The 288,358-nt window shown below is 40.6% G+C and overlaps 7 protein-coding genes, 1 long non-coding RNA gene and 2 other non-coding genes across 12 annotated transcripts in view; 5 read left to right on the forward strand and 5 right to left on the reverse strand.

Annotated features, from left to right (window-relative positions):
* Nucleotides 1–511: 511 nt before the first annotated feature.
* LOC141006428 (LIM and calponin homology domains-containing protein 1-like) lies at nt 512–19,373 on the forward strand. Its single transcript, XM_073478640.1, has 19 exons — nt 512–584; nt 685–715; nt 824–934; nt 1,680–1,807; nt 2,024–2,094; nt 3,109–3,310; nt 11,239–11,368; nt 11,655–11,812; nt 11,910–12,558; nt 12,791–13,534; nt 14,474–14,576; nt 14,676–14,701; nt 14,890–15,003; nt 15,140–15,232; nt 15,329–15,530; nt 15,859–15,958; nt 17,363–17,471; nt 17,778–17,880; nt 17,980–19,373. The coding sequence occupies exons 1-19, from the start codon at nt 568–570 to the stop codon at nt 18,003–18,005; spliced, it is 3,117 nt and encodes a 1,038-aa protein (XP_073334741.1). The 5' UTR covers nt 512–567; the 3' UTR covers nt 18,006–19,373.
* Nucleotides 19,374–19,950: 577 nt separating this feature from the next.
* On the forward strand, nt 19,951–29,990 carry tmem192 (transmembrane protein 192). 2 transcript variants are annotated; one of them, XM_073464250.1, is made up of 6 exons: nt 19,951–20,059; nt 21,186–21,341; nt 21,493–21,754; nt 22,463–22,585; nt 27,847–27,952; nt 29,229–29,990. In XM_073464250.1, the coding sequence occupies exons 1-6, from the start codon at nt 20,030–20,032 to the stop codon at nt 29,341–29,343; spliced, it is 792 nt and encodes a 263-aa protein (XP_073320351.1). In that variant the 5' UTR covers nt 19,951–20,029; the 3' UTR covers nt 29,344–29,990. The 2 variants fall into 2 exon arrangements, with proteins under 2 accessions (XP_073320351.1, XP_073320359.1); XM_073464258.1 differs by having other exon boundaries at nt 21,189–21,341.
* Nucleotides 29,991–31,960: 1,970 nt separating this feature from the next.
* On the reverse strand, nt 31,961–34,018 carry apela (apelin receptor early endogenous ligand). Its single transcript, XM_073463027.1, has 2 exons — nt 33,943–34,018; nt 31,961–32,049 (listed from the first exon to the last, which is right to left on the reverse strand). The coding sequence occupies exons 1-2, from the start codon at nt 34,016–34,018 to the stop codon at nt 31,961–31,963; spliced, it is 165 nt and encodes a 54-aa protein (XP_073319128.1).
* Nucleotides 34,019–40,547: 6,529 nt separating this feature from the next.
* On the reverse strand, nt 40,548–40,619 carry trnah-gug (transfer RNA histidin (anticodon GUG)). The gene has a single exon. It is a non-coding gene; the product is annotated as a tRNA-His (tRNA).
* Nucleotides 40,620–40,865: 246 nt separating this feature from the next.
* Nucleotides 40,866–40,938, reverse strand: trnar-acg (transfer RNA arginine (anticodon ACG)). Its single transcript has one exon. It is a non-coding gene; the product is annotated as a tRNA-Arg (tRNA).
* Nucleotides 40,939–50,986: 10,048 nt separating this feature from the next.
* Nucleotides 50,987–66,573, forward strand: marchf1 (membrane-associated ring finger (C3HC4) 1). The gene is made up of 6 exons (XM_073463131.1): nt 50,987–51,073; nt 60,059–60,109; nt 60,836–60,909; nt 63,337–63,517; nt 63,657–63,801; nt 66,251–66,573. The coding sequence occupies exons 1-6, from the start codon at nt 50,987–50,989 to the stop codon at nt 66,571–66,573; spliced, it is 861 nt and encodes a 286-aa protein (XP_073319232.1).
* An 865-nt stretch (nt 66,574–67,438) lies between these two features.
* On the reverse strand, nt 67,439–70,089 carry tma16 (translation machinery associated 16 homolog). Its single transcript, XM_073463984.1, has 7 exons — nt 70,024–70,089; nt 69,804–69,907; nt 69,168–69,205; nt 68,983–69,067; nt 68,713–68,861; nt 68,583–68,625; nt 67,439–68,283 (listed from the first exon to the last, which is right to left on the reverse strand). Exons 1-7 carry the CDS (start codon nt 70,024–70,026, stop codon nt 68,106–68,108), a joined length of 600 nt encoding a protein of 199 aa, XP_073320085.1. The 5' UTR covers nt 70,027–70,089; the 3' UTR covers nt 67,439–68,105.
* A 4,876-nt stretch (nt 70,090–74,965) lies between these two features.
* Nucleotides 74,966–85,261, forward strand: tmem154 (transmembrane protein 154). 2 transcript variants are annotated; one of them, XM_073468172.1, is made up of 9 exons: nt 74,966–75,124; nt 75,965–76,090; nt 77,636–77,701; nt 77,833–77,910; nt 78,082–78,207; nt 79,161–79,215; nt 81,319–81,395; nt 81,917–81,959; nt 84,241–85,257. In XM_073468172.1, the coding sequence occupies exons 1-8, from the start codon at nt 75,028–75,030 to the stop codon at nt 81,946–81,948; spliced, it is 657 nt and encodes a 218-aa protein (XP_073324273.1). In that variant the 5' UTR covers nt 74,966–75,027; the 3' UTR covers nt 81,949–81,959; nt 84,241–85,257. The 2 variants fall into 2 exon arrangements, with proteins under 2 accessions (XP_073324273.1, XP_073324281.1); XM_073468180.1 differs by lacking the exon at nt 81,917–81,959 and having other exon boundaries at nt 74,999–75,124; nt 84,241–85,261.
* A 7,532-nt stretch (nt 85,262–92,793) lies between these two features.
* fbxw7 (F-box and WD repeat domain containing 7) lies at nt 92,794–217,205 on the forward strand. Its single transcript, XM_073465015.1, has 15 exons — nt 92,794–93,289; nt 104,880–105,029; nt 112,379–112,455; nt 132,378–132,626; nt 132,850–133,392; nt 194,218–194,300; nt 195,854–195,995; nt 199,744–199,878; nt 201,626–201,749; nt 201,921–202,057; nt 202,667–202,780; nt 209,109–209,290; nt 210,580–210,805; nt 212,305–212,515; nt 214,628–217,205. The coding sequence occupies exons 4-15, from the start codon at nt 132,447–132,449 to the stop codon at nt 214,894–214,896; spliced, it is 2,346 nt and encodes a 781-aa protein (XP_073321116.1). The 5' UTR covers nt 92,794–93,289; nt 104,880–105,029; nt 112,379–112,455; nt 132,378–132,446; the 3' UTR covers nt 214,897–217,205.
* A 60,548-nt stretch (nt 217,206–277,753) lies between these two features.
* Nucleotides 277,754–288,358, reverse strand: part of LOC141006423 (uncharacterized) — a 158,240-nt gene continuing 147,635 nt past the window's right edge. Inside the window, exons 2-4 of the long non-coding RNA XR_012179915.1 lie at nt 279,670–279,776; nt 278,493–278,656; nt 277,754–278,070 (exon numbers count right to left, since the gene is read on the reverse strand). This is a non-coding gene — a long non-coding RNA (uncharacterized lncRNA). The remainder of the gene's footprint in view (nt 278,071–278,492; nt 278,657–279,669; nt 279,777–288,358) is intronic.

A 288,358-nucleotide genomic window follows, 5' to 3' on the forward strand; every position in this document is an offset into this window, starting at 1 on the left:
ACACATGATTAAATAATCAATCAAAAAATAAGTGATATTAATCAGTAATAAAAATAACTATGTTGCAGCCTTCGCTCCTGTCCACCTCCCTTACATCTGTCTCTTCCTGTCCTCCTTATCCAGGCTGTAACAGGGAAGAGCTTTGGAGACAAGGACTTCCGCAGTGGATTGGAGAACGGCATCCTGTTATGCGAGTAAGCCTGTGACATCACTCCCACTCCGTTTTTGATGTCTGTAGTAGCAACGACACACGTAAATACCCCTCTGAGACTCAATAAATCTCTGCTTCTCCCCTCCTCCATGCAGACTGCTGAGTGCAATCAAACCAGGGCTGGTCAAGAAGATCAACAGATTGCCCACCCCCATCGCTGGGCTGGTAAGAGGACACTCTCCAGTGTGACATGCAGACCTGTAAGCCACCCTGTTCGTCAAAGTGATAAACTCTGACTGTCTCTGGTCCCCTGCTGTCTCCTGTAGGACAACCTGTCAGTCTTCCTGCGGGGCTGTGAGGAGTTGGGCCTGAAGGGCTCCCAGCTGTTTGACCCCGGGGACCTGCAAGACACGTCCATGCGAGCTAATCTCAAGTAAATAGGCGTGTGTTTGTCTGTGTGTGTGGCTTTAATTCCTGTTTATGTCCATTTTAATGTAGTATGACATGTCAGTAACACATGTCTCTCTCATCAGGGACTCTGACTGCAACCGCAAACTAAAAAATGTGAGTAATCATCTGCCCCTCTCTTTAAATTTCTTGCTTTATCTTCTCCGTCAGCGTGTTTAGCATTTATGAATATTCACCAAACCCCCCTGTATGGATGTCTCTCAGGTGCTGAACACAGTATTCTGGCTTGGGAAGGCTGCCAGTGGCTGCGCCTCCTACAGCGGCCCTACTCTCAACCTCAAGGAGTTTGAAGGGCTTCTCGCTCAAATGAAGGTGGTGAGTACACAAAGTGAAGAGGACAGTGCAGGAGGGGGAGGAGAAGGAGACAGACAGATAGCGGCACGGAGGAGGTGCGGGGGATGGATTTGTTAGTTTCCTGTCTTTGTTGGGGTGCGGGAGAGACGTGCAAGACAGGAGACACATTTTTGTTTTTGCTACACCACAGCTACTCCTATTTCAGGGAGAGACAGAAAGGAGAAACAGGATATGAGTTGAAAAAGAAGATACTCCTCTCTGCGTTTGATAGGCTAACCTTCACAGGATGCTCAAAGAAACTTCAGTATATACAAACAAAATGTGTTCACTCAGCTTTCTCATCCAGTTTGTTTCAGAAAATTTACTTTTTGTTTAATTTTCAGTCCATAGCTCATAGGAATCAAGTGTTTCTGTCTTTGTGTCTATCTGCCTGAGCACTATTGATATATTTTATTTGAATCATCATAATCATCATCATAATAATCATATATCATATCATAATAACATAATAATTATTAATTATTAATAACATAATAATATCATAAGACATAAGTCAGATGGCAGCGGAGATCTGCTACGCTGGATGAATATTCAAATACTTTTTTTTTGCTGTATTTGCCGTATTTTCCTTTGTTTATTTTGCTTCTTGTCTCCTTTCTCAACCCATGTATTGTCTCATCAGTGATGCATCATTCCTACTTTATACAGTTCTCCATCTATTTTCCTGATTGCTGATGTGTTTTGGTGCGCATGTGTGTGTTTTTAGGAGATTGAGGAAGGAGGGGAGAGTCCACAGAAACGCAGCGTTAGAGACAGCGGCTATGACTGCTGGGACTCTGAGAGGAGTGAGTCTCTCTCTCCACCACAACACACTCGCGACAACTCCCTAGACAGGTGAGAGAAATCTGTCAACACTCTCTCACACACACACACACACACACACACGCCCAAATATGTAGACGCACACACCAGAGGTGCAGCTGTGGATGTTTTCTACATTTTTGTAACTCAGTTTCAAACTTAAAAACTGGTCCCATTGATACAAAACTTACGTTTGCATTAAAGTAAATAAATAGTAAATATTGAAGTGTTTTCTTTTAATTTTGACAGCCTGGACTCCTTTGGCTCCCGCTCACAGCACAGCCCGTCTCCTGATGTGGTGAATCGTGGTAACAGTGATGGTTAGTTCTGATAAATGTCTTTCAAATAAGAAAAAAATCTGTTTCTCCCTGCTTCCAGTCTTCCAGCTAAGCTAAGCTACCCCCATACTTAAGGTACAAACATGCAAGTGGATATAAATCTTCTCATCTAACTCGAGAAATGGAAAAAAAATAAGCATATTTCCCAAAATGTTGAACCATTCCTTTAAGCAGAAATACAAAACCACTCATCCTTAAATAGTCTGACTGCTGTTCTCCAACATGTTGAGGTTTTGACCTTGGTATGTTTTGGCCAGTCTGGCAGGCTGTGGACAACAGCTGAACGTCTCACCCACAATGTGTGTGTGTGTGTGTGTGTGTGTGTGTGTGTGTGTGTGTGTGTGTCTGTGTCTGTGTGTGTGAGTGCCCCAGATGCAGCAGTTGTTGGCCTAAGTAGCAATCACTAGAGACTTGGACCTGGGAAACACAGGCTGGGGTCAACATCCTGCCTTTCATATGTGTGTGTGTGTGTGTGTGTGTTTGAGGGGAGTATCACAGGCATCCTGTTTGTGTCTTTTGTATTGACAGTGTGAAATGTGTGCAGCAGGGTGACAAGAAAAACACTATTCCAGAGACGCGAATAGACTCATTCCCTACATTCCTCGGAGGTCACAGAGAAAGTGTGCCGCCTCACCAACTAATATTTATTACCCGACAAGAAAAGACAGACATGGGATGTAGTTTGACCTAATCTGTCTGTATAAGTCTGTTTGCAGAATATTTAATAGATGTATGCTAAAAACCCTGACAAATGTTTGGCAAGAGAAGTAGTCATAGTTTCTCACTGTCTGCTATATAATCAGAATCAGAAATACTTTATTGATCCCCAAGGGAAAATCGGTATGTTAAAGATCTAGATAGAGAAGACAATAAAAAATAAGAGTAAGTAAAAATAAAGTATACAAGTAATAAAATATAAAATAACTGTAAAAACAAGAGCCAATTAAAAATGGTTCCTGACATACTTTCTAACCTTCATCACTCTTTGGCTTCCAGGGCGAGGCAGCGACTCGGAGGCCGATGCCCCCGGCAGGAGGCCAGATGTGCGAAAGGATGACATGTTGGCCAGGCGGACTGCCAGCAGTGAAGCAAGGAGCTCCATTCCCTTTAACCAGTTTCTACCCAACCGTACCAACGCCAGCTCCTACATCCCGACTCCACGTCGAAAACAGCATACAGAGGAGGGAGAGCAGCGGAGGTAATGATCAGTGCCATTAAGAATTCTGATTATTAAGTGTTGCAATGGAAAATACAAAAATGAAAAGAAGCAGAAGGTAAATTACACACAGACACACAAACTTCCTCATCCTTAATCTTTCCCTGACATTACACACCGCTCCTCAGTCACCTGGGACTATTCCACAAAACTCCCAAGACTGTCACTTGGGCACCTGAGAGCAATGGAGAAAAACTAAAACAGGAAGAGGAGAAGGCGACCAAGGAAGTGTTGGAGCAGAGGAGGCTGCAGAGGTTGGAGAAAGCAGGGATCAAAGTTCTGCCTGCTGCCGTTCGCTACAGCAGGTCAGGGAGGAGCGGCATGAGAGCAGTTGTGGTTTGACAGTTGTGGTCGTGTTCACTAACGGATCGTTATGATGGTAATTTTGTTTTTACGAGTGCTGCATTCACACTGGTGCTGTGGTTTGTGTAGATATCTGGTTGTGACAATCTGGCTTATTAATGATGATGAGGTATGTGTGTGTTGGCCAACAAATCCGACTAGCTGCTCGCTCCTGTTCTACTTGAGACTTCAGGCTTGACTTGCCTTTGTTTAAGTCTCGACTTGACTTGACTTGACATGCCACGCCAAGAAAAAGTACTTGAGACTTGCCTGAGACTTGGACCAATTGACTTGAATCACATGTCTGGTAAAGAATGCTTGCTTTTTTTACGCAACGGGGTCTTGCCAATAATATTTGTGGGTGCATGTCAAATACGAACTCACAAGATGGAACGCTGGATTTCTAATATTCTGTGAAATGACCTTGCAACGCCATCCCATCTCCAACCTCAGCCCTCCTACGACTGAAGAACAGCAAGTGAGGTCACCGTCGCCGAACATCATCCTTCGCTGTGATAATGACTTTTTGAGCTCTCAGAAATCTGCGTGGGACTCCCCCTCTGATGGGGAAGAGGAGGCGGTGGTGCGGAAAGTCCCAGATGTTCGTAAAGATGACCTGGCATCCAGACGAGGTCATCGAGGCCCTGTCGCTTCCAAGGTGCATCAGTTTGTCCCTCCACCTGTGTGTAGCGACAAAGACCTGGCGCGCTGGGAAGGCATTAGACGAGCCTCCCAGCAAACACTGCAGGAAAAGGAGAACAGGTTAGCTCATGCGTCATCGTGTGTGATGCTGTTTTTCTTCTATTTTCGCTAACTCACTGTTAAACATACTCTTCCTTTCTTTGGGTGTTGTGATCACTGGTGGTTTGACGTGTGTGTGTGTGCTCCACTTTGATGTGAAATATGTACCGTGTGATGCGTTCGTATCGGCTCTGTGACTGAACAGTGAGAAGGAAGCGGTCCCTGACATCATTACACGCAGAGACAACCCCTTCCTAAACTCCACCCCTCGCCACGAGGAAGAGGAGGATGAGGAGGAAGAGGGAGAAGAGGGAAAGGTTCAGGCGATGCCTAATAAGCAGAAGGACGACCTGGCTCAGAGGCGGGCTCAGAGTAGGCCCCTCCCTCACAGGGACGGACCAATGAGCTTTGTTTCTGCCTCCATGAGCCAGGCAGATATGCAGAAGTGGGAGAGGCTCAAGATGACTGAACCCAGGTGCCCAACACTCACTCTCTGTTGCAGCACACATGCAGTACAAATGCTGTATGTCAAGTGTGTGGTTGGTTGATGACTGTGCAGTATGTGTGAGTGAGCTTCTAGTTTTAGTGCCAGTTTTAAGCAGATCATTGCAGGCAGAAGATTAATCTGCAGAAAGAAGTTTCACCCCACTGGAGAGTTCACTTGCTAGTTTTTAAACCTGAAAAAACTGGCTTGAATACATTGGGTACCTTCTTTCAAATGCCCTCCTAGTTTAATCCTCTCTAAACCACTGCAAAGTACGTATAATTTAAAAGCACAAAGTGTTTATCTGTGTCAGCTAAAATCCAAATATCACTGCACCAACTGCTTATTTTGTAACAGGCATGCACACAAGACAGAACAAATAAAATAACAAACAAAATCTTACATTTTTTGACAGTAAGCTAAATAGAAGTATCACGACTGACAAAAAAGGGTTTAACAATACTGAACACTTAATTTTCGGTATGTCATTTTCAGGCTGGTGCACAAAAAGGGGTGCTTGTAGGGCTCGGTGAATATTTTTATTACCTAGAGCCTAAGTCACAAAAAAATATAGCTGAAATAGTTCATTCACCATTTTCTAGGAGTTATGAAGAGAACTATTTCTTGGCTGGGGGCTGTTGCCGGCCAACCAGCGAATGCTCCAGGAAGTTATTTATAATTACTTAAATAACCTCAAAATATATCTTCATGTCTACTTGTCAATATTCAGTTTCAGGTCTGTTCTGTCATAAGTCTCTTGTATCCTTTTGTAAGCAGGCATTTATGTCCTCAGACTTATTTTCCCTTCTCTTCTTTTCTCTGTTGCTCCCCATGTTCTCATCTGCTTGTTTATTCTCCTCACTATTGTGCACTTCAGTCCTCTTCAGTCTTCTTTGACAGGCATTGAAACAGAGCAGGGAACTGGCCGGTGTGTATGAGACTCTGTGTGTGTGTGACCAGAAGAGAGGCGACTGTTGGCTGTGAGCACTGCCTCGGCTTTGTTTTTCTCTCCCCGTGCTGATGTCATTAGATAGGATAAAGAGTTTTTTGTGCTCCCAGAGGAGCAGCATTTTCTACCAGGAAAATTTGGCTACCTCGATTGGATAAAAAGCCTGGTGTGTATGTGTGAATGCACATGTGTGTTTAAGGGATTTAAATACACAACATGCTTTGTCCCCTTCTGTCCATCCACACTTCCTGTCTGATTCACCATTTCCACCTCATCCTTCCTTTGTCTTCACAGTCTGATCCTCTGTGTCTAGTTGCTCATGATCTCTTTTTCACCCTCTTTCCTCCGGCTGGCTGTTGTTGTGTGTGCATTTGTGTTTGTGTACGTGTCTTCATGTGTGAGATTGTATGTACAGTGAGGCTAGCCCGGCCCCTGTGTGTCAGGCTTGTCTGGAGAAAAATTATGGAAGTCCTTTCAGCGGATCAGCAAAGGCTGGACGAGGTCATGGCAAAGTTGTGACCTTTGGGGGCGTGACTGAGATCGAGCAGCCAATAGACACAGTCACGTCAAGTGAAGGGGAGGAGACGGAGTTGCTAAGACGACTCCTTTCCAAGGCAACTGTAGCCATGCCTACCATTGGCCTGGGCTCCCAGCTTTCAGAGCGGGAACGCAGGTATGGACGAGGCCAAATACAAGACGACTGAATCCAAAGCCTTTTGCATTAGTGTGGGCTGTTTTGAGGAACAAACAGGTCCCTCTCTATCCTATTACTTATTAAACCATTTCATTTAATTGCTTGTTGATGTCATTTTGGAAAAGTTTTACTTTTCAGGCATATTTGAATGAGTAAATTAGGTAGTTTGGATGCACCTCCCTGCAGTGAACTGATTTGCGTGTAGTTTTAATAAGAAACAAAGGTACACAAACTCTCAAACTCACGCTCATCTAATATATCAGTACTGGCACATATGTCAGTAGATAAATAACAAGGAATTGCAATCGAGAAATATCATGAGACTTGTCAACCAAATTCTTGCTATTCTAATGACGTTTTTTTCTGTCTATCTTATGTTTTATTTGAAACAGAGTATTGGCCAATATATAAGATTGTTGTAACTCTCAATATGGGGTGGGCGAACTGATGATTTCAGATCATGATCGATTTTGAAGGCATCCACAATTGACTTTTCTTGGGAATTGTAGAGATTGCGCTATTTAACGTCCTCTTAAGTCTGTTTCCAAACTTCACATCATCTAATTTACTAGCAGGGCTGCACTATGTAAACAACCCTTTGGAGTGATGACTGGAATGCTGACTGGACGAGGGCAAATAAATATGGGGCATCATATCACCAGTAACTGCTAAGTGCTGCTAACTATATTCTTTTTATACATCCATGACTGTTAGCTCAGTTAGCTGTGCAGCTAGCCAGACAAGCAGTATTGGTGTTTACATCGCTAGCTCAGGAGCATTGGACTGCTAGGAGAAAGAGGTTTTCAGGCCCTAGTTTTTGGTATAATGTCAAAACTGTTATTTCTTCACATTCTGTTGATAATGTTAGCAAATTTTTTAATGTTTACACTAAAACAGACATCGTGCACTTTTAACAATGAAACACGAGTTATTTTAGCGGCTTAGCAGATAAGAAGCTTGTGCCAAAAAGAACTGTCTTTAATGCAATATTGTGTTTTAATGGTACATGTGGAGAAATGTATAGGCTATTCAAGTCTGGCTATAGTCGATAGGACATTTCAAAATTGAGTAAATAGATTGCAATCTAGGTTGTGGATCATGATTGGGATTAAATAGGTCATGGCATTATCTTTTGGCCAGATCACCCACCCCAGTAGCTGTATCCGCCTCACAAATCCTGGTCAGGCCATAGAGACAACCTGTAGCAAATGCACAATGATTGCATTTTTTTGTAACATTTTTATGAACTTTTCTGAGATATAACACAATCTGTTCACTTCTGAGATTTGATTCATAAGTTTTACCTAAAATCAAAACATGTCACTTTATAGATGGAGACTCTGATGGTCAAAGTGCTTGTTCTTGCTCAAAATGTCATCACAGGTCTTTGTTTTTTTAAGATTTGCATCAGTTTTGCATGTTTCTTTTAACCCTCATTTGTTGCTAAGACACTCCCTTGAATGGATTCTAGTTTGATTTTTTTCTCATTTACAATCTGTATTCTGCACTCTTAGTGATCACACGTGAGCCACTTTTCTGCTTGTTCATGCCTGGATTTGAAGATAGCTGCATGTTTGGGTGTAAATTATCCATCGTTGTTGCTGCGGTTTGAGCTTTATGTGATGCTCTCACAGCCAGGTAGATGGAGCCGACCTCAACCAAACTACCCCTTCCTCTGCTGTCCCCCCCAAAACTCCTTCCTCTCCTGCTGAGCTGGATGCACGTCTGGCTCAGTATGAACAGAGAACATTGGAGGAGGATGAGGAGGAGGAAGAGGAGAGGATCCCAGATCTTCAGAAAGACGACATGATGGCGAGGAGGACAGGAGTTTTCCATAAACAAAGCGCTGCCCCTGGGATTTACAACCGTTTCCTGCCTTTGCCCGCCTCCAAACGCTGCACACAAGGGGAGGTCACCACTGATGCTGCTCCGCGGAGCAAAAGGGAAGTGCTGGCAGAGAGGAGCAAGATACTGAACGCCAGGTGGGCTGAGATGTGTGTGTCTAACAGCATGAGGAGGCTCTAATACTTTGTGTGGTTTACATCCTCAAAGAAATTCACCAGCTTGATGTTTAGTTATTTCAATTATAGAAGTTTCCCTCATAGAGCGGAGCAACAGCAACCCAGAGCTCCCATGGAAACACCTCAACCGCACCCTGACACGGCTGTGATCCGAACAACGTCTCACGGCGAATGTGACAATGATGACGATGAGTATGGTGAAAACGAGCCTTTGCCTGACCTGGAGAAGGACGACATGATGGCTCGAAGGACCAGATCATTCCAGAAACCGAGTGCAGCCAAAACTAATCAGTCCACCAAGCAGTTCCTGCCGGTTCCTGGATCTGTTAAGTACAGTGTCGCTCCAGTGTCTGCGATGAAGCCGCTACACAACAGACCTAAGCTCACAGAGAAGATGGCTAGTGGAAGGTATTTACTCGATGTTTGAATGAAGAGATAACTTCTGCAATTAACAAAGCACAGTTCACTGGCAAAGATGAGGGTTTAATTAAGTCGACATGTTATATGATCTGCAGTTCTAACATTAATAACTCTCTGTGGATGATTTATAGTTGATCCGAGTTGACTTTGGTTCCCTGCCCGCATGTTTGAGTGCCCTCAGCTGGATGCCTGATGTGGTTTAATTTGTGTTATTTGTATATGAAAGAACTGGTCGACTTTGATTTGTTCTTGTGGTCGGATTCCTGGAGCTCTGGTTCTCATATGACTTGGCAAAGTTTGTGCTTGGTTTGGACTTACGGTATATGGCCTTTTGTTGTTGTTGTTGTTGAGGTTTAACCTTGGATCTGTTTGGCATGACTTTGGTTGTAGTTATAATTGAGTATGAAGCTTTTTATTTATCTTTGTATGTAAAGTGTAAATCACCACTGAATCACTTCACAAAAACAGCCGCTGCTCTACTCTCTTGCATTTGAAACTCTTGGATTAGTTTGCCCAAATTACACAATCCTTTTTTTGTTTTTCTATCTATGTGTCATTTTTGAATGTCCATTATATTAGGATGGAAACATGCTGATATCTCACAACCTCAGCAGATAAAAGCTGAACTATCTGCATGACTAGATACCATAAGACGTAAGTGGGAAAATATATTTTTGACACTATTGTGACACCAACTACTGGGGTGTGCTCAAAAAAGTTTCAGCAAACAGAGAGCAGAGCAGCTGCCTTTTTCTTGCTGTGTGTGATGCAGTCTTCATTTACGCTGTATTTCCTGGTAATCTCGGTTTTGTCACTGGATTTTAGCAGCATCGTTACCGTGCGAGCAGAACCTCAGGCCCCACCCTCCAAAGCCCCAACCCTCCCTCAGAGTGCAGGGCTGAGGGAGAGGCAGGAGGAGGATGGAAAGCACGAGGGAGACATCCCTAACACTTCTGTCACAGATGTGACGGAGCCTCTCTCTCCTCCATCGCTCACCTCTCCACCCAGTCCTGCTGCTGCCCAGACCTGTAAGGTGGAGGCAGAGTTGGAAAAGCAGAAAGTGGAGGAAGAGGTGGAGGTAAAGGTGGAGGAGAGAAAGAGGATTGTGAATGAGGAACCACGAAAGAAACCCTTCTGGCTGGATGACGATGATCTGCCTCCTATAATGTGAGATGCCCGTTGAACTGTTTGCATGTGCCTTCATCACTTCCCTTCTCAGATTTAGCTCTGATATTCATCCAACCTGTGTTTATGTCACTTAACATCTGAGAAAGGAAGTGAACGAGAGCCAAATTATTACTGTCTACTGTTTGTTTGTTGTGCTTCAATAATGGCAAGTTGTAAGTAGAAGCCTCCCCTTGGGATGTGAAGAGTTACGTTAGCATTACACCCTGCTACTGCCCATTCCCCTCACTGCTCTTTCCTCTCATTCACTTTATTCTGTTATTGTTTTAGGATGAGCCGGCGAGTTGCTTTTTTGTCTGAGGACACTGAGTAAGTCTTTGGCGTGAAACCGGATCGGCCTTTGCATGATACCAATAAATACACACTGTGCACGTTCAATTTTAATTGGTATACTCCAAAAATATACGACACACTGACATTATTCTCATTACAGTGTCTTGTCACATCTTTACTAACATCAAGGTTTTTTAGTTTTTGCTTTTAATGTTATTCTGTTTTGCACTTTTTTGGTTTAAATCCACAAGCTCATGTAGACTATACAACTAACAAATTGTTATTAAGTTGAATGAATTTGTTTGGTTTGTCGAAATAAAAGTTTTGTTTGCTCACTTTCTTGTTTGATTTCTTTGTGACTAGTTTATGAAAACAGTAACATATTTTTGTTACTGTGTGGAGCAACACATACACAACTAATATAAATCCACTATATACAGAAAATAACAGTGATGTAATGTTTATGTTAGTGGACTTTTATTAGTTGTGTATAAATATGTCTTGCTTTGTGGGCATATCTTGTAGAAATATGTTGTTTGTTTATGTCATCTGTTAATTTTGAAAAGGCGGCAGGGTTTTCTTCCTCCCTGTTCCTTTTCAACCGTGGAATGTGTTTTATTTTCTTGGATCAGAGTGCAAACGTTTTTTGTTTTTGTTTTGGAAATATTCACTGAATTGACCCAATGAATGAATTAAAATGTCATATCCACTGTTTTCCAGATTCAAGTTGGACAACGTGAATATTTTTGGTCAAGTAACTCATTCATTTATCCAAGATTATACTTTCTTTTTCCTCTGTAGGAGTGTGAGCATGGGTGACATGCTTAACGAGGATGAGGTGGGACTCTTACCAACGCTGAGCCAATCAAGACATGAGCGCATGCATGAACAGTACAACAGCTTTATGGAAGAAGATGACCACTGGCAAGACGTAAGAGACTTAAGAGAGCATGTAGTGTCTGTAATCCAACAGCAACAAAGCCGCAAAATAGCATTAGAGATGTTTTCAAATTCTCTCTCATTTTTATTGAAACGGCACTTTAACCTGACTTTTTCAATTTTTTTTTTTAAATATTTTTTTTATTTGTTGGTTACTCTATTATTTCTGTTGCAGAAGACAACAACTGTTAAAGCATTGTAATCTTGAAACCAGGATTTTCCTCAGACTATAGTCATACCATCAAAATCTATAATCGTTGCATCCCTTCCTTTGACAGGACTTGACTCGCTGGAAGAATCGGCGTCGCAGCGCGTCCCAGGAACTGATCAAGAAAGAGGAAGAGAGGAAGAGGATAGAGAAAAGGATGAAGGATGAGGCAAGTGAGCGCAGCAAGAGGAAAAGCATCAAGACCTACAAAGAGATCGTTGAGGAGAAGTAAGGAGGATATTATGGCTTTGAGCCCTCTTTAAAAAAGTAACTTACAATATCAAAGACTCAGAATTCTTTAATTTTTTCTACTTGTCTTTTCTAGAGAGCGCAGAGAGGCAGAGTTGTGTGAAGCCTACAGGAATGCAGCGACTCCAGAGGAGGCAGCCGTGGTTTTACAGCGCTATGCTCTTCGCTTTACCATCAGTGATGCAACACTGGACAGCCTAAAACTGCCCAGATCCACTTCAAAACCCAAACAGGACCCACTTCAGGTGGACAAGGAGCACAAAACGACATCACCTGTTAATGACTCTGAAACAACAGAACCGCTGCACAAACCAGAACCAACAATAACGGACCAGACGCCAACAGAACCTGAAGAGATGGAGGCGGATACAACTCTTCAGCATGAGTTGTCATTGTCTGTCTCCTCCAGCTCCCCTACGCCCGTCAGTCCTCTCAGCCCGGTCACAAACAAAGAAAATGTGCCACCTCGGTCACTACAACTTAACGAACCTCAATCCATACCGACAGAGTCTCCAACCACACAGCAAAAACAACCGATTACAGGAGATGCAAAGCCTCAAACCAAACCCCTTTCACCTCAGATTGCACAAGCGCAGCCTCACACCACACCGCCTGTACACACACTTCCCTCTCCTTCAGCTGTATCCCCCAGACCCGTCCCCATGCTGGCAGCCAAGCCCTACTGCCAGCCCAGGAGCACACAGTCTGGACACAAACCTGTCAAGGTGAGGGCTCCATAACACTCTGTCATACCTGTCAGCATCATCTGATACTCCATTGTTCCACCTCATTGCCTCACCTCATACTTACTGAAAAGGAAGTGTTTGTTGTTTTAACATTTTTAATTCTTACTCCTCTGACATGGAGGCTGCTTTTAGCTATCTGCATACAGTTTGAGTAATAATTTTAGTACATACTTGTTTTTTATCCTAATTGCTATGTATGTGTCCCATTCAGATGGATGGGTTGGTGCGAGTGAACGGAGAGGCGACAGAGGATGTATCTGTTCCCACTCCACCTACCGCTGCTCAGCACTCACCACAGGAAATCAAAGATGTTTCCTCTGAGCATCCAGAGAAAGATGTTCCCTCCAAACAGTCGGAGAAAGATGTTCCCTTCAAACAGACGGAGAAAGATGTTCCCTTCAAACAGACGGAGAAAGATGTTCCCCTCAAACAGACGGAGAAAGACGTTTGCTCCAAAGAGATGGAGAAAGATGTTCCCCTCAAACAGACGGAGAAAGACGTTTGCTCCAAAGAGATGGAGAAAGATGTTCTCTCCAAAGAGACGGAGAAAGACGTTTGCTCCAAAGAGATGGAGAAAGATGTTCCCTCCAAACAGACAGAGAAAGATGTTCCCTTCAAACAGATGGAGAAAGATGTTCCCTCCAAACAGACGGAGAAAGATGTTCCCTTCAAACAGATGGAGAAAGACATTCCCTCTGAGCAGATGGAGAAAGACGTTCCCTCCAAACAGATGGAGAAAGATGTTCCCTCCAAACAGATGGAGAAAGACGTTCCCTCTGAGCAGACTGTGACCAATCCTGTGGAGCAGACGCCTCTTCCACAGGCAGAAAAGTCCACTTCAGGCTCTGCCATCAGCTCCCTGATTGGAGGCCGAAACTGTATCATCACGACAACTATTGTGACAGAACTCACTCATGTGGAGCCGTATCACCCTGATATCCAAAGCAATGGACAGGTAAGATTATGAGTGACATGTTAGAGGATTATATCTTTGTGTTTAAGTCCATTCAATACAATTTTCTACCTGTATAAATTTGGTTTTTAGGGGTTGTTTTGTGTGAACTGTTTTCATGAATTTTCCATGCTGGTTCACTCAAGTGTTTATGGAACGCCCCGACACCTGAGACACAAGAGTCAGCTGTTGATTCTTACCATTCATGAGCTACAGTAGCTGAAAATTAAACCCAGGGGATGAACTGGGAGCAAGCTTAGGTACAGTTAAAAACAAAAGGATATTATGACTTTAGATGCATTAAAATGTTGCGGTTCAGCAGCTGACTCTGGTTTTAGGAGCACTCTCGTTTCCTCCAAGAAATCATTGTTTTATCTTCATTATTACAAAAATGAGAACACAAACAGAAAGGAGAGAGAAGAGAATAAAGTTTAATGTGCCCTCAGGGAAATTTGTCTTAGATGCCGCACTGCAGTGCAAAAACAATAAAACATAATATACAGTTCAGATGAAAAACAACTAAAAGAAATGTCTACAGGAGTACATTCATGTGCACTTTGTAAAGTTTAAAACACCAAATTTAAGTAGAAAAGAAGGTTTTGTTTTGGTTCAATTCGTCTTGAGGGGCGGAGAAGCTTGAACTCACAGTGGAGAGACAATGAGCCTGACCTAAAACACTCGTCAGCTGTTCACTGTGATGGATGGTCTATGTAAAGCAAGTTTCGACTCTTCAGGAGGTTGATTTTAATACCACATTTACATAAACTCAAGCCAGCAACTGCCTGAAGTAAAAACACAGAGTAAAATCAAAAATACTCAAACCATCGTGTGTTTTAGACTTGAAACAATAAGCATGGTTCATTAATTTTAAATGGACAAATAGAGACAAGATCCATTTTCCAGGTAATGTTTTATTCATTTAGTTGAATATTTGACTTTCAGGTCAATGGTACTGTGGTGTTATGTGAGAGACCAGCAGAGGAAAAAAAGGCTCAGCCAGCTGCATCACCGAACAGCATGCAGGAATATTCTCCCACTGTCACAGGTGAAACTAAACAAATAAGAATAAGTTGGAGATGTTCTGTATCATTTCTTATAGCAGATGTTAATTTCATCTCTGTATTTCTTTCTGTCTCTGCCACAGAGGGACTTGAGGAGAGCAGTGTGTCTGTGAGTATCTCCGAGCAGCTCCAGCTTGTTTTTTTTCTGTTTCTCCTTCATTCTTGAATTTGACCCTGTCCTGACCCTTTGTCTCCAGTAGTCGCTGTAGTCAGACTTGTCCTCTCACCTTTCCTCTCTTTCTGTCCTTTGGTCCGTATACGTGTGTGTGTGTGCGATTGTTGGTTGGGTCTGGGTAGATTGAGACCCCCATGTTGAACTTGGCTAAACGTGTTAATCACTGGGTCTGGGACCCCAATGAGGAGCGTAAACGCCTGGAAAGTTGGCAACAGGAGCAGGAGCGTCTCCTACAGGTACACTGGTGGAATGGTGTGTAAGTGCATGTACTGGCACAGGATGTTCTGGATATAAATGTGTATGCGTTGATGTGTGTGTTATATGTGTCTTTTTGTTCATGCAGTATTTAACATGTGCAATGTTTCTGTGTAGGAGCAGTACCAGAGAGAGCAGGAGAAGCTGAAGAAGGAGTGGGAGAAAGCTCAGCTAGAGGTGGAGGAGGAGGAGAGGAAACACAATGAAGAGGTATAATCACACACAAACTGACAAACACAAAAAATCAATAGCATCACTGCTTTTCTAACATGTTGTGGCTTTATGTTGTTTGTCTAAATTTTCCAGGAGAGGAGGATCCTAGAAGAGACTGTAACACCCCTCAATCCCACCGGTTTGTTAAACCAACAGTCAGGCCAGACCGTGACAACTTCTTCAGCTCCAGAAAATAACGAGACAAAAGGAGGAAACGTTCCTCTACAGCAAAACGGCGAAAGAATCTCCACAGGGAACGATGATCAGCATGCGTCCAAGCTGCATTTCTTCCAGGGTGAGATACACACAGACATACAAATTGATATGCAGGAGGTGTGGACATCTCATCATCATCAACATCAACAGTTGTTTATTCAGGGAAAACTGACTGAGCATTAAGCTCTTTTACAGCAATGCCCTGAAATCACATTCATGCGGGCTTTATGGTAACAACCTAATAACACTAAAGAAATCAACAAGCCTAAAAAAAGCAAATAGTTCAATAAAAGCAAATAACTAGCAAACATGTCTGGCAGAATGATGTACGGCAATAAAAACAGTGAAACGATCTACAGACACATAAATGCTCAGCAATAAAAGTTTATTGTGATGTATTTTTGTAGATTCTGTATGTGATGGTGAACCGTCAAAGAAACAGGAACTGTGGAAGACGGCTTCTCTGGACCGCAACCCTCAACTAAACCAGCCACATATTGTTAAAAGGTATGTCAGGATGCTTTGTGCATGTTTGTTGGGTCTTTTAGGTCACTTATTGCTGCATTTCTGTCCTCAATGCACGTGAACTTGTTCTCATTGACTTGTTGTAGTTGCCTTTTCGTTGCTACTCTTATTTTACATTTGAGCTGACCAAGTAATAAATCTTCATTGTTACACAGTGAGACACAGTCCAAAAGCTCCCCCTACAGGCTCTGTAACAGACATGACATCACTGACAAACTTCTCCTCTCTATTTTCATCAAAATAAAACAATAAATCAGTTAACAACATGAACACACATACCAAAAGATTTAACAGTGCATACTTTACACTTAGTATAGTACCCACTACATATGCAGCTTTTCCAAAATAATACCCACTGTGGATACAAGTGAGACTTGTGAGCTGATGCTTAGCTTAAATGCTTAACTCCTGTAACAGTAGCAACAGCAAAAGTACCTGATGTTTGCTAATGCTAACACTAGCTACCATAAGCTTATGGTCATACCAGAACAAGTTGACTGAAGGCTTTATTTCTTTGAGAAGTTACTTAAATAGTCATTAATTGATATTTCATGACATGTGTTAACTAATCAAATAAAGTCATAGTGACTTGATCATTTCCTCATGGTGAGCAGCAGGGAGTCACATTAAAGCCCACATTTAAACATCATGTGTATGTCAAACACTTGTGTTAGCCATGTTTTCCTATTGAACTGAATGCCAAGATTTTAAAGATCCAAGGGCAGGAAGTACTGCACGGACGTGTTTTATGCCCACATGGCAAACATTTGAATGGTGGATTTAATTGAATTATTCTACTGCTGAGAGAGACAAAAAATGTGCTTATCACTTCTGCGCCGTGAAAAATGCTCAGTTGATAACTAGCACTTTGTTTTTCATGTGAAAAAAAAATTGACTCTTCTGAGTTCACTGACACATCTTGCAAACATATTCCTTGGCCTTTCTCTGTGGAGAGTGCACGTCCTCCCCATGTTTGCTTGGGTTTCCTCTGGGTGCTCCGGTTTTCCCCCACCATCAAAACATGTACAGTATGTTGGGTTAACTCTCCTGTCAGTGCCTTTGATCAAGTCACTGGCATAGAACTGGAGTTGGTCTGAGAAGTGCTTTTCAGAGATGGGTTAAATGCAGAGAACGCGTCGTACTGAGTATGATTGTATGAGATAAATAAAGATTCTTCTTATTTGTCTGCTTTTTCAACCACAGGTCTGAATCACATGATGTTGTAACAAGCACGCAGCAGTCCTCCCCTTCATCACCTCAGCCTCCTTCACCCAGCAGGTAATGATGCAGGCACACAGACACAAAAACATCTCTGAAAGAATCCTCGAAATTAGAGCTTGTATCTGAATAACCCATCTGTTTTTTGGCTTCTCGCTGTGTGTGTAGGTGTGTTAGTGGGAAGAGATTATGTTCTGGTTGTTCTCAACCACTGGGAAAAGGAGCTGCCATGATCATCGACACACTGGGACTGTTTTTCCACATGCAGTGTTTCAAGGTACTTTATTGTTCTACTGCGCTCATGTACAATCATTAGAAAACTTTATTTTACTTTACACAGAGGAAGCATTTGGCTTCTGTATAAAGGTTTTGAAGATGTTTACTAAAGCATACACACTCCATCATAATTATCTCCAGGGTAGCATGCACACATTAAAAAAGAAAACGGAATGATTGCTGATGTACTGCAGGAATAAAAAGCTAATACTCATCTTTAATGTTTATAAGACACATGTAAACATTTGATAGCTTATCTGAAACTATCCCCTCTGTGTTTAATGTGAACTGTGTTCCTCTTCTTCAGTGTGGAGTGTGTAAGGGGCAGCTTGGAGACGCCACTGCAGGGACTGATGTACGGATTCGTAACGGACTGCTCAGCTGTCATGAGTGCTATATTGCATCTCGGGGTGAGAGCACATGCAATCAAAATCAGTCAATGAAGATCCGAAACTTGTTTATAAGTTATGAGAGCAGACTTTAACACATTTTCATGCGTGTGTTTGCAGGCAGAGGTCAGCCCACCACGCTATGATGACCTTCATTTGAACTGTCGACGTCAGTGATTGGGCAGAGAAGAACCTTGAATCACATCCTGGAACATTCTGGAAACCTCCTCCTCGAATCATCGTCTTTTCCTGAAATGCACAAACAGCTTTATGGACGTCACTGAGAGCAAAACTGGACTGACATGTGGACTGAGTGACACAACATCACGTGCACATACAGTACAGTGTGTGTGCTTCCTAACTGTACACATGTATACACTTCGTTTAATATGCGTAGCATGGATTTAATCAAGAAGTCAGTGTGTTTAGGCCTTTGCACATCCATCCTCGGCACAGCAAAGACACAAAAATAAGGATCTGCTCCGTCACAAGCTTAACATGTTGCGCTAAAAGCTGAACACCAGTGTCTTCAACACATCAGTCTCAAACCCATGACTCGTTAACTCCTGCTTCTGCACTGATCATTTGACTCCACTCTCGCTGAGTGGTGACGTAAAGTGGTTTGGGTTGGATGACCTGAAGTAGCTTGACCATTATAATGCCTTACTCATCGTCATACGTAATTTCTTCTCATTCATTTTGGGTTTTGTGTTTACAGTTTTGCATGAAAGAAGAACATATATAAGTTATTGTGAGTATCGCTCAGATGGAGTAGTGTGGGTTTTTTGATGTATCTCCTCAACTTTAACTTTCCTCCTGTATGTTGTACATCCTCATGCTATTTTTGACATTTTTTGGGCATCTTGCTAACTTACACCAGCTTTTTTCTTTATAATTCATTTTACAGGAATGAGAATGCATGTTATTAATTATACTTGTTCTTTGGATTTTAAATATTTTCCCTTTAAGATGTTTATCTTTTATTCTCATAGATTGACTGCATCCGAATCAGTGCCTTATGTAACGAATGCGAGGACGAGCAGTGTATGTGCAGGAGTAGTTCACACTCACACAGACCTCAGGGTCTCGGCACATTGTGTGTGTGTACGTGCGTGTATGAAATAATGCATGTAAAGGTATGTATGCGATGTGTGATTTGACTTGAAGCACAGTTCCATACCAGCAAAAACATTTTAGATGGATCAGCATCTTCTTATCACCTGCTCTCCTTCCTTCCCATATGAGCTAAACCAATGACACAAAGTGATTTGCTGCTTCCCTGTTATTTTCTCCCCCCGTATTATGACAGTAAACAATGTCCTCCAATCTCTCCTCGTCTGCCTCTATCACAAGTGTTGCCTCCCCAGAGTCTGAGCTGATAGTCTCTCTCCTCTGCGTGTGATTGCATCTGTCTGGACACCTGACAGCAGCTTCATCATTCAGAGGAACAGAGCGCTCAGTTCATTGTCTTTTATAGCAAGTGTATGTTTATCAATAAAATATTTTAAATTGGATGCTGTTTCTCTTGTTGAGTTTTCTTTTTTAGGTAAAGAAATGAATCCACTCTGATAGAGTAGATGGTATAGATCAACATATAAACAATGGTGGAAAAAAGTACTCAGATCATTAACTTAACTAAAAGTAGTAATAACCAGTGGTGTAAAGATACCCAAAAGAGATCGTGTTATTACTTGTTACTTTGGGAAAAGTGAAAGTCATGCATACAAATAGTACTTGAGTAAAAGTCCTTAAGTATCTGATATAAAAATGTACTGATGTATCTTAAGTATATTATAAAATAATTTAAAAATGTGCTACTTTTTACTGTCATTCAGCAAGCAATCTGCAAAGTAACCTGTAGCTATATCAGTTATATCAGCTACATCATTTCAAAAATATATTGTTATTATTATTATTATTATTATTATTATTATTATTATTATTATATTTTACTGCTATTCATTATAATCAGCAGAAATCTGTAATCATAATCAAATTGCCGGAATTATTGTGCTAGGAACCAAAGTTCAAAGAGACCGGCACCAGAAAGTAGGGGAACCGGAAGTGTACTAAATATCTACCTGCCCGCCCCTTTGATAGCATGTAAGCTAATGGTTGTTTGTTGTTGTTTTGTCATTTCTTCTTTAAAATTGTCGGACGTCAAAACAAAATGGAGACAAAGGGACCTTCGCTTTATGAAGTACGTACTTGTCATTCACCGTCAACCAGTCGCCGTGTCAACGATTAGCTTGTTCGCTAAAAATAGATAAATATCCTGTGACAGTTAGCCTGGGTTAGCTAGCAGTCTACTAGATATGAAGCAGCAAAATATACGACTGTATTTATGTCGTGAGGCAGTTTGAAACAATTATCCATTTTTAGAAATGTTTCTAGATTAGCAAAACATTAGCTCTGAACAGGTCGTACACGAAGTAAAACCTTCCCTTGTGGTCAGTCGTCTCGTGATTTCTGTGTTCCCTGTTTTCAGGTTGTTGTGGTGCAGGCTGTTGATAAATCATAGCAAACATGCTTGTATTAGTTTTTATTTCTTTCTGTTACCAACACATAGTTAGCAATGAATAGTCACATAGTCTTGCTGTTATGTAATAAGTTGTATTATTTATTTTACCTTATTTACTTTCAGTTTCATTATTTTCTTACTCCTACCTATGAATTGAGTAATGGTGGTCCGTGTCAATTCTTTTCAAATATTTAATGGAAGTGAGCCATCAATTATTGCTGGAAGATGAATAGTTAATTGTGTGATGTCAAAATGTATTATCAACATATATGGTTTGGTCTTTGATAAGCACTGCTGTAATACTGCAGACCAGATATAAGATCAGATAAACTTAAATGATCCTCTTGGAAAGTTGGTATGACAGCAACATAAGAAAGTAGGTAAGAATATAGTCAAAATGAAAAATAAGATGAGATAAGATAATCCTTTATTGATCCCAAGAGGGGAAATTCAAGTGTTGCAGCAGCACAAAGCCAAGTAGCAAGTAGAAAAAGTAAGCGCAAATAAAAATTGAAGTAGGATAGATATGATAAATATACATAAAATGAAATAGGAGGCAGCTACAATTGCATTGGTGGTTTTTTATTTATCTCAAACAATGGTGGTCAAAGTGACAAATTAGATACTGAATATTTGAAATACGCAGTATATTTATTTATACAAATACACAATATAATATGTGATAGTAATATAGATCTAATGTCTAAGAGTTTTATATCTTTGCCATATTTTTCCAGTTAAATCAACTATTCTGTATTTCAATAGGGGCCTAGTGTTCAACTTATTACCACTGTGTTCCTTTCAGCAGGCAGGCCCCTCAGTAGACATGTCCCGTAGCCTGGATGAAGACTCTTTGGTGGACGGACCTCTGATCTCTGTAGACGCCCTCCACTCCGCCATCAGGAGAGAGTTTCAGACTGTACCCACACCCTGCCATGCCGGCCTGCTGTCTCTGCTGCATGTATGATATGCACACATACACACACACACACACACACATTGGGTTTATATATATCAGCAGTAATGACAGTCATAGTACGTGCTCATCTGATCTAAAGTCTCCTTCATGTTGTACGTCTGTCTCACTCTCTGTGCTCTCTTTTGTTTTTCAGGTTGTCTACGTGGTGTTGTCGATGTGTGTAGCGGTGCTGTGTGTGTTGAAATTTGGCCAAGAGGAGGTGTGCATGAGTATTCTGGGTAATGTCCGAGGCGACAGCGTCATTTTGTTCGGGAAGGTGTGTTTATGGGTGCTCGTGCTGCTGTTCACCGGGTGTGCTCAGCACCACCACAACCGGGCCAGGAGCAGAGGATACCTGCGATTCTACAGGCAGATGCAAGGACTGAAGCACCTGCCGCTCACCGTACACTCTGCAGGTACAGCTGAACACATGTTGTTGGTGGAGTAAGGGTGTCACGAGTTTGATTCTAAGTGGAAAACCGATCGAAATGAGCTTTCAGTTCGATCAAAATCAGAAGCAGGATCAGTTATTCTCCCTTTTTTTCTCCCCACCCCTGCCTACATGTCTGAATTTTTATTTTTATTTTAAAAACACGGTTAGATTACCGTTACCCTGCATCTGCACCTTCAAACACTGTGGGCAAAGATGATCAACTCGGACAGCGTCGGAGATGTTGAGTTTATTTTCTTTTTCAGAGATCTTTTATTGAATTGTTTAGGAAGAGGGGTTACTCTGGACATATTTAAGAAACCTCTGGAATCTGTATTTTTGGTGAATATTATTTTAACTTGACTAACCCAAACCTGCAAAAAGCCAGCAAGATAAAGTCAAGTTGTTGTAAAATACCCCTGTCAGGGTCAGTTGTCATGGCATAAAACTGTTGATCTTTACAAATCAAGACGCGATAGTCTTAACAACGGCATAACTGTTAGTGAGTGCTGAAAAAATGTTAAATTGAATCGAATCGTGAAATTAAAATCAAAAGTCAACTCTGGTTTTGGAGAATCGTGACACCCTTACAGTAAACTATAAATCCATTTACTGCACTTGTAGAGGTCAGTGTTCTCCACCAGATGGCAGTAGTACTGAAGGAAGAATGTGTGTTTTGTATGTTTGTGTGCAGGAAATGTTCTGCTGCTGGTTGTTCTGGCTGCACAGTTATCAGTGAAGGTGCACACCTACTTGCTGCTCAGCATCCTCGGGTTGGAGCTCTTGGTGGCGGTGCCATGTCTGATCTATTACACAGGTAAACTGATCTCAGTTATGATATTTTAACATTGAGTATGGCTGGAATTTTTTTTTTTTTAAAGAACCTTACCCAAGAGCTAAAAGAAGTCGACAGTAAAACAAATAGATACCTAAAAAACTCAAAAGACAATCAGCAGGAATGACTGAAACCAATGTGGTTACCCTCTGAGTAACAGCGTCACTTGTTTTACTTTCAGTTCAACTCATTAAATTTAATTGTCCTCAAACTGTGCAGTGGTGAGAATGTAACAGTGCAAGGTATCAGTCTAAAAACACGGAAGAACATCACAGTAATACTGTGCAGTAACTCAGCAGCAGCATGAATTTAGAGAGGGCCCATTTTTAACAACTTCATCAAGGGACACAACAGCTAACTAAGACTCGAGAAGTCTATAAATCATGGCATCAAAACAACATGAAACAATCTTCCTCCATTTTCCTCTTTGTGAATTTCATTACTTCTGTCATATTACCAGCCTTCCGTCACTTGAGGTGAACTTTTCTCCAATCCGATCACATTTGATAGTTTATAAGCTGAGTGTTCTTTCATTCTGGTGTTATAAGAGCAACGTAGCATCATTCATGCTACACCCGCGGTGGTTATATCAGTGGTGGCATATTAAGGGAGACACACCCTTGTAGATTACATTACACACACACACACACACACACACTACCCCCACGCTCTATCTGAGCACATTCGCATCACAATACCTGCCCTGCCCTTTTCAGACCCGACAGCATGACAATCGACCATTCAACCCTCTGTCCTCTCTCTCTCTCTCTCTCTCTCTCTCTCTCTCTCTCTCTCTCTCTCTGCTAGTCTGCTGATGTTTTTGCATCTGTTACAAAAATATGCAAACTTTGTCGGAGGTTACCCATACTTGTGTGTACATCTATCCATCTATCGTCTTTGTTTATGTACCTTTGACCTCAGTAACTAATTGTTTAAATGTAAAATGAACTTCCTCGCCTGCTGACATTAGCATTTAGCTCAAAGCACAGCCTCACAGTGCTACTGGCATGGCTGTAGATGAGGGCAACCAGTGATTACTTTCACTGTCAATTCATCTGTTATTTTCTTGATCAGTTGTTTGGTCTATAGAATGTCAGAAAATGGTAAAAAACATGTATCAATGTAATGTAATGTAACATACCAAAAGTAAGTCATATTTGACTTATTTTTAGACTGTATATTATTGTTTAGTTTTAAATGCAAGTTAAACTCTGATGACATTTAGCTTTTATTTGGTGTAGTTTATAATTTTGTTAAATAGGACTGAAGCAAAATGGCTCTGATGTCAGAAGTATTTTAAATGATATCCAGCCCAACACAAGTATATAAGTATTTCAGAAATCAGTCAGTGGTAAATCTGCTTTAGTATATATGTTTTTTGATCAAGACAAATCTGTTATTTGTTCTGTTATCTGTCATTGTTACCATATTCCCCAGATTGTAAGGTGAGGTCCAATACACTGGCCTTGCTCTCAGTATCTAAAGGAAAACTGCTATTAAAGATGTTGTATCAGAGGATATTGATATTGAATCATCAGTAATGAAAGGAAATCCATATTAAAGGTGTGTTTGGCAGCTGAGGGGCATAGATTGAGGCTCCAGATACCAGAGAGGCAAGCAGAGAAGATAAGAGGCATTAGGATTTAGCCTAGCCAAAGGGTAACCCTCGGCCCACTCCACCCAAACACAGGGAGACACACACACTCACACACATTGTCCCTGTGTTTACAGTGAGGGTGATCCAGTGTGTGACGGGGGTATCTGTGTTCGCCCGCCGCATTCCGGCTCAGATCAGTGCAGTCAGCCATGACACAAACTGAAGCGACGCCTCGCAGCGCAAACCTTTTAAAGCACAAACACAAGCGCGCGCGCACACACACACTCACACTCCGACTGATGCAGAGTCAAGGTGACATCAGGGAGCGTATGAACAGGAAAGAAAATTCAGAGGAGACAGAGAAGAAGCAGAGATATAATGCCTGCAGCTATGAAGTCCATACAGGAAGGCCTCGTTCAACTTCTCTTTGAAGTGCATGCTCATTGTAAGTGTGTGTGTGTGCCCGTGTGTGTGTGTGTGTGTGTGTGTGTGTGTGTGTGTGTATGTGTGTGTGTGTGTGTGTGTGTCTTTGAGGTTTGCTGTATGTTTCTGCTGCTCTCATTTTAACATGAATACACTCTCCTCTATAGACCTACATGCACTTCAAAGCCATGTCTTGGCCTTCAAAGGCTTAACTTATAATACATCTCTCTCCTCGGCCTACAGGGGCACAGGGTTAACACACACACACACACTCACACACACACACAGACACACACACAGTATACCCCTATCACACACAAACCCCATGTATTATATGACGTTCATGTCTGTTCCAGGACTGTAGATCCTCACAAAGTGTTCAATGTGTCCACAGTAAATATCACTGACATTATCAGAGCATTATCTCAGTGTTGATATAATAAGTATACAAAGTCGTATTAAAAAAGTTCAGTGTTCATCTCAACATCAGGGTTTGTACAAAGTCTTGAAAGTTTGGAAAAAGCTTAAAGGTAACAGTTGAATTTGAATGTAGTTCTTGAAAAATTGTAGATTTTTCAACATAGTCTGGTGTTTTTTCAGCTGCAGCATCACTCATGTAAATCAAAGATGCTTTGCTCTTTGAAATAAAACAGTCCTGTTGATAAATTCGTCTAAATTAGCAAGCATTAAATATAATCCGGATTATACATTGATTGCTGTGGATATAAAATAATTCTGTCAACTTTACCTTTATTTTTTGCAATTGCATATATAATAACAATTTAGATGTGATTATAAAAGGCTCACAGAGTTGATATATGCTTAGGTAAATGTCACTCTCTTACACCTACTTAGAGATGGATACTGTCATTGTTATCTCAGTTTCAACCTTTTTTAAATATGTGATGCTATAGAGGGATGATAAATGCTTGACTTCATCCATATCTCCCTACCAGACCTTGTATATATCTGACCAGGGATACTTGAGATGGTTCACCATCATTACTGTCATTATAATATCACTTTGTCAGCACAGTCTTTAAACGCCTGCTCTATAAGGACTGATAAAGTTAGTTCAGTAATTCTATAGTAAGCCCAGCCTATGTTAATCCTGTTATAGTTATTACACAAACCTTGTGTTGAGCAGTGTAAAACCTGTGGCAGGATCAGGGGCAGGCAGACCTACCATATATGTTACGTAAACATAAACAAAGATGTGTTTTTTTTAGCCTACATGCAGTAGAACTGTGACACAGTTTCATAAGCAGGGTTTATTTTTCACTCGGCTTGCATAGTCCTGTGATGCAACTAACGTGTGTTCACACTCCTCCGTCTCGTGTTACTTTATTCAGTCTCCGCGGTTGCTGGGATCCATTTCCCTCCAGTTTCTTTGATTTTGATCCGTTGTGTGCTCTATATGTGGCACCATTAGCTGTTAGCACCTCTGCAGCTTGACTGTTATCACCTGGAAATGTGCACTTCTTAATGGGTGATTGAAGCTCCTCAGATCTGAGCAGACCCGGTCTGAGCACTGTCTGTCCAGTCGTGTGAGAGTCTCTAACATGGACGTGTGAAATGTGTCACTTCTGCTCCATCCATCCATCCATCCATCCTGGTGTCTCTATCATTTTTTGCCCCCTGCTGTAATGCACTGAACTCCACAGACTTGAAGGACTTCCTGAACATCCAGATTCATCCTGATCCTTTTCTGTATGAGCTAATTCAGGGTCTTTATGGGTTCGCTAATACAAATAGAACCAACACTTGGGTTAACGTTAACCTATATTTTAACTGGTTGTTTTGGTGCAATTACAGTTGAAATCAAGGTAAATAAAACCTGATTAACAGATGTAAAATACTAAACATGACAGTAACTAACACACACTGCAAACCAAATTTGGACTACAATAAACCTTTCTTATTTCTTTCATTTTTTTCAGGATTCAGGTTTGCAATGCATCTTTGTAAAACAGAGTTTAGCAAGTTTAAGAAACTAACAACAAACTGGTATGTAAGGTATTTGCCACAGCACATTTTATAATGAAAACCTTTTACCTAATAAAATAAGATAAATAAGCCATGGGATGGGATGCACGTTATTGGTTTCGATATCGATTTCCAATATACCGATATTTTCAGACTCATTCAAAGACTCGACTTGATTTTTGTTTCATTTTAAAAACCTTTATCGTCTGATATCACAGTGCATCTCTACTGTGAATCTGAATGCCTTTATTGAAGTATTAGGTTAACCTGATTATTCTGTTATGTCTGTAAATACAAACATATTTCAAATATCTTTTTTTCTTATACTGAATATATTTTGGAAAAACGTGGAAGATATTTGACCCTGATGGTATTTAGTTAAATATTTGACAGCAGTTTGTTTTCACCAAACACAGTCACATCATCACTTTCTGTCCTTTTACTGCCTTCTGTTCTTCTCTCCACCTCTTCTTTTCTTTGCCTTTCTGGAATGTCTCTTTCTCTGTCTCACATACCTGCTTACTATTCCTGTATTTACACACACACACACACACACACACACACACACACACACACACACACACACACACACACACACACACACACACACACTCACACATAGATTTAGGGCCTCATTATGCAGGAATGTGCAGCATTTCTTGAGATTGTGTGTGAGTGTGGATGCTGAGATGCTGCACTGAAGCAAAGTAAAGATAGCGCTCTTTAGAACCTCCCTGACAATTTCCTCTGGCTAATGACACTCAAGTCTTATCAATACTCAACCAGCTCCTCCCTCTGTCCTTCCTCACTGCTGCTGCTAAACCACACACACACACCCCGGCCTTATCTTAATTCAGCATCAACATCTCCCATATTTCTGTCTTTACTCCTCTTCCAGCTATTGCATGCTCCACACCCAGTCTCCACCTCACTGCTAATCCCACCTCTTGTGTAAAGGTGTATGTTTAGGGTGTGAGAATTGGAGGTTTGAGTGCAGGATATGGCAGCCCATAAGGACTAAGTGCAGGATATAACAGCCTGTGTGTGTTTAGGAGAGGGAGAGGGATGGAAAACAGTAAAAAAAACAAATGTGTGCCGTTTCTCACCTGAGTGATTCATGTCAGTAGGACAGCTCTCACTGCCCGATCATGTCTGTGTGTCTTTTTGTGCAACTGTGAAGATAAAACGCTGGTTTGATGAAAAAAGTAAGTGAGGATTTTTGTGTGTGTGTTTTCAGTCAAGGTGATGCAGTTCAACAGAGAGCGAGCTGCACCAGATGTGAGCCAGGAAGAGCACTCGCACAACTTCAGTATCACCAGCCTGCCGACTGAGACCGGCTTCAGGTGCACACAGTTTACTCAGTCACACACGCAGAAGACATGAACCATGTGACTTCAAAGTGGGGGAAATTTTACCTGTTGCTCTCATGGGCAAATTAGCCTCCGAGCTGCCTTCTGTACGGCAATTTAAATTTAATTCACGCCACGTTTAATCTCCGCGGACTTCCTTCCACACTCTCTTGACAAGTCGTCTGATGACTCCCTGGAAGTTTTAGCCACAGGCAACCAAATCAAACGCACCGTTAAGTGGAGTAAAATTACAGATTTCTCTGAGAACATTGTTAGAAACCTTTGACCTTCTTCACAAAGGGGGAAAAGACTTTGCATCACAGCGATCCTTAGACGTTCTCCTTCCTTCATACATTTTCAGCTTTGACCAAAACTGCTTACGATATATAAATATCTAGAATAAAATGTATACATAAAAACATGTGAATAACGAAGAATTGGTCCAAACTTGTATGTTGCAGCCTACAAGAAAAGTGACACCACTTTGCTTCCTTTATATAATTATTTTCCTCGCTACATTCTTCAGCTGCACCATCACTCCTTTTCATGCACCACAAGCCAAATATTGCACAAACATTGCACTCCCTAACTCCCATTGCCGTTAGGGAGTATACACAGTTTGTAATGAAAAGTCGAAAAGGGAGTTTGAATGCAATAAAACCATCACTTAATCTTTGAGGGCCAAACCAAAGTCAGTTTTTTTTCCAACGTCTCCAACCTGTCTTTAGCCACAAGCCCATTTTTTTCCCCCCACCGAATTTGTATATATTTGTCTAAAGTATAAATTTCAAGCACTTTCAAGGTACCTAAACCAAATATTTCCAGACTCTTCAAGGCTTTTACCATCACATCTCAAATGCTATAAATGCAATTGCTAAAAATAAAGTTTACAGAAATCCTTTATACCAACAACAATCAATGTATATTGTCACTTCTTTTTTTAACCAGCTGTTCATATTAATCTTTATTGTATGTTTTTGATCATCATTGTTTAATGCTCGCTGACGCCGTGTTAGTTTTCTTTTTAGTAAAAGATTTTTTGATTACAAGAGTGACTGTGTAGATGAAACAACAGATTATGTTGAAAATCCTTAGAACCTTAGAAAGTTAAAATTAAAGCAATTTCCGAACTTTCAAGGCTTTTTACGACCCCTAAAAAAGGGCTTAATGATTCCCTAAAACAGGTGGGAACTTTTTATTACCAGCCTTATCCATAAACAGACAAATGAATTCAGTGATGTTACATATGTGCTGTTATTTTCTGCCACAGAGAGGGCTCCAGTCTGGAGGAGGTGGTGGAGAAGCAGGCCGACCTGATAGAGTACCTGAAGCAGCACAACACCTTACTGAGCAAGAGGCTGCTCAACCTCACCGCCCAGCACTGACTACAGCCCGGCCTCCTCATCCTCCCTGTGAACCTGCAGCCACACACTGGGAACCTGAGCCCGATCATTTTATCAATCCGCTCTCTTAACACAAAGGAGACAGGGGATCCGTGGGTTTGAAAGAGAGGACTGGAGCGAGAAGAAACACTGGATAAAAAAGACTAAAAGTAAGGAAATCCCTGTGCGCACAAACTTAAGACGGGAGGTTTCATCCTCACCTGAGATGGACAGATAACGCAGGAGGAGGTGAGCTGTAAGTGGAGGACAGTTAAGTGGGAGGAGGAGGAGGAGAGGAGTCATGGGTCACAGATCAGAGGTGAGGGGTTTTTATCACTGTTTTATGACCTCAGTGACCTGTGTGTGCTGCCGCTTGTGTTACTGTGAGACAAACAGAAGAGGCACAACTGTTTTATTTAGAGATCATCTGCACTGAAAGAGAAGGAGATACAGGAGGGAGGGGTTATCACTTATCAGGGTCAAACAACAGAAAGAGATTGAGTAACGCTGTAAACGTCTGTAAATGCTATTTTATGTCTGAATGTGTGTGTAAATGCTTTATCTGGTAGCAGTTTTTTTCTATTTGTTCAACCATTGTGAGTTTGTGTACAGTGTTTGTGATCTGATTGGAATAAATCTTAAAATTCTCATGTTTTTGTTTATTTATGTTTAACCCTTTTCAGCAACTGCAGTTTTGTGTTTAACCAAGTTGTGTTTGCACCGTGGAGCTAAAACAAAGATCTCTAACAATAGGAACACTGCAGTGTCAACATTAGCCGGTGTGAACGTCTTTTCCCGCCTAGCCTTTTCTGTGTTAAATTTCAACAGTCACGGGAATCTACGTCAACGAAATATGGAGGTCGTCATTTGAGCCCTCGCTGTTTGCTCCCCGTTGTGATCCCTTTATGCTCTGGCGTCCGTAACTCCACAGGGGAGCGCCGCATTTACGACTCCTTTCCCACGTGGCTTCTCCTGGGAGCCCGGAGTTATCTGGAGGACTGCAGGTAGCAGGAGTCATGTTTGATCATTGGGTTTAAGGTTAAAGATTTATTTGTTTAATTTTTACCTACTAAAAGTATCCAAATGTCAATGAAGTCTTGATTAAAACCTAGATTTAAAGGATAAGGTCAACCAAAAATGAAAAATTCAGTCATTATCTCCTCACCTTCATGCTGATGGAAAGTAGAGTGAAGTTTCATATTCCACAAAACATCTCTGGAGCTTCACACAGCAAAAGAGCATTGTAGCATCCTCCTCAACCACTGAAGTAGATGGGGATTTGTTTTAAAACGTAAACAAAACAACAAAATGTCTCGATAGATCGCGGTCGGCAATAATCAAAGTCTCCGGAAGCCCTGAAATTGATTTAAATAGATGTTATTCAAACCCTCATCATGCGTTTCAGGTGGGGCGTGTGCTAACGCTTTTAGCTTAGCAGCTACATGGAAGATTTTGGCTTCAACAAGGGTGTAAATAAGGTCTTTTCAAATCATGGTGGGTTCTCTTGACTTGCATTACGTTAAAGCCATTTTATGATTTTTTTCCTGTTGTTTTTTGACATTTTACAACAAGTCGTCCTCATCTACTTCAGTTGTTTACGAGAATGTGGCAACTTGGTTTTGCTGTAGAGCTCAAGAAATGTGTTGTGGACTACAAATAATGACTAATGACTGAATTTTGTTTACTGGGTGAACTTAACCTTTAACTTTTAACCATAACCACAACTATCCTCACAGTTTCCACTTCTTTTGGAAACCTATAGTTGATTGTTATTTTAACACACACACAAACTCGAGAAGTAAACACAATACATTTAGTAAATTTTTTTTATTAAAAAGTTTTCAATAAACATTTCAAGTGCATACATGCATTATAAACACTTTGTAGGAATAATATGTGGATGCTGTTCATCGTAGCTGCAGTCGCTAAGATGTTTCCAGCTCTTTGGTCCGTAGCTTTTGGTGTCGAACACGCATGATGACACATTTTGTTGCTCCCTTTCCCCTTGTTCTTTTTTCAGTAATGGCTTTTGTGGATGAACAAGGAAGGTGCATCCAACTCAGATCTGTAGCCACCAGCACGCCATAACATCTCACGGTTTATATTTGGTTTGGAATGAAGAGTCAGTCGTGCACAAGCTCAAGTTGAGCTCGATTTCGAACATAGTTTCTTGAGGCTCTTTGGATGGCATTTTCATGGTGGCCCGAAGAGTTTTTCCACTTCAGTCTTATAACTGGGAGCCATCCTTGATGTTTGAGCCACAAGTTGCTTCATATTCATATTTCTCTCCTCTTTCTTGTGCGTCAACCTGCAATGGAAAAAAAAAACAGAAATTAGTGTCCTGCTAAAAGGAGTTCAAACACAGCAGGAGTCGAAAAATTAAAGCCGAACACCCCCTTCTCCCTCCTCCTGGCACTAAAGCCTTCCTCTTCATCGTTAGTGAGATTTATGTCCGAGCCTTTCCCCCCTCTGTTCTGCGTGAATACACACACCCCTGCCTCTAATCACACACACCTTCTTAACTGCCACCTGCCAGCTCTGTAACCTGGTTTCGCTCCATGTATCACACAGCTCGGCTCATAACCTCTCTAACGCACAAACACATGTATGGGGTCTTACCTCAGGGGAAGGGGACTCTGGAGTGGAGAGGCATGCAGCGTCTGTGTGGGCAGAAGTGTCTGTGGTATTTTCTCCTCATGTTCAGGAAATCTGAAAGAAAGACATGTTTTTAATTCCAATGTTCATAAGAAATAGAGACTTCAATGCAAGTTAGACGATCATGACTGAAGCTTATCAAATATGGGTGTAAAAGCAAGATTTATGCCTGCAGGTGGACTCTTGCATATCACCTGACAGGCCTAATTGATCCCACATGGAGGAGAGTAAACTCAACCTGGGCTTTTAAGCTCCAACAGAGATAAAACATCTCCATTTTCATACCAGGTAAGTGTAATTTTGAAGCAAACAGAGCCTAACCGTGGTCTAACTTGTCCTCTGTTGAGCAAGCAGTCCTGGGTTTTTATTGTTTGGACTCTTTCTCCAACAACAGGGCGACCCCCTTCTAATAAACTTGGACACACAGACCTAACACATGATTATTTTTAAACGTCCCTAATAAATCCACTTTGACTCCCGCGGTTCACAGGCTGCCAGCCAAGCCCAGGAAGAGATAAAGTGCCAGATGACTTTATGACTCCCTCTTCCTCCCTCCCCTTCTCCCCTCTGAAAGAAACTGCTCCCCACGCCTGGAGGTAGGCTTCTTTACACTTGGCACCGCTACTCCATGTCATGTTAATAAAGCTCGGGTATTTGCATGGCGTTTTAACACCGTGATTAACAAAAGCGCGCCGGAGTGCCTTCCAGCCCGGGACAAAGGGGCTCACTGGGGTCGCTGTGCGATCCCCGGCGGCGCTCCGCTCCCCTCCCCTTCACCCTCTCCTCTCCATCAACCATCACCATCACATGAGCCTAATCACGACCTCAAGCCTCAAAGCCTCTCTGGTTAACAACAGATGTTTGTCTCCGCCGCAAGGCCGAGGCGCAGATAACCGCGCACCGGCTTGGATTTGCGCAAAAGGCGCACCTGCAGCGTGATGGTTACTTTTCCAGATCGGAAAACTTCTGGGAGTGATTAAAGTTAAAAACACCCGAACAGACCACAAGTTAGTAATGCTCGTGCTGCATTCAGATCGTAAGAAACAGTAAGAGACAACTTCTCACTTTAGCCTCCTCTTTGTCAACGAGTAAAGTTTCGCAGCTCGTGTGCCACCGGTTGTTGATAACAGTTTTTCCCACTCGGGTTGTCGTAATTACGGACTGTCCAACAACCCATGAACGCGCCACATATTGATATTGATGTGCTAGTGCTGCATTCAGGCCGTGTTGGCCAAAAGGAAATAACATTTATAACTCTTGTTAATCGCATTATTCCAATAATTTTGTAGTCATGCTGACAAACCACATACAATAGAATTACGCCTAATTTAGTATTTTATCATGTTGAATCTTTATAGCGCATTTGACAGTGAGATACAAAAAAAATCCTCAATTTAGCCTGTTTTTTGTCAGCAAATTTTGATTTCCTCATTTAAAACGAGTAACAGCATATTCCAATGGGCTATTTCGTTTAGATGTAGTAGCATTACATTACATTGCCACCGGTTATTGATAACGGTAAAGGTTTCTCCCACTCGAGTTTTCGCAATTACGGACTCTGAAACAACCCGTGAACGCGCCATATCTTGTCAGATAATCTACATTAATTTAGCGGTAGTCACATTCCGCCACGATGATGGACGCTGCGTTATTTTATTCAGAGTGTAGCCTTTTATCGCGCTTATATCTTTACTACAGCAAAAAAAAGGTGATGATTTGACGGAATAATTATTATTTTATTTAAGTTTGTAGTCAATTTAGCTAATTTAGGCCAGTTTTCTCCAGTGAAAGTTAAGCTAGCAAGAAGCAGAAGCGCCGTTGCTATGGTCACCTGCCGTGGCGCAGTGATATAGAACGTTTAAACTGCTGGCCGGAACTATGTTCGAGCGGCCGGTTCTGATAGACACCTGTTGAAAGGTCCGGACGGTGAAGTTCTGGGATGCTTACCTGGTCTGGCTGAGAAGGCTGGTGCAACAACAGCTACGAGCAGCAGGAGCAGGTAGAACAGATTGAAGATTCTCATGGCTGGGCAGCAGTGAGCTTCTAAAAAAGTATGGAAAGTCCTGGACTGGAGATGCTCAGTGTGGCTGACTTCTGTCTTCCTCCGCTTCTTGTCCGCGGGATGAAGTGCCTCTTTTCTCAGGATAATAAGTAGGTCCCCTGAGGAATGCGTGTGTCCAGAGTGTCTTGTGTGTCCAGTGAGAGTGTGATTGTCTCTGTGTCTGAGAGCAAAGTGACAAAGGTGCCTTTTCCCCCCATCTCCTTTATACAGCCTTTTAGAGGGAGGGGGAGTATGGAGGGGTGTAACTCCCACAGCAGCCCCCACCTCAACCTCCTGACACACACACACCCACACTACAGCATTGCACATATTGACCCCACATGTAGAGGGTAATTCAAGTGACAGGAAGCCCCCTCCCTACCCTCCAACTGCCCCTTGAACACACACTCTCCTGCATGCTGCATTTTGCATCTATGCATGGATAAGTGTGTGTGTGTGTGTGCAGTTATGACTGATTGAAATATTTAAAGACAGCAGCGGAAGCAGTCAATGTTGATTTATCACTTATAACAGTAGATGTTAGATTTAAGAAGCTGCAGTTGAAAGAAGCAGGTTCCAGAGCCAGATCCCTCCTCCCTCAGCTGTCCCCTACCCCCGCACAGGGGAGGACACACACACACACACACACACATCTGGGGGTTTTTGGGGGGGTGAGGTGGTATTGGTGGAGGGGGGTGTTTGCACCGAGCATTTCGGGGTCGGCGTCCTCACTGAATGAAATCCAGTGATTCACAGGACAAACAATACTCTGACTCTGACTGTCTAGGATGCCGTCTACTGTCTCTGTCTGCATAAGTGTCTTTCTTTGTGTGGAAGGTGGTTAAATGGACAAAACGGTATTTTCTGTATTTTTCTACAAAGCAATCCTTAGCGTGACTGTGTTTGGGAATTCAGTTTTTGAGGAAATCGCTAAAAAACGGTCACTTAATCCTTAGAAAAATTAAAATTTCAGTTCAGTTCATTTCACTTGTTAGCTCTGTGCATCAACAACACTGAACTTAATGTGTTCTTAGCATTGGTTATCAAAAAGTACTGAAAGGGCATCAAATCCTTGATCGGGCTTGTGATCTTAATTATTTATTCTTTAATCAACCATAAATTGCGTGATGATGAAACTTTGTGCTTATTTTCCAGCCAAAATTTGTTCAACACAGTATTGAAATTTGTCAGGTATTGAAAGGTAAGCTGGCATCGAAAGTCTTGTTAGATTTATAACCTTGTTTACTTATTTTTTTAACTGGATAGTTCCTGATTTGAATCAAACTTAATTAAGTTAATCTTAGACTTATTGGGTAAAGTTTAGAGCCTGACTTATAGGGCCAATACTGATATGAGGGAGTAAAAAAATCCACATATCGATAAATTGACCAATACACACACATTATTTTCAATGGTCCCTCAAATTTCTGTACCAAACACCTGAGACAACAAAGATGTGTAACTAAGGCATGATATTTTACAGTTTAACAATAAAACTTGTATAAAATTACGCCAGCGCACTGAAACAGTAGACTTACTAGGAATGTAACAATCATAATTATTATCGGACGATTATATCAGCCAACCAATCTTTCGGTCTAGCTCCAGTAGTTGTTGCACAGCTGCTTGTGTTTATACATTCAACATTTGATGAATGTGGCCTCTTTTGCTGAATTTAAATGAAGCGGTTTTTGTAGAGGACATGTTTATATTTGCTAAAGTAAGGTTTCAAAAATGTGTTGATACAGAAACTCTGCTATTGTATCTCAAATATTCAAACAATACCCTGTGCAACTTCTCATGCAGGCTGTCAGTTGGTGGTATACCAGGGGATTTTCTTCCAGCAGGTAACCCCAGTTCACTTGGCATTAGCTCTGCAGTTGCCGGTGTGGGGACTCATTAGCGTGTCTGCTTACGGCCGTCTCTGTGGACTGAGACTCTCCATTCAGCACCCAGCTAATGAATTAACACATTAAGATGAAATGTCAGCCATTACATGTGAATGAGGATTAGAGAAGCAGCAGGACACTAATGGACCGGGGGGCTCAAAATAGTCACAGAGACTTTGAACAAGCATCTGGACCGCCAGCTCTCTTTAGCCCTCAAAAATAGACACCAAAAGATGCCAAAGTCTCTCCGTTTGTGTGTTTTTGTTAGTGGTGTGTGTACGTGTGAGTGTCATTATGTCTTCAGAAATGTTGCTTTTATTGCTTTACGTTGTTTGCAAAAATGTTGCCTGGAATGACAGAGATTCCTCATGGATTTGGCCAACGTACAAGCACAGTACGCTCGCGTACACACACACACACACACATTCATCCTGCAGCAAACACACTCAGCTGAGGTATGTAGTTCGTTTCTGTGGCGAGCTGTACTTTGCATATCAGCTGCCATTGTCTTTTAAAAAATGTTTATTTTCCCTATTTGAATATGCTAATTTTGTCTCAATTGTCATTCAGAGCCACCTGGTCACCACTGCATCCAACTGAAGCCAAACCTCAGCTTCTCTCTGTCTCTGTTTCTATCTGCCCTACAAAACAGAATCAAGTGAATCGTACCGAATTCTCCCCACCAGGTTTTCTGTGTGACTGAGGAGAGCGTGTTGTAATATTTGCTCTTCCTGGGGATTATACGTCTTTACAGGGATTACCCAGCCTGCTCAAACACTCCCCTACGAGGCACACACACAGAGGGCAACCTCCTATTAAACTGCTTCAGTGCCTTGGCAGGGCTGCACTGCATAGGTGAACCTTGTTCCAGTTTTAGCGTGTGATAATTAGGAACAAAATGTGTCCACCTAATTATTTACTAGAGATGTTTTGATACCATTTTCCCCCTCCGATACCTATTCCAGTACCTGACCAAGCGGTAAAAAACATGTGTGTGTACATATATATATATATATATATATATATTATTTATACAGCAGTTTTTTCCGGGTTAAAATACTTTAAAGTACTTTTGACCCTGTGTATTTCTGCTGTCACCCAAGAGATGCGTAAAGCACAAATATGTGCTTGAAATTATACAAGATTTATAGAAAATCTTAACTTGCATGAAGTGTCCCGTTCCAGGGCTAATAAATTATATGGTACTTAATCAGTGCATTGACTTGCATGCTTGCCTAATACCGGATCCAGCATTTAAGGCTGTATTGGAGGCATTTCCGATTCTAGTATCAGTATCGAACAACCCTATTGTTTACCCTATAAAATTATTTTAAAAATGGCCATCAAAACTAGGGATGCTCCGATCAGGGTTTTTTGCCCCCGATACGAGTCCGAGTCCTTTGATTTTTGAGTATCTGCCGATACCGAGTCCCGATCCGATACTCTTATAATACATTTAAAAAATTAAAAAGATCGAAGAAAACTATCCAAGGTGTCCCTTATTTTTTATTATATTTTACCACCCCTCGATATCCCAAATTTACATATCTGACAGTTTGCAACTGCATCGTTCTCGTCACTCACTTTAAAATACTTCCACACAGCAGACATGGTGCGCCACAACTCGCCACTCCGCTTCAAAACAAACTGGCGTGCTGGTCTTCTGCGCATGCGCATGTCGTAAACGGTGGTAGTAAATACTCATTTTATTTTGAATCACCAATAGCCCATATATCAACAATCTAATACAAATAATGACTAAATAAATATATATAAAACCGATCTCTGATCGGGTCGTAACGTCCGAGTCCCGATCGAGTCTTCAGTGGCGTGATCGGCCCCGATTTCCGAGTCACGTGATCGGATCGGTACAACCCTAATCAAAACCCAAGGAGACATCTTCAGATGCCTTGTTTTATCTCATCAACAGTCCATCACCCGAAGATACTCAGTTTGTCATGATATAAAACAAAGAAAAGCAACATAATCCTCACATTAGAGTTGGAAAGTTGGAACCAGGAGATGTTTGGTGTTTTCACTTCTATGGTGAAAAACATTGAACATCTGCTCAGATTCTTATTAAAATGTGCTTAGATAGCTTTGTATTGAGAGCAAAACTTTGCCAGTTCCAGACTATTTAGTTTGGCAATACTCACTTTTTGTTGAACATGTTTCTATTTCTGAGTAAAGTGGTTTAAAAGAAAAGTATTCTTGCTATTGCAGAAACGATTAGTTTTCTTAATTGATTAGTGTACAGAAAATACATTTTCTGATCATCAATTCATCATTTAAGTTATTGGTGAACAAAATTGCCTAAAATTCACTGGTACCAGCTATAAAAATGTGATGTTTTACTGCTTTCCTCTGTTTTACATTACTGTCAGTTATAGTTAAATATCAGGCCGTACATGTGGAATAGTTTGCATTATGCTATTTTCTCATACTGGTTTGGTTGTTGTAAGTGCATTGTGGATGAGTTGGACAGTCTGCAGAGCTGCTGTTATTGCTACTGTTATAGTAGTCATGGTCTTCCTAGTCAGCTGTGATCTTTACGACTACAGAGGAAGCTTCAGCCTCTCCTCCCCTCCTGAATTTTCACTTTCTTCTTCCTCTCCCATCATCTCCTGACCAGGAAACACAGATAAAGAGCTTCCTCTCTGATAAAACTTGTTAAGAGGAACAGTGCGTCATAAAAAAGACTGTTTCTGTTCCACATAACCGAACGTTAGTGCACTGTACACAGGTACACAGGTGGACAAATACCTTAAATACATGCAGATAAATATAAATAATGTGGCAACTTTCTCTGTAATGTCTCTGCTTGAATTAGACCTTAGTGTGCAGCAGAACTGCTGTATGATAATATCATCAACATGATGGAGTAACTTGATTTGTCAGTTATTAAATTCACTATATTATACAAGAAAGACATACCTGTTCAGTCCAGACATTCCCAAACGTGATACATTTTTTGGTGAAATCTGAGTTTTTTTTAAATAATCAATCAGAGTTTTTTGTTAAAGCAAATTTGTGAAACTGTTTGGAAAAGGGCAGACTCATATCGCAATAATAACAATATTGCTGAGTCCTAGTAGATGTTGTGATACATACACTGTGATAGTGGATTTCATCCATATTTCCCAGATCACCAACAGACCTTTCCTTTGCCATGTATGGAAGCAGCTGCATTCATTATTTGTTTGTTTAATTATTTTTTTTGGCACTCTTGAAAACGTGTACTTGTTGCCACATTGGATTTATTTTTAGTGATTTTACTTTTTGTGAGTACAGTTTTATCATGACCAACTGAAACAGTTGCTAGAGCTACAAAAATATAACCCAAGTAGTACTGACCCTAGCTCTCGTTTAATCTATGCTCATTCATACAGATACAGACAGCACGTAGGTGATAGATTGAGTTGCAGAGATGTTACGTGCCGGGATGTCTGAATTTTTTGGGGTGTAGTCAAGTGTCTGTGTGTGTGTACGAGTGTTGATTGTGATCTGATGGGTCATTTCGTTGTCCATCGTTAGAGTGATAGTGGGTCTGTTGTCATGCCATAAGGTCATCAGTGTTAATGAGAGCCGCAGCCAGCCACAGCCTAATTACTCTTAAGACCATTTATCTACAATTGCCCAATACAGACCCCAATGCACGCACATATACACATGAACAGCAGTGAACTCTCAATACACACACAGACATATGGACCATCAGGACACATCACACAAAACAAATGAGCTGGGCGTTTCATCTTCTTCTACTCCTGCACTCTGTGAAGAGAAAGATAGAATCTCACGATGGTTGATTAACTTTGTCTTTATTCTGGAGCGCCTCCTCCCCTCCGCGTCGGCAACTAGACGGCTGACTGTGGAGGAGTGACGGAGGGCTCAGGGGTCAAGGGGCAAACTCAACAGGGAGCAGCCTCTAACCCCCCAGGATGTCACCCCAATAGGACTCCAGGGGCCAAAAGTCACTTGGTTTGTTAAATCCTAACCCAGACACAGCGACTTCTCTGGACACACAAACACAGTGTCTATGTTGCGTTTAGATTTTTAAAGGGTAGTATGTATCTTTGCGGTCCTTCTCCATACGCTTCAGCAGATACATAAACACAAAGGACATAGAGAAAAGCATCAAGTTCTTCTTAAAGTGCGCTATTCCTGGTTTAAATTGGGCTCAGTTTGTCAGCATCCTTTCTGCTTGAATCTAATGTAGCACTGATGGGACACTTAATGGAAACAGAAGTTTGGACTGAAGAGCAATAATTTCAGTTATATCCAAAAACAATGGGACATGTTAGATTATAGGAACTTGTGATGGCACAAAGGTGTCAGGTAGTCATACACAACCAATCAAATAATCAAGTAGTCCAAACAGCTGTTTTGCAAATGGTTCTTGTTTGAGCACAAAAAATCATACAGTGCCAAGTAACACTCACAGCAGTGTGACATGTAAACAGCTGTGGTGTTGTACTTTTTAGACAAGTGGAGAATGCTGGTCAAATGACTGGTCGGGTCAGAAAATATGGGGCCTTACACAGCAAAATGATCTTGGTCCTTTCAGTTTCAGGTGGAGTTTGTTAAAGCAATAATATTAAAGAAGCACAACTTACTGTTACTGCCGTGACCCGGAGTTGAACCGGGGTTGCTGCGGCCACAACGCAGAGTACTAACCACTATACGATCACGGCACTGTGAGCATCTTGTTATCTCTTTGTTGTGACATATCATATTTTATACAATGACTATCAAATGTACTCATTTTATCTGTGTGACTTCCCTTTAAAAAACATAGTCAAGTTCTACAGATGTTTTCTGTTCACTGCTGTGAATTTCTTCAGGGACTTTGGTACGTGTTGAAACTATCATTTGTCTCTTCAGGTGATGATATGATAAAGAGTATGGGAAACAAGAGATTCACAAGCTAAAGTTCACATCGAGCTAGCCAGGAGTCGAACCTAGAATCTTCTGATCCGTAGTCAGACGCGTTATCCATTGCGCCACTAGCCCTGTAAAATGTACATTGTGTAAATACCTTCAGCATTACATGCAACCAGCACTGGTCTTGTGGTCTAGTGTGGAGACAGCAATATGGTGATACAGCAAAATCATCTTAAGCTGTCCAGCTTCTAACAATGTAAACTGAAGCAGAGGATGGAATCAAAACAATAACATTAAAGAAGCACAGCGCTGCTGCTGTGACCCGGATTCAAACTAGGGTTGCTGCCGCCACAACGCAGAGTACTAAACACTATGATCAAGGCCACTTGGTCAACCCAGTGTCTTCTTGTTGTACTGACTGCTTCCTTGTTGTGATGTATAGTTTAAGCTTTGAATATCAAATGTTGTACTGAACAAGGCTTTAGGATGGTTGTGAGTGACTGAAACTGAAGGATTGAGGCTTTTGGTAAACTTTGAATCTTCATTTGTCTATTGTTCTTTTAAGGTATAAATGTACTTTGAAATGCAGTATGTAGAGGAGTATTGGAAACAAGGGACAAGTGATTTACAAGCTTAAGGTTACATTGAGTTAGCCAGAAGTCAAATCTAGTGTCTTCTGATCTGTAGTTAGATGAAGAATCCATTGCACCACTAGCCCTCTGCACAATGAACTGGTGAACAGCTTGGTTCTCACAGCGTGGCATGCAAACAGCAATGGTCTTGTACTAGAGTGGAGAAGGCCTATCAACTGACTGGTCTAGGTTGAGTCAGAAATACGGCGAAACACAGCAACATTGTCTCAAGCTGTCCAGTTTCAAACAATATGAAGTAGAGCAGAGGATGGTTAAAGCAATAACATTAAACTAGCACAACCGGGGTTGCTGTGGCCACAACGCAGAGTACTAACCACTATACGATCACGGCACTGTGAGCATTGCTGTACCTCTTTGTTGTGACATATCATATTTTATGCTTTGACTATCAAACATACTCCCATTTTATCTGTATAGATTCCAAAGTGATGAATTACAAATGACAGTCAAGTTTCACAGAGGATTTATGTAGCGCTGCTGTGTATGTTCTTCAGGGACAAATTCTGTTTTTCAAAGAAAAATTAGTAATACTAAAGACAAAACAGGCTTCATGATGGTAGTGACTGATTGAAACTGAAGGATTCAGATGACTTTTGGTACATGTTAAAACTATTTAGTATGTAGAGAAGGATGATGTACAAGCTAAGCCAAGTTCACATCTAGCTAGCCAGGAGTTGAATCTAGAATCTTGTGATCTGTAGTCAGACACGTTATCCATTGCATCACTATGCAAAGTGCTCCCTGTGAGCATGGCATCTAACCGGGTTGATGCAGCCATAACACAGAGTACTAACCACTATACGATCACAGCACTGTGGTCAATTGGTGAGTTACAGATTCCCTGATACCAAGACTGCATCATTCATAGGGGACAAGCTTATTGTTGCCTCGTTACTGGGATAACAAAGTGTTATGTACACTGCCTTAAAATTATGTGGCATATTGACCTTCTTTAATAAATTAATAAAAACAAAATAAGAAGGGAAGTTTTCAGTTCATTTTGAGTCATTTGAAATAACTTTTCAGTACATTGAAATCCCAGTACAAGACAGAGATCTCTGACTATTCCTTTATGGTTTCTTTCCAGCTTGCTTGATGATCACTCTCTGCTTTCTGTTAGATGGTCGTGACTTCTTTGCTTCATAGACGCCTTTCTCTGAAAGAGAGCAGACATACAGTGGGCAGCTTTAGAAAGGCTGACATTTGTCTTTGTGAGTGTCAGTGTGTGTGTGTGTGTGTGTGTGTGTGTTTGTCTGACAGTGGAGGAGGACTTTGTGTACCTGGAGGTGCTGCTTCTGGTTGGATACAGATTGAAGCCAAGCTGAAAAGCGAGACAATGACGAAGGCAATGATGATAAAGGTCAGCTCAAAGCCAGTGAAGGGCAGGTCCATCTACACAACTGTCCAGTCCAACACAAAGCATGGCATTACATTATATCACACATTCACGTCAAGGAAGAACATAATGCACAACACGGAAACCTGACCTGATTCTGAGTTATTTTCTATAAGTGACAGTAAGACAACCGACAGATATGACCATACAGTACCATAAATGTTTTTGACATTTGCACTCACACCCAACACAGTGTATCATTTACATAGTGTGCATATTTACGTGTGGATGTACATTTAAAATGAGTTGACCCCTGCTTGAATGTAAGCTGATTTTTAATGATTGTCTGGAGTTTCCACCCCATTATCCTACACATTGTATTTCATTGTATTGCTGCCAGATTAATGAATTAAAAAACAGACAGGTATCTTGCCGTCATGTAAAGGATAAGTTCATTATCATAATAATAATCATTATCTGCTCACCCTCATGCAGATGGAAAGTTTGGTTTCCCACAGAACCTTTCTGGAGCGCCACAGCTTGGGGACATGTTTGAAAACATACAGAAATAACTGAAAAAACACAAAAATAATATAAAATGACTCCATACAGCTCGTCTGGTGTAATTCAAATCTCGGGGAGACGTTATTTACACCCTTTTTTAAAGCAGAAATCTTCTCTGTAGCTGCTACGCTAAAAGAATTAGCATGCACCCCTCTCAAGTGGGTGAAGAAGCTCAACAGTAAGTCAATAACATCTTTTCAAATTATTTTAGGAACTTGGGGCTTCCAGAGACTTGAATTACGCTGGAAGGGCTGCATGGAGTCCCTATCAACTTCAGTTGTTTAGGAGAATGCTGTGAAGTTCCAATGATGTTTTGTGGCCTACAAATCGGCATGGGGGTGAGCAGATAATGACTGAATTTTCATTTTTAGGTGAACTGTTCCTTTAAAAAGCCAGGGATACAGGATATTAACGATGCTGTCTGAAGAATATTGGATTTTTTGCTCATGTGGGTGATTCACAGAAAACTGAACTTGTTCTGGACCTGCTACCAAACCAGTGTCATGCTTGTATGTTTAGACAGACTTGCTGTTTTACATGTAGCATGATACTCAGACTGACTGGACCTTTTCTTTTCATTTCATCAGCTTAACAAATCGGAGTTGTGTGTTGCTGATCGAAGATTTGGAACAAGGCTACGGTGTGGATGAAATTAGAACTCAGATACAGATTTAATGTATTTGTCACAGCATAAGACACAAAATTTCTGCGTTACATGCACGAAAAGAAGCATTTTCATAGCTATAGTGTTTGGAAACTGCTGGAGGTGCAGTAGCATGTTGCCTCCACAAGGTGGCCTCATAGCCCTGTTATTTAGAATTGAAGGATAGAGCAGAACTTTATTAATCCCGCAGGGAAAGTATTTGCAACTGTTACCTCTGTCATTTATTGTTTTATAGTGACACACGGTCCTCACTCGACCTACAGTGCTCTTTGAAAAAAAAAATAATAATCAAAATTAACCTCTGTTCACAAATGTGCTAAAGCAGAATATTTATACCTGGTCTGGACAGAAGTTTCAAGCAAATTCTATTGCAGATCATTTTATTTATGATTAATTTCAAGCTGGAACATTTGAATAGGCTGTCTAGTTTGCATGATCTTTGTGGTGTCAAATCCGCAAGTATCACAAAGTTAAGAAATGCATCGTAGAGTGAGTGAACGGGTGAAACTGGAAGCAGGAATCGCATAAATAAAACAGTCAATGTTGAAAGCAAAGAAAAAAGTAGAGACAGAAGTTTTTGGAAACTTTTTTGGAATTCATTTTGAAATTTTCAGCAGTTTCATGTTTCATGAACTCTTCAAACTTCAACCAAAATACCTTCGGTGTCAAAATCTTTCCTAGTGTTTTAATGAATTACATTATGAATCTCTACATAAACGTTTCTCATGATCATTCTATAAATAGATATATGAAAATGTGCTCAACCGCAGTAAAAGCAGGTCAGGAGTTAGACAGACAAACAAGTGGTTTGAAAGAATATATTAACACGCATTATTTATGTTGCACCGTGCACTTCACTGAGAGTCTGAAGGAATCATAATAACCAAGCACAGATGGAGACTGTGATTCACACATTTTCCTGCCGCTGTACATCTGTTCATTCGCACAAGCTCCACCCTTTGATCCCTGGCACAACTGATCTAGATGTCTCACTCCTGAGAAATACTTTGAGAACTCATTCTAATCTTGCTAGCACACCTTTTGTTTCTGACCTAGATTTTGAAAAGCCCTTTTCAGAGCTGTAGATCACTTTTGTTTGATATATTTCTTGTTTAAACAAATCAAACACCAAGGTACGTCAAGAAAAGAGGAAAAAAGAAGAGGGTTTTTTAAGACTTACCAGTGAAAGCAGCTGCTATTTTCCGATCTGAAGATCAAAATAAAAGGACTTCTGTGCGTCTTCACATAGACACTCTCTCAAAGAGCAAAGAAAGCAGGTGTGAGAGACTGTCTCTGAACAGCATGTTGAAGCAGACGTTTGTTTATTGACTTTTTTCTTTTTCCTTTTTTTTTTACAGTGTAAAGCCACTCCTTTGTGCTTCATCCTGGAAGCAAATAACCCTGGATCCTGTACACACATGCACTTTCAGAGGTCACGATTCAGACTTTGTTCTAGTAACTGATAACACACACACACACACACACACACACACACACACAACACACACAAGGCTTTGGCTGACGTGTCCTCAATAGGCACTGAACAGGAAGAAATGAGACCGCTGTTGCCTGCTGTTGCCCGCTGAAGTTTTTCATTCTTAGTCATGAATGCCGTGGAGTCAGACGATTCGCTCGTCACCCTCTGGTTGTGTCTTTGACTCTGAGAGATTGGAAATGATAAAAGTGATCACTTCCTTTGGTTTTTCCACCACAATGCATATAATTATCAGTGACAGATGAAGACATTATCTGATTAACTTCGTTGTCAATGTGTTTCACTGTTCAGAGCCTCATAGAATAAAAAGCTGTGACGTATTTAAAATAATTCATGTCTAACATGAAATTATATATAAAATGAATGAATATAAAATGACCTTGACTCAAAGGTCAATTAACTTAGCTTTTTCCGCAGCCTTCAACTGCACAAAGCCATTTCTATTCTCTGAGGAGCATGAAATAGAGTGAAAAGCTCCGGTTAAAGCTACTAAATGGGCCTTTGAGTTAAAATTATTTTATAGACTTAAACATAACAAACATCATTTTATTTTATACCTGACTTATTTTATATATTATGAGTTGCTTGATGTCTATTCATGACTGTTGCCAAGGTCATGAATAAACCTCTGTTGCACCAAAACGTTGTTAAGGCAACATCTTGATTAATCATAGAACAGCAAAACTTCCAAAAAAGATATTATTTTATAGTGTTGAGAAATGTAAGACAATGCTAAAAATAATAATCTAGTTCCATGCTAATATGACACATAATATTTGTTTGTACTGAGAGTGTAATGCCTTTAGTATTATTATGGACAGGACCCTCATCTTCTTTCTCTGCCAGAATTCTAATCCCTACTGGCTAAAATTCACCAAAATTATCATTTTTTTAAAAAAAAATTAATTTTAAGGACATATAAAATGTCAGTCAATTCAGTAGAGCCCTGCAAGAGAGAGTGTGTGGGCTTTTAGAGAGTGTGTAGGCTGTAGTTTATGGTGCTGTTGAACTGTGTATTGAACAGTATATATTGAATATACATCAATCACCTCTTTCTAATATCTTTCTAACTGATAAAGCTGACAAGTGGCTAATGATAAAATGTAAACCCAAATCAAAACCAATGTTGCAATATGATTCACAAGGCAATCAAAGCAGGATGAATGAAGCAAAAATTAAAGGAATAACGTAACTATTAAAAGAGAGAAGCACAAAATTTACAAATAGTAAAATCGTAACTGAAGTGCAGCGTCAAAACACATGGCAGCATTAAGAAATAAAATAAATAATGTTAGTAGTAATGTTAAGACAGAAAGGAGTAAAATTTACATTTTGTACTTTTGGGATGAGAACTAATGTGTACTCTTATGATGAAATTTAAGATAAGTTATAATAAAGATAATATTATGGAGGGCTGGTAAATCAAAACAAAGTGTTAAATATGATTACAAGGAAAGATGGAAAAGTATCATTTTTAAGGCTGTAATTTTTTGTGCTGTGACTACATTCATTGATATATTGTCGGACCCGAACACAGGCATTTATAATAACTGTATAAAAATAGCAGTCGTTTGGCTGATGGTCTCGTTTGCTGTTACAGGTCATTTATAATCATCAGAGGAATCACAAGACTGTTTCATAAACACTTCAAAGTTCCTCGTAGTCACTTTAAATCTTATCCACCGCATTTATATCATGAGGGTAGACACACAAACTACAGCCTCCAAAATGAATAAAACGGGACATTATAACCTTTAGGGTCAGATTTATTGCAGCACTGTTGTGTTAGACAGCTAGATTTATGCAATAAACTGGACACTTAAATACAGCCAGAGATGTTTCTGTTTTAATGTCCACCGCTATTGTAAAGCCTACATTATATGAAAGTGGCTGATATTACGAATCCAAAGTTCAATGTTTAAATTGATAAAACAACACTAATGATTCCAATAGTTTTGATCTCTGTATGGGGTCAATAACAGGTTGTCTGCAAAGTGACAGAATGGACAAAAACAGACATTTTCATTATGTGTGTTTGTGTGTGTGTGCTTTGCAGTCGTACCATTCGAGTGTGCACACTCCTCATTGATCATTCCAGTAAGTGTGAAGAGGGCAAAAACCAGGAGGGAGAACATGATCATCAGCGCCTCCAGCTCTGTCAGTAGAGATGCCATCTACACCCGCTGCCACATCTGTGTCAACGGTGAACATCTCATCTGTAACATCACCTGTTGCCCCATAAAGATGACACCCCTTCCAATCACACACTGAATCAAAATTAAGGATTAAGCACTTACCCAGAGAGTGTTACTGGGGTGTTTAGATGTTGTCCTTGACACAGCAGCTTCATGACACACAGACACACACATATACCCTCTCTCTCTCTCTCTATGTTGTGTCTCTCTCTTTGTCACACACTTGCAAGAACTGTGAAGAGCTGACTAACACGTCCCCTCTCAAGTTCAAGTGAGATCATATTAACCCTAATTATTAATGGGCCCTGTGGGTGTGTGTGCGGTAGTGTGTGTGTGTGTTTACCATTAGACACTCCCCATGTAAAATGTATGAATATCTACACTTTAAGATTTAAGGTTGCTTTTTTCAGGTAGAGTATTTGACCTAGATGTCATGGCATGCAACCGGAACTTTCTGTGGAGGTTAAAGCTAAGGTGGTTTTCTGTTTTTCTTTACAGGAACCCCTTTGATGTGGTAGCTGTCCTGATGCAATGGAAAACATCCAGTTGTCTCCTGAAACTCCTCCCTACTCATCATCGGTGCCTGCATGCAGACACAAATCCATCTTTTGTAGATTAAAATGTAAAAAATACACTTGTTGTATACAAGTGTTAATGGAATGGTGCTCAGACCACAAAGCAAGTGCGCTCTGACTTCCCCATTTCCACTGCAAGTAAGTGGTCTTGCAGCGATGTAGTAGTAGTGTGCATGCTTGTACAGTACGAAAAGTTTGTGGTGGGCACATCTGAGCATGCAAGTTCTCCTCTCAGCTCATTAAAAATAGGGCTGCTGTTAACAAACTGTTGAATTTTCTCTGCAAAAGTTCAGCTCATAATCCTGCTTAAGAATCAGAAAATATCAGCAAGCCTTTCTTAGAAAAGGTTCATGGGTCATTGATCAGGAAAGTCAATCAACGGGTGTGAATGAGCAAGCAGAATTCATGTCAGGTTGTCAGTGGTGGTATTTCTAGTGAAGAAACAGACGTTCAGTTTATGTTTCAGTAAAGTCCATCAAAGTACAGAAAAGATTAAGTGCACATTTAGCTCAACTGAAGTTTTGAATAGTTTCTATTGTGTTTTCTTTGTAAAGAGACAAGGTGGAACTCCTGAAGTCTACAAATTGGTGCAGATGAGAATCTGCCTGCAATTTTTCAATTTACAGTTTTCTGGCTCTTGCACAGAAGGATCATTATCATTAGACCTTTACCCAGTTTGAAGGTGGTGGGAGCTTTGCCGGGGAATTACGTGAGGTCACAGGGCGTTATGTGCCAATAAGTACGTTAACGGTGTATTTGGTCCTGCCCAATCTGGTGCAACAAGGTAAACAAGAGAGAGTCAGGGAGGGAAACAATTTGTACACGTCCACTCAGTCCTGAGAAGAGGGAAATTACCTGTGCAGGTTTTTCTACCATAGCTGTTCAGAGCCTTAATGCAAAATCTGTAAAAAGTGATGTTCCCGCCTGACAATGTTTCACTGCTACAACAACATCCATGTATGCTGGGCACTTATATACAGTATAGACATATATACAGTAACTAAATGTAGCATAGCCATTCATTACCTTACTTGTCAGTGTATAATACAACTTTACTGTTAAGATTCCCTATTTGTCTCTCCCTGGATTTTTTGTCACCTCTCTACTATTGACTCCCTTATAACTACACAATATAGTATAAGATAGGGTTTCATTCATCCGAAAAGAAATTGTTGTATAAAAAAAGACTTAAAACAATAAATAAAATGGCATTTAGTAGAGCACCTACCTCTGCCAAGGCCTAGTAGTCCCCTTTAATTAAATCAAGCCTAATTCAATATCAAATAAAACATATTTACCACATTTTTATTTTTCATCAAGATCCATGCATTATTCCCTGAGAAATTTATAAAAAAACGCCCTGTCTCGCAATTTTAGAAAGTAAGAAAAAATTCTTGGATCCGTCTCTTTACCTGGATCTGCATGGGGTTTATTCTGGGCCGAGACCCGTCCTCCTTCCAAGTTTCCTGGAAATCTGTTTCATAATTTTTGTTTAATCCTGCTGACAAACCAACCAACCAGCCATCCTACTTTACTGAGGTAATAAGAGCTCCAAGCCTTGGATAAAAAAGCCAAACAAGGATCAATGATATACAGGGTATGCAGGATCCAATCTAAAAATATAGTAACACTAATAATGAAATAGTGAAATGAAGAAAACTTCTCATACATCTTGTGCTACTTGAATATTTTCTTGGCTCAGAAAAGAGAAATGCACTATCAGAGTAAGGTGGACAGTCACTGCCTCTTCACCTTAATTAGCCACCACTCTTCAGCGATCACTTGAAGTGATTTTCCAAATATCTATGATTCATAATTCTCATGGCCTGAGACCATTTTGAAAGAGGATTACACCCTCACCACCCAAACACACACACACCTACACACACAGGTTCAGTGAAACCACAATATGGTTTGTGTATGATTTGTTTGTCTTTTCACGTCCGGTCAGACGACCAATGTGCCTTTAATCCGTTAATATGACAGAGTCTGTCAACACATTGTCTCTCAACAGGGAGCCCCCCAACAACCAGGTCATTTGTGTATATGTGTGTGTGTGTGTGTGTGTGTGTGTGTGTGTGTGTGTGTGTGTGCGTGCGTGTGTGTGTGCGCGTGCGTGTGTGTGTTTTACTGCTGTCCATGTGCACAAGTTGCATAAGCTTATTAGCAGAACCATTGGTCAGAGGAGGAGATTGAGGTTAGTCTAAGCCCTAATCCTCATGGACCGTATGCTTATTACCCAGCAAGCACGACAAAGTGCTGGCTCCACCCCTTCAAGAAAGACACACACACACGCCATTGCAACACACATTTTCCCTGCCTCCTTGTTTACTGCTCAGCTCCATCTCAACTCTTCCTCTCTCCGTCTCTCTCTCAGCAGGAGGGCAGTGCAGGAGGAGGGGGAGGAGGAGGTGTTGCGCACTGTTGAGTGCCAGTCGTCATGACGACCTCACACCCCACCATCTCCAGAGCTGTCTTCCTGTTGCCACGGTGACCTGATCCCGTTCCATCTCCTCTATGATCCAGATTGGGCTGATACAGGAGAGCAATCCGGGAGCAGTGTCTCCTTTCCTTGAAAGCAGCTCGTCGATGGGACAGTGGATCACACGCAAGGACTCGGATCGTAGGACGGGAAGGCACGGCGTGCTGGGAATGCTGTGGGAGTAACACCGGCGCGTTGCCTGGAAACACCAGCATGCCAATACAACAGATAACTGTGGTTCCAGCCAGGGAGACAGCCAGCAACGGCAAGAGCGCCACTCGCTCCAAAGACAGGACCGAGGTGAGTTTCTGACCTCTCAACTATGTTTTTCAAGCCTCTAAGGGGCCAGCTACAGCTCTATAGGTTAATTTACTTTGATCTTTTTTACAGTTAAGGGTTAAAAGTTGGTCAAATTATAGAGATTTAAAAACCTGCAGAGGTTCTTTGCGTTGTCAGAAGAAAGTAGAAGTCGTTTGGTCATTCCGTGTTGATCTTGAAGACTGAAGAGGAAGTTGCATATGTGTGTGTGTGTGTGTGTGTGTGTGTGCGTGCGTGCGTGTGCCGCGTGTGTGTACCTGAGCCTACAGTATCAGCTGACAGTCTTTTCAACTCACTCACTCACTCAGTCACACATACAGTACGGATGCACTCAGCAGCCTTTTATCACTGTTCCCTCACTTGGGGTTTGATATTTTCAGCTACATCTTTTGAGTTGAGAGAAAATGTCACAATCACGTTGAGGCTACAATTATTATTATACAATTAGCAATTAGCAATTATTTTCATCATCTCCTGATTATTTTCACAATTTTCACAATCATTTATTTATAATTATTAATTAAATAATTGTTTAGTCTATAAAATAACAATCTCAATCTCCCAGAGCCCAAAGTGATGTCATCAAGTCACTTCTTTTGCCTTCTTCTTATGCCACATCGTGTCCCCTACCATCACCTCATGTTACATCACATGCCTAAGACTATAATGTGTTTTTCGTCTGACAGCCTGGGGGATTCGATGTTAGGAAGAGAAACTTTACAGTCAATACAGACATAGATGATCCTTAAAGCAGGGTTCTTATGAAAACTTTATAGTTTACAAACTCAAATGCCAGTGGACGAATGCTTGTTCAATTTGTGTTTATTTACTCAATTCCAGACATGAACAAGAGTAAACCTCAGTATTTTGTGTTTGTCATTTATGTCCCTGGTATTGCACTACTTAGTTGTCATGAATAGCTTCATTACAAATCTACATGTTAAAACGGAAACGGGAACCTTTAAGTCTCTGACGTCTTTTAAGTGTAGTATAAAGTGGTTTCACTTCCCTCTATTTATTAATTGCCCTACAGTACTACTACTACATCTAAGAGTCTTGACTGTAGGGTTGCTATCTTTTTGGAAAATGTTCTCTCATTTGTTACATTGCGTTTAATCTCTCTACTGCCAGCTTTTTATTTAGGGAAAACTGCCCCTCCCGACCCACAAAAAAAAGGAGGAAGGAACCGACTCAGAATTTAGAGCTCTTTATGTAAACTGAATTAGTGCCTACACCTGCTTACACTGATGGCCAAGATATACATTATTATTATTAATGTAATTACATTTTTAGGCTTTGGGTAGCTGCCTCTTGTCTAAAGGGGAAGCTGCACATCAGAACTAAACTCTGGACCACTGGCTACATGTCTGTTTAGGAAGAAAGGACACAAACCAAAGAGGAAGTGGTACACATTTAGACCAGTAGGCCAGTAGGAAACCCACAGACTGAATGTTTAACATGCAAACTTCTTGTGCTACAGGACAGTTGGTTTCAGAACAGACTACAGTTTTCCACTGATGATAACCTTGCACAGTCATTAGATTGAGATAAATGCCTGCTGATTGTACTGTCATAATATTATAATGAGGCCATCAGCTCTCTGTGCACTTCTGCAGTGTAGATCATCTCTATGGTAGTCAGTGCTGCATTAACATAATAAGCAGAAAAACTGAATGCACAAGTCTTTACTGTTAATATAAATGTAACAAAGCTGAACATTTAAAACAGAAAATGCAAAACCATCTCACTGGATGATCACAGTGAGTCTACATATATCTTTCTTAATGTTACATGACAACCATTTCCAAAATGCAGACTCCAAAGGAGTCATTAAGAAATTTTGATTTCAATTCTGCCTAAACAAATTTCACCCCTGCTTGTTTCAAATAAATAGTAATCTATAAACAACTACTATCTAGCAGAATCTGGCTATCTGTCTGTGCCTACAGTCATCTGAGTTTGGTACATGCATATCTTCCACTCTCCAAATGCATTGGTTTTATTAAATCGTGAGTGGAGCAGTATTCTCAGTTAACCTACTCAGCCGTCACTGAGTTGCTTGATTAATAAGTGAACAGCATCGATGGTGTGAATGTCTTGTAATGTTCACCTCAATTTGTAAAATGCTATGCTACAAAACGCTTGACAAGAACAGGACTGGAGTCCTCCGCAACTACAGTTATGATTACTTTAGTGTTTGCTTACCTTGATTGACTGAGAGGGGCAGTGGTGAGATCTTTTACTTCAGTAAAGTACATATACCACACTGTAAAAATACTCTGTTACAAGTCCTGCACTGAAGATGAACCTTAAGTAAGAGTATGTTAGTATAATCAGTAAAATGTACTTGAAGAATTACAGGTAAGGTTACAGGTAGTATTCAATGCAGGAAAATGTCCACTGTAACACTATTATATCATTAGGTTATTATTACTCATGCATTAAATAGCAGGATTTTACTGTTGTAGTTGCTTGAATAGTAACATTTACATGATTTACAGATGAAGAGCTGAATTACAAACACACTGGTGTGGCCCTTTAAACATCCATTTGAACTACATCTCAAAGCTCTAAAGGTTCCTCTGAATATTAGAAAAATATATGAATAATACATATATATATATTTATATACATTTCACTATTGTAAATGCTTTGGCTTTTATCCTTAAAGGCTCTAAGACACAGACCGGTGTCTGCTGCAGTCAGAACAGCACTGGCTGTTTCATTATATTCATTTTATTACATGAGGAAGAAGTGCTCTTCTCACTGGTTTGAGGTGGGCGAAGCTGTGCTCAAAAATGGTGATGTCATAGATTTACATGGACCAATCAGGATTGAACAAGAAAGAGTCTGACAGAATCTGATGATGGTGATTGGGTTGTTTGGTTAGGTTGCTACAGAGAAACCACAACAACACAAACACAAATATTTCATGTTATATAAATATGCGTTAGATTTGAAACCGAGTGTTAAGTTCCTTTTAAGCTGAGATTCCTTAAAACATGTCGTGACTGAATATAAACGGTGCAGCTGCAGCTTCATGGTTGGTTGTCTAAATGTGGCTGTAGGTGTTTTCTGATCCCGAGCCAGAGTACAGAACCAAAATATAGCCCTCGGTCCACGCTACATCACTTAATCCCCTCCGCAGAAACATGCACATGTCCTCACACAGACTCACTAAAGTCTCTGCTGTGCATCAGAGTGAGAGTGTCGGTAGAGCAGCAGACACTCAGGTAGGTGACAGTAGGATATTATCTCTGATTCAGCTCCTTGTTTACTAATTTATTTACTACTGAACTGTAGCTTCAACTGTAACTATTTAGGCTTATATGAGGCTCCGGCATGAAGGACTGCTGTGTCTTACTGCGCTCTTTGTGTGAAACGATTTTGAAAACGTTCCTCAATGGCTGTTGAAGGTTGGTAGTGCTTTGTTGTGACTTAGGTTATACATGTCAAGCTTTTAGTTCAGGATACTGTTATATTGCAGGAAAATGTACAGGGAGTCTAACCTGATATTGAAAATTGGCCCATACATCTATGGGAACAGATAATTAGCATTTTTAAAAACGTCTATAGTATATGATTATCAGGCGTGAGCAAAAGAGTTGGGAAATCTGAGTGTGGTGATGATACAGATGCTACAGACCAATGAAGCACATTACTTGCAGCTGTGGTATTTTTAGTCAGTCTGCTGTGTACGTTTTCCTCTTGTTCCTCTCTCAGGTTATCTATGTTGTTGCCATCAATGGCAGTGAGAGATATTTGAGATTGATGTGATGTAGTTTTGTCTGCAGTTTAGCGAACACCTGTTACTGAAGTAGTCACACGGCAATCTCAAACTCTTTAATACTTCAACCAATCCAGTTTATACAATAGTTGCATGTACATATAGCTGACCAGCAGGGCTCCAACTAACTTTGTACACCAGAACCATCCCGAAAAACAAGTTTAACAGAGCGAATATAAACCGTCCCAAGATCAAAATATTGTTTTTTTCCTTTGTTATAATCATCTATAGTTGTTTGTAAGTTAGTTGTTGATTGTTAACATTTGTACTCAGATTACCTTTGCTTCTAAATTGATCTCAGTTGAAGTATTTCAGAACATTTACTTACTGTTAACTTGTTGTGTTGTCACATTAAACTGTAGTTGCTCAGTTAGCTTGAAGCTATTAGCACCATTAGCTGTCTATTAGCTCTGTTAGCTGTTAGCTCCCTTAGCCAAACACACGGCAGTACCCTGCCACCCACTGGCTGCAAACAGCTAAGAGCTAACTACGTAGCTCTCCTCCAGGTGAATTCAAGTCAGCAATCTTATTGGTTTGCCATTGCTAAGCAAACGTTAAACATGCAAAATGTCCATTCTGTCTTAGAGGTGTCATGGGGAAGAAATCGTATAGCTCTATCTTTGTTCATTCAGCTTGTTGGGTCTGCTGTGCTATGACTTCTTAGCAAACAGGATTTGTGTGTCTCTCTCTTTTGGCTTCTTTATGTCTTTACATTTGACAAAAATAACATTAATTGGCTTTTCAGCTACACACAGACAGCAAGTTTGACTAATTTTTCACTCAGGTCAAAAGTGCCATCTTTAAAGGAATACTCAGTTGTGTTTAGTAAGCTTGGCACAAAGACTGGAAACTGGAGAAATAGCCAGCCGGACACTGTCAAAGTTGCCTTCCAACAACAACAACTTTAAAATAGTAATTTTAACACAATGTAAATGTGAACTAATCCAGGGAATTTGTACAGGTTACTAGCTTACGATCTTACAAGACTAGCACTTTCTCCTTGCTTTCAGTCTCTGTGTTAAGCAATAATTAACACCTGCAAGACCAGTCTCTCTACTGAACACAAAGAGGGAATCAATAGCAGTCTTCTCATCTAACACTTAAAATTTTTAAATATTTACGAAAAGGATGAATTATTCTTTTAACGTCTTTACAACACGTACATTTACAGCTGACACAATATTGCATTGTATTGTTCTTCAAGTTATATTCTCAGACAGCTTTGTTCTGAATGCAGTGGTGTTTGACAGCCTCCACTCAGGTTCTCAAAATCCAGAGCTTTACAGGAACACTCGAATGCACCACATAATTGAGAATAATAAGAAGAGGCACAAACATCTATATCTTCTCAGAAATGCAAATTGAGACTGATGACAAATCACCTGAAGAGCACACACACACACAGCTGTTGGTCTCATAACTAAAGCAAGTTGGGTGGCGATATGTGATTTACTGGCAGATAATCTGTTTAATGACTCATAATCAAGAACTAATCTGTTCTGTTTTTTTTAAGCTGCCAAACATTACAAACATGTGCCCTCCGCCCAGTACATGTGTCCATCTCCTGTAACACCCAGAGGAGGTTGCTTTGACTCCAGGCGGGACTACTGATTTAAACCTGGCTATCAGCAAATCCTTTGATCAGCTTAGACGATGCAGTCTTCTACTTGTCATCGTCTCTCGTATTTATTTCCATGATTTGCCCACTACTGTGTCTATGTGTGGGCTGGTACACGCAAGTATAAAAAAATTCACAGAAGCTACCCACATGAGACATTACAAACATATACTTTGAACTAAATAACAAGATACAAAGCTTGAAGTGATCATACTGCTAAACCTCGAGTGTTATACTGTACATACTATGTATATATAAACACTAACATTTCATAAACAGACCTCTAATATATATCACATATAAGCAGGCATGTAGTTTAGGAGTATATATATATAGGCAATATATATCTTACTCCTTTGTGCCTTTGATCGCGTCCACAGTGAGCCACACCATTGCGTCACTACGATGAACAGAACATGAGCACTGCAGTTTATTTTGAGTTAACGTCCAAATGTTATTTGGCATTTTTAAAAATTAAGGTATTTATCTGGACCGGTTATGTTTTTGTTGTTTGTTTCATTTTGTTTTGTTTTTTTCTTTTTTGTAGAGCCAATTTTAAACGGTTATACCTTGCTCACGCACAAACTAGTAATAGTAATAATAATAATAATAATAATAAAGGAGAACAGAGGAAGAAATCAAAGTGATAGAACGTTATGATAAATGAAGACATATTAGATATATTGCACACAGACAAGTACACCAGTACAGTTTTGTTTTTAAATATCAAAGGTAGTGATTTTATACAAAGTCTCTAAGGAACCACTAAAAGTCACATCCCTATATGTATGAATATGCATACACATATCTATAATAATTAAAAGAATTGACAAAAGCAACACTATATAATTCAGGCAGGAACAGTGTGAAATATAATGAGAGGTTGAAGTGTGATTGATGTGTGAGCTGTTTCTAAAGATTGTTTTGGCCTCAGACAGGAAGAGAAGTCAGAAAGCTATACTACCAGTATCTCTATAGGTATCTCTTAAACTTTCACTCCATGTCATCCTTCAGTTCATTTTCCACTGCCCACTCACTCCAGCACCAGCCAGTTGGCAGGTTATCCTGCTTGTCCCCGTGGCGTGTGTGAGTGTGTGTGTGTGTGTGTGTGTGTGTGTGTGTGTGTGTGTGTGTGTGTGTGTGTGTGTTAGGTACTCATTTTCACACATAGCTCACTCAGGATCCATCACATATTCACAGTAAAGACAACTGAGGTGTGTCTTTGAGGTGTGTTTTCACTGCCTTGGACCGGACTGATTTATTCCCATAATGCACCTGACTGTCGACAGTGTGACTGGGGATGAAAGTGGTGATGTAGGGAAAGTTGATATGAGGAAAGGACAAATAAGAGTGTTTTGTCTAAGATGTCTTGTTGCAATTTCTCTAAAAGAAAATCTGCATTTTGTTACATAAATCAGGTTGTGTCTAACTATAGTTTTCCCAGCCTACAAGAAATTAATCGTGAAGCCAACATTGACTGTTCAGATACAAAGAGCTTCTAATGTTTTACGGCCAAAAAACAGAATAGGTGCTTCTCAGCCTGCACCAATGTATTTCACATTTTTAAAACGCAAAGTAATTACCTCATGTTAACACAAAGACATGCTGAACGAGGTTGATAGGGTGAAATGACGCTGTGTATACAGTCAGACGATATAAACTTGGCTCCTTTAAGAGATTTTACCAAAGTATCCCTTTAAAATCTCTTGGTGTATAAAAGTATTATGGCCAATCTTTGGTATAAATGATTTTTGACCGTTTTAACTGTTGTAAAGTTGCCACAGAAGTTTATAATACTTTATACATGTTTCATAAATACTGTTTAATGAATCAATAAACATTATTTGGATGGCCTTATAAAGTTGCAACAGATGTTTTTAAACCTTTATAATTGACGAATAAATGGCTCATAAAGCATTTAATTGTTTGTTAACGGTGAAATAACTAGTAACTAAAGTTTAATTAGCTATAATGTAACATTTATTAATTATTATAAAGAGTTACCAATTGTTTTCCTAAAAAATGCATTATGCATTATTTAAATTGATATAATAATATAAAATCTTATATATCGCTCACCTGTGTGCTGACCTGGTTTGACAGTGTGTTCTTGTCTGGAAAATAACTTGGAACACACATGATTCACATACCAGGGAAGATATTTTTTGTCCGTGGTGGTTTACCAGCGTTAACACGTTGCAACTCCTACGCAGCACTGACTGCTGGTTTCTGAAGCTTGTGTAGGACGCTGCAGGCAGTGAATGAGACCACAGATGTCTGAGGGTTGAGTTCAAGGTCTAACAGTTGAGTTCAAGCAATCACTGCTCTAGGAAGTCTTGAAAAAGTGCTATTAGTTTGCTTTAAATAGAGACACATTGCAGAGCAGCACACAACTTAGCAGGACGACCAGATAATTGGATTGTCTGGCTTTAGCTGCGGTCACAATGTAATAACAAGGACACATGTCCACGCATGACTCCTGACGCTGGACTTCAACCAATCAACACAGAACCAGCCAACACTGAATAGTGGAGAACGCTGGTGTTGTCTAAAGCTGCTTCGTTTAATTATAACGTTTATGTTTTTATTTATCGGTTAAAGCATTTAGCTTGACCAGTATTCAACATCTTTAGCTACTTCCACAACACAAAACTTGAATGAAATGTCCACACAATCCCACATTTCACTTAGATGATTCTGGAGTCTTTGCAGGAAAAGTCACAATTGACAATCTAGATTGAAAAGTTGAAATTGTTTTGTACGGTTTCTGATGTGGAAATCTTTGGAAAAAATTAAACTGACAGCAGATTAGGGCAGAAACTATCAGTCGATTATTGGATTGACAGAAGAGTTATATCATATTTTGATAATCGATAAACTGAAAAATTGGAAATATTCTGTTGTTTCAGCTTCATAACAAGACATTTAAAGACATCAGCCTGGGCGTCCAGAACCTTAAATATTTATTTATTTATTTATTTATTTTACATATTATAAACCAAACTATGAATCAATTTACTGATTTCATAATGAAAATAATTGTTAGTTGCAGCCAGGGCACAAAATAAGTGCCAATTACCAGTCAAATGCTGGAAAAATATGCAATTGTTGTGTGGTTCTGCTTCTCTAACCAGCCAAAAAACAACATTAACCTCTTGATTGACAGGTAAAATTTGAACCATTTGGCCGGTGAACATTAAGTTAAGTTTGGACCCAGTTTGCAGCTCTGCAGCAGTGAGATGAATGAGCTCCTGTTTTGACATGGCTGTAGTGAAATAGCATACGTTACAGTTGCTCCTCGAATAGAAAACATCACACTGTAAATATAAACAAGATCTAAATAGAGAACGATAGTACGACAAGAGTTAGTAAGAATAAAATATACAAAGTCCTAAACAATAAAGTACTGAAATATAAAATATAAAAATTGTATATTGTTTTAAATATTGGTTTAATATCTTGTCATATCTCATGTTCTGCTCTATACACCTCCGAGGTACCATTAAAGCATCGCATACTTCTGTGTTCTCTAATGATTTTCTGTCTCTCCTTCTCCCCACAGGCGAGGAAGGGCCCTGGGCGCTCAGGGAGTCGATCCAGCAACATCTCCAAGGTAACTGCTGAGTATCAGAGAGCTTAAAGGGGCCAATATCAAGGTCACAGTTCAGAGTGTAGGGGAGGATCTGTTTTCCGAGCAGAGTGTGATGTGCAAATGCCTGAAGTGTTGCTTCAAGCACACACTGTTGTGTGACCCGCGAGACACATATGATGCTTTAAGCTCCTCTGATTATTATTTGTTCGTATTAATTATGATTAAAGTGACTGTGTATAATGTGGAACAGTTGTTCAAAGTAGTAAACCCACAAAGGATCATCACATGTAGCTCAACAGGTCACTTGAGTCTGGCAGCATCTTTTACCAAATTGTTTGTCAGTCTCGCCAGTCTCAGACACATTTTTAACAGAAGGTACAGACACAAAATCAACAACTGTTGAATGTCAAAACAGATATGATTTTGGAGTTGGTGGAGGCCAAACTGGAGCAAAAAATAGTGAACATTGGACTCAAAACTAATGCCAGTGTTTCTTTGTGGCTGCTGGATGTGTGTACATGGACATTTTTTTCTGCTAACATGTAATCTATAACTTTGAAAGGCCGTAATATGTCTCGGGCTGTATGTTTGTCTGCTTATTTTGGATTTTGGACACCTAATGGTCAGAAATTCTATTAATGCAGCTCTTAGATAATTTTTGACAATGATTCATCATCAATAATAATCATTATTGTTGTACTTGCATTGCAACATGGAAGGTAATTTGAGTCTGTTTGTTGTTTCAAGGCCAGCAACTCTACAGCAGGACCAACGACAGCCTCAAGAAACTCCATCACACCGTCTTCTCAGGACATATGCAGGTAAAGACAACTGTCTCTTTCAGTATGAGTCAGAATTACAGTAACCTTGGCAGAAAGTGCAAGACATACATCCCTAGAATATCTGCAAACATCTGCACTGCAGCCACAGTTCTCTCGCAGTGATATTAACATGCACAGTTTAAAGCTTCTTCTCCACTGAGTGGGAGATTCAATTAGCATGCTCTGCCGCACCCCGAGGGCATTAACAAAATTAAAATGGATGGTGAAATCCAATGGTGCTCCCATAGCGAAATCAATGAGAGGAAGAAACAGGATCCTTCAGCTTGTTATGTCCACTGGTGGTGAGGTCGTCATGCTGACAGGCTCAAGGCTGGAAGGATGCTGTATTTGATGGCAGTATGGACACATATGATGTGTGGGAGTGAGTGGATGTCCATATGTCACATGTGCATGCTCAAATCATTCCATATCTCATTACCTAGTTGGATAAAAAGGCTGAACTTACATTTGTTTTCTCTTCATTTTTCAGTTATACGTCAAAACGTCATGTCTCATTTTCTGTCATTTTCCCTAAACAATCAGTAGAGAAGAACATATCTGTCCCGCCAACATAAAATTCAGTCACCACGGAAGCTGGTGGGAGTTTCTAGGAACTGTTAATGTTTTTTGCATTGATTGGAAAAATATGCTGAATTTGGACGTATTGTTTCCGCAACCCGTAGAGCTGCATCTCCATCACTTTTGTATGTTTTTTTCTCTCCCACACCCACTAACAAAGCTCCGATTAGCTGGTCTTTCGTTTTCTGTTAGTTCATTTGCAGAACAGACCAACAAAATCACACGATATACAGATTTCAATGACAAAATATCTGATACAAGTAGTTATACAAAATAAATGTTAAGAGTGTGGATCCGGGAGGACGACTGAGCAGGCCAGGGCATCGCAAAGTAATGCCAGAGCCACACAACCTCCTGGTGACCTGGAAGAGGGCAGGCCACACAAGTTATTAACAAAAAAATATCAGAAAAGAATCAGAATGTATGCATTTTTGAAAGATTTTTTTGAAGGACAGATATAAGATAATTGGTCAAAAAGCTCAGGAGTCAGGTTGATATTATCCCGGTATCAGTCAGCTCTGGATGCCGTTCTCAGGCAATTTAAAAGTTGATTCACCAGAATTACAAAAAATATATGAAATATACATATAAGTTGTATAAGGGTCAATGCAAAAACTTTGGATACAGATAGCTCAAAACTTAACTTAATGTTGTCACGTTCATGTCTTCTCCATCTCATTTCACTTTATTTTTACACGTCTCCATCTCTGTGTGTTTATGTGTGTGTGTGTGTGTGTGTGTGTGTGTGTGTGTGTGTGTGTGTGTGTGTGTGTGTGTGTATGTGTGTGTGTGTGTGTGTGTCCGTGTTCAGTTCTGGCCAGCCGACCCTTGTAGAGGAGGATGCTTCTGAGTTGCACACACATGACAAGCACACACACACCTCTGTGATGACAGTCACCAGCACAGCTCTGGGCTCATCAGCTCAGTCCCAGAAGAAGCAGGTGAAGCGCCGCCACCGCCGCAAGAGGAGCAGCTGCACCACCATCGACTGCGTGGAAACCAACGCCAAACAGGAGCAGACCGACCGCAGCCTCAGCTCTGACCGCAGTGAGCGCGGGGAAAAGAGGGAGCGCTCCTCCAAGAACCGGAGAGAGCTCCCACCTCGCCTCCGCTGCACAGAGGCTCCCCAGTCCGACTCCACCTCAGAGGATGAGGCGTGGCGCAAGGCCCGCAGCTGGAGCAAAGAGAAGGCCCGAAGAGGGCGCCGCCGCAGCGGAAGCAGCCGAGAAAGAGAAGTGACGAATGGGGGTAGAGGAGGGGAAGACAAAGCAGAGATCATGGAGCTGCAGTCGGTGGGCTCGGATGAGGGGAAGGAGAACCAGCTCCCGGTGGAGGACAGCGGAGGCCTTAAGAAGCGGCATAGCAGTAGAACCTCAAAGAGAGACAGCCACCTTTCATCGAAGGAAGAGCAGAGCAGAGATAAGGAGAAGAGCTACAAGTCTTGCAGCTCAGGCAGCTCATCATTGGCAGAGGACGCTGAGGAGCTCATCACCAAGAGATACCAGGAGAAGGGGTCAGGCAGTGGGGACATGTCAGTGCCCACACCACAGACATACTGCGGCATGAATGGAGGCATACCACGGCTCTGCTCTGATGACTCTGAGCTGGAGGTCTGCAGGTTAGTGTGTGATAGTGAGCCCGTAGAGATGCCTCTCCTTCTAGTATCCCCAATTGGACCTTATTTTGCTCAGAAAATGGACTGTAGTGAATGGTGAGAGATAAATAATTTTACAACTTCAGCGTCCAAAAGTGGAAATTCCTTTGGTCAGGGATGCATAAGATACCCAAAACCCCTCACTTGTTCTGATGTGTGTATGCTGTGAGTATATTCTGTGTGTGTGTGCGTAGGATCTGCCACTGTGAGGGGGATGACGAGTGCCCGCTGATAATGCCTTGTCGCTGTACGGGGAGCCTGAGCTTCGTCCACCAGGCCTGTCTCAACCAGTGGATCAAATCGTCAGACACTCGCTGCTGTGAACTCTGCAAGTTTGACTTCGTCATGGAGACGAAGCTCAAACCTCTATGCAAGGTAGGCACACGCTCATAAATCTAATTCAAAGCTTTGAACTGGGATCTACTCCTCCAGACAGGAGTGTCAGGCTGTAATGACAACCACAGTTTGTTGTTGCTTCTCATCCCCTCTCCATCTCCGTCCCTCTGTCCTCCAGTGGGAGAAGCTACACATGACGAAGGGCGAGAGGAGGAAGATCTTCTGTTCAGTGTTGTTTCACCTGATAGCAATAGTGTGTATGTTGTGGTCAGTCTACGTCCTGGTCAAGAGAACCGCGGAGGAGATCAGACTCGGGAAGAACGGTCAGTAATTTCCCCCGTCCTTTTGGCTTTGATGAAACTATTAAAATCCAGATTAAAAGGTACCATGCAGAGTTTTGATTCCTAAAACGCTATTTTCTTCACATTCATTCACGTCTCACCTAAAGGTACAAACATGCTGATACATTTTCTACCTCAATAAATATTTGTGCTTTGTTTACATTTGCTTGCAGTGAAATGCAGAGTAGTAAAGAAGAATTAGAATGAGAGTTAATATACTTATTAGAAAAATAAATATAAGTGATGTTAAAGTATAAGTTTGGAGGTTTTGGGGCTGTCTTTTTTTTCAATATTTAAAAATATATGTAATGTATTTCAAATATACATATGTCGCAGTTGTAAAGCAAACTACACAATAAAATATGTATAACTGTCCACTGCAGTAATTTTTTATCACAGTCTGTCCACACATTCTGGTAAAACACTGAATACAAACACTACAGGATGATTGAAACACTGCACTGTAGCGCTCCCAGTGGTCAAACACTCCACGTGGTACCTTACAACCCTTTTACCTGCTGATATTTACACCTGCTGTCTCTGGTGATGTGATTTTGAAGATAAGTGTCCTGTGTAGTCACTCATTGTATTCATGTTGTCTCTATATCTATCTATCAAACTAGTTAAATGTATGTTAGTGTATATTCTACAGTACAAATATCCCAGTTTATACTTCCTGTGATGGTCACCCCCAAGTGTCCCTCAACCTGTTAGAGGTTTAGCTCTAGAGTGAAGACTTGAAGAACTGCACATATATCCGAGTCAAACCAATTAGTTGTTGTGCTGGGTTTAACATACAGGACAAAGACTGAATGTTATCTCGAAATAATTTTAAAAAGAGAGAAAAAGTGCCGTAGGTTTGAAATAAAGTAACGGCTACATAAATGCCTTTAAAAAGACACATTCACTGGATTTGTAGATATATTGATTATAATGATTTGGGGCCTTCAGCCCATAAAAACATATAATTGAATCAAGGCGTTTTGCTACCCCGGGGGCCATTGCATGTTTTAGCTATTTGATTAAAAAAGAGAGCACATTTTTCAATAAATTTCCCACTTTTCAAGCAGTTAATGGTTGGAAAATCTACTTTCTTGCAATTTTTTTTGACATAGATGATCCATGAAAGGAAACCATTACCCATTTATTGGAGTCCAACCTACATATCGGTTGGCCTGTATTGGCCTTTAGCAGATAATTCACAGGTGTTGGCGTATAGTTTTTCCATTATGGAAACCTTTATGAAGAGTTTCAGAGTAAAATGCAGAAAAAGATGTTTGGGTAATTATAATAATTTCCAATAAAGTCCCAATGAAGTTTAGTGTTTCACTACACTGATATCACTTTAGACAATAAAAGTTTATTGTTTAACTGTAAAAATGTCCAGCCTCTGTTACATTTGTTCTTCACAAGTGTTTGACAACCACATTTGAGGGATCATTGCAAAAGAAATAAGTGTATATTGACCAATATATCAACATCAGAATTTTTACTCCTGAACATCAGTATCGCCACCAAAAATCGGTATTGGCCGATAATCAGGAACTACTGTGGCCTAACCGTATTATCATCACATGCCAATACAGTCGAGGATGGCGTGTTTTGAAAACACTGTTTCTAACAACTGAGATTTGAAAAAAAAAACACAAGCTCCTGTGTTTTGTTCAAAAATGAAACCCAGAAAACGAACTGTCAGCATGTGCAAATGTCGTGAGAACAGTCATGTTCATCAAAAGGACAAGAGTTCTCAGACTCACATTAACTCAAAGGAAAGTATGCATCTGAGAAACAAAGAGGTTTTTGAAGAGTCACTGAGACTCAACCTACGAAAGAAAAGTTTCATATCTCAAACCAATTTGCATATTGTACAGACATGCTGAAACCAAAGCCTCAGCAGTGTGTTCTAGAAAATTACATGATTGGGTTAATTTTCTCTGCAGGAGCAGGTAGTTCAGTGTTCTGACACTTTGACAGGTCATAAAACAACAATGAAAAAGACTAAAATCAGGTATCTGCTGGTTACAGACTGTTCACACACTAGCATTCATTTTATTTGAGCCACAGTTTTAGACCCCTCAGTGCTTCTCCTTGTTCTCTGTGCTCGTTGATGGTGTGGTGTGTCGTGCTGTGATCATAGTGTATCTGTGTTACCGTTCTCATACTGTAGGACCTAAAGTCAGAAAACATTAGTAGCAGTAGGTGAAATCTTCATATATAGTACTAAACATTAATATATTAGGTTATTTATTCAGAGATGATAGAAATAAAAAGAAATTACACTCACTCTTGATTGCAGAAGAGTTTTGGCGAGTTTCTCTTCTGAAGTACTATTCGGAACAGGGTAAGCACAGTTCTGCACGCACCACCATCATGATCCATCACACATACTGAAGGATGACTTATAACCGCCCTGTGTGGGTTTTTCCAGCAGGTGTGCTGGAGTGGCCCTTCTGGACAAAGCTGATCGTGGTGGCCATAGGCTTCACAGGCGGCCTCATCTTCATGTACATCCAGTGTAAAGTCTACCTGCAGCTGTGGCGCCGCCTCAAGGCCTTCAACCGCATCATCACTGTGCAGAACTGCCCCGAGAAAGGCCTGCACAACTCTCAGGCCCGGACCAGCGCCCTGACCAATGGCAGGCACGAGACTGTGGATGTTCCCGTCAGTCCGGCCCCTGCCCTGGCTCCAGACGCACAGATGGACTCTGACATGTCAGTGGAGGCGGCAGTGGCACCGTCACGAAACCCAGTCTGACTGAGTCTCCTCCCGCACAGAGGGAGTGTCCTGAATCACACCCTGCTCATCAGAAAACACGAGCTGCTGTGAGCACGGTGTGATTAGACTCGTACAGTGTTTTAGTGTTGTTCATCTCAGCTCCTGTGATTACTGAACTTGAGACTCAAAGGACAACTTAAGTCCTTCAGTGATCGAGGAAAACTGAAAGGCTGAAGGGCAAAGTAAGGAAGAGGCCAGAAAATGGCTAAAGGGTGAGGAGATGTAAAGGAAAATAAAGCCATCAGCTGGAGAGGTTTGTACAGACTTTAGTTATGTGACATATTGAGTTTTATTCCTGTATGCACTTTCTCAAACTGCACTGACATGAGTTAAAGGTGTGAACACTTCGAGGAAGCTATTAAAGGTCTCAGTATGCTTCAGGTGATCCTCAGATGACACTGGCAGTGACAAAGGCTGACTGACGGCCAACTAGCATGTATATTCTGCTCCTACATGATAGAAAACAACTCTAACACTGTCACGGGCAACCGTTAGATCGGTATGTCATCTTAGACATGGTGTCATACGGATGTTGTGATTATTGAAATGGAAACAATGGCACAAACAGTGCCGGATCTTACATTTCACTTCATTTCTTTCTTCTTAATAATTTACTGGTTAATTACAGTTTCATGGGTGTTGGCTTATCGAAAGCAGAATTAACCAAAACCGACTTCCCCATTTCAGATGCTGTTAAGACAATCCAGCTTTGTTTGAAGCATACTGAGGCCTTAACTCTCCTTCTGGACAATCAGGTCTTCAGACACCAAAGAGTCAGAAATGATGAGTAGAGAACAATTATTTAAACACCATCTTTAGGTCAGTCTGAAATCAAGAAATGTAATGTTTTGAAAAAGCTGAATTTATTTACTATCATAGAAACTTTTGAATATTTCTTAAAATAGAAACTCTCAAGTATCCCAGTTGTTTATGATGTTTTTGACAGTCTGCAGCTTCACGTGGTCCTGCTCCGCCGGGTCCTGTCATTTACACACTGATGTAAGTTGAGCTTCATGGTCGTCATCCGGTAATGTTTTCACATTAGACTTGACACACTGTGTGAGTGACTGACTAGTCAACCAACCGAAGGTGACTGTTGTTTACACTTGTCCACTTTTATAAAGGCTTGATTTGGTTTTCTACCAGCGTCACTGTCAAGTCACAGAAAATGTTGTCTATTATCCACCGCCACATGAGAGCACTAAACATCTGTGTCAAAACCTTTTTTCTATCCCTGATTGGATAAAATGGAGTATTCAGGTTACACACGATGCATATTTGTTTGTGCAATAAACAATGAATGTAGAACCCCTCACAGGCTGGTGTCGAGTTACTGAGCAACGCGAAGACTGATGAAAATTTTTGTTTTCCATCTCTGGGACTTTGGCGCCATCTTCTGGACAGTCGTGGAGTTGCAGCATTTTTCGCACACAAGCACAAAAACACACGTTTATCTATAGAATGTCTTCGCTGAAGGCCAGTCTGACGTTCACAGTTACTGAGCCTCAGTTCTAGTCTGACATCAGCACCATGTCATCCAGCTGCTCATCATCCAAGTCATCTTCATCGTCCTCATTTTCCTCTTCTGCGTCATGTTTCTCCTCTTCTTCATTCTTGGTGTCCAAACCTTTGTTAGACACCTTCCGCAGTTTAAGGTTTGGAAGTTTCTTCAGATCACCAGTCCACTCTCTAAGAAATAAAGTATTGACACATGTCATCAATCATTATCAGTAAGGACGTTAATGATTCCTGACATGTCCCATGTGCAAATCCTGTAAACTGTACGATATGTCAGTATTTTTAGGCATTTTTTTTACGCGTTTGGTATTTGGACAGGATGCAATAATATAATGCCATATAGTGCAAAGTCAAAGACTACCAAGGCTCATCTTATATAGCTAGGAAAGGTCTTCAGAAGGTTTTAGAAGCATTTTCTGTTACACTTGTTGAAATGAAAAACAGAAGATTAAAGCTCTACTTCCACCCACCTGAATGTTTTCAGATGCTTTCCGTTGATGATGTCTGGGATCTCTGTGAAGACGACAAAACACTTAAGTATTTGCTGACTGCATCCATGTACAGAACATATGTGTATGTATTTATACGATGAGGACTCACCGAATCCGCTGCCCTCATACTGCGCTCTCTCTCTCTCGATGGTCTGCTTGATGACGGCCTCTCTGGCACCGTGGAGACGACCCTGCCGACCTTTGATCCCGTTCATCAGCTCAATCTGCTCAAGTTCGGAGTCAAACCTCTGCAGGTACCTGCACGTACACAAAAAACACACAAGCTCTCTGAACATTAAGATGCCACAAAAAAGGCTTCCCTAATACAACAACAATTGCAAATATTTTGAAAAACATTAACATGATCCCCATCTTTGACCTTTCAATGATGTCACAGGCGTCTTTTCTGGTGTAAGTGGTCTTATCTGGATCCAACTGTCCCTGAAACCACAACAGCTTCTCACCTGGGAGCCCAGAGACAGTCAAATAACAGGTGTTTAAAGGAAAGTGATTCGATCCACACAGCCAGCAAGTGTGTATGATATCAATGATAAACAAGCTTACCGATGCCGCTCAGACGTGTTGCTTTGTCATTCTTCTGCCTGCAGCGTCAGAGAAACCAATTAAATGAAAGTAATCTGAGTGAACGGTGTATTTTAAGCAATAATGTTAAAGGTGCTATATGTAGTTTGGGGAAGACATTTTAATCAGAAGAGAAAGATCTTCATCGACTGATTTTTTATCTAAATAAACAAACTCTCTTTGTTTTCATGACTGGATAAACAAACTGACCTTATGGGAACACCACAATTCCATACTGTTTTACTTTGTTTATATTTTGGCGGACCCTGCCACCTTTCTAGTTTCAAACAGTGTTCTGGGGACCTTATTTTCCTCTGAGAACAGCTTGTTTATTCAGCTATGGAAAAATAAATATTGAGTTTGTATTATTACCTCCATAATATTGTAAATATTAAAATTCTGAGTTTCATTTCTTATCCAAAACTACATAGTATACTATAGCTTAGCATTTTTTCAGCCCCGTTTTGTGTGTGGTTAATCAAAAGGTCTGTAAAGTATCTGGTGACCTGTACGCTGCTTTACAGTCATTTGAATGTGATGGAATATATATTTCGGTTTTTAACTCAGCTGACGTGCTGCATCTTTGCTGTCGCCGTGTTTTATTTCTTATTCACGCACCTTTCTTTCTTCTTCAGTCTGATTTCTTCTCGGGCGAGGTAAGCAGCTTTCCTGCTGTACGGGTGAACAACTTTCTCCGCAGGTTTGCCTTTCTGAGCCTTCGGCTGAAAAATAAAACCAGGAAACAAAACGATGAATTTAAAGCGTTGAAATAATTATTTATCTGGTGATTAAAACAACTGGGATCATTTCAATAATACTGACAGACCACCAGCCTTACCATTTTAACTGAAAACACGCGTGCTGCTCAATGTGGTGCTGCTCCTCTGTTGACAACTAGACCGGAAGTGGTAGGGTCCGTCATCAGATTTTGTCCGGATGTGTCGCAGAGACAATGACATTGGTTCCTGTTTTCAAAGCGGTTAAAGTAATAAATCTTGAACTTTTTAGATGGCTTTATGAAGATTTTATTATCTGAATAAAAGCATCCATCACTAAACTTGGGTTGTTTACGATTTTCAGAAACAATTCGACTTGTATGCAGACATTTCATGTTGTTTTTCATTGTTGCTTTAGGTAAAATAAAGGGAATATTTTTCTACTATTTATATGTACATCATAGTTAAATGTTTATTTGTTCCTATGGTTATTCAGCTTTGTCGTTGTTTTAGCTGTAGCTATGTCTATTTCAATCGAATCAATTTTAAGGACAAAACTGAAATAAAATTTAATCCAAATTGGGGTGTTTTTTTAAAAAAAAAAATCTTACCTGTCTCTACATAGTTCACATAAAAACACACACATTTTTCAAAGTAACTTTTAGAGTTTGAAATTCAGAGTACAAATAGACATTATGACATACTAATTGGGGTTACACAATGCAAATAAAATGAGGAAATTATCAAAATTGAGATGACCACTATGAGACAAAAGGTGACATACCCTGCATCCCATCAACCATACTACCATACTATTTAGAACAACAGAAAAAGATTTAGTATGTCCCAATATGAAGTATGTGAAATGCAGTATGCCAAAAATACCAGGGTGTCCTATTACATCCAGTTACATTTTGCAGTATGCAAGCCAGCATGCTTTTCTGGCTTCTGACCCACAATCCTCTGAGCAGTAAAAAATATAAATATTTATTTATAAATGGCAGTGGCAGTACTACGCTGCAACGGATATAGGAGCAAGAGGGCCAAAGTTAAAGGTGCAGTGGCATGACGAAGTAGTATGTCCCAATGGTATGCATACTGCATGCAAAAGTATAGACTGCAGCTGCAGTGCTTACTATAGTAAAAAGAAAAACAACGCACCCATAATAGGACAACTGTTATGTGTCACATTCTGCCTCATTCATTGTCATTCCCTACCTGTCCACCAGATGCCCTCAAACTTCTTTATTTACCTGCTCACCTGTTCTCACTTTCCTCATTAGTCCCTCACTACATTTGGCAGCCCTTTGTTCCTTTGCCAGTTCATTCTAGTTGTTATGTGGTTTGTACTTTGCGCAACCTAAAACCCGACCCTGCTTCTTTACCTGTACTGTATCTGCCTCCCTGTAAGCTGGTCAACCAGTCAGTGCCTGTATCTGCATACCTGTCAACACCTGCCTGGAAGCTCATTTATGTACAATAAATCATTGAACTGCACCTGTCTGCCTGTTTCTTCTACATTTGGGTAATTTTCCTGCTGAATAAAACACCACATGAATGAGTAAAAGTACCATCTCGCTCTACATGTGTGCACTGAGACGATGATACTGATCAGTCTGGTTCCAGCTGCTTCAGTGGGGCCAGTTGAGACCAGTCAGGTTCCTCCAGCACCTCGGGAATTGCTTGGTTCATTTGCTAATAAGATCAGATATGAGGCCGGGGAACAAGTCCTGGTTTGCTTTTAGTATCGTTTTGAAATCAGGAAACGTCAGTTACTATAGCAGTCCAAATTTGTAATTTGAATTTGATCTGAATCTTTGAACTCTAATGCTTGTGTGGCTGAATGGAGAAAATACCTGCAGTCAGGTTCCTAAATCTAGTGGAGAGCCTACCCAGAAGCGTGGAGGTTATTAAGCAAGAGCAGATTGACGTCTGTGGTTGTAGGATGTTGAACAATCACACAATGGTTTTATGTTCAGGTGTCATTCTACTTTTGGCAATACAGTGTGTGTCTGGCTTCGCTTTTCATATGTGTAACAGGAAATGTAGACAGATTTCTCAACAGATAAGCAAAAAAAAAACTTCTAAGGAGGAAGAATAAGTAGTCAATCAAACTCAATGAAGGAAAAGTGTGTGTCGACAGGAGTGAGTTACACCTTTAACAGCCTGACTCAGATCGGATGACTCAGACAGATAAAGTCTTTTGAGGGAGCAGCAGGCACGGATACTAAACTCACACAGTATGAGCTGTCTTCTCTCTCGCTGACGAGTGTGAAACAGGTTCTCCAGAAAAACATCAGCCTTCGTCATAAATATTTCCATTATTTATTTCATGATTATGTTTATTCCAAATAAGTGAGCGTATTCAGAAGTTTACGTACAGGTGTGTGAGTCAAGTGGAAACCTCCGGGCTGAGACGTGAAGCAAACCAAGTCTCAAATACTGCAGTTCCTCGAATGGCCACTTGAGGCTAGCTCCAAAAGCGAGTCAATCCCTAAAAGAGCTCGTGTTAAAACTTCACAGCATAATTAAACATGTTAACAGCATGGTACAAAAAACAGTAATGGTCTCTATACCTAATTTATCCCTACATGACAACTGATCGGGAGTGAATGTTATATAACTCGCTCCTTTAAATTACATTAAGGCTTAAAGTTATGCATACTTTGAGTGACAGCTACCCTCGAGCTGTCTGCTCTGCTTCACCTCAGCTAACTTGAGTCACTGATTTTCACATCTCTGTATTTATGGTGTTGATGCATTTTGAATACATTTTAATGCAAATATGGGACAAATGATACAGCTTGCTGTGCAGCTTATTGTGCTAACAGACTGGAGTGGAGAGACAGATGCCGTGTTTGTCATTTAGCATTAACTGCAGACAGCTGGTGGAGCTGGCGAGCTCTGGAGGAGTAAACACCCAGAGTCCAGGTGAGCAAAGGGTCTGTTTTTTAAACTTTTGGGATAAAAGGTTGATTTATCTTCTCTTTTGCTTCCCTACCTCTGCATCAGCAAGTGTGGAGAAGCCAAAATCCACTGTGATCTGCTGTAGCTCTCTTATTTGACTGCTGAGTGGAGGGGAAATGTGCTTTTCTTCATGAACATACAGAGAGGATACAGTAAAAAGAGAAAACACTGGAGGATAACAGAAAGAACCAGAGTATCTGGTGAGTGCTGACTTTGGTCAGAGGCTAATGTCAAACCTGCTGTTGCTCGCTATCTTGCAGTTAATGTACAGTGAAGTATATTGTGGCTGTTTGGAGGTCAAACTCACAAATAACTTGCATAAACTTGATCAAACTCTCAGTAACACAAGCTGATTCACTTCCTTTTCTGTTTGAACACAGCCCGCTTGTTAGCCTTAGCCAGCTGGGTAGCTTCCAGCTAGCTGGGCGTGTTTCAGCGACCAGGCTTCATCAGCTCCACCCACGTTCAAATGAAGTCAGAGCCGAGATGGCGACGGCCTTTACCGACCACTGTGAGCTTCATTCTGGCTCTTCAGAAACCTGTGGGTGACGTCACGGAGGCTCTGTCCACCATTTTATTCAGCTGGTGGTCTGAGTATGTGAATGCTGAGAGAAACATATTTGTGATAAAGTCTTAATTGGACAGACAGACGCTGAGACATTTTTCCATTTGGCAAAGTGGCTCCAGCTTCTAAAAGGAGACTGTTTTCTTGACGGCTGTTATCAAGGTCCGAAATATAAATCATTTTGATGTCACTTTCTAACAAGACATGCAATGGCTTTATCAATTGTTAATAAATCATTTGTAGGTCAGTTATGAACCAATAACAAGAAGTAACTTTTTAAGGTTGCCAGGTTGTGATAAATCCCCCTGACTGGTTGGACCATTAATTTTTAGACTAGAGCTGCTGGAACTAAATCCCTGAAATAACGTCTTATTTAAAACTGCATACTCAATGGTTAACAGCCTTGTTATAACACCTTATGAGCATTTATAAGGACAGACTTGATCTGCTGAGAATTTAATAATGGACTTATTTTTGGCCATATTAGCAGCTCCAGATGCTCATGTTGGTACGTCGATCCGCTTTGAAAAACTAAAATGCAGTTGCAGCTACTAAATTCAGTAAAATAATTGATTTATCTGTCGTAGAGGCCAAGTATCAAGCTTTTGAATAAATTCAGTTAATAAATTAGGAAGATTTTGAAGATAAAGCATTTTCAAAAAAAGATTTTTTAATGTTTATCCATTTTATCTTTCATCTTTACCAACTGGCGTGTCATTCTGTGAAAGTGGCCCCTGGGTAAAGCAAGATGAATACCCCTGTTGTATGTTAGTGATATTGAAGTTATATCTATGTAACTATTTTAACAGAAACGGATTTTGTTCTCACAGGTTGCTTCACCCTTAAGCCTGATATTGTCTCATGTAAGAATCCATAAATATTGCCTAACCCCCTCCAGGCTTCTGAGAAATGACTACCAGTGTGAAGAGGAAGTGGCACGACATGTGTTTTAAGGCCATTTGTGATGAACTGATAATATTCACAGTTGATAGAAATCACAAACCCCGAAGTTAAAACCACCATGTCTCTGCTACTGAAGACGAGATTGTCGAGTCTTGTTAAAGTAGGCCACCAGCCTTCAGCCAGAGATAATCATAACAGCATGACCCTCACATTCATGATTGTTTCACCACAGACGAGCGACTCCAGATCCTGCCCGAGCTCGTATCAAGAAGCCGACCGACAAACAAATGCTCAGCCTCGGCGTTATTTTAAACAGCAGCTAGCTCACAGAGCTAACAATTTTCTCCAGAGATACCCGACCAGCTGGCACTCACTGAGCTCATACAAATTGTTTTTATTTTTGTGGGGGTTTTTTTGCTTCCCTGAAAGTTTGTTCAGCTTCCCCCTTCTCACTCACTGTAGAGCTGCATACCTACCCGGCAGGAATGTGATTGTACTGCAGCTGAGGAGCCGTCAGACTTGTGGCAACAAGCACACACAGTTGATTGCATCACATCCGAGTGAGTTATCTGAGTGAGTCTGAGGGTGTGTGTGTGTTTTTTTCTTCTTTTCCTTCCATTTAACATGTTAAGTCAGATCAGGAAGTGTGATGCTGTGACAGTACAGAAGGAAGCAGGCACACAATGGCACTATGTCTGCTTCTTGGCCTGGTAGCATGAGAGGCCCCCGAGTGAAGACCCCTCTTCTTCTTCTTCTGCTGCTGCTGCTGAACGCTCTGACTGGGACAGGTAAGACTGGAAGATTAGTTTGTTTAAGACACAGTCGCACTTTTCACTTTCCTGCCTCCTCCCTGCTTTCTCTTGCGTCCTTTAGTCTACTTTTTTGACTTTGTGAATGTGAGTGTAACTTCTCGATTGGAAGTAAAGGGTGTTTATTCAAGACACTGAGAAAATGTAAGAACTTTTTTCTCTTTAAAATGAATTTATAAACACCCCAGACAGAGCTGATAAATCAAATGACATGACTTGAGGACCTAAAGTACTAAAATCAGTGTTCCAGTTTGGTCTTGTCTTACTTAAATCCACTTTTTGTCAAAACTATGCCATGTTTAGAAACTAAATTCCTCAAATCAAAAATTAAAGATTTTCAAAGCTAAAATCAGACAAAAAAACATGTGAAAACGGACAGTAACCCCCATAATCTATTAATATTCTATAATCTGACATTTCTCTTTTGTGTAAAATTGTTTCTCAAACAAAAGAAACATTTTCCTCATCGTGACAAAGCTCTGTCGGGAACAAATTGCTCAACATGTGTCGAATCATCTCCACCTCCTCCTCGCTGTCCAATAGGTGAATTTTGCAACAGTCTGTATTTTTGCAACAACGGCTTGAAATCATGTTCACGGAAGTCTTGATTTCCTGTATAATCTGACTCTGACAGTTGTTCTGCTCTGCTGCACGCTTGTTTTAGAAACTAGGCTCACAAGATCCCTGCAGAAATAACTGTCCTCATTCACGTTGTGGGTTTCACTTCGACTGTGAAGGCAGCACAAGTATACCTTTTCCCCTTTTCAACATATTATGACAGTGACATGATGTAAAGTAATGAGAGCTTTTGAACTGCAGTGCTATGTCAAGATGAAGATGGTGAAGGTGATCCAGAGTCAGAAGATGCAGTACAAGGAGAAGGAGGACCAGAGGAGACAGCTGCCCCAGAAGAATCAGGAGATCCTGGAGAGACACCGGCCACAGGTGAGCCATGAACGATAAACTCACTTCACTATGTGGCCAAAAGTAGGTGGACGGGTGTTCATGGTTTGGGATAGACCCATTAGCTCCAGTTAAAATCATTTTATTTATTTTAAAGTAAAAAGTCTCATTAATTTGGTCTAATTTATCTTTTATTTTGAAAGGGACAAAGTAGATTAATCAACATTGACACAGATGCGCATGATGATGATGATGATGATGATAACAATGTTATCAGGCATCGTAGAATAATAAAAACATCTGCAATGCAGGAACAAAACCTAAAAATCCAATATCAGTGAAGCAGTGGAGAAGGTAACTGAGTACAGTTACTTAGAGGATCAGTGCTCCCAAAAATGGAAAATTCAGTTATTATCTGATCAGACGCATGTTTATAGAAAGTCAGGTGAAGTTTCATAGTCCACGAAACATTTCTGGAGCTTCACAGCAAAACAGCGTTGCAGCATTCTCCAATGCAGCTGAAGTAAATGGGAACTTGTTTTATATATTTATTTATTTATTTATTTATAACATAAAAAACAACCTCCAAGAAACTTAAAGTAGCTCCATAGAGCCGTGAGACTCCTGAGTGACTTGAAAAGATGATATTTACACCCTTTTTAAAGCCAAACTCTTCACTGTAGCTGCAAAGCTAAAGGCGTTAGCACGCAACCCCGTCTAAAGTGGGTGCATAAGCTCGACTGCACGTTCAGGGTGAAAGTAACATCTTTTTAAATCAATTTGGGATCTGGTTACTTTACGAAACATCTTCATCTATTCCCCAAAAACAGTCCAGGAACTTCAGTTGTTTAGAAGAATGCTGCAACACCGTTTTGCTGTGAAGCTCCAGAAATATGTTGTGGACTACACCGGCCTTTCCAATCGGCATGAGAGCGAGTAGATGATGACTGACATTTCATTTTTGAGAGAACGTAACTTCAAGTACAGTTTTAGGTAGTTGTGCTTTACTGTACTTCATACTTCCACTCTATTAACAGGAAATATTGTACTTTTTACATAACTATAATTGTTTTACAGTTACTAGTTACTTTTCAGGTTAAGCTTTTACATGAAAAAAACAACAACAAAAAACTTATGAGCTTATAAAACACAATGGATTCTTAAGGTGGTCCCAGTCAGTGGTTCCTAACCGTTTTCAGCTTGTGACAAAAACGTGTATAGCTGGGGCTCCTTGTCCCATGTTAGGTTTAAGTTGTTTGCAGTTCTCTAAATCAGGTGTCGTATCCGTCACAGGTTTAATCTTTCTCCAGAAATAGCATATTTTGTTGATAATACATGTTGGTATTTTTACTTTAGTGAAGGATCTGAGTACTTCTTCTACCTCTGGACCTTTGGACCTCTGGAAGTTTTGTACTATTTCCCTCGCAATCTTGTTAAAAAGTGTTGTCTGCGTCTATTACTTTCATGCCAGTACCTTATACATACTTTTGGCCCTGTACGATGAATCAGCACTTTAAAACTCATGAGTATTACTCACTTTAGACGTCAGCGTCATGATGTTGTGCTCTCTGTGCGCTCTGTTTGTAGAGCCGCCTCCAACAGATGATCAGACCAGCTCATCACCAGCCCCGGCCTTAGATGAAGACCCCTCAGGTTGGTACACAACACCTACATGTCACGTCTTAGCAGGATGTAGTTGAAAGAAGAAAACAGGATATTAATCAGTACTTAATGACAGATTTCAGCAAAAAAACCTCTAATATTTCGTCTATTGTTTTTTCCAGAGCAAGTCTCCACAACACCAGAATTTGACTCAGGCTCAGGCTCAGGCTCAGGCTCAGGAGATGGGGATTCCTCAGCTGGTATGTCAGACCAATCGCTACCCAATCATACTGATTTGAAGTCATTTACTTCTTGTATTAACCAAATGACAAGAGAATAAGAACAGAAATGCATTTATACATTTATACAAAAATTTATTATACAAGTGACAAATCTTAAGACTGATGTGAAACTAATCTCCACACGAGCAGCCACAGATGAGGGTTTGAGTCCCATCATCATCCTCATCCCCGTGGTGCTGGTGGTGGTGATCATCGGAATGATAGTGTGCGGTATTTTCATCAACCGCAGGTGGAACAACAAAGCGAGAAGTCAAGGTATGTCCATCACAAGAGTGTAATATTTAGTTCACCCAAATCACATATAACAGAAAGCAAAACTCATTATTATTATTAATATTTCACGCTCATCCACGGTGGCCAAAGCAGAGGGTTTGGTGAATGTCATTTTGTTTTTACGGTTGAAAGCTTTGAACGACAGCTTCAAAACCAGAGGAAGTCCAGGCACTTTTTTCCTGTTTTCCGAGAGCACCTGGCAATCGTTATCTCCACTTGTCTCACACAGAACAACCAGTCATCTCTTTTCCCTTTTTCATTGAAAGACAGCAGTTGGAATATTTTCCACCAAAAATAAAGGTCCTATTTGTAAGACCAGTTGATTTTAGTTTTATTCCCAACTTGTCAAATACTGACGCTTTGGGATCGCAGGTCAGATCAGCAGGCATCCCAAAGTGTCAGTTTTTGGATGAGTTGGGAATAAGACTGAAAAATCAACTTTACTGAAGTTAGATACTGAAGTTAGCATGCTAACCAGCTAGCCACAGCCCGTCCTGGTCTAAAGCCCCGGAGCTTGCAGTGTAAACACTAACAGTTCCCTTGTCATCCGAGCTCCCATCCAGACCGATAGCTGCAGGGCTAACTGAGCTAACTAGCAAACGGCAGCTAGGTAGCACAGTTGGCAGCAGTTAGCAGGTCGCTCTGGTTATATGCTGCCCCCTATTTGTTTTGAGTATGAATTCAACAGGTGGCAAATTCTTACATCTTGCAATTTTAAAACAGATTAAAAACCAATTACAACTATTAACGAGAAAACAAACAAACAAACAAACAAACAACAGATCACAGTTAAAAACAGTTATATTCAAGATGGGAGTGAGTTTGTGCTTTGAAACCTCAAATTCGACTAAACTGTCACAAAATTTTCAAATTAAAGTCTGAAAACTTGATAAAAAATACTAACATTATCTGTGTCGCTTGATCTTATCTCACAGAGCTAAACAAAGAGGATCCATATCTGGATGGGTCCAGTACGGAGAAGGTGCCGATGTAAGTATTGAGAATTTAAATATGTTTTCCTGCAGCTCCTAATTTGAAGAACTGTTGGTGATGGTGTAAAATGTTTCCCCTTGAAAAACATTTACGGCATCATAAAGCAGCAAAAGGTCATTTCCTGGAGAAAGATATCTGATTGTTGAGCGTCAGTTTCAGATGACGCTTTGAGTTGGCGGCTCAGGTTGAGATGAGACTCAACAACCATTCATTAATTCATTCAACCCTTATTTGAATCTCGAAAAATCACTTAGTGCAAGTCCTCATTTTTAAAGATGTTGAGAGCACAGATTAAAAAAAAACAGAATAGGTGCAAAAACCTACTGTCCTTTTTCAGGAAGTTACATTTTGTTGCATTAATGTCTAACGCTTAGTAAGAGTTCATGCTCAGTGAGTAATTTCCTGTTTGAAAAACACGACCTTTGTGCAACAGGAGGTTTGGATTTCGTATGCATACAAGAACGAGAGTTATGTTAAAGTCATATCTTGTGGGTAAATATCTTTCTCCAGCGGTATTCTTTCTTTGCTATGCAGAGAGCTGCACACAGTAAAACATTTGCACACCTGTGGATCAACATGTGTGCAGGGGACGACCAAGGGCCGACAAAATCCGGACAAAAACTCACCTGCAATCAAGAATGAATTTGAATAAGAACATTTCATTACAAAGACCTTCATCAGGTTATCTCACAAGACAATAGAGGAGAGCATCTTGGTAGACCCATGCGGACCAATCAGGTCACATTACAGACAGACATCACTCAGAATACCACCACACACACCTGGACCAGTAAAGTCACATTACTGAATGAAACACTCCTGAGTCAGACAGTACAAATATGTAGGCTGACCACATGGCACTGTGGGCCCACAAAAAAAAAAAAAAAAAACATTAAACCATTTTTTAAAACATCATATATAGGCAAAACTTCATATTTCAATCAAAACGTGCACATATCACAATAGAAATAGCATAACAGTATAAATATAATAATACAAAAGTTGGTCTTCTACAGCCTGTCCTTGAGCAACATAAAAAGGACATAGAATTAGGCAAAAAATACGTATATATCTGGGCTATGAAGAAGATGCAGAGAGCTAAACACAGTTTGAGTAGACAGGCGTTAGTAGAAAACATTACTTAATCTGTAAACCAGGAGGTCCTGGAGCACAGAGAGGATGCTGTTCTCTGGAGTCAAAGGGGAGAAAAAGTCACAGCGCATTGGACAACGCCTTGGTGCAGGCTGTCAAAACCAAACAAAAACAAAGCCATCATCACAAACAGAGCATTACTTATGTCGGCCGTGTTTATCAATCAGACTATTCAGCAGGGAAATGCATGTAGAAACAGCTGTGTCATTTGCAGCAACCTCCCTCTCGTTTCCCCTCTGTTTGTGGATTGCTACAGTGAGGGGGAAATGGAAGTAGGGCTGAGAGTTTCATTTACAACCACCTCCTAAACTAACTACACTCATTTCACCATTTCACTGTACAAACACCGACTTACTTGTGGGGCTTACAGTTATCGTACGCCAAAATACTCAGACAGCAAAAATCATTAAACCACATGCCAGCGACTGACCGCTCTCTCTCAAATTCAGATTCAAATAGCTTTATTGGCACGACTATAATGAAACACAGTATGGCCAAAGCATCAAGGTCTTGATAATTCCAACATAACCTTTTTTCATTTTGAAGAAAATCTGATTTAAAATGAATCCAAAAAAGGCAAACAGTGATTTAAAAGTAACTTAAATGGAGAATAATGACAGACTAGAGAACATTAAATACTAAACTAAATTCATTTACAGAATTTTGTTGTGACAAAGGATCCAATCAAACAGCTGCAAGTCTCACTAAAGGTCTGGGAGGTCAAACAAATTAAGTCCTGTGTAAACATGTATTTGTGAAAAAGAAACAGGACCTAATGAAAAATAACAGCATTAATAAAACGATTCCCTACAAATACAGCTCAAAGGCATTTGCGAAGCAGATGGGCTGATAGATGTCTTTAATTATTTGTTTTTGCTCACAGATCAGACAAAATGGCGGCTGTAACATGTCAGTTAAACTGCTTCTGAAACACTTTGTGTCCTCCAGGCCCATGTTTGAAGAGGACGTGCCCTCTGTACTGGAGCTAGAGATGGAGGAGTTGGACCAGTGGATGAAAAAGGACGGTAGGTGTCTACTGTAATCATTCACGGTTATTTTTTTACTCATATTGTCGCCCATTATCTTTTTAGAAATACATATATTCTTTTTATCTATTCTCTTTTTATGATGTGGTGTGTTAGGAAGTGAAACAGTGAGAGTCGTAGGCCTAATTATAGTTGACAGGATGTTACCCAGTTTACCATTTGTTCTACTGAGACTGCTAAGTGACGTCCTTTGTGACTGACGGTCCGTTCTGAGATGAAACACAGAGACAAAGCATCAAAAAGTAGAAAAAAGGAAACGTTTTTAACAGTGAGATAAAATGGGGGAGGTTGTCCAGCAGAGGCCACTGTTGCTTTAATTGTTGAGACCGAGCCCGATGATCTGATCTCAGTTCATCACATTTTTTTTGCAAAAACTGTACATGTGTTCAGACTTGAAAATGAGTTTGCAACATTCCTATGACCATAAAAATCAGAATGGTGAGAGCGCAGTGAATATGTTAGTAATTTCACATGTTTGTTCGTTGGTTTGTTTATCCTAGATGAGACTGCAGAGGACTCTAAACTTGCATGAATCTATTTATGGTGAGCAGACTTTACACTTGTCAAATATACTATTGGTTTATGAATACATATAGAGCTTTTTTTTTTTTTTTGCCATGATCAGACAGCTGTTCTCATAACCTTTTAGTAATAATATACCTGGAAGTGTGTGATTTCTTTCCTTTCCGCTCTATAATGCTGTTTTAATGTGACTGCATTTCCATTTTTGCATGAACTTATCCTTTAATCTCGTTTCTGTAAACACTGAGAGTTCATTTGGCAACAGTCTGTATGTCACAGCGAGCAGTCAACCATAAACTATTCATCATTAAGCATCGCTCCTGCAGGTGTCAATACAACCTAATGAACTACCTCACTGTGAATACACTCAAAATAATAATGTCATTATCTGTTTGCCCACAGTGGCATTACAATGAACTTAATATACACAACTCAGCTACCCAACACAGATCAACAGTCGACTTTAAGCCTTTCCAAACAGATTCCTTTTCTCTGCCAGCCTCTGTTTGTTTTGATGCACCAGCTGGTTTCAGTATATCTGTGACTGATGAACTGTGACCCTCTCGTCATTACACATAGACCGGCTTGAAAGCACAAACACTCCTAACATCTGTTAGTGATTACAACAGGCATGCATGGAAGTGTGGCGCAACTTAACCCTGGGATAGTCTCCTTACTGGAAGACTGGCTGGGAAGGCGAGGTCAAGGTCCAATCAACCAACTGTTGACCAACGTCATCTACACACTGCTTTTTCTCAGGATTTTATTTCCAAAGCTGTGCAAGGGTTAGAGGGTACTTTCATTCAGCACAGAGGCACTCTGTACACACCGGGTTACACAAGAGATCCCAAAACAGGCTTAAATGTAATGTTACTGCTGCTGCTGCTGCTGCTGCTGCTGCGGTTGCACAATGTGATGCCATCTACTGCAGCAGCAGCTGTGGCCTGTTTGTCAGACCTGTGAAACTCCACAGTAACTTCAACACAACAGTGGATCAAATTAAAGAAAGGAATGCATACACAATGTTGAACAAAAGCAAGTTAAGCAACCATTTAACTTTGCACTGGAAGAAGTGAGTAGATTCACTCTAAAAAGAAAAATGGTTTGGTGAAGGTGGTTAGAAAAGTTTGCTCAAACCAAAATTAAGAGAATTGAGAAAATGGTGCTGAACGACAACACGTTAACACTATCTCATTATCTATCTACATTTAGAGCTGGGCAAGGCGCTGAGCGGTGGATTTATCTGAGCTTTTTTTTGGTGCTGAGAACAGCTGTCTGCTGCAGCTGGAAACGAGGTTGACGAGAGCAGTGAGAGTGAACTGAAATAGAAAAGTTGTGGGCCACAAAACCAAAACAATGAGCTGAAAGATGCCAAAACTCCACGTACAGCCGAGAGGAACCTTTGTTAAGTAACTGTTCTCTGTGGGTTTGCTGCCATGAGTGAACCTTTATACCTGACAAATAATCATTTAACCCTTTGCTCGTATAAAAAGTGCAGCTTTAAACACTTAACACAAAAAAGTAGCTCAGTATTCACAGAAAAGCAGGAAAAATCTTTGTGTTTATTTTTTATTTAATAACAGTTTTCAAGACATTCAAAGTTCTGCAAGAAGATGTTTTAAACCACACGAGACCACAGCAGAGTTTATGTCACAGATGAGCTGACCAACACTCTGACATAACACTTATTGATTTGTGTTTGGGACATTGGTGTGCAGAGTGTATCTCTGCTCAGTGTACAGTGATAACAAGTGAAAGTATAGGCTGTGTCGTGGCTCGTTTTGTTGTTGGAGCTTGTTCAGGCCCTTGTGGTTCTTTCTTGATGTGGTGTGGCCAACCAACAGACTTGATGATGTGTAGAATCGGGTGGTAACGGATTACATGTAATCGGAGTAAAACCATAAGTAACTATAATCAGCCCAGATTACATTAAAAAAAATGACTAAATATTTAGTAAACAAGTTTAGTTTTAGCGTTTGATTCAAATTCAAACCTGATATCTTTTTAGTTTAGAGATTTAAATTTGGTTTCATATTTATTGTGATTATTATCGGCCCAGGATCGCCCTCTTTGTCAGTGTTTTGGTTCATTTTGTTAAAAGAAAGAAACGTTTACTGAAATCTAACGTAAAAATGAAAAACCAAAGTATGGTTTACATTTTGTACTACAATGCCGTTTGCAAGTGCTTTCATCATTTCAAGTGTGGATTGTTGATATCCCCAGAGTTCAGAGATTATGGAGGAATGACCTCTCTGTCTCCGTCTCTGACTCTGACACTGTCGCCTCTCTTTCACTCCTGCAGGTTAACAAAGGACGCTCTCCCGGTATGCAAGGACACAGTCAGCAATGCACTGTTGCCAACTTCTGACCTTTCTACAATAATGCAGCAACATATGTGACCACAGGAGACAACATCACAACACTTAAAGGACACTCATGAACATATTTCTCAATACCTTTACAGTCAAATCCTTGTTTTCTCTGCGCCTTGCGGCTCTTTTTATTATGAAAATGATCAGTGTTTCTCTCAAGCTTCGCCTGTTTTGATCGTATTGTTGAACTGTTAAACTGCTAAATTCACATCATTAAAACAGCCAGAGTGAAAAGTATTAAGTTAAAACCTTAAAAAACATCTCACTGCGGCTTCCAAACAATCCCCTCTCTGCAGAGTCGTACTGTTAAAGAGCGTGTGGTAGTTTTGAAGCGCATTAGGCCTCACAGATATCAGTGTTCATAGTCTCTGCTGATGGCCTCACTTCAGCTGAAAGCCTCTTTGTTGTATTACACTATGTGACTCCCTCCAGCTGCAGGTTTTAATGGGGAAATATCCTGTTGAAGATTGAAGGCATGCATGACAGAGCAGGCCACTCCTTTTCATGCCTCTGCAGAGCTGGATGAGGTTTAAAGTATTTTTATTCAGACACTGAAATCTCTGAGTGTGAAATCAGTTGGATTCTATTTCCGAGTCTTTTGATGAATTATCGCCTGTGTCCGAAACAGCTTTCTAAAAGCTGCTACTGATAAGATTTTCATCTCACCGTAGATAATGACTCTCTGACTGAATAGTTTGTGTCTGCAGATGCTCTTCAGATGTTTTGTCTCCAGTTTTGGCTCATAAGTGTTGAATCTGAGCAGTCACACTGATCTAAATGTGAGCGCAACTTGGAACGTGTCAGTCAGTATTTTGCAGTATCTTGCACTGTAAATATGAGAATATAGTATACCAAAAGATGTTATTTTCAAAGAAAGCCTTTTTGTAAATATTTCATACAAAGCTGTAGTTTTGGTGTTTTGCTGATGAAGCTTTGAATAAAAGTTGAATGAATAAAAACGATGATGTGTTATGACATTTTTAGCGATGTTGCTCTGAGGATGGTGATTCAGACTGATGAATCGATTGGATTGGATGGGTGGATTGCCTCAACACTACATACAGACATTCATGGTTCCCAGAGGATGAATCCCAACAACTTTGACGATCCCCAGATTTTTCCTTTGGTGTTACAATGAGGCTGACATTTATGTTTTTGAGTGAAAAGTCTTGACTTGTTATTCGATGGATTGCCTAGAAGTTTGGCATATAGTCATGTCTCCCTAAGGATGAATTCATAACTTTGGTGATCCTTTTACTTTCCATGTAAGTCCTTCATCAGGTCTAAATTTGACCTTGGTTTAACACCAAATACCTGAAAAACTAAGCTTTAGCTACTTGCTGAATGCTAATGAGCATTTTAGCATGCTTTCACACAGGAAACACGTCACTAGAAAAACACCTCACCAGCAAAATCATTGTTTTCATATAGTATAGTGTGCCTGCTGTGAACTCCTTCATGTGCCACTGTCACGTTTTTCTAGCCGTTTTTAGAAGTTTTAAGGCCCCGATCACACAGAGAGTTGTTGCTATATTCACACGAATGCCCTGGAAAAGCATGTTTTGGGCAACACAGTGCGGTGTGCCTGTGAAGCGGGGCTTGGAAATATTAAAGCTTCTAAAAACCGCTTGTACCATCGGAAAACAATCGTTTTGCCGGCAACCACAAGGTGCGTAATAGCCCTGCTTTTTCCATTAATTAGAGGCTGGTCACACCAAGACATATCGCCAGAACCATTGGTTTCCTTTGGTACGGTGCGTCTGGTGTGCCCTACTCTCTTGATCCTTGTAAAGCTTTTTTTTATAGCAGTTTAAGAAGTTGAAATGATTTCAACTATTTATTGCAACACGCCAGTGCTGTTTTGCCCTTTCCAAAACATTTTCGAAGCAGCTGCGCCTGTAGCAATGAGTCTGTGTGTTATCAGGGCCTTACACATGATGGCCGGTTGTGCACAGGGCACAGGTGTTTTACCCCAAACAGACATTTCCCAGGCGTTTTTTGAAGTGGCCACATCTGCAGCGAGGAGTCTTACTGTGATTGTGACCAAACACACCAAATTGGTGTTGGTACACAACATGGTAAACATTTCACCTGCTTAACATCAACATCTTGAGATAGTCATTATGAGCATGACAGCCTCACAGAGCCGCTGGTCTGACTGTACACTCATAATCTTGTTGAGTATGATGTCTCATGTGTATGAAACGTTCAATTCTTAAAAGTAATAAAAAATCCAATGTATATGATTTAGGGGGATGGATGGAATAAAGTGTTTGATCACCTGAAACTAAGAATTGTTGTGTCTTCATCCGTCCATCAGTCTGTTTCTGTGTTATTTCCCAGCACGTCAAAACAAACCATGTAAAGTTACACTGACAACAGGTTGTAATAACCATCATTAATAAATGGTACATTTATAGTTAATTAAACTAGTTATTTCACTCTTAACAAACAATGAAATGCTTTGTAAACCATTAATTACACAGTTGTAAAGGTTTATAAACACCAATTGCGGCTTTAAAATAAACAACAGCTCAGTAAATGGTTTATAAAGCACTACATTTTTTGTAACAGTAAAATAATCATGAACTCATCTTAAATTAACTAGATATTTAGCATAAATGAATGCTGTTATGAAGCGTCTGATTTGCGTGTCTGTCACAGGTCACCCTCTGCTTCAGACTCTGTGTCTCCTGCTGTAAATCCACTGATGACTTCCTCTTTGAGCTCTGTATGTCTGCTGGAATTCAAAGCAGAAAAAGGTCCGAGGGAGCAAGGACGGACGATCCATACAAACCAATGAATACAAATGAGAATGAGACTCTCAGTCCATTTTCTCCTCCTTTTCTCTCTCCTTTTCTTTCATTAGATTTCCAGACAGCAGCTTCTGTCTGTCACCGCACAACGTCTGGCTGTCTGGCTGCTCAGTCTGATGACTAAACAGTGACAGTTTTATGATCAACACCTGACGACTGTAAGGAAATATTGAGTTACTGTTTACACAGGTTTTTCAAGCCTGTCTTTTGTTCGGAGCCTCATGCCTAAAGGCTTGTTCTATCATGTTGTATTCTATTTCAAATTTGAGATAAACTGAGAGTCTTATATGATTTGATCTTTTCTCACCTTAATTATAGCAGCAGCCTGTTCACTTCTTAACCCTCCCTCAAAAAAACACTTTGAAGGCTCTACAGACTGAACTGTCATTATGTTTGACCACACTGTACCTGTCTCAGGCTCCAGGTGAGGTGCAAAATTCATTTTATAATCTTAATGATAATGCTTAAAGGGGCTCTTCATTGATTTTAGATGTCAAAGTGAGTTTACAACTCATGTTTAACACTACTCAGCCTGTGAAAACATGCCATATCATGTTAACATTACATGTTTATGAGCAGACTTTCAATTCAGGAGCTGGAGGGTGGAGTTAGACGAGAAGGCAGCCTGACCAGTGACCGCACCTCGAGACAGTGTTTCAACATTTGTAAGTGTGAACCCACTTGAGGAACCATAGCATTTCAACATTCAGAAGGGTGACACCCCAGGACAATTTCCAGCCATGTTTGTGGCAACAAAAAACAAATACATTTAACGAGACCTCTGGAAATAATCTGCTGTGCAGCCAAAGCAGGTGTTAAAAGCCAAAACATGATCTTTTACTAACCCTAACCAAGTGGTTTTGTGCCTTATACTAACCAGTTCATAAGCACAGGGTTGTCACAACGTAAAATCAAAAATTGAACCAAAAGAAACATAAAGTTTCTACATATTCGTAGTTTGCAGAAATGCACATTGCCAGCATTTATTCTGGCGATTGTTTTGCCAATATTAGGACTAATAGCCAAGATATCTCGGCCCCTGCAGCTTCAGTTTGAACCATTCTTCTTAAAGTTGTCTCTCGCAAGTCCCATTCACTGGATGAAAACGCAATACTAAATTGCTAATTAAAATTTGAGAACTCTTTTCAGGGTTACTCAGTGCGATCTCCCTTGGTTTATTCCTGACCTTTTAGTCCCATATAGGTAGACGTCTTTTGTTTGTTTGAGTTCAGGCTTAAAACTGGAGGGGACAGAGTCTTTGCAGTCGGGCTCTGAGGCTGTGAAATGACCTGTTTGAAGAGGTGAGTCTGGCTGAATCAGAATCATCTCTTGAATCTCTTCTTAAAACAGATTTTTGTCAGAGAGTATACCTGAATTTTGAGGGTTATTTTATTGAAATTAGTTTTACCCACAGCAGTTTAGTCTGGTTCACTTAATTTTAATATTTGCTTTAATCACCACAAGTTTTAACAAAGCTGAAATGCTTTGTCCATTAATTGCTTTTTGAGATGCGACCCCCCACAAAAAAACATCCTTCACTCACAACATCACAACCAAGTGCCGTATTTAGGGAAGTAAAGGTTTCTTTGCATGCACACCGACTCTCACAAACAAACATCTCAAGGGAAATTACAGCACTGGTACAGACACTGTAATGTAAAAACTGTTCCCCAGTCTAAAATATGTTGTTTTACGTTTTTTCTCCACAACCACGGACCCCTTGAAACAACTCCCTAGTTTGAGAATAAATGGATTAGTTGATGGACAGATTCTTTACATTTCTATAAAGATTTCAGCTGTATGTTCTTTACTGTATGTCTGTGGCATGGCAACATCATAAATGAGAGATCTTCCGCAGTGTTCTCCAAGGGTTTAAATGAATGAATGAATGAACACAAATGCAAACAAATATTACCTCACTGAGAAAGTATAAATACTGTAAATCCTTGCTGCCACCCTGAGTCGCTGCACAGCAGCTGGTGTAGGTTTTTCTCAGGTAACATTGTTCGCACTGTGCCAAATTCTGGCTAAACAGGTTTATATGTAAATAAAACATGACTCTGACTCATGTATTGACTGAGAAATATGAGCATATGAAACTTTTCAGCCGTCCAAGACGAAAAGTTGTCTCACACCAGGTGTGGTGTATTTACTGTGCCATGTGAGGACGGGCGTGTTGATGATTTTGATTAAAGGCATGTCTGTCACAGTGAACAGAAATGCTATGTAAAAGCCTAGAGGACACATTCATAACATCACATTTCCTGCGACCTGTCTCCCTGAATTTTCCGAGCTTTGTAGACTGAATCACTGTCTACCCAGCAGGCACTGTTGCAGCCTGTCACACTCTATCAGCTCCATTTCACAGCCGTGTTTGTTTGCCTTCAAGAGCTGTGATGTTACGGAGCATCGTCCGTCTGTCGCAATCTTCGCATTCACTCGATCTTGGGCAATCTCTGAGTGGAAAGTGTGTGTGTGTGTGTGTGAGAGAGAGGGGGGGGGGGAGAGAGAGAGAGTGTCATTACAGGGGACTTCACAATAGTTTTGAGTTTGGTCCTTTGTTGAGTCGTGATGAGCAAATTCAAACCGTGTGAAACTTTCCACTGCCTCTTATGAAAGGCTGCCTCTTGCACCATTTGGATAACATTTGATTAAACTTTAACACACACAACAACAGGGCTGGAGCTACTATTAAAAACACAGGGGTCATGTCCTCTGTGTTTCTCTCCCATGAAGTTGAGAGATCTGAAGCATATGGTTTACATTTTGTAATCAAAAGGTACACATGATGGGATTCTTAACCCTTTCATGCACAAAACAAGCCAAAAATGACTCAGCTGAGTTTTTAATTTCTTTATCTTTGCAGTAAATTTATTTCATCCTTCAGAATTCCCAGTATAGCTTAATTAACTCTCCTTTAATAATAAAAAATCCATTTTAAAATCTTTGACTTTTTTCTTTCGCGGCTGGTGTGGTTCTACCGCAAGATGGTCTCTAGTTTTGCAACTCTTCTACCTTAGAAAATGTTTGGTATCTTGTGAAAGATAACTGCACATAATATTTGAACATTAAGGTTACCTTGACCTTACCATCCATTACTTGACATATTCTATTCTAGCTAGCTAATGTTTGAACATTAATGTTAGAGAAAATATCCTGGATATGTCTCTTAATCCAGATGCACACCAAAAGTTACTGGGGTCTATTCTGAGCAGAGACTCATCCTCTAAACAAGTTTCATGGAAATCTCTTCAGTAGTTTTTATGAAATCCTGCAGACAAACCAACCAACATAACGCCCTTGGTGGAGGTAATTATTTGATTTCAAAAGATATAGCAAAGAAACAATCAATCATGCATGAAATAACATGAATACGGTTCATTTTTGACCCACGTTGTGCCTAGAAGGGGTTTTCATAGCTTGTGCAGAAAAGGGTTAAAGGGTCAGACCAACTCTTTTTAGACTTTGTGCTCATAATACATGATTCCATTCAACTATTTTCCTTTTGAGAATGTAATTCCTATGGCAGGGGTCCCCAGAACAAATCGTAACACTTCTGTTGCACAATATAATGTTTACAAATATATATATTTTTCATTTCATGTCCGAGAAAGAAAACTTGTCCAGACATTATTTTCGGAGGTCACAAGGCAAAAAGACAGGGAGCCACGTTTTTGGACAAGCATGTAGGAAACTCTGGGAACTGTTTATTTCTGAATACAAGAAAACAAAAAAGATAAAATAAACCTGAGTGATGGATCACACCAAAAACAAATATACACATTTATGGAAGATTTTGAAGTGATCTGTGTGTGTTTGTGGAATTGTTGCGATCCGATCTCAGTATCTCTAAAATCCAGCTGGCTACGCCCTGAACATAAACACATGCAACACTCAGGATTATCCAGTATATTTTGGTGTTTGGCTTCACAAAACAACCAAAACCACACATAGAGAAAAACTCCAGCCTTGAGTCGAGCTTTTCTGCGAGGAGTCGCTTACAGGAGCAGCTTCCATAAAAGCAGACAGCTACAGAGAGCGTTTAGGAACAAAGTCAGGATATTTACAGTCGTCCTTTGTTTCCAGGGTCTGCTTTTCAGTCTTCGTTGACCAGATGCCAGTCTCAATTCCACACTTCTCAGGATCACATGTTTGGTGCTTAGTGATATCTCAGGGTTTCAGACTGTCCCTGGAGGATCCAGATACAGGGCATGAAAATGACCATGAGCCAAAACTAACCATGGCTGGCACTGCAGGGCTAACTTGAGCTGCAGCAGCAGCAGCAGCAGCAGAAAACTCATCCATGGTAACTTGCTTTTTTTTTGCCTGTGAATAAATGAGGCTCAGTATGCTGGAAAGAATTAGGTCTAGGTTTTCATCCAGCATGATTTCTGATAAATCATGTAAAGTTGGATTGGGAGTGCCTCTCCTCCCAGGGTTTTCCCCCAAAACTTTATTCTACGTTACATTTACAATCCATCATACCAAGGATGTTAAAAACTAAATGGAAGATACAGTCAAAGCTTATGCAGAGTTTAAAGATGAAGCAACACTGACATGGAAGTTATGTTTTGTACAAATATTTAGTCCTCATAAAAGGAAAATTCTTTAGAAACTGGTACCTTCATGGGATCAATCTTTATCTGATTTGTTTAATGATAATGTACATATGCGTTCTTAAAAGGAATTCATGATTGCTTATAATTTCCCTCTCTACCAATAGAGAATCCGCATCTGTTTGTAAAACTGTTGCATATCATCTTTCTTATTTAATAAACAAACACAGACCCTTTGAATCAGTAGCCGTGACATATGGAAGCTCATTTCTGCCAATGTGATGAAAAAAGAGCCCCTGTTTCGTAATCATAATGAGAAACTTACTCTAAAAAACCTAGTATCTCGAAATAATGACTTAGTATTGCAGAATAATGATGTTTGAGATACTAAGTCATTATTTTGAGATAGGTTCTCATTAAAATGACTTGGATCTTCTTTTTCATGACATTGGGGGAAACTTGCTTCCATATTGTGTTTACGAGCATCTGAAAATAATGAGACTCTCTGACAAAATAATGACTTAGTATCTTAAAATAATAAGAAACTCTACTGATATAATGACTTAGTGTCTCAAAATAAAGAGGAACTCTCCTGATATAATGACTTATTACCTTAAAATAATGACTTAAGGCCTCAAAAATCACAGCAGGGTCGATACTAAGTCATTATTTTGAGAAAGTTTCTAGTTAAAGTGAGAATCTTCTTTTTAAAATCATATTGGCAGTAATGGTCATCCGTATTATATCTACACCATGCATTATAAACATATTCAAAATATATTTCTGACTAAAAAGATGTTTTTTCATGTTTGGTTAACACTGATGTAGCCCATTTTTCATCAATAACTAATTTATTTGACAGCCGCAATTATACAGTAATGTTTTATAGGAACGAATCTGTATTTTATCTCATTTATTCGATTTTCGTTTAACATTATAATCACAATTAAAATATGTCTGTGAACCACGTTGTAATATAACTGAAGGTAAAGACACAAATATTGATATAACTCCCTCACATGGTGTCATCCGGGAGCGTAGTGTTACATCACATTCGAGCGCCCACTAGCAAACAAAAACGATGTCATCATCATGTTGCGACAGCCATTCTCTCCAGTCGGTGGAGAGTCAGGAGACGAACAAACCTGGCGGTTGTTGAAGAGGCTGTGAACGGCAAATCGTCCCAAACTGACACGCTGTTTGCTCTCAGTGGATGTGTTTTCCCTCTTGTGATGGTCGGAGGCAATCATACGTCGTCCAGGACAGAAACAGAGCCAAGGGGTCGACCAACAGTCTCGTGAATCTGACAGAGCAGCTAACGTTAGCGGCGTTTTACTAGCCAGCTAACATTACACGAACTTGGCTTGCAGGTTGCCTTGTAGAGGCTAGTTAGCTGATCTTGCTAACTTGCTAGCCCCTGTTAGTTAGATGCAAACACTGATTGCTGCTGCTGGTGGGAAACCAAGAAGCGAAAGAAGGAGCGTTTAACCTCATTGGACCCTGTGTAGCGTTAGCTTCAAGCTCCAGAGGATATCTCGCTTTGGATACACGACCTGAAGGAATCACCGGAGAGGCCTGTTGTCTTTGTTCATCTCAACACTTCTGAGGTAAATACACTACACAATTACAAAGTGCAAGACCACAAACGGGGAATATTGTAGTAATGGACCAGTAGAAGCGGGCCTAGCATTAGCCAGCTAACGAGTAGCTTGTTAGCTCGCCGAGTTAGCATTGCTAACGCTAGCCAACTTATCGCACTTGTGTTGATGTGGAGCTTTCAAGCGCTCGGAAAGAAGTTAACGGTGTCAGACTGAGCTCACAAGGGCTGGACGTATGGTGTTTTAATATGTCCAGTGCTAATTAAACCAGTCTGACCGAGTTTGGTACCCGGTCTGGCTCACTTCGTTCACAGCACTGTGGCTTTTAAACAAGCTGCACAAACTAAGTGAAAAGCTGCAAAGTGCGAGAAGTTCAGTCCGCATGCAACACGTTACATTTGAGAAGAGTGAGTTTTGTTTATCTCGGACAAAGCGCACAAAGCTAAGAGTGGAATGGTCTTTTCTCTGTTAGTCGAGGATTTATGTCCCAAATACTAGCAGCATGCTAAATTGATTGATGTCCGGCTCGTTAAAGCTAAATCTACACGTTATTGTCAGATGCCAGTTGAACCGGACAGCTCGCTGTCGGTAGGATGTTTATGGATTTGAGGAGCGAACACTTTGCAGCACAGGAGCACTTGTACTATGAAAGAAGGCAGGTCTTGTAAATGCATTGACCAGAAAAGGTGCAACAATCTGTCCCTCATCTATACTGAGACTACCCCCCCCACACACAAAAAAATCCATTCTGCAGCAGCAGCCCTCAGATAAATCCTGTCTTCATAAAGATTACCATATCTAGTTTTTGTTGAAACGGCTTCAGAGATGTGGTGATTTTAACTCTGTCATTTTGGAAACTGTGGAGCAGTTGAGTTGTATCGTGTTACACAGAGAGGTTTTTTTTTTATTTAGTCTGTGCTCATTGCTATAAATGGATGGTAAAAACTAATATTTCAGTTTTGATTCCCATCCTGGTTTTGATGCATGTTTGGCATGGAAACCTGTTTATGTCACCGTTTACGTGATTGTAAGATTGTAATATTATCATCATTATCATAGGTGACAGAAAAGCCGTATCTTTGACTTCTCAGCAGCTACCTCAACAAGTGTGGTTGAACTTTTGGTGAAACAAAACTTAATATTTACTTGGACATATGCCCGAGAATGATGAGAAACTTGATATGGTGTTCATTTCTCTCCATTAGAATACCCCAGGTAGCATAGACGGGTTTGCAAACTTCAATAAAGTGTTATCATTGTTTCTCATACTAAGATATGCTGTTTACAGACGTTACATATAACTTGAGATAGTACTAACATGCACTAATTTTAAACCTGAGTTTGACTCAGTTTTGTCGGCGCATATTCACACAGACTGTAGTCTGGGACCGTTCAATACACTTTACATTACTTAGACTTATTCGACCATATGGTGTCTTTTGTTTTGTGTTGTTTTTCGAATCTGAAACATCATTAATGTTGAAATAAATCACCATTCCAAACAGAAAAGACAGTTCAGTGTCCAACCCATGTTTAACCAAGATCAGGAGGAGGGTTGCGAAGTCAGGTCAGATGACACACGATGACTGACTGAGAAGCCACAACTGACAGCGCAGGGTTTAACCTACATCACTGTTTGTTTCAAAGGACTTGTAGACTAGTGGCTCTTATTTCCTTCTCAGGAAAATGCCCAGACTGCCTCCCCACCCTACCTGCTAGTTAAGTGCATTCTTGACCTCTCAGGTCTGAGACTGTATCTTCTCTTGGTCCTGAAGTCAAGACTGAAAAAGGTTTTATAGATCAAGAGTAAAATTGTATTCGGTTGGATGACAATAATTAAGATCCATCCATGTATTTGTTACCCTGTCTTGTTAACCTATGATAAAAAAATACATACAAGACACTATTATAATAATCCCCATATACTACAATAATTTATAAAAGTGCTTTTCCATACGACAGGTTACCTTTAGCAGTAAGAAAGCTGTGATAAGAAAAGAGTAATAGATCATACTTTACCTGTCAGTGTCTTTTATATTTGAGACAGCGTCTTTAAGGACAGCGTGAGATAAGAGTCTTGCCCTCACACAACATCCTCGGGGTGAGAAATTGAAGCAACATTTCATATCACACGGGTTACAAAAGTGCATCTGCAAATGTGCTTTTCCTTTTGCACAAGATTCAGATACAAACCACAGAATGCAACTGTTTACATGCAGCCCATAGACTGATACTCTACTTTTTCTAATTAGATATAATCTGCAATAACTCCAACAAGGCAATAGATGATTTAAAACAACTTTCTGTATGAATAGTTAAATCCAAAACCACCTCTCTGACAGTGTCAACAAAAGCTAAACACGTGAAGCTTAAAGGTGGAATGTATTTCAGTGCCGTTGTATTGATTCGCATAGGGTTATGCATAGGTGTTAGTTTGTCTTTTCAGTGTTCATTTTTAGCAACATTCTGCCGAGAGGTTTTTTTGTGAGGTAACAGACGAAGTAGTGTGGACACTGGACAGAGACACATTTACAGGTTTCCAACTTACACTGAAAATCTCTACTCCATTGTGGTATTCATCAGCTCTGACAAGCTACCATACTTCTGTTCAAACACAACCATATTGACTATTCATCAGTCAATGAAATGAGAAGAGCCAACAGAAAAGAACCACAGCTGGTTCAGTTTTCTGTTGACTTGATAAAGTCTGCCACAATACGATTTTGATTCAATTCAAGGGCCTGCGATTGATTTGAGACATGTCATCTGTCCATTAAACCCAATCAGCTACAGAAGCAGCTGCCACCACTTTAACTTCTGCTTTTGGCCATGAAAGAAAAAAAAAAGATAAAGAATTGTGAACAGCTAAGTGCAGTAAAGTTAACTTCAAACTGACTCGACTAAAACACATAAAACATGGCTCAACGACAAGAATTTTAACCAAAACTACAAGATTCAAATTCAAAAATTGAATATGGGTCAGGCTCTGTTAAAAAGCCAGCCTTGGGAACAGGTGAACTAGATATGTGATATGGTAATTTTCAAAATGACATTGATGACTTGGTCTTTTCTTACATATAACAGGTTGCTGTTCAGCAGCTCTTCTGAAGTGCTGTTGGAAGAGGCAGTTTGATATTTACTTACAAGCCAACAGCTATAGTTTTTTAGATACCTATGACTGATTATTTAGAGTCAAAATTCCCTCTGTGTATCCCACTGAAAGTGCTTATACCACGAGCAACTATTGAACCCTTCATTTCAATATATGAAGTTATGTGGGACATAATGAGCTCCTCCATCTCTACGACTGAGGCAGTATAAATAAGTGAGGATTACAGAATGTAAGTACAATGATAGGCGGACAGTACTGAGACAGGAATGGCATCTTTTCAGTTCACATGGATCAGTGTGATGAAATACTGTTACTGGCTGTGATTATTGCTGCAAGGCCTTGGAGAGTGAGGGATGAAGGCTATCCTAGACTTTGTTTGTAGAAAGCTTCACATTCCCACACTCCTGACTGTTGCTGTGTAACTGACCCCAGGGCCTTCCTCAAACCATTCTCATATGGACAGTGAGATTTCCTGGCTTTGAAGCTCATATTGACCAAACATGAAGGGGGGTACGACGAATGAGATTGGTTATTAAAGATGTCAATAGGGAGGAGTGTTTCAGGTGTCGTGCATTCTTTGAGACAAGACCGGTCTGAGGAGCTCTACGTTAAAGTTTTTATCATCAAAAACGATTAATAGGACATTTGTAACCTACATTATTAAGTGCTGATAAATGCTTTGTTAATCACAGTTATTTTGCGGAGCTGATAAGATTTTTTTTCTGGAGGCAATCACATAACCCTCTGAATGTTAACCCAGTTATGAAACACAACATGTAATCATGGCTTATTAGGGAAGTGGAAGAAACCGCAACCATCTGAAAGGTCTTTTCGGATTTGTCAACTGTTTTCTCCTGATTTGGACTGTCTAGATTTCTTTGTACTGCATCCCTCTTCACGACTGTAAGCCAGGGGAGGATGTGGACAGATTTTTTAAGGTCATATTCTTGGCATTTTAGTCTTAATTTGCTGAAGACAGAAACACAAGGAAACTTGTAACTAGGACTGCCCCCGAAATGCCAATGATTAGAATTGTCAATGGAGAAGCCCCGAGTCGAATCTCATTTTATTGGATCATTAAGCTTTTTATTTAGCTGCATCACTATACTCGGGGCAACTCAGGATAACAGCATGACAGACTGTAGACTTATAGGGTCTTGTTTTAAAATTGCCTAACTAAAAACCCCCTAATGGAAAAGGAATGAGGCAAATAGAGGACGCCTCTTATTGAAGTCCACAGGTCCTGGTAGACTGCAGTCTCTTTTATTGTTGTTAAGTGCTAATGACTCCATGGTGCACCAGAATTTTATAACTGAACTTTCACTACTTAAAACAACTTTCTGGGTCTTTGAATGTTTGGAAATTCACACAAAAATTTCAAAAAAATGAATGGTCCTGTGCAAGAACATTCCCACCAGCGCACCCCCATTTATGTTTACCTCTAATTATTTCCATACTTTTGCAATGCAAAGTAGAGCCTGACCAATATAATGGTTGGCTGATATTATCGACTGATATAACCAATATGCGCCGATATGGAAACTTTCTTTTTGGAGATTTTGATGCAGAAAAAGATGCTAGGGACAATTTTTACTTAATAAATTCCCAGTGAAGTTTACTGTTTAACTGTGAAGTTAATTGTTAAACCGTGAAATATCCTGCCTTCATTACATATCTTTGTCACAAGTATTTGATAACCACATTGGAGGAATTATTATGCAAAATTACTTCCTAATATCGGTATCAACATCAGCCCCAAAAATCCAGTATGCGTCCGCTCTAATGTAAAGTACTTTATGTGTAAATCGATGGTAACTTTTACGTGACTGACATCCAGTTTTCAGGAGACAAACCAGGACAACTTTGGCAGGATCTGGAGCACAGGGTTATAGAAGGAGCTTTTAATTGAGGTGCAGCACTTGTCTGCTTCAGAGTAAGAAGAAGAAGCCGTTTTAAGTTTTCTACCATACATTGGGAATACCCAAAGTCAATAAGGATGGCAACAACCAGTTGGCTGCTGATCTTTGGTAGCAGCAGGAAGGACTCGGAGGATGAGGGCTGAAGAGAGAAGCTTCTGTGTCGAAGTTGAGTGCTTTAGAAATGATGAGTGCAGTCTGATTTGAATGGGCAGTCTTCCAGGCCTTTTGGGACCCAAAACACTGTTAAGTGGAAAATACTGGGACATTTGGATAATGAGTGATTCATGACATGATTCATGATTTGATGAGCCTGCGCAGTATAGACCGGAGGAAAGGGAAGGGATTGATGGCCCAAATCAGGGCTACTGGTCAAGATGAGTCCGAGGACTTCTTCCTGATTAGTGAGAGTACAAGCCAGTGCTCCTGTGTGGCGTTAAAAGCAGTCAGATTTCCAAGCGGTAAGGAAATGTTTGAGCTGCACAATTTTAATTTGGAGGAGAGATTGACAGTGGGAAGTGTTATTTGAATCATGTGTCACTTTTTCTCAGATGCCTGAGTCATTTTTTTAATGACTTCAGACAATCACAGGCTTGTAGAGGATAGATGGGCAGGTGTAGAGGAGAGAGTACATCTAAAAATGTAGATATGGAGGGATCAGTGGGGAGAAACTGGAAAAGGAGCGGAGGAAGGAGCAAGAGGTAGAGGCAAACTGTGAGGGGACTTGCTCAAAGGTGTTAATAATAAGTGAATGCAGGAGGAAATAAATAAGCACGAAGAGGAGGACCAAAAAGATTAGAAGACTCTCCAAACGTCCAGCCAGTCGTCAGTGGTGTGTGTGTGGGCCGAGAAAGTGAGATCAATGAAAGAGGAAATTAAAGGGCTTTTCTGCGGGGAGGTCCAAGTCACCTTGAAGAGAGAGGGAATCCAGGAAATCTCATGTCCTGCGTTATTGCCCCAAAGTCCTACTTGATGACTTTTTTATAAAACAGACAACAGCATCACAGAGGGCTGAAAGTAGGTCAGATGTTTGGACGTTATAACGCACATGTTAGGGCTTTGATCCTCAAACTCTCAGGCCGCCCGATCGCTGGGTCCAAAATCGCTTCTTTGTTCTCGCTTTCACTACTCCTTTATATAAGAAACACTCAGTAGTTGAGCAGCAAAATTGAGATTTTGGATGCTTGTTAGTCAACATCACTCTGCGTCGTCACTGACCGGTTTAGAGTCGTACTACAATAATGTTTGCGTCTATAAAATTAAAGGGCATTGCATTGTGGGCTTGTTACCATTGATCTACCTTTTTACTTCCATTTTTTTTTAGTTCAAAAGCTCAGATAAAAGGGTTGAGGGTAAATGCAGTGCACTGTGTAGCGTATAGGAACTGATTTTGGATGTAGCATGTATTTTGTAAGCTTCTTGATGGTGTTTGGAACAGCACACATACAACACATGTTCTGATGGCTTACTGTGGTTCAGTATCTGTTGTTTTTACAGGAAGTAATGAGGAGAGATGCAGCACTGAAAGACCGAGTTAAGTTTCGGGTGATTGTTGCAAAAGAGCCTGTAATAGGTTATAAAGTCATTAGTGTTGTTGATGTATTAAATTGCATAAAGATTGTGAATATTTGAAACCCTTTCAATACTTAGTTTTCTGTAGAATTGATGTACCCGTACCAGCTGTGCTTTCTTGCTCTTGCATCTGTGCGACTCTTCTGACTATGGTCAGAAGTAAACAAAAAATAAGGCTGCACAATTAATCATAAATATATTCAAAATCGCAATATATATATGCAATATCCAAAATGCAAAAAGCTTATAAATTTTTTAGTGGAGGTGAACTGTGTGACAGAACTGCATTATAATGAAGTACTGCAGTGCTGGAAAGTTGCCCTGGGCAACTTATTTGTTCTACAGATAAAAGACAACACGTCTGATAAAGACCCCAACAATAGTCACATAATTGTTGTTATAACGGTTTATAGTTAAAATGTCAATTTTGATGCCAAAAATGATCATTTCCACTAATCGTGAATAGTTATCGCAATATCTGTCAAAATAATCCCAATATGATATTAAGAGCATATTGTGCAGCGGTCATAAAATCTAAACTTGTGACAACACCATCAGTTATACACACATTATCCTGCCTTTTTGTTGAATCATATTGTTTCCTTGTAACCTGGTATCAAATGTACCCCTGTGGCCCAGGGTATATACCCACATGAATTTGGAGCATGCTAGCATTAGCTTTTGTACTTCATCTCAACTGAGTTGATTTGAAACGGTGGGAGATATGAATACTTGCAAGGTTAAAATTTAATTGCAGTAACAGTAAATGGTACATATAGTTATGATATACAGTCTCTTGTGTTATCTTTGAAATACTGCGTCATTTAGCAAGAAGGTAAAGTATTTCAGCATCATAAGAGAAATCTAGGTTTAATGTTGGAAAATAATGAGGAGGCTCATGTTGCCAGATAATAATCGGATAATGTTCAGCAGCATGGAACCTGTGTAAACAAAGTGTAATTAAATTCGTGCTATAAGCTGATTTTTGGCCTAAATCTGATTTTATATGAAGTTCCTGATGACAGTAAACGTTGACAGTGTTTTAATATGGCCCTGTTCATTTTGAGACTCCTAACTCAAAATCTGTCTGCCTTCACACCTGCAGATATTAATTTCCCTGTGATAATTTACCTGAAACTTTAATTCACTTGACATGCCCTGCTGTTAAACAGCACTCTCATATTGTATCCTCTTCTCATGCCCACTAAAAAATGAAACTCCATATCTTTAAACTTTGATTTTTTTTTATTGCCTGCTTTTGTCCAATTTCTCCACGTTTATAGTACCGTCATCAATCATGTGACGGTATTTTGTGGTCTGTGCTTATTTAATATGCTTTCTTAATGAGTTTCACTCTCAGGGTTTACTGGAGATTTACAGCAGAGTGTGGGTGCGTTCTGCAGTTGTGACTGGCCTTCTTCTCTGTATCTGTGAGGCACAAGGAGCACGTTAATAATTCAGTGCTGTGCCATGTAGCTCTGGGTTGGTTAATGAACATGAAGAGGAATCTCCCAGGCATACTGCTTTGATGTGGGCTATAGTGTGAACGCTGTGTGACACAGTGCGGGGACAAGAAGAAGTCACAGTCTGGGACAAAAAAGACAATAGTGGATATATCATATCTCAAAAATAATGCTGTGGCAGTCACATATGATCTTGTAGGATCTCAAAGATGACTTACAACACATAGAGGAAAAAGAGGAGGATCTCTCTTCATCCTGTCCTGGGAGAGACATTTTCTTTGGTGCTACAGTGCTGATAAAACACATTTTTAACAGTTCCAGTGTCCTTTCACTCATTATATCTACAGGAGCACAAAAGGGCAGACCTTCCCTAAGCAGCCAGGGTCTTTCCTGTGATTTAAGGTCCAGTGTGTAGGATTTAGCGGCGTCCAGCTGTGAGGTTGCAGATTGTGACCAAATCGATAGCCCTCACCTCACCCTTCCCATGGTGGGCACTAAAAATGGGGAAAAATGCAAAAGACCCTGTCAAGGCCCAGTGTTTGGTTTGTCCATTCTGGGCTACTGTAGAAACATGGCGGACTCCGTCAAGGAGGATCTGCTCCCTCTGTAGATATAAAGGCCTCATTCTGAGGCTGCTACTACACAGCCTTCTTTTGACAGTACTTTAGCCGATTGTCTTGCATACAGATTGACAGCAAACATGTTTTCACCATATCACCATGTCGGTACAAGTAGCTCTCCAGCACACCGAGCCATATTCAGCCTTGGTTTTATTTCCTGTCAGAGACTACATAGGCTCTGGGGCTTTCAGCTCAGACCTTTTCCATCTTGCCTTAACACAATTGCATCTCTTCACTGCCACCCACAGCTCATTGCCTCTCAAATGCCCACCAGTCCTTCTCTGAGACTGCAGCAGAGGTGCAGGATGAAAACCATTTGAAAAGAGGCCTCTCCCAGCAGAGGTCCTGTTGGCATGGAAACGGCTGTCTTTGTGAATGGAGGCTTCTCTTACGCGCCTGGTCAGAGGTTTCCCACTGTCTCATGGTCCAAGAGGACCCTGCCAGACTTTTTTACGAGTTCACCAAACCTGGGTTTATATTGATTTTCTAGTACTTGTTGGGAATCTCTATTGTTGTGTACCTCAGGTTCTTAACCTGTTGATTTTAATAAGATTGTGTGACTGCAGGTATGACGTTTAGTTCCCACATTATGTGAACACAGAGTTCCTTCATCTACTGTTCACACTGAATTACAGGGTCAATGTGGACCTAAAGTTGGAGAAAAAGACTTTCAGGCATTGCTGGACTAATTAGGCAGTCCTTCTTTCTTCTGTAGTTCAACACAATCATTACACACATCTGGCAGAATTTCTCTGAAGGGGGCACATGGCATGATGGGGTTTATTCAGAAAATGTGACATATCTTTAGTGACTTTCGTCCTGTATTTTACTAAATGCTGCGTGAAATTGTATTTCAGCACATCACAATTAGTGCTGTGTCTTCCTAGTTAATTAGTCAAGTAATCTGTGGTTTTCCAGCTAAATTGGCTTTTGCTGAAAAATGGAAGTCACATCTTTAGCATATCTGCTGTTTTCACAAAAAAATATTGTCTTTAATTTCCACCAAAGGGGCTCCGTGGAACTTCTGTGTTATGATGGAAGCCGGTCGTTAGTTTATGTTAGTGGACCCTATTTTCAAACTAATGTTAGCTTCTGTTGCTCTTTGTTAGCAGAGCAGAGAGAGGCACTGAGACGAGGTACTTTGGACTCCTTCACAACGAAATCCCTAATGCTCAACATTATCTGCAACGAGAGAAACAGAGACATCACAACCATAAGATATAGTTCTCGTCTTTTTGAAGTGGGCTAAGGAAAAATACTGTGGTGGCCGGTCCACATATCCCTTGGCCTGAAATGCTCATCCCAGACCAGCATCATCAGTGCAGGTTACCGTTCCACCTGTACCTGGTACGAAGATGCCTAATCTGCATGTTAAAGAAATGATGACCAGATTAGGATTAGGATTACAATTGCTTTCATAAAATACACTTTGCGTCTCCTATCACAATTAACTTGATTATCTAAATACTGTAGTTGCTCTTTATGTCACTTTAAAGTTAAATGTTGAATAGTGACCAATTAGAATTAGCTGCCATTTTATCAGCCCAACAGGGGTCAGCAAGGATATACCCACTAATGACTCAGGAAAATCATGGTTAGTTAAAAAATGGCACACACCTGTTCCAAAAAAGAGTGTATTGTTGGGTTTCTATGCTGCCAGCCAGGCTGTTTATCTAAATTTGTACACGATTAGATGTCTTGAATGGAAACCAGAAAGTCGATGTACTCTGTGGACCAGAACAGAGCACCACTGACCTAATTCTTCACTTCCACATTTGGTTTAATCGACAAAGAAGCCAAGGTCACTGCAGAATCCCGTCCTTGTCTTCTCCCTGCCTCACAGGTGTCTAGTCTACAGTTGGCTCACTCATCATTGGTTGTCCTTCATACTTTTTCCAAATTCTGAGACCAGAAATGCTGATTAAAAGTGTGAGTGCGCTGTTTGAATTGAGAAAATAATAATCCAATCCGACCTGACCAATTGTAAAACGTTGTAGTTGGTCTGTTTTGAGGTTTCTGTACATTTGACGAACTGAAAATGAGGTAACTTTTTCTCTGTACAGCTTGCCAACATAGATACTGCCTAGAAAATTGAAGTTATGCAGATCACAGTTCTCTGGCTCACACGCTCTTTCCTCTGGATGAATTATTTACTGTTTACCAAAATTAAAGTAGGTTGGGTCACGCATACTCTAACTCAAAAATGCATCTGAGTCGATCATAGCTATAAGTAGACACGAATGCACACAAAATGCATGGATGTAGACACCTTAGATGCCAGATACGGACATTCATTTTAAGTTGTTTATTCCATCAATCATATTTCACCCTGTTCCTCTTCAGATCAAAGCTGAATAAGGGGTTATTTTGGTGTGTTAAAGAATTAAAAGCTCTACAGGAATGTATTGCTTTGTCATAGTGGGATATCCTCCCTCAGACTTGACCCGGGTGGCTTTCCGCTGGGAGATGCAGGCAGCTGGCAGCTCAGTAAAAGTGCCTTTAAGTCTATTAGAGAGGATAATCCTTGAGGGGAGAGTTCAGTAAACAGAAGGAGGAGGCAAACCAGTCTGTCAATTCACTTTCCTCCTCACTTTTGCCATGTGATTGTATCTCCTGTACAATCCCTCCCTATTCCTACTTCCTCCAACACATGGCCACCATATGCTTTCTTCATCACTCCCCGAGAGACAGCCTCCCTAAACAAGACATTAAAAGTAAAGAAAAAACAAAAACGTACGCTCGTGGCGTGACCTCAGACTCTTTAACACTGCTCCAAACAAACGATCTCAGAGGTGCATATTTTCACATTACGAAACAAATGTTAACAGGCATGTTTTGTTTATTTCTCTGCTGCGTCTGTATCATTTGTAACCCACAGTTTTCTCACCTTTGTTGCTTTCTCTTCATTTTCTCTAGCCTCCCACCTTCCACCTTCACTGCCCCTGGCTCAGTCGGTGGCTCAGCATCACTTCAAAGAGGAAGGTCTGCGGAGCTGCAGATAACACTCTGTTCCCCCAAGCACCAGCAGGCTTTTCCAGAGCCCCTACGCAGTCCCTCGACTGACAGGTTTGGCCCCTTCTGCGTCTTGTAGGAAACTGTCTCTGCTGCTGCTTTGCTGATGTTACTACTGTTTTTTTTATTTTTTACTCCAGTACATCTCGCTGCAATTTCTATTGTTCTGGTGAGCCCCAGGCTTAAATGTACATTTGAATTGCGTTGTCGCCTCGCAGCATTTGTTTTTACTCTTGGCACTTGAAAAGATGAAAGGAATTTGTAACTTGTTGGTATTTTCTTAGTGGGATTATTCTGACTTTTTGCACAGGAGTCTTTTCTGTTCGAACTTTTTAACATGCAGTTCTTTTAACTTTATGACGTAATGTAACTAGAACCAATTGTTCTGTTCAGACAGAGCGAACCAGCTCACAGTATGCAGTGATGATTTTGGCATCCAATTTCTGGCAAGAAAACACACTTATTATCCATTAGAATCGATATAAATTAAATATTATATATGATACATGTGATCTGATTCCTTTGTTAAATGGTGACATATGCATCACATGCTTGCCAAACCTTTTGAGTTTCCTCCCTGCTGTGCTCCTGGAGGTCCAGTTTCCCTGTTTTTTATTTTTCCCCCCACATGATGAAATATCTTATCACACTTGTTCTTTGTGATTATGTTTTTAAAATTTCATATCTATTCCTCATATTTATCGGTTGTGTCTAAACAGATAGCGAATCAGGTAGGAGAGAAACCCCTCCCTGCAGATCATTACACAATACAGTGATCCTTTTAACTTCATTGTCGCAGGAAAGGGATGCTCTGTGTATCCAGGAACACACAAAAAGCTTTACGCCATAACTTCATGAGCTAATCATAAAGCTGAGGTCTGTTTGTGATTAGAAAAGGAGGAGCAGCCTATCCTATCATGGGTCCTGCGCCCTTCCAGTGTTAGAGATTCAGCATAAGTCACGACTTTGTGCAAATGCATTTCTGAAATATTTAAAGATCATAACTTGTTTTAAAGCAATTTTGTATTTTATTGTCTCACGCTTTTGCCCTTCTAAAGCTACAGTTGTAGTGTGAATTGTTGGCTGCAGAATAATTCAGTTTGATTCATTACAGGTGGTTGGCAGCCGTATCAGCACTAAATAAATTTAAAATGAGTTTCACACTTCTCTATTACAAGCTGAAAGAGAAGTTAAAGTACTTTAAAGTTTAAAGAAAAATGACAAACATTATGTTGAAGTTTATTTGCTTATATTAATGCTGTGATATAAATGTTTCTATCCTGTTATGGCTGGTTCTGATTGGTGGATTTGGACATAATCTTAGACTAAACCATGACAAATGTCGTGAACAACGTATGGCAGCTTTATGTTCGAGTACTTCCAAGTACTTTGCTAATGCTCACAGTCATGGCATCTGTTGGCTTATCTGTGTTTCCATGGTAGCAGCACCTTGCAGCTCAGGTTTCTCATGATTTCCTTGGGGATGACACACCTCTTACTCTGCTCTCTTAGAACATCTTTGTCCACCTGTGGATTTCTGTGACACATACTCTGTCTCTAGTGACAAAAAAGGGACTATTATACAAGCCTTCCATGTCATCATGAGCCAGATAAATCCTACCGAATGTACCATTTGATATTTAATTACCACCTGATATCATGTAAAATGATAAAAGGAAAATGAATTTATATAGATTAATATATCAGTCACCTTCGACATATGCACATCTTTATTTTTATTCTCTGACACATGTTGCTGTATGCCCCTCTCAGTTTCAGTAAATGTATTTATCACCGTGAAATCATAACTTGGAATAATGTGACTAATACGTCTTTTAGACCTGATTTTTATCTTGCTAAATTAGATATTTGTATGTTGATTATGTGTCATTATTGGTCATTATTTGTAGCTATTGGAAACCAGTTTACAATAAACTCTTACACCTTTGCTTTCAGTTAGATGTACGGGGAAATTTACCAAAGATCACATCCATAAATTCACGCAAATGATCATTGCTCGTCTCTCCAGTTAGTTGGAACTCTTATGCCGCATCATATTTGCAGACTGAAGGTGGATGTGATGCAAATTAGGCACAAGACAAATAATGTAGTCAAATTTCGTGATACCAAAATAAGCAAACAAAACACGACCTACTGTACTTTATAAATTGCAACATGAGATAAACAAATTTAGGGGCCGTATTGACCTGATACGTCCTGTTGATAGTGTGTGTTTGTTCAGCTGTAGCTGTTGCACATGCTTTACTGGCGGTTTGAGTTTTATTCAGTCCACTGCAATCACCTCTTCAGTGTGTTACACTAATTAAACTAAGTGGTGAAAATGCGTTGACAACCTTAAATGTCAAATTATTTATAGTGCACCATCGATGCAAAGTCAGTAACACAATTGAATTCGTCGTCATTGTCGTCATCACCATGCATCTACCGTGATCACCATCACCACTACCATCACTATTGGTTATAAAACTAAAAATGTCACAACTGATAGTGACAACAATCCAACAGAGATAACTATTTGACCTTTGCAGAGCCAGTAGTGTCTCAAACTTGAAATGGAAACATAAATGGGTGAGAGCAATGTTTGCAAGAGCTTGAAATTATTCTTTCTTTGTACTTAAAACATTTATCCATCCTGCTAACATGTATGATGTTACGCTTTTATCAAGTCTGCCTCTCATTAGTTTCTGTTTTGTCTTCGCATGTCCGCCAGTTAGGTTTTTTTTTTAGAGACTCACAGCTGCAAATTGTGTCATGATTGTGATGCTCAGGTCTCTGCAGTGAATTCTCCTGGAATTGGAAGGAGAAGCTTTTGAGAAGGTGCGGTCAGAGAGGAAATGAGGCTACATTCCTGCAGTGATTTATGAAGTGTCTTTCATTCTCTCTGTACTGCTTGCTAGTTCGCAGCTGCTCCAGACAGTTCCCTGAATTTAGTAGAGCTGGACTCATCTCAGCGTAGATATTGAAAGGAAGGTATGAGTTGATACTGTATGGGAAGCTAAGATTAGTGGAGAGTCACCTGTGGCTCTTGACTTTTTCGTGTATAAAAATTCCTTTCCTATCTGCTTGTCACTAATACATTATCCCTGCATAGTTTTATACAAAGTTTGCAATGTTTCCCCCTCCTTGTCATCGCAATTTTGAGACTGTGTTTTCTTTTATTCACCAATGAAATATCCTGAACTAGGCCCTCATGTGGTCCACAGAACTAAATGCTCACAAACTACTGAATGAGTCACGTCTTAAAAGCGGGTCCAATGTGACTAGACAAGGCCTGTTTTATCATAAATCTTTAAGAGACACTAACACTGCTGTGTGAGAACATGTCAACCAGATGGGGCTCGAAGTTCACACCTCAAGCAGGAATTAAAGACTAGGTTTTGACTAGGTTGGAATAACAGTATAATACTCTACAATATACAATATGTTAACATTACGACAGGCTTAACAGGCTGCTCATCCTCATCTCTTTCTACATTTCATAGTGCATTTACCAGTTAAGATACTTAGCACTTGTCTGTTTTTTTTTTTTTTTTTTTTCAAAGTCGACAAATTCTGGGTGAGAGCAATGATTTCGTTCACAGAAGACTGTTGCATAACCCAGTGTTTCTCTCATATTCTGACCGGAGTTACTCAAACTGAACCGAGGCCAGGAAACAAGGCAGTTGCATTCCTCCATGTGGACTCATTTTATTTGGCACATCCAGACACAGCTGACCCAGACTGAAGTTGCATGCAGCCGTAACCTCTGTGCTTGCCTCATTCGAAGGCCTCTTGGAAACAATCAGAACTTTTCCTAGAAAGCTCCTAGTTATCCCCCCTGATGTTGGAGTTTAAAGGTGGCTTATTTTGTTTTCAGAACACAGGAGTTGGCTGACATGTAGCTTCGAAAGTGGGTGAAACAGAAGCGACAGACCTCAGTATCCAAATCAAGGAGAGGTTTTTAGAGACTGAAGTCACTAGTATAGCCCCTTATATCACAAATAAGTGTATATTACTCTGAGCTGTTCATTTTGGAAGCATTTTGGCATTATTAGATAGTGAATATATACAGACAGTAAACATGAGATGTGGAAAGAGTGAAGGGTATGACATGATCAAAAGTCCCCACCTGAAATTTACCAGTGGATGTTACGTCCACATGGCACTCATCCCAAAAACCAGGCCCCTGATTTTGATTAATTAGTTTTTAAACTTTCCATAATCCGACAGTAGACCAGTGGACTGCTTTTCAAAACCTGGTGCCTACATTACCCACAATGCAACTTCTCAACTTAGTGACATCACTGAAGGCAACTTCATGCAGCTTTCTCTGAAGCCACCAAAGGCTCTAAACAACTTTTATGACATATGCAGTGTTACTCCCCAAGACCAGTAAACACACTTAATGTGTAAAATTGGTAGTGTTATTATTATATTAGTCATTAGTTATGTCTCTTTGTAGGCACAAAAATACACTTATTTCTTAAAAAAAATGGAATACATGCTGTTTAAGCAGAGAGAATTTACAAGAATCAAACAACTTCTACATCCAAGGTTAAAAACGTGGATTGTTTATTCCCCATACTTTTGTATATGATGTTTCTTTTTCGATTGTAAAAACTATTAAACAAAACAAAAAAGTCCATTGTTTTAACACACATAAATTCCATCACAGGTTAGACATAGGTAATGTAAATGTCCCTCGGCAAAGTAGTTGAATGGGCCCGTTTTAATGGCTATGTATCACTTCAGTTAAAGATGATCAAAATCTGTTCCTTTCTTTTCTCAGCTTCAGTGTTTTTGGTCCAACTCAGCCTGAAAGTGTAGCAGTGCTGCTTCCTAGTTAAACTTTTATCCATATATGAATAATTTAAGATTATCAACGCTACAGTTTTAAATCAGGAGCTTGAATATTTGGCTCAAGTACCATAGCTTTTGAAAAATAAGATGAACTGAATTTAGAAGGCTACACATGTTCTTTGAGCGTGTGAAAATGCATATTTAGATGTCAGATTTTGTACCAGCCCAATAACATGTCAGTTAGATATTCATCTCTCCCTGCAGAACACACAAGCAGAAAGAAGTCTAACCTCTCTGTGACCACATCTGGCAACCTCCACTAGTTGCTTCATGCGGCACCGTTACACAATGAGCAAAGTATCTCTTTGCAACTCAAATTATTCACCTCATTGCAAACAAAGCCTATGTAAGAGTTCCTGAATTGTGAGACTTCCAGTTTGTCGACCATCTTTCTCTCTCACGATTATCAAATGGCAAACAGCTGGATAGCCTGTCTGGGCATCTGCTCATTTCCCAGAAGTCTAAGTCCATATCCAGTTTTGTTTACGTCAACTCAGAAATCCTATTCTCTCTACACAAGCCAGCTCCTTGGCGCTGCTGGGGAGCCTAGTGGGCCTAATTACGTTTGTAGGCAGCTGCTCAAAACCAGCAGCTCAAATTCTCATATAAGAACACCTTTATCTGTGTTTTGACCTGATTCTGAGCAAATTGTACCCTTGGGTACAGAAAAAAGCAATTCACTATTGGACGATTAGAGCAGTGTTTATTTAGGTTTGAGAATTTCAACGGATGAACATATGGATTGGGTTACAAGGATCACAGGGACTCTGAGGCAGGTTTCTAGTAGCTCTTCTGGTAGAGACCAACTCTTTCATGCTGATATCCAGAGGTGACTGGTGTTTCAAGCTTAAAGCTGAACTACTGAAATGTCATTTAATTTTGCTAAAGAAAATATCATTTATATCCTTTTTTTCAATAGCCTCCTATTTGGCCAAAATCAGCAAAAAGTCTAAATGTAAGTTTTATTTACTTTTCTTTTACTTTTTTGAAAGCACCTGCTACTTTGATGTTATGAGGGAGAGTGAACTTTAGGTGTCCCTCTTACTATTTCGATTTAGTAATTTGATTGGAGCACTGCCTGCACTGTGCAGTTAACCGGCTAAAGGACCCCAGCGTTGCTTGTCCTATCTGTGATTCAAGCACTCCCTAAATTACTCAAGAGACTCTGAACATTGCTCTTTGTTATGATTTCAACAACTGGATACGATATGACGAGGTTACAGGACTAATGGTTGCCTAACCGAAAAAAAATCATGATATCCACACATTTTTTCCAAATGATCCCTCAAATCTGGTTATCAAATGCTTGTGACAAAGATAGATAATGGAGGCAGGCAGAGGCAGGATATTTTACCGTTTAACAATAAACGTTATCTTTGCCAGGGCACAAGCACCAAAAAATCTGTCAGGTGCGACCAAATATTTTCATTGCAAAAATGAAAATTGCATTTCGTTGCAACAGTGCTGTAGATTTTTTTTTAAACAATTGAGATTATCCCGATTTCCGGTTGCATGTCATTTTAAAAGAAGAAAAAATTTATTTCTACCTTGTTTCCTTTTAATTTACATAATGTGTTAAGAAGTCAAGTAAGATTGCATTATTGGGTGCCCCTGAATTTTGTGCTGGTGCACCTAAATGGAAAGATCTGTGTGCACTGAATAGGCAAACTTCACTTTAATAATTAGTAAAATCACCCTTAGCATCTTTTCTGCATTATAATCTCTCTTTAAATAAATGTTAACTAGCTCAACACCCACCCACTCTGTAACACTAGTGTACAACCACAAATGGACTGTGTGTCTCTGTTGTTCCAACATCTCCAACAGAGTGATACGTCTCCCCTCCACCTTCATCCTTTCAGTTAAACTTACATTCATATTTTATCAATAATTGAAACTTCTAAATGTAATTATAGCTTTGAATCGGGAGCTCCAGGTCAATATTTGGATGAAGAAGTGTGTGAAGATTAAAGTGATTCAGATTAGGTGGACTGATAATTCAATGTGACAGATACATATCTTATCAACATTTATGTTAATTTAAGTTTGTACTCGGAATTGGTAGGTATCCAAGTACAAGGGCCAAAAACTTGATCAGGGCAGTGGTGTAGGGATACGTAATACATCAAGTGCAGAGAGTCAAATTTCAGTTTGATTTTACATTCATTAGGATGCACCATCATGTTAATGCTGTTAGCAGTGCACTGGTTTGCCAACAGCTGCCCCTGCTTCACTTCCCATCAGACAAGACCGAGGAAGAACTGACGCATCTGTGGCGGTGACTCACTGTTGCACGCTGATGCAGGTGTTGTGCCAGGTCGTTCAATTGTTCTGTTGTAGTTTTTTCTGGCAAACCCATTAAAGAACTGACGTGTTCTGTCTAGCTTTGGGAGAATAACCGGTGAAATCCCAGCATCCTTATCTCACCGCTCTGGCCCCACTGCTTTCTCCTCTCATATGCCAGACGGCCCCATGGCCTGTTAACTCTTCGATGACCTCTGAGATCGCTGTACTGACAGCTCTTTTTCTCTCTTTGTCTACAGAAAGAATCAACCCTTAGAGTGGGACCTGGAGTGGAGAAGACCAATTGTGGCCTGAACAAAGACAGACAGAGAGAACTGTAAGTAAAGACTGCAACCTGTGAACTTCTCAGGGGTCAGCAAGTTTTTGTGTGTATGTAACTGTGCTCAATGCAGTGCTTATCGCATAGGATTACACACAGGAATAGTGAGGTTTGTGGTTGTTTGGAATGGTTGAGAGTACACATGTGGCTTTTGTAGATGACAAAGACGCTGTCTGAATTGCTCCTTTTGTGTCTCAGAGTGGGCTGGTATCAAAATACTACACAGCAGGTGGCCCAAAATAACTAAGAAAACTTTGCATTTGTTAGTCTCCTTGCAATCGTATTTGTATTCTATGTATCTCTCTTTGTCCGTAAACAGCAGTTTGTCCACAAGCTTTGTTTTCACAAAATAAAACCTGCAAGACGCAGTGAGTAAAGCAAACAGGGATATTATACTTCCATTGAAAAACCGATGAAAAGTAGGGTAGTGTCTTCTTGCTAATGCATAGGCCATTTAACGCTGTTGTGAACACTGACAAACATGATAAACCGGCTCAAGTTTAGGTCAGGTCAGGGTTTGTCAGTGTCAACAGCTGATAGGATTGAAGCTTTTGTTCCCAAGCAACGCGTTTCCCATTTGTTATCAAGTTAATTCAGTCCCTCTCCACTATGGTATTAAAGACTGTAAATAAGTTGTCAACCTTCTGATAATTCTGAATTTATTTATGCTGAAGAACTGGTCACATACCAAACTGCAGAAGAACAACGTGCTTTTATAAAAAGTGATCAAAACAAAAGCAAATTATGAGGAAAATAGAACAATCAAGACTAGTTTGTACAGTTCAGATTACAATGGCACAAAAGGAAAATATATGTGTTTTACACTAGTATAGGAGCCTCATGAAGGCTCTTGTACAGTCTTGTTCCTCATGTCTTAAGAACAGACGTGGACTTGGAATGATGAATTCTTGATACGGTTTTATTTTAAGTAATCCAGAAAGCACAGCCACATTTCGTTGTAGATAAAAGGCAGTTTGTTTCAAAGTTTAATTAATGATGCACAGTAAAAATCATGTTTGAACTTGAACTGGAGCTACTTACATCACAATTTTATGTACAGTAGTATAGAAGTAACATTGCTCAGCTGTACTGTGATTACAGCTTCTACGTAGGCTGCACAGCTGATTGAAATAATATCAAAATTGTTAATATCCCTTGCTTATCTTTCCTTTACAACCCTTTCATTCTTGTTTTGAATACTGGTGTTTCATTTTTAAAACAGAAAGTGAAACCATCCTGCCACAAAAACCTTAAAAGTCTGACATGCCTCACATTAGAGTGCGTCCTCTTCACCTTCAGTGAGGATGTGTAAGCAGTGTGTGGTTTAATGGAGTGGAAAAAAGTGCCACAGAGATCAAGGAGGACAAGAAAACGATCGCTTCAGTAGATGTACGGAAGGCCCCACCCTGTGTTTCATTGTCAGCATCTTGGGCAGGATGTAGACCTTTCACACCGGTGCACGAGACACAGTGGAAGTTGTTGAAGTCGTTATGAACAAACAGGAGGTGAATTCACTCGGGCATCCGAGGTGTGTGTTGGTCATTTGTGGTTGTGTGTGTATAGAAGCAGAGAGCTGTAAAGGCATGTGAATAGCTACGAATAGCTGTTTCTAATGTGTGGCTTCAAACTGTTTTTGCAAACCTGTGTTCATTATGATGTTTTCTTTTAGATAAGCATGATTTTGGGCATAGAAAACTAAAAGGTTGACACGTGTGGTTGTCAACGATGCCTGTGGGGCCATGGACGTACAGTTAATGTGTTTATGTGTGTATTCAGTGCTGGTTGCTGTAAGGGGGATTCTTTCTCAAAGCTATGAGTGTGGTGCAAGGCTTGAATTATTCATCCTCGGCACGAGCCGGTGAATTAAAGGTAAAGTGATAGCACATAGCAGCGCCTTGCTTGGCCTGCTGCTGCATTTTTAAAGTGTGGACTGGCACTCAAATGTCAAAATGTTAACGTTGTCTTTCCCCTAAAACTGTTACCCTGGTCTCTTGGACCGGATAGAGGAAATTTGATACAGAGTTTGAATAATTCAGGATGATTGTCTGGGATTTAATTTTCATCCAAGTGCACCTTCTCTGTTTGTATCCCAGTGCTATCTTCTTTGGGCTCAAGACTTGAATGTTATGAATGATGAATTTGTTGCAACCAAGAGGCAAATATTTAATCTTGAAACTAGATCACTTTAATATTTGTTCAGTCCAGGTACTGTTCATGCTTCTGCTTGTTACATTCACTGGAATTGCTTTATCTTGAACATTAAGGAATACAAGGTAAGTGAATTCCAGCAAAAAGATGACTGTATACTGCAGAATCCCCGTAGGAAGAAGTGCACCGCTGTCATTTCCTGAAAAGGTCCTTTCAGAAATTGAATTTGAAACTGCTTCCTAAGCAGACTGTTGAAAGGGACTGAGATTTAGCCATCCTCTGTGTCCCTCCCTAATCAGTCCCACACCTCTCACCCACTCATTCCCTGTAAATTATTCAGAACAGACTTTTGCCTGCTTCAGAAAAGAGCATACACACAATTGATAACGGAGAATAGCCGGGGACAGTAAAATCGCTGCTAATGCACATTTCAGAAGTCCAGAAAAGTTTTAATGACTTTTAATCCACTATCACTTTAAATTGTGGACATATTTTGCAAGAGATTAACTACATGTTTGTCGATGCAAATGACCGCAAGTCCAAATAAAACAGTACAGCAATTTCCCCAAAAATTTGTGGAAGAAATTTAACAAAAAATAACAAAACGTGCAATTTCTCATAATTTTCAACCATTATTATTACCATATCTGTGTACAAAAAGTTGGAAAAGCTACAGCAGAGAATAAATAAACATCACCCACAAATGTCAAGAACAAAACTTGCTAATGAAGTCCACTGGGGACCAACAACAACAATTAGATCTGATAAAGTCTTTTAATTGGTTTGATGCTTGCCAACAGGGATGGGACAATAAAAGATTTTATTGTGGATTGTGATTAACAACAGTCACAATAAATTGATCGTTGTGACTTATCATTGTCGGGGATAATCGAGATTATCCTCCTACGAGTGACTTGAAAAAGCTGTCTTGCTCGATAACGTTCAGTCCTACCATAATTTCCTGATTTTATTTTGAAGGAGAGCCTGCATCTTACGGTCAGTCCAAAATCCTAAATCTGTCCCCATGGCTAAAGGCTCAGCTTGCACATTGGATCCACCACAAAAAGAGTTAAATCGGAGGTGTGGAAATTGGATTCTGAATGAAAGAATGACAGGGAGATGAGGTGCCCACAGTTTATCTATGCAGGGGGACTTTATAATTACCTTATTTGAGATCGGTGGATTGTTTTTTAATAAAAACAGATGCGTGGCCTATTGGTGGTGCAATGAAAATATTGTTTTTTAAAAACAAAATTTAAAGTAAAGTGATTCGATTATGTTTAAGTGCACATTCACATAATTTGGTGAGAATTGAGAATGTTGTGAATCATCTATTATTTTGGCAGGGATTTGGCCAAAACAGCTTGGGTGTTACAATGCCTTACAATGGTAAGGAAAACACTGAAAGTATGTAGCAGATGAAAGCTAAAAAGAAACAAGGGGCCCATATGTATCTTTTTTAAACAACATCATCAAATTGTATACACTAAAGAAGAGCAAATATTGTAACTGTGAGCCAAATGGAGGCATGACCCACTGAGAATAGGTTTGTGGTAATAGCAGTCAGCTCTATTTGCCTCAAGCTCTGTGAGTGTGGGTAACCAGTCATGTGTTTACTTTAACTGCACTTTTTAAAGACTCTCCTGTATGAATGTCAGCTTTGTAATGTGATGATGTTGAGCATTATGGCGCTATTAGCTTTATTAGGGGTTTTTGGCAAGGGAGGAAAAACAAAATCAACTGCTTTGTGTCCTTCATCACTTCGCTTTGAGGCAGCTCTGTGTTGTATTATAAAAGATGAGTGTGTGTTGATGTGCGGATCTGTGTCATCCTTCGAGGGGTGTGGTGAACACTTTCTCAGTCATTCATGCTTTGGAGATCCTGTTGAAAACAGGAAATATAACTTTGTCCCGCTGTCGGAGAGACAGGAAGTTGTGACTTCATTGGACCTTTTTTTGCTTTGGCCTAGCGCCCAAATGAGTTCTGTTGATGGTCAAATCTTTCTTCTTGCGTAATTTTGTGATGTTATAGTATGTATGTATTAAAACTATATTGATTGTGTTAAGAGTGGTAGATACCCACACATCACAGCCCAGATTTAGCCTGTTGGAATCCACCTTACTGACAAAATCAATATTCTGGTAAGTAGTCTGAAGTAGTGAGAAATGACACGCACTCTGCCTTCTCTTCAGTCACTGATGTTTGTTGCAGCCCTGCCTGAGTTTTCAGTCCTTGCCCACTAGAGTGCAGCCTACTCAGAGGAAATGGTCTGTCTACAAGCTCAGTAGCATCTTCATTCATGTTGAGGATTTGTAATTTTTGATTCTTAGTCTTTTAAACAGAAACAGGATAGATGCACACTTTGATTTACTTCCTAACTACATCATTGTTTTTCCTCTCACTGTGTTAACATTTCAGAGCTTCAGGATAATTGAGGACATAATTTGCAAGCCCTCTTAAATGTATCAACCACTAATTGTTATGGAGAGATTAATAGCACTGTGTTAATTAACACATTTGCCGCTTGATTAAGTCCAAGTTTGTGTTGCTCCTCACACGGAGATTTAAACACGACAGATTAGGTGAATGATATAACTTGGTGAAGTTCTGATCACATTAATGGTTGTGTTGTTTTGTTTTGGGAGTTTATAGACTTTAAGCTCTTTGTCTATGAGACACTGATCACAACAGTCTACCTCATTAGGGGCTTCACCAGTCTCCTTAACAAAGAGCATGCTATGGATTCACTCAACAGACAACAGATGCAGTACAATAGGCTTCATACACTGATAGGGATCATGACGTTAAAATGCTAAATCGAGGATATAAAGATGGATAAACGGTAAAAGTGGAAACTGTTTCCCACAGAATGACTGTAACTGAAAACGTCTCACTCTTTCTGTTTTTCTCTGCAGAACATGTGTAATTGTCAGTAGATGGGAGGGGGAGAGCGAGGGGAGGTAGTCCATTAGTTAATCATGGTAGTGAATGATAGTTTCGTTCTCTTGGGCGTATAAAAAAAATAGGAAAACATTCTAAAATGGTCATCAAATATGCTTTGGCGTCCATTATTATACTTTGTTGGTACACCCAAGTAAAGTCTGTTTGTGGGGAAACACAGAGGAAGCAATTGACTGACAATGAAGATAGAAATGGTCTATTGAAATAGAACTATTGATGCATTTGTAGTAATGTTTTAGTTCTTGCACTACAACATTTCAACCCGAGTGCTGAAGATGTTGGCATACAACAAGCACACATGTTTGGATGATTTCTGAAAAAAAATGCATTTGTCTTGGGTAAGTAAAAATATTTCCCGGCACTAAATGTTCACATGTGGAAAATACAAGGACAAACGTTATGCTTACATTGGATTACCATTCAACATCAGCTTGAATAAAATTCGAGAGCAGCTTTTTTTAGTCGACAGTACAGAGTTTATCAGAGGAGGATATTAAAAAACGTCAGGTAGCTCTAGAGGTCGTCTTGCATCTTTCTGTCTTTGCAGTCTGAGCCTCTGATTGAAAACTTATTGCTCTCAGGCTTACTCAACTCCACAGTAAACCATGTTAAATGTTATAGGGCTACAAACGGCTCCATATTGAATTCTTTCTCTCACTTTGCACCAGATTGGCCCTCTATTCTATCAGATTTCTCTTCAATCCAATCCAATGGACTGTCTGTGGTGTGTGGTGTTAACACAGACCTCTGACACACCGAGACATTTACAGTGATCCCCAAATCCCTTTTTGTGTCAGCAAATATGCAGTTGATAAAAAGCCTCGATACAGAAACAAAATAGTCTTTGTTGACATTTCTCTTTCTCAGTTCAACCAGAAGGCTAATTAAAGGTTATACAGGAGTTGGTGGGTTGATCTCAGGAGAGTTCGGCATTAAGGGATCAGCATGTGATGTAATGATGCCACATGTCAGTGGACAATGGGAGATGAGCCAGCAGTGACACAGCTTTTTTGTCAACCGCACTGGGATCGTTTGTGGTGAGATGAGTACAGTTATCGTCATCCAGGGGATAGTTTGACCTGGTTTTTGGTTGAAGTTAAAGCTGCACTGGCTTCAGGCTGCTGTTTTGTTTTACATCAACCATAACAATGACTGTCAGCACCTTTTTTTTATGGCCTTTAATTTTCAAATGTCTGCTAGCAGGTACAGTATAGCTCAGAGATTTATCATCCACCTATTGCCCTTTAAACATATAGTGAGATTGTTGTTGAAAATGAATTCAGTTTATAAAGACACTCACTAGCACCAAGTATCCAATTGACAGCATGAAATTGACTCTATATTGTTCTTCCTGTAACCTCATCAGCGGTTTTGCCTGGTTCGTCTCCTTGACTATAAGAAACGGCACAGATCATTAGAGCACAGTATTGATCAGTAAAGCTTTTGTTCAGTTAATGCAGTGCTGGATATTAGCTGTGTGGGCACTAGGGATGTTCTTAACAACTAATTTTCCTGATGTTAAAATGGAGGTTTAAACTCGACTAGTCAGCTAGTCAAAAGTACGAAAACAGTCAAGATTGAGTGCAATTTAATGAAACCGTTTCAACAATCTTAAACTAATTAAAATATAATAAATAAAATAATATTTTAAATGTTGTAGCGGTTGGCTTTGAACATCTCACACAATGTCCTAACCGCATGCAAGTGTCTGATATGACGCCATGTAGGATGATTCTGTCCACACTGAATCTGTTAAATATACATAGACCACATTCGCATGGCAGCCATTTTCCTCTGACATCGCACTCAGTGAGGGAAGCTCAAATGCCGGACTGCTGTGTTCCAGGTTGCAAGCTTATTAGCTTCAGTAAGACAACTGCCAACGTTGGCATCCAACTACTTCCTAGCGAACATGATTGTTTGATAGTGTTACACACCACAAGGTCTCTAATGGGTTATCAAGTGTGTTGTTTTATCTTGAAAATGGCCCGGTGTCCCTCCACATTTTAGACACAAAGTAACGTTTGTACTTTGTAAACAGAGAACACATGATTTATACTGTAAGTTTTAGATGTTTCTCTATTCGAAATGATGTACAATACAAGTGGAGATGGTGTGTTTGCTTCCCAGAAACTTTCAGCTTCCTGCCAATTTCCCTTTAGCCAGCTGTCAGCTTATTTAGTTTTTTGTTGTAAAAGGAGACGGTAACTGAATGATAACTCCTCTTTCAACTTCATTAATCAGCTGTTCCTCATCCATGTTGTGCATTCAACGGGAGCAACAGAACTGAAAATAGAAACACGGAGCGGGCTCCAAACGACACACTAGAAACAGTGAAATCAAGCTGATTATGTTACTGACGCTCGCTTGCATTGCATGCAGCTAGGACTTGGTGCTAGCTGCAACAGTTAACTGGTGCAGTTAACATTAGCAGCAGATGCTGTATTTTTAATATAACAGCATTTGACTTTACTGATTACATTTCAGTGCATATAATGTCAATATCTGATTTAAATGTGTACATAAATAAATAATAAAATAATAAGTTTAATTTACTAGTATTTCCGGTGGCGACTAGCGAGGGTAGCAATGTTAAATCAACCAGCTGACTAATCGGGAACATCCCTAGTGAACACACTGCAGAATGTAGATGTTATATAGTATTTTTTTTCACAGGACAAATAATAAGACAGTGAAAGTCACACCGTGTTATATGCCTGTCTAGCTGGCCCACTGAATTGTGATATTCCCTATAGATGCTGGATGTAAGCCTTGTGTCATTACGTCTTCCTCTGAAAGCCTCTGCTATGGTGCAGCGATTCTCCGCTTTATGGATCAATACTGAAGCAGTGAGCTGACACAGTGAAAAGCAATATTCATAAATAATGAATAGAGCACCTTTCACCCTGGTCTGTCTTTCAGACCAAGTCCAAGAACAGAACAGTTCCGTAAACATGATGCTTATTTTTTAATCCTGTAAGACACACATTTTGTCACTGTACTGCCTTTACTGTATGTTAGCTGCTAACATACATATATACACTCTGTGACTGGACTTTTTTGTAATGCAACCCTTCGTCCTTGCTCCAGTTTGACAGTGTTACTTTTCTTTATAGATTGTGTCTGATGATGGTAGATAGCGGCCTCAGTGTTTTCTGTGTTCTGTTTCTCTCCTGATGTGCTGTTTGTTCCTGGGAGACGGCAACCTGGTGTTTCAGGAAATCTCTCTTGCAATGAATCACAGTGAGGTGTCACCTTTAGTATCACTTCTATCAACCGCGCAAAGATGTGCCAGTGAGTGAGCACGGAAAATAGCTTTAAGTGCTTTCATTATTACCCTTTCCACCACCTTTTTATGTTGGGTGCTACTGGCAGTCGGTCACAGCTGCACACCAGAACATGATGCACCTTCACCTAAATAAACGGATGGAGCAATAACAGTTCTTGTCATCTTTGCGATATCCACCTGAAAAGAGACTAATAGCAGTTGACTTCAGACTGGATCTTTATGCATCATTTAACCCAGCCAGTATATAGAATACTGGATAGGATGGACTGCGTGGGTGGCAAGACACTTGTGTGCTCTCTGTGGATGCACAAATTATTTCTTTAAGGTGTATCTAAACATGAGGCTAGTTTTTAAGGTGGCATGTTTGCATGTAAACTCAATGTTGGTCAGGGCAAACTAGGATGCAGCATATCTGCACAAAATAAAAATGCTTTGATTTGAGTGAAAATGTTGCATTTGTGATTATATTCGACAAATAATGACATTATTTTTTGAGTCCACTTCATGATTGTATGAAACCAGAAGAAAAAGGACAACACTGGTGGAGAAAAAAACAAATAACTGGATGAGATCATTTTGATTAGAGCAGATAAATAAACACACACAACTGCGCTCCACATCAACACAAGGTCGCTGAGGGGGAAATAGTTCATTTAGTAATGGCAGTTTTTTCCCTTTTATTTGCTGTGAGCTTGGCTGATTCACTAGTTGCACATGAGTGGTGGAGGATTAGGAGCTGCACATAGATGGGATGGATCCCAATAGCAGGGAGATGATGGCAAACAGCACTTGGCTGGTATAAATGGAAGTTTCACCATTCGTCTGCATTTCTTCAGCTTAAAGAACCCCATTCAGTGTCGGCCATGTGGTACACATAAACCCACCTCGCAAAAATCTAAAGAGGTAAATGATGAGGAAGAAAAGATGAGGCGACCTGTTGCTCTAGCTGCCAACTTTCCGTTGCCTGCTTTTAAGGTCAGTTCTCATTATTTAGAATTAGATGACCTGATACTTACAATATTACCACAAATAGATCCTGCAAATAACCAGAAATCACAAAAGAAGTGTTTAAACTAAATTTCCCAAAATCAAAGATTAGATCTTTGAATAGTTTGTGTTATCATATCAACAGTCCAAAATGTTTTTGTTTCCAAGTTGAAGGTTTTCAAACTGTGAGGCGAATTTGCGTCAAACATTGGCGTCAATCTTGGAGTCATGTCTCAGTCGAGTCTTTATACACAGACAGGATTTACACCTCCTGTAGATATGTTATCTCCAGTGTGAATAAACATCCAGAAATGGATTAGATATATTAAAAAAAAAAGACGCTCTCTGTATACCTCCAGGATCTGCCTGATATTCATCACATTTTTAAAGTTTTCTTCAATATCAAAGTAATCCAGTGATCGCATTGGATCATTATCTGATATTTTCTTAAAAAGGCGTTCGCTTTTTGCAGCCTTCTGTGCGAGACTGTCATTTTAGTCTACATAGCCTTGACCATTTTTCATTGTCTTCATTGCACTCAATAATAGCAATGTGATGATTTTGAATAGTCACTTAAAACTATTATATGTGTGCTATTAATAGCAAGCTGCAGTTCCTTTAACAGAGGGACCACTCTCAGTTTTTTTTTGTCAAGCTATCTTTTCTTTGCCAAAATGACTGCCCCTCCCACTCGCTCCCTCTCCCTCCCAAGGCCTCACAGATTCATCAGCTCTGGTAACTATTATCCACTGTGCTGAATAATGTTCATATTGTCCCTGCGCGTCACTAGACTCATCAGGTCAAACATCTGTGACGAGGTGAACAGTGAAACTGGGGCAGATGTTGACACACAAAGGGATGAAAAATTAGGCACTTTTATGCAGATGTTTGAACTGGAAATAATCACAGACATGCAGGCTTTATAAATCAGATGATATTGTGCTCTGTCCAGTCGCTCTAATAAAAGCGTAATAACTGTAAATTGCTATGATGGATCTTAAGAACGGCAGGCTTCAGTGTTTATATTCAGTTTCTCTTGATCAGTGAGAGAAATTGTCTTTTTTTACTTCACTGGTTATTACAGCAGTAATCAGCAGCATCTTGGCCGCAGTGACAGATTATTACCATAATAATCCTGTCTGCTCTGTTATTGTCTCCTAAATGCTTACACTGGACCCCTCCCCCACCGCATCCAGACTGTATCCTGCTTATCAGTCCTTCTGGTGCATGCAGAGTGGCTTGGATTTCTTACAGTATTTTATCCTCTGCTTCCTCAATTAATGGAACAACCAGGAGCTCCAGTGTCATATGAGGGAAGCACTTTTATCGGCAAGTTGGAGGAGCTCAGTCTGAGTGGTTTACCGCTGGAGCTGGCTGTGTTGGTGGTGGGGGGGTGTACAGTGGTGGCAGCAGCATTGACGGGGATAGCATCCTCATTGCACAGCAGCCGAAGGCAGTGGAGGGAGTGGAAAGAAACGGCTGGAAACTGTGGGAGACAAAAGGGAGTAGTGGCAGGCGTTGCATCCTGAGTGTTATTTGTAATATCAGAAGAAGGTGTTTTGTGGACGGGAGTGAATTTTGCAAACAGGGGGAGCTACAGCAGGAGGCGTGTGCTGCTCAGAGATAGAAGTACAGCATAGGGAGTGGAGTAAGTGGGAAGCAATCACGAGGGAAATGGAGCGACAAACTGTACTTCCCAACTCAAGTGTCCTCACTGTGGATTAAGGTGAGCGTCGGCATCTGAATTTTGTTGACAGTAGATGAAACCAACCTGATCTCAGTGACGGAGTACCTGTGGATCAGCACCATGTGGAATACATTACAGAAAAGGCATCAGCTGTGAGGACAACTCAGGGAATTCAGCAAGGACCAGGAAGTAGCTGCAGCTTTCAGTGCAGCTTGTCTTTTTTTTTTCTTCACACGTCTTCTAAACCCAGAACAGTCGCGCTACTAATGAGCAAGTCGATGTGTGGCTGTGGCTGCAGCATCATCTCCTCTCTAATGAAGAGACTGGGCCGCACAGCGTGCTGCTCAGATCTCTTCACCAGCCATACTTCAGAGCAGCTGCAGCGACTGGCCACTGGCTGCCCACCTCAACCAAAGGTAACAATGCGACAGCGGCCAGTGACACAGCCACATCTGTGCCTACATTCCCCCTGATCAGCCAGCTGTGTGCTCTTTATGGCTTATCACCCGTGTGCAATGCAGGAAACATATGGGGCCTGATTGCAGAAAGCACCGCGTGTGAAGTACAGCTTCCTTGTTTATCTGCTTTGCTTGTCCAAAACGATTTCTCAGGTATGAGAGCTGCACTACCAGGGAGAGCAGCGCAGTAATTGATTCTTTAATAGAACCAGGTGATTTAATGGCTGTCTCGCTGCCTTGACAACAGTGGTCTTGCTTTCAGCTTGCAGAGTCATTTAAATGGATGCCTTCAGACGGTCTGTGGTTTACAGTGATTGCTGCCCCTCATCAGCTGGAGAAAAAGCTTCTCCTAATGGAACAAATAAAAGCCAAACAAGATTGTGTGTGTGCGTCTGAGTGCTTGTGTGCACGTGCCAGTGTGTGTGAATGAGAGTGTGATTTTGCTCTCACACAGGCTTCTGTCTCATGGCTGTAGCTTCTAGGGTTCCCTCTGTTTCATGGTGCGTTATGCACATGACTGTCTCGGTAGTTGGCCGGCACTGACTCAGATTTTAAGTCCCTTCCGGAGACTTTCTGGCATTTGGCCATTCTCACAGTAGAGGAGATTGATTCTCTGAGTTTCTAAGAAGATTTATGCTCTCATGAGTAATGATAGAAATCCACAAAGGAAAATGTTGTGGTATTATTGGGCTGTTGCATGGCAACAATTCAAATGAAAAAAGAAAAAAAAAAAAGATAAGTGACAGTTTTAGAGGAGGCGTAGAGCTTATAGACAAAACCTTAATGTCACTTTTTTGTTAAAGAGAATTCATTGTTTCCCTGAGAAAGCATTGTCACAGTATAAAGCACTTAGCTGTGAAATGAATGTGGAACAATGTTGTCCCTCTGTCGAGCAGCTCAGCGATTGAGGTTTCACTTTCTTCCTCTGAGACATCACAGGGCACCAGCTCTAAATAGAGCCATCGATTGATAGCTTCTGCATTGAACTGGAGACACAAAGGTTTCAGCAAACGCAGTGTATTTATAGGATTTTTTAGACTTTGTAGGAATCCTGGAAATGGTTTCAAAGCTGAAAGACTTTGTAATACAAAAGGTCAAAATCCTCATAAACTCTTAAAGGGTAAGTTCACTCAAAAATAAAGGTTCACCCATTACCTACTCACCCACATGCCGATGGAAAGTCAGGTGAAGTTTCCAAGTCCACAAAACATTTTAGCAGAACAGTGCTGCAGCATTCTCCTCAACAACTGGAGTAGATGGGGACTTGCTTTAAGGCAAAAACAAACATCCAGGAAAAATAAAAAACAGGCTCCATACAGCTTGTCCAGTGGAGTACAAGTCTCTGGGTGCCACAAGATTCCCAAATGATTTAAAAAGACAATATTTAGATAGTGTGTGCGCTAATACTTTCTAGCCTAGCAGCTACAGTGAAGACGTCTGCTTTAGAAAGAAGTGTAAAAAACGTCTTTTCACATCAATTTGGGATCTCTGGGCTTCCGGAGATCTACTTCAGCTGTTTAGGAGAATGCTGCAACACTGTTTTGCTTTGAAGTTCCAGAAATGTTTTATGGATTTGAAACGAAACTGACTTTCCATCAGCATGAGGGTGAGAAGATAACGACTCAATTTTTATTCTAGGGTCAACTTATCCTTTAAAGTTTTTGTGTCATATGTTTATTCAGGAGACATAAGTATGAGTCTGTCGGCTTCAGAACACAACTATTGGATTGTTCAGTCCTCCCTGATTTCCCGCTGTTAATATCTTAAGTAGAGCCACCATACATCCGCTCCTCAATCTATATCTGTTACTATGTGCTTTGTGAACAGCCAGTATTTTCTTCGCTCTCTCCCACTATTCTATTAAGGTCACATTGGTGTGATTTATTACCGCCGTTTGGGGGGTTTTCAGCTCAGTCCTCTAATTTTCTTTTCCTTATTCTCAACAGGGTTTATGTGTTAGCTTGAAACGATTGAGCCTCTTTTAAGTCTGGTTTCATATTTTTCAAAGGTGGAAATCATTGTCACACACACATGCACGCACGCACGCACGCACGCACACACGCACACGCACACGCACACGCACACACACACCAGGATCTCAGTTTTTGCAATCCATTATCAAACACAGAATCTCCTCATAAGCACATTAATCATGGGCTTGAATAATTTGAAATGGTTACTTTTATAGATAACCTTCTTAGAGCTTCAACTGCCAAATCAGACATCCTTGATTCACAAACAAGCTATGTCATTTGAAAATGGTGTGATTATCTTGGCCGTAATAATTTCAGTGTCCAATATTACTCCAGTTACTGGACCAGGAAGAGAACCATAATTTAATGACAGAAACCGCTCTTTCTGGAAACAGCGGTGGTGACAGATGTTACATAAAGTTTATTCTATTGTTTACACTTTTGATCAAACTATCTTTAATGGGAGCGACAGTTTTGTGGCGTTTCTCTAAAGCTTCAAGATATTGCTTTCTCAACCAAGTTAACTAAAATGGTTATTTACTGGCAGCCAATTTAAGGCAGGGAAATCACATGATTGATGAGACATGATAAAGGGAGTTCTGCCAGCTGTAAAGGCTTTGCAGTGGCAGAAATGAGCACTTCTGTTCTGCAGCGTGACCAGCGGTGGATGTTTTTGGATGGCTGCCTCTCCCTTTTGATCCACTTAGATCTCCCTTTAGATTTGTAATTTTCTCTTTTCTCTTATTTTCATTTATTTTCATTTTGTAGTGTCCAAGTCTGTATTAAAGTGAGTTGCCTTGATTCTTTGGTGAAGGACATTCTGCTCTTGAAAGGTGCTACATAAAAAAAGTTACTTAGGGTAAAAAATCTGGGAAGAATATAGTGACCAATAGTCATTTGTTTTCACAAACATGTGACTTGTGTTCTTGGTTTTGTTAGCTTGGATGTCAGCCGTGGGTCGGGCAGGTGAGCTGCTGCTCTGATGCTGTCCATACAAAGTTAATGCAAACCTGTTGCCCACCGTTACAGTATTTAGAAAACACTAAATCCACCCTGGAGAAGCACACTCTTACTAAAGTGCCTCATGTTGACTCTGCACAAGGCTGAAGTAATGTCTGTTGTTCCACAGCTGTGGCTTTATCTGTGAAGTGCCAACTTGGCACAACCTACTGAGGAACCACCCCCCCCCCCCCCCCCCCCCCAAATCAGGGACTATCTGGATGTACGTTGCACTGCCAGAGTGCTCGGCACACATTATCACGTCTGGTATATACATCTTATTCTAAGAAAAGGGAAAATGTTTTGGCCACAAGTACTTATAATAACATGATTAGGGGCACAATTAAAGACATTCTGTTAAAGTTGGCAGCCCACAAACTATTTAGCCAAGAAGGCTTAGACCAACAGGATAAGCTTTTATTTATTTAAGTTGCACAAAAACTTTGAAAGAAACTTTGTTGTTGTTTTTGAGGTTATGTTTTCACCCATGTGCGTTTGTTTGTTTGTTGGTTGGTTGGTTGGTTTGTCAGAAGGATTACACAAGAACTACTGAATGGATGTCCACAAAACTTGAATGGAGGATGGTTCTCAGTCCAGAATAGTCCCCATTGACTTTTGGTTTGGGTCCAGATAAAGAGACAGATCCAGGAATTCTGTCTCACCGTCTTTAACGTTGCGAGATTTTTTGACATTTTCATTAATTTTCTCAGAGAATAATGCACAATTATTGATTTAAAAAAGATGTATTCAGGTATCTATGAGTAAATGCAAAAGAGGACTGTTGAGCCTTGGCACAGGTATTCGCTATACTGAGTGCCATGCTAGTTGAAGCTGTGTTAACTGGTTTTTACTTTTTGCGACTTGGGCTTGCGAATAAAACATACAAACAAACATGACATATTAGCTATTAACACATCCACAAGACACAGAACAACATTTGCTTTCATTTGGAGTTTGTTTCTTTTGGCCAAAAAGCAATTGTTAGTCCAATATTCTTTCACTTTTTATCTGTTTTGGTCTCTACCAACTCCTGAGGGAAATATTTTTCTGTGTATTTGCTGTGTATGTGTAGTTTGTGGGCTGAAAAACCAAAACAATGAGCTGAAAGAAGCTTAAATACTCCATAAAGCTGAGGGGAACCGCTGGTTAGTGATAATTCTCAATTTCTTTGTTACGAGACCCTTTTCAAACTATACTTGTCTGATATAAAATGAAGATTAGAGCCATTTTAATTATCTATTTTAAAATGTTAGTATACTAGCAACCCAGCAAACAAAGTAAGAGGTAAATTATTAAAACAGCAGACTCTAAACCAAGCACTTTTCTTTGTGATTATATCCCCCTAAGAGGCTCTCTGTTTCTGAGCACCTGTGTCACCTCTTTGTTTCAGGAGAAACAAATTCACACCTGCCCTGCCCGGCTTCTCGAAGCTATTTTTGTCCACTTCATAGCTCTTGCAGGACTAAGAATAGAGTCTGATGAATGAAACTTGTGTACGCAGCCCTAAATGTGCCAAGTGTTGCTGCAATTTCATCTTTCTATGCATTAGCCGCCTCAAAACACCAATTCAATCACTCGGTAAGCTTTATCAGAAGAGTAGTTATCATAATTGTACAAGCTGCTATTCTGAAACCGTTTTGTGCCATTTAAAGGGATGTCATTGAGGATCTGTCCAATTGAAGACTGAATGATTGCAGAAACCTTTTGTAAAGCTGTTTTTCGGCTATAATAGGACAAGATCTTGGCCGATAAATGAATCAGATCTCGGTTACATTTATCCCGTTTCATCAGCAACACGTTTTTTATTGTTCCTCAATCTCTGTCATCCTGTTTGCGCTGCTCACAATTGTTTGAACAACAGCAACAACAAACAACTTTCATGCTGTGTTTAGGAAACTAATTGCGGAACCTCGGGCCGTTCCGGTAAAAGGCAGGGACAACTTTAGCTATTCATAGCCTTCCTCTTCTGAGCTCACAGCAATGAACTGGCAGTCCCGAGGGGGGCTGTGCAATCTGAGATAGGTCTAATGCTTCCCACCACTGCACCGGGACCATACAGCCAAGACAGGGAGAAGCCTTACACAGGGACCGGCGACTTTTCCTTCAAGGTCAAAGCAATTGGTTTTCACTGAGACAGATGTGAGCCTCCCAAATATATTTTCTCATCTCGTATGTAGTGCATTGAGGAGATTTGGAACTGCAGTCTGCATAGCTGATCCTTAATTTGTCACAGTTATGATTAGCTCGAGGCCTCTCGCGGGCATTTTAAAGGCCCATTGGCACCTTTTAGAGATACATTAGCTAAGATTATGTTCAGTTCAGCAGACTAGATAGATTTCTCCTCCGTTATGTGTGGGTGTGTGTGTGACCAGTAGTGAATCTCTGACCTCATGTGCCAGAAAGTGATCCTAGCAACTATAAATGAAGAGAATGAAAGCTTAACACTAGAAAGAATTGATAACTGATTCAGGTCTAGACAGAAAACTCCAAGTATCCGTGTAATATTTTGCTCCTTTGTGTTCTTCACAATAAAACAGCTGTTCGGAAGAACCATTTTATGTGTATTGTGGACTACTTTGTTAAATTTATAGCGATCACACTGGCTTAAATCTCAGTGCAGAGAGTTATGTGACAGGAGGGAAGTGTGTGTTCAACTGTAATGATGTTTTAACAGCCTCGTGATACACAGTAGTTGATATACTTTATACGACTTGCAGAGTATCGGTTATTTATTTTGTCTCGCAAAACTTTGATGCCACAGTAGGTTCCTCCACTCTAGTGCCCATTTACATGCAACCTGTCTTACATCTTCATATTTATTGATGCTACAAAAGCCTCAAGGATGGAACTGCTTTGCATGCTACCTACTCAACCCACTACCACTTGGTCAAAACAAATCTATGACTCACACATCCTACTTACCTGTATTTATGTAAGCCTTTCTTGCCACTTAAATGTTGAGACCGTGAAATAAAAATTGTGCATTAATTTTATTTGAATTCTTTAAGTTGCGCATGTATAAGTGCGTGTCCTCATGTCAGGATTGATGGGTTTATGTTATCAAAGACCAAATAAAGGACGATACAATGACTGTGAAGTGTTTTCACCCCGCTTTTTTAAAGGTTTCACAGCAATGAAACATAGTGGTTATAACTAGGTTATTTTTACTTTGATTAACTTATAAGACTCCGACACTGTGCTGCAGAAAAACATGTGTAGTAATACTTGCTCCATCTTTTTAAATGTGCACCATCTTTGGGTGGGATGTGCCATTAGTCTCTGTAGCAGAGTGTATGAAAAAGGAGGACAGTTGTAATCGCTGGCTTGCTCTGTTGACAGCTTTGAAACAAAGAGACTGATTGGACCTCAGACGCAACAATTTAGTCAATTTAGTGACATTGTGTGATTTTGTTACTAGATTGGGAGTGGCAGCGACAGTCGGCTACTAAGATTTCATTTCCTGTTTGGTTGCTTTGCCAGATGTCTGAAAGAGTTAAGTCAGTTATTTTTATATAGTCCCACAACACAAATCTGCCTCAGAGAATACAGACGAGGAAACCCAAAAAAATTCTGCAATACACTTAATACTGTAATACCATTTGATTTTTCAACCTGTGCTGTGATCCTTTAGAGTTGGAGAGATATCCAGAATTTGTCTGTGAATGTGACTGCAGATTTTTGAGGATGTAGGTTAATGAATTATAAGACGATGTAATGAATCACTGCCCCCAGTAGAACAACCTGTTGATTTTTTAATTAGCTACTAGAATCAGAGAAAAATTCATTAAGAGTCTGGATTATAGCGCAGGAAAACGACATGAGAAACACTCAGACACGAGGCATGAAGCTATGACTTTTACAGGGTACTTTATGTGGGAACCCTTTGATTGTTTCTAATGACATTAATTTTTAACGGCCCAGTTGCAATGTGGTCACACAAATGCTAAACACAGATGATTTAACTAAGTCAATAAGTGTCTTGGTTAGTCTAATAGCCTGTAATCATTCAAGTAGCCCAGTCCACAATTACTCCAAGTCTTTTTCTTGGTGCAATTTTAACAACACATCTTCAGAATTTTTACAATCAGTTTCATATGATTCAGACAAGCCTGAAGGATAAAAAAGTATGTACGAGCGTCTCCATTTACAGTTAAGAATTTATGTGTACAGGTGCTGTTATAGCATCATGTGACCGCAGCTGAAGTGTCCAAATTGGTATCTGTTGAGAAAACGGTAGAATTGGTGCGGCTTTGGCTCAGGAGGTACAGCGGGTCGTCTGGAAATCGGAAGGTCGCTGGTTCGAATCCCGGCTCCCCCCAGCTGCATGTCGATCTGTCCTTGAGCAAGATACTGAACACCAAATTGCTCCTGATGAGCAGTTGGCACCTTGCATGGCAGCCTCCACCATCTGTGTATGAATGGGTGAATCTGACAAGTGTTGTAAAGTGCTTTGAGCGGTCAGTAGACTGGAAAAGCGATATAGAAATGCAAAGTCCATTTAGCATTCCATCCATAGAATTGGTGCATCGGTAGCATTACAATCAACAGTGGGGTCGAATCATCTCAACTAGTTTTGTCAACTACATTGTAATAGGTTACAGCATCACGTATGCCGTCAGGTGCCTGTACGCACAAGGACATATGGACTGAAAAGAACTTCCGCTCAAGAGACTTGATGCTTTGATGGTGACAGATTAGCACTGTTGCTTCAGTTGGATCCTCGTCTGCACTGTTGCCTTTGTGACACAGCGTCCGAGGGAGAAGCTGTCTCATTGTAGATAAAGCTCTGGGTGCCTATCTTTCAGTTCTACATAATATTTGAGCAATTTCAGAAGCAAGCTACGTGACTTCTCTGTTTATTCAGCAAGGTCGCCATCAAACTGGTGAATGTACAGCAGCACCGCAGATGCACAACATGCCTTTCATTTTTCCGAAGGTTGCAGACTACACTACAAGTCTTAATGACATTGGAATTGCTTCTGGTACATTTAAGCCATGTTTTGCTGTTGTATTTGACAGATTGGACTGTTTATTGGCTATGTTGGAAGCTGGAACACTAGTAGCTCTCAAGGCTTTTCTGCCCATCCAACGCTGTGTGATCTGCAGCCAAACACAATCACTCCCACCTTTTTTCCTTGTCTGCTGCTGAGCAGCAATAATGTCTCCAAGAGTGAACGTTTAATTATTTTAATTCAGAGGCAAGAATAGAACATGAAGACAGACATCACACTGTCTGTTTGAGGATATAAGCATGCGTTTGTTTGTATGGAATAATACCTAATAAGAGTCTGTTTGAGATTTGTTTCTCTTTAGCAGTTCTTTGTTTTTCGCCACAGAAACACAAGCTGAGAAGAAGAAAACAATCAACATATGTTGATCATCTGTGTCCTTGTCTCTTTCTGTGCATCTCTTTGCAGAATGCCAAGCCCTTCTCCTCCTCAGACAGCCTAGCGAAGGTCCAGGAGGTAGCAAGCTGGCTTTTGGAAATGAACCAGGATCTGCTGTCGGGGGGCAGCAGCAGCAGGCGGAGTCGAGGGCCGGGGGGTCCGGCAGTGCGAGGTAACGCCTCCTCCACCGCCCGGGCACCTCAGCAGGCGGCAGAGGAGGGTGATGAGGATGAGCACATGAACCGGGTAGTAGAGGAGGAAGGGCAGCTGCAGCAAAGGGTAAGGCCAGCTGATTTCAAAACATGATATGACTTAAGTGTAAACTTATAGATTTTAGCTCAGGTGTGAGGATTTATATGTCAAATCTAATCATGTAACTGTGAAAATTTGCTTTAAACCTGCACTCTGGTAATCAAGGGTGAACTTCGATGCAAGAATACTGTGAGTTTTTCTTCAGACCTTTCCTCTGAGGCATTGTATTAATTTGTGTGGCTCTTCACAGCCTGAGGCGTCGCAGGTTGACGGCGAGAGAGAACCACCTTGGGCGGCAAGCGAGTCGGGAGCCAGCAACGGCCCTCGGGGAGACGAGGAAGTGGAAGAAGACGAAGAGGGCCCTCCCAACGAAGTGAACGGAGGCGAGAAAGGAGCTCGATGGATGTGGGGGGCAGAGCAGAGGCGGCTGCGAGGCCAGCCGCTGGCCGAGGAGGACGAGGAGGAGGAGGAAGAGGAGGAGAACAACAACAGCAGCAGTCAACAAGAGGAGGAGGACACGGAGGAGAGGACAGAGGGAGGGGAGGAGCCGGGAAGGGAGGAAGAGGAGAGGGAAGAGGGCGAGGAGGAAGAGGAGGAGGATGAGGACGAGGAGGAGATGGACCAAGACAGCGATGAGTTTGAACATTCGGCGGAGAGTGGGAGGGAGGAGGAAGAGGAGGAGGAAGGAGAAGGGGAGGAAGGGCTGCGGTCTCCCTCTCTCAGGAACAATGTGTCTGCCCCCAATAACAACCTGGACTCGGGTTGTACACACCAAAGCTCTTCCAACAAGAAGGTAAGCACACGTGTTTGTTGAACAGTTTTCATTGGAACAACTGTACTTTACTGAAGAAATAGTCATTGTGTAGACAGTTCACAGTGAGATCTGTGAAGCTTCCAGATGTAACAGAACAGCTTCTGAAAGAGGATTTGCTGTTTTTTTAAATGTCAGTTCAAAAATATGTGCACCACAAACACAATTCCCTTCACCACCATTGTATTAGACTGAAGGCAGGTATCTCAGAGACCCATACCTCAAAACCTGGGCAGATAAAACATAAATCAGGTGCATGGCTGGATATGGCTAGAGTTAAATGAGCGAATATGTAATTTGGGTGAACTGTCCCTTTAGGGTACATCTGCAGCAGGCACAGCAGTTTCAGTTGCTTCCATGCAGTTTTGGGTTATTATCACATCACTGCTGTGTAAACACAACTTAACGTGCTCTTATATTTGAAACAACAGCTCCCTCTGTTGGGTTAAATATGTTACTGCACTGTACAGTCATGCAGTGAACCAAATCTTTCCATTCAAAGGATTAGGGTGTTTAATCTACATTATATGTTTTAAAAAAGCAAATTTAGATGGATGACAAATTAGGATTAAAACCGTAATTAATCAGTGTGTGGATAGGGTCAGCAGAGATAACTGATGATTAAATATAGACCTGGACTGAGTAGTGTTTAAGACTGTGGAAAGTCTTCTTACCCAGCCCTGATTTATTTATTCACACATTCCCACTTCCTTCAAACGATCACAATTGTTTACAATAACTTCGGGGTATAAAACTCCTGCATCACACTTTAGTTTACATACAATTTAACTGTCTTTTTTTCACAATGTTATTACAAAGTTTATACACCTTAATCATCTAAAACCTTTGATGCTTTCTTATCTCATTATTAACAACACTTTGATTAACGTTATATTGGAGACCAAACTAGCAGCTAGCATAAGATGTTGCTGTTGTGTAGCAAAGCAATATAGCCTGGTGCATGAAATAAGCACAGAAATGTCAACATGTTTTACTCTATATATCTTTACATGTTACACTGATGCTTTCCACTGTGACCGAAATAGATGTAGTGCCAACACATGAGAGACACAGTGTCGATACCAAGTAGCACTGAAGCTGTTAAGGGCTGACACCTACTGTAAGACATTGGCATTGTATTTTATATTCACTGGACAGGAAGATAAAGGCTGGAACATATCAGAACATTTTGAATGGAAAGATGGTGTGAAGCAAATCACTCTGCTTTCATCTACACCAAAAGATGTTGTGTCTATATATTTGTGTAAGTACATTTAAAGCAAGGGGCGAAAAATAGTCAAATTCCTTGTATGTGTACACACACTTGGCCAATAACGCTGTTTCTGATTCTGAAAACTCGCATAGGGAGAGATTAATGGATAAATGCTGAATTGCAATATTTTTATATCCAGCGATGTTGGTGATTAATTATGAATCATCATTAAAAATTGAACGATTCAATCAGAGATGGTTGCTCGAACATCAAAAATGACCTCGTTACAAATGCAAATACTGCTTATCAAAATAAAATACAAAATACTGGTATGAGAATATGAATTTTATTAAAATACAAAACGACATTCTATACAAACTGATATAATTACATTTTAGCCTTTTAGTAGCCTCAATATAGTGTGTGTGGGTGCAACTGCAAAATGAGTGAGAAAACAGATTAAGGATGATCACTATGACACATAAGAAGGTATAGTCTTTCTTTGCATCTTGTTTCATCAGTTTGATCACGTTCTGCACTCCAGGAGCATTTTGTAACGCAGTTTATGGCAAAGGAGTGACAGCACAGTATGAAATAATTATAGCTTAACAGCCTCATTATAAATACTTCATTCATGTGTAGAATGTAAGGAAGCCTGTTTTAGGAAATGTTAAAATTTCACACACGTTCATGCCTCACTGATGGATCGCTGGCGTGATGAGTGACTATCGAGGCTGGAGACGAAGAAGCGCTTGATGTTGAAAAGACTTGCGAGACAGATTGTCAGATCTTTCCTCAGGAGCAGAATTAATGTGCTCGGTTCAAAAGGCTCTGATGTGGCACAGCACTACTGTTTGGATGTTGGTGCCGGTGTTTCGTTTCAGTGATGACTGATGGCAAGGCTGTTTGTTGAGTGTGTTTCAGTGGCCTTCACAACACCTGTATGTAAAAGGAGGAAATGGAGTTGGCCAAGATGTTTTCTAGAAGCTACGGATGATATTTGTAATAGCACTGCGTTAGCAATGCACCGACATTGATTTTGACAAGAGAAAAACAATAAATCAATGTGCTGACATCACCAGATATTGACTTATTATGGAAATGTCATGTCTGTGTGTGTGTATATATATAGACCAATAGATTCCATTGTTTATAATAGCCTGTTGTCGCATGTGAGTTGTTGGAGTATCAGGATCACTTCAGCAGATGGTGGTGTGAGTCTGTGAAGAATTAAAGCCTCCCACCAGTACACTTCTTTTTCAATTAAACTACTTTCAGTGGTGAAATGTAACTAAGTACATCAACTGAAGTACTTTACTTAAGTACAATTTTTGATTCACGTTACTGGAGTATATCGATTTTATGATCCTTTATACTTCTACTTAACTACATTCCAGAGGTAAAGTACTGTACTTTTTCTACCCAAAGTTATACTTGAGTAAAAGTAAAGATGTGGTGTTAAAATATTACTTTGATAAACGTGAAAGATACCAATACGAATAGTACTTGAGTAAAAGTCTTTAAGTATCTGAGATTTAATGTACTTAAGTTTTAAAGGTACAAGTAAAACTAAAATATACATATATTTACATGTGTATAAATAATGTATGCTCTGAGTCGACCGATTATCTGCATCTTCAACATTTTTCAGATGATTAGAGTCAGTGTATTTTTTAAATTTTTTAAATCGATTGCTCATAAATGAAGAGCTATTGTCCATGTAGACATGCTACTGTTTTAAAGGCTACTTAAGGCACCGGAGGCACCATAGAGGACACCAGAGATAATACATCCATCTCAACAGACGGTAATGACTAAAGCTGTGACAGATTTGTCATCAGCAGACTCATGGCCAGTATGCTGCTCCCTCCACACCCTTCACACAAAAGGAAGCTGCACAGCAATCGAGTTTAATCATTGTTGACAAGGATTTTGTCTCGTGACGGGGACAGTTGTTCCCTGTATTCTTTCATATCTGTGGGGTCAATCTCGAGACATGTCTTCCTGAGCCTTTGATATAGATATTGCCCTTGTTTATGTTGGACCTAAATATAGCATTTAGTCTGCATTTACTCCTGTGTACCTCTCACCATCTGACACAGCTGTCAGATAGGTTTGTCAGGGACTTAGCCGCCTTAGTGTGCCAGTTGGCTTTGATGTTAATGTACACATTTTGTTTGGCTTTGAATCTTGTTTGCTTGGAATTAGGAGCGGTGTAGAAAGGGCAGATCGTCATTTATTGACCCCTCAAGTGAGATCTGTAAATCATATCTCAGCTTATCTGAGTTGCAAAAATGACATTTAAATTCTGTTAATTCTGTTAAAATTCTAAATTCTTGGCACACAATTCAAGCATAGAAATCTTAAAAAATAAAAATGAATCGGTATCTTAGGAAACACTGGTATAAGCTTTTTATTTTTATTGTGGGATGTCCCCTGATTCCAATTTGTACAGACTTTTGAGGCTACTTCTATAGTACCTTTCAAAAAACCCCCAAAGGTTTAGAAAGTGCTGCACAGTATGTTAAAATGGATAATAGATGTGATTAGGCCAAGTAATGAAATGAAAATCCAAAATATCTAAAAGGTTAAAGCTAAACAGAGGTGGTGTACTAGACTACTTGATGGAGTCAAATGAACAATAAAACAGTTCAAAGGTTGTTGAAGTGCCCAGATCAGTTTAGATTTGAAAACCGATTCAATCATTCGGAGTTGGTAATGTAATTTATTCCAAAACTTCATCTTTATAGCTCCTAATCCAGTTTTCTTTAGTGTTGAGAAGTGAGATGCGAGGGCTAGAAACTTATCATAATTTTGATTATCAATTTATGACGCGTATTTTCTCGATTAACCAAAAATGCCCATCACAACCTACTGTAGGATGACATCCTCAGTTCTTTTGTTTTGTCCAACCAACAGTCCAAAACCCAATTGCATATTTAGTTTACAACATATACGACATAGAAAAGCAGAAAATCCTCACAAATGAACTGGAGCTCAGTAATATTCCACATTCTTGCTTAAAATAGGATTATTTTTCTCTCAATCGTTTAAATCAACTACTTGTTGCAGCTTTAGAGACAGCTGAATGGCCTAAGACATATGAAAAAAGACATCCTGCAGAACAGCAACATCCACAATATTGTAAAGTGAGTGTTGAGACTTCATGTAGAATCCACAAAGACTAATATAGACCTTGGTCTTATAAAAACTAAATAGCTGTCTTAGAAAAGTATCAGTATGTTGAGAAACTAATCACAAAAGCAGTCATTTAATTAATTTGTAGGTATTTGTTAGATGTTTTATTCAGGGTCATCAGTGGTCACGGATGTTGTGGTTTGATCATTAAATGAGCCACATTTGCAGGTGAAAAACTGAATATTCAACAACAATTAATCCTATTAGCTGATGATGTGGGTTGAGTGAAAAATGAATTTGAAACCAACAGTATCGGCCTTGAAATTCAGACATGAATCTGGGCTGTTTGTTAATTGAGCAAATCATAATTTACTTTTATTTATGCTTTCAGGGTCACAAAGTGCTTAGTGTAGTAGTAGTAGCAGTAGTGGTAGTAGAATATTGATTACCTCCATATAAGTTGCATATTTAAAGGTCTTGTGTATGTTCCCATAGATCGTATGCATGCAGTCTTGCCAAGTATGATATGTGCACTTTGACAGCTGCAGTATGCATGTGTCAGACCAAGGGCACCAGGGTTGTAGTAGAGGATCGGTACCCATGTTTGGGCCAAGAATGTGTCAGTCCATGTGGGGTTAGGTGATATAGTCATGCACTACGTGTGTGGCAGAAGTGTACAAACACCAATAACTACAGGTGTAAAGTTTTAAAGTAAATGCGGCGCTTTAAGAACTTACATTTTGATGGTGTTGCGCATGTTTTAGCATGTCTCTAGTTAGGACAGATGGTGTTCCCAGGCTCAGAATAAGTAGGCTTCATCTCCTCCTCTTACTTAACACTTGGTTGTCTTTTGACCCCGTGCCAACGTGCTGATACTCGGGGTTATCCTCATCATTTAACCTTTGTAAATTCTTAAATATCTTCATGAATCAATTTTCAAGCTGCGGATTAACATCTCTGCAGGCTCAATGTGAGAAGATATCCCTGAGTTCAGTTGTCAGATTAACATTTTGAAAGATACCTTTTCTATTTAATGTTACTAAAATGGGCGTGCATCACATGGCATTATCACATGACATTTTCACATGTAGAACGGCAGGATATATGGTGTTGAGTTAACGTGGCTTGTAGCCATTTGGCTGAAGCAGGTGTTGATATCTGCATACTGTGCCATATACAGTAGTCCCTCGAAAGAAAGGTTATGTGACGTTAGCAGGTGAAAAATGATGTAAAAGGTCGTTTAAGGTCAGTGTTAAAGGTTACAACATGCTCTTATAAAAGTGGAGTAGATGTGGATTGAAAATTATCATTAATCCAACTCCTATTTGAAATTCTTCCATTCTTTTTGAATTTAAAAATGAAAAACAATTTCTGTTGTATTTAAAGTGTAGGGATGGGACGATTAAAGATTTTAGGTACTTTTAATTTGTTGTGCTGTAGAAAAATGTGAAAATTGATGATTCTGTTCCGGTATTTTCCGATTCTACAACTCTCCACTAAGTATGGAGTAACCAGAAGTGACAGATCTTGATATTTTCCAGGTGCATTATTTTATCCAAGTATAAAAATGTAATATGCTTTAAATCTGATTTTAAGGATCACCAATTTAATTATGACCGCTAGTAGTTTGGTTTGTTTGCAAACCATAACCAAATATTCAGTCTTAAAATCAAATAAAATTGTAATAAGATGTCATAGATTTTATTTATTTATTTATTTATTTATTTTTTTTTATGTGATAAGAATAGACAGAAAACTATCATACCCATTTTAGGCTCCCTACAGTGCACTGCTGCCTGTCCATCTTAGAATTACTTTTAACATATCACTCATGACTCATGACTAAGGCATTATGTGATCTATTACAGGATTACATGTCTTATAATGACTCATCAGAGATTTGAAGTGGCAAATGGATCTGCAGAGCTATGATAAGGCAAAATGATAGGCCATAATGTGTGGCAGAGTGCATTGATAGTGTTACATTGACTGAATAAATCATTAAGTTATCTGGATTAAAAGAAGATGGAAGTATATTAATATTGTGAGGAAGTATATTAATGTGAGATGGGTGTCTGATATGTTGAGTACATTTTGTTTTGACTAAAAAAAATAGTTGCTGTACCTTTTCAGCCTCACACCTCAGCCATCTGGGTAGATTAATAAAAAAATGTTTGCATACATCTGAGCACCGTTGAATGTGGTGTGAAAGTATCTATTTAGCTCCAGTCTGTTTGTGTCATCCCTAGTTGCTCAGATGTCCTTGTTTCTTCTCCTCTTTTTGTATCAGATTTTCATAGCTGGCCGTATCGTTCCAACATGAAAGTGGCTTTTACTTTGTGAATAGTGGTGATTACAAATGATGCGGGCAGCTGCTTACTCAGTGACTTCTACAAGGTTGAAGTAATATTTTTTCGTTCTGGCGTCTCTGTTGCTGCAGCCACAGGAACAGAAATCTTCATGGCATTGAGAAATATGTCCTCTGAACTCCACCTCGACAGTGATGTATACTGTACTGCAGGTTGTTCGGTATGTGTATCACTGTTTGAGATAAGAAAGAGCAGCTTAGTTGTCTTTACTTTAGCAAACTTGGACATTACATTCAGTTCTCCACTTTTCTTCCATTCACTGCCACTAATTAAATGTTTTTCCAGAGCAAAGGCAGCTTGCTCATTGTAGGTGGTGTCTCCCACACACTGGCCTTGTCAAACAGGCAGAGATGAGCCACAAAGGACCAGTGTTCACATCCTCCCACATGAAAGGAACTAGCTTGCGTCACTACCAATATATATTGACGACAATGTCTTTTAGTCCCTCACCAATAATCCCTCACTCAAGCCCTCACTTTGTACTCATACACATTTACAAGCCTGTTGATTTGCCTGTCGTCTTTTCTATAATTTTGTTAAAGCTGCAAAATTATGGCCAAAATTATGTTTTCTGTGGTTATCACAATTGTTCAATTGTTTTGGTTAACAAAGTTTAGTTTATATGACATTATAAAGAGTGATTGAATCACTCACAACCAAAAAAAATCTCACTAATGCAATACATTGCTAGACTTATTACTTCGCCAAGGAGGTTAAGTTTTCAGCTGTCTCCATTTGTTGGTTGGTTTGTCAGCAGGATTACACAAAAACTACAGAACGGATTGCCACAATTTGGATGGAGGATGGGTTTCGGCCCAGAATAGATCCCATTCACGTTCGGCGACTTCCTTTATCAATCTTGGTCCCAGAAGTTACACTTCAGGTGACCAAATAAAATGCGTTGTAACTTTGAGAAAACAAAGGGATTTTTCTGGGTTTGAACATTTAAAAACATTCGCCATAAAGGTAAGTACACAACTCAACAGGATGTGTTACAAATGTAAAATCATTTTTGGACATTTTAAAGCGGACATGTTGTATATTATATCTTCTACAAACTAGCCCAGTGTGTGTATATGCCCCAACGAACCAGCAGAAATCACAAGTGCAGCAAAAACAACAGATCCCTCACTGGCTTCCCACTTGCTGGCACTTTCATTTCATAGGTTGTCCACACATGTGATTGTTTTTTGTGCTGCCTTGGTGCTTCAAAAGGACTTTTTTTTTGAGTAGTCTCTTTATTTAAATCCAAGTGTTGTGCTCATTGATGTCAATTGATGCCTTGGATTGACTAAGCTTAGAAAATACTTTAAAACAAACTAAGTTTCCAAATTAGTGAGGTTCTTCATGCGTGTTCAACGAGAGGGCTGCTCTGTTGTTACATGTGTGTGTCCCCGCCGCTCTTGCAAGCTCAGCGTGTTTTTTGTCGCCAGCTTTTTCTGCTTTAGAAGGTTGTGACAAAGAAACATGGACCAAAAGGATTTACCCTGCCCTAGATCATACAGTTACATTATACATGTAGGTTGCCTGTGCAGTGACGAATTTGTTGTCTCCATTGGTAATCATGCCTGGAAGCAGAGCCTGGCTAATGCTTGTTAAGAAGCATAACAAGTTTAATTGTTGATGCTAAAATTGTGATTGGGTTCATTGCATTGTGCAGCTCTAATTTGCATTACATACTTAAGCAATATGGTAGCTTAATTGAATTTAGGGATTATGTCATTTGCACAATAGATTCTTGAAATGTCTTGCAAAAACCTGCCTTTGACAGGCTGTTGTTGTGTAAGGGGATTTTGCAATGCAACGTTGTTGTCCCGGTTTTTGACACCAGAGGGAGGCAGCGGCCTGAAAGTCCATGAGCCACAGGTTGTGAGTGCACACTCCCAGTAACGGGCTGTTAGCTGTCTCACATGGACACTGTCCAGCAGTGCGTGACAGTGTGTTCATGTTTGTTTTTTTTCCCCAGCAGTACCTCTGATGTTTGGCAGAGGTTGTAGCATCATTGTTCGCTGATGTGGAGACAGTGTGGGGGTGATATTATTTTTATTTTTTAGACTTCAAACCACTTTTTTTGCACCAAAAGCCGGCACTTTACCCTTATCTACCACATGGATATTGTGACAGCCCCAGGGCCTCTGTGTTGTGCGTTTCAGTGTTGCCATTTCCCTTGCTGAGTGGAGCTGGAGGTCATCGAGGATTTGAAGATAGTTGGCTTCTGCCTCCAAGTTGCATAAAACCTGCCCCACCCTGTTGGTCTGTTGGCTCCCTCTTCCCCTGGCACCACTTCATATTACTTTGGAATAATAGTTTAGTTGGCATTAGTTAACTCAGCAGCTTTCCTGCCAGATTAATTTGGTATAAACTACTGTTTTTTTTTTTACATTTGTTGTAATAAAATGTATCTTTGTTGAATATAATACCTCTTATGTAGTTAATCCCTTGCATGTTCTACCTTATTTGTTGTGGTCTCAGAGCCGGCCATAACAAGTTTGGGGCTCGTCCAACCTTTTTTCTTCTAAGTATTAGGGGGTTCACTGCATCCACCATTATAATTGCAGAACACCCACCTCAATGGTATTATCCCTTAGCTAAATTAAAAGGCTGAACTCTTGACTGTCATTAGGGTGCAGTAGGAATATATTTTATTTATGATATTTCATCTTAGTGAGTCTATAAAAAGATTCTCTATTCAAAAAGTCACCTCACGCTCTCCAGAGCTGCAGTGAGAGGGTATGAGTGATATTGGCAGCACTGAAACAGCAGGAATAAAATGGAAGAATTTCAGTGCACTTAATATGCAGCTGTAAAAACTAGAAACGTGCTTCGTTTTGAGTGATTTATAGCCTAAGTGAAACACTGCTGGAACTACAAACATCTACTTGATATTCCAGTATTCTAAATGATCATGAGAAGTTACTGTTCTAGTATGCAAACAGCCATTTCGGTTTCATCTACATGAATTTTTACCATTTTTCATTGGATTGGAGAGAAATGGTACCTTCACATGTTTTGATTTGATGCCTGGTCAGCAGCAAATACGACTGTGATGGCATTGTTATTCTACATTATTCATTTATACCACATGGGCAAAACCTATGGTGTCCCCCTTTCTCAAGGCCTACATGTGCAGCCATACCATGTCATCTCAGTTGCTGTGAAAAGCTGGGATTGATTTGTAAGTGTACTGAGTTACTGAGTTAACATTCTTGACCTCTGGCTCTCAAGCAGTCTTGGGATGTCTTATCGGGGATTGCAAACTCAGTGACCTGGCAGTAAAACTGGGATACAGTATTTAAAGAAAGCAGACAAACAGACAAGCGGCATCTGCCCCTGCAATAACTTCATTAGCGCACTTTATGAGCCAATTATCAGATTTTACATTAATAATGTTGTGACCACAAATACTTTGCAAGCTATTAGAATAGTTTGCAGTCATTGGTGTTATGTATGGCATTGATCTTCTTTGTTTGGGTAGTCTGATTATCGTAAAACCCAATGGGGCTGCATGTTTCTCTCCGCTTGTTTGGTTCCATGCGCCAGATCTCTGAATATACTTATGACACAGTTTCAGCCACTTTTCAACTGCACAAAGTTAGAACACCTGATTTTGGGAACTTTTTCAAGATCTCTCTAAGTTAGGGTTTTGGTTTCTTGGTCATAGGATCAATTCTTTTGAATGTTATTTCTTGAACTATTTTGATGGAAAATGGCATAATAGATATTGTTTAAGCTTGGGGGCAAGTATTGCAAAGGATCCTAGGGTAAATATGCTTGCATGGCTTGCTATTTAACAAGTTACTTTGGGCTGATCATGTTGTAGCAAACTGGAGAGCAGTGTGCCTGTCACATAACTTTATGGCCTAAGATTAGTCCAAAAGCTCAAGTAACCTCTAGAAGGCCCGGGGCATGTCAGAAACAAGCGGCTATTTACAGTCGCCTCATTGTCAATCATGGTTTGTAAACTGAAAGGGAAAGAGAAAATGAGATGATCTTAGCGAATCATTCAAGTAACTGAAATGATGAAAGTGTCACTTTTGCTTTTGCTTTCAGTCTTTGTTGGTGTATATTTGGAAGACATAACTTTCTGTTAATTGTCTCTGAGGACAGAGGTGTGTTAGGGCCCTGACATAAAGCTAAACCTAAAGACCTGGAGCCAGCAAAGGTCAACTGATAAAACATTGCACCCACTGATGTTGTTTTAACATGAAGTTGCACACTTGAACACTCTGCAAATACTGAAGCTGATGGTAAGCTCACCGCTGACTGCTTGTGGATTCTGCCCCCGTGTTAAGGTGCAGTCACATTACATTTACGTCCTGGGAATATTCGCTCCGTCTCCAATTCACTTGTATTGAAGCCTGAACAATGGACAAATTCAAGCATGCATTTCTTATTTCGCTTCCATCTCCAGCCGCCTGTGACGGACTTACAAGTTTGTTCAACTTTCTTCAACTCTTCTAGTGTGTTTTATCACCGTGTTTAGTACGATATCACAATACCAGACTACAAACTAGTGTCATTCTGATGCACCGGAGCCGTGACATCACATCCTTTCTCAGGAACGAATGCGTGGCAATTTTGTTGAAAGGAAACATATAGTCACTGTACTTTTTTGGAATCCAAAAAAACATCAGTGAAAGACGCAGCTTATTCATCACCTTGAATCTCTTTAGTCTCAAAGTACTAGTGTGTAGGCTCTGGAAGCATCTACAGATTTGATTGCAGATTACAACAAAGGAAATGCACCTTGTCCGAAAGATAAATAGGGCACAGAGACATTATGTTAGTGCATTGAGAGGCAACTGACTTTCTTCCATTTTCTCTCCCACATGTAACAAATGCCAACATCTCCTGCCTTACGGCAACTCTGATGGGACACACTACTTTTTTGTGCTCTGGTGGGGCGCCTTTTAAATCACAATGTTACGATGGTAAAGGGCTCAAAAGTTGATCACTGCCAGCCATCAGCAATAGACTATGGCATTGTCTATCAACCCAACCCTATGATATTCCATTTCTACCAATAGATCCTCTAAAATTCCTTTAAATTAATGAAGTTGTAAGTTTTGCCATTTTTGTCAGAATGTATGAAGAAGGGGAAAGGAAAGATAAGGAAAAACTGCATTGAGTGGATAAAATTTGAAAGGCTGTAGAGTCAGTCAGACAGCTCTTTCGCTCTCTTTCAACATGCTCAGTTGGCTGGACAGCTGCCGATAAGGCGCCAACTTGCTCCAATTGTGCTGAACATACTGTAAAAACTATGGGTGTTGGTCAGCCACAAACACTCAATGGCGTCCAACCGGCCTGGTGTGTCAGGGCCTCAGTCTGCTCTGATAGACGTTCTGGCGCTGTAATCCTCCTCAAACAATGGTGGATGTGAGAATAGAAGAGAGGTTAAGCCCTGGTGTTTCTGTTACCATGTGTTCTGACATTTAAATGCACACAGGGAAGGTTGTCTCTTGCCTCTCCCTCAATCTGTAGATTTACACACATTCAGCACTGATTGTCAGCTTTATTCTCCTGCATATTAATTATCTGTGAAATTGAGCATAAACGTCATTTAGAACCTCTCAACTCCCTGCTGTTGTACTACTTGTCGCGCCTACGCACCTCTTTCCCTTCACACCTCTGACAGTAGTGCCTCGTTGTGCAGAAAGGTTCAGTTGAAAAAGATCGACATCCTCCTGCTGCCTCTCTCTTTGTAGCTCCATGTGAAGACACCTTCATAGACTTAGAAGTCTATCCCTCTTGACACTTGGTCAAGTGAATCCTCATTTGAGTGCATGTGTCACACATACTAACATTGAAGTACTCTGTGGTCCTCTCCTGAAATATCCTCAGCTTCTTTGCTGACATAGACAGAGTTACTGACATTCCTGACCACCTTGGTTCGTGGAAGAGTCGGAAAAGGTTAACGTATGACATATCCTTGTTCAACACTTATGTTGACAAATGTGCTTCAGATGGGGATATAGTAGTCTGTTTATTTGTAGTTTGTTGACAGTTTTCATGGGGTTAAGTTAACTGGGCTCAGTGATGATGTAGGCCACTAAGTTGGGAGGACCAGAGGGGGGTCAGAGAATGACCACAATGAGGAAGCTCCCTGGACACGTGTACTGCGTCGGACGACTGCTGGTACGCATTCCACCGCCGAGGGGTCATGAGAGCAGATTCCACAGTGCCTGTCTGAGGGGGGAGAGGCTGAGTTGGTCCATCCTCTTTCAGGCCCTGACAGCAGCTGCTTCGCCTGGCTTGGGCGCAACAGTGACCTCACACCCCAGAGATATTTTAAAGGGTGCCAGTCAGCAGGGAGATGAGTTGTGAGTAGGTAGGTGCAGAGGCTCAGCAAGCGCAGTATCGATACGTCCGTGCCCGGAAGATATAACATTTGTTTAGGAAACGTTATCTGCGTGCGACAATAGTCGGCCAGCGTTCCAGTCTCCTTCTGGGATATGATCCAGTAGACAGCCTTTTTTGCAATGCTGCGGCATTGCCCTATTCCCCGTTTCTCGTCGTCTGGGGCTCGGAAAAAGATGCCAAATGTTGCCTGTGGGAAAGAGAAGACTTTGCGCGTCCCACTGGAGAGTCAGCCACTCGACGTGGCAGACCCCAAGAAAGTTGCCAAGGAACCGTTACCCCCTCAGAAAGTGCTCAAGATATTTAGCATCAACATCATTGCTCAGAGTTTGCCCTTCTGTCGCAGACGGGTGAGTATTGTATGTATATGTTTTAGGTGTCGTTGAGCCACAGAGCCCAAAAATGTCAAAGGTCATCCTACACTGTCACCCACTTTCCCCCCATGTTGTTGTTATGTTTAGTAACTGCTGGTTTATCAGAATGTAAAATGAATATTGAAGCCAACTTCTTAAATTTTGCTGAATTTATACATGACGTAACGTAAAGTTACCCCACCCATAGGAGCATAACTTCCTTTCGTGACATGTTTGAACTTGAATACCTTGTTGACTTTTCACATCGCTTGAGCTGTATTAGTAAGAATGTTATAATAGGTGTGATTATATAAGATGTCCTTTTGTCACATTGACTTCAGTTGTTTCTATATGCTTTTGCTGTCGATACAAAGTTCGCTTTCCACGGCTCCACCCATGGCGGACGACGGACATCGACATATAACCTTAAAAAGGCCGTCACCAATGGACCTATTTTTAGTTTTTCTTTTTTTTTTTTGATGAAGATGTATGCATTAATTATTCAATTGCTGTTTATAGAATAATTATCACAAAAACAGTTTTGGTTTATTAAACATGGTGTTATAGGGTTTTATATTTTAAACTATATATCGACTGTCGTGTGGTTAATACAAATTAACAAAATGGCTTACAGTATATCCATCAGCGATATACGGAGTTCTAACCGTTCGACTTATGATGAGTGATGATTGAGCCTAAATCAATGGTTTATGCCTCCAATAACAAATGTCTACTTGGCAGTTTATTTTATTAATTGAGAAACATGTTTGCATTAGAATTTGCAATTCCTCTAATGTGTCCGAGCACGTTGAAGCGGTTCCAAAACATCAGCACTCCACTCTCACTTTGACAGTAATTTCTTCCTCTTTGGCAGCAAATTACGTCGCCTGATAAGAGCTGTAACAGTAACACTACTTGCATTAAAAGTGTCCTTTGACCTCCCTGCTGAATTAATTCAGCATTATATGCAGTGTGACTTGGAAATTAATTAAATAAAAAACCCCATGTCAAGCGAGACGCTTACCAAGTGAACCCACAGCTGTTTTTGAAAGACTGAAACCCTCTAGATGATTAGATCTCGATTATCTCTTCAAGTTCTGTCTCTGGCAGTCTAATCTTCAAATATCAAGAGATGAAAGCCAGATACGACACTTTCACAAAGTAGTTCAGCCTTCACCTTATAACTGATGAAAATTATATTTATTCCAAGGTAAATAATATCTTGCAAAACTGAAATTAAACAGATGTATAAATCTGGTATTTGTTAATATATTTGACAAATCATTTATTTATGCTCTCATTTAAGAATTTCATATTACCTCTAGCGCATTTGTTACTCCATAGTTTCCGCAAATCATAGTTGACTATAAAAAGTAAATTTCTTCACATACAAAAAAATCCACAGTCAATATTCACTGATGTTAATTTTAGCTTTGATTCATTAAAATGTCATTAGAGGTGAGAAAGAACTCTTTTAGCTGTCTTACACTATATTAACCAACGTTACAATACATATGATAGATAATCGGAAATCTGGGACAGCTCGATGAGACGCAACATTATATGGCTGTTTCCATTTAAAGATCCCAGTTTGTTTACTCAGTATTGAGATACTCATCCGACCTTTCTATCACAAGCTCAGTATTTTTGCTACAGGTATTTCATTAGGTCCCCCCCCACCCCCACCCCACCCGGTTATTAGTAACGATTGTATACTTGTAAATATAATCAAAATACCTCCTAAATTTTGTTAGTCACAAGTTATTTTGAACAAGTTTAAATATTAAGCTGAGAACATCTTGGTGAAGTGACACCATCTGTTGTTGTACGGCTGCATTAGGAATACATTACAGTGGTGATGGCAGTGATTCCTTCATGTCACCAGACATATGAAGATGGCAAGTTCAAATCAACCTCCAATATGACAGAAAAAATGGAGATAGATGAGTTAGTGAGGAGCAACGTTGAGAAATATCGGGGAAGGACTGAAATAGAAGGGTAGATGTCACAATGAATGGGGAGTGTCGGCTTGTCCTTTTTCATTTCTTGGTTTTCTCTCACATGAAAGGTAGCTAACAAAGGGTCTATTATGGTGATTTCATTTTAATAAGTAATGTTTATGCAGGAGTTTAAACAGTAGTTTCAAAGGATAAGCTGAGACAGACCGCAGCAGGAGGTTTCTTTAGTTCACCCAGCCACAGGGTTAACACATATCCAATCAAATCTTTGTTGCAAGGCGAGGCTGCACTGATTGTAAAATAACAAAAAGGGAGACAAAAGAGTGAGATGCGTTAAACCTCCGCTGACAATAAGATGTTATGCATCATCCCTAATTACATCTCTGCATAAAGCCCCTATCATTTTATATGATGCCGTTAGAGCTGTACTTTATGCCTTTTTTTATATTCAAAGCTTCCATTGAGGTTTTCTGAATGGAGCCTCCATTGTCTGCCATCATGTTTCCTGACCTCATCACCCTAAAACAAAACCTTTTAACAAATTCTCAATTCCCAAAATAAAGCAATTCAACAGGCAAAATACATTTCCATTTAGTTGTTTTCAACTTTCTTAAATGAATTTAAGTGAATATATTTTTTTTGTTTTCGATGTAAGTAAGTTGCGATAATAGTGTTCGAGCAAAAAAAAAAATCGATATTTTGTTATTGTGGTTTGATAAATGTAATTCATGGTGCTCTTACATTCCTGCTAGACAGCTCCCTTAATACAGCTGTGCTACTTTTTGACCTTGGTGAAATTTTTTTTGAACAGCCTACAAATATGGATTGAAGCAGAATATTTAACTATGTTAAAACATTGTGAATTTTTTAAATGAAAACATCTAACTTTTCTTTTTGGTGAATTTTGACTTTTGGACTTTACAAGGCTCTGGAGCAATGGGAAATGTTTGGATCACACATGTTAGAAACAATCCTACGCTGCCACCACTGGAATCCAATTCTACAAATAGTATAATATGAATAAAATTAGTGAAGCCAAATCTTTATCGACAACTGTGCAGAAATAGCGGTGTAGATTGGTTCTGATGCACATAAAAAAGGCTGTGCAGAATATTGATTTAGGATTCAACTGTCAACATTATTACTGAATTTTCAAAGCTTCAAACTGCTCAGTACGGCCCTACTTGCAGTCATACCTTTACTCTGGTTGATGAAAAAATTCCTGTAATAAAAATGAGTCTAAAACATGGCTGTAGACTCTTAGCCTTGTTTATTGGTGGGATGTACAGATGGTAACTGAGGCACTGACTCATTTTTCATAAACCTAATTAAATCTTTAATTATGCGTTCCACTCCTGTTAAGGTTAACATACTTGACAAATAGTGTTCTTGGGAGCAGTTGTAAGGAGATGGTTTCATCTTCTGTCTCCAGCAGTATGAAAATTGGTTTGACTGTTAAACAAGGGGAAAAGCACTGTTGGGATTATGTTAGTCCTTGAGTTATGGTGTTAAACTCTGCCATCTGTATGACAGTGGCACCACCACATGAAAGGTCTTAGATTCTGTTTGCATGGAAAGACGAAGACATCTGTGTTTGTGCTCGGGAAAACTTTGACTTTTGAATATTTGTTTTTATTATTTAAAACGGCAAGTAAAGAAACTTGAGACCCAAGAAAAGGAACTTGAGCTCTAAGGTTGTTTGCTAAGTACGTTTTGCTGCCAGTTCATGGTCTTGTTGGTCCACGCTGAGCAGGAGGCCACGTGGGCTCTGCTGTGCATGTGGCAGCTGTCTCCAGTGAATGGCATAGTTGGGATTTCCCAGGGTCTCTGCGGTATGGCACAACTTAAGTTGCCTGAAACTATCTCTTCAGAAGGAACAAACCATACTGTACACACATAATTATGTTGGACAGAACTTATATGCTTTATTATTTCCTCATTTTTTTTTTTTATTACAAAAACTCTGATTCCAATTTAAATATTATTTTGGAGACGATCATGGGAGCTTTCTACAAGGCAGTGTTGCCTCTCGTATCGATAACATCTCTTTACAAACTTAAAGTGAGATCTACAACTTCTCATACTATACTGATAAAAATAGTCCTGGATTCAGTTTCCAATTAAAACGTGCCCTAGAGAAGCTACTGTATTTCCGGGAGCCAGATTGGGCATCCAGCTGCTGCAGGAGATAGCAGATCAAGATATAGAACATTAACAGCAGGACATTTTAGTTGCGGTATTGCTTTTCTCACTCACCACGCCCTGCTCTGCAGGCCTGTTGAGTAAGGTGATCTGGACTTGCCCATAGCAGCTATGTCTATATGAACAGCTATCAGCAAGATGCATTTGCTGTTTGAGCAGGTGTTGTGGGTGTATTGCAGCTCTCTTTAGCGAGTTTGACAAGCGCCTCAGAGTTTCCTGTTGTTTTGTCTATCGATGCGTTAATTAGAGCCACACATACAGTTTTGTAGTAAGATGTTTTTGGGGTTTTTTTGCTTCATGATTTATCACCTTAATAAGACTTTCTCCATCTGTCAGTTTATTTATGACTGTGAACTGTTGTTAAACTGGTGGCCCATTGGTCTGAGACACGCAATCCACCAAGGGACCTTTGCATGTTGCTAGTGATTTTATTTTATTAGTTTATTTTACAGGGACACTATATGTAGGCATTGTTGCATCTAAATAAAAATAAAATGCAAACCATGCAATGTATATAGGAATCATAGCCATGACTAATTCACAGTCCTTGTCCTTGACCTGGCCTTTAAGGAATAAAATGCATAATACAACACTCCCAACACTAATACAGGCATGAAAGCTAACAAAAAAACAGACCTAGACAAGCAGCCACATCACAAACTATGATTGTAGCAGCAATGACCAAGAATGACAATTAGGAAAAATAGTATGTATGCTATAAACCCTTATAACTCAGTCTAGTTGCAGCGTTTGGTTTTGCCTTAGTATTAAAAGCTCTGAGATCTACTGTTTCTACTGTCAACTGGTTGATTCAGGCACAATGCAATTTTTTAAAATAAGTTTTATCAGTTAACTAATACGTTTTCATGCATTTTTTTTTTTTAGTTAATCATGAATCATGTTATCATAATGACACATATATAGACACCTCAAAAGGGCATCTTTCACTATTTGAATCTCTGTTTTTTTTACCATCTATTTTTGAGAACATGTGCCCGGATACACGGAGGACATTCGTATTCACTTTCAATTCGAGTTGTCTGTCCCTGTCTGTTACGTGACAACCAGGGTGACATGATACGGCTCCTGATCCTGCTACTACCAAGTCAGATGATCTTATAGCGGCTCAAGTGTTATTTGTCTTTACTGTTCATATTTCAAAACCAACTGTTTTCCATCACAGAAACCTTGAATTCACCTCAACTAATTCAGTGAAGTTAATTTTAGCATCACTGTCATTGCCCTGTCTGTGCGGTCCTTTCGCTTTTGCCTCACTTTTAGTTGTCTTGGAAAAATGCAACCTGTTGATGTCAATATTTTGTGATTATGTATGTCTATTTGTAAATATTGCAATTTGAGTTACAGTGAAAATTGAACAGCTTGTCAAACTAAATAACAGGTGTTACCTTAAATCTAACCTGAAATCATTACAGGCTGAAAAAGCAATTTCATGAACAACACAAATTTGAGTTATTGTGGACAAAAGGAACTCCTCTGTGTTTATAATAAAAAAAGGCCACGGCAAGAACAGCAACACTGCAGGAAAACTACAGTTGTGTAAGCCAACTAGCACCTAAATATAACGCTAAAAGTCTCTTAACAGCATCAGTAATGCACATTTTTATGTGAACTTTATTAAGCACTTCATGAAACGTAGATTACATTTATTTGGCTACATTAATGTTGCTGCTCCTACCTGACTTTGTTCAGCAGCAGCCGGCGTTTCACTTTAGATAAACTTGCTGCCCTCGAGGAGCAGCTGCCTTTTTCTGATGTCGGTCTCTGTAGATAACTGTTGTAGCTCCGCTGACAGTATCACGCTGCTTCACACACACCATCACTCAGGCCTTTTAGCCATTTATCTTCAGTTTTTAGATAACGTAGAATATTGTGTTTGACAGGAGAAGAGGCTAATTAATTAATCTTTTGAAGTTTTTCTTCCTCCATTACTGATGCAATTCACTGCAACACACTGTAGTGATGCTAAAGTCAGATTCCCAAATTAGTTTGTTACTTTTAAAATGTTTGACAGTTTGTGTCATTTCAATGTGTATATTAGAAATTTCAGCGTTTATATACTAATTTTGTCTTATCGCATTATCCCTGAAAACCTAGAAAATTGGGCTGCTGTGGTAAGAAAGCCATGTGGAGATACTTAAAGAACCATGAAACTTTGTCCTTAATTAATATTTTGCTGTTTTAGAATGGTCACAAAAGTAAAGGAAGCTAACGCGATGAATTGTGTATTCGATTAACAGAAAATGAATCTGCAACTATTATGATTAGGCTTGGACAATATCCACAATTGTATATCACAACATTGTCCCACCCAAATATCACGACAGAGATAAAATACAAATATTTTGTTTGTATTTTATGTTCATTAGTAGTATGAATTGTGTGAATAATTACAGGACAAAGATGTTGATGTACTGTTCACTTCTTCACTTCTTTCTTTGCAGCAACACATAGAAAACTCTTAAATAACAAAATAATCTGAAATAAGAACTTTTAAATTAGAACTGCAGTGCAAAGAATGAATTGGTAACATAACAGAATAGCCTACAATACTAAGTGCAGCTAGGCTGTCACTGGTTCCAGCCAGAGGGCCAGCCAGGTGAGAAATAACACTGTAGTAAACTACATTTAAAACTGCATCTGTGCCGTGCTGAAGAACGCAAAAGCATCGTCCAAATGATAAATAATATTGCAGTAAAAAGTGTGATTTGCAACATAAATGGTAAACATTTTTCCATCATCACAGGATATATATCGTCATATTGCATGGCCTTAACTATGATTAATGGTGTATTTTCTTCACATTTAATTAATTGTTTGCAGCCCTCGTTTTGTTACTGACTATACGTGATAGTTGGAGCAGTTGCAGGGGTATGTTCATGTTTTAGGTCAATTAGTCTCCTTTGCTTGCAACAAAGATTGATCCAGTGATATCACTCTGGTGCTTTTGACCCCATTTGTTAAGCAGACAGCTTGTCCGCATGAGTCAGTGATTGAAAGACGGCTGATTTCGTCCACCGGACTTCAAGCCCTTCTCTCTGTCCTGAAGTAAGGACCACACCATACTATACTGCAGGAGCTTGGATTCCATTGCCCTTGGGCTCCAAATAACACAGAGGGGAGGAAGGCATCTGCCATTGGCTATTCTGAGAAGCGGTCCCATTCCAGGGAGCACACAGATCCAGTCAGCAAGCTTCACAGCACCCAGATCGGCCAAAGAGTTCTGTTTACCCCCGATTTCAGTGCAGACTCATAATTATGGCATCCAAAGCTTCTCTACTTTGATTGAAATCTATTGAACTGGGCCTTGGACTCATAATAATGTGTTTAGAAATATTGCGATAACCTTCTTATACAGTTTTCCATAGTCATTAATAACCGTGCAGTCTTTGCATTTTGACAACATCGGTGAACTTAAACCTGATCTAAATACCTCTTGAGTTCAAGCTCCGGGTGTGTAGTGTTTGTGCTTTACATACTGGATGGCGATGTGCTTCCACCTGCCACAGAACTGCCTGAAGGCACTGACATTTCCCACACTGTTAGATACTGCATGAGCTGAGAAAAGATTCTCTTTCTTCAGGGAAGTGTCACAGCTCCTAAACATTGTCTTTTAAAAGAAGGTGTGAAGCAAAATGAAACCTCTTAAACACTTTATCTTTCAACCATACAAACACTTACATTACTCATCCAGTTAAATTATTCATCTCCGTAGTGCTGCATGGCACACACATTCTGCCACATAATTCAACACGGTTGGGCACATTAAATAGACCTGAAACTCAATAAACCATCTGAATAACAGTGTCTTGAGGTTCAACTAAACCTTTCGAATTTTCTTATCTCTAACACTAAATCTGCTCTGTGTTGTTCCAAAAATTAAGCACTTTTCTGTGAGCAGCCCTCCCGTGACAGTGAGTTAAACTGCTGGACACAAGATGTCACCTTTACTTTACTGTTAAGTCCATTCTCAGTGTACGTGCACACTAGAGGCTTCAAGTTGCTGAATACTGGACCAGGATTGGCTTCCAAACTATTTGTGATGTCACAAATCATGCTCATAGGAAAACCAGATTTTCAATGATCAGAGAAAATCTGCACTTCCAGCAATAAAAGTGAAAAGCGCCTTCTAGTGCCAAACTTTGCACATACGTCATACTACATACATCAAAAACACATTTTTGTCATACATTTTGTTTGCATTCATTGTCTTTAGGCTCCACATCTTACTGCCCACGTAAATCTTTGTATTTAAATTCATGTATATGTGGACGACTTGAAAAAGTTCTGACATAAGCACTCCATACTGATCTGTTGTCTTTTCAGTCAACATCAATTTAACGTTGATGTTCTTCGGTGTAATTTTGTCTCAACAATTGACCGCTCCACCTGACATGGCTGTGATTTTGCCTAAAGAAATGTGAGCCGTGAATCACTGTGTCCGGTCCTTTTTACCTCGTCTTAGTATCAGCATTTCTCAGCACTGACCTTCAGTGAGCCGCCCCTGTGCCTTTCACAGTGTCCTGCCTGCTATAATCTGGTCATCAGTGAAGACAGCCTGTGAATGGATAGCTGACTGGCTGTAACTGATGCGGCCGTCTGCATAGTTTGTCTAATCTGTGTATGAACCCTGCTGTCTGAGTCACAGTGTGTGGTCCCCCTGCTTTTGATGTGCACTTCTGATGCACTGCAGTGCTTTCTGGACACTCGCTGCAGTCCGTGACTTCCCTCACATTACAGCAACAATAACGCAATCTAATGTCAATTTGTGAAGTTGTTTGCTTTGTTTTTGTTATGTAGTGTAACAAGTATGGGTTACGGGAATGCTATTTAACAGAGTTTGAAAGCTAGATGACATTTGCATTCTTTGTAAGGCTGTGAAACCCAGCTAACCTTATCACATGTTTTAATATCATAAAAAGGAAAGTGTCTCTAAAAACCACAAATGGGGACGATGTCAAGTTTCTGTGAAAAACACTCCGAGTCATGTCTGGTCTGTTCTGTTCTCTTTACACAGTTTAAACACCCTTTACATCTGGAAACTCTTCATATTGACTACTTCAAACGACAGCAAAACCTTGAGCTTGCCTCCTTAGAATTCAACTCCAGTTGATGGAGGCTTCAAGTGCCTCTTTATTATTTTAATGGCAGGAAGACAAGGTTTTGTAGGTGAGTGTATGCATGTGCATACTTTAGCTGGTGTCACAGAGGTCCGTTGCTCAGGGGTTCAGCAGAAATTCAAATACTTGCTCAGCAACAAGAGGATTACACCCTCCGTAGCACGGCCTCTAACAGAGCAAGACAGACTGAAAACAGAGGGATAGTTAGTATTTATTTGTTATATTTAAGGCAACAGGACAAAGAGGCAAATGTTGGGTGCAAATGTTTGCAAGTGTTTGTATATAGAAATGTATTTATCTTCGTGTGTTAAGTTTTTGTTCAGGCATCTTGATTTGACTTGTTGTCCACATTCATTGATATCTGAAGGACATGTTCTCCAAAGGCCCAAAGAACTAAAGAACTGAAAAACAATTTTGTTCTGCGAAATGCTCCAGGACCAAGCTGTTAGGTGTTTAATTGTAACATGAAATATCAACGTTGGCCTGTGAAAACTTTTTACAGCATAAAACCTTTAATGAGCTAAGTAGAAATCCCTTATTTCAGCTTTTGAACATGCATTTTTTTTTTTAAACTAAACTAATTGATTTTTAAATGTTTGGCTTAAGAATAGAATTGAAACAACAAATGTATTGATCAGTTAGTCAATTGCCAGATAATAAGTCATTATAAATAAGTTTAATGTGCGATTAACTCCTAATTCTCTCATTCCATCATCTCTAATTTCATTATTTTCTGGTTTCTTTAGTCTTCTACAATTGAGAATTGAATAGTTTTTTAGGGTTTGTGCGGTTGGTCAGACAAATCAAGTATCAATTAAAGAAATTGCTTAAAATTTGCATCCCTACTTGGGACAGTGACGCCATGTAAATCTCACAGTAAAAATGTTGCATCTGTGACATTTATTGTGCCATCAGAGCAACAGAATTACTGTGAAGAAATTACTTTTGTGCACAAAAAGTGAACATAAAACCTCAGCCAGATCTCGGATGTGTACAGTAGCCCCTCCTGTGCTGACCAGTGACCAAGTGACCATATTTGGCCCATATGAGATACTGTACCCGATTCATCATCTGACATTGATTAGCAGCATATACAGTGTAAGAGATGATGGATGACTGCCAGGTTGGGGCCATGACATCCATATTTATAATTCGTGCAGTTTATAAATGACCTTGGCTCTGGTGTACTGTACCTCCCAGGTCTGACATGTAAGGCCGTGTTCACACCAAAAATAGCACTCTGTCAAAAAACCACAAGAGGCTGCGTCGCTACAGGTACCGGTGAGAAAATGAAACATGATCCTGGTGGTTTAGTTTGAGGAGTACATCCATGACTTTGAAGGCTTATCACATGCCAAAACACTGCACAGGGGTTTATAATACTGGGAGGAATAATGACAAGTCTGGAAAGTTAGCATAGCGACATTCATTTGATCCTCGGTCATGGCGTTCTCAAGGTAAACGGAAGAATTAACACGGTCGAATAATAAACCCGGACTATAGGCTCTCGCATATAGTATTTGACAGTATTTGCTGGACAATGTGGCACGTATTGTTACTTTTTTTTGCTAGGTAGCACACAGGGCTCATTGTAATGTATGAGGATTCTGCGTTTTGTTTGCTGCAGTTAACAATCTGAATGCAACCAAACACATTAACCCCAGATTCTTACTTTTTCTTTGTACCGTCTGCCCACACAGCAAGAAAAGCTCTGAAATGGTTACTTAGACGTGTTATTCAACTAAATCACCCTTCTGACTTTCTGCATTTCATTATTCAAAACATCAAGGCATTGTTGCTGTGAGGAGGTGGATGCATTCATTGCTCCTGTTAATGTAAATGTGGTGACTCAGATGACTATTATTAGAGGCCTTGACCATCTCCCTTTGGTCTCTCTTTGCTAGAATATTGCACAATAATCTCCTCAAACATCACATCAGAATATGGCATAAGGACACATCAACTCATTCTAGGATCTGAGAGAATAGATACGTTAACTGGGCTTTCTGTAAGATATGACCAGAATTTTAGTTTCAAACATCCCAAAAATTGAACAACAGTGTTGATGATGTCCATGTACTGTGTGGCAGAGATGTCTACTGAAGTTAGAATGCTAACCAGCTAGCCTTTGTAGTTTCATCTGGGAGATGTAAAAGCAGCAAGTCGCTACTTAGATTAAGAAAGGACATATTTTTACACAAATTTCCTTACTAAAAAGAGAAATACAACCGTAATCCCATCTGGATTCAGGTATTTTAAGCTTAATTGCCTTGTTTACCTTGTTTAAAAACTTGACATAACAAAATAATACTCACCCAAATATTTTTGGTTTGTCTTTCCACAATTAACTGGGGGCCACTTAGCTCCACAGCTAACTAAGCTACTTTCTAAGGGCAGATAGTCGCTACAGCCAAAGATAGCTGCAGCAAAGATTAGCAAGTCCAGTGTAGTCAGCAGCAGTAAGTGGTTATGCTGTCCCCTGTAGTTTTGAAGCTACCTTATAATTCTGGCCTATTCTAAATTGCACCTTTAAGAATAATGTATGAATGATTGGCATCACACTTCACACTCTTATATCATTTGCTTGGAGCCCTGTCTTGCTGCAGTAGCTGTATAGGTTAAAGTTTTCTTTCTCTCAGAGTTCATACGCTTATGTGTGAGAATTTCATCTCCGTCAATGGATGGCGAGAATAATATGCAATCCTTCCAGGCTGTACAGAAATTTCTTTCTAGTCTTTCAAGGACGAACCTTTCCTTTGTGCTATTAACAGTACAACGAAGTGAAAATTATAGCTCCCTCTCAGTTGCCCTCGGAGGGCATAAAAAAGAGGGAGGATGGCTGCATGCCTGGCAGAATATTGACTCACTCTTCATAAAACCTCAACTCTCGCTTTGCCTACATTATATCAATTTCGTCGTTCTCTCTTCCTACTTTTGCAGTCTTTTCTTTCAACCGTTCATTCATTAAATTTTTCCCTCCGTCAGGAAGGATGACTCCGGTCTTATCTCTGAGGAGCAGAATCAACACCCTCACTCCTCACACTGGATGGGCCGCTTATTGTCCCGCCTAAATTGAGTCATTCAGTCTCCGTGCAGACGACTCCGTCTGACTGAGCATTTCTCCAACAGACGATGATTGATTCTGAAACTTTTAACTCTCCAAAAAGGGGCCATTGTAAAAGTGTGGACTACTTACTTGTGAACAAATCTATTTAAGTTTTTTAAGGGCGCCAGACAACTGCAAAAATATATTGACCATGACCACCAAATAGTCCAACCTGTTGTTTGTCATGTATGTTTTACTACAGCTTTAGATTTTCAGCTTCTTTTGGTAATTATCAAGATTATATTTTGTGTTCATCTAACCAAAGATAATCAATTGATACATTTTTCATATTGGTGCATTCAAACCTTTTTTTCCCCTCGTTTGACTTTGCACATGCAACAAAACTTTATTTTTCCCCTCCTTTTATGTCATTTTTCCAAAGTCTATGAAGCAGGAAAGGAAATACCACAATTTCACTTCTACTTAGTTGAAATGCATTTTGATATCCACTTCTTAGAAAATACAAAAGTTACAAAATGAAGATGATCTGTTCTCCCCGTGTTTGGCTCAGTTTTACATGGGAGCTTGCATGTTCTCCCCGTGTTTGCGTGGGTTTCCTCCAGGTACTCCAGGTTAATTCTCCAGTCAGTGCCCTTGACCAAGGCACTGGCTCAGATCTGGAGATGGTCCCCGGGCATGACCGCTGCCTACTGCTCCCTCAGGATGGGTTAAATGCAGAGTACCAGTTTCACTATGTTGTACATTGTATTTATTATATGTGATCAAATAAAGATTCTTCCTTCTTCTTCCTTATAATATTATTTAAAAAGACCCAACAAATACCCACCATGAGCAAACACTCTGCGACAGTAGTGAAAACAAACTCCCTTTGAAATGTAGCAATGCGAGGAAAGTTGGGATGAATGAATCCACGAATGATAAACAGTGAATTGACTTGCATTTAAATAGGGCTTTCTAGTTCACCGACTACTCAAAGCGCTTCACAACACTTGTCACATTCACACACCCACATTCATACAGTGTTGTTAGAGGCTGCCATGCGAGGTGCCGACCTGCTCATCAGGAGCAATACAGCGACCCAAAGTATTTCTATGCTTAGTCGGAGGATACAGGGATTTCTTTTCTTTTTGGTTTTTGGCCTTTTCATGGCTTTTATTCGATAGGACAGCTAAGAGAGATGACAGGAATAGGGATGAGAAAGAGGGGGGATGACATGCGGCAAAGGGCCACAGGTCAGAGTCAAACCTTGGGCAGCTGAGACGAGAACACAGTCTCTGTACATGGGGCTCATGCTCTACCAGCTGAGCTACCAGGGCACCCTGAACCACTAACTTTCTGATTAGTGGACAACCTGGTCTGCCTCCTGAGCCACAGCCGCCTCAGATCTAGCCTTCACAGTCTGTCTCCATCTCCCTCTGATTGGAGGAAAAAAACTTGAAAAGGCAAGTATTGAGAGCTGCCTTTGAGAACATGTTTGGAATGATTGCGGCAATTTTAGCTCATTTTCAATATGTTTCAACATTTTGGTTTAAGGGTTTCCTATGCATAAAATAAATGAGTAAAGAGGGTGAAAAATAAGTAAAGAAATATGTGAAAGCAAAGTGGGGAAAAGTGAAAAATAAGTGCAGTTTCATCTGTGACTTGGCGCCTCGGTCTCCTCGCAAGTTGTAGACCTTTGTGTTTTGTGCGTGGGAGTTGGAGTTTTCACATTTTGCTTTCAGACTAACAACCACAAACTATTACTCTTCTTTTCTGTTTCAGTTCAGGTTTGTTTCTTTCGAGACAAACACAGAAATTGCTTTTACTTTTGAGCTGTTTGTGCAGTAAAGGTTTGGTGTTGATACCATTTCAGCCGGTGCTGGTCCCCAAAATTGGTTGAGAAACTAAAGAACCAAAATCAATTTCTATGAACCAAAAGAGAATTGCCTCATCACCTACACAACATTACATCAGACATCTACCACAAACACCTTCATTACAGAGCCACTCTCTTGTTGTACTTGCAAGTCACCCTTACGGAACAGTTCTTTTTTTACCATGAAAATATTTGAGTAGCTTCAAAACAGTTTTGTAAAAATGAATTATTTATACTGAGCTATTTTCTTTCATCACATACCTCATTATTAATTTATCTTCGTTATTCTATCATTGATTGAAGTTCTTACACCAGCATGTCCAAAAAAGTGAAACATGCTCATCACAGTGACCCAGAGCCCAGTGTGACGTCTTCAAATTACTTCTTTTGTCCGACCTACGGCCCAAAACCCAAAGACTCTTCATTGACTATGACAACTGACAAATAAGAGCAGCAAATCCTTACTTTTAAGAAGCTGGAACCAACAAATGTTTGTAATTTCTGCATGAAAACTGGCCTAAACGATTAATCGATTATCAAAATAGTTGGCAACTCATTTTCCTTTGATACAGTACACTAATCAACAAATTGCTTAATTGTTGCAGCTCTAGTGATCTCACCAGGTACATCAAAAGCTACTTAGGAACAGGTTGACCAACTCAGATGTCATCTGCCGTTAAAAAATTTCTGTCCAAATCCTTTTGACCACACCTACCTAACAATATTTATTAATAGTAACATTACTATTAAAGGGACAGTTCTCCCATATCACACAAAAAACATTTTTATCACTGAAGCCCGAGTAGTATCTAGCAATACAGATAGTTTTGGATTTATTTTGGTCTTATATTGACATACGGATCTCTGAAACTTCCCCTCAAACAATGAGTCGAATTGATTTCTGCTTGTGCTGCTCGAAAAACTGAAAAATGACATCTGGAAAGCTCCACAAGCAATATCCTTGTTACTAAGAAAAGTCCATGTATTGAGAGCTTACATGAGGATTATTTCTTCTGTACCAAGAACTGTTAATTACAAGGTTCTTGAGCAGTTTTTTTTTTGTTAGACTTTATCTATCCACCCATCCACTTTCTAAACTACTAGGTCTATTCAGCGTTTCCCAGCTCTCATCAGGAGACGGGTAAACCCAGAACAGGACGCCCATCCACCACAGGGCTCATGTTGGATTTAATAAATGATAAAATCATGCTGCTTTAGTAGAAATTAATCATAGCATTTCACTGCACATTGAACCTACTCATAATGCACTTATTTCCTCGTGCATTTTAGCTTTAATAAAGTGCACTTCACTAACAAATATTTGTTTTCTTTTTCCTCTATGTCCTGCTCCCCTGTAATGGAATGGTGTAAACACACAGGTAAGAAAAACCTTATATTTTAAATGTATAGGTTTGATCTATTGCATGTCTTTAGTTCTGTCATTTCATGTTCCGCAGAAAAACTGCTGAACGTGATCCCACTGCACTTGTGCTTGGAAGTGTTGTCTGCAACAACTCAAAGTGCTGTTTTGGTACCTCTAGGGGGCAGCATGAACTCAGAGTTAAATGAGGCAGGAGAAAGCTCAGTGTCACCCAGGACCTTGACCATGTCCATATACAGCAAAGACTGTTTGTGCATTATTGCTATGTCTGTGGTCGTACCCTGTGTATTTAATTTCTCTGACTTCAACAGCGGTTTTCAGAACCAGAGGTTTGATGTGGACATGTTGTGGTCTGATAGGAATCCTTCTTGTTGTTGGCTGCAGTTGCTTTAGTATCAGCAGTGGCCGTGTTTTGTCAAATCATGGCCGTGCTCATTCATGTCGTTTGTGCCTGAAGACCGTTAGACTCTCGCTCTTCTCCATCCCCATTTCTACCTTTTTGCAGACATTTGTATTTATAAGCAGTTCACGTGTCCCTCAGAAACACATCTGCTGCCTTTCAAGCACCAACTCTCCACTCTTCACTCATTTTCCACATGCAGACACTCCCGGCTAAGAGCTTCATTAAATGTTCAGGTTGTTATGACGACTATGAGTGCAGCACTCAATACTACATTAAGAGTCTGAAGAAGCTCTTAGACTGTTGCACATCTCCGCAGGTTTAATGCAACGGTAATTATGCAGAAAATCCTTGGGAAACAATTTCAAAGGAGGTCTGTGCTAAAATGTCAATAGCTTTAGTTAAAGTTTTGGTTTGAGAAACAACTTATATTTGAAGGGGCAATCTAAGAAATACAATGCCAGCTGACTATGCATTTATATTGTTGAGTTGTCTATTAAGATTATTTTAACTAGTCTGAAATACACAAGTGTTACCTCAAAATATCAGGTAAACTGGTCCATGCTAGCACACAGGTACTGCTGACTGGCGGGCTTTACTTTTATTGGTTTACAATGATGTATAGAACCTGGTATTGCCAAAGCGATTCGTTTCCGATTCACAAGGTTTTGAGTCGATTTCTGATTCAATATCGTTTCGGTTAGGCATATTTAAGTTACAGTGCCAATTTTGTTCAGAAATGAAAGTGACACTTACGCTGTGAATAGTACAATTAACTTTGTTACAATTCTAGCATCAAATTATTAAAATTGCTGGAGTGACAGAACAAGACAGCAATGACAGACGTGGGCCTATGTATTTCTGCAAAGGAAAATAAGAAAACAACAGAAACTTTGCTGTTTTAAACAACCTTCATGAATATTTGAGTATAGATTTCTGAGTTTTACAAGTTGCACTCGAATGCACCAGGAAGTCCCTCCGCAACAGACACAGCAGTGAAGATAAGAGCTGCGTGTCCGTAAATGACATCGAAACACAGTAGTGACTCTCAGCATAGTTTTTAATTACAAGACTGTGTTGGTACAAATATTTATCCCTCAGTCTGGCAGCCCTCTGAGATTTACTCGCCAAACAGAAAATCTACCTGTTTTTAATCCTTGGTAGATGTCAATGTTGGACCCGCATACACGGATAAAGGCATTTGTTTAAAGATCATCCTGGGATTTTATGAATCGATATCATCGTCATTCACTTGAAGGGCGATTTTTAATTGCAAAATTGATTCTGTTAAACCCAGTCCTAGTTCTCCCTGGTATTGTATGGTGTTGCCTTATTGTTTGGCCTTCAGTGTCTTTGTTGGGGTCCAGAAGTGGAATTACTCAGCTTCATCAGCCTTGGCTGTGCTAGAGTTTGATGGGGCTCCAAGTGACCAGAGTGGCTGCCAATATCACAACTGGGCTCGGCATGAGATGGCGCAGGGATAATTGAGGAGCTGGGTGAAGCATCACTGCACCCTGACTTTTCTTTGGTAGTGTTGGGTCAAAAGCTGCATCTGTTCCTCCAGTGCCTCTGACTCACTGTAGGCTATCTTTGCTGAAGAAGAGGCTGTCTTTAGGTCACAGGTCCACTCTATTGCAAGTCCAAGCTCCTACACAGTTGTAGTCAGGTTAAAAGAGCATCTTGTTTTATACTTCATATCAACTTCAAAGAACATTAACTATGCTGTTGCTTATTTTCTCAGATCAAAATGAATCTTTTTGCAAAGGCAATTGTTTTGTCAATGTTAAGACTTGTCTGTATACAAATGTGCTTATTTTCTGCTTATAAACAAACATGATTAGTTAGCGCTCCACTGTCCTGACAGGTAAAGTGTTGCTAATTTGTCTTTTGATAGGGATAATTTAGCTGTCCAGGTTTCAGCATCTTATTCACAACACATTTGTGCTTATTCATAAAGAAAATCAAGGTATTAATCATGTTTCTTTTTTATTTTCTAAAATGAAAAGTCATAGTACAAAACTCGGGAACAAAATCAGAAGCAAAGTAGATATTAAAACCAAATAAAAAAACAACCATAACTGGTCTGCTCATAATTTTAGGTTAAAACCAAGAGTTATAAGCTTCAGTTGTATCCTCTCGGTGAATTCAGTGATCTTCCAAAACTTCAGGAAATGGTACACCTTGAACTGTACTTCCTTTTTCTTTTGACAAAAACCATAACCAGCAACCACCTGACCCCAGACATATGGTGCCTTTAGCCGCTACATATTCAAGTATGTATAATGTTTAGGGCTGGGCAAAATATCAATATGATATCGTTACCGTGATATGAGACTATATATCGCCATGGATTAGATATTGGATTTTTCCTGCAGCTTTGTGGAAGCACTGACATTTTGTCGGCTGAGGTGTCAACAAGCATGAAAGGTATGAAAAAAAAAAAAAGTTGTCGGGCAACACATCTGCATTCATGTCATCAGACTACACAGAAAGCAAAAAACAGAAATGTCCCTGTTGATCTCCCATCTGTCTCTTTGTGCATTAGTGTCTATTGGAGGAAGTAGCTCCTTTTCCTCCTTGACAGTATTTATCCCCATATGTATTCTAACTACTCAGACAACTTTGACCTCATGTTGAATAAAAGCATTGTCCATGTAGCGAGAAGTAAGAATCTCATTTCAGCATCTCATATTGATTCTTGTATTCAGCCAAATGCCTGAGTGCGTGTGTCAAAGTATGCACACTTTATCTCGCTGTGAAAGGAAATTATTTTGCTGCCGGGGGGATAATAATGGAGGAGTACCAATTGGAACGAGATGTGTGTTAAAGCAGTACTTCAAACACTCCAGTGTTTTCTAGAGTGTTATCGCCACCTCAGAGTGCTCAGACATTAGACAGGAGGGTGGCATCAAGTGCCAGACCAGACAAAATATGTCACCAGTTAATTTTTCTTACAGTGTTCTTCATCTCACAAACTGTGAGATGTATCTTTTGAATTTTCAGCCCAAGTTCATTGTATTTAAGTATGCCAGTACTGCAAACAGCAAATACTCCCCACTTTCAGGTTCTCTGTTTTGATGATTTTCTGCATTTCTTTGCCGTTTATCATAGCATATTTAATTAAATGACATTTGATTGGGCTTTAGGGAATTTTGATTGCCTCGTTTCACAGATTTTTTATCAACAATTATCCATTTTATCCAAACAAATGGATCATGTATCCAGATATCCAGTTGTAGTTCTAGTTTGAACATGAAGCGAGTTGAGTTTGAGTTAAGATTCATCTATGACAAAAGTGATTAAGGCCCAGGATTAGTGTTGATGATTGATTACCTTAGAAAGTTTTTTTCATTTCTCTTAAACTATAGATAATGCCTTCTTGTGAAAACAAAACATAACATTGCCATCCCTGGATTTTCAAATTAACGAAAAACAAATTATACAAGATCCCAACTTGTGACTCTGCTGCATTTTCTCCCAGTCCCCCAACAGTTAGGCTTGTTTGTTTTGCGTGGCCAAGAATTGAATATTTACCCTGATGCAGTTCCCTGCAGAATTTGGATTTTGATTAGCAATTCATGGCCTCCTTAAGGCAGTGTAACAAAGCAATCAATATCCTTTCCTCAGATGAGGATAGGGGGGATCGTTGTAGGGATTCATTTACTAACACAAAATGGAAAGTCAATGATGGACTCCTCACATACATGCACACACACACAAAGATGCATACATGGGATCACTGGCCACTTTAATAGGTACACCTTGGTAGTATCGAGTTGGACCCCCTTTTGCTTTCAGAACCGCCTTAATACGTCACAGCATTGATCCATCAAGGTGCTGGGAACACTCCTCAGAGATTCCGGTTCATATTGATAGCACCAGGCAGATGCTGCAAATTTGTCAGCTGCACATCCACAATGGGAATCTCCTGTTTCACCACATCCCAACGGTGCTCTATTGCATTGCGTTAAGGTGACTGTGGAAGCCATTTGAGTCCAGTGAACTCATTGTTCAAGATAGGGACGTGCGCAATCAGTCAACTACTTTATGAAACAGTGTTACCCCTGTGAGCTGGCGTCAGAAATAATAGTCAGTTAAACTTGTTGTTTTCCGTAATTGCTATGCATTCACCTAATGACTGTCTTTATTGACAGGTTGTTATGTTGAATATTGTTTTAAATGTTATTTGTTAGCTTTTTTCAGTGAGTAGTTGTCACATTTTGTTGGATAAGGTGCAATGTTCATAATGTTCAATTTTGACCATTTTCTGTGTTTTCTTTCTTTCACACTAGTCGACTAGTCTAAGCTTAGACTTCTGTTTAAAGGTGCAATGTCTGAGAATTGGCAACAGTCGAATTCATACTCCAAACAAATAGGGGGCAATCTGACACTAGAGTAATTGCTAACTGCTGCTAGCTGTAGCTGCCCTTAGCGAGGAAGCACAGTTAACTGTGCAGCTAGTGCTCATAGTAGTTGACTCTGCCTGGACCTGGAGCTTGGAGCACAGGTGTTGATGTTGTTTTTTTTTTTATCAGACTATAACCCTACAAAGTGGCTATGGGCTAGCTGGTTAGCATGCTAACTTCAAAAGATATCTCTGCAGCGCAATACAGAGATGTCTTTGTTGTAATGTCAAAACCGATATTTCCTCACATAACTGTTGATAAGTTTGGCTAATTTTGAACGTTTTAAACAACATGTTTTGCATATTGCACCTTTTAAACTTCAGGTAAAGTAGCTGTTGGGAACGTCCCTACTTCAAGTATGATAGATGTTAATACTGTTGATACGAGGCAGGATGGATCCATGTTCTCTGACCCTTCTATCAAAATGTTGCAGCAGGAATTGAGATTCATCAAGCCAGGCAACGTTTTACAAATCTTCTGTTGTCCAATTTTGGTGATCCTGTGCCAATTGTTGTTTCAGTTATCTGTTCTTAGATGACAGGAGCGGCACCTGGTGTGGTCCTCTGCTGCTGTAGCCCATCTGCTTCAAGGTCTGATGTGGTGAAAAGAGAACTGAAGCTCACTGGATAGTTTCTCTTTTTTGGATGGTTGTGCATGAAAATCCCAGTAGAAGAGCTGTTTCTAAAGTAATCAAACCAGCCCATCTGGCACCAACAACCATTCCAAATTCAAAGTCCCTTATATCACCTTTCTTCTCCATTTTGATGCTTGGTTTAAACTTCAGGAAAATGTCTTGACCATGCCCTCAAGCCCAAATGCATTGCTGCCACGTGAATGGCTGATTAGATATTTGGACCAGCTGGATGTTCTGTGCTTTGTCTTTATCTCAGCTGCAGCGTGTCAGTGGCCTGTTTTATTACTGTGATGGATGACAATGAAAGGGATTCCATGGCTACATTAGATTTTCCAGCTACGTCTCCTGACTGGGCAGCAACATCCACAGCCTTTCATTTAAACAGAGCTCTGATGTAATTAGTACAGCCTCATTACTCTGCTTGTTACCCCTCCCACTTGTTTCCCACTAGTCCAGTGGAAAAACACAAGACTTTGAGTTTAGACAAATTAAAGTTACCCCTGAATTACACTAAAGTTAACTTTCCGAGGCAGGCATTTCCCACTTGATTTTTTTTTCCTCCTGAAATGTTGTCCATACTTATTTGCTGACTCCTTTCTCTCTAATGGAATATACTGTAACAAATGTAATGAACCATCACTCCTGTTAAAATACATTCAGTGTAGCCCTTAGACATTTCAGGCATATTGGTAGTTTTAAGGGTCTCTTTCCTCAAGTATTTATTTATTTATTTATTTTAGAAAAGAAAATATTTCAGAAAAGAAAACCAGTTACCTTCAGTGGATCTGTCATCTGTTTACAGGTCTTGGGGATTAAGCAATACTACTACTAGTGCTGCACAAGTGAAAAAATTTTAGAAAGCCCTTTGTGGCTCCAGAGAGAAGACAAATGTTTGTCGGACAGCATCTCAAGGCTACATTAGCTGCTTACAAGCATGACACATGTGAATCTCTGCGGTTGGCAGTTAGTTGCATTGTGGGTAATGTAGGCACCAGGTTTTGACAAGGAAGAAAACGGCATGGAATAAAAAAAAGGCGATCTCAGTAGATCTGTGATAGGCCAATATTATCAGGCTCTAATTGTTATAGGAAATGATTTGTTAAGTTGGTGATATCCTTGATGACTTGACTTCCTCAAAGCATTTCCTTCCTTTTGCAATACCAATTTAACAAAATGTAACCACCTTTATGTGCATCACTGTTTACTAGCTGGCATTCCTCCTCTTCATTATTCCTCTTCCCTGCCTTTGGTGATGGGAACACACTCATAAAATCATCGCTGCATAGCACAAGTGGTGGTCACAAATTTCACAGGGTACCTTTTAAAATCTGTGATGGATATTGCCCCATCAATTGTATCACCCATATGTGTAAAGTTCTGGATATTGTGTATGTGGAATCTTAATGACTAATGCGGTGACATAATTTTGAAAATCTGCCAAATTTCCCTTTTAATTTCCACCTCCTATTTAGCAGTGTTTACTCATTAAAACTACCAAATATTTGAGCTTCACAAGTCGACAAAAGTGTTCCCCCACACCATCTGCAACTGAGTATCTCAACATCTGTCTTAAAGTCCTCGTTCCAGAAACTTCACTCTGAGGTTTACAAAACTGGTATTTATAGTGGTGTTGCAACAGCCCCCTGTCATAGCTACTGACATAGCACACCTGACAGTACATAACATACTGTACAACCCTGAATGAAGAAATGGAATCTGCCATTTTATGGTCGTTATATAAGCAGCAATGAATCTGTGGCAGTTTTATAGGACTATCATGACTTTACAGGATTTTCATCCATTTCATTTAATAGTTTATTTAAAAGAGTGACCATGTACAATAAATGTACTGCACCAAATATAGCACAATGCTAATTTCCATCTGTAGTCCCTGGGTATAAATACAATGCACATATAAAAATGTTATAATTGTAAGATATAAGATAATTTATACACATATAGGACAGACCAGTGTATATCCATTCAGACTATTATCAGACCTTAATGACAAACTGACTTTTTTTAAAAACCATTTTAACATTATTTTTAACCTAAATGACAACTAATAAACTCTCCTATATATGAAGGGGTAGCGTTGATGGATGAGATGGTGAAGACCAGATTATTCTTATACATTACAGTCAAGTTTTAGTGCTTTCCTGAGTTCCCAAAAACTCCCAAATGTCATTTTTGGCCTCGTCAACCACAAAATGTACTTCATGAAGTCCTTTTTGTGAAGTTCTCATGCATATTAGATTTCACAAAGTCAGTGGAGTTGAAGTTACCCTGTATGTGCTGGAGTTGCTTTAGGCTCGCAGCAGCCACATGTGCACTTCATGCTTCATCTCCCCTGATCTTCTCAGGGCCTCCCTTACACCTTCTTACAACATCAGCATGCTACAGTGGATAAGAGAAAGTGCTGATCTGGTCTGACTGGCCTCTTTAATTTGTGATGAGCGTGGGAGAGCGGGACCCCACAGGGCCAACAGAGAGCCTTGTGGCCAGGTTGTGCTGCTGCCTTCATCCCCCTAGCCAGCTGTAGATGCACCTGCCAAGTTCGTGCCGGTTACCCCGTCCACTTTCTTGTTCTCTCAACTATTGGGAAGAGTAGAATCTGCAAGCTAAGAATTAACCTCTTTTTCTTTGCCCTAAGAGAGATATGAAATGTCACTTTGTCTTTGGGAACTGTCATTCTTCAATGTAATCTCATTGCACGCCAGTTCTCCTCGGCTACAGAAGAATTTATTGTCCAATCTCTTGAGTTAATGCGAGTGCTCTCACACCTTTTGCCAGTATACAAATCTATGTTATAATACTTGAAAAAGATTTTACTACCCGCAGTGCTGCCAGGACTTTATAGCATTTTGGATAATTTATGCACCTTTCACAAACTGTAAAACAGGAAGCTATGTTGTAAAACCACTTATAAAAGGTAAGAACACAAGAGATTCAATTTTCACATTGTGTGTTTTGATACCAAAGCTGTTACTGGGTGGGTTAAATATGGTTAGCTTCATTCCTTCATTCATTCAATAAAAAAGGAAGTGATATTTTTGAGTGCATCTTACTCCAAATCTATTTTTCATAAATGAACATGACAAAAGCACGATGATCTACGCTTTTAAAATTAAAATGAAAGTCTCATCTGTGAAGGATTAATTGAGCGTATATCAGCGGTGATCAGATGGAGACGCTAAATCCAGCAGACGGTGTTAGAGTCCAGACAGCTGTAAATTTCAGTGGGTTCATCCTGAACTGTAAAGAGAACTCAGTCTTGGCAGAGATCGCAGAGACTTGTGGGCATGTTTAGGAGTCTTCGAGACGTGCCTACACGGATAGCACACGAGCTCCAGAAACCTGTATAATCTCATATTCATGTAAACAGGGATATGAATAATCTTGTTACTGTATGTTCAGTTTGAAGCTGCGTACCCCGAATTTGACCAGAACGACGTATTACCGCAATACTAATGTGGGCGTGTGTGTCAAAGTACTTGGCAAGATATAGATTCACACGTGGGCAACGTTACCCTGTGGCAACTGTCCATCAACATAGTTTTTAACAAAAAATATGTCAATTTATATTCATTTTATGCAAATGGTAAATACTGCTTATGTCCTTAATATGTACTCAGAAAATAAGACTCAGTGAAAGCGGGAAGAAAGTTGTTTGAAACAGTTGAACATATGTTCAGTTTTTTGTAATTTAAAGGATAGGTTCTCATTTTAAAGGTTTGTATTTTTTATGGTATGTGCCTATATTAACATTGAAACAGGTTATTGCTTGCTGTAAGCATTGCTCTTGCCCATACTGTCTCTAAAGAGGTAGTTTCCTTAAGCCATTTCAGTTTAAGTGATGAGGATCAAAACCCACAATCCTTTTTGTGAACATACTATAATACGATGGAGAGGTCCCTTGAGTCGACCTTATGTCAGAAAAATATATAGTTTGCTCATAATATTGGCTGAAGTTATGTGAAGCCAGTTTTGTGAGCTAGCTAATATGCGTGTAAGTGATCAGTTCTACAAGGTTTCGGTTATGGGTTTTGATGAGCGTTAAACAAGACTTCTTCAGTTATGCAACTATTGGGTGTGTGGTCTTTATAATAACGTATTTTCAAAGTCTTATACTTTAACAGTTTAATGACAAACTGCGGCTTTCTCAAGTTGATAAATTATCTTTTAAGTTCATGAACATGATATGTAAAATTCAAAGGGAGTCAAACAATTACTTGTCTCGCCATTCACTACCATACCTACACTGATACTCAGGTCACAGTGCTGACTGTTAACCGGGAAGCAGTTGGTGGTTGTCTGCTGTGGTTTCTGGAACGCAGAGACCCACTGGTTTCACCCAGGAATACAACGTGAATGCATCTCTAACTACCTGGTATTTATTAATAATATATGAAAAAGTGATTTAAGAGACAGTTGAACTTCAGAGAGCAGTTTGATGCATGAATGTTTTAATTGAGAGTGCTGATGTCTGAGGAGTCTTGTTATATAACTGAAATTGAGGTTCCCATGTACAGTATGTCTATCAGAGACTTCTAACTCGTCTTCAAAGATGCTTTAGACTTTTTTTTTTTTTTAACTTCTGGTGAAAAAGTTTGACTTTGACTTATGAAGAAAAAGAGATCACATCGTTTCATGCCCAGCTGAATTAGTAACCAGTAAAGGCAAATATGTGCTCAGAGCATTTTCTGCCACAAAAATAACTTTGTTGTTTTGCTTTTTTTATTGTCGGGTGAATTCACATTTGCATTTTTGATTAGCTCAGCACTCTTCCTAATGAAAAACAACAGTCTTTCATTAATGCAGCATGTGTTGTAGTGTATTTAAATGTGAGAGTACAGCCTGCATGTTGAGTAATTATTGATGTAACTGCTCCAAGTCTGAAAGTTGAGTCAACTTTCCCTCTCACCAACAACAACGAGGCTGTCTCTCCTCTTGTTCTCGGACTACACCTTCTTCCTCTCTCACATCTGGTTTTATCATCCAGTGAATATCATGAAAAACTTTTTTTTACAATTTTGTGACGCATTCATTATCTTCGTCCTGATGCACTTTGTATGACTGTGAGAACAATACAGGCGAAACACAGATGATGTGGCTATTTCAGAGACTATCTGAATGATTGGTAACAATCCATTTGGTGTAAGCACATCTCCCCTGCATAACAATTAAGCGACATTGCCACTGAGTGCATCAGAGACAGATGGCATGGCCAATACAGGAGGGAAGAAGAGAAACTCTAGAGGCTGGGCTGTTTTCTTAAAAGATGATTGTCTCCGGCCTGTGGGGAGCTACAGCCTGATGTTCATGGCATTGTTAGCTGAGCAAGGTGAGCAACAAATTGTAATAATACTCATGGCAAGAATTTCCTGGTACGTACCCAACTTTGCTGTATGACTTTGTCACATTTTGAGATAAAATTGGCCTTATTCTCGTAAAATTGGAGCATTCATTAGCAGCCTCTGCAGAATTTGTTAGTGAATGGCAACCCCTGCATCCATTGCCAGAATTGGTTGACTCTAATAGCAAACAACAGCCTTATCCCTGGATGAGGCCAGAGGCAGCACACTGCAGCCTGGAGGCCAGTGAGAGCGAATCCTGTTGCCAGGCAACGGCTTACAGATGGAGGGGGGGGCTAGTAGCAGGGTCCTCCACTGCTGCCCACGCCCCTGCATGTCCTTCGTCATCGTCGCGTCAAGATTAGATCTGCCTGGCCTTGAATTATTGATTTGATTTTCTCCAAGCATCAACATTTTCCTGTGCCGGCCCTACCTGAGAATCTTACATCAGCTGTCACTGACCACCACTCTATTTCTTCAGGGAAAAAACAACCAACACTTGTAGTAGTGCTACAGTAAATACTAATTCCTCTAGATTTAAGCCATAAAAAACTGACATTCTTAATTCTGCAGTTTCTTTTACTACACATTGGCTCTTGAGGATAGAAGAAGTTAAGAGATTTTCTGTGCTTCATGTTGTCTATCCTGATTACAGCATGTATTTAGTTACCAAAAGGAGGAAAACCACAAGGTGGCAGGCGGAGTTCTCCAGTCTCATAGCTTAAACAGTTTTAGGGTTTTTTTCTTTTTAATTTGTGGACTCTCTCTGCAGGGTTGTGTGTTCGGCTGTTGTTGTTGATTTCGGATGCCTGTCTGTGATGGAGCCTTATTTGTTTCCTGAATGTTTAATCTGCCAAGTTCATGCCTTTGGCTGCCCACTGAGAAGGGGGTCCTTGTTCTGTGTCTGCCTGGCAATCCCAGTGACTGCTGCTGTCCCCCGGCCTCTTGTGCACATTAACATACAGCTGTCCCACAGGATGTAGTGAGACAGACACCCATGAGCTTCAGAGGGAAGCTGGGCACTCCCTCTCCTCTCCCAGATTCAACTCACAGGCAGCAGCCACAGCAGATGGGCTGTGGAGATTAAACCACGAGGCACATGGCAGCTATTGTGGGCTGCCTATTGTGAAATTTAAAGGTCAGCAATAGGGTCACGGCTGAATTGGTGTGGTGAGTCCCACCTCCCATACATGAACTCAGTTGGCGAAGGTTTTGCTAATGATAGCTTTTTTGGCTTGTCAGGAATATTGATCAGTAGACAGTGTGCTAAGGGGAGGCAAGAGTCAGAGTGCAGGTTACAGACAGGAGCAGTGGGTGAAAAATTCTGCATCAGCAGCTTTATACACGACTTCTTTTTGTTAAAGAATAAGTCTGATAATTTATATTTTCATTTATCAACAAACACCATGAAAAGGCAAACACGAGCACGTATCCTAACAAGCATATAGAGCAACAGGGATAATATACCTGGAAGACCGCCTCGACCTGGATCCTTCAACAAAAAGCCAATGGGATTTCTCAATTTTGTTTTGCAAGATACAGTATTCGTCACAATTGAACATCACTTTTATTTATTTTTTTTAAGTGTATATGCAATCGCTAGAATTAATAAGCCAACACTAGCCTAATAACATACTACATCATGGTCACATGAATTCGATGACACCACCACTAAGCTTCATACCACACTATACTATACACGTCACTCTAAATTGATCTTTTTCACTACTTTCTATCAGTTTTTAGAAAATTAAACATACTTAAGTTCATTACCATAGATAAACAGCTGCAGTAGGAATGAATGGGCTTGGCACCACATACGGGCAGGAATGTCAGAAAGCACTGAGAGATACTCATTGTTAGTTTTGTTTTTTTCATGGGATTTTATGTTGACGGTAAGAAAAATATAGAATATCATTAGCCTCAAATATACCCACCTACACAGTTGGAAAGACAAAGTAAAGCAACCAAAAAAACGTCAGAATGAACTAAGAAGCAAAATATCACGACTTGTCAGTAAACCCAATTTTAAGCAGCTACATCATTTTGACTTGCCTGACATTTAAAATCTTGAATTCAAGTTCATATTTGACTCAAAGGTCATGAAACATGGCCGAGGAAATGGAAAGTGACTGAAAGAGATGATACCCTTTGACTCAAAACATCCTCTGTCAGAGTCTAGCTTGAGGGTTCATGAACAGTCCTTGCAACCCAACAACACAGCACTTTATCAAATATAAAGTAAATAAAATATCAGTTTCAGCTCAAGTTTTGTCAAGAGCCACTCAACTGTCTGCTCAGATGTAGAGTTCAAGTACTGTGTAAGTTTGAGGTTTGGATAGCCTCCTTTGGTTTACTCTGCTTCCTCTCTCTGAGCGTCATTGACCCCCAAGTTGTGTCCCGCTATTTTTGAAATGCAGGCCGACATCCCCCAAAGAAGACAGTGTGGTTTCTCAGTTGAAAACATTAAAGCCTTCCATGCTGATGCGGTGTGAGAGTATGGCAGTGTGTGCTGAGGGGAGTCTATTTTTGGGAAGTTGTTCCAACCTCACTTCCATTTTCCACTCTTATACTCATTTCATTGACTGGCCAGTTGGCTGTGTTTGTTCTTTGTTGGGAAGGTTCGAGGAAAGTACAAGAAAAGATGTGACAGCATGTCACGTCAGCTGGCAAGTTAAGGCCTTCCACCCAATACAAGCTTTTGAAGGCTATGTGGTATACTGAGTTATAACAGCTCTTAAATTTTTAAGAGTTTTAAGGAGAGGAAAGTACTCTGATTGTTGGCTTTTGTTTGCACGCATCACTCATAACATAACGTATTTCAAGTGATATAACACAAAACTGTTGCTCTGTCATTTTCAGGATGCGTCATGTTAATTTAAACTTTAAAACTTTGAGTGTTTTGCCCCCTGGTTGGCCCCCGGAGTTCCTGTATAAATATAAAAAGGCTTGTTTACTTTTTCATGCCATCTGCTGCTTCGATGCCTGCGGTCGCTTTACGGATGCTGCTTAGCTCACCCGCAGGCTAGATGTCGTTTCAAGGTAGACAGCTCATCAAGATGAATGACAGGTTTTGCAGAATGAAGCGGGACAATAGACAGCTTGAACTAACAATACACTTCCTGCCACAAAGGTGAACATTTGCATGTTACAGCGTGTTACAGCCTGACCTCTATGCTAAATGGACAGATAGTTTCAAGTTAATACAACACCTCTGACCTTAAACTGAAAATAGTGACATAATGATTGTTCTTTGTTATTTCAGGCAATCTGTTGTCCAATTTGAACAAGTTACCAAAGGAACGTAGTAGCCATGTATTAATAGTCCATTTAGTTCTGTCAGAATAGGGGCACAAAAAAGCTATAGCAGCAATGGAGTGTGTACATGAACATTGTGATAGAAAATAAAACCACTATGAAATGTATATGTAACCTTTATTTCAATCAGGTAATCTCACTGAATTCAAGACCTCTTTGCAAGAGACCTGAGTGCAGCAGACATTCAAACATTGCGAAAAACAAAAGTACATACAGCTTCAGAGACAATCACAGAAGGGCATCACTGTTGAAGTTAAAAGTTTAAAATCAGCCAGCGGGATGAGACATTAAAAAAAAACTGGCATGAGAATAAAGGATATCATCGTCAAGCATAGACATGATGGTTGACTGTACAATCGATTGTCTTGTCCTCAAGACAGAAAATACTTTATTCTCTTATAAGAAAACCCATTTTTATCTTTGGTTTCAGTACCAGTTTCAGAATTGTGGTGTTGAAAGTAATGTTGGACATGATTGTGACTGTGAATAATGAATGTCAATCTGATATTATAAAACTTTCATCATGTTGTTGAAAATTCAGCTCTACCTGCAAACCCTCTGGTACCGTATATCAATCTCATCCCATGCTCCAGACTTGCACTCCGCTGCCTGGTGTATGACTATACATTGTATTTTCCTGTTGCAGAGCTCTTGGGGGAATTCTTGTATCCATTATGCATGGCATAAAGCGCTACACATGAGCAAATAAATCAACAAACACACAGAAACTCCAGCTCCTGAAGGTGCTTTTCCAAATGACCCAATATACTATTCTTCCCTTCTTCATTCTCTGCAAGATGGGAAGTAAGAGAGTGGTATCCTCTGTGTAGCTCGGTGTGTAGGAGTGCTCCAGTATGTGTCAGAAGCTGTATGAGTTGGAGGCAGGGAGGAGGAAAAGACTGCAGCAAAGTCTGAATCGAATCAGTGACACATAACCACTGCTTCCAGTGTATACGTGTCTGACAGGGTTAAACCACCAACAGCATCATAGAAATGCTCACTAAAACCCTGCTAACCATTTTCCTTAAAGATGAAATATGTAAGAATTTTGCATTAAAATGTCTAAACAACTAGAGCTTTATTAGATGTTTTGTTTACTTGTGTACTCAAATTATTCCAAATGTTTCCAACAATGTTCAAACGCAGACAAATCCAAATTTACTCAAAGTAATGTTGTGCTTCATTTGCTCCCCGGTTGCTAGTTCCACGGCAATGAAGTTGGCAAACAAGACTAAACTAAATGTAAATAGGACTTAAAAACATTATCTCATTTGTGAACATTTGTGCCTGAGTCACGTCAGATAGTTTTTTATCAGCAATGGTGGCTGTTTAATGGTTTATTCACCACTGGCGAAGTGAGTTTGACTGTTTATTCCCGTTACTCATGCAGTGTTTATCTGCCCCAAACAGCCAGAGTGCTTAATTGTACATTAGCCATAAGCTCCACAGCTCCAGATGGTAGTCAACATTATAGTACATAAACATCCCACAAATGGCTGTCACCTCCTTGGATTGCTGCTGCAGTCAGGTTGATAAATGGGAGTGAAGATAAATCCACTTTTTAATGTCAAATATTAAAGAATAGTCTCTGAGCTCTCCTCCCGGCAGTAAACAGAGCAGAATCTGATGGGACTCCGGGTGTTTATTCCTCCAAAAGGTCTGGCTCTACAGTCAACTCTTCCTCCAGAGCTAGCCAGCTCTGCTAAGATGAAACGACAGTTCTTGTTCCTGTCGCAGATGTGTCAGTAACTGGAGGTTGAAGTCTGGCTTTTGCTGAGGAGTTTTGCTTCCCCTTTCACATTAAATGCATGTCCAGCCATTCAAGATTTTCTTTTGGCAGCAGCTGGGTTCTTCCTCTGTCCTCCGTCTGTCTCTGTGTTGCCCAGCATGGGATGTTAACTCCTTGGAGGCCCCATGCTGCCATCCCTCACAGCCAGACATATTTCTACCTTGAGATTCAATGGACATATGGCAACCACCTACAACCTCAGCCTTACCAATTACTACTGCAGACCTAGTTAGTACATTTATACAGATGTACAGTTTTCACTAAATTGGGAGGATTATTCCCTCATCTATTTTTGAGCTTTCTTTCTTTACATATTTGAAAAGTGACATATGAAGGCTTGTATTTACTGCGAGAGAATACTGTAGAAACTCCAACCTGCACACTCAGTTGCCTCTGCATGAATACATTCAGGAGGTCCTCTCTGTCTATACTGCAGTAGTATCAAGTGTTTGTGTGTCGGTGTGTTTGTGTGGGAGTGAAACAAACATTCTCGCAAGGTCCATCCAAGGTTCACTGCTCCTCTGCCCTTCCTGAAATGAAGCATTTACGACCCCTGACCCTTGTCATTCTATGTAGCCTTTTAAATCTGGGAAGACACATCTTTTTCGGCATAACCATCATCCATCTGACCATACACTAAAGACTCTCTCAGTTTGCTCATTATTATATATTGACTGTGTCGTGACCGGTTCACTCTGTATAAAAAATTCCTACCTACATTACTTTTCTCATTAACTTGCATTGCCTCAGCCAAAAAGGCAACTTTATCCTCGGTCTTACCTGTATAACAGCTTAAATATGGTAAGTTTACAGTAATGTATGAGCCAAATCATGACTGCATTACACATGATCGTCTTCTGTTGCATTATCTCTCCACAAGCAGTTTTCAGCTTGCTTCGGCCTGTTTTGTTAAGTAATAGCTTGGCTTCTTTTGTGTTCACAGTGGACACCATTTTTAGTGTCTTTATCTGTTAATGTGGAGGGATACAAAGCTCTTTTCATTGCCAGTTGCACAGTACACCACTAAGAAAAGAAATCATGGTAGCAAAAGCAGAAAAATTATGTGTGTGATTTTCAGATCATAGAAGAGATGAATTTAGCTGTGTTTTAGCTTGAGTTGTTTCATCTGGTCATGTCTGGTCCAGTCTTCAGGCGAGATGCATTGCTGTTATGTTGCATCATTCATCTACCCCAACAAACGCCCAGATACAAAGATGTATGAACTTTCATGCGCCGCCTCTTTTATCTCTTATTTTGAAATATAGCCATTACGTGTGTCTGACTTTGTGCCATCCGACATGGCAGTGGATAGGAGTCAAGTCATGCACTAAAAAGGTTGCTATCGCCCACTCCGCTGGTGGTCCATCAGAGATAACAATAATGCCAGACACTTTAGACAAGAGCATTGGCTTTCAAAGCATGGCCAGTGGACACATCTAAACAAGATCAAATGTGCCCTTCACTTTCTGGAAATTGGATTTCTATGTCAACACTGGAGTCACGCATTTCACTCTTATCGAATGTCAGTGGTTCTTTTTTATTTTGGTCACTATCCATTTATGCCATTCTCTACTTAACCTGGCTATCAAGAATAGGGTGGACACAGCTGTGTTTCAACTTTAAAGCTGAGCAAAGATGTTCTTTCCAGATTACCTCATTAGTCAGCCTCACCTGTCACTAGGACCCACCTCAGTTTAATCATCAGAAAAGACTGAGACAACAGCTATAGTACTTCATCCTGAAGACAAAAGTGCTTTCCCAGCCTCCTCACATAATTTTCTTCCTCTTTCCTAAACTTTGTCATTGTACAAGTTGTTAAAAAGTTTTCCCCCATTTATCTTACCAGTGAATGTGCTACCGCCCTGCACTCTTTGCTCTTTCGTTCTTCAAAAGTTTATGTTGAGAAAGACCCTACAGTCTGTCCTATAATGAAATTTGTGGTCACAGTAGAAATTGTTGATTTTTCAAGGAAACCTTTTGAGAAACATCGCTGAGACGGGTGGCACCATTCCCAACAAAACTCTCTCGCCGCTCTGTCTCCGGAGAGTTTGGCAATGGGGCGCTCAATCAGAATGCATATTAGTATTAATAGTAGCGCCACTGGCATGTATCTTCAAACTATTTTCAAACGATGAGCCACGCTTCCCTTATAGCATAAGCCAAGATAGAGTAGATTCTGTGTTTTTGAATGTTTACTAGGATTGCTTGGAATCTTAGCAAGTTACATCCGTTATTATTGATAATGAAGATATATACTATTTATAGTTTAGGGCTGGGCAATATATAAATATGATATTATCGTGATATGAGACTATATATCATCTTAGATTTTGGATATTGTGATGTGGTGTAAGTGTGTTAGGCCATATCACTGTTTTTAAATGCTGCATTATGGTAAAATTATCTAATTTTCTTAAACTTACCAGACTGTTATACTTAGCCATTGTATCTACATTACTGATAATTCTTTATCAAAAATCTCAATGTTTCCATATTTTGTGTGATGCACCAATAGTCATCCCTACAATATTATCGCAACACAGTTGGTAAAATATATTGTGAGATCTGATTTTGTCTCCCAGTCCTATTGCCAGCATGCTATTGAAGAGATTTTAGAATATTGAGATATGCTGTGTATCATGATAAAGCCTAAAAAATAGCATTATGTTAAGGCCATATCACCCAGCCCTCATGTAGATCATATAGATCAGATTGTCAACCTCGTAGTGATCATCAAAATTATCTGAGAACAGTGAATATCTGTTTGCAAAGATTTCACTGTGATCCATCTAATAGTTGTTCAGATATTTCAGTTTGGACCGAAGCAAACAATCCAACAAGGCAACGTTGCCATCCCTAGAGCCACGCTGCTGTCAACAGAAGTTAATGCCCAAAAGAAGGGTAAATGATCAATATTTTTGCTTATTTCATTGCTTCAAACAGACTGTGTTTAATAGCATCTTCTGATCCCTGATCCACTTGGATTAAGGTAAAATCTCAGTTCAGAGGTTGCTCAGGCATGTTTTCTTTTGAAACCATTTATTTGGAACAGCAAACACGCAAATTACTGCTTTGTGGAAGAGATAAAGGGTAGTGCGGGTAGATGGTGTTCCAGATGAGATCAGTATCACAAGAGGGGATAAAATACCAAAGACAGTGTGATGCATGAATTTCTGTAGTGAGTTCAGGTCAAGGCAGGCGACCAAGTCACCATCAGAGTGTCCCCCCATGGTTTCCCACCACCTTCTCAAGCATATTTAGGGATCTACAGATGACAAGCAACACCCAGCAGGCTCAATTTGGCTCGCTCTGCTTCATCTGGGATGCAGAGTGGTAATTCTGGATGATTAAAGAGGTTTATTCGTTTCTGTGTAAATGTTTATGCCAGCCCTGGCCAAGTTTCACCTGGCTCATCACACACATTTCCATAACCCTCTTTCATTTCTGAATGAGATATGACAGCTCAGGCTGCATCCAAATGCAAGCCGAGATAGGCCTATCGTTGGGGAAGGATTAGAAATGGAGGTAAATGTTAATACCTCTATGGAGAAATCTTTCATGTACAATTTGACTTTAGAATCTGACCTCCTCCCAGGATACTTATCATATAGTATATTAGAATTTGTTGGAGAAGTTATTTAACTTATAGAAAATCCAAGTCAACTTTATCTACAGGGCCAAAAGCTGTATTAAAACTTTTTTACAGTCCTGACTGAATGTTGACTTCTGCTCATTTCACAACTTAATATCTATTCTGAGGTCTGAGCTTGAAACATATTACACTCAATCTTTACTTCATATTGTAACTATTTTATTACATTATGTCATAATTAAACATTTAACATGTTTTTAGTCAAACTATTACTATCTTCACTGTACATACAGCACCTATTCCCCTCTCACACTGGACAAAAACCCAGAAAAATCTGGTTTTTGTCTTTAATAGGAATGTGTACAATAAGCATTCACTCTTGTGTAAATGGCTCTGCAGTAGTCAGGGGTGTTTATCGACTCCAGCTCTGATCAGCTGTGATGAAAATTCAGCACCTGGGTGGACACACCAATTTTCTCAATTTTTCAGCCCTTTTTAGCTGAGGTGCTGTGACACACATTAAAGATAAGGAGGCTGGCTTGTTGGTACTTTTCCATCTTTCTCTGTTCAAGCAGCACTCGAACATCATTCAGTCAGCACTTGGTTTGAAATGGAGCCTGAAGTAAAAGATATTTATAAAGTAACCACCATTGTTACATCATCCATGGCTTTCGTGTCGGCACCCGATCATTGCTAGCTGCGTGATTGGTGATGCGCATGTGAAACTCGCAACAAAGATGGGAAAGAAGTTAAATGTCTCACTCCTTAGCTACTTCTTTCATCAGCTCCAGAAAAAAATGATGTTTCTAATTCAGAATTGATGGATTCAGACTTAAAAAAAACAAACAAAAAAACAAGGTAAACGTCTTCTGGATGTAGTCTGATGAGGTATATGATCTGCTACTTTCTCTTGTTCCCTGTTTTTTCGATGTGATGACGACCGTGGCACAAAAGAAAAAACAACTTTAGCCTTAAAAAAAAAAAACATATACACACTAATTTTGGTGTAAAAAAAGTGCAGTTATATGCCTGTTAAAGATGAAAGAGTGAGCCTTTCCCATTTTTTCCCCCCGTTTTTCTTTCTCTATACTGTATCGTTGATCTAAGGATTGAGGATGCCATTATATTATTGTGCAGATTGTAATGTCCTCTGAGACAAACTTTTGGAGCTGTATAAATAAACTTGACTTTGGACAGGCCCCTCAGATGAAGAAGATGATGCAGTTCACTCACTGAATCCGAGCCATCTGAACTTGCTGCCCAACTTTGCAGATGTATTGTAGGTCAAATGTAATGAGGATCAGCTGTGGCTCATGGAGTGGGTCACAAACTTCTGTTTGAAGCTTTTTCCAGCAAGCTGGTGCTGCTGAGCTGCTGTTTGCTTTGGGCACATTGCAGATGGTCCTAGGATTTGGGTATGACGCTTGTGATTGGACAACATAACGATTGAGAGCAAAGTCCAAGTCTTTAAAATGCAAAGACACGCACTCAGTCATTGATTACTTTAACTTCATTACTCTACCGCATCAAATTTAACACCTTTGAGGGAAAAACTAGTGATGCAGTGTCCATCTTTATCCCCAGTTCTTCCCAGCAGGACAGCAGGGACAACTGAATGTCGTCCAGCTGTCCTTGTAGTCCCGCTGGGAAGAGCTGTTCTCTGCCAGGATGTTATATGATATTATTCTCAGGTGCTATTGTGTGTGTAATTGCTGTAAGATTAGACAAGGGTATTATACCCTGTTATTTTATTTTTCATTTTTTTTAACAAGAGACCGTTTCTTGCATATATAACAGTTAAAAAGTGACAGATTGTAGATTTTACAGGGTTAAATTGTGGATTCAGAAGCCAAACCAAACTCGTATTTTTCAACAAGTTATTATATTTTTAAGGGTTGGGTTGAGCATGAAGCAGTATTTTGGCTTTCTTTGTGCAGATTTCCTCAATTCAGAGTACATATTGAGGCCACAGAGTCAATATCATCTTCCCAAAGCACTCACACCAGACCGACTTATTTTCCATGGGGGAAATCAGCTTCTCGGTTTTTTATTGCCTCACTGAGGGCTCTGTGGTCAATTTTAATAGCACACGTTACTAAATAAGGAGACTGAATGACTGTTATTCCCTGTAATGTTGTGGGACAAGAGACAGAACAGAGCTGTAGGCATGGTAGTCCTGCGACAGATGAAGCCCCAGTTGAGATTCATCTTTGTAGTCCAAGCTGTTCTGTAGCTTCCATTTTTGAGGGGGAACTGCAGGGAAGTCCAGATTTTAAGCTCAAGAAAGATTTCTTTCTTTTGTTTTTAATGTGTTGAGTTTTTGTTACAAAAGTAGAAGAGGTAGAATCATAGCTAACCAACGTTCTTGACATCAATATCCAACAAGGTTAGGGACCGAGAAAGGGTTGAGGGTGGTCGTTAAAGGGTTTCCTATGATTGGATGATTCTGTCGCCATCCTAGGGGGAAAAATGCATTCAGGTACAGTAGGGAGGACTGTAACAGAAGCCCAGAGCCTCTTATTTCACTTTCACACAATTCTACATCTAAGAACTGACATCATTACTGTGGTTTTCTGCTTTACTGCCTCCTGCTTATTGTTAAAGCAAACATCACAGAAAATAAATAGATTTTTTTGGATCTGTGACAGGCCCTGGTTGCACAGTTTTAATCAGATGTCTTTTTTTAACCAAGTCAAAAAAGGAATATACCCCGGCTGCCCTATATTGGTTTTATCTTACAGTGAGGGATTAAACCTTTATACATGTTTTCATTTTGGTTGTGTAGACCATTGCCTATTAAGTCTTTTCCCAGGCTTCTCTATTTATATACATCTTGAAATGCTGCATCTGCTTTAAACTCGGATTTCTAAATAATCGCCAATAATTGCAAATACTGACCTCTGTTCTTCATTTATTTTCCAAACAGCCCATTGATGTCACAAGGGAGATACCAGTGGCTCTTGCTTTAATTTCTTTTTTTGACCTGACCCCTTCAAACTTGAACGTTTCAGTCGCGTGGGTGGCTGTAGGATATGTTAATTCAACACCATGCAGATGATGCTATTATTATCCTTAGCAGAATGCCATGATCCATGGTTTCCTTATTCATCAAACCTCCCCCACACGCATTGCATCTGTCCAGCCTGGAATGGGGCTCACACTTCCCCATTTCAGAAAAACCCATTGAGAGGAGACCCCCTAGTCCTCATTTTTTCCACAGAGGGGACAACCGCACAATGACACGGCTCCGTTTAGTGATGCATCACTGCCCAGGAGGTATTTGCCTCCTTCAAGTTCACCACCTCACATTAAACATTTGCTCAAGAAAGCCTCTTTTCTCCTGAAGTGTAGCTTTTTCCCACCAACATCTGTCGATTTCGAATAGAAGGCTGGTCACATTCCTCCAATTGTACTAGACAGGTGTTAGATGTATAACTCATTCTTCGGCGGCTCCAACGATTTATCAGTGACTGAACAGAAAATTAATCCGACAATTTAGATAATACATTTCTATTTTAATGACTGCTGATTCTTTTCATGGTTATTAGATGAATCATTTGGTCTATGAAGCAAAACAATTCCACGTTGCTTATCACTCAGATTTAAAATGGCTGGTCCACCTTAAGTGAGCCGAGGTCAGAGTTGCTACTTGTATAACGCGTTTTGGTCTAGTGCCTTGGTCACACTACACATCTTTCTGTCTTGTAATCAGGAGTCTTGCAGTCGGTGTGGCTTGCGCACTACACAAACACAGGGGTTCACACATTACAAGATGTGATATAGGAATGTCATCAAGCAGTCACTCAGTCAGATTTTTTAGCCTCCTAGATATCCAGCGGGCGTTGGCAACAGGTCAGCGAGCTCCTGGATTGCGTCTTTTAACGGCTTACACATGGCGATTGTCACACATCGGCATGAGCGCTGATTGCCTCTGATCTGCCGATCTCAAAGAAACTTCAGTTAGATTGGGGCTAGAACTTAGCTTTAGGCACATGGGACCACTCGACTTGTAATACAGTGGTGGAAACTCTGCAAAGATATGGAAATTACAATCATAAAATATGAGCAAATCTTCTGAGTTTTTGGCATTTTGTGCAATTGCTGATTAATTATTTATCCATTGAATAATCAACTAATTGCTTTAGCTCCAAATTCATTTGTCAAGTTGAAATGTTAAACGTTTGCTTTCTAAAATGTATGTTTGGATGGAAAGACAATCAAAATTGAGTTTTCTACTATTGTGCAATCTTAAATTGTGCCCCCCTTTTATCATTACTTAGTTTTTTAAAGTTTATAGATTAAACACCAACGCTAACATAAGAAATGATCAAAAAATAAGTTGTAGTAGTAAGTGAAATGATCAATAATTGCAACTAAATGGTTCCATTCCACTCATTCATTCATTAATCCCCTCCTCCCGTATCTTCATGAATCCAAGGATGCTCGACTTATCTGCAGGCTCGTGGAGTATCTGTTGAGTCAGTATGCTGAAACCTTGGCAGTGATGTTGTCTATTATTTGTGCACAGTCAAATGAGAAAGCATTTGCATTTCCCCACAAGCCATCCACTGCACTGCAATGTAATGAGTGTATTTTTATACATCCACCACTGTTCAAACATTGCAGCAAAAGGAGCCGATGTCTGATAAAGCACTATTACCTGAACAGGTTTGTTTGTTTATTGACAAAACAAGAAACTAAAATGGGGTTTGATTTGAGAAAATAATGTTTTTTGGGGGGCTTTACTACTGACCAGGACTTTGGTTTTGATAAGCGGGAGGTCAGTGTCAGGAGCGGGGTCGAAGGAGGCCTGTTAATGCTTTACCAACCGGCAGAAGGAGAGCGACAAAGGAGGCCACGGCCTATTCAAAGGCCACAGTGCAACTCCTCTCGCATGCCGAGCATTCCAATGTGCTGTGTAAAGGTTGAGCCGGCAGAGAGCTACGAGAGGGCCTTTCTCACGAGGGCCACCTTAAACACACACAGACAAAGCTCAAGCTGCTCCGTCTGATGCAGCCCGACCTTCGGCGATTTTGAATGCTTTTCTGCGGTGAGAAAGTGTGACTAAAATGCCAGGATTAGCCGAGTCGCTTTACACCTGTCGTGTCCTCTCGAATGATCATGATTTATATCCCTTAGTACATTCATCCAGAATAAAATCCTTCATCTTACTGGGCAAGATTACCGTGAGAGTGCACATGTCACGTTACATCTGTTCATTTATTGTCTAGTCCAAAATAACTCAGCATTTTAGTCTCACATGATGGTAGATTTTACCAGAAGTCTCTTGCCAAGTTTTTCTTCTCAGTAACAAGCCCTAAAATTCCCCCCTGTGCCAGGTCACTCAGTAATTACAGGTGTAAGCCGGGAGTGTCTGGAAGGCTGCCAGTTTTCAATGCTCCATCACCTGTGAATAGAGCCCTTCCCACGACCCTTTATTGTGTCTCCTGTTCCGATGATCTAATGCCGATGTCTTGTGAGGTCAAGAGAAGCAAAAGATCTATTGAAAATAATGACATGGCCTGAACTGGTATGAACTGGATGGATATCTAAAACATTTTTGTTGCAGGAGTGTTATGGCAGGCAAGCCCATCGCTTCAGGATTAATTTAAACTGCACACAAACATCATTGTTTATAAATAGCAACGGGTCAGTTTAATGTAGAAATGTGTTTCAGTTTGTTATCTTGTAGCACAGTCACGTAACACAGTTGGCGAGAGACACTGTTTAATATTCTCTGTTCTCAATTTGTCCAAATTAATCAAACAAAAAGCTTCTGGTGTATTCATCTTGCATGGCTAAACAAGATAAATATGTTTTTATGTCACAACTCAAAATGCCTTGAAAAGGCAGTAAATGTTGATGTATTTTTAAACTAAAGCTGCCATCTTGAGGTTGTGACTTTTACTCGCTGTAACAATAACAGCGGTGAAGCCATCAGCAGTGCATACTATTGTTAACTGGGCAGGTGCACTCACTCAGTACCTGCTTACACTGAAATGCAAATATTGGCCTTTTCCATGTGTGTGCAAATAAGCAGGTGCAGCAGATCCATTCAAACTGTTGCCTGATAGATTATAAAGGCAGACTGTTTTCTGTCATGTGATCGGTTGGCTGGGATGTTGACTGTCTTTAGTGTAGCTCTCCAGTGCAGTTCAACGTATATCTGCAGTGATGGAAGAAGAATTCAGACTATTCACTTCATGAGCCAAAGTTAGGTCGCCATAATCACTAATAACTTAAAAAAATAAATATAATTTTTAGGATTTTTTTCATTTTTATTTTGCGGAGGTAAAAATGCTCTTACAATACTAATTAATTATTTTTCACGATCGGAGTACGTTGGGCAGAGTGACACTGCGCAGGAAAATAAATTATTTTTATATACTTTTGGGTGTTTTTCTCTATAACAATGCATCATATCTTTTAGTACTGACACAGTTAGCGAAAATTCTGATAACCGATTACTATTTGCGTCACTTACGAATCAAAAATGCCCAAGATTCTCCTGTTCCAGCTTCTCTTAGGTGAAGATTTGCAGCTTTTTTGTGTCACACATGATGGCACACAAAAAACTTTGGGGTTGTCTGTTGGTCAGAACAAACGTGTGTTATTAAGACACCTGTGGATAGAACTATAAATTGGAAATGTATTCTGTGGATGAGGTTTAAAAACCTGCTTCTCAAAGCCTGGTGCCTACATTCCCCAGAATACAATTTAGCCAGTGAGTGACATCACTGGAGGCAATTTATCAGATTACAGTCATCTTTCTCTGGAACCACAAAAGGCTTTATACTACTTTCATTTCACATATGGAGTAGCACTCCCCCAAGACCTGTAAATACGCTTTAATATGTAAAATTGGTGGAGTTGCCCTTTAAGCAAAAATATTTGAATAAATGCACCGTTACTTCCCACGTCTGTGTTGAGGCTTTACTGGCAGGTAGCTCTGCTTGCTTCAGAGTGATCTATTTGATGCAGAGCATATTAGAAGGTGGATGCTTCCCAGAGACACTAGCTTTGGGCGCGGTGCATGGAGCCGTTTTGATTCTGCAACAAGTGGAGGTCCACCTTTTTTAATGCAAAAGGGCACCGCGCGTACCCCACCCGCTGTGTTTGTGTGTGCGTGTGCGCGCCGCCTCCTCTGCTTCACATATGTCCCCGGTCCCTCCTGCTCTTGGAGGATGCGCTGCGCACAGTGTTGAATGTTGGACTGCACCATTCGTGTCGTCTCCACCGGGGAGGCTGTAATCCGATCCTGTTTGGAGGAGCCGCCGTGCAGCCTGTGAGGAGGAAGAGGGCACTGCTCTGCGCTCTGACGCGCTCTCCCCTCCACTCCTCCCCCTTTTCTGCCGAGTGTCACCCTCTTTCCTCCCCTCATCTGTTCACTCCCTGCTCGGTGAGGCTGGTCGGCGGCGCACACATACGCACACACACACACACACACACACACACGCCTCCGGGATCGTCGCATCGCATTGTTCACCCACCGACCGAGCCCCAGATCAAGCCGGCGCGACACTACGGAGATTTGCCTTCTGTTTTTTTTTTTTTTTTTTTTTGAATGCCTTCACCGGGGGAATCTACCGCATGCACGCCAGTCCGGTGACGTGCCCGAGCATGTTCACATCAGAGACGGCGTCGGATTTACCTGAGAGTACGCTGCCCTCACACCGTCAGAGCCATCTCCCCAGCGCGCACACACGTTTGGACTCCACCGATTGTCACTGAAGAGGAGAGAGGAAAACACACCGGATTACAAGGATGGGGTTCTACGGCACTTTAAAGATGATTTTCTACAAAGTGAGTAGGGTTTTCTGCTTGCGTTTCACCGCCCGTGTCACCTCCAACACATCCTCCCATCTCTCATGATTTAATGCTGGACTCGCTGTGTCGCCCTCATTATCTCTGACGCGCCTCTCACGGCAGATTGTGCGGCCACTGCGGAGGATGAACAGCAGTGAAGCAGACCCCCAGAGACGTCGCTTTAATTGCCCGGGCCTATATGTTATGTTATGTTATGTTACGTTATGTGATGTGTTAATGTTAGAGTATTGGGAGATTTGGCGTCCTTATTCCTTCATAGTAACTTCAGCCGCGTAAATAAATGCCATGGCACAGATCCAGGGCTGTTTGTTGTATTTATAAATGTGGTTACTGCTGTGGCACACAGGCTCACTTAATTCTGCAACGCTGGGTGAAAATATGTGCATATGTCCACCTCATTCACTACTGAATCCCCCCCGTTTCTGGCTGGCACAAGATCCCATTTTTGCCTCCGCGTTGGCTCGATGCTCTCTGCACCTGTACATCAACTCCCTTCCTCATTATTACCCATTAGACGCTTTAGCTTATAACGGATTTACCACACATAGATGGCCGGTATCAGCTCCTTATATGTTTTAACACACGCAGACGTCCACTTTCCTAATAACAATGTTTTTTAATGAGCAAAAAACGTCCGGTTTCCCCCTCCGATCCTCCCCAGTTTGCAGGGTTATTATGATTCTACATTATGCAGCAGTGGTTATCTTGCACTGACCGAAGTGACTGCATGTGATCAGTCTGCTGTCGCCTGTTGGAGTAGCCTATTCCTCTGACATTGTGCACTCGCCTCAGGCTCCCAACCACAGATAATGGGTCACTGTGTCAGACTGCGCGAGAGGTAGAATATCCTCAAGGATGTTGGGTGTATTATGCTGGATGGCAGCCATAAAATGATGCTCCCTTAGTTGGGAAATGCACAGTACAAACAGAAATGTGAAAGGGGATCCGTTGTGCAGAGTGTGCGATGTAAACAAATCATTCACAATCTGATTTAAATAATCCCTGGCGGTTTTCGTGTATTTGCGTGCAGTTCATGTGTGCAGTGTTGAAGCTTTTACTCAATTAATCCTCATGACTGAGGGAAAATGTCATCCTTAATCAATGGGTAACAGTTTATTGAATTGAACAGAGGCTCATTTGTATTCTCCATCCATTTTGTGGATGTGCTCATTCTAAGATATCAGGATTTTGAAGTCAGCCCCTAGAGCTGGAATTTAATGCCGCTCTTTGATGGTACTGACAGAAACTGAAACACCAAGGCTGATTTATTTGAAATACAAACCCCCATTTTCTGGCTGGATTTCAATTCTCTCCCTTCTCTTCAACTTGCCAATTCTTTTCCAAAATGGCCAGCAGTCATTTGCAAGTGTTTTCTGCGTCTCTAGCAAAGCTGATTGACATGATGAAACTGTTTCGTGGCCGCTCGAAACGGCATTTGATAAACGGGAAAAGATTTTTCGAGTGACTGATGCTGCAGGATGTAGCCTGTGTTGAAATGAATCAACACATTATGTAAGAGCGATTGCCGTCTTTAAAATATCATTAACTCTCCGTGTTATCCATCTGCTGTGCTTTTGGACAGATAGGGAAGGGGGAAGCCAAGAGGAAGGAGGGGAAGGACTGATTAGTAGTGATTTACAAACACTGCGCTCTCTGGTTACCTTTTCCCAGGCTGAAACACAAGACGAGGCTGGCTACACGCTGTGTTTTTTTTTCACGCCTGCGTTTAGTTTGAGGTTTTTCTTACATGTGCACACACTCAAAGCCGGCCAGCGCACCCCCTTTTCTCTCTCACTCTCTGAGGCACACACAAAACATACGCACACACACCCAGTGCGTGCATACACACACCCAGGCTCTCCTTGGCTACTGAACTGCCATTGCAGTGAGATCACTGCTTTAAGAACAAGGCGGTCGGGTTTAAGAGCTGGAATATCTTATAAACCCTCCTTTATTTTCCTCAACAATCAAACACACAGTCGGCCAGATATTTTAAAATGTAGACAAGCGGAGCGTGAGTTACACACCAGCGTGTTTTTCCCAGGGCTTTTTCTATACATCTCCATGATGAAACACTCCAGATTTCTATGGCTCTTCCCATGATCCTCTCTACAGCTTCACACGGGAGCTGACTTGTGTGGAAAAGCTCATAAATCATTGGTCACAGTGTAATGTCCGGGGGGCCTCTAACCTGCAGCACACGTTGGTGTGCTAGTCATGTACACATGCCTCCAGAAACTCAGGCTGAGGGTCGGGTTGTGTCGGTTGTTTTGGTGCATTGATTCATTCTGTAGTCTAAATACCGAGGTAGGGATCCTGTGCTGAAGTCCTATCCTCATCATCTCGCACCCCTGAGTAGTTTATTCTGGGTTCGTCATTGTTTTGATTTATTGCAACAGTCAAATGTGTGCCTCAGGCTGGAAGCACAGGGAGGACAAACACACGCACCAAATTATAGTGATAAAAAAAACAAAACAAAAAAAAAAACACATCTTGAGGGAAAGACATATAATCATGCCACTGTAAAGCCAGACAGTATGGAGTCAAGCGTCCAGAGCTGTTTTCTTGTGAAGCACACTCTTCAATAACATACCCAGAATGTATCAAAACACCATTGTGTGTCTCAAAAAGGGGGAAAAAGTTAATTTTGAATGTGGTTTCTGTTTTCTACGAGCTATTATCAGCTCGTACAATAGGAGGAAGACTGATGGAAGTCTTTCATGGGTGTGTGCTTTCATGTTGCTTGTGAGCCCCTCACCAGACAATCTTCAATCATTATGTGATGGACTATAAAGTTGGTAACACTTTGTAATAACCATCATGAATAAACGGTAAATTTGTAGTTAATTAAACTAATGAGTTATGCCCAAGTTAAAGGTGCACTATGTAGTTTTGTTGCTTGTTGACATGGAAATAACTATTAACTTAAACTGACCTTTTATTAATGATGGTTATTGTCAAGTGTTGATAAAAAGTCAGGCACAACACGATCAACTTACATTTAGACTTGAATACTCAGTGCTGAATCCTTAACAAGGTTAAGGAATAAGGAATAATCAAAAAAGAAAAACAAGGACAGCACCCCCAATAAACTATTTGTTATTATTAAACGTCCATGTCGCAGTATTAAATAGTTTAAGTGGTACCATTAAGTATTTTTGAATCTTGAAGTTCAGTCGAGGTTGTGTCTCGCAGCACAGCAGGCTAGACTGTAACTGTAGCCAATCTGTTGAATGATATTGCCTAAATGAAAGTGTAAAAGATGAATGGTTATGCAACAAGATGGTTAACATGTGCAACAGCGCAGGAATAAATCATTCAGCAGCACCATGATGTTGACCAAATGTTTCTTTTTTAGTCAAAATATACTCTTGTTGGTATGCTGGTGGCTCCTACAATAGCTGTTTTTAAATGAAGCCCAGACAGAGAATTCAGAAACAAGCCCAGACTGTCACATTGTATATCTTATTTTGGCACAACAATCAGTGTTGGGGTTGTTTATCATGAGGGCCTGGCGATGAGATGGTGATCACTTGCATGTGTTGTGAGAGGCCTCGCCATAGAGAGTGGCAGGCATGGGATGAAGAAAATTGGCTTGCCCAGGCCTTTACACAGGCTCCTTTGTTTGTGCGGGAGGGTAGGTGGTAACAGGGATCGGGTGGTGTGTGCACATGCAGGTGATAGACGATGATAAAGAACTGACTCTCTCTGTTTTTCTTCCTCAAGTATCGGTGTGAATCAAACTTGAATGCCAAAAAATGCACCGTGTACCCTCCCTGAACACGTTTGTGTACTTTGTGGTTATATTGTGTGCATGAACGGTCTGTGCTCTCGGAGTTCTGGGTGTGAATGCCTCCGGATATTATGGCACGTCTGGTTGCCCGGGGATCACTGTTGTCACTTGTCTCCAGCGAGGAAAATAATCAAAATAAAGCTCAGCATTGTTAAAAACAAGCACCTGCTTTGTATCCTACGATCTCATAATGTTGAGCTGCTTCATCTACAGATAGGTCTCTGCTTTGTAATGAGCATGTTAAAAAATTGAATCCCCTGCCTATGCATTAAAGTTTAATTTCCTATTTGCATAAAGCTGTTGCAAGACTGTGGCGCCTGTGTTTTATATGCTGAATTTCAGACACAATGTTAACAAAGTCTGTAACTTGCTAAAGCAATTTTCTGCTTCCCATCCCTGTTTTTAAAAACTTCCTTGAACCGTGTCCTTCCTTAAATTTGCTTTTCAGAAGCTGGCTCCCTTTTAAAAGTAAAGTGATTTAGACTTAGTCATAAGAAGGGAAGGGGGGAAAAAATGGATTATACAGCATGTGCCACATTCTACATGGCACACATAAACATTTTAATTAGCTTTCTGTTTTGTGTTTTTGATGAAAATCTCCTTCATTATTACGCTGTGATGGTTTCTAATGTTTTCCTTTTCTCTTGTTTTTGTTTTTCTCAGATGAAGAGAAAGTTGGACCATGGCCCCGAGGTCCGATCTTTCCCTTCAGGAAAAAAGCCCTGCAAAGGCCCAGAATATCCAAGGTAAGGCAAACGCAGATTTCACCCATGAGAGCCTCCTAGTTGCCTAACAGAGACATCCCTCTCTTCTGCATTTCTTTCTTAAATTTAGACTGCTCAACCATAATTGGGTTAACACAAAGTTAATTGGGTCTAGTCTGCGTCGAAACCCATCCTTCATCCAAGTTTCGTGAAAATCAGTTCAGTAGTTTTGTGTAACAAACAAAGGGGTGAAAACATGGCCTCCTATGATTATATTTTATAGAGCTCCATCATTATTTTAGAACCATACACATATTGAATGCACCGAGCTTAAGAAGAAATGATGAAAAAATATCATGTATGAACAATAGATGCTGTGTGTCTTCAAACAGAATGATGCTTCACATCACATTGTATCTCCAGCATCCAGCCAGCGGTCCCAGATGTTTCTCTCACCCTGAATATTTAATGCATGTGTTCACATGTAGCCACATTAAAATTCAGACCGAACACAGCCACTTAACTGTAAATGTTGCCATGTAACCGGTTCCCTCTCAGCTTCCTCTCCCATTAAAAATGAATCAATAATGAAATGGACCCCAGCTTTTCCGTTTTGCCGTCAGCGAGCAGAGTCTGGAGTGTTGAGGGTGCTCATTGGATGGTTTCTCCCGCTGCCCTTACATTACAAGGGCACATGGGCAGCCCTTTGAAGTCCTGTGATGCTTTTTTACATCCAGGTTCTTACAAGAGGGCTCTGGACTTGAACAGAAATCTGTGGGATTGTGCACACTTTGAAGTCACTGAGTTCAACATATATATTGGAATTACTTTCAGGCAAATATTTTTAGAGTTTCTTGTGATTTTGGCACACTAGCATGTCATTCAAAGTTGCTTCTCCTTTATATGTACGTAAAAATATCATTATTGTTCTGAAGCCACAATGTTTTGTTGCCATCTGAAGTTTATATTTTATTTACCTTCAGGCTAGAACTGTGTTATTATAACTGTTTTTGAATAATGAAAGAATATAACAGTGTCTGTTAAAAAATGACTTTTTGGTCCTGTAAAGAGATTTTCCCCTTGTTTTTATAACAGTGAATCTGTTTACTTGCTCATAATCTGTACATAAGAAAAACAAGAATGGGGGTTAATTTAGGAAATTAGCATAACATTAAAAGAGAACAACTTTTATTTGAATTTGCCTTGCAGAATACACATGCTTTCAGCCAAAGTTTTTATTGCTAAATCAAATCAGTGATCGGCAAAAACGCTTTTAGTTTAAAGTGCAGCCTTTAATATTTAATTTAGCCTTATTTGCTGCTCCAGTGTTCCATATTTTGTGTTATCTCTGTTGTCAGAATTGTGTGGTGGAAATATCTGCAGCAAAACTAACCCAGGAAACTGCCAAACACCCTCATAATGAGCTTATTATTGTTCTCCTTAATAGTGTATCCATCATATGTTCCTGTAATGTTTCTGTTGAAAGTAGCTTTCACATCCTCTCTCTAATGTGTGCAGTAATAGTTATTTGCCTGTGAAAATCTAATTTAATTTATTCATTTTTAAGCATTTCCTTTTTTCCTTGTTAATTGCAGCCCGACAGGAATCGTCCCATGTCCAGCCACACCCACCACATTTGGCCACATCAGAACAGCCAATGGTCAGGGGCAGCAGAGACGGCGCATCACCTCAATCCAGCCACCCACGGGTCTCCAAGAATGGCTCCGAACATTTCAGGTGAGCACTTTTCTTCTCCCTTCTCTCTATTTTTTCTTTTCTCCCGTGGGCGATACTGAACCCTCGAGCAAAAGCTCATCAAAAAGCAGATGTTGTGCCCAATCAATGTTCACTTAGTCTCAAAGATAATTGCTGCCTTGTTGTTCTGGCCCACCACATTACCATAAGCACTGTAGCGTGGAATTGGAATTAGCCGTACCTGTTCAGACTAAAAAGCAGCGTTATGAGATCACGTGTTTCTACTGTAGACTGTGTTAAAAGTTGAACAGTTGTGGTCTTCTATGATCCTCTGAAGTAAATATACTGCATATATAAATATACTGCAGTATAATCTGGGCCTATTATTACCATGTCATGTATATTTAATACATCATCCAAGGACATTAGTGCAGACATTGGGTCTCTTATGAGGTTACTTTGTCTCCATGTTGAGCAAACCTGGAAGAGCCACTTCAGTGATTACTGTCATCTTCTGCAGAGACCATGAGGGACTACTGTATTCATTTCTCCATATTATAGTTCGCCCTGTTTTTTATATTCATTTTACTGTACTGTAGTCTGAACAGATGCAACATAATAGAGACATTTCTTTCATGTTAGACTTTAGCTCTAATGACTCCAGGAAAAAGGAAATAGGATGTCATTTAAACATATTAGCCTTGACGGGGTCTCTCTGATTTTCTGTGTAATAGGTTGCCATGGATTTCATTACCTAAGAGAGTATAAACTCATTATCTTTGAAATAGCTGGGCGAACCTGTGACACCTCAGTGTTTGTTTTACGTATATTAGTCCTCAGGCCTGACCTGTCGCCGTGTCTGTCTGGTCTTTAATCTGGCAGCTAAACCTCAAACTTACATTCTGTGCATTCCCCGGTCCAGCCCGAGCCTGTAGCTCCTATTAGAGAGGGACGCGACTACAAAGCAGTAGTCTGGAGCCAGAAAGAACATTTTCCCACAAAAACCTTCCATGCTGTTTCTAGGATTTCGCACTTAAAAAGGCAAACACGACAACACGCATGGCCACGACAAAGTCACGTTACATTAGAGGATTAGTTTAAGATTTTAGGAAATGCGCTTATTCGCCGTTTTGCACAGAGTTAGATGACAAGATCAATGCCAGTTATGTCTCTCCATTAGATATAAAGCTGCAGCTGCCTAGCTCAGCATAAAGACTCCAAAATCCACCTCTAAAGCTCACTAATTACCACGATATATCTTGTTTGTTTAATCCGACAAAAACTTAACTGTACAAACAACATTTTATGATTTAATCGAGGGCTGTGTGTGGGCAAATAAGCATATCTCCCAAAATTCAAAACTATTTCTTTCATTCAGGCACATCTGGCTTGATTCCGGACATTGTTAGAATTTTAAAAACAAATTTACATAAGGCTTACTTCCTACAGAACTTTATCTAAACAACAAGGCACAGGCAATTACTATGACTGGCATAAGAGATGAAATAATTGCCTCTTCAGTGTCTTTGTAGCTCGGTAATCTGTTCTGCTCGCAGCCTTTTTGATGCTGAAGAATTCAGTCTTAATGGAATTAAGTAGGAGTTTTTCGGCAGATACTTCAACATTTCTCTGAATGTCTGAGCTCAAGTATTTCATAAGCAGCACGTCACTATGATTCAAATGAATAAAGTATCAGCACTGCGATCCCAGATGTGAACTCCTGGTTCTTAGGGGATTGGTGTTGTTGTTGTTGTTGTTGTTGATGAGGGGAAAATACTTAACCAAAAATGATAAACTGGTGATTAACTGTAGTTTATCCTTTAAACTCTTCGAAAACACTGAGCTCCTCAGAAGTCTGATTTGAGATAAATATTAAACAACATGTTTACAGTCCACCAGGGAACAATGGAAAGCCTTTTTTTTAAATATTCAACATTTTGCAAGTTCTTTGGGAAAACAGTCACAAATGTTCAAACTTGTACCAAATTAGAGGGAAAAAAGGAAAAGGAAACAACACAAACCCTCATCATTGAACATGAAATATTGCCAAGTACATTTATGTATGCATAACAACTCAAGGCTTAAATGTGTAATAGAAGTTTAAACAAAAAAATCCCTTCTCAGGTTGAAAATAGAGAATTTGTTGTAATTAATATTCTTGAAACAAAACAACTAATAATCTCTGGGAGAAAATTATGTAACACTTAAGTAGCTGTTGTGTGCTCTTCCCAGTGGCAGGGAGGCGGTCTCTGAACCCCCTGATTACCTCCAGAACCAGCACCTCTGGCTAAAGCTTTTAGCTGCCAAATTACAGGTGGTTTGCGTGTGCCAGATTTTCCATCCTGCCTCGTAGCTTGTAATCATTGTTAGAGTTCAGCGCTCCTCAGAGAAAAACAACTGCCGCTGTTGGGTCCAACATACAGTGCAGGCACTATTCAGCAGCATTAAACAACTGAACGTTGGAGCTGAAGAAACAGCCCTGCAGAGTTGCTAATGGAGTCTGCTTCCTGATGTTCAAATTTTCCACTAATGTGTTGGCTGCTAGAAATAGGCAGGTGCCTCAAGCAAGTCAGAGCTGCTGCGGAGGTCACGTAGGGAACATTAGCGTGTTAGACACACTGCACAAGGCGACGGTATGTTTCCGAGATGCTCCAATCAGAGTAAAATGAGAGCTTACGCAGGCACACTTAGACGCCTAGCTTGACGACGACAGATTGGCACGATCAGCCCATAATGCCCTGCTGCTCTGTTTTTCCGTAGATTATATTTACAGCTGAGTTGGGTGTTGCAATCCAGATGCGGAGTTGTGAAAATATTCAGTTGACAGAGTTTAACAAACGTACTACCACCAATGATTTTCCCTTTAATTTTGAGAACCTTTAGAGAGCACAAAAAATACAGAGATATAGTGCTGTACATGTTACAGTCTCTATGATGAAAATGTACTAAATAGCTTCAGGATTTGGTTTATACATTTTAAAAGATGCAAGATCTGGGTTCTGGTGAGGTCTGATCACGTCAATTGACATGGTGTACATGTGTAAATGTCAGTAGTCAGGGCAAACAGGCCAGCTGTAACCATGGAAAGAACTGCGTGACAAGGTAAAACAAACTCAGTACCCTAGCTTACATAACTCCGTCTGGCTCGGACATGAAAAACAGAATGCCCGTTGAGTTCGGTTTGGGCTTGGTTACTACTTTCTCAGACTCCTTCAGGTTGGGTCGGGATTTCATCTCGAGTTGACTCGCAAATTCTCTTTTCAGTAGATTTTTATTAGCCACCCCAGGGTTTCTGTCCACGTGTGCTTAAAGATTTCAATGTCCGGGACAAAATAGGAGAAGCTCCAATCAAATATCATCTGTTGTTATTGAGCTTAAAAACAATTTAGGAAGACAACTGCTGCATCACCAATCCAAAGCACCAGTATGTGATGACCTGGGAACCAGACTCAACAATCAATCACTTCAAATTGTGCTAAGCGGGAACTATTTTTCAACAGATATTGTGGCTGGAGAGATTTAAATATGTCAGGCTTTAACAGATATTCCTGGTTGAAAAAACAGTTATTAACTGATAATAAAAAAACTCTTAGCCAACCCTAGGCACTCATGTACCTCTGACTTAAAAGAAAAAAAAATTCAAAGTACTACTGAGGCACTGAACACACCTTAAGTCTGATTAACTTCCAATTTTTTGAATAATAGGAACAAAAGCTGCATGTCATATCGAGTTTGAACACACTTGAATTTGTCATTTTTAACACCAGTTCCTCTGTCCTGTGTTCTCCAGAGCTGGACTGGCCCAGAGAAGCTGCTGGCGCTGGATGAGTTGATTGACAGCTGTGAACCCACACAAGTCAAGCATATGATGCAGGTGATAGAGCCGCAGTTCCAGCGAGACTTCATCTCCCTGCTGCCCAAAGAGGTGAGTCCCTGAATCTCCCATTTTGTCTGACATAAGTTCATCTCTAGTCCGCGTCCTCCTGACCTGAACTCTCATGGGAATCCCTCCTGGCAGACATTGTTTCTGCGACAGAGACGAGGCTTCCTCTCCAGGCCTTATCCTGTCACCGTCTTCCCTCACATCATTTAACGGCATCCATAGTGGGTGTCTTGTTTTGCTCTGCATCATAACTGACAATACAAACAATCTGAAGTGCCACACTGATGATAAGATCACATAAGGGATTCTTCGAAAACAGCCTCCATCCTCCGTATCTGCTACAGCTGATCAAATGCTTAACACCTTGTCTCTGTCTGGCAGGTGTTAGGATGAAAGAGGAGGGTTGGTTGCAAAGAGAGTGAGGCAATAGGATGCAAGATTTCAAGGTGTCAGTGTCACTTGCTCCAAAGCCACATACACACAAACATCATGTGTGTTCTCAGGACACAAGCCCTGTCTTTTCATTTTGTTTTCTGTTTCTTCTTTTTTCATATCCTGTCCCCTCCGACTTCTTCTGATAATCCCGTCTCTCCTCTCTGCCAGAGCGACTGGATTTATATTGGGTGGTGCCGTCAAGTCATTTTAACAGGACAATCCCTGTGGCCACACTGTAGATACAGTTGAAATTGAAACTATGAAGAAAATCTGCAGAAGGCAGTGTGTCGGGCTTAAAAAGCAATCACTGAGACGAGGTTCATTCATAAAACTTTTAGAATAACCTGCAGCCCGGTAATGACTAGTGGCTTAGACGAGCTTTCGGGAGATTGAGGGATGTCGAGGTTTGGGGGTCTTGTCTGGGGCAGGTGAGTTGAAATAACCCTAAAACTAAACTGTAAAAACCTCATGAATTTCGAGTAAGAGATAAAGACTGCCCTTTAAAACACCCCTCAGTCTTTTTTTTTTATGTTCACAGAGAAGTTTCGAAGTCTGTAAAGTCAAATATTTTTTTACAAGGCAAGTGCTCAAGAACTTTTCATAAATGTACGAGAATGTTCAGATCTGGCCCAACACTACAGACTATTATCTTTGTGAACCTGGCCCCTGGTTATTGTGGCCCTGACATTTGTCATTTGAGTGCGTCCTGATGTTCATGACTCCGCTCCTGAACTTGTCACACAGCGTGCTGCGGGTCATTATCATCTCGGATTATTGTAATGTAATATAAGAACAATATTTGCACAACGGGTTATATCTCATCCTGCAAAATGAACCTATAATCCTTACCCTTTTTATGATGATACAGAGCAATCACTTGACCTAATGGTTAATCCACCTCATTGTTTCATAGTTGTATTGAGAGCTTTGTTCAAATATATGCCTGTTTTTTTCCCTATTGCTCAGGGGTCCAGATTTATGCTCATTATACAGGTTTTGTCTTTATATGCAGGCTTTGGCTTAACGAACAGCAGCCATGGCATTATTACCTGCTGTGTGAAGCTGCTTTTGTATATTTTTTGTTAGGCTTCAATAGAGACATTGATTTAATTCTATGGTAATGCCGTTGTCCACCCTTAAGACAGTTGGATTCCTGCTGTTAATATTGTGCACATAGTTTGTTTTTTCTCAGCTGTTCCTTGTGTTACTTTGGTTTAGTCTCTTCAAACTTTAAAGTCCTCTTCCACGAGGTGTTTGTACTGTTCTTCACACCCGCTGCAGTGAATAAAGGCTCCTTTTTGTGTCTCCTTTTCCATTTACACCTCTCACATTCCCCATCCTTGTCTTTCAACAGCTGGCTTTGTATGTGCTGTCATTCCTGGAACCGAAGGACCTCCTCCAAGCAGCCCAGACGTGTCGCTACTGGCGCATCCTGGCAGAAGACAACCTGCTGTGGAGGGAGAAATGCAGGGAAGAAGGTGAGTCTTTTTACAACAGATGCAGACAGACAAAATGCCGTCACCCAGCAGGAGCAGTCTGAAGCTACTGCTGTGTTTAAAGATGTGGTTGTACTTATTTTAAAAATAAACTTTAAGAAGGAAAAACACGACCCTGTTAGTCCAATCTGCCTCCGTCTTCTCTCCTAACAGGCATCGATGAGCCTCTGCCCCTCAAGAAGAGGAAAATCGTCAAGCCCGGCTTCACTCACAGTCCCTGGAAGAGTGCCTACATCAGGCAGCACAGAATAGACACCAACTGGAGGAGAGGGGACCTCAAATCACCCAAGGTAGCTTTTTCTTCAAACCTAAATTTCCCACAGGGCAGCTGATCTTATAGATCTGATATCAAATGGATTTGAGTCACGAAAAGACGGTTCGATAATGGTGTGAGGAGTGGAAAGTTAGTGATGGGTCAGGTCCGTGCTCCGTGTTGAATGATAATTGAGCTGGAGGACAGGATGATCTTACTCCCCTTCAAAGACTCAATTTGTCTTTTGCCCGGTCAGAAGTTTCCTATAAAGCATGACCAGCATGCCAGAGCTGGTCCTTAATGGACCTTGTATGCTTTTCAAACGGCCTTGGGTCGTTTTGGGCCACCACTGATGTAAATTTGGTTACTGTGCTATTCACACTCCTTTGCATATACAGTGTTTGCTGAGCTGGCAGTCCTGTGACCCAGTATAAGCCAGCAGAGACTACGCACACGCTCCCACAGCTCTGCCTAAAGAGCTGTGTACACCTGCAGCACTTGATGACATTTTCCTCTTATCTCGTCTTTGATGTAGGAAGCACCGGAGAATCGTCATTGTCCGCCTCATTTCTTGCCAGTTGCTTTGTCATTCCACACCCACTCGTCCGCCACGTCCTCCTCACTGGATCTCTCTTTATCTAAACAGGTGCTGAAAGGTCATGATGACCACGTGATCACCTGCCTCCAGTTCTGTGGCAACCGCATCGTCAGCGGCTCTGACGACAACACGCTGAAAGTCTGGTCGGCCATCACAGGAAAGGTATGGGTTAACTGCTTTTCTGTTTCCGGGTTTCTCCTTTAGTCTTAAGTGACTTCCAGTTTTAAGTTAAAGTGGAAACATACAACTCAAACAATCCAGTTGTCTTTGCGAAAGCGGCGCCAGTAAGTGGGAGGCACTTATTGGCGCCGCTGACGCAAAGACAACTGGATCGTTTGTGTTTTCCACAAGACAAGACATGAGTTTAATCATTTATTTAGTCTATTGGGGAGATGAGAAAAGCAGATAGAAAGCCATGCTGGCAGTCTGACTGGAGCAACCAGTCGGCCTTCAATTTCCAGGGAGATTTCGTGCCCAGGGGCAGACAAAATTGCACGGTGAAAGCAACGTTTGTAAGGGATCCAAGCAAATGTCCTTAAAGCAACATTATGTAGAAAATGGCCTTTTGTGCCATTTAGCTCCCCCCACAGTTTCTTAGTGTAACACCACTGTTGTAAATACCAATCCCAGGCATGTAATAACACTGTGATCCTACTCTCTCACTGAAGTTACATAGCGCAGAAACAAGTGATAGGTGGGTGGAGTGGCTGAGACAGAGACACCATTCACCCTATTACAAGACACTGTACCATCAAAATGATTTTGAAGCTGTTATTTTAACATAAAAAAAGTTACATAATGTTGTAATGTAATCTTTAACGTCAACATATGTCATACGGTAGCGCTGGAAAAAAGGGGCAAAAATTAGCGTGTCCACCCGGGCACTGTGTTTCCATAGCTGCAGTCAGAACTGCAGCTGATTCGTGCCTACTGCAGAGTCGTTTGACCAATAAATTAATGGTGATTGTACCCTTTCCTGCCCAAGACAAAAGCCAGATGATTGTGGGTGTCGGCGGGTTTTTGCCCAGTGTGAAAGGGGTTCAAATATAAATTAATGGTTATGGCTTCTGCATACCGAAATTCTTTCAGTTATCTTCTGTAGCATGTTGTACATTTAGCTCTACATAACAGCTTTCATATCTGACACCTAACTGTATCCTCACAGCTCCCACTAACCTGATGGTGAGTAATTAGTAACATTTGCTCCGTCACATAAAAACATCCTGGCTAGGACCGTCTTCAGTCTATTCTCTCCCCTTACATTTTGCAGACTTGTTACACAGCACATGTCCATGAGCGCTGTTAGTATTCATTGCTGAGGCTGGTGCAGCCACACGGGCCTTGTGCTGCAGCTTTACGCTGTGTATGAAAAAGAAAAGCAGTAGTTGTACTGTTGTGTTAGAGAGGGGTTCACAGATTGTTGCAAATCGCAGTGCTTTCATGCCTCCGTGTTGGACTCCATTTTCAAAAGAGCTTTTGTGCTAAAAATCCTCTGTCAACTGTTATTGCATATTTCACGTCTCCACTCTACTTTCACTTTCACTTGGCAAATAAATGAGATACGGTTGGGCTGTGAACTTGCTATTTCATTTCACAAAAATAAAAACACATGCAAAAAGAAAAGCCCTCAGAAATTGATATTCTGCATGATCACACTGCAGTAGGTGTCTCTTTCTGTGGGACACAATAGACCAGAGAGCTGGCTTTTCATTGCTGCAAAGACTCGGTCTAACAGATAGTAAAGTTGGCTTTCAGCCCACTGGTGATTACACGCATATCAGTCACAGCATTTGCTGATCTGAACAGATCTCTCCAAGGTCATCCGATAGGCATGGAGCACGATTTGGCTCTCCTTCACCCAAAGACTAATATGTGGATGACAGGTTGTTGAGTTACAGCTGCGTGGGCTCCATATTGGTGGTGGAAGTCTGCGATGAGTCACATCACCAACAGGCTCAACTGCTTTTTCATGAAACCACCCTGCATTCAAGTCTTGCGTCACACAGGCTTGCGATATATATTCTCTGTGGTTTCTACAATGTTAATCCGACTCAGATTTGTTTGTTTACATTAGTCATGAAGACGAGATGAGCCATAATCCGTTTTCTGTTTGGGTGTTGCTGAATTCAGAGCACATCCCCTCTGTGGATTTCATCTCTTTGCTTCCTTAGCTCTCAACACCAGAGAGAGAATCCCTCACTCGAGAGGAATGGCCAATTAAGCCTAGTCGACCATTTCGGGTGAAGTGGCTGTCGATGCCAGTAAAACTGTAAAGTAAAAGTACAATGGGATTACCAGCACCTGCATTTGTTTTTCCTCTCCGCTGTCAACATTCTTTACAGTCTTTGCCTGCGTATTTGAGGACTTGATTGGTGCATTTTTCTTGCCATCAGTTTGTCCCCAGTGAAATGCAGTACTGTAAAGTGGCTATCAGGGATCTTCCAGGCTTCCAGCACATATGCAGATATCCTTGTCCGCCATATTGTAAAAGCCAGGATGTTAGGCAAATATCCCCTCCATAAACCTTCCTTCTTAGAAGTGATTTGTTTGACCTTGATGTGCCTTTTTATCTTTCACATGAATCCCTAAACTTCAAAGAAAGCTCAGGGTACCCTTTCACAGCTCAGCCGCTAACATCACAACTTGGATCTTACTCAGAATTGGATCAATAAGAGATAGCAGCACGACGATCAACGGAGATGAAGAGCTCTGAAGTTGGTCTTTAAACATTGCCATTAAACCGAAAGCGTTTTCTTTGCTTTGTCACCTACATGCTCTGAAAAGATATTAAGTTTGATTTCGGGTCATTTTTCATTCATCAGCGAATGCATTCCCTGCAAATCAGCGATGAGTGTGTTTGTGTGGACGATTATAGATTACAAGGGTAAATTGGCTCATACGCTCAGAGATCAGCAGCTACATCTGTCCTTTTCTTCACAGGAGAGATTTGAAATGCAGCTCTGGCGGCTTGCACCGTAGGTAGAGGATTTAAATTGAAAAGAAATTGGTCACAGCAGCATAGGCAAGTTGTGCCAGAGGTAGAGCAATGTTAACACTCATCCTCGGCCGCTTGTGCTGCTTATACTCCGAGACCTTGTGTTCAGTTTCAAACGATCAGAAAGATTCCCCTGTGATGGGGACAGTGTGTGACTGTAACATCACTTTTCATCATCAAAATGTTCTCACGTGTTCCTCTACCCACAGTATCCCCTACCAATCTCTAAATACTGCATTAGTTGTGATGCTGACAAGATGGTAACAGATTTTTTTATCAATAGTTTAATGAATCTGTCCAGTATCTTTATTTTATGTTCAAAGATCTGTTTGTTAATCATGTATTTTTCAAACTCACTGGGTATTTTTAGCCCACACAGCAACGTATCTCTTCATTGCGAGGGATATTTACATGGACATGGCTTAAATTATGAAATGTTGAACAAATATTAATAAAAAACTGTTACTCCAGCCCGGTCTTGCCAAAGGTTCAACAAACACTGATACAGGTATTTGGCAGTTTTGTCTTGCCCTTGATTCATCTTGTTATATAAAACACGGTGAACTGAACCCTTGCTGTGAGGCAATCAGGGAGTTATTATACGAGCACATTATATGTAAATGCCTCCACACCTCTGAAAAGAACTGGGCCGTTGCTTAGCGATCAAGTAAGACAATGGGGATTTGATTGTGGTGAAAATGTTGCATCAGAGATTGAGCAAATACAAGAGTTTGAAATTAAAGTGTACAGCTCAGATCTGTAGTGTGGATGAATTTCAAAAAGCTTGTTTTGAAAGCTTCGTCTGCACCTGATGGACCTTTTGTCTTTGCCCGCCCTCCAGCTTCAGTGAAAGATGTCAATCTTCCACACACAAACAGCTGCACACATCTCACTGCTGCAGAGGTGGCTGCCTGGTGCTTAACAGAGCAGCACATGTCCTTGGTGGTGCCTGTCAGCAGCAGTCTCAGCTGTCAGGCAGATCTAAGATGGCAGACCTGTGGACTGCTGTCATATCCAGGGAGAGGTGTCCTCTGCCAGATGCTTTAGCTGCATGGATACCCAGATTACCTTCCCCTCTTTCTTTGACCAACAGAGATTAGAGATTGCTTGTAGAGCTGTGAACTTAAGAGGAATACTGTTAGGATGATTAAAGATAGGGAAATTACTGCTCAAATTATCAAATTAAAATTAATGAAGAGCCATCTAACATTTATGCGTGGATGCGTATGAATACACAAGAGGCTTTGATCATGTGTTTCCATAATAATGATGCCTTTAGCAGTAGCAGTGTATTTAAAGTTAACAGTAAATCACGACCCATGTCATCAAATCAGCAGCACAAGAAATGGAAAAGTGCAAACATGTTGCCATAATTAATCTCGCTTAGTGCTCAGATACCCTTTCAGTCGTCGCCATTTTGATTTATCTGCCTTATTCCACCAACATTTGTTGAAACTGACCATAGCTAGTCAATTTCTGCAGTTGCCGGGAAAAATAAGCCAAAAGAACCGTTTTCGTGAGGCGTCATAGTGGCTCAGTGGGCTGAAGTCTCCCAACAGAAAACAATGTAGGCGGCGGCGGCAGAGAGATCATTAATTTATCAGGATGAATACGTTGTTGCACATAACAATTGGCACATGTCAAAGAGTCAAAAATAGAAAATTGTCTTACTTTTTAAGAAATGTGGCTATTATTTTGAACATTTTTTGGTTTAACCATTGGTTACCAGTTACACAGCCCTAATGATTACCATTTGCATCCATTGGTTACCATTTACATAAAATAATGTTGTGTGAATGCTCATCATTTACACAGCATTAGGGCTGCATAATTAATAGAAATTTTATCAGAATCGTATAATGGCCAATCCTAATTACTAATCCTGAATTACATTGCAATGGTACTATCTGTCAAAATAATCAGTATGTATTTATATGTATATTTAATCAAATCATGTAGCCCTACATTGCATAAAACATCACCATTGTTGCTGTGGTTGTTTTAAAACTTAACTTAAATATAGAATCTGTTCTGAACCAATCTACTCTTGGGCTGTATTAAATAGGCTCCTGCCAGCCAGGCAGAAACATGTATTTTCCATTTTCATGCTTGAAGAACTCACAACAACCAGAGAAATTGTTGTCTTTCCTCTCCTTTCGTCTTTCTTTACTTTCAAACTGTGAAATCAATCAAAAAATATAATGCAAGTGTTGAGCATTGTATGAAAACCCACGTGTGTTCAAAAAAGGTCCTTCACAGGTTCATTAAAAGAATGCAAATCATCTTTCACTCTCAGGGATGGCCTCATTTTCTGTTTGTTTCACTGACGGATAAAGAAGCCTAAGCCCTTCATTTCAGGTATTCTCTCTCCCACGCAGCGTTTGAGTAGGCTCTAATCGCACACTGTGATTCTTGTTCTTGGAACCTCAACCGCTGGCTTTGATTCACGAGTAAAACCTTGCATCCGTGAGAGTATGATTCACAATAAACTGCAGGCCTGTGATACAGAGGAAAAGCAAATATTTATCAGCCAGAATCTGGAACATTTACTACAATATTCTCCAAAAGTGCCATTTTAAATGTACAATAAAGTATAATTTAGTCAGCCGCTGTATTATTCTTTTCGCTGCTGAGAAAAAGGAGCACGGCGATAAAACAAGACTTTTAACACTGTAGTGAGGTTGATTGTAAGGTCATGCCACATTGGCCCACAGTTAATGAAGTGATCCTCTTTATCACAGCACAGAGAGGAGAGACAGGCTGCAGCATCATCTTCCTCTTTCACTCGCTGCAATAAAGCCTCTTGCCCTGCGCCGCCATTCACTGCTCAGCGGCTTATCAGCTGCTGTCAGGGGGTCACATGTTGTACACCTCAGCAACACGCTCCACTCTGAACCTGACACCACCACAGCACTCACCACCGACCTCGTCCACAGTTCTCCTCTCTCCCCAAAGGATTTTAATTTAATGCATTTGGGATAATTAAATCGTGGGACAAATGAGACAAACTGTGGAGATGCAAATTCAATTGATCAGAAAGATTCCATAACTGGTGGTAATCAATAGCTAATCTACCGTCCCTAATGAGGATGAATGGGCGCGTTTTCTGTATTGAAGACAGTTGTCAACCGTTTCTGCAAAGCGAATGATTCTCCCACTATTCCAACAGATAAAGTAAAAGCAATTATAAAAGCTCAGGGAGAGATTTTAGTCCCAGTACGGCAGCAGCAGGTATGCAGGGACTGAACTCGTCTTTCCCATGAAAGGTCACACAAATTTCATTTTACTTGTCGTCTCCCCCCCCCGAAGGCAGAAGGAGGTCAGCGCAAATGTGATTTTATGAGCTCTTAAACTCAAATGTGATAAATATGAATGAAATCACCCTGAATGTCTTTGAAACTTCTAGCATTCAATGTCTGCCATAAGAGTGACTGAAAATACTGATCAGGACTCTCCCTCTCTTTCCCTTTTCTTTCTCTTCTGTGGTCTCTTCAGTGTCTGCGCACGTTGGTAGGCCACACAGGCGGCGTGTGGTCATCCCAGATGAGAGACAACATTATTATCAGCGGCTCCACTGATCGCACACTCAAGGTCTGGAACGCAGAGACAGGAGAATGTATCCACACCCTTTACGGGCATACCTCAACAGTGCGCTGCATGCACCTACATGAGAAAAGGTATGGGCCAATCTCACTGTTAAGCGTCATTAAGCCTGTGTAGCATTAAGAGAACAACACTTTCTTGGTGTATTTTGGCACAGCAGTGTTATTGATATGATGCAAACTTAGCTAGTAAATCTAGAGCTGAAAGAAGTTTAATATTTTGAGACATACACATTCTCACATCTGTACGGTAAATACGAAGCTAACGCAAGCAGACTGTTAGCTTTGCTTAGCAGAGTGGAAGCAGGCAGAAACAGCTAGCCACATCTACGTGGCTACATCTTGTTTGTTTAAATACAAAAAAAAAATCTTCTCTTTAAAGTCTGTCCCATACGCTCTGTTATTATTAGAATCCTAATGCCCGACCTAAGAGCGATCCCACGAAGCTAAAAGAGCATCTCTGCAACACTATGAGCGGACAGTATCTCTATGAAAGTGAGCATGTGGTCTCATAGTGATTTAAATAGACCCTGTGAGCCATCTTAAGTGAACTGCTCACTCATTCACTCTGTATTACACACTGGAGACTCAAAGTGCTCTTTTCGCCTTAGGGCCCACCAAGGTTTTTGTGTACCATTTGATTACCCGCTCACTCTGGAAATGCTGCGAGCTACAGGCAGACAGTGAATAACATGTTGGTGATTTCCATCTATGTTGCGCCGTGAGGCATTTTTTAAAATAAAGAGTGTTTTCAGTGTGTATTTACAGCATGTTTTCTTTTTTAATCTGAACAGCCGGGGATAGAGATCATTTCATAATATGGAGGAATGTCTGTCTCAGGCTTTATTAAGGTGTCGGGAATCAAAGTGTCAGTCAGTGGCAGGACTTTCTGCAACTCAATATGTTTCTCTTCTATCTCTCGGTTTTTAATAACATCCTTGGTCCAAACTGTTCTTACAGTAATAATCTGAGAAATGTAAAAGTTGAGTAACAGTCTTCCCTGAAGGGAGTTTCTGTTTCTGTAGTATAGCTCATCTTTCATTTTCCATTCTGGGTGAAGACACTGCTGCAGGGCAGCTGTTTAAGTTAAATGGGCGTTTTTGTACATTCAAGTATGAACATGAATGTGATGCTGTAGGTTTTGCGTTGTCAGAGGAGTGAAAGAAGATGTTCATACCTGCCTGATTATTCTGTCAATGCAGCTGCCAAGCTATGAATGAAAGCGTTGTGTAGACTGTTGAAAAGCTCAACACGAAGACTTCAGCTGAATTCACAACAGTTTTGACTGTTTGTGCTGCACCCAGACTCACTTATTCACCTTGTAGTTCAAGTACCTGACTCAGTCTTTGTGCGTTTCCTGTCAGGGTGGTCAGTGGCTCCCGTGACGCCACGCTGCGCGTCTGGGACATCGAGACAGGTCAGTGTTTACACGTCCTCATGGGCCACGTGGCGGCAGTGCGCTGCGTCCAGTATGACGGGCGGCGGGTGGTCAGCGGTGCCTACGACTTCATGGTCAAAGTGTGGGACCCCGAGACGGAGACCTGCCTCCACACGCTGCAGGGCCACACCAACAGAGTGTACTCGTTACAGGTGAGCAGCATCAGACACACATTGTACAAGTTATTTCAGTCATTTAGAGATCAACTTCCCCAGCTCCATGATTAGATGTAAGGCTGGACCTGTTTAATCTGCGTACTTTAATTCTTTATTATTGAAGAGGGACAGTGTACATTAATCAATATTGAAACAAATGTAAATGAACCTGAGTTAGCTGAATGGCCTTAACCTTGATGTCAAGGGGCATCCTAGAATGAATATTAAAAAAAAGTTTAAAAAAACATACTACATTGTAATAAAAAGCATATATAAGACAGTTAGATAACACGAGCAGGCGAAACGCAATATCATTTGATACAGGCGGGATAAAAATAGCTTTAATGTGCACATTCTTCGGTTGTCAGCAAGCAATTTCTTGTTGCGAAAATGGCTCTGAAGGAAAAGACAGCCCGGCTGAATGCAGTTTTACAGAGCCTTCTTCCATTGCTGCTCCTCCATTAGCTCTGTTAGCAGTAGATTTGAAGTTGATGAAACCAGACAGAAGAGGAGGAGCCATGCATTAAATGTAATCTTATAAACTAGTCAGACATTTCTTTGTTTGATGAGGTTTTCCCAGCGTTGGAGAACACAGCAGGATCAGGTTTCACAGGCTAATTGGACATCTAGTTCTTCAAACCTACTCACTGATTTAAACTAGTAATTTGCTACAAGAACAAAAACGTTGAGGATTTTTTACTGTTGTGCCATCCACTAAAAAGCAATTAACCATGCAAACAGGAAGCCGCTGTAGTGTCACACACTGTGGCGTAAAAGCTGAACTGCCAGTGTAAAATAGATATAGCTTTGTTGTGTTTATATTGTGTTTATGTTACTAAATATGAAACATTGGCAGTTACAGGGTTTAAATATTTATCAACAACTTACCGCTGTGTACAGCAGATTGTCTGGTGCAGCCACTTAGTGATTCTAGGGCAGTAAGCCTCATCGATATGTTCATGTACTGCATGTAAAAGTACTCAGATGAAATTCCTCTCCTCGTGTTCAGGTAGTTTCTTTGCCTGCGTGGTTCACAAAAAAGCCATTAACAAGTCGATCTCACCTGATTGCACTAATGTTTTTCTACTCTTTTATAATGTTTTAATGCATCCTCTCCTAAGCGTGTGTGCGGTTGTTTGTTTGTTCCTTCCTTTGTGTCCTCTAAGATGTCCTCTCACCCACTCTGTGTGATTACAGTGCACTATAGCTGGTGCCATCACACATCAGGTGAGGGGAGGCTGTTTACTGCGCTGACAGATTGGTTTTTGCACCACGCTGCATCGTTAGGCTTTTAAAGTGTTGACGCTCGACTATTGGACGTGCGAACGAAAAGAAAAGTTTCACAGATCAATAAAATTCATTCATTTCAATGAGTTTAATCTGAAGTTTGTTAATAGAAACAAAGTATGCTGCGTAGGTGTCGGTTACTGAAAATGAATTCCATCAACATTCAATCTGTTGTCGAGGCTGAACTCTTGATCCTCTCTGCCTTCCAGTTTGATGGGATCCACGTGGTGAGCGGCTCATTGGACACGTCTATAAGGGTCTGGGACGTGGAGACGGGCAACTGCATCCACACGTTAACGGGGCATCAGTCCCTCACCAGCGGCATGGAGCTCAAAGACAACATCCTGGTCTCAGGCAACGCAGACTCCACTGTCAAGATCTGGGACATCAAGACGGGCCAGTGCCTGCAAACACTGCAAGGTGAGCGTCACCGCCATCACAGCAGACTGTTGCACCAGCTATGTTTGTTTCAAAGATAACACTCTATAACAACCATCATAAACAAATAGTAAGTTTATAGTTAATAGTTATTAATATATTATTTATTGATAAATAATAAACCGTTAATAACGCATTTAATTGTTTGATAACAGTCAAACTATGAAATAAAGGAACAAGAGGTGGTGTCGATGAAAACATTAGACTGTCATACATTAACTTCCTTATACCCGAATAACAACAATGTTTTAATTACAGTTGATGTTGTAGTGTGAGTAACTACTCACCACTTGGCAACTATGACAAGTGGTGAGTTTATGCAACAGGCTGCAGAAGCATTCATATTGACACTAAACTGTAAATATAAACATTAAGAAGTGTAAATAATATGTAACTATATGTAGAAAAATGTCAACGCCACCAGCCTTGAACGCACGCAAGTTGTGGTGTGAAACTGAGAGTCCAATTAAAACCCAGACTACACGACCCGTTTGTCTGTGTGAGCCAACACCTTGTGGGCCTGCTGGACCTGATTACAGTCTCATTTCCTTTGTGTCTGTTTGAATAGTTTAAACTCCATTAGCAGCACTGGTGCCTCACAGGAAGTTGGAAATCCTTTGCTGAATAGCAGCGGCGACCAGCAGCGCTCCACCCCTAAATGCCCTCATTAGCAAACGACAACCTTGTGTGCTGCTCCTACAAACACCAGCACACACCAGCTGAACAAAAGGATGCCCCAGTGAGAGTCTGAAGAGGGAGGGGAGGGATAAGACCGACCGACCGACCGACCGACCGGGAGGGGGGGAGGATGTGTGTGTTTGTTGTGAAGAAGAAGAGGGGGTGACTACAGTGAAGGGATGAGGACCGGGGTACTTTGTAGGTCATATAATTAGGTCAGCGGACAATTTCTGCCATTCATTAGAGTGTTGCGATAAGACAATAGTCCGACAACAAGGTCCTCACTGTCAGCTGGAGAGAGTATAGGTAATGATGGGGCAGGCTGCATTGTTGTGATAATGGTTGGAGAGGAGGGAGGGAGCAGAGAGGCAGGCATGTTGGGGGTTGGTGCAGAGCAGCATTGTGTACTCGGGTAAATAACACAGCCTTTGATCTAACCAGAGACAGAAATGGAAAAGATGCGAACGCTTGTCGACGGTGAGATTCCGACAAATCTTCTCTGCAAATGGGTTGTGAAAGCAGAGAGAAATTAAATGTGTCTGAATGGAAAAAGGCAGCAGTGAAAAGCTCTTCATTTGCCAACACTTGATTCTGCGCTTGTTTGTGTTTTGTGTCTCCCTAATTGATTTAATTAAGATATCATTTTCAAGCCCTTAGGGCAATCTGAAGTCAGCGCACGCGTACAGTCACCAATAAAGTCACCTCAGTGAAGGCAGCGAGAGCCGCCATCTTCACTTTTAGTGTGGCCTCCTGCCAGCTGCCGGCACACAAACACGGCAGACGGAGGTGTAGCCGGAGCTGCTTAGCCTCCGTGACAGTGACAGGCCTGAGTCCTGGCATGTTGCTGCAGCTCCTCCTAAACACCTCACTGCACTCACAACAGCTTCAGGAATATAAGAGATGCTTGTTCCCAATGTCTCAGAGGCTTACAGAGGTTTTGTTTTGAGTTCTTTATCCTGTAACTGGGCTCTTAAGTTGCAACTCTGTTTAAATTCAACCATCCACTGCACTACAATGTTTCTGAATAAAGAATAAACAAAGGCACAGGACAGGTTTTCCTCCATAACTTGTCATAGAGATTGCAACAGGCATTGCACTGACAGTAAATATCAGACCAAGGAGCTGTAAAATATGGAAACATTAACAGTGAATAAAAATCTTTATGGTAAAAGGATTAGAATTCACAAAAGTTCGAGCCGCCTTGAGGCTTCTGTTTGATCAGTGACAAAAAGCTCTGCCCCTGATATTTCCTGGGCCATCAGAAACCTCTTCCCCTGGAGCCGAAATATGGCTGAGGTACTAAATATAGACCCTGGTTCCTCTGGTAGTAATCAGACTGACGTTCCTATAAAAAGGTTCCAGTGGTGGTAAAAGACTTCATCACTCTAACCATCTGTTTTTACTTTGTGTGTTCAGGTCCCCACAAGCACCAGAGCGCCGTGACGTGCCTCCAGTTCAACAAGAACTTTGTCATCACCAGCTCGGACGATGGCACGGTCAAACTGTGGGACCTGAAGACGGGCGAGTTCATCCGAAACCTGGTGACTCTGGAGAGCGGCGGCAGCGGCGGTGTGGTGTGGCGCATCCGTGCCTCCAACACCAAGCTGGTGTGCGCAGTGGGCAGCCGCAACGGCACAGAGGAGACCAAGCTGCTGGTGCTGGACTTTGACGTGGACATGAAGTGAGGAGGGACGTGGTGGGGAAGGACGAAGAGAGCGAACCACGGAGAGGAAGGAATCGAGAGGGAATGGGAGATGAGGCACCTAGAAACCGGAGAGCCCGCAGCCCAGAACTCTTCACCCAAACTCGCAAAATCTACAACCACCACCACCAACAGTGGGCCGTCCTGTCCTCTACCATTATCTTCCCCCCGTCCCCCCTTTGGGCAAATGTTACCGACAGAGCCACAGACCCTCACATGTGTTCAGCCCCTGCTTTTGACCCCCCACCACCAGTACGAGGTGGAGCTGGAGGGGATCGGGCTGGAAACGAGGCAGGGGAAGGGAGGGCACGACCGGTCTGTCCCCTGATTGGCTGGGAGAAAGAAGAGAGGAAGACAAGGAATGACGACTGAACTCTTGAAGCGACTCTCAACCCTTTCGGTTCGGGGTCAGCTTCGCACAGAGACTTGGTTTCGCTCAAGCCTGACAGATTTTGAGATGTACAGAGATATATTATTTTTTAAAGACCCCCTCCACACACAACCCCCCTACCCCTCCTCCCATCAGTGCGCGCCCACACACACATACACTCAAACGGCCAACCGCAAAGATCGAGGAAGGTGGTAGACGTTTAAAGCTAAATTTCCGCACACAGCTACACCTAAAGAGCTGCTCGTTGTAGAGGAGAGAAAGCGACTGGAGGGTTCAGCCTGTAATCAGGCTCGTTTCTTGTCACTCCATTTCCGTTCTTATTGTTCTCCACTCGGTTTCAGTAGTTTGATTTCTTTACAATATCGCACACAAACACAACTGTGAATTTCAATACGTTTTTGGTTTATCATATGAAAGGGGTTTCTCTTTTGTTTTGGTTTGTTTTTTTCTTTCCTCGCGGTTGCCAACAGCAACAAATCCCAGTATTAGAAAGCTGCTCTGTTTAGGTTTGCTGTCATTATGTCACAAGGGTTTTTTTTTTTTTTTTTCTCTCTTTTCGTCTTTCTATTTGAGTTGTTTGTTCTTCCTTTCTGTTCTCTACATACCTGCGTTTGGAGCTCCGTCTCCACAAAAAAAAAAAAAAAAAAATCAATGCTGTCCAGAATTTTTCAGAGTCTAGCTGGGGTGGTTTCCTCAATGCCAGCGCTGTGAGGAGAGAAAGTAAAGGTTCTTTGCTCTAAGCGCTGTGGATTAATGCCCCTGAACCTCCCCGGCCCCTTCCCCCTCTACTGTTTTCCCCCAGTGGCCAAACTGTATTTATGCTGCTAGATGAATGGAAAAAAGAGAGAGGGAACTTTTACTTGCTGCGACGTTTTAGTCCCAGGCAAAATTCCAAATTGAACTCTATATGTTTGGACTTAAAGAAACAAAAGATGAAAAAAAGATAACATCCGACATTTTTGTTTTATTTTTGTTTGTTTTTGCCACTGAAACTTGAGCCAAACGTGCCTCTACGAGGCTGAGAGGAGGGAGCGTGTCCGACAGATACTGACGGGATCGCCTGCAGAGAGGAAACAAGGGGATGTACACTGTTGGCGTGCGTGTGTGTGTGCGTGCATGAGTGCGTGTGTTAGCGTGTTAATGGGCAACTTGTAAACACATTCCTTGGGACAAAGCTCTTTCAGCCTGTTCTTTGGGGAAATGTACAAATGCTGTGTGGACTGGCAAAGAAAAAAAACTAGCAGATGTATCGGTTTTAACACGTGAATGAAAGAACTGTCCGTATCCGTGTGTGATTGTTGTTCCATTCAAAGATGTCTGAAGCAACAGAGGAGACCATCACAAGCATCAACTGACTGACAGGTCGAGCTGCCAGGAGTCTTAGTGTTACATGTGGGCGGCGGTCGCTCCGCGGCGGTCGCAGACTCGTGGATCGTCGGTGGGAAAAATAAAAACACAAAGGCAACAAAACGTGAACAGAAACATTGTAGCCAAACGAAAATCGTCTCAATCTCCAAGAGTCACAACTCAAGCTGAACTGTGAAAGTGGTATAACACTGTATATTAAAAAAGAAAAAAAAGAAAACAATCTCGCTCTATCTCCTCTCGTTGTTTTCTCCCTCTGTTTTAATTTATGATCTGGTTTGAGAAATCAGATTTGTTGCAGGTGTTTTATTTTTTCAGTTCATGTAAACTGCCTGGCAAAAAAGAAAACAGACAGAAAAAACCTTAAAGGGATTGTGTATTTGTTTGATTCACTTAGAATTTTATTTTCTTATAACTTAAGTGCAATAAAATGTGGGTTTTTCTTTTTTCATTTCAAGCATATCAGTTGTCTGTTTTTGTTACCTGTGTGAAGGCATCTTATATGTTCAATAAAGCAAATTATTTGGTTAATAACATCCACGAGGGAATACTTTGAACATTTAACGCAGTGCAGGGTTTGTAGGCTAAATTTATCACAGCAAACAAGCAAGATGGACTTTTCAGATTTTTACTTTATAGATCATAAGTTTTTTATTTTGCCTGCCAAAGAGGTCATATTTCCAGTTTATAACTCAAGTCTATTAAAATTGCAATCCCAATATGTCATTTAAGTCTCAAAGGTCTGCAATAGCAATTCCTGCCTCCCTCAGTACTTTGCAGGATATGAAATGGGGCAGCAACACTCCAAAAAACAGAAATAAATAAGGAGAGGTCACTTGCACAGCAGAATACTTGCAGTAATGCTGACATGAATGGTCAGTTAATCTAAGACTGAAACAACTGTCACAGTCAAGTCATTCATCAAGCAAAAGATACCAGATATCCTCTTGTTCCAGATCAACTAAATGTGAGGATTATTTGCTGCTCTCATCTGTTTTTAAACTGAATCTCTGAGTTTTGGACGATTGATCAGCAGAAACGAGCAACTCGATGGAGTGACTTTGGGCTCGGCTTCCTCCATTTTCTGACATTTTATTAACTAGACAATGAATCGAAAAAAATGAAAAGATAAAATGATGATAAAAACGACTGTTGGCTGCAGTTCTGCTGCAGATGGGTTTTAGCAAAAGAGAAAACTGAAATCTGAAGTCTTTTTCAAGGATGAATACCGAACATTTTGTGATACCAGCTTCTTAAACGGGAACTTATACATATACCACCAACACTGTAGTGATACAGAGCCGGTTGAAAATCAACAAATGAACAATCTTAAACTTCTCTCCATGTTTCCTGCCACACTGCCTCAATTCTCACCTAAATTGTTTCCAGAAACATATTTTAGCCTTTAACTGTTTAGCTGCAATAGAGAGAGATCATAAACATCATATTGTTCCTGTATTGTGAAAACAGAGGCTGTAAAACAAGGCAGTGCTGATTATACCACGATATTGTTTGTAACCAGACGGCCTCGTTTCAAAATGTGCAATGAGCAAAAAAAAAAAAAAAAAAAAACCCAGCCGAACTGAACCAAATCCATCAGCTGGAGTGTTTATTTGTCCAGTGAGGCGCAGTGCATTCTGCTTGTTGTAGGTTTTCAGCCTTTTGAGCACCACAGTCCTTTTTCTCTGTTTTCTGTGGTCATGTGGCGCAAATTTCAAAAGTATTTGTGCTCTTCTGCTCCATAGACGGCCCAGTTTTATGCAAGGGCCACCTTTCCGGCTGTGAAATACTGCTTTAATTGTGAGGTCTTTGTTTCATATCTTACATAAAATATCTTCAATTGACAAACAAAACAATCACCTCGGGCTCTGTGAACTTGTAATGGGTAGTCCTTGATATTAGCCACCAAAAAACCAAAAACCAAAGAGCATTTCTGCATTTCTATTCTCTGAAGATTGTACAGTCTTTGTAGAGGAATACCTTCTGTAATTGCTTTCTAGTTATGTTTTCCGTTCTCAAAGCCATTTAAATGCTTTGTAAGCACAGTGTGACGCTCAAAACATAAATCTGAATCAAGGTAGCCTGAAGAGGAAAAACAAAAGATTTGGGAATCATTTTTAATCCCAGCGTTTTTCAATTAATGTCTCTGTTTTTTTAGTGATTAATCTGCCCCCTGAAAACATAATAATGGGTATTTTTCCAATTTAATCCTTAATTTAATTCTTGTTTTGGAACCTCTTGGGATAATTTATGCCATTTTAGCCTCACAGAAGCACATGTTGCTTTCATGCTGCTCTGAGAGTCTAAAGCACCACGAAGGCGACCGATTTGAATGTGACCCTCTGTGGGGTTTTTTCCGTCAGTGTCAATTATATCCGGACCGTTATCTGTCATGAGCCCATACAGCTCGGTGTAGCAGCAGTAACAGAGTCTGTGCTGTGCTGCGGATTCCCTCCTGCCTGTTGCCTAGTGATAGCTCGTCCCTGGCCGGGCCTCAGAGCTCAGTGTGCAGTACTCGCAGTATAAATGGTATTGTGAGGAAGCGGCGAGGGCTGTACATCCTCACATGAATGGACGCGTGGGGGAGTTTCCACTTTGGTTGGCAAGGTTACTCCGAGCGCCTGTTTGTTCCCAGGCTTCACTCGTGTGTTGTGTAAGCAGCAGCTTGGCTCCACTGACTGGTCGTGCAGGATAGTAATCTGGCTTCTTTGGAGCAGGATATTTGTTTATTTATAAATGTGTTTCTGGTTTACTACACCGAGACAAAATGCCACAAAAACTCTCTGATTTGATTTTAAAATGATTGATCTGTTGAGAGAACATTAATCAGCAACTATTTTGATTGAAAACACGAATCGTTTCAGTAATTTTTTCAATCAAATCTTCGCTGACTCGAGCTTCTCAGACGTGACGATGTGCTGCCTGACTGCGCTGCATCAATGTAAATTTAATATATCTGGGTTTTGGACTGTTGATCTTACAAAACAAGAAGTTTGAATTTTAATCACTACTTTGGTCAACTAATCGAGAAAACCGTGGTGGAAAAAGTACTCTGATTTTTTACTAAAGTAAAAGTCACGATAGCACAAAGCAAAAGTACTCTTTCCATTAAAATACTGCATTTAAAATCCGATTTAAAAGGGGAAGTGCTGCAGTTTTGTGCATGAGAGTCCAATAAGAAGTCTCGGAGTACAACTGCATATGTGAAAAAGTTGTAAAAAAGTTTGAGGCTGCACAGACATATGCACGAAATTGGTTAAATTGCCGAAAGTGATGTCACTTGAGTCAGCATCTTTTGGAGCTGAAGACTACAAAATTGAATTTGAAGAAAGTCTGAGGGTGTGGAGTTGGAAAGAAGTGAAGCATAAAACACCCAGATCTCCGGCCAAACTGCCGGTGGTCCAGCTGCATTGAAGGTAACGTAGGCACCTGCTTCTGCTGCATCGATTTTAATCCTTTTTTTTTTTTTTTTTTTTAAATTGCCCATCGTGAATTTTTAAGTGCAATTTCCAAATCAGTGGAAAACTCTTATGTAAAAGTACAGAGAAGGTGTTTAACACAAAATGTGTCGCAGCAGAATTACTTGTTTTGCAGAAAAATTCAAGGGGTCACAAGATGAATCTGAGGGGTCATGAGGAGATGAATCGCAGAGGAGAAACAAAAAAACGTTCTTCACATTTTCACTTGTGTCTTTTGCTTTTTTTGGTGGCATATCAGATAATCTTATAGCTGTTCACGGACCAAAGACATGAAACCATTTCAGAAGTTTAGAGCAGAAATACACAAATAAGCTGACATCTGAAAAGTGACGAGGGGCCCCAACTAGTAAGATGTGAGTGTCTCTTATAGTGAGACATTTATCAGAGAACCGATGCTAAAATATTACTTAATTTAAAGTGAAAGTCAACCATCCCAATAGTACTCTAAAGCATACTACTACTAAAAGTAGCAGATATTAAAAACACTTGAGTATCAACATTTTATTTCTGGTCATGGAAATACTCATGTTAAGTACAAGTACCTCAAAATAGGACGAAAGTAAATGTACTTAATTACATTCATCACTGCAGGTAACAACAATTTGTTATGTAATAAATTAACAAGTAACTATAGCTGTCAGAGAAATGTAATGCAGTAAAAAGTATTTTTACTTAAAGTATATTTCCTCTTAAAAATGAGTATAAAGTATCTTAAAAAGGACATGCTAAAATACAAGTGCTTCAAAATTGGACTTAAGTACAGTACGGTACATTACATGAGTAAATGTAGATAAGATAAATGTAGTGCAGTAAAAAAAACATTTCCCCTTAAAATGAGCAGGAGTCCAAAGTATCTTAAAAAGGACATGCTAAAGTACAAGTACCACAAAATTGTACTGAAGTAAAGTTCTTAGTTACTTTCGACTTTTGAATCCATACACTGATTTTATTTTTCCGTGTTCACATGAGGAAATCATTGCAGAACATATCATGTTCTTGGATTAACGGCGTGTCTGCTGTAACAAACATCATGAGCAGGAGACACTGATGTATCTCCTCAGATAGTCCTTTAATGAACTTAATTTTAGGAAGTGATGAATCATCTCATTCCTTGAGGTTATTAGCCATTTATCTACCTTACACTTGCTGCCTCGATTGCACTTCACTTCCTCTTGATGAATGAATGTCCCTCTCCCTGCTCTCGCCGCTCAAGCCAACCATGTCTGCTGTTGGCCCTCAGCACTAACTCATCTGGAGACAAAACAACAACAACACCAACACCGCGGACATGAGAGATGGAAAAACGAGCGAGGGCTGCAGAATTTGATGGTACAGGAAGCATTTAAGAGGTTAAGATGAAAGGAGGTGGAGGGGGCTCCCACACCTCCTTCCATATCCCTCCATCTCTTTGTTCAGTAATCCTGCCCTGCAGCATCGTGGCTCTTCTCATTGCCAGCAGATTCTCAAAGGGCCGTAGCATTAGCAGTGGTAGCGTTCCACGTCTCCGCTTAATCCTATTTTGGACCTTTGTTGTAGCCGAAGAACTGATAAAGAAGCACTTAATCGCCATAACCTACCGTCAATGAAGGATGTTGAATGGAGTTATAGTATTGTAGCTCACCACTGATCCATGCACACACATATAGGTGGCTGTAGAATGTTTCCTTCAGGGGCTGACGTTGATGTCGGCCATTAATCTTGACGGTTGCCCTCTCAGGAAGCACACGCGTTCGAGGCTGTGAGGTCAGCATGTTCACTCGACTCCTCCCCTGTGGCTGAAAGTGTGAATTTGTGTGAATTTGACATGTCTGACCTTTTTTCTCCTTCGCACTTGTCTCGCGTCCAAAAAGCTGCAGTTCCTGAAAACCCGCATTGAAATGCCAGGTTTATCATTGGCAAAATTGGCAATTTGAATGAACTCCTTTGGAAGCTAAGCAGCGCGCCGAATCACATCTCCAGTTTCCTTAATGAGTTGTGTCAGACCCATTCTAGAGTACAACAATCCGGTATGAGAGCGGTGGAAGCAGGAACATTCATTCATCTGTTTTTTTCCTCCCTTTTTAAAATCAGGCACGGGTAATCAGAGCCAGGTGAGTACGAGGCGGATCAGATCAGCTGAATCTCTTTGATTGGCCTGATGGGATTCACGCCTGACTGCCTCTTCTTCAGCATCAAGAAGCTGACAGCAGGAGGTATAACTGCAGGGGTCATTCATTCATATTGCTGACAATCCCACAGAGCCCCAAACACAAGACAGTTATTTTAAATCACAGTCAAGCTTTCAGTGTCTCAATAAATTACCCACCATGTGAGGCTGAATAATAGAGAGAGGTATAAAATAATGTACGAGACATCTAAAAATTTCCTTTTGATCCGACGATGCAGAAACACAAATTCGGCATCTTGAGTTGCAACCAGTAAATGTGTCGAAGGCAGCTGGTTAATTCTTAAAGAAGTTTTGTTACTCGCTTCTGTCGCAGGTATTTAAACGTCTGTTTGGTTGTTTGCGCTCTGATGTCACCTGAGGGTCGTCAAGATCACACGTGAGTCCTGAGGTCACACGTGAGTCATCAGCGCCACGTGAGTTACGGCATGAATTGGTGTGAAACCGCCTGAGGAGAGAGGACGTGAGGTATTATCTGTCCATCTCTGAAAGGAGGTCACGTGTAAGGAGCAGGGATCCATATTCAGGGAAATCTCTCCTGCCAATTTCTCACCTCAAGACCTATTAACATTTCAGGAAAAATGGCAGCACAGCTGTGTTGTGAAGGAAAGCAGTAAAATTGCGGGGACAAGCACGTGAAGGGTTACATTTGTGTGACAGAAGATGTTTTAACAGGGAGCTGAATCTTGCTTTGGTGCCAGACTGTGTTCTCAGCTGTATTGAAGTCTATGGGAGATGCATGTAGGAACCCACTAAAACCCAACATATATATGTCGTATGACTTCTGATGAAGAAGTGCCTCAAGAAAATGAAAGAAGACACTTCAGAGAGAAAAAAAAAATATCAAGACTCAAGATTAATTTGTAAAAAAGGAAAAAAATATTTTCAGTTTTTAAAAGAATTTGGTCAAAATTATAATCATAGCATTTCTGCTAACCACCTCATATTGACTTGGGCAACCCAGATGCCAGAATGAATATTAGCAATGTTAAAACTTGACATTTCTTTATGTTGCAACGTTTCTTTAAGTTCAGTTTTGAACTTTAATTTCTTTCAACAATCATGCTTAAAATACCGGTTTTTGTTGCCACAAACACAGACAGAAATTGTCCCGAGGTCTCCTGAAAAATGTCTCGAGCTGCCATCACCGGCTTGACAGCCCTCTCGCCTGTAACTCCACCACCATCCCCTCCACCTCCCCACATGAGAGTCAGGACATATACGTGTAATGTGAACGTGATATGACACGTATTCTTGAAATGTCACCTACAAATGTGAACCTATCAGTTGTTTGCAGAAATGTAAATTTAATCCTGACGACTGAGGCTGACTGATGACATATTCGAATCCACGACTTGTTTACAGTCACAAAAAAATATTACTGTTGAGTTTTTTTTACAGCTCAGATCAGTAAGTGTTGCCTTACCACTGAAAGGTTATAACAGTAAATGACTGGAAATAATGTGTGAATGAGGCTGTGAGTAAAAAACTTCTAACACAACTATCGTGTGACCTGGATGAGTTAAAGCGTCTTCACACAGTGGGATTTTCGGCTTCCTTACCAGAGTTGACAACTGTGAGAGAAACATCATGAAATCTTTGGTCGCAGCTCAAAACAAAGATCCTACACCGTCCTGTGACACTGTTGGTCCATAAATATCCATTTTAGAGCTGTGTCAGGACCAGATTCTCACAGCGTGACTGCTGCTACAACTCACATCTACAAAAAACTATCTGAATGCAACATGAAGTGACGTACAAGTGTCCCCTCACTATGGCAGCATCCCAGATGGATGAATTAATGAAGTTAGTGTCTCTGCTTGCATGTTTTTCTTTATTTAGACTGTAATTTCCACACACATTATGTCATGCAGTGAGACACAGATTGCAACCAAGATTTTATTATCTTGAACAGTGAGACACGACACTGTGCAAGATCCAATGAAGTCGTTGTCATCACACAGAGTGAAGAGCCTTAAGTTTAAAGGCTCAGGGAACAAAAGCATTTCCTCCTGCGGTTCCTAGCCATGCTGATAGTTTTGGTTTATTTGCTCAGTTTGTGATCAAAATGAAGTCAGCAGTAAGGGGAGAAAATGTTTCTTGTAATTTTGGTGAACCAGAGCTTTTAAAGGTTCAGTCTGTAAGATAGTTGGTTGTTGTGTCTCATCCTCAACTCATCGAATACTGGCTTTGGATTGGAAGGTCTGGCAGGCCACCAAACCAAAGCAACTCTCAATCAACTCTCTATCAACTAGGGTGGCAGCAATTTACCGATTTTAAGGCATAAAGTATGGAAGTTGATGATTATCATCTTGTGTACATTTGCTTATTTAAGGTATTTAATTCTGCTTTACAGTATTAGAGTTATTAAAGGTGCACTGTGTAGTTTGGGGGAATACATTTTAATCAGAACAGAAAAATCTTCAGTCACTAATTGTTTATGTCTAAAAAAACTAAATAAACAATAAACTGAATAAACAAACTGACCTTAAAGGACAACATCATGTGGCGGACCCTGCCACCTTCCTAGCTTCAAACAGTGTTCTGGGGACCTTATTTTCCTCTGAGAACAGCATGTTTACTCAGTTATGTATTATTAGCTCATCAATATTGTAAATAATAAAATTCTGAGTTTGAATTTCTCTTCCAAAACTACATAGTGTCATATATATGTATATATATATACATTTGTCAAGTTTTCTGCCTGTCAGGATGTAATAATTTGTGAAAGTATAACAGTGTTTTCATTCAATTAAGGATTATTTATTTATTTATTATTTTTACTGATAGTAATAATAATAATAATAATAATAATAATAATACTAATACTAATAATGATAGTGATACCATATCTCATACCATGCGACTGAAGTGGCAACTACTGGCCATTTGTATCGGACTCCATTTCTAAACTAACGTTAGCTACTGTTGCTCTCTGTTAGGAGAGCGGAGAGAAAGCCACCTGAGAACGTGCATTAAGACACATCTTTGGACTGTCGCAGAAAATCTGACCCGAGTCCTTCACAAAGGAAACCCACAGTCCAACAACTCAAACAAATCATCCACAGGTTGTAGAGGCAACCAGGCCCCATTACAATCTGCATCACACATGGCCAATACAAAAGTGATTAAAGCATGTAGATAGCTACAAAATGTTACATAGAGCTCCTTTAATTAGTCTGTCAATTATTTGTCCAATTAATCATTCATGAAAAACTCCCATCACAAGTTTCCGTGAAGCCCAAGGTGAAGTCTTAAAATTGCTTCTTTTGTTTTTACCTTCTGATCATTTTCTTGATTCATTGTTTTCCCTATAAAACTTTTAGAAGTGAAAATTGCACCTCACAGTTTCAGAGTCCAAGGTTTTGTTTTGTTAATAAAAATAAAGAAAAGAAAAGAAAATTAGCAAATGCTCACATTTGAGAGGCCTGCAACGAATAAAAGATTTGGAATTCTTTGGCTAGAAAACAATTTTTCAACTAATTTTCTGTTGGTAGCAGATTTATTGTTTGTCGTTAATTGTTTCAGAAGTATCTTGTTGTGTGAGCGACCTCTCTCGGCATCGTGACCTTGAGTTTTGCCGGATTGGAAGGTGTGACAGTGAAAGTGTGTTTTCGTACCGTGGAGGACTGTAAAGGAGCACTCAGCTTCACGCTACACCAGGGCCCATCTGCAACACTCGTGTGCGTAGGCGGCGAGAGTATGGCAGGGGAGGATGCCAGCGCATACTGCTATGGAGAGGGCATACACGCCGACTATCCAGCACCACCTGTCTCACTCGGGTAACTGATGAGCACAAGGTGTGCAACGGTGTGTGCTCCCATTTATCTGCAGAGAAGATGAGTAAGCATATTCACCCGTGGTGTCGTCCTCGAGTGCTAATTACGTGGTCAATTTTCTGCAACAGAGGACAGAGAGTGAGACTGATTTATTGTGTTTGCATGAATATGGAACAGAAATCTCGAGGATTTAACAGATTCGATGTCAAGAAAATGCTGTTGTACTTGCTCCTTTTTTTTCACGTTTAAGCAGTTGTGAGCTCTTGTTTGTGTTTGTGGAGGTTGTTGCTGGTGCTTTTCCTGCGCCTGCCTCCGCCCGCTGTGGCTTGGCAGGGAGACGCTGCCACTGACAGCTCCTGAGCAGGAGAGTGCTGCAGGCAGAGCTCGGGCATGACAAACCCTTCTGGAGCACGCTTATGACTCAACGGAGCAGAGATACAAAAACTACTAGAATCCTTAATGCCCTGACCTCCTGCATCATTCTCAAACTACTCTGTGTGTCCTGTGCAGGAGTGCTTTAACCATGTAATTCCTGATTGAATACATTTAGTAGTTTAGGTGATCATTTCTATTAATTATGATCACACTGTGCTCACAAATTTAACTGTAACAACATCCTCTTTATTTTACAACTGTAGTCGTTGGCTGTTGAATTTGATGTGTGCGCTGACTCAGCTGTATACGACCTGCTGCACTTCAAAATAAAGGTCGAGTAGATGGAGGCGATGAAGCTGCTCCAGAAGAAGAAAACCACATTTAGACCGACTCGAACCCTATGTGGAAAAAAAAAAAACAGCCTCCTCATTCTAGTGAATAGAGTCAGTCCATGGGCACAGTGAGGTCCCAGCACAGGGTCATCCATCACAAAATAACCAGGCTCAACTTTTGCTGCAGCGGGACTCTGGCAGGGTGCTGTGTCGCCCAATCAAATCCTTTGAACACTTTCTTCCATCCATCATTCGTTGAGCTGAAAGACAGAATATTTGTCGCTGTGGTAACTCTCCAGAATAAAATCCTATTACAAGACGTTGTGCAGTGTTTCAGCATCCTATCATCCTTTAAAGACATTTATCTATTACTCTAACTGGACTCCCTGGATTGTGGTCCATTATCTCACCAGACACCAACACTGCAGCCCCCCGCAATGTTCAAGTGCTGGACCTTTTTGGTCTAAATCCCCACTCAGAGCAGAAAATAAAATTTTCAACCACCCATAATGTATCCCTGTGACTGCTGTCCGGAGACAGCGTTAGCAACATGGCTACTGCAAGCAGCCTGTCCAAACCAAAAAACAACCATAAGAATCCCAATTTGACCTACAAACTCTGATCTCAGTGCTATGAAAAGACAAGAGTGAAACACTGGGTTGTCTACTGATCGAGTAGTTTTGAAACGTCTCGCTCATCAGGGGAAACACATATCAACGGGGAAACAGACACCGGAGCGCCCTCCATCGAGTTAACGCCCGTTCGTTCGCTCTCCCACTTCACCTTGTGCCTCCTCCATCAGCAGGGTTCTTTCCAAAGTTCTTCCAGATCTTCCACGGTCACGTGGGGACAGCAACCAGGGGAAAACATTGCCTCTTCCTGTTTTGGTTGCACAATGGCAAACACACTTCCTTCCTATAGGGAACCAGTCTATACATGGATGAAGTCATTTTTAAGCCATTACACTGTGTAATCTGTTATTACTTCAGGATGATAAGTTAAAGCAAAAAAAAAGTTGTCTATTGCAAGTTTAAGCTGTCAGATTCTTTCCTTTTAAATTCTATTGTTCATCTTTGTTTCGTATCCAAACAAACTTGACTAACATGGTAATTTGTTTAAAATCTGAATGATCTTCTGGCTCACTGACTGAATCAGGCCGCACTCACCAGAACATAAGTAATACATGAGTACTTCTACCTGAACTGTGTACTGTCACATCCTGTGGTGAAGCAGTCATGCAGACGACTCTGAGTAAAAATGAAAACAGTGGCACGAATGTCACTGTGATAAATAAACACAACACAGTGACACATGCAGATGGCAGGAAAGTAAGTGACCCAATTTAATTTTTTGGGTGAACTTATCCTTCTAATTTTCTAAAATTATTTTATCCTTCAATGGTCTTTCAAGTTAAAATAAAGTTTGTATGTTTGTATTAATTATTTAGATCTTCCAACAGCAATGAGCTGATCTAAAAAAGTTCACCCAGCAAGTTCTGGTATTTCAGCAAACTTTATAACTTACAGCAAATCTCCAAAACCCTTATTGGGATGGTTCAGAGAACTGTCATCTTTTTTTATTCCAATTCAAGCTGCTGTGTTTTTCTTTTTTTTCACCCCTTCTTGCTTCTCTTTACTGCCACATTCCCAGATCTCAGCAATTAACTTGGTTGAAAGAAATGTTGTTGTTCCCGATAGAAATAAGAGAAACGCTGCAATAAACTTGAATTATTCTTTTAATGGACAGTCCTAAAGGTCAAGTTCACAATTCCACCTTAGATGAAGCGAGATTAAAAAAATCATTCATGTGTGAGTGAAATAATGAAAAAAAATGCTTCACTTTATCTAGGTTAAATATTACCCAGAGACAGAAAGAGAGGAAGGATGCAATGGAGCAAGAACTGGAAGTGCTGTTAATACCAGGACACTAATTATACTCACCATCTGCAAAATATTGTGCAGCGATGATTCCCAAGACTGTCGTGTTGTTGCGCTTTCATCATCATCACAATTTTCCCCAGGAGGAAACGCTTCCATCCAACCTGGGACCAATACAAATCTGCAAATGGCTCCTGTCAAGTCTTGCGCTGTAACAGTATGATTATTATCCTGTTAGAGGTCACAGCAACACCGAATTAGTTTTTGTACTCGCGCTCAAGTTAATTGGAAGAGCGGAATCGCAAACAAAAGCATTTCAAAGTGCTTCACAGAGTGATAAAACAATGGAAAGGTTAAAGGATAGATAAAGAGAGATGCAGATGAAGATGGTGTTTGTGCAAACCTCACATAAGCTGGCAGGCTGTTCTGGGCTTTAGGTGCAAAAACACTCTGTGTTCGATCGGCAGATTTAGAACGAGCTCTGGGAATTTGAAGGAGACATCTGTCAGGTGACCTGAGAAATCTGTCTGGTGGACAAATTGGAAGCATGTCAGCTATATTCTCTGGACCGGAACATTAAGAGCTTCACAGACCAGGAGAAGTCAATTCTGTAATTAACAGGTAGCAACAGGAGATGTTGAGTGATATGATTGGATTTTTTTTTGGGTCCTAATTAAGATGCAAGTGCTGTATGTTGAATGAGCTGAAGCACCTTAAATAGCTGCTACAGGATGACAAACAAACAAGGGGATTGCATCTAAGGTGCTCCTGAATCCAAATGGCTGTTACGGCCACAACAAAACAAACAGTCGGCTCTAGCTTGCGACCAGCAACATATTGTAAAAGGACACCATACCCGAGAACAAGTTTGCAAAAGAAAGTGAATGTTTATTTATAAGTAATACCAAAATTAGCCAAAACTATGGGAGTCTGGAGGCCTGGTGAAATGAACAAAAAGACAGAGGAAGTCTGGGTCAGCCACACAGCGGGCCTTCTCTCCCTGAACTAAGAAAAGACTACTTAAACTAAACCAACAAAAACAGCCCTGAAACTACCAGACCTCCATGACCCAAAAGAAAACAAAACTCCAGCTGAGGACAAAGACAGAGATTATCTAAAAACAGTCAGGACTGCTTTGGTGATTGCAAAGAAAATCATCCTTAAGGTCTATATTAAAGAATTATCCCCCTGTTTTGAAACCAGGCTGACAGAATGCTCCAGTGCCTTGTTTATGGAGAAAATTCAATATGAGATGTTTGGGGAAGCGAGAAGTTCAAACCTCGGCTATATCACAGCACTGAGAGAACACACATGACACCTCAGTGACTTTTATTTTCAATCACACGTCTGTAGATATGTTTTTCAAAGCTCAATGTAATACATACAAAACTGATGACCACAGAAACTCACAAGGAAGAGTACGACCATTGTTTTATTTGTTTGTTTTTCTTCTTTGTTTTTCTTTGTCTTTTTTCCCTCAAATGTTCAATGAGGGGTGGGAAGAAGCGGGCATTGTTCTTGTTTACCCACTTCAATGATCTGTCTCCAGCTTTCTCTGAAAAAGACATAAATCTTTTTTTTTTTTTAAAGTTTGACATTGTGAGAAATTTGTTTTTTTGCTTTCTTGCAGAAAGTTAAAAAAAACAAGTCTGGATGGAGCTGGGATTTGGAGGCTATTAGATTAGCTTAGCATACAAAAGGTTACGCTATACTGTAAAACTCCCACTAAAACCACAGATTGCTGATTAAAGGTACAAGCATGGAGTGAAAATATTAGACTTAAAGGAATTTAAACTCAGAATTTTAATATTTGCAATATTAATGAGGTGATAGTACAAACTCAGAAATATATTTTTTTTCCATAATTGAATAAACAAGCTGTTCTCAGGGGAATATAAGGTCCCCAGAACACTGTTTGAAGCTAGAAAGGTGGTGGGGTCCGCCAAATATAAACAAAGTAAAACGGTATGAAACTGTGTTGTCCTTTAAGCTCAGCTTTCTCTTCTGATTCAAATGTGTTCCCCAAAACTACATAGTGCACCTTTAAGACCAGAGGCCTCATTTATAAAACAGACTAACGATCGATTTTGATAAAACCTTTGAATTTTATAAAACCTTATATTGTCATGGAAAGGATCCTTTCTCTGAGTCAAAGTCTAGACTTGATGTAAGTGATTGGCCTGCCGGTTGTGTAAGGGTACTACTGTTTGGACACATGTGCCCAAGGCTGTGTCGAAATTTGCATGAGCTTTATGAATAACAAAACTAAGTTCAGGTATAAATCTAAGAACAATCTCATAAATGAGGACCCAGGAAGGTAGCTGCTAAATTTACCGAGGACCACCAGGAACATCCCGGCGGGACAGTCTGAACATGTAGCCGGTCATCAAGTCACAAGGTTCGGCACTTATCACAAACCATTTAACAGCTCAACATCTCTGCTGTTAAACTGAAATGCTGTTGTAATGAAATGGCCCCAAAGTCATCAAGCAGGAGTCAATGGAGGCTGAAGAAAGATCAGGGGGGTCGTCCACATCACGTCTGATGCCAGAGGACTTTTTGAGCAGACGCTGTAGGTGCATTTTAATAGCAGCTAATAAGCCCTCCATCACCTCCTCCTGGGAGTATCCCCCTCGCCATGTGAAGTATTGAAGTATGTTCCAATAATCAAAGAAATTAAGTGGATTTTTCAGCAGGCTGCACAAACTGCTCAGTGTGGATCAACACATTTTATTTGATAAATCTGTGTTTTTATTTCTGTGTTTTAAACTGATTCGTCCATAACAGAGCGACATAAATACAGTTTATATTTGGCATTGTCGAGAAGCTGAATAATTCACCTGATGATCACCAATGCAACTTGAAGAGTGTGCTCAGTGAGGTGCAGATGTCCACTAGGCTGACAGTCAACACAGTGCTAAAAATAACAGAAACTTGGATGTATTCATTTTGTATCTTGCCAGACTTTAGTGGATCATCATATATCTGCAGATGCTCTGGTTCAAGATAGACCAAAAACTTTTCTTTCAGGCTGAAATGGCCTGCAGTAGAATTAATAAGCCTTGTTTGAAGCACAGCCGATTGTTGGAAAAGTAAATAGTAAAATAACAAATACTGCTGAAAATACGAAACTTTACAATAGACTCTTAAGGAATCTTATCAATATCTATTTAAATTCACAACACAACCCGCTCTCAAGGTACAGAAATTTGACGCTTATTGATCTAACATGAATAGGCGCTCTGTGTGACAGATGTACTTCTGTTGGTACCTTTAGAAAAAACCCAGTGGGCGTAGTGGAAACAAGACTGAAGCAGTTGTTGTTCCAAATGGTGGTATTAAAAATAAGTGAATCCTTGCAACCACAGGAGGTCCTTGAGAATAAATGTTGGCAAAAATGGGGTAACACTTCACAATAACCATTATTAACAAATTTAAATTCATACTTAATTAAACTTTAGTTAATAGTTATTACACTTAACTACAGAAGCAATAACCATAACGAACTTATATTGCGCTATACCTTGCTGTTGCGGATGTGTGATCTAAGAAGACATTTAGCCAGGCTTCAGCTTTACCGACTGCGCAATCAGAGTGATCCGGATTCTGTCATAAACTACACCGCTGACCAAATGTGATTCGACAAAAATGATCTCATTATCTCGAGCAAACAATAGTTATTATCACGTGATAATGACGGAAATAACTCAGGAATCTCAAGCTCTCCAGGAAAACGGGAAAACAGAGGAAATAATAGGGTTCACCTATGGCTTCGAGATCTTGAGAAAACAAAATGATAGTGTAGTATATTAAATCATTGCAGGAAACATCATTCAGTGTAGCAATGTCAGAGGAGCAGGAGCATATCGATCACTGCGTCACACATCTTTTCAATCAAGGCCTGACACAGGCTGAAATAGCATTATGCCTTGCTATTACAGATAATATACACATTAGTGTGTGTAATCTAAAAACACGGTTAGCAAGGCTTCAGCTATATCGGCGGCGCAATCTAAGTGAGCCCGATGTCGTCGTTAACTACATAGCTGACCAGCTACGAGGTCCCGGGCGTCTCCATAATCTCAGGCCTATCATATCACAGTCATTATCTCGAGATCTCGAATTAATTATCTTGTTATCTCGGGAAAACAAAGTTTCGTTATCTCAAGATCTCGAGAAAATTATCCCGTTATCTCGGGAAACGGCAGTTGTTATTTCGAGATAATAACTCGAGATCTCGAGAAAACAAATGAAATTAACTCGTTATCACGGGAAAACGGAGGAAATAAAATGTATGAATGCATGGCCCTTTAGGGCTTCCGTAGTTTATTGTAAAGTTGCAACTGATATTTACAAAACTTTGTAAACAGTTAATAAATACTATGTAGTTCATCTATAAATTATTATTTGGATGGCTATTATAAAGTTGTACGTTTATTAATCTTTGCAATTGCTTAATAAATAGTTTAAAGAATCTCATCGTTTGTTAATAATAAAATAACTATTAATTAACTTTAAATTCACTATTCATTGATGATGGTTGTTATAAAGTGTTACCAAATATGGTGGGTCCAGTAGGATGTGAGAGGAAAGCCGCAGAAAGATACACACACACAAAACCAAACACACGATCCCCTCCAGGCTTTCGCCCAGCGGAGTTAATTTGTTTAAAACGCCGTCTCCTCACTGACATTAATTGGTACGAGAGGCGGAGTAACTGCCCCCGAGCCGGATGACTTACGGGGCCATGTGATATCAGGAAAAGTGAACGAGGGCAGGGCAAACAATTACTGAAATGCACAAGGGGGTTACAGTCGCCTCCTGACAGTTTATACAGTAGGATCACGTGATACAGCACATGTTGACAAGTGAGACTGTAAGATGCGGGCCAAGGCCCTGAAAAAGCCACTAACACTACCTTGAGCTTGGGATTGTTTTCCCAAGGTCAAAAATGAACCTTCGTGCTCAATTTAGCAGCTCGTTATGACGCCTTTGTGATCTGGGAGCGGAGGTCAACTTTACCTGAGGACTAGAGATGAAGGAGGAGCATCAGTGGGAGAATAAATCATCCCGACCCTCTTGTGACCCCGCTGTGACCTGAAGTCATCGCACTCCTCTGCTACATTATTCCTGCGACCAAACGGCTTCCTGTCAGTCTGCACCATGTGACGTATTTCTCGGGCAGTATATTTATAGCTTCCAAGACAACTGATTATCCCTGAACGTTGTGTAATCATTATTGATTCTCATTGTTCCTGTTTTGTCTAATCACCTTAATTGCTAAAATACTATTTTGGAGAGCAGATAATCACGACCATAATAACTCCGATGCTTCTGCTAATCCTTCTCCAAAGCTACTGAAAAAATGTTGCATTTCCCATCGTTTCTTTCTTCTTCTTTTTTTAAAATCTCAATTAATTAGTGTTACATCAAAGGAGCAGTCTCACTCTATAAGCAGCAAATGTAATTAGGCACTAATGAAGAAGAAGACTGTGCTGCTTTCATTCCTCCGCAGTGACACTAAAGGCTTGCGTCACATCAATATCTCACTTTTTCCCCCCACTGGGAGTTGATCAGCCAGTGGCTGGGTGAGGCTTTAAACCTCATGGGTGAGATGAGACATGCAGGGGATGGAGAGAGAGAGAGAGCGGGGAGGGTGCTGCTCCTAATGACAAGTGCAGGAGAGCTCAGACTGTCGAGAAAGCCCGACTTCAAAGGGGCGAACGAGAAGAGAGAAAGATGGCAAACACAGGCAGGCATAACGTGTCAGAACAGAGAGCCGGCTGAGGGCGTCTGAGGGAGCAGAATATAAAGGTTTTGGATTCAAACCAAAGCCGAATGCCCTCAAATGCTGTCAAGGAGACACCTGAGTGCTCAAGTCCACTGACAGAGGCAGTGCAACGTCCAAACACACACTCTCACCTTTTGAAGGCTGCAGGACTTTGTTTGTGATGTATAATTAAGAAAACTGTGGCTTGACGTTGGCGTATTGCAACGCCCTGGACTGTTTTGATTTTTAATAATGATGGTAGCCCCCGGCTGTGTGGAACGACTTGCATGATGATGAGCAGCACACAAAACTGATCAAAGCCCCAAAATATGAAATGTGAAGATTAAGGTTTGAAATGAGACCGAGAAAGAAAAGAATTGAGAGAGAGACACAGAGAGAGAGAGAGAGGGAGAGAGAGAGAGATCCTGGAAGAAAAGAGGCTGGTTTCACCATAGAAACAGCAAATGAGCAGATGAATGCACATCAGACGCTCTACAGAAATAGACTCTTTTCTCACTTTTCTCTCAGGGAGGACTTCCTCCGAACCCTGTTGAAATAAGGTATGCATGAGGGCCTCCCCAGTGGACCGTGATGTATGTGATCGGTTCGCTCGAAACATAATGAAGATGCTCTCGGTGCGTTCAGAGCAGATTCGGTGGACGTTTGCTGTGCAGCCGCTGACTGCCAGAGCCCTGGGATAATGAGGCCTGGGATAAGACGACTGTGAAGAGGGATTGGAGGAATCTGCCGCAGACTGTTGGCAGGCTTGTGTTGTCTGAGCCGGGCTCTTACACCAACTGCACCCGAGGAGGAGTCTTTCAGATGAGGGAAGGGTGGGAGAAAAAGCGGAGGAGTTAGGTAGTTTGTGTGAAAGAAAGAAAGAAAAGAAAAGAAAAGAAAAAACACCCCTGTGTAACAGCAAAACATTCTGCCTTAAAACGTGCTAGATTTCCCCATGTGGCCTGCTGCTACCGAAGAGACGGGGAGCAGAATAGAGGGATGTCAGTCAGTCAGACAGCGAGTGGGATGAGATGATCTGCCAGCAGATGAGATGAGCTGACATCACCGAACATACTGTATCGTGTCTGTATCAGAGAAGCAGCAGAACGGTGTCCTGGTTTTTTGGCTGTTTTGCTGTTTCTCAAAGTGCACAAGTCTAACTTAAAACATTTGTCAGAGACTGAACTCAGCAGGGGCGGGTTTGTAAACTTTTGAATGTATGGGGGTGGACACAGCACTGGGGCTCATATAAAGCAATGGTTCTGTGTATTCTAATATGAAATAATATCTTCATGTTCGTTTTATGTTTCTTTGTAGTTGTTTTATGTCTCTTTGTGGTCATTTTGCATCTCTGGTGGTTGTTTTGCATTACTTCAGTGTAAGTTGAGTTAGTTGTTCTGATTGTCTTTATGGTTGTTTTGCATTATTTGTAGTTGTTTATGTGTTTTGTCATTGTTTTGCATCTCTTTGTGGTCATTTAGCATCTCTGATTTGTGTCTCTTTGTGGTTGTTTTGCATTATTTTGTAGTTGTTTTATGTCACTTTGTAGTTCTTTTGTGTCTCTTTGTGGGCGTCTCATACGTATTTGTGGTTTTGTGTTTTGCTTCATGTTGTGGTTGTTTTGTGTCTCTGTGTGATTGTTTTACATTATATTGGAGTTGTTAAACATCTCTGTATGGTTGCTCTGCGTCACTTTGTTGTCGTTTCATGCCTCTTTGTGGTCATTGTGCGTCTCCTCATGGTTAATTTTGTATTTCTTTGTGGTTTTTTGATTAACTCTACAACAAATAATGTTAATCAATGTGATCTGATAGTAACAAGCCGAATACCTGTCACCTTCTAACTGTGGTGGGGGGACAGGCGTCTGGCTCAGCCTCTGGAACTTGGTCCAATCCTCAGTCAAATTATTTTGACAAAGATGAGGCGCAGAGCAGATGGTATCAAGAAAAGAGAAAGACGCTGCTGCTGATTGTGCCTCCCAAATGAATAAAAAGCAGGATGATTTATCACATTTTGTACGGTGTGTTTTGTGTGCGGCTGTGAATGACAGTGTTCCGTCTTTTGCTGTTTTCAATTGCCATTTATTAAAAAAATGTACTTCTCCAACAAAAACACAATATAGCGTCCCATTTTCAGTTGGCACTGCAGTTCACAGGGGCCATTCATTACCCTCTCTCATTCATAGTTTCCCCTTGAACCAAAGGGAATGATTAAAAAGACCCCGATTGGTTGGAGAGTTTCTGATTCTGCAGTTGCCCCAGACTTCAATCACCCTCTAATTGAAAAGTTATAATGAGGTTCAGCCGAGCTCAGCTAAAGCACTCCAGCTTGACTCCGATTCAACGTTGGCCTCGTCTCTCGGAACAAAGCGACGACACAGCTGTTTGATTTTTCCACACAAACAACCACCGTGGAAACAGATCTTTGTGAGAGGCTGTTATTCTGATTTTTTATCAAGCTTAAAATGAAGTGACATTAAAGGCTGATTTAATGCAAATTGAATGCGCAAAAGCGGTTCGTATTTTTCATTTTGCTGTGTGTTTAATTAGTTGCAGTCCATTCAGAGTCACAGAGGAAACGGAGGAAAAACAATGCATACATATTGCATTAGGGAGCAGACGGCCGGGGAGGAGCGTCATTAATCAAAGATCCATAAATAAAGCTCATAATGTTAATCCAGCGCTTATTTTCAAAGCTGTGGACACTTGTAACGAGCAGTATATTTCTACAGAGCATTTCTACAAAGTGGAGGAAGATGCAAAGGCAGAATATGTGCTAAATTATCCATTAGTAGGTTCAGCACGCCTCAAACTTTTCTATCTGCTCATTTTTTCTATCCAGATACATGAAGCACGATTTCTACAATCCCTGATGTAATGAGAGTAGTGTGTCAGCTCGCATGCTTTTATTTTCACCTCAGGCCCCAGCGAGACTCTGTTAGTATTCCTCAAACGTCTCATCTTGCTGCTCTTGCTTTGAGGTATATATATGTGCACATGAATGTATGTTTTTTATTGTAGAGGTACTTCAGACGAAGACTGGCTGCCTTCCTGTGGGCATCACAGCGACACAGGAGGCAGACAATCAATCGGCACTCGCCCGTATCGCCTCAAATTAATTTCCCAATGATTACCTCCAGGTATCCGCCACTGCTGTTTTTCCTCCCCGGATCTATAATGCAAACACTCTACAGCAGCTGCACGTGTGTGTCTGTGTGTATATGTGTGTGTTGTTTTTATTTTTTTGCGTGTGAAGCACAAGCTGGCCACAGCAAACTATGGCTTGTTGAAAAATGAGCACCCCTGGGCGCTGAGGGAGGGAAAGCAAGAGAGAGGAGATGGGGAAGAAACAGGAAGAGAGAGGAGGCCTGTGTATGTGTGTGTGTGTGTGTGTGTGTGTGTGTGTGTGTGTGTGTGTGTGTGTTAGAAAGAGAGTGTGTGAGAGAGAGGGACACTGAGAACAAATTTTCTTGGACAAAAGAGGCACAGACTTAATATAAGAAGTCTGCCAAAATGTTAAAGGCCTACAGAGAGGCACCAGTCAATCTCACAGTAAAGGCAGCGAGTGAATCTGTCGCACTGATCAACACTCACAGGATCCTCTTCTGGGTCTATGATCCAGTGGCAAAGCCTATTACTGAGCACTCAGCTTCGATCCATAGGTAAAATATTATTTCATGCTTCAGTGGCCGTTAGCTCAATGCACTTTCTGAAACAAAAACAAGGAGGCATCTCCTGATCGCAGGCAAAATGGATTCATAATGTTTTCTTGTACATCCTCCAAATCACGGTGAGTCAGCGCTCGTCTGCTTGTCTGGATATTTCCAGAACGACCCGTCTTCAATATCCTGCTGGCATCCTGCCGGAGAGGATTTTAAAAAAAGAAAAAGAGAAGAAAAAGAGCACACGGAAGCAACAAATTCAAACTATCATAAGTCCAAATGAACCTATTACCATAATTCTCACAGCTATTCAGTTTTTTCATATCTCTGTGCTCGGGGGCGATGCTCGGAGCCTTTCCTACCCATCTCCATTACGCTCAGCTTGTCAGCCGGCAAGCCAAGCAGAACCAGGAAGGAGGAACAGTGGTCATAATGAGATAGACGATAACAAAGCAGAGGACGGAGAGATGGCAGTGACAGAGTGAGATGGTGCTGAACAGTTTGTATGGCCTGAAATGAAGCGGCTGCATTTCTCAGCAGCACAGACTTCGACAAGAAATCGTGAATCTAAAAGTAGCTTGTGACAATTAATGGGTTTTTCATCATTCCCAGAAGCCGGCCGTTGTCCGGAGCAATATCGAGCGCTGCTCTCTACATCATTTAGAGATAACTATGAATTAAACATGGCCACTTACCACACTGGTGGAGATGGGATGAAAATCCAAAACATTACTGACACTTGTTTTTGCGTGTTATTTGATGAAAATAGCGTCCACAAGCGTGGAGGATTTTGAAGTGATGAGTGATAAACTGGGAGGTGAAATGAACCTGGCTGTTGCTAATTCTCTCCAGAGTGTTTTTGCCTTTGGCGATTGTAACACTGGTATGAAATTATTCATTTGCAGCGCTGAAATAAAATGAATCAATTCTTGCGCTTTTAGCCTTCCTGTTCCAGCGGCCCCTTTTTATCTCATTTCATTTCTGCTCTTTTGGGCTCAGATTCATCTGTGTGGTACTCCTAAACCTTTCAGTCTGTCTTGCCTGCAGCTTCAGCAGTTGTATCCACAGTCCGTCACAGGTCACTGATCTTCAGTCTGTCCACCTGCTCCCTTGTCTGCCCACCTTCAAGTGCAAAAACAGGAAGTTGATCCTTCTGCTAAAATAAAAGGTCAGAGGACAAAATGATGCTCAGTTTCCTTCGGTTTGGAACTACTTGAAGCATTTCGACCAAAAATAAATTGGAATAATAATTTGGAAACTGGAAAGTTGGTTCTGAGCTGGAGCCAAAAAATAGCAAGTTTTTACCTGAAGTCATACTCTCCAGGTCTAAGTGTACTGTGCAACGCCCTCCGTTTGATGAAGCATCTTTGATGACATCGGTTCCGCTCAAATCTGGTGGAAATGCTCGCTGCTTCACTAGAAAGCACCAAAGTTCCAAGAGTCTTGAGTGGAACCAGCTCAAGAAGCAGAGATAATTTGGTGGAAAAGTAGTCAAATCTAGAAACAGTGCCATCTCTTTCCTTGCTTTAACAATGTGTTTTTATGATCATCAAAAGTACACTCGAGGCTCAAACGTTGACAACGGAGCCTCAAACTATTGCTGATTTTGCCATGGGACAGCCCTGAGCTCTCGTGGACTACATGAAAGTGAAAGTCCCCTCATGCATTTCATTCATTCATCACTTGCCAACAGTTTTTAGAGATTGCTGACAAAAAGCCCAGATCAGAGGCTGATCAGCGAGCGCTCCCATGAACGACATCAGTATGTGCAAACTATTCAAAGACACAATCCAGGAGCTCGCCGAAGTGTCGCCGACTGGGTATCTGGCAGGCTAAATATCCGGATGAGTCACAACCATCCGTTCTCCCTCTTTACTCTGCCGTCATCCGCAGTAGCTCTCTGAACCCAGTCTTATCTTGCATGAATCTGTATGTAGCGAGCACAATAATAGCTTATGATTTCTATCAGAAAACATACACACAAGCTTTTCAGTATTTGTAACTGTTTTGTCCTTTATGAGCCACAATACGAGCTGGCAATTTCACTTTTTCAGCGCAAAAATAACCCCTGCAGCCTGCGCAGCCTCTCACTCAGTCTTTTCTTTTCCCTCCTTGTCTTTTTCACTGCAAATTTGGACCGCCTCATTCCCGCGTCACGTCTCGCATGTGCGATCTTGTGGTGTGTGGCCCCCTGCCGCTGATCAGTCATGTAGTCTGCAAAGCACGATGACTGCAAGACTCCTGACAGAGAGTTGTGTCACTGAGTACATCATCAGTACGACATCTTATTAATTTAGGACTTTTGTGAGCCTGACATCACCAGACTAATTCACAAAGGCCTACTAGTCTGGTCCCTCTCAATTAATTTTTGATTTCCAAGGGGCGTTATTAATAGGCACAAACCATAACGCCTCCGGATGCAATTGGATGATTGGATGGACCTACAACCAATCAGATCAACGAAACATTACCTACATCCAGTCAGAGCATCCCGACTTGTGACGCATGCACATACAACTTGGGGTGAGGAATACACGGTGGCCTGGTCACAAACAATCTCAGCAAAACAGCAGCCCGGAATGTGTTTCTGAAAACATTTGAGGCGAGAAATGCAATTCAGTAACAGGATCTTGAGTTTCTTGAGCCTGGTGTGCTGCCGGACAGACCTGGAGACTGGACGCTACCGAATAGACCTACAATCAATCAAAGCAGCGAAACGTGTGACATGTGACTTTCCAAATCTGGACCAGTAATGCTTCTCTGTCAGTCATCGTATCAAACCCGCCTCATTTTAGATAAATGACTGTGATTTGCCTGATACGGCGCAGATCGGCTGGAAATCTGTCTAGATGGGAGAGGGACCAGACGCATCTGCCAAAGCGAATGAAACATGAGCTCGCCGATTCGTCTCAGTCCCAGACTACCTGTTTGTTTGACTTGTGTAGGAAAAGTACATTCCAAGTCCAACAATCAGCATCTCATGCACGAAGGCTCTGTTTGTATCTTTTGGTTAAAAGTCCTCTCACATTCTTGTGTTTGACAAAGTATTGACATTAAAATTCACAGCATGCATCCATAAAAACTTCAATCTGAAACGCGCTGCCGAGACCCTCTGTTTTCTAGACAAGCCAACACAAACTCTGTGACAGTGCCGGAAAGTCAAAGTTGATGCGCAGGCGGGAGCAACACTCCAGGAACTACGAGCAATACAATATTGATGCTCGGGCCTAAATAATGAATTCAACCCGAGGAAGAGAATGTGTTTCTGCTTCACATCAGCGGGCCGTCAAAAGAAGAGCAATTGACAACACGGCACAGACGGAACATCATGTAATCAATTAACCATCAGTGACCATTCATAACATCCTGTAATATTTCCTAAATATAATCTTCATACAATAGATAAACATTATTTCGAGATGTAGCCAAGTTTTCGGTCCTTGTTTGTGTATTCCCTTTTCCCCGTCTGCTCCTTTCTAATCATCTGCTCGACAGCAGTGAGCGCTGCTGTATCCCTTGCAGTTTGTCTTGTACAATAGCAGGCGTACAGTATCAGAGACCTAAAATGGAGCACAATGGCGTCCCCAGATAAAAGCCCCAAAATTGGCATCCACAGATGAGGAACAAGGGTGTGTGTTTCCAGCCCGAATGTCTCCGTCTCCCTCTGCTGCTCCGACAGCTGTGTCTGTTTCACAGGCCTCATTATGAGCCTCTCTGTCTCAGCTTTTTCACTGTACCTCACCCTCGATCTCTTCCTAATACATTTTTTTCTCTCTCTATCCCGATGACTGGGCCTGATCTTTGACTGCCACCCCTTTTTCTTTGCAGGTCCATCTACTGCCCTGATTGGCAGGTAATTACCAGCCAGGTGACAGCAGCCTATTCCAAGAGTTGAGAGGTCATCAAGTAGTTTTTTTTTTTTTTCGTGCACAGACTTTTCCAAGACCTCCTGAAGTTCTCAGAGGCGGATTCTCCTTGTGAGGCAGTGCCAGGCGCTGACAGTATTTATGTTTGTGGTGCTGTCAGTGCCGCTCCCATCCACATCCTCTCGAGCCATCTTTGATCCTGTGACTGAAAGGCGGGGGGTGGGTAGAGGGCTTGTTTTACTCCCTTAACCACTGTTATTACAGCGGGACAGGCAATAATTGCTCCTATCTAAGTGCATGTGAGGTTATGTAGAAAAATACTCGAAGTGTAAGGAGAAAAATGAAAAGCAGTGTGTAAGGAAAAGATGAAACAAAGCCTGAAGACAAAGCGCGTCAACGATGAGATAGTGGAATAAGTGACAGTTTAAAGTCGCAGTTTGTTCATATTTCAATGGTTTCTTTCTTGTTGGACAGTTTAGGGAGGGAGAGCTCAAAAGGTAAAGGGATTGGACCGTAACAAACATTGAAAGTCACTTGGAAGAAGTGGCTGTAAGTTTTTCTTTTGTTGTAGATCGCTTGTTTTGTCTTATTGGAGACGACAGTTTTGTGTGATGCAGGAGGGAGGATTAGGGAATCTGTGATGATTTTGTTGGATGACATTTTCAATGTAATCCTTTAAAGCAGCATGCCCTGAATTTGTGACCACTTTGAGGCAGCAGAACAAACGATAAACACAATTTTGTGTATTATAACAGTGTAAGGTTTTTGTTGCGAATGTATTAGCGAACAATAACACACTTATCGGACACAGAGCATCATAAATTTGCAGTTGTGTTCCTCGCCACCCTGTGAATGTTACAGGAGCAATTTGTAAAGACACGGCTAGAATTTTAGTTTGCACCGCTTTGTACCGGCGAGAGGCGATAGTCCGATAGCCTGTGTAGTTTCAGCTGGGAGGTATATGCCAGCTGTCAGTGAAATAAATGAACTAAATAAACTCACAAAATGTAAAGAAATTAAATACTATTTTCCTTACTAAACAGAAAAATTCAACCATACACCTCCATGCATTCAAGTGTCTCTCTTTTACTGAGCCAAGACATGCAAAATGCATTTCACTCAAACTCGACATTAACAAAAGAAAACATTCGAGGTTTGTCTTTCCACACTCACCTCTGGTTTGATCAAACTAAATCCTTAATTCACAGAGTAAGAGGTGAAAACATTCCAGCTGTACATGCCGCTTTTACCTGCTACTGATGTCCGACTCTGTCGCTTCCCTCCCGCTGCATGCCTCTCCTGTCTCCGGCCGCCTTATCTTGCCGTCCCGAAGTCATAGTCTTGGTCAGAATCGTTGTATCACTGTACTGTCTGTCTGTCTGTCTGTCTGTACTTTACCGCCTGTTGTCAAACTGACCTCCCGCAGTCTTGGAGGCTCTGTTCAGTCCCAGTTCTGTGTCCAGCCATGTTCACTCTCAGGTCAGGTCATGCGATAATTAGCTAATAGTAGCTAGCTACGGCTAGCAAAGATCAGCAGTTGTCAGTTAGTTACTGTGGCGCTTACTTCAAATTCTAGCAATATTTTACAAAGTACACCTTTACGCCCAAAATTCACCCTCTCCTTTAAGCTTTATTTTTGGTCTAACCAACTCCTAAAGGAAATAAAAATAAGCTAAATGCTCCAATATGTTCACCATCTAGGTGCTAACTTTTTTATCTATTTGCCGCTGGGCAGGAAGTGTACAGCTACTGATGAGAACAACATTAATTAGGGTGATGAGACTGAACCAAAGCTGCAGAAAACGCCTTGAAAAGCTCTGCAGAGGGACAACCCCCTTCAAATTACACACAGTCATTTGATCAAGCTTTATTTTAAAAAAAGCTTTCATGTAAGCAGCTTTACTGTCAAAGAACAGCATGAAATAACCACTACAAATATTCTGAGAAGTGAGTTTTATAATAAAAATATGTTTGTCTGTCCTGTCATATCCATAATGTCATGCACATCACAGCGTGTTTCTCCTCAGCTTCTGCTCCGTGGCCTTTTGTCCCGCTAAGTGGTGTAATTGTTGTCTGTGTGATCTGGTCAGGTTTCTGCTGGCCGCTACCCCTCATTTATCTCATTCACAGAATTAACACATTAAAACAGCATCCTGCAGCTATGTTTGTTGTTCAAAGACCCATTAGCCGCTCAATTCGCATTAGCTTCTAAGCACCAACACTGACACACATGCTAACTAACAAAGAGGGAACGGAATAGAGTAGCATTTATCGTCGTGATGTGCTCTGTCGTTAATCATGGTTTCAGCTACTTGGGGTTTGTTAAGCAACTGTCAAAACAACCAGTTTACCTCCGAATGTCTTTTTCACTTCTTGAACTTTAAATATAGTTTTGGTTCGGATGTACAAGCACATCACATCTATGTGAGTGAAGCCACGGCGCCTGTCAGAGTGACGCCCTTGAGATATTTTCAGAACAATATGAACAAGTTGCGTCTCCTCTTTCTACTCAGCATGCTGTTATTGCACACTTGGACTTGGTTACATAAGACTCAGTAGCCTTTATTTAGCCTGAGAAGGCTCTCATTTGAGGTGCAGCATAAATGATGCAGGGCCCGGAATGACGCACGTAGACACAAAAGCGACGGAAAGGTTCCCCGCTGCGGCCGCCACTTTGGGCATAAACAGTCGCCACCATGCTGGCAACATGGCTGAGTCACATACTGGACCGCATGTATGACGTCTGCACCCTCACTTAAAGTCTGTGGCCCGAGTCGCCTCCCAGGCTCGAAGTAAGCTCTTATTATAGATGCTCGGGTGCATAATTCAAGAATCAGGCAGAAATGTGAAATGTGCTCTCGCTTGGTAAGAAAAAAAAAAGTCTCTCATTGAATGAAACATTGATGTTCCTCAAAAGCTAAAAAGACAAACAGTCCTGCAGACGCACACATGAGGGTGTGGTGGGAGTCGAGGCATCCACTTCCACAGACCAACACCACAGAGCATTCTGGAAACTGCTGACTGACTGTTCCCAGCCGCAACCACGCCGCCGTGCAGAACCATCATTTACCAACAAGACGGTGCCTTTTGCACCAGCTAACCCTAATACTTACTCCCACACATGCTGACAGCGCTGTTATCATCTCAAAATTACAGTATTCTTCCTGCTCTTCACTGCTTTTTTTAAAAAAAACAAAAAAACAACAGGCACCACCAGCCTACAACGTCTCTCCCTTTGGCCCCGTGATGCATCTGCATGTATTGACGACAGCGAGAGATAGAGGTGGACGTGGTCCTCATCAGAAAACACCCTGCGTCCTGATTGATATGCACCAACTGTCCTCATATAGGCTGCTGCTACTACTACTGCTGCACTGGAAGAGGGAAAAAAAAGGCAGGCGGGCACAGAGCTACTGCACAGAGACATAGATGAAAAGCCCACAGCTTACTTTATGATCCAGCTTCGCTGTTGAGCCCTAAGAAAACAGGACAGAGCTTCACTCTAAGCTAAAACAGACCTGCATATGTGAAATCGTTAAACTCATTGAAAAAGCAGCCTAATTGATACTTCGCTGCTGCCCAGGATTCAGGTCCACTCTTGTCTTATACCTCCTTGTGCTATGTGTTCTGAAAGACTAAAAAGATCGTTCCTTGATGTGATCGTATTTGACAGAAACCTTTGATCTGTGACAAAAGGATGAGAGTTTATCCCCTGTGATGCAAGAAAAAGAAATAGTCATCAGTGTGGACATATGTGCAGGACTTTATCTGGTTGTCAATCGTTGAAAAGGTCAGATGGTTCCTGCTGAGCGGGGCAAACATATCAAGACATGTCTCAGCGACCAGACATCACAGGGCCTCTGAGATGTTTACAGATTTAATGGCATTCAAGACACACATAAAGCGTCGCAGCCGGATTGAACAGACCCACGTGCTGCATCACCTTCAGCACAGCAGCCTGAACCATGACTTAGCTCATTAAACGGAGACAAAAGAGGGCTTGACAGTTTACATAAACCACAGCAGATATGTGCCCTGTAGGCATAATCAACAACACCAAAACATCTCCTTAATTAAAAATCATTAACTTGATGCATTCGCTATTAACAGCACCAATTAATTACATACAGAGCTAATGTCTCATAAATAATGGAAAGCAGGGTAGATGGATGAAAGGGTAGATGGATGCGTTCACTGTAGCGCAATAGGGAACGAACAGATGGATGTTCCTTTCGCTCATTTTGCTGCGTCAGTTCACGTTCAGTCTCCCGCCCAGACCACTAAACTACACTAATGGGGTTCTGGTGTCAGCGGTCCGGCGGTTGATGGCGACATCTTTGTTTAGGGGAACAAATGAATCCGTCTGAACCTCTGCATGAGCCATCTGTTGACGGGAGCTTGCGCCCACTGTCGCAACGACGGCCGCTGCAAAGACACGAAGCCCTGGTGTCCAGCATCGAAAATATCATTAAGTGTGTAAGGGAGGCCTCAAGTGTCTGCACACACACTCTCACATCTGCATGTAAGCTGTTGCTCCAGGAGGGAGTGTTGCTGAGTCGTAGCAGCAGATGGTCAAAGCTTGACCCAAATTGTGCCTCTCGTGCTGTCATTACATTCCAGTCACAGAGCTCAGCATCCGCTTTTCCAAAACATAAAAGCCTGGCAGTCTTTGAAAGACCCAGAAGGTCATTTGACAGAACGCTAACTGTTGTGAAGGTATTTCCAAAATCTTCAAACATCTGGATAAAAAAAAAAAATCCAAGCTGCTGCACCATAAAACAGATTTTTAACAGGCACGGTCCCCAGAACATTAATCCTACTGATCCTGCTGATCCCCTGATTTTAGTGCCAACATGTTGACATCAAGGAAATATCTTGACCACTATTGAATGTGTTCAATTCAATTTGCTACAGATATTAACGGTCCCTCTACTGATTCACAAATGTACTGGTTCTTGGCCCGTTCTCCCCCACAGGCCCTAACTGCTGATGGTTTCCTGCTGCCAAATTCTCGGGATTGAAACATCTTTGATGGCTCCCTTCTTCAACATAATCAGGTTGTTTCCTTTTCTTTCTTTTTTGTTCATCCTCATCGAATTTGTTTATCCTTGCTTACTGAGAGGCCAAGTTTAGCTGCTGTTCTCTAGGTGGATGATCTTATCTTGCATTTAATTGCAGGTGTTGCTTATCAGTAGACGCAATGTTCATGGATCAGGCACTGACAGGCACTGACATGGAATCCATCAGGAAAAAGCAGTCGTGGAAGACCGACACATACGTGGAGGAGGAAGGTGAAGGCAGAAAGGGGGTGGAAGGTTATACCTGGAGAAGACTAGAGAAGATGGACCTTTTCTCCACCTTGAAGTGAAACAGCAATTGGATCTAAGGGTCTCTTGAGGATGAATGCTCATGAATTTGGTGATCAACATTAGCAACATTAACTAGCATACTACTGTTGAGAGAATTCTCACCTCCAGTTTAAAACATGTTGCTGGCATCAAATTCATAATAAGACGATATTTACAAAAATCGAATATGCTGACGACATAATGTTGTCTCTGTACTGTTTTCAACTGAGTATGTTTCAAAAAGGATTACCAAATAATATGTTGTTTTATTCATGATCTACAAAGCGTCTCACTGTTCTTTGGAATCAGGACTGTAGTTAGACAAGTCTTTGAGGTCTTTGAGGTCTCTATTGGAAATACTTTAAGAACAGCAGTAAGTGGTGTTTAAACAACATTCTGTGATTTTCAAAGATCCCTGGTTATTTACTTTTCGAAAAAAAAACCGATGCTTAGCTTTGCAACTTAAATGTAAGGGAATAAATGAGAGCCAAACAACTGGGGCTGGTCAAAGCTGAACATTCATCATCAGAGAGAGTGAGCAACAGAAAACATGTCCTACAAATCATTTACGGCAGCCATGTCTAATACAGAGATGCATCTGCGTTTTAATGAGCAAATCACCAGCTCCCTTCTCTTTCCTCACTCACAGTAGATACATTTCCTCCCTCACTGTCCCTGATCCTCTTTCTTGTTTCGTATTTTTCCTCCTTCACTTGTTTCCCACTTCCTGTCTGTAGCAGCAAAAATAAAAAAAATGCAACCGCTTCATATCTTTGAGTTTATCTAAAAGGGGGGGTCCCAAGGCTCTCTTCCAAGTTGAAAGCAATTCTTTTGATATGCTGCAGCATCAATTTCACGCCCAATTCATTTATTCCCTCGGTACTTTAATTGTGAACTATTTCCAGATCCACTGTAAATTTCCTGCCATATAATATCGTTAGAGTGTTGGTACCAATTCTCTACAAAGTTTAGGGACTGCAGTTAGAAACTTGAGGCTCTGTAAGTACTTTTATTACACAGCCTTAATTACAGTCGTTCAATTTACACTTTTTCACACTGAGCAAGTGCTGAAAACATGAAATATTCATATATTTGGAAAACACTGGTCCCACACGAACTAATGAGCCACAGCAAAGCTTACATCGTGGTCAGTTTCTCACTCTTTGTGAAATGGATTCAATAAACTCTACGTGTTTTATCATTGTGATTCGTTTGGTTAAGGTGCTACAGACTGAAGGCTCTCACGCATAAAAAAAAACAAACAACAAACATAACAAGATGTCTCCTTCCTCCATCCACCAATCAAAACCCAGATCTGTCACACCCTCCTTTCTCTCATCCTATAACTGCCAGTTTACTCCACACTAAACTTATTATCCCATGATCCATCAGTGGAAGTCGCAGGCTATGGCTTGTCCACCACAAACCACATCCGCCTCCAGAACACGAAGTCAGCCTCTATCTGCAGCGCTGGCTTCCTCATGGGACAGAGCTGGATGTAAATATAAAGCAACTTTTGTTTTTATTGGGTTTGAAGTATGATTTAGTTGTTTTGTACAAGACAGAGCTGGAAAATAAGGCTGAAACACTTAGAGTGCTTTTTTCTCTGACATTTTTAAATCGACTTTGGTTGGACCACCAGGGTTTCACAGCAGACATTTTGACTTGACAGAGTGGGAAAAGCACAGGTGTTAGCAATAACATTAACAATGGCTTTGTTCTATTCAAGTGTCCGAGTAAGCTGTGGCGGTGAGCCAGCATGCACAACACCAGGACCCATTTTATTATTTACGCCTGTGATTCTCACTGTAACATGTCAAAATGCATTCTGTGAGAAAGGTAGGGTACTTAAACCAGAATAAAAAAGGTACCAGTACTCTTACCTAATTTAATTTAAGGATTAAAAATCAGAATACAAACTAGTAATGCATGCACAGAAATGATCAAACAAGAGTCACGTCTTTTATCCTGTTTTGTACTGTCACGCTAAATGAACAGATTTCACTGAGAAAGAGTTTCCCTACAGGGATAATAAGTACCTAACCTAACCTTTGCCATTACCACGGTCTTACTTTAGTCCATTAGCATGCTAACAAATGCTAATTACTGCCAAATACAATGCACAGCACAAATCCCCGATGAATCTGATGGCTTCAAATTATGAATATTCGGGGAACACAAAAGTCATTGCAATTTAACCTGAGGGGGACGCAAATTTCATGTCGACCCATCTGATAGCTGTTGAAACATTTCACTCAAAACCACAACCTCATGGTCCCACTGAAGGAATAATAATAACTGAATCAAAGTCATTAGGATTCATCATCTGGGAACCATGAACGTGTGTATAAAAGTTTGTGCCAATCCATCAAATAGATGTTGAGATCTTTCACAGCAGAAGAGAAAACGCTGACCTGCCGGTGGTGCTGGAGGAAAAGTCAGAAGATCTCTCTAGCCACTCGGATTCTTCATCTGGGAACCATGAACGTTTGTATCAGTAGCATGGCTAAAAGAAGGTATACCTGTACAGAATATTTATGGGCTGCAGAAAACCTAAACCACATTGCTGTACTTACCGACAGCACCGACATAGAAAATGGCAGCATTCACTCGTCAGAGTCTTTCACCATCTATGTTTCTCCCCTTACATCAAACCGTAACCCGACCTTAGCCCCGAACTCAACCTGTCGACTTGAGCGATGCTTAAGCTGCCAGTATCCTCCCTCAGAAGTGCTTGTCAGATAGCTTTGGAAACCCCCTCCTCCCACACCTTGCTGATGTGGGATTAGGGATGGGGCTGTGTCTGATGTCCATTTCTGCAACTAAAACCAACTATCCAACATTCACATCCACTTCACTGCCACTGTGATTGGCCTGTGCAGCAGGGAGAGAAAGCAGCAAAGGGTTTGAACTTCTCTCTCCAGCTCTCTTTTTTCATTTGTTACATAACAATTTCTGTCGCTATTCATGCGTTCAGCTGGGTGCAACACTACAAAGTCAAATTTCACACACATAATATTTGCCTCTTCAGTAATTCTTTATTATTTTATCAAGACATTTCTAATGGCACACTACATACACACATATATGTATGGCAATACAAGAGGTGAATGAAGAGGAATTCTCACTCTGGTCTTGAATTGGTCTTGGTTTAGGTGGTCTTTTGACCCAAATTGTGCCTCTCATGTGTTGTCATTACATTCCAGTCACAGAGCTCAGCATCCGCTTGGTCTTGGTCTATGAACTTCTGCATCACTCTGATTTTCCAGGTATTTAATTTACTGGATTAGCAAAAACGGATATCGTCATCCAGTTATGTTATCTATAAACTTTATTAAAACTCTACAAACATTACCGTTACAGGGGGTTTTATCCATATTGCTTCTCCCAAAATCAACTAATAGCTTTACCGCTGTGTTTGCTGTGTGTCCATTCTCGTATCTAATCATATTAGCCGTATCATAATTGGCAAAGTAAGTGACTAGCCGATCTAAAAGATCTGCACAGTTTCCCATCTACTGAGAAATACAGTATTCATCAGGATACTGGCATTGTGTATATGCAAGACTGACGGACGTGCTTGCCAAAATGAGACACAAAGGAAATGTCTTTGTCAAAACAGCGAGCATGTGCAAGCACATTCAGTGTCCATGCAGGCACAGAGCCCCTCAAATCAGAAAAGCCTGTTAAATCCATGCTTTGTAGGAATCGTACAATAATAGGACACCTCTTATCCGTGCTAAACAAGGACACGCAGGTTTAGCAACTGAGGCACACATGCACTGTACGTGTGATATTCATGTAGAGGTCTATCTATCAGGATTTAATTAAAAGATAAATACAGCAGGGCCTTAACAAGAGGCTTAATTTCACTAACAGATGAATGTACACCTGCTCCTTCAGGATGTTGCGGGATGGATTAGTCTTTGATTAGATTCTATAGCTGATGGGGCAAAGCAAAGAGGGTCATTACAACAAGCAGCTTGAACTACAAACCTCAGCAGCTCCACAGGGGCTCAGCATTTACTTCGCAATTCTCCGCGGCAGTTAAAATAACAGGTGCACTTCAGGTGCAGCTCGTCTGCCACAAATATCTCCTTCTGTCCAACGATAGACTGAAGTCCAACCGATTTAATAACTAACAACTGTGCTATGAGGCAAATAATCTCGCAGTTCAGGTGTTCTGCAGAGAGGTGACAAGTGAATGATCCTGGGAGGGAAGCTGTGTCTCAGTTGTACGCTAATTATCAGTTCCTACCACCGGAAAAATACCATGCCATGCAGAGGAGTGCTAATGAGATAAGTCAATTAACTGATATTTTAATGGCCAGAAAAAAAACTGACAACAATTTATATTATTTATTTTATTAATGATAGTTAATGTGATTACTAGAATGACTCATGGTTGTATCTGCCAGCACACCAGTCAACTTGCAGCTTACTTTTTCACATCTGACTGGACTCTGTTCTTGTCGAAATACGAATTCCAGTGAACATTTTCCATTAAGTGACATGCTGTCTTCATTTAGAGAATATTTCTTTACAGAGGACTGATAGAGATCTTTCTCATATGGTGCGACCACAATCACCTAAAGCTCAATATCAGCAAAACCAAAGAGCTTGTGGTTGATATATTTTCAATACGGCAGCAAAGATGATCTCTGCAATCACTGCAGTTTCAAGGTGGGCACCAGAGATTAGTGTCACCAATTCAGTATGAAATATGGTCGCAATCTCCCCTTCTGTTCCCGAGTTATGGCCTTGAATAATGGATAGAAAAGTGATTTTGCAGAACATTATGATGTCACAGTGAAGTGGACTTTTAACCTTTTGGATAGAAAATGTCATCACTTCATCATTTTCTTCTCGTAGACATTTGTATGAACATTTTGTCAGAATTAGCATTTGAGGTCTTGACTTATGGCCAAAACCGTGTCCATCAAATTTTGATCAGGTCATCCTCGAGTCCAAGTGGATGTTTGTGCCAGATGTAATGAAATTCCCTCCAGGCGTTCCTGAGATATCACGTTCACGAGAAGGGGACAGACGGATGGACAACATGACAACATATTGCCTCGGGCCATCGCATCACTGGTGCAGAGGCACAATAAAAATGTCAAATCTACACTGGTTCCATTGTTTGTTCCAATCATTATCACTGTAAATCAAAATGTATTGTTTTTTTTTGACTGGTGGTCAGACAGAATAAGCAATTTGAAGGCATCAACTTGAAATTGTGAGAGCTTTAATTACTTGAAACATGATGTGTGCTGCCTGACAATTCTGAGGAAACTAAGGTTAATAGCTGACTTTATTTACATGACACCTAACAAATATTAATGTGATCACACTAACAGACAGATCTGCATTCATGAGAGTTCATCAACATGAATTTACCAACCCATTAGCCAGAATAAATGTTGGCAGTGTCTGTTTCTGAAGACCACAGATATGCTGGAACTCTACTCTAGTTGATGTTTCTTTGGGTTCAATTTTTTTTATTTTATGTCGTGACAGCGTTGTGCTTATGATCTGGTTAGGTTTAGGTGCAAAACCTGCTTGGTTAAGGTGAGGAAACAATCATGTTTTGGCTTAAAATATCTGTTTTGGTTGCTAAATAACGCAGCTGTAAATGTCCTGAGATCTCATTAAAAACAACCGGTTTTGTCACCACAAAAAGGATGAAGATGTCCTGACTGCTCGTCTAAAATATCAGATTTTTGTCACCACAAATACAGCTGACTCCTGAAGTCTGTTGTCATGCTTACAATTCAAAAATCAAATTTCCATTGGTTACGCACAAATGTTCAAATGCAGTCTGGAACTGTGGTTGCTCCTTTGGCAGCCTTCTCGCCTGTAACTCCATCACCATCCCCTTCACCTCCCGATATGACAGTCAGGTCAGAAACATACAATGCGAACATGCTATGACATGTTTTGTAGAAATGTCATTATAGTACGTAGCTAATGATACGTACAAATTTGAACGTGTCATTGCTTTTCAGAAAAAGTCACTGCCAACATTTTATTTTGGTGACTGGGCTTGAATTTATATGCATACTGGTTAAATCAACAATGACAAAGACTTATAAGTTGCATAAGAAGAATAAGCTGTTGGGGTTTTGCTTATTTGCTTTGTGTTAGATGAGAAGGTGAATATCAGTCTCATGTCTGTGTGTTTAGGATTTATTCAGCCTATCTTCACAAAAAGACTAAGAACGGGGGAAGAAATATACCTTCACTAATTAACCATTTTGTTCTGCATAATCCCTACACAAGCAGAGATATAAAAACAACAATTTCTGTTTTTGTGGCGATTTAGGTGGTGAACAACAGCTGGGCACGGTGACAGCATGCCAAAGACTTGTCAAAACATTGAGGTTTTGTGCCAGGTTTGGCTTCACTGCTCCTGCAAAGAGTCCAAAACCAAAATCTGTGCTCACTGACTGTATGTGGCAACCAACGCTGTAGTCAGAGATATTGCACACAGGCACTGGGTGGATGTTTATCAAGAAACAGCTCCCTCAAGCCACAAATTATTGTTTTTACGTGTTTATGCACAGGTTAAACAAATGAGATACAGCATGTTAATTAGTGAGGCTAAGAGGTGTTACTCACACTGTTTTTGTGCCAATCTAACCGTTTTCCCCTTGATGCTAATTTAGACTGAACGCTTGACTCTTGAATTCTATCTCCATACTTAACACACAAACATGAAAGTGTTATCAGTCTTCTCATCTCGCTCTTTGGGGAAAATAGCAGTAAAAGTACATTTCCGAAAAATATTCAACTAGTCCTGTAAGAGTCATGCAAAAAATTCTGATGCTGACATAATATACTGAACGTGTCAATCAAGGAGTATGGTCTTAATCAAGCAGTACGGGCTGGACCTGCTCAGTTTGGAAAGTGTCATGAGATCTTGATGAATCCAAGACAAGTAATTGTATTATCAAGACAACTTTTAACTAGAAGCACAAGTTCATGCGCGAACATAATCTGACTGAAACATATTATATTTGTTACCATTTTCCTGCGTAATGTGTAAACTGTTAGTCAGCAAAGGTAACAGAAAAGCATGAAGCAGTCATTTCCTGAATGGAGCTGTGAACATCCTCTTCAGCCTTGTGAGAAATGACACTTTCTACAGACTTTAAAACTTAATCCATTAGCATTCAGTGTATTATGACAGCCAGCATACATTTCTTTATTAATGAAGAGCAGAATGGATCCCTTCCTTTTTGCTTCATGACACTAATGTCTTCCTGTTGTGGCGCTGGAATTTCTGTATTACCTCCTGCATAATTTAACACGATCCTCTCTGCCGCCAACGATGCCTTTCTTGCATTTTAGGTAATTGTAAAGCTCAGTTGTAGATTGCGGTGGTAATGAGCTCGCACCAGAAAGCTGTGCTGTTTTCACTCTGGCCCTCATCACAGCTCTAACCCCTTGCAAATGGGCGCCATCATCGCTGTGTTTACCATTTAATGCTGATCATCCAATCAGGCCTTGCTGTCGCAGCTTGTGTCCCGCTCCCCTCCTGACACCGGAGGTGGACGCACAGGCAAAACAGCTCTGCACAAACAAGCCACGGCAATCAATAGCCAACACAAACACATAACGGCGGTGTTCTTGTGTAGCCTCTATCTATTGCTACTAAGCATTGGGCAGCTAAATAACCTTTTAGTGGGCCCAGGCAGGCGAGACAGATGACTTTCCTAAATGAGGCTTCTGCTGACGCTGGGCCTTAAATCAATGGAGGTGGCAGGCGTTGAAATGAAGCCCCTGCAGCATGTGCTCAGAGTTCCCTTTGAGAGAGATGGAAGCTGTACCTCACCACACATATTAATATTTTATCATTGGCACACTCTTTCGCTCATTCCTGTGAGAAAATGTTGTTGCTATGGGCAAAATTATGATACAATCCAGCACAGGTACTTCATGATCAATTGTGTCTGACTTGCTGGACCTCGTTTGAGACATTGTGAATGGCTTTTCTGTTGTTTTATTCTGTTAGAATCAAAGCACATGGTAACTATTTTTTTAGATCCCTATTGGCTTCTGGTGGAACAGTTTCTGGTCTTTCTGCATGGATACACACAACTACCATGATACAAACATCTAGACAACTTTTAAACTTTTAACTTTTAAAAGTTACAAAAGGAAAATAAATAAAGGAAACATTAACACACGCCTGTCATGGCAACAGCAGCTCATGCAGATGTAGCTGCTGATAGCTCCTTCAAATTTCGCTACATTTGTGTTTTTTTAACAGTACATTTTTCTGCTTGGTTGCTCAAATAATATATATTCCCTATGGCAAAAAATACATTTATCAGCATTGGAGAGAAAAGTGCAGGTTTTGGATTACGAGCAGTGGACTTTGAGATGATGAATCCCCGTGGCATCTTTCGATCATCCACCACCGCCCCGAGGGGGGAGGAAGAGAGTAGGGATGGGAGTTGTGCTCATGCATCTTGGATTTAAAGCTGCTCCTGGCTAAAGACAATCCTGGATCGCCTTGTTGCACTCGACAGGCGGACCGAGTTCATAGCCGACAGAGGAGAGGTGGACTCTGTGTATACATCATTGATGCTTGGTGCTCAAATGCAGTCAAAGTTGACAGACAGTGTTTACCTGCTGCCAAACTTTTAATTTGAGGATGCCGACCATAATATCATCACCGTCTTGTTGCTGCTGTTTACATTCACCCTGACCAAATTTAAAAACTGCACTACAGAATTATGTTCTGTATGTGTTTATGCACATTATGTTTATAGCCTAAATGTCCTGTATAAATGTTCTGTGTTTGTGTAGCATGACAGAGTTAAAAACTTCCTTAAGATCACCTTGAACCTTAAACCTTGATATCAAGGCTTGATTTAGTCTTGCGGTTGTATTTCTCTGCCAATCAGTCAAGGTGCAGTTTACATCAATACTTGTCTGCACTCATATAATATCATATTATATATGCAGTAAAGACTGTAAAAGAATTTAATAAAAAGGTATTAAGTTTATATCATAAAATCAAAGTAAAAGTTATTGCTTTGCTGATGTTCGATACCTGTGAATAATGTGAAATATGCTGTCTGCATTTAGAGACTGTTTTTACAAAGGAGTGCAGAAGACCGATAGAGTTTGGTCTCACGGTGCAACGACAACCACCTGCAGACCAACATCAACAAAACCAGCGAGCTTGTGGTGGACCTCAGTGTTTCAAATCTGGATGTTGCTTTTGACCACCAAATTCTAACCGGTTCATCATTGAGTTTAAGTGGATGTATGTGCCAAATTCAAAAAAAGGGTTAGGGGTAGGATATGATAGATACTATGTTCACAAGAATGGGACAGATAGAGAGACAACCCCAAAAACATAAAGCCTCCAGCCACAGCTGTCGCCAGCAAACAGGAATAAAGAAAAACTAATTAGGATAAAACAAGGCTATTTTAATGCACAATCCAGAAAGAACAATGAGACAGTGCCAAAAAGTTAATTACACAGTTATATTAAAAACTATTTCACTTGCACTTTGAAGCTCTTTGTATTAGTAATATATTTGTTGTGAAATTAATTTTTTCAAACATCAGAAGGGAGACAAGAACACCTCCTGCTAAAGTCTATGCCTCTCACAATTTTCTTTACGATTTAAATAAATGTGCTGAAAGCAATCACAGCATCCTCAACCACCATTATTACTTTCATTCTTTCTGTTTCACAATTCTTAGATTTGTTCTCATGTAAATTAGGCACAAACACCCCCGCTGTCCAAACTGAGGCTCTAGAAAATAAAGAAATAAAAAAATGTAATCATGTACATATGCAGCCTTCTGTGATGCATTTATGGGCATATGTCTCTATAATTGCCGCCCTAGTCAACAAATTATTTGTCCACAATTTGTTATCATTTGATGTTTTGCATGCTGAGATAGACAGAGGCCCTAACCTGCTATGTAAGGGCTTTTTATTGAGATGCAAATGTTGTCTCAGGGATTTTAGCTCCCAGTCAATGGTTCATTGTGTATCCTCGGCTTCCCGGTGCTCTGCAAATTTATGATGTTATTTGTGATTCAAATAGATCCACCAGGGAATTGAGTACATGCAAGCTTTTTGTGCATATTTGATCTCAAACTTTGGGAGGTTTTTTTTTTCCTTTTTTTTCCTGGTGCTTTCCCCTTACCTGACACATTTCTTTGAAGTGGCAGTTCTCTCAAGTATAATTCATTCACTTGTGTTAATGGCGAGTTATAAAATCTAATTTGGTTTTTATGAAAATAATGAGGGATTTGAAAAATGATCATTAATACGTTATGAGGATTTTTCCAAATAGAGAAAGTGCTAATAATATGAAAGTAATTTCACTTTGACAGGTGGCAAATGACCTTGAGGTAATGATAACTGTGATGGATAGCTATCTATCTATCTATCTATCTATCTATCTATCTATCTATCTATCTATCTATGACCGTAAATACCTGGAGGATGGTAACTCTATTTAGTCTTTCCAAACTAAATATATGAGAGCAAAGGTAGAAGGACTTTTTTTCTGCTGCATAAACACTTGTGACCTCCCCAGTGTTACTTCCAAGGCATTAAATACTTTTATACTTTGTTGGCTCGCAACTTACATTTTAAAGAGCTCTGTTCATGATAGTTCATTATGTCCTGTTTTCCCACAATATGTAAGATGGTTGTGCTAACACTGGCAGCTTTGTCCTGCTGTTCATTGTGTTTACCTATCATGAATAACACTGCAATGCTGTAGAACAAAGACACTGTTGTTTCTTTGCACGTCTTCTACGTGGGTCACCATCGTTTAGCCACATGCAGCTTTACATCTTGAGCATCAGGGCTCAAGACAAACTGTTTTCATTACTGTCCAAGAACCTAGAATTTTAGTTGAAAACAAAAATTAACAAAAAAATATCAACAGAATGTGAATAAATAGCTGTTTTAACATTATGATGTCCATGTAATGCGTTGCAGAGAAATCTACTGAAGTTAGCATTCTAACTAGCTTCCCAGTCCAAAGCTCTTGTGCTATTGGTGTTAACACTGACACTCCCCTGGTGCTTGTGCTCCCAGTCCAAACCGTTAGCTGCATGGCTAACTAAGCTAACTAGATAAGGGCAGCTACAGTCAGCAGCAGTTAGCGGTTACTCTGGTGATATGCTGCTCCCTATTTGTTTTGAGCGTGAATTTGACAGGTGGCCAATTCTTACATATCGCACCTTTAACATTAAAGTAAAGTCACTGGTTACTCTTGAAATGAGAACCGTCTGCCTGAAATCCACTTATTGTTTAAAAAATTACTAAAAAATCTCTTGCAAAAAGCTCAGCAAAGTAGCAACAGTAACTAAGGGGAGGGGCCTGAGAAGGGTCAATCTTATCAACAGCTCAGCTTTTTGGTCGACCCAGAAGACAAGTTCATAATCAAAATTGACTAAACTGAAAATCCAGAGTCTCTGGCTCTGAATTCAGGGAACATCAGCCTGACTTTCCCCCTTAAGACAGACGAACGTGTTGAAACAGAGGCAGCTCTTTTCATCAGCAAACCTACAAGGCTCTCATCACTTTGAGGTGACCTGACATCACCAGCTCTGGGGATATAACATCTCTCCGTGTCTCTGGATGTTTTCTGCATCAGTTTTCTGCTGTCGAACACCGCAGCATCTAATGGCTCACTCGTCCAGTATTTAGTTCCATATTTTCCAAGTGGCTGGAAGCATAATGGCCTGCACCTAAACCACAGCGGCTAAAAGCGCCACGCTCTTCACATAATGGATGCACATTTACCTCCATCTCTCTCCTCACTCTCCTATCTATCCCTCTCCCTGCTCATTCTCTCATGTCTCGCTCTGTCTCACAGACTCAAGCCTGTAATGACGCCTCACTTCAGAATGAACATGCTGCCATTTTTCATAATTACATTCGGATGTGATTTTCATACAGCCTCCTGGTTGACATTTCTGAACATACAGTACACACACGCACACACAGCCATTAGAGGCGGTGTGAAGACCAAAAGTCGAGAGAGAATGAAAACCATTAATAAATTCAGAGGCCTGTCTTGGTCTTCCAACAGCAAAACATAGTAAACACATTTACAGCTGTGAATAAAGGTAAACATATTTTGGATTTATATGTTGAAGTGCATTTGTGAAGATGTTACACGATAGATTACATGTCACGGGCTGTTTTTTATGGTTTGGTCTAATTTTAAAGCTACAGTATAAAGTCATATTTATTAGGGATAAGATTAGTCAACTAGTCAATTAAATGTTGCTACCCTCACTAGTGAACCCCAGAAATACAACTTGGTTAAACCTTATATTATTTTCTTAATGTACACATTTAAATTTCATATTGACATAACTTACACTAAAGTGTGACGGCTTCCTCGTCAAATTTTCTTGAAAAAAATAAAATAAAAATAGCATCTGTTACTACTGTCAACAATTGCATTTAACTTTTACGTCCGGATCTGACATCTAATATATGTAGTTTGATTTTTGACAATGTTTCGGACCTTGTAGTTTAAATTGTGCCCAATTTTGTCCATTTTCTGAATGTTTTCTTACTTTTAGATTAGCCAACTAGACTAAGTTTAAACTTAGGATATGTACATCCCTATATTTTAGATGATAATAATGTGAGGCTGCAGAATCAAAACCAAAGTGGAGCAGCTTTTTAGTTTCTCCCCTCCCCATCTGTGGCACAAGCCTCCTGAATACCTGAGGTCTGCCAAAACAGGGCATAACTGTGGCTTTCAAAAAAGTAGATTCATAACTACATTTTGATCTGTAACTTTTTATTTGCTTGCCTTTTGTTTTTTGTTTTTTAAATGCACTTTTAACATTTTCGCACCAGGGATTAATTTAAGCAGAGCTCTGTTACACCATTAAAAATTAATCTCTGCTTAGTAAAGCCAAGTTTATTCATGCAAACCATAGTTAAACAGAGTTAAATCAATGTGGAGATGCTACCCAAATTAAAATAAATCAATGAATAAAATCAATTTTCTTGCTGTAGGGACCTGTAAGTATAAAAGAGGGTTAAAACTGTTAACCAGGTTTGCCAATTAGCTAAACAATAGCTTAACTGTTAGATACATCATGCTCAACAGTCCCCTCTCATTCAATAAAGCCTAATACAATATCAAACTTGATAGCCCTGTATCACTCTATATTTTAAACCACCAAAAGTTCTTAACCATAATTTAAGTTCACCAGATCTAGGATCTACATCAAACTGTACTCACTTCTAGATACCAGCCACCTAAATATGCTTGATTTTTTTCATCAGGATCCATGCCCTATTCCCTGAGATATCAACGAAAAAGGTCAAAAAGAATGTAACGTCAAAGAAAGTGAGAATGCACCAAGCAAGGTAATGAAATGATTTTCTGAGTTTGTTGTGGAGGAACTCGACTGGCCTGCACAGAGCCCTGACCTCAACTCCATCTAACACCTTTGGGATGAACTGGAACACTGACTGTCAAGCCAGGCTTCATTGCCCGACATCAGTTCTCGACCTCACTAATGCTCTCGTGGCTGAGTGGGAGCAAATCCCTGCAGCCATGTTCCAAAATCTGGTATTCGCATTGAAAGTCTTCATGGAAGAGTGGAGGCTGTAGTAGAAGGCTTTCAACTGAGATGTTCAGCGATAACATATGAGTGTAAAGTTCAGCTGTTCGCATACTGTTGACAATATTGTCAGAGGACAGAGGAAAAACTAGGCCTCCCTCAAACTAGGCATCCAATTGTCAGATTTTTTTATTAAATTTTGAGCACGGAAATGTGTTGTTGTCCTTTGTGAACAGTGTTCATATCAAATAAGTCCCATTCACAAGCTTTGCATCGCACAGTCTTCTCCAACGAATGGAGCTGGCTCATGTGTCATCATGTGAACTATTCACATGGCCGACCCTGGTGTGTTTTCCCGGGCAGTGCGGCTTGTTTGGGCTGTCAATCAAACCCTGGTGCGGACCACACAACTGTACTGAGAGCACTTGAAAAGGAGGGTCATGGTCTGCTTCCAAAGGGACTCTTGTGTGTTTGTGATGTGAAAGCAAGTGGACTGACCACGGGATTTTTGATAATAAATATGTAAATTTGAGCACAATTTCAAAAGCTAAATTACTAATAAATCCATCTGCTGATTGTGAACTGTTTAGGAAGTGATTCATAAATGATCTGAAGCTTATAAGCTGTGTATTTATGCTAAAACATTTCATGCTAACACATATGCACATCAGTGTGGGTATTTTTCCCTGATCAATCAGTCAAAAGCGGTTAAAAACTGCCGTGCTGTGTCCTACTCCATGTACTTTTTCAGTTTGTTTGAGTGCCAACAATAAGCCCTAAATCATTATTCTACAACATATTCATTCTCGTCAATATTCATAACATGCGGTCAATTCGCAGTCCAAAATAAATTTCAATTTTAAAAGATATTTCTTTCCTTGAGAGCTCTTTGTGATACCAGAGGACATAAGTACTCATCAGAAGCATACCAATACCAAAACCTGTCAAGTTACCGGTCAGTCTGTATGACTTCATGTTTACTCCTTTTGGTTGATTCAATGCAACAGAATTATTTCCCTTGGTCTGGACCGAATGAACTGAACTACAGGCGTGAAAACACCCTCAGACATACTGTAGAGTTTATCAGTGAGTTGTAGAGGGGACATTGTTGTGGGTACACAGTGTGGACAAAATAACCGCAACACTTGACACATGACATGAAATATGCTCTTCTAGGGTTTATAATAACGAGTGGGACCATCAACAGCTCCCTGCAATGCTGAAGAACTCCTGAGCTATTTTCAGCAGGGAAGCATTTTTCAAGTGCGAAACTTCTCTTTCCTTGATGGATGAAGGATGTGGAAATCTATGTTCTGGCAGTTCAGACACCACATATTTAGTCTCTGTGGAGCTGTGTTAGTTTCTTTGAAAAACTCTCATATTAAACTTGATTCTCACACATCTGTTATTGCTGTGGGGAGAGCGTGCCTGATGACTTCCTTGGGTAAACGCATTTAGAATAAGGATTTGGTTATTTTTGTTTATCTGCTATGTTGGCCCCCATTTTTGCTCCTTGAACATGACACACAGTCATTATCTTCGATTGATCAACTGCTTCAACTAACAGAGGAAATCAGCTAGCATGGATATGCTTTATTATGATAAATAATATATATAAAGAAGTTTGATGACATTGAAAAGCAAATCTCAGTCAAGAAGTTGTGGACGTGAAGAAGCAGCCTTCTACCTTTTTTACAGCCTCGGTTACTTTTTGTAGTCTCTAAATGCTCTCGTCCTACATTTCAACATCCAGGTTCTTTTCAGCCATGCTGACATGTTTCTCCTCCTTGTTTTGAGGTTTAAATGCAAAGTGATGGAGTGACAAAACACTGTCAATCAAAATGTGTTTCATGACCACTTGAGATTCTTGGCTGGTCTTGGAGTGTGAAAACATCTGAGACTCTGAAGCCAAGGTCTCATCGAGAGACTGAACAGCAAACCTGACTCGAATGTGAATTGGCTGCGAGATTCTCACACTGAACTCAAGACTTTTTTTTTTCTTGACAATGGTCTCTATAATACGCTGTTTTGCAGTAAAGCTTCAGTCCCATTCTCGTTCCCTCTGAATCAATGCTAAGCTTGTGAATGCGGACAGCCTATTTGTCAAGTCTTTCAATTAGAGTGTATAATGCCACTGTGTTCCGAGCCAGGAATTTGGTTTTTTGAGATGTATAAATACACGGGTAAACACTCTTATTTACCTCAGTGTTCTCAAACATAATCACCAGGCTTGGCTCCATGCTCTGTGCCCTGCATGAAATTAGCTTGCTATTGATTTCTTAAACATCTCCCCACAGCTCTCAGCATCACAGGGCCCTAATTGGCTAAACCGCAGTTTTAGTTTCAAGCAACGTGACAGTTTTGCTCCTAATGTTGACGACAGCTGAGAGGCAGCTTGCAGAAGAACCATGTGATGATATTATAGCAGACCATTTTTTTTTTTTAATAATCATATTTCACATCTCTGCCTGTGACCTGACGAGCTGGAGAAACAGGGCCTTGATTTGACATTTGGTGACATTTAGCGCTGGAATGTGAATGACTGAGTCTTAACATAAAAGGTCATGTCATGAGAGAGAGTTGGCCCACTAGATCTGGCTTCTGTCTACACTTCTGTATTTGTGCACAGAATGTATGCAACATCTGATTATTCTGAATCCCTACTGCTATGTCAGATTGATTTTTCTCCCCCTGGAGTCAGTATTTAGTTGCGTTGCTTTTAAAATGTTGATGCGATCTTACAGTTATCAAATAATTTCAGAGAAAGGAGCCGATGTATGATAGTAATTTCGTAGGGAGGAACCTGGAAAGGAGTATGTCTGGTGCTAAAAGGCAAAAAGTTCTTTTGAACGATCAGTCTGCGTGTGTAGGTGCAAATTACAGGCAAGCATATAATTCAGCAAATATGGAGGTACAGTTTCCAATAAATTTATACCTGGGGTTTAAAAGGATCTCCTTTAGTTTTTCCAGTCATTAATATTTTAGGCATTTTAGAGTGTGAAGCTGTTTGGGTTAAAATCAGCACCTCCAAACCTGAGGCCATTGTGCTCTGCAGGAAACCAATGGATTGCTCCCTCTGGCTGAGAGAGTTACTGCCCCCCAAGTGAAGCAGCTCAAATTTTTGGGTCTTGTTCAAGAGCGTGAGATGAACAGGCAGATTGCTACGACCGTTGTGGGGAAGAGAGAGCTCAGCCGGCAGGCAAACCTTTTGACTTACCAGTTGATCTGTGTTCATATCTTCACCTATGGGCACAAGCTTTGGGTAGTGACCGAAGGAATGAGATTGCAGATACAGGCAGCGATGTTACTTTCCTCCATAGGGCGGATAGGCTGAGTCTTAGAGATAGTCAGAAAGTTGCTGGGAAAAGGGACGTTCGGACTACCTATCTTAGCATTCTGCCACTGTGGAAGTATATGTATGGCTGGATGGACGGACGTACAGATGGATGGATGGAATTATTCAGAGGAATTTCCTTTTGCAAAAAAATTAAATTTCTACCAGACCAAATGAGTAACTGTAAAAATAATCTGCAGTTATTTGATTAATTGCAGCCATAAAGTGAGCTGATGTGATTATTGAATTGAGCACTGTGACCTATGTGCTAAACCTTAATTAAGGTTTCTCAGTAATCACTCGCTCATTCATCGGCTGCTTGGCTGCAAGCTGATTAACAACATCCAATCATATTCGTGCAGTTGTACACGGCAGCCTCTATAATTTGACACTTTTTACTGACTGCTCTGCTCATCCATTTATGTCAATGGCTTTTGCTGCCGCAGCTCCCTCCACCACCCGAACCTCTTCGTCAAGTTTTAGGTACTCTTCATGTTTGTGTTTATTAAAGAGGGATTAGTTCTTCCAGAGAAATCCTCCTTGCTGCTTGGACTCCGAGTGCTCCCTTAAAGAGAAGACCCTGACTAAGATCTACTTTATAAATTGCAGTTCAAAGTGAGTGACTGAACGAAATGTGCTCTGCTACAATATTTTCCCCTCCACCTCCTCCGGCCGCAGGTTCTGCAACAATGCTGTTTGAGGTTTGGGCCCACAGTGGCTTCTAATTGGACAGGGACTGAGGGGACACTTGTGATATGATGGAAATGACAAGAACAGCAGCGCTCCCAGCCGCACTGCCTGTGGGAGCTCTCGCCACATCTTCTGACAGAATCGATGTGTGCGGCTGGCCCCGTCAAGGCTACAGGGACTCTAGTTCAGCAGAACTAATTACTGTTCGTTTTTAAAAGTTCATTTACTGCTGGTTCACTCCTGGTGATTTTTTTCCCTCCGTCTTTCTCTTTCACGTTGCTTCATTGAAGGAGTTGCCATTATTTTGAAGTGTTTCATTAAGTGTTGGCAATCAGAGAGCTCCAGACAGCTCAAATCACTGACTTGATATGTTTCAAAGAGGGATTCCAGGACAAATGACAGACAATAATTGGTGGTTATACGGCCGGTTAAATAAAAAAACAATTTTCACAAGACTAGTTTGTGAGTTCATTATTCAAATAGTGAAATTACCATATTTTTACTGGTTGAAATGATTCCTCAGTGGATCTGAGCCACAACATAAAGAATAAATCATCTTGCGTTTTCAGTATTCAAATATGACAACATCAGACACATTATTTTCAGTGATAACAAAACAACAGCTCAGTCATGTCACGGTCTTGGCTCTCACATCATCTCCAGACTGACAGCGTCCACACTCAGCACCACCTGACGTATTGCTTACTGCCTGACAGGAGCTCTGTGCACCAACCTGATAGACGCACACACATACACAGCCTTCCTCTTATTGGGAACCGGAGGGTGAAGCCTTCAAGCTGGGCTGTGCAGCTTTGAGTTGACGCGAGAAGACAGGCTTGCGTAGGTAACTGAGGGGGAGTGGAGGGGCTCGGTCAGCAGGGAATCCACAGCAGGAGCTCCTGAACAGGTGGGGGGCTCGCCGCAGCGCTCTCCTCCTGCAGGGCAGCTGATAGATTGCAGCATGCACAGACAAGACATTAGCCAGCGGTAAGTGGTCGTCACAGGATGCTAAAAATAGCAGTGACTCAACAAAAATGACCCAGCTACAAGAGGGGGTACTTGAAAAATGTACCATTCAAGTACCATTACATAATAAAACCAACAGATTTATTGTGTGTATGTACAGCACATTGCATAGACGAAGTTGAAGAGTGACCATAATAAAGTACAGGAGAATAAGAGCTTACTGGTGGATGCTGGGTGGAGTTGGGGCTTATGAAGTGCTCAACCCAATTGGCATAGTAAATATTAGATAAGTTCGTTTGTGCAGAACCACAAATTTGTTAAAGTTTTGTTTTCGTTATGTTGCAACTTTACGTTTGTTTAGATTAAATTTTCTGTTTCTCTCTTGTCACAACACTGTGCTTATCCTCTTGTTGGGTTTAGGCACAAAAACTACTTGGTTATGTTCAAGAAAACATTATGGTTTGGCTTAAAATAGCCAGTTTTTGGTTGCCACAAACACGGCTGGAGTTGGGCCGACTTCCTGTGAAAAAATCCTGTTTGGTCTGCACAATATCCATTGGTATCACACGAAATGCAGACTCAAACTGCGGCCGTCCATTTGGCAGCCTCCTCGCCTGTAACTCCACCACCATCCACCCACCCCCCTGGTGTTAAAGTCAGTAATACACATGTAAGGCCAACATGAAATAGCAGGTGTTATAGAAATGTCAATATGGTACCTTAGCCTCTGACATGTATAAATGTAGATGCATCTGTGGTTTGCAGAAACTGCTAACATTATATCCTGGCGACTGGGCTGGAAGGGCGACAGTAAAAAATGGAGCCTGCCAGAGCAAATAATTTAAACAAAGTAATGTGGCACTAAAGGGCAGCACTGAACAGCAAACAAAGACACTACAGACAACATCAGAATGTAAATGATCATAATATCAATTCTATAAACTGGTCTACTGACCCTCTCTGATATTTTTTGCAATGCTTGAGATTTTTTAATTAAGTCCCGGTAGGATCGGAGAGCAGAGAATTTAAGACAGTGCTCTTACAGTAACACTCCTATTGGACACACGCTGTGGAGGTCAGATCAAAATGATACAAAAGTAGTTTATACAGACCTGGGCAAGAGATTGTTTTGTGAAGATGGGAAATGAAAGAATAATGAGACTAAGAGGACTTCTTATGAATTAAGCGACAGGTTAATTTGAGTTCAGTGGGTCTGTTAGAGGAAAGACTTCACAGTTCAATCATGCTGAATGCGTAGGCTACTTATGACTTACCAAACATCTCTCTCAACTAACTTACTGTATTTATGTAATTGCAATGTATGTAATGCTGTTGATCTGCATGCTCCATGTTTTTTTTTGTTTTTGTTCCTGTTTTTTTGTGGGGGTTTTTTTGTTTGCTGTCTTGGGTGCCTCGACCACGAATCAATTTTTGATCTTGGTTGTTTTGTTTTTTTACTTTTTAAAACGTGTCAACATCTGCTTCAGTTGTTTAGGAGAATGTTGCAACACTGTTCTGCTGTGAAGCTCCAGCAATGTTTTATGGACTATGAAACTTGAGTAAATAATGACTCGAACTTATCCTTGACTAAGCTTTAAAGTGATAATAAATACATCAAATAATCTATAACACATATAAGATAAAGTAAAGTGATATTTTGTAATCAAGAAAGAGTATTGTACTTCCAGAGACTGTAAATCAGCAGCACATAGAGCAAAGAGTGGGCAGAGTGTTTGGCCTGATTGTAAATGTTGCATTTAATATACAGTATGTTGCAGAGAGAGTTTGTCATGTGTGAGTGCAGCAGTGCAACTCAAGTTATGTTGCTGAACTAGATGGCAGCCTTTGTTACAAACTAAAATGCATTATTCAAAACATGATTAGCTCATCATTTTATATGCCACACTCACAACCCGGCTTTAATTTTCTTTTTCATGTCAGAGAAAGTTTACAATTTTAAGTTGAATACAAACACATTCCTACAGTGAGAGCTTTACCAACAATTGCTGAAATGTAAAAAAAAAAGTCAATCCACACATTTCCATCCATTTGAAAACACAGCTTTGTGAGGGTGCCTTGTGGAATTTCAGTTTCTCTTTCATGACAATAAAGGTGAATGACAAAGTGAACTGAAGCGCCAGCTTGGCTTTTGAAATACAGTGTTTGAAGAACAGTGTTGCGCATACTGTTGCTCAAAGGTAAAAACTTTTTGGCGCGCCCCAGTAGCTCAGTTGGTAGAGCTTGCAGCCCATGTGCAAAGGGCCGTATCTTCACTGCAGCGGCCCAAGGACCCCTGGCCCTTTGCTGTATGTCATCCCCCCTCTCTCTCATCCTGTTTCCTGCCTATCTTCCCCTGTACTATCAGAAATAAAGCCATGAGAAGGGCTAAAAAAAAAAGGTAACATTTTTTGCATATTTATTTTGTGCCGGTGATAAATTACTCTCACCACTTCTAACAGGGAATACATTTACTAAACAAAATGGCACACGCTACCACTCACACCTGATTGGCTGAAGCAGACGATCAAACACGGTGCAGGGTTGACTGTAAAATTTTAAGTGCATATTATTTCAAAGTCGGATATTAAAACATTCCTTTGGAATCCAAAATAATCATTACTTTGGGGCTTGGATTGCATCCAAGCATATTTAATTTTCACGCTCATACTGAGCCATGGCATTTACAAAATCATTCAATTCATTTATTCACTTATCAGTTAATTCATTCTTGGCAAGGCAGTTTAAATTTTCTAGCTTTATTTTCAGTTATGCAGTCTGAATTGCAAGTGGCTAATACGCTTTACACTTGGATAAAACACTTAATGTCTTCGGGTGCTGAGGGCAATGGTGGCGATGCCCCGAGTTATTTTATATTGTGTTTGTGTTCAGAGTGTGTGTGCGTGAGAGAGAGATCCTCTGAGTTTCCTTGCAGAAGTCTCTATTTAAGGGCGGCAGGGAGACGGTTAATCTCAGGTGGGCTGAGTCCACTGTGGTTTCTGCTTAATTAATGGCGTGCCATCTGTCTGTCTCCAGAGGAGGTAGACCACCAGCTGCTCAGGCTTTGATCTCACCTGTCTGTCTGTCTGTCGGTCTGTCTGTCTGTCCGTCTGTCTATGAATAAAGTGTTCGTGTGTCTTTTGTGTATAAGTGTGAGCGTCTGCACATATATACATCGCGTGTCAGTCCTCACCTCCTCATTTCAGAGCTGCTTCAGTGGATTGATGTCATCAGTTCTTCCCGCTGGAACGCAGGTTATTGCTTCTGGGAAACTGGGAGGTCAACAATGTTCCCTCAGCTTTAAAGCAACCTGAATATATCATATGTAACATTTCCACAACAAAATGTCTATAAACTACTTGTTATAAATCTTTTTCAGTTGTTTGCTTTTCCAACTCTGCTCCGACCCAAATAAATCTGTCATTTTATTCCAGGTAACTGTATCGCCTGCCGCTGTAACTTCCGGGGGAAACATCAGATGATACAACAGAGAGTGAGGAAGGAACGTGAGTGGAACTTTAATACATCTGCCGCAAACATTTCTGCCTGAGTCATGTCAGATAAATATTCATTGGCGATGGTTGCTGTTCAACAATGAAAACAACATGTCCCATGATCCCACTCTGCTTCACGACATCATCAAATATTGTTTTGAAGTTGTTCTATCTTAACACTATGTGGACGCATAAAATTATACTCACATTTAACTGTTTGGCATCTCTTTACTTCAACAATAGGTATTTAGGGCCCTGACGAACCACAGAACAAGTGGTAATGAAGGCAGACTGCTGCATTGCCTCATGTTGCCTGTGTCTCCCCCAAAAAGCTGCACTTGAACCCCCCGCAAATGGTGGCCAACTAGCCTGTATGTTCTGCGCCTGCAAGAGGAAATACTTTCCATGCCACCAGGTAGCAGTAGTCTGCACTAAGGCTTGCAGATGTATAGTTGTAATGATGAAGCAACGTTTTTGTAAACATCATTCTCGCTGATATAGCCACTTCTAATCAAGAGTATGTCTTATTAAAAGTTGCAAATGGCACTGGCAAAGAGGCGAAGGTGGAAAAAAGGGAGAAACCGGGCTAAATGGGTGAAATCATCAACAGCAACAGACTCAAGGGACCTTCCCTATCTTTTCCATTTCTCTTCTCATGAACTGATTCGCTTAGCTAATTAGAGTGATTTCTATGACCGACTTGCTCCGCTGACAATTCAAAATGCTTAATCGGGACAAAACACTGCCAACGTGGGGTGACACGTGCCAACATTGCGGGATACACCATAACAACTAGAGCCACAGACGCCCACCGATGGCTGACTGTCTTTCTGGTGTGTCAGGACCCTAACACGCTACTGTGTGTGCCTCCGCAAATTTGTCTGCAAGGATTCCCTCCCATTCAGCCACAACATCATGAACACTGACGTTTGGCGATGAGGCCTGGCTCATAGTCGACGTTCCAGATTAAACCCAAAGATGTTGGGATGGGGCCAGTCAAATTCTTCTTCCAACTCAAAAAAACTATTCCTTTATGGAGCCTACTTTGTGACCATAGGGCCTTGCCCGATTTGTTGGCACGAAGTTGAAAGCACACTATTGTCTAAATTAAGACTTTAAGCTGAAGCATCACAGTTTAATTGGAACATGGGGACAAAAACCAAACCATGAGAAACAGCTTCAGATGAAAAATAGGGTGTATATAATAGGCTCGTCCACATATTTTTGGCTGAAGTGTGCGCAAATTATATTATATGACATATTTATATGTGCTACCTCTCTATTTATATGTAACATTTGGGCTTTTTGAGTATATAATTCTGACCATCTGATGATCTGTGATACCTTTATAATCATTAACTGTCTCCCACTTCCATCCATATTTAGAGTCTGTTAATACACAGCATCATTAGCCTCATCATTGATCTCCCTCCTCGCTGCAGCCGAGGCCGGAAGACCGTCTGCTGCCTCGGCTGTCACTGACGTGTCCCCTTTAAAAGTCAAGGTGAAGCGTCTGTGTCTTGTGTGGGAGGACAAAGCGGCATGGATCCAGAGCCTGCGTTTTGAAACCGTCTTCCGACAGCAGAGGTAAAGCACGCATGGCTTTCACTTCAATCCCACCTCCCCTGAGAAAGCTTGAGGAGGAAGATTCACGCAACAGTTAGAGAAGAAAAGAGGAGATCCAAGTTTGTCATTGAGCTCAGTCAAAAGTCACCCTGTCCCAGTTTTTCTAAATTCTTTTCACTACTGGCTGCATCTTAATTTAAAAAGTGACACTTTTTCAACCCGTAGATTGAGATGTATACAGGATTTCTGGAGAACTTTCCACAATATGATAATATATCATCTCTTGAATGAATGATGATTCAGCCACCAGGGACAGTGAGGTAGTGTCATATACATATATTTGCTCTTATTAGCATTACAACTGCCAAGGCTGTATGACTTAGTAGTTGATTAAATTTCAGTATCATGCACTGTGATGTAGGTGTCAGCCCACACAAAGATGATCATATTCCCAAAGAAACTCATACAAACTCGGTGTTTACCAGGATTTACAGACAGAAACCGTAAAATCTGCTTTTTCTCAATCAGAAAATATCTTTCATGAACGTCCCACTGGGAGAGATTTTCAGAGTAGGTGTGATTTTGCCGTCAACTGCTACTTTTTCATTATTTTTCCGAGATTTGACGCATTTATTAAAGAGTAGGTAAGAGGAAATGGGGGGAAGAGAGATGGGAATAACATGTAACAAAAGGTCCCCGTGTACATGTTACTTAAATCCTTACACATTAAAAAATCCTGGGTTGAATTAACCAAACCAGCTAGTTGCTTTCAGTGGCAGACTCAGGGCAGGGGCAAAAAAACCCCCAAAGAACAGTTAGGGCACCAGCTGCATGTGGTGGGGCAAGAAATCGTGATATATTTATGGTGAAAAGAAGACACTTCACTACGTTTTGTCCACTGAAAGGGCACCCTGGAGGGCACTTTATCATGTTTAATCTACCATAGGGACATCCAAGACATGGGGGCCCCACCTGCACCAGTTGTGCTTCAGCTGGGTCAATTATTAGGGTTGTTTTCAGGGTAATAGTCTAACCCTGCTGGGCTGTTGTAGGGATGCAATCTTATTGGGTATTTGAGCATTTCCCACTCAAACCTCCCTCTTTGAAAAAAAAAACAACAAAAACCGAGACTACAAAGGTCAAATATTAGTGACTAGTGATTAGTGAATATTAGTATTATTTTTAACTGTATTTTCACCAGTTTCTGAAACGGAGAATGCAGGTGTCAACATGAGTGGTATTATCTAGATGTTAAATTTACTCTAACATAACCTCAGTTAACTGCTATTTTTTAAGCCTTGCTTATTTGCTGAGATAACGGTTGTGCCTCTCTGCAACGCCAACAGTACCTCAAAAACTGTGACAAAAGGCCAGTTAAGGCTTGGTTTAGCATTATAGTATATTATTATGAAAAAATCTAAAAAACATTATATAAATGGCTGCTTAGTACAGTTTAGCTATTCATCGTCTCCATTACTTTTGAGAAAGGTGAACTGGGTTTCAAAATAAATATACATTGTGGAACGCAGTGACAGTGATTATGATCAGGCTGCTGAACAAGCCTTCATCAGATCCCCACAATGAATTCCCTTAATGAAATTCATCTACTTAATCAAATTAATTCATTTAATATAAATGAATATCAGTGATATCTCCTTTTATAGATTCTGGGAAAGTATTTTAAAGTAGAGACAAAGATAGATTGTGCTCCAGAAGTAATAAGGGGTTCTTGTAGAATATCTCACTTTGTATCCTCAGGATGCTCTTTTTACATTTGGATCCGTATTTTTGTAATACAACGTATTATGGAGATGTCTCGTTCTGGAGCAGAGTTGTTTTTGTTTTGATGGATGTGGTGACATTTGATGGCAGGGTCTATTTTGAGTTTGTAATATTATCGACAAAAAAAAGAAAAAGAAAGAAGAATGAAACTGGTTCCACATTCATTAGGGTGCTACGATGCCACAGAAGACACTGTGCAATATTTTTTTATTTTATTTTAGTGTTGCTATTTGAACTGACAGACTGTGACTCTGCTGGATGATGGATAGTTAATAAAACTTTCAGATGAGTTTGTGAGCCTCTGGTTCGGCATATTTACAACTATCCAGCACTGAGCAGTCTAGTTTTCGATCTACAGATACTTGCAACAAAACACAAGAGATGTACAAGTTTGTACAAGTCGTGCCCTGTGTTTTTAACATCATTTAGTGGAGAGACCAAAAGTTTGTCATGAATCAGATCAAACTTTCTACATTAGGCCATCAATCATTACTGGGAAACAACACACAGTTCTACTATTTTGATAAGGTTAAGTCATTGAATTGCCTTTGTTGGCCTTGTTGACTTCAAAGTCTTCATATAGTTACTTATAATGTATTCCACTGATGATTATCAAGTGTGACTGTATGATATTTAAGTTTGAATATCATAATAATCAATCAATCTTCTCGCAAAGGAACTTTGACTTGTGTGGCACTATTTTTTTCCCATCCATCTCCTGCCATATTCTGAGATATATACTCAGCCTTTTCTTGGTCTCCCCCCAGGTCTGCTGCCAGTTGTCAAGAAAACCCCCCAAAGGGAGGCGCTCAGGAGGAATCATGATCAGATGCCCTAACCACCTCAACTGGCTCCTCCTAGAGAGGCTCTACTCCCAGCTCCTTCCACATGTCTGAGCTACTTATCCCATCTAGAATGTGAGTCAAGCCGCCATGCAAAGTAAACTCATTTTGACTGCTTGTATCCTTCCTTGACCAACCCCGAGGAAATCCTTCTCCATAGCCTCCCCAAACTCCTCCCTCACCTGGGACTTTGCTTTGAGAATCAGCAAAGCTGCAGTTAATCTGGCCTTCCAGTGCCAGTCTGCTACTACCAACTAGTAAGTCTAAGGGCAGAAACATGGTCCATACAAGTACACAAGTGCGCAAGAACAACATGCGTTGAGCTGCAGTAGTTTGAAACAACAAGAGAAGGTTGTCTGCTTGGGTCCACTTCAGCCCAAAACAACCATGGCTTACCGATTTGACGAAGATCATCCTGAACACGTGATGATCAGCATTTTTGACACCTATTTTTTTTTCCTCTTCCTTCTTTGCAGTAGGTGAAGCAGAACACATTCTTCTACAGATGCCATGTTTCTCAGCAACTCGTAATCACATAGAGGTGATCCTCTGGGGGCTCATGAGTATTCCCACACCCACTGGACACCTCTCACTTGGGGCAACTCCAGGAAAAAGAGAGCCCCTCTCCAGGAGTTTGGTTCCAAAACCAGTGCTATATGTAGAGATACGCCCAACTGTATTTTTTTATTTTTTGTTTTTTTATTTGTTTTTTTGTTGTTGTTGTTTTTTTGGACAGTAAAACAAAGCAGCAGGCACATGACAACAAAAGAAAAGAAGCATATTGTGCATGTAAGATTAAAAAAACAAACAAACCTTGAGGCTTATAGAAGGAATCACATCTTAATATGCTTTGCAAGCAAATAAAAACAAGCACAAGCAACTGTGGGATCAAAAAGCAAGCTTAAGGTAGGCTACATAAAATGGCAGGAACATAAAGTAAACAAAATAATCCAATGAGGTTGTGTGTGTATTTGAGAAGCTGGAATCCCAAAAGATGTTGATGTTTTTCTTGGCAAATGACTTATATAGTGAATCAATCATCCAAATTGTTTAAGTTATTTCTGTCGATCAACAAATTGCAGTTATAATTACAGTGCAACTAAGGATAGAAATTCTGAGAGGGTTCTGCAAAATCAACATGGTTTTCATGCATCATCGTTATATAAATAATAGCAAACAGAAGTGCTGTGTATGTACAGATCAAGGTAATATCGAACTGAGCTCTGGTGGGTCAATCAATCAGTAATAACACAGAAAAGAAGAAAATTGACTGGCGAACTGTGGGTGCAGGTGCTGCATACTAGCAGAGCGCTGTTTGAGTGGTATGGTTTATATATTATTGCAAGTGTCCAGTGGGCTTTGAACAGTCTTGGAAATCTGCGAGTGGAAAACAAATCATGTTCTACCTCTCAGTTCAGTCCTGGAGCACTCGGCTGTTTGGTTTTATTGGTCCTGAATCACTCTGACGTAGCACGAATGACCTTGACTCCACAGCACTCGTGGTGCAGATCCTCATGAAGGACGGAGTGGGCGGGAGCATGGGGAGCCAAGATATTGGAAGACAACTTCCCTTCTTGTAGGTTAATACCCCCCTCTCATCTGCACAACTGACCCTTCATTAATTTCCCCTCTCTCGTGACTTCTTTTCTTCCATCCAGTCAGAGGTGCAGCAGCATCCTCTCGGGGCTTTCTCTGCTGTCAACATTGTTAAAACAACCACCTGCAGCCTTATCCTACAGTGAAATATTAAATTTTAATCACATCAATACAGCCTCATAATTGCATTATGATTGCAAATCACCTACGCTATTGTTAGACAGTCATTGATGAATATGTGCTGCTAGGAGAGAGTGACAAATGACAGGACTAATGACACCACAGGCGGACTGCAGATTAGCTGTGGCCTTATAAGGTCAGGAGGAACTGCAGCAGACTGACTCACACTCTCACAGACTTCTGCAAATATCCACAGTGGCAATGGGCAGTTTTATCCGATTTTCTTTACACACACATTTTGCACATGTGCATGAGGGTGTTTCTGAGCTCTTCCTGGCACCACCGTGTGACCCGCTGCTGGCCTGAGCACAATGACTGGACCCAGCTCACTGACAGGGGGATAAGTAATAGCTCCACTATGGCCGCCAGCCTATACAATCATCCCTGCTATTGCCTCCACTGATTTATTGAAAGACAACGACCTTTGGTTCCACTGAGCCCGCCGCCTTGCCTGGCTCCCAATGCATGTATTGTTTTCCATTTTGGTGCCACATATTGCCACGGGAAGACGCTGCGACCCTGAGCTGGAGTCTCTGTCACTGCTGGAGATGCGCCTGCACTTAATAAAGCGGTCACGATGAGTTACACGACACCTTTGTGCGGTGGAGTCCAGACGGTGTGAATGTTGACGGAGTAGTGATGTTTAATTTGAATTCAATGTAACATTTCCAGTATTATAACACAGTGAAACGTTATTTACAACACACTAATACACTACAAAGGTATTTCATCAATTTTATAGTTTGGTGAATTTCCTTTGATTGATGGCTAATGTTTTAATTAAAATACGTTTCAATTATCCCAGCTGATGGAATACAGATATAGTGCTGTGGTAAATCACACAGACGGTGATCTGGACTGTTCAACTAAATCACCTCCCAGTCATATTTTGCATCTCAGAGTGTTTGTTAATTTATATTCCATTTCAATTTGTCTGGACAAAATGCTTTATGGAAAGGCAAATATTTCTACTCAAGCCAGAAGTTTCTTCCTGCACGCGCACACAAACACACACACACACATGCACGCACACACACACACACCTTCATCAATCGCTTCATGGTGGGTGAAAGTGCTGCCAGAAGCAACCATGCTGATATAATAATGTGGCTTCAAGCAGACATTGATACCGATATGAGCGTCTGGTGTTTAAACACAAAAGAATCAAAGTGGGAAATGTGGAAAAACTGAGATTTGGCTCGGTCAGTGTAATTTCTACTCTATTCAAATTGATGAGATGTCGTCTACTGGATGAGGTTAAAAGGACACAGGGAAGAGGAGAAGAATAGAGCTGCTATATGAGAGGAGGGCTATTATCAAACACCGTAAATTAACATGATTTATATTGATTTCCTCAATATAGACACACAGCAGTCCCCTGCACAATTTAACAATATTAAGGATTTGTGTCATCATGCCATCAGTTTGAATTATTTCAGTTTATTAGAAAGTTGGAGTGTCTTGTGATGATTATCCTGGTGAAACTGAATATGTGGGCGAGAGGGATTTGAACTAATCCTTCAGATTTGACTGGACTGCTGAAAAGTGGGCACAGCCAAGCAAGTACAGCAGGACGCAGAGTTTTAGACCAGCCTCCATCAACACCTCCCTCATGCCTGTTGTTTGACCACAGCGTGATGGCCAGAACCCAAAAATGGACTCAAACTCGGATATACTGAAGTGAGGTTCAGGCCAAGTTTATTTACAGCCTTTGAGGAGTGGCAGTACAAAGAGCAGGCACATGCAGAAAAAAAGCAGTCAGAAGCAGCAAACTTACATGGATCAGGCAAAAATCCAAGTCCAAACAGACTGTGGTCATATGCTGGAAACCAAGCAGGAACAATGATGGCTGGAAAGCTAGTATGTGAAGAAAGCTAAGACAATCTCATAAATGGGTAGTGAACAACTGGGAGTATCATTACTGAAATGGCTAATTGGATAACTGACAACAGGTGGTGAATGAAAGTAGTGGGAAACTGAACAAGACAGGAAGTCAAGCAAACAAATATGGATGAACGTAATAAAACAGGAAGTGAAGTACACTACAGTCCAGTGTGATGACACAGAGGGCAGAGGAATGACAAATTAAAAGCTTAGACAGCAAACAAACAAGTATGTTTTTGAGGTCCAAACACATGTTATGTTATGTGTAACTACTATGACTATTTTTAACACATATTAAGCATTTAACAAAAGATAACTAAACAATTAACACAGAGTTGGGAAATGAATGTATTCATAATGTATTTATTTCCCTGGGGGAACAAAAGATGTTCAGTTTAACTGTCATAGAGGGGTAAAGCAACCAGAAAATATTCACATTTAAGAAGCTGGAATCAGAGGATTTTGAAACCCATGAATCGATTTGACTGTTTATGAAAGAAGGATAGCGATAGAAAGATGTTTCCTAAAACATTTGCTCATCTTCTTTACTGACAAATTCAACCAGGAGAGTTTCTACCAGTCATCTAACTTTATCTGCGTGAGGAAATAAATGTGACTTTCACTTCCAGAACCGTGGGCACCCAAAATAACTCCTCCTTCTTTACTACTCTACGAGAATTATTTAAAAGTTTTATGGCTCACCAAATATTGGAATGAGAAAGGGAGAGAAATATTCAGGAGGAAGGATGAAGGGGAGAGTGAAAATCCTCTGTCAGCTTACATATCGAGGCATATGTTCTCCACCAGTGGGTTTGAGGGATTGAGAGAGAGATCCAGTCTGCTGGGCACAGGAAGTCACAGGAGTGAGACGAAAGAGCACGCACACATGCACACACACACCTCATCTTTCTCTATCAAGTCGCACCTGTACTTATTTTCCCGCTGTTACCCTCCACCGCTCTCTCACCTCTACGCTTCAACTCTCACTCGCTCAACTGTTTTGTACCCTTTAACATCTCCATATTTCCCTACTGTTTTTTTTTAGATTAATGTGCTTCAAACACTCTGACTGACTCAGGTAGCGTAAAAAATGTGTTGTTGTTTGTCTGCAAACAAACATCAGATGGTTAATACTGAATACTGAACACTTCGGATGTGTTACGTGTTTCTGTTTCTCTCTGGGGTGAAAATGCGGTTGGTAAAGAATGACTCGGTGACTGGGTGACATGTGAGCTGAGAGGCGCTTCACAGGTTCATTACCGGCTGGCAGAGTGGAGCACTCCAGGGCATGGCGGTTGGAGGTAACGCTTCGGGCCTCCTCATCAACATCCTGTCACCTCCATTTTCATACTCTCAGGCTTGGCACAGCGGCTGACCCGGTCCCCCCCAGGGGAAAACTGTCTTCCTGAACAATAAGGCAGCACCTAGTGGCAAGAAAAACAGTGTGTTTGTTTAGTCACAGAGAAAATAGGAGAACAGCGGCGTCAGCTGACCTTCAAGTGAATTTTATATGGAGTTTGCAATGAACAGCAGGGACGAAGAAGATTCTGTTTTTGTTTCTTTGTGCCAGCACTGTACCACATTCCACATCTCTTTTAACGGTTAAATAAACCATCACACATGAAATATGTAACATTGCTGTCGTCCATATAAAAAGGCCTCCATTACATAACTGTTCTGTAAATGCTCCCATCAAATATGACAGGATCACTGTGGGTAGAGCTGCACGAATGGTATCTGGTATGCAGAAGGGAGTGTTGTGAAGTTATCTCACAGACAGTGTTACCTGTCAGGGTTAGGGTTGCTGCGGTGTCAAACTTTTCCCACCAACTGATAAGCATGTGACAACACTGGTACACCAGGTTTTTACAAGACACTCACTATATGTAGAGTGCTGTGTTAATTCACTGTTAATCTAACATTTTCTACAGGAAATGCAATGTATTCAGTGAGTTTAGCACTTACCGATATCATTCATCAGAAATGCGTCTACGGAACAAAACAACGGCCTTTTTTCAGTATTTGTTGAAGGCGAATTATGTCAGAATGTAGTTTTATACAGTCTGTGGGAGCACTGAACAAGAAGGAGCTGTTGGATGAAGAGCTGCAGGTGACAGGTTGCACACCTCCAACTTCTCAGTGAAGTAGCCAACTCCTTTACCTTTTCATTTACATTATCAGGTTCCTTATTAGCATTGGGAATAAATCCGAAATATTGTCAAATAGGTGTTTGCTTTTCATTTTGACACAAAATATCCTCCGTTGGTCTAGTTTTTTTCCAGGCAGAAAAGCGCTGGCTGTGCGCTCGAGAGCGTTGGGATGAAGCGCTTGTACGCTGAGAAAAAACAAAAAAATCACTGCACTGTGGTTTTGATTTACAGCTGCTAACACTATGGTAACAGTGGGCTGACCACACAGCTAACAACAGCACACTCACCATCAACAGCCAGTGAACAGCTCCCCAAAACAGTCTCTTTTCTGTTATGAAAGTTCAGGACAGACAGATACAGCCAGAACAATCTTCTCCACCTTTTTCTGGATTACCTGGGGACAGGTGAAGAGGCCGATCAGCTATAAGATTGGTTGCCTAAAAAAAAAAGTACATCGGAGACGCCACCAGCGCCTTGAGAGAGTCGAGAGATTTTCAACTCAAGCACTTGGAGTGGCTGGTGGAGCCCTCCCGCCAAAAAAATAGTGCAGGTCCAACGGAGCAGATGGGTATGTAACTGTAGCATCCATCATACTGCTAAGTATTTATTAAAAAAGCAAAATGGCAGTCGGGTCGCTGAACAAGGTATGAATGCCTGTTGGAGGTGAACTTATTTCTCTGACTTAATTGACAAACATGAACTTGAGGGAAGCTCCCCCCCACATCTCACTAGTCTAGCCAACCCTGTAACCCTGTAACCAACCCATTGTGAGCATATTACCACGCTGATGTTAGCACTGCCCTCAAAGCTGGCGTGTCTGTATGGTCTTTTTGGGGGTGGCATTTTATGCCTTTATTGATAGCTGACAGTTAAGAGATGACAGGAAGTGAGGGTGTAGGGATGATGATGAAACAACAAATATTAAACAGAGCACTTAGATCTCTTTTTATGCTGCCGTTGGCTTTATGTTTAATGTGGGAGGATGAATTCAGACTTTGGAAGTGTTACATCAACGTTATGATGTGTAAGATTTCTGTGCAGTGACTCAGTTGCTCAATCAACCATGAGAACAACATGGGAAGCTAATAGCACCTTTAAAGTATATATTTGAAAGGTGTTACAGTCACTGCTGCAATGCTATTAACTTTCCTATTACTTGCACGGTCTGATTCCCTTCTTATTGTCCACACTGGCTGCCAGTTAGGGCTCTTAATTTCAAAGTGCAATCAAAGGGAAGTTTCCAAAGGCTTACCGGTAACTTCAGAAGCAAAGTCTTTGAGAAGTTCCCCAGACAATTTCACCGCAGTATGAGTGTACTTTTCACTGTTATCTTCGGTTAGAAGAGGTAGGAGAAGGAAGTCATGCAATATCAGTCGGCAATATGTTTAGCTGAGGGTAAGGAATAGCCAGGCTTGTAATTGCTTTGGGACAAGCTAGGATGGCTCCTCTGGCAGTAGGAGATTTTCTTTTGGTCAACCATGAGGGCAATAAGACAGATAAGAAAGAAGGGAGAGAGACAGAATGAGAAAGGAGAGGGGAAGGGAGATTTTCTGATTTTCTGAAGTGTTCAGACGAAATAGAGGCATTATCATCCCATGAGGATACAATGAAAAGCCCACAGTTGGTTGGCCTTCCAAACTCTTAGGTTTACAAGAGGCAAACACATCTAAGACCAGGAAGAGAAAAAAGGAGAAAGAGTTTCGATTTTTCAGTGCATTTCTGCTCATGAGCATCCTTTACAACTGTTTGTCCCCAGCTTGTGGCGACTGTCAGACAACCCACCGAGGAATCGTGTCGCAGTCTCAGATTTCAGTGTTGCTATCAACAGCTATTCTCTAAACGACTTCACTCCTGTTTCATTACCACTTCTCTACAAGATAAAACCTGCTGAAAGATACAGGAGGAGAGAGGGAAGCACCTGCAGCCACTGATGCGGTCGACTGTCTGCTGCAGAGGTAGTGTACATCACTTGCTGTGTCAGGAAAGAACTTGTTTACTGTCTCTAAGGTGTGTCCTTTAATTAATAGCTCTAAGGCTGTTCTGTGTGTTAAGCTGTCTGAAGTGAGAATGAGTTTATAGAAGTGGATCAGGAGAGTAGACTCTCTGCCCCTGCAGCAGGGATGAAGGTTAGAGCTGAAACAATTAGTCGATTAGCTGATTGCCTGAAAAATAACTATTTTGGTAATCGATTATTATTTATATGACATTTTTTTACCTACTTCCAGTGTTTCAATTGTGGGCATTTGCGACTTGTCTTGGTTTTATGTTATAAACTGAAGATCTTCAGATTTTCCAGTGTTGGTTGGACAAAACAAGCAATTTAATGACATCCCCTGGGGCTTTACAATATAATAAATTTCTGACATTTCATAGACTTATCTTACAGGCTAGAAAATAGTCATCATAATAACTGATAATGAAAATAATTGTTACTTCCAGCTCTAAAACAAATACCAACAGCTTATTCAGATATACTACATGTAAACAGATAATGCAGTAAAACCTTTCTATATGCAGATTTGTCAAATTGTAAGCAAATGAGCTACAAACAGGGAGTGTAGCAGTCACAAAATTCAGACATCATACATTTGGCAAAAAGTTATTGGTTGATCCAAAATAACTTTTAATCAGCTTTCAAAAGATTAGTTATGCAGTGCAAGATAAAGTTTTTACCACATAATCTGATAGTGAAGCCAAATACCTTGCCAGACATTCAGTAGAGAGAAACCTCTGAGCTGGATTTTGGGACTCAAACGTCTAAAACTTGTATGAATATTGTTAAAGAGAACTTTCATATCTTTTAAATATGCAATATGTTCCAATGAACTATTTATAACACACCTACTTTACATTTGTCTGGGCCTCCTCCCATCACAACCTCTAGGTTTGAAAGAGTCACTTCACCTAACCTAATAGAGTCGCCTGCCCTGCCAACAGGTGGTGACAACATGCACTTTTCACAATCTGCACGTAGCACTATAGTACTATAGCTGGGTGTGGTCTGCTACAGCGGAGCACATTAAACCAGGCGTGTAGCCCATAGAGGCAAGTGCATCTATGTGTTTTTTACCTCCAAAATCAAGTGTCGACTGTCTTTTAAGAAAAATAACCCAATGTGGTAGGAATGTATTGATTTTGAAATGGGAGGATACAGATGTTTAATAATAACAATTTGGCAGATTCCAATACTGATAATTGTACTTGCTTTTTTCACTTTTGTTAGATCTGCACCAATGTCAATGTGGTCTATTCTGGGCAGAGACCCATCCTCCATCCAAGTTTTGTGGAAATCCTTTCAGTAGTTTTTGTGTAATCCTGCTGACAAACCAACCAATCAACAAAAGGAAATGGGTGAAAACATAACCTCCTTGGCAGAAGTAATAACTGAACTGAAAATCATTCAGCCCTTCAGTATTTTACATCTTTGAAGAGCATAAATTCAATCATACGAACAACCTTCAATATAACGCTTTTAGTCTGCTATACAACTACCTACTCAATGAGAAAACATTTTCAGCTCTTACAGAGCCTTGCTGGTTGTCGACATGGCAGTCAACACGGTGCCTAATTTAGGAACATCAGTTCATAAATCAGTGCAACCGTACAACCTGGCCCGATTAGCTCCTCTGCCTTGTATTTTCACTGTTAACACCTGCTTAAAATGACCATTTTTCATCTTTTTTACTGCTGAATTAATTGGTTAAAATATCTTATTGTGATTAAAGTTACACAGACTCATATTAGGAGTGTAATTGGCAGAAAGAAGCAGTTTAACACAGATTAGCAAGATTAACCATATCAACAATTTGAATAAATTCCAGTCTAGGCCTTGCTCACGTCTGATATAAATCAGATGTGTTTATATCAGAAACATTTTTTTTTCAATAATCTGATACAGATAATAGTATTACACGCCTACCCTGCAGACACCAGAGAACATCATATCTAGGAAGTAGCTCTCTGTAGCCCATCTGGTGATTCATTTGTGTTACTCAAAATGTTCTTTTTGTTTGGCAATGTTCCTGGATGCATAACGTCCTAATGAGATACAACAATCTTATTAAACCGAACACATTGTTGCCTGGAGGCACTGACTCGACACATTTTTTCATCGCTTTGTTTTAATCTCTTATTCTATTATTTTGTTAGAGTTCAGCAACATATAACGCAGGTATTTTCCTTCCCATATCAAACTCTATTATGTTGTTCCATGGCTTTTCACATTATAACAAACTGAATGCCCCGAACACCTCCTGTTGCAAAACATTTACCCTGCCGATTGCTTTGCTCCGGCAAATCATAACAAATGTGCACCACCACATCATCTACAGTAATGCCGCTGTTTCTCTGCCTCCTTGTTCGGTGCTTTATTTCCCCAAACACTCATTTTCCAGTTGGGCAGTTAATTGAATTCGGTGCCGGGTGTAAAGTAGTGGGTCCTTAGCCACAGTTGCCTGCTCGCAGCGCATGAGGTAGCCGAGGTTAGATTAACTAAAGCTGGGCTCGGATAGAGGAGCCAATGGTGCATGGATACACCCACTGAGTAACTGATCATGTTATTCGATGCTGGATGCTCAGAGTCGCTGCTGGCTCCTAACTCCGCAACTGGAGTAAATCTGCTGCTCTGTTGTACAATAAGAAAGTTGAATTCTCATAACTCAGTGAGATGCTTGATTTGCTTTGCCTATGGCGATAGAAGATGGATAAATGCAGCATGTACAGATGCTTGATAGTCTTAATACACCAAATGATCCTGCTGGGGAGATGGTATGCCGAGAACAAACGGTCCCTGAGTATTCATTACGTGGCATCCTAAAATAATAATGTCTGCAGCACAATATTATAGTCAGTGTAATCTTGTCCTTCTCTTCAGAGCACCACTTAGGGTGCTTCATCCCTGACGGATCTGGCCCCTTCATCACAGTACCCTTCTTTTCAAATATTCATCTATATGCGTTTCAAGCTCGCCACTGAAACTACAGCGCTGCAATAAAAACTTAAAGAGCCCTCCTAGAAGTCAGCAGGCCCGCAGAATAATGCTGCATCCGAGCCGACCTTACTGATGCCTCCGATAGTGGCTTTAAAAATAGCCCTGGCTGTCCGCCTCTCCCTCCTCACTTCTCACAACACGCCACTGTCAGTGTGTCGCACCTGCTGTGGTGAAACCATTGCATAACCATGTCTGCTCATGCAGAAGATCAGCGTTTCTCTTCAGCGACACACTGAGTATGTTTGTGTGTGTGCGTGTGTGTGTGTGTGTGTGTGTGTGAACACCAAAGGACACTGAAGGTCAGTACACACAGCACACAGGACCAAATGCACCTTTGATGCACAAATATAAATGTGTAGGATAATAAGATATTTTCTCATGCAGTGTTTTATCATGTTTGCAAAATCGTAGATTTCTAACACTGTGGGACGTCCTCTTCTAAAGGTTAGGATGTCCTCCCAGAGGATGGATCACTTTACAGTGTTTCCCATAGAATGGCTGTGTACCTGTATTGATGGTAGTGGTGGGGAAGGTGGAGGCAAAGCATCTGCTCTGCTCTCACTGCGAAGGCACTAATAATGCAAGGAATTATGATTTTTCTCTCAAATTAATCACATTTTTGGGGGTCTGAACATGCTTGAAAACTCATGAAACTTACACATGCGTCACAGGAGGTGGAAATTTACATGTGTTATGGGTTTTGCTCATGGGGGTGGAAAAATGACCCAAAAGAGCAGCGACAAGTTTCTCTTACATGTATGAAATTTCGTTCACATGTGTATCATATGAAAAAAAAATCTTGGTGCCATTACCTTAATCCAACAGGAAGTCGCCCATTTAAGGCTATTCATATTTAAGGCTTACTCATGCCGTGGCTCTACATTTCATAACTAAGGCCACGTATTTAATGAGTGTGGTGCTTGTTTAAACTGTCAGCCAGTAACTTTGATAATGAGATGAAATGTGGTTCTGTATAATTCAACTCAGCAGGGGACTGATTGATCAATCACACTGTTTGCGTGCTCCGCTGTGATTAATTAATCTGAGCAAGACATTGCCATGTCAGGGTAGAAAGAAAATCTTCACTATGATGAAGTTTGAGATCACCGACTGGACTCACTTTCACCGAGTGGAGTCTACATTAGGGATGTCAACCGTCAAGAATATTTCCGACCAGTTACCAAACCACTAATTTGCGTACCAGAACACTGCTAACAGCTGAGGATCAGTCTAGGTAGCACTTTGAAAAGCACTTCGAGGAGAAGAAGGATGAGCTAGAAGTCGAGCTAACCATGGCAGACAGGCTAAAGTTAGCTCTGCCAAGGGTCTGCTGGACGGCTCTCACAAATGAAAGCTAACTTTGCAACAACCTGTAACTTCATCAGTGCTGACTGGGAGATGCAGTCCAGTGTGCTCCTTTGTCCAGCGCTTGCACAGCAACAAAACAAAGTGTGGAAATAAGACCAGTTATGCAAGACTAGTGTGCTCCTGAATCAGAGCTGAGAAGCTGAAGCGGTGCAGCGGAGCTCATTGACTCAATGGAGTGGCGGACTACAAGCTCGGCACTTCTTGTACCATCATTTTGTGTATTATACTCTTAATAATTATCTAGTAAGTTACAGGTTAATGGTCTGCTTATCGAAACTGGCATCCCTAGTCTGCATCAACTTGAAGTTTATCACTTCCACTAACATCCTGAAGGAAAGATGGAATATCATTACAACACACACACACACAATATGCATTATACATTTGCAAAAACCAACATAAGAAGCTGTGAACCCAGAAACAAGAGTTCAACACGAGGAACTACTTTTATGAAGATGTATCTAGCTATAAATCATTGTTAAGTGAGCCCAGCAAATGTCACAGGAGCAAAAATATCAATGTATGAGAACAATCCGACATCTATTACGAGCAGATTTATGCTTCAGCTACATCTTCAAATTGTCAGTTAGTCCATCATGCATATATGTCATGGACTGTGCCGTTTACTCGAGGCACAAAGGCGAGTAAGTGAGAAAATGCAACCCACAGCAACAGCGGGTTAAACTAACAATGTGCAATTTAATAAGATCTACAACCACAAGGGCCTTTATCAGGAGAAGTCAAACTCTCCTCGTTTTATTGAGAGAAACTCTAATAAAACCTGAAATAATGAACAGCACCAGTGCTTGGAAAGCCTGTCTTGAGTTTTTAATGCTGACTTTAATTGCACTGATTTACAGAGTTAACTTATCTATAAACTGTCCTAATGTGGCCTTCACACCAACCATTAGCTCTGTCCATTTTAATATAACTGTAAAACACTTTAAATGGTTTAATCCTCTCTTTAACAGAGACGCTGAGAAATATACTCAGTTGTTGATCTAAATCTCAACGACACATACGCAAGTACAATTTATGGCTCGTGCCATAAATTGTGATTCTTGTAAATGTCTATACAATGACTGTGAAGGCAAAAAGTTACGTTTCTCCACCCATAGCTTTGTAGTGTAAACCATAACTGTATAATGCAGGGACGACTAATATTAACTGATGACGGATATTTACTCAAGCATGGCCTGTTCAGAAACTTTCTGAAGAATATAAAGAATGATTTATCACCATTTTTGTCAACATCATCCCTCTCTGAGTCAACAGGCTCCTCTTCAAAAGCAGCTGCCTGAGTCAAATGACCTTTTTCTCTTCAAACACTTCTTTAAATGCTAACTTTTAATAGGTTTTAGGTACAGACCAAGGTTTTGACTGCAGCTTGAAAGCACAAAAGTCTCAATCACCAGCTTTTAGAAAACATTTTTTAATATCCTTTTGAATGATTATTGATCAAATTTTATATTTTTTTCAGTTAATTTTGTTTTAATGTTCCCACTAATGCATACTGCGTAACAACTTTCATGCAATAGGAGTATCTTTCATCACTAAAGAGAGCTTTGAAGAGGATTTTGTGCAGACGTAACACACTCAACTGGTTTGATGCGTGACTGTCGGACTGACTGAAACGAGATGGATTCGAAACTGCGATCCAAGACGTCTGCTGCGAATCGTGTGAGCCGCGTTTGCTGTGAGGTGTAGCGAGTCAATTGTAGCGGGATTGCCGGGCAACAGCGCTCAGTTTCAATTACTGTTATCACCTACCTTAAAGGATGCACGCATCAAGATGTAATGCAGCCTTCAACCAAACAGAATGGCTTCATAGGTTGATGCACAGATAAGGAAATGAATGGATTCGACAGTGAATGGCGCTCCGTTGTGAACTTTAGAATAAAGATGGAAGTTTCATCACCAACCTTTGCTACTATAATTGAAAAGTTCAACTCTAACTTTTAGATTGTATTATCACTGACCTTGGAGCAGTGACACTCAAACACCTGGCATTCCATGATTTTAGGCCCATTTTGCGTAGAAAGACGTTTCAGCATATTACTGGTTACATACTTGAAATGATCATTTCACAAGTATAACAACATTACAACAGCAGCTGTTGCTTGCCTTCTTCATGGAATTAAACTATGCCTTTTTTGTTGAAAGCTTCCAGCAGTCACTGTTTTGCAACGCATAGCTGTCAGAAAAACATGCTGTCATCAATACAAAGAAGTGATAAGCTTGGAGGCATACCATTCTGATTGATCGGACAATTTAGAGCCAGTTACAGCCTCCTGATTCCACTTCAAGAACAGTTATGGTTCTTGCTTCCCATCCCTACCTTCATACATATTAAAGTAAATCAACAGTGTTAAAAGACAATGCAAACAATAATCTCAAGTGATGTTTCATGTACTCTTATGTACTTTGAGCAGTGGTCAAATGAAATGGCTTTCCATGGTAACTTCAATTTGTTAAAACTCAAATGGCCTAAAATATTTTCACTCAATTGTGACCTTTAATAGTCACAATTAAGAAGAAATGCATGTTTTTAAGTTTTATTCCTACTTGACCACACCCTATGTTTGAAGATCACCTGATTTATTACTTCTACATTACTT

Source organism: Pagrus major, chromosome 1 (assembly GCF_040436345.1).
Source record: "Pagrus major chromosome 1, Pma_NU_1.0".
Lineage (NCBI taxonomy): Eukaryota > Metazoa > Chordata > Actinopteri > Spariformes > Sparidae > Pagrus > Pagrus major.

What these genes read in the sequence shown, in the direction of transcription:
- LOC141006428 (XM_073478640.1), top strand. An exon ending in GAGGAGGGAGAGCAGCGGAG is followed by an intron (nt 3,311 to 11,238) that starts GTAATGATCAGT and finishes TTTCCTCTGTAG; the next exon opens with GAGTGTGAGCATGGGTGACA. An exon ending in AGCAGGAGCGTCTCCTACAG is followed by an intron (nt 15,004 to 15,139) that starts GTACACTGGTGG and finishes GTTTCTGTGTAG; the next exon opens with GAGCAGTACCAGAGAGAGCA.
- tmem192 (XM_073464250.1), top strand. Translation starts at nt 20,030, where the DNA reads ATGGAGACAAAGGGACCTTCGCTTTATGAA. An exon ending in AGGGACCTTCGCTTTATGAA is followed by an intron (nt 20,060 to 21,185) that starts GTACGTACTTGT and finishes TGTTCCTTTCAG; the next exon opens with CAGGCAGGCCCCTCAGTAGA. An exon ending in GCCTGCTGTCTCTGCTGCAT is followed by an intron (nt 21,342 to 21,492) that starts GTATGATATGCA and finishes TTTGTTTTTCAG; the next exon opens with GTTGTCTACGTGGTGTTGTC.
- apela (XM_073463027.1), bottom strand. Translation starts at nt 34,018, where the DNA reads ATGAGAATCTTCAATCTGTTCTACCTGCTCCTGCTGCTCGTAGCTGTT. An exon ending in AGCCTTCTCAGCCAGACCAG is followed by an intron (nt 32,050 to 33,942) that starts GTAAGCATCCCA and finishes TCTTTCTTTCAG; the next exon opens with ATTTCCTGAACATGAGGAGA.
- marchf1 (XM_073463131.1), top strand. Translation starts at nt 50,987, where the DNA reads ATGCCAATACAACAGATAACTGTGGTTCCAGCCAGGGAGACAGCCAGC. An exon ending in GCTCCAAAGACAGGACCGAG is followed by an intron (nt 51,074 to 60,058) that starts GTGAGTTTCTGA and finishes TTCTCCCCACAG; the next exon opens with GCGAGGAAGGGCCCTGGGCG. An exon ending in GATCAGACTCGGGAAGAACG is followed by an intron (nt 63,802 to 66,250) that starts GTCAGTAATTTC and finishes TTTTTCCAGCAG; the next exon opens with GTGTGCTGGAGTGGCCCTTC.
- tma16 (XM_073463984.1), bottom strand. An exon ending in AGACTGAAGAAGAAAGAAAG is followed by an intron (nt 69,206 to 69,803) that starts GTGCGTGAATAA and finishes CTGACGCTGCAG; the next exon opens with GCAGAAGAATGACAAAGCAA. An exon ending in GTATGAGGGCAGCGGATTCG is followed by an intron (nt 68,626 to 68,712) that starts GTGAGTCCTCAT and finishes TCGTCTTCACAG; the next exon opens with AGATCCCAGACATCATCAAC.
- tmem154 (XM_073468172.1), top strand. Translation starts at nt 75,028, where the DNA reads ATGTCTGCTTCTTGGCCTGGTAGCATGAGAGGCCCCCGAGTGAAGACC. An exon ending in TGGAGAGACACCGGCCACAG is followed by an intron (nt 76,091 to 77,635) that starts GTGAGCCATGAA and finishes CTCTGTTTGTAG; the next exon opens with AGCCGCCTCCAACAGATGAT. An exon ending in CCAGTGGATGAAAAAGGACG is followed by an intron (nt 81,396 to 81,916) that starts GTAGGTGTCTAC and finishes TGTTTATCCTAG; the next exon opens with ATGAGACTGCAGAGGACTCT.
- fbxw7 (XM_073465015.1), top strand. Translation starts at nt 132,447, where the DNA reads ATGAACCAGGATCTGCTGTCGGGGGGCAGCAGCAGCAGGCGGAGTCGA. An exon ending in AAAGGCCCAGAATATCCAAG is followed by an intron (nt 194,301 to 195,853) that starts GTAAGGCAAACG and finishes TGTTAATTGCAG; the next exon opens with CCCGACAGGAATCGTCCCAT. An exon ending in GGGACCTCAAATCACCCAAG is followed by an intron (nt 202,058 to 202,666) that starts GTAGCTTTTTCT and finishes TTATCTAAACAG; the next exon opens with GTGCTGAAAGGTCATGATGA.